We start from the raw sequence: 288,358 nt of genomic DNA, 5'->3' as shown, positions 1-288,358 counted from the left end.
TTATATTCATAGAATCTTATCAGGATTACTGAACTTTAATTGCTTACCTTTTTCCACTTTCTTTTTTTTCCAACCTATCTCCAGGCAAATACTAAATTAATATTCCTAAAACTTAGGCCAAGTTACTTCCCTGTTTAAAAATCTTCAGTGGCTTCCTGTAGCATCTAGAATAAAGCACAATTCCTAAGTCTGACATTTAAAGTCCTCCAGAAAGCCATCACCCATCTCCTTTTCCAGTGTTATTCCTTTATTCTCCTTCACATAATCTCCATTTGAAACAAATTGCTGTTCCTTGCATATGACATTCCAGTTCTTTCCCCTATCAAATTATTTTCTCCTAGTGCACCTACGGAAATTATCGAAGGTATAGATTAGATGACAGAAACATAATCTTATTTAATAATAAAATGTAATAAAAAGGATGCCAGAATTGGATCTCAATTGTATACCAGTTGCAATACTTGCTTTGCCCTCTCTGAAAGTCAGTTTCTTCACTTTTCAAACACTGATAGTAATAGACCATAGACCCAAAGAGCTGTATAAATGCAGGTTATTATTATTGGTGGGAAAAATTCAATGGTCCTAAGATCAACTCAAGCAGTCTTGCTTATACAAAATCTCTATCCCACCAGAAAACAAATATCAAATGTCTAATGTCGCTGTATCCTTTTGGAATGCTGTAGATGCAGAAATTCCTTACACTACTATGTCAAGGAGACCTAAAAGTCTTCAAAGAAGTATCCATACTCTTAAAGATATCTGGTCAAACTTGAGGGAATTCAAAGCTGGCTAACTGAAGGATCTGCCATGCTTTGACGTGGTGCTATTCCTTGAAAAATACAGAAAAACATCTCTGGATGTTAAGGGTCAGTGTTGGGAGACTGCTTTGATAAGTGTGATCTCTGATGGTCAACAAGGCTAGACATTGAAGAAGAGCCCAGCTCTTGAAGGGAATAGTACCTGGGCATGGAGGGAGGGAAGAAGGGAGAAGAAGATTTTTCTCTTTTCTCTATCATCATTAGCAATTACATTTTGTAGCATAGCTATTTCCCTTAGGAGGAGACAATGCACACATCTGAGAGCAGACTCAATCTAAGAAGACTAGAGAAGCTCTGTAAGAGAATTACTCTGGCCATCAGGAGTTGTGCTTTGGAAAGGAAGTAGCCAAAGACCCCCAAGAGAGTAACCTGATTCCAAAGCAGTACTTCATACACTTACACCATGCTGTCCCAAATAAGATAAAAGAAAACTAGCAGGAAAGCGCTTGAAGGTTTACTATTAAAGAAGTAGCAGGGGGATTGAAGAGACTCTGGTATAGTGAATCCAATGGACATTATTGACAAAGGGACACAGTGATGCTTCTATTCTATCCCCATTTTTTTCCTGTTCCCATCTATTAGCAGGTTTTCATTAACATTCTCCTAAGGATCATGAGGAGGCACAGCGGAAAGAGAATTTTCAGTCCTATCTTTGTGTACCCTGGGCCAATGACTTAAAAAAAAAAAAAGTCAATTTGTTCATTTGTATAATGAGGGAATAATAATACTTATGATACATACTCCTGCTTATATCTCATTCCTTGCCTATTCTCTCTCTCTCTCTCTCTCTCTCTCTCTCTCTCTCTCTCTCTCTCTCTCTCTCTCTCTCTCTCTCTCTCTCTCTCTCTCTCTCTCTCTCTCTTTCTCTCTCTCTCTCTCTCTCCCTGCTTTCTCTCTTTATTTCTCCCTCCTCCTATCTCTCCCCCCTCTCTCATATATTTAATATTTTCTTACAATATAGAATTATTTTTATCCATGATTCCAAACTTCTAGTTGTTTGGAGCTCTTCTGGAAGGGCTGGAAGCAGAAATCTTAGAACTGTGATTTCACATTTAATCTCCAAAGGCCTCAGAGGGTATAATTACAGGACATGGAGTTCAGTGGCTGGAGGAAGAAGGGGAAAAGGAAGGGAATGAAATGACATCTGCAATGGGCTGGAGATCAAGGCAGGAGGATAACTCAAGGGGCTCCAACATAGTGCTACAGGAAACCCTGCAAACAGGTGGCTTGTAAAGGCCAGCCAACTGTGTTCATGCAACCAAGGAAGTAGCAGGGGTATGGGGGAAGAGAGGGAAGAGCTGGATTAACAAACTAGTCTGTGAAACTGGTTCTCTCCTTTCTAGGGAAGAAATTCAATTCCAATACTGGATGTCTAGTTTATATTGAAGACAAACAGGATATTTGTCCTCTTTCTCCCTTTGGCCCCTAACCTGAGGCTTAGACGCATAAGAGACACAAATTCTGTCCAGATAGTGAATTATATCTGTAACATCTCAAGAGGCTGAGCTAAGATATTTTCATTCTCATTGATCTGCAGCTATATAGTTCTCTGAACATAGAAAGCCCTTAGCACATATCTGTTAAATTGAATTATGGAAATCTGCCGGCTCTGCTGGGTACAGATAGTCTTAATCTAAACTTCCTATCAATTAATCAAAAAATCTATAGGTGCTTATTAAGTGCCTATTATATGCAAACTGAAAAAATTCCTGCCCTAAAGGAGTTTAAGGCAGACTGATTCCTCTATATAGACCAGCCTAAACAGGATTGATTCTATCCATTGATAGACTGGAGAATTCCTTTGTCAAGTCTTCAGCTTTTCCTTTTTATGAAAAAAAGAGCATTATCTCACAAAGTTAAGATAAGGAGCAACTACTTGTCACAGATACCTCCGGTCAACATTTTTTTAAACTGATAAGGATCAAAAAGACTTTGGTAACCATTGATAAAGACAATCAATCATTCATTTAATATTCATTGAATAAACATTTACTACATGTCTATTATATAAAAAATAATGTGCTAGATCCCCAGCACATATATTCCTGACTTCAAACAGTGCTTTGCATAGAATAGATGCTTAATAAATGTTTGGTGAATTAAACTGTTAAGACAATATTAAATATAAACTCTTGAATCTTGATTTTTCAGATCTTCTACCAATTGGCCCCTCCTTCTGTATCAACCTTTCCAAGGACACTATATGTATGTGTGAATGTGTGTAAAAAGATTATAGTAATATATATGAACAGAAAACCATAAAACAATCAAAAGTGAATGCTGCAAAATTACAAATAATAAGCATAGCCCCAAAGGAAAGCTATGAAAAGAAATCCCCACCTCACTCTATAAAGGGGTATTCTGGGGAATAATACATTATCTATATTTAAAACTTTTTAATATATTGTTTTTGCGTTTTTTCCTCTTCCTCTTTTTCTTTAAAATATATTATTTGTTATATGGCATGGTTCTCTGGGAGGGATGGGGAGAGGAAAGGATACTGACAGAAACTAATAATATAAAAAACAAAAGATACTTTTTAAAAATCCATCTCCCCACCCCTATCCCAAATAGATTGCATTCTGGGAGCTTATACTTGAAAACTAATGACAGAGAAAAGAAAAACCAGTGAGCAGATTAAAAACTAGACCATAAAAGTAATTACATCATAGAAGCACATAACAAGGAAGGTTGTCATGATCAAAGTTTTTCAGAGCCTCTCCACATCTCTCTAGTCCAGCCTTGAAATCGCTTCCTGGCCTTCAGCCTTGACTTTAGATAAGAAAGTAAGTGGATGAGGAGAGTACCAAGTAAAGCTACAAATGGTATTGGGGATGGGTTATGTAAATAATAATAATAATAGCTTGCATTTAGTGAAAGTATCTTTTTCAAAACTACCTCTCATCAGCAAGGAACAACACAAAGACTGTTTTCACAATACTTAGTTAGACTCAGCTGATCAGATAGGAGAGAAAAGTAATCTCCCTATGGAGGAGTTGTGGGGCACAAGGAAGCTATTAATGGGACCAAGAGAAAGCAGAAGGATTTAGGGATTGGGTGGAATGTAAGACTAGAAGGTAATGTGGCAGAGTGTTTATTATTTGGCGATTGTGGTGTAGGGGAGAGCAGAGCAGTGAAAGTCTATGTGTATAATGAATGGGGTGGTGACAGACTGAGAAATTGGGTGTGGAGGATCTATGCAGAAGACATTTTAAGATCTGGAACAAAACTGAGGGATACTATGAATTGGGAGGAGAGTGGATTAAAAGCTTTAGACAAAGAGGAGCCTTCACCTGGCTTCCCAGATTGCAAACTGGAAATAGCTTAATGCTGCAAATGTTTCGCTTTTCTTCTTCAGTCCTGTAGATCTGCTAGCCAAGAACTTCAGTATCAACTCAAGCTCCAAGTCAAATCAGTTCAACTGACATTTATTGAATGGCTACCACATACAACATTGCTCTGGGGAGAAAAGATAGAAGGATGAAGAACAAAAGGAGAACCGCCCTCAATAAGCTTACAGTCTGTTTTCAATGCTCTTCAAAGTGAAAGCTGAAGTCTAACTCTGCAGGGTGGAGAAATATAGGCAATCAGGGCAAGTCTCAAAAATACCCCACAAACCCTCCCACTCTGTCCCTTTCCTCCCAAGGTAGTTCCCTGGCTGAGAGGTAGTTCTATAAACTCAACACCTGATTCAGAATGGCTGGGGAGTCAGAGGACCAAAGTTCAAATGCTGCCACTCTGGGTCACCTATGTGACACTGGCAGCAGCTTTAGCCTTCCTGAGCCATTATAAAACAAGGAGTTTGGATGGAAAGCTCTCTAAAGTCATTCGGTCCTATTTTTCTGATCCTTAATCCAGAACTCATGTTCAAACATGGTACATGAGTACATGTACATGTACAAACATGTACCGTGTTTGAAAAAGAGTTGTAGTCTGGGTTTCTTTTTAACTTTGTAGGAATTCACTACCTAGAATGGAAAAATCAAGAATGGAAGAGCTCTATTACCTCCTGGCTTGAGTTCCTACTCAAGGACAAGGGCTCCAGATTCCACAGGAATAAGCTTTTGTGGGAAAAGTACCAGTTTCTGCTTCTTCAGTCGTGGCAATGTTGTCCCCATATGCCAAGTCTCACAAGTGGCTCTGAAGGTACTAAAGGAATAAGGTGATCTCCAGATTGATGGCATCTCCAACCACCATTCCTTTCTGTCTCTGGCCCTTTGAACAGCTGATAGAAAGAGTACAATCTGTTTGGGGATGAGTGTTAAGAAACAATGTGAAGGGGGCTTTCTTTCAGGTAGGAAATTTTATGTTTTATCTAAAGGATAAAGTTCCTTCTCCTCTATTCAAGCTGTTGATTAACATTAATAGATCTAGAGCTAAAAGAGACTTAAGAGGCCATGTCGTCCAAACCCCTCATTATATATAGGACAAAATGGAGCTCTCAGAAGTTAAGTGACCTGCTAGCAACTTTGGATTCTAGAACCAGGATTCTTTTCACTGTATAATGGTACCTATCTATGTCCTACAGTAAGACAGGAATAGGAAAGTTTGTAAGAGGGATGAGTTTGGGAAGGGAAAATAATAAAATGTGTATGATCTGTCACAATCTTTCCATAACTACTCATTCTGCTCAATTCACTCTGTCCCATCCAAAATAAAAGCAGAGAAGGGCAGGACTCTTACTCAGTAGTCACTGCCCAATGTGCAAAGGCTGCCCTCCAAAAGGATGCCTGCCAAAGCCATGAAGTAGTCTGGAAGACTTTAGCCATTAGCTAAAACACCAAGAAATCCAAGGATAAACTATACTAAATACATTTTTTTTTCAGCTCAGGGCCACATAAAGAGACAGCCAAAAGTCTGCAGGCATTCAGGAAGTAAACCAGCCAGAAGAGTCTGGCTTCTGAATGAAGCACAAGGAAGCTTTCTAAAGCACAAAGCAGGAAGGAGCCAGGGATGGGAGCAGGGATACCTGGAGTCTACAGTTTGATGACTCTGACCCCAGCCTGGGAAGGCTACAAGATTTATATTGTTAGGGCAATGATCAAGCCTCTTGGCATAGGTTGCTGGTTTGAGTCACTTCTGAGATTCTTGAAGAACACAGGGCTCAATACTGGAAAGAAACCAACAGGACCAAAGACCAGGAACAAAAAAGGTCCCATCATTCTTTTCCAGACATGTACAGAGCCTTGCCCTGACACAAAATCCCAATACATAAAATAAAGGGGAAATGAGTAAATAAAAGAAAAATTTTTAAAAATCAGTGCTGAAGAATATTATGGAGCCAAGGATGCCCAAGACATAACTCCAGAAGAAGACAGCAATTCTACAACTATATGCAGGACCTCCAACAAAAACAAAGCTTTGCATGAGCTTTACTAGTATTCCTGGAAGAAATAAAATTAATTTTTAAAATGATATTATAAGTGAAATTAGGGCTTTAGAAAAAAAGATGATATGAAAATTTGAGAAAATTGTAAAGAAAATCAGTTTATCTAAGTAACAGATTCCCTAAAAAATAAATTGGACTAAACAGAAACCAAAGATAACAAGAAATAATAGAACAAAATCAAGGGCAGGGGTGGGGGAAGGATAGATAGAAATGTAAAATATCTGCTATCAATGGAACTGACCTTGCAAACTAGTTTAGGACAGAGAATCTAAAAGTTATCAGATTACCTGAAAACCTGAACAACAAAAAAAAGTTAAATAATTTGTTTCATGAACACTATCCAAAACTAATAGAATCAGAAAGCAAAATGAAAATAAAAAGAATCCACTAGTCCCTTCCTGAAAGAAATTCCAAAATTCAAATTCTCAGAAATGCCATAGCCAAAATCCAGAAAAAAATACTATTAAACAGTTAGAAAGAAATAATTCAAGTTCCATGAAATATGTAGCAGGAAACCATAGTCAGTCCCATATAAGATCTTGTGTCTATCACCACCAAGGAAAGAAAAGTTTGGAATACACTGTCCCAGGAGGCAAAAAATAAAAGCTTATAAATCAAAAATTATCCATCCATCAAAACTGAATATAATCCTACATGGAAAAAATGGGCCTTAGATAAAATAAGCTTTCCAAGCATTTGTGATGAAAAGATTAGAGTTGGACAGATATATTAGAATGATAATGACTTTATTAAAGACTCAAGAGAAATTCAGAAATGTAATTATATTTGAGGAATCAGAATTATATGCTAAGGATTTTACATTCTAAGAGAAGATAAAAACAATATAGCAAGGATCCCTATAGAGTTGTAACATCTTAAATGAAGTACATAAGATATAGGCCCTTGGAGTGGTTTTGTTATGTTTTTTAAACTCTTAAGAGAAAAAAAGATAAGAGAAAAGGAATACACTATTTTAAAAAAGAGAGAGTGGATGGGGACAGTACTTATCTCATATAATCAGGATGCTTAAGAAGACTATCAAACATGGAAAAAGATATAGGAAATAGAGCTACGTGTGAACCAGACAAAGAACTGTTCAAAACAAAGAATTTGGTATAGAAATAAGGTAAATTCATCAACTGGAAAACTAGGATTAAAGAGAAGATAGACTCAGGGAATAATTAGTCATAACCATAACTCTCTCTACATTTGAAGGTTGAATCAGGAAGAAAGGAATAAAAAGGAAGGAAAGTGGGTTCTGAACTATAGATCTGGGCAGTTTGATGTAGTACCAGAGTAGGAGACAACAGATTTACAATAATTAGCATATATTTAGTGCTTACTACTTTCCAAGCAGTATGCTAAGCACACCACAATTACTATCTCATTTGGTCCTTATAACAACTCTGACAGGCATTAATCCCCATTTTACAGATGAGGAAATTGAGGTCAAAAGTACTATCCACTGTGTCACCTCGTTGCCTATATGAGACATATAAACATATTGCAATACACACATACATGCCCTGGAGAATTAAAACAACATATGTCGCATGTTATGTTTCCTAGAATATTATTGGAAAATAAGATTTTCAGGTTCAAAGGTTTCTTTTAAAATACTCAAAGATCTGGCCATTCTAATTTGACATTTTTCCCCCTACTGTGACTGTGACTAGGAATAAAGTATACTAGTATCAATGAGGAATTTGAGGAGAACACTGGGTAAAAAATATAGCCTCTGTTTCCAATTCTCACCTTCCTTACCCCCATTCATGATCTGAAGTCACAATCACTTTTTGACTTTGTGTCAAATTTTTCTACCTGTAAAATGGTGAAAAACAACTTTTTACCACAGATAGATAAAAGAACCTGCAAGACACTGAAATCAAATCAGAGAAAAGTATAGTCTAGAGATTTCTTTTTAAAAAACTTTTCAATTAGTTCCTTATTTATTCTCTATTTTTATGACTTCTCCTTTGTTTCATTTTTTAACTTAATAGTATTTTATTTTTCCCAATTACATGTTCCAAATTTTTCTTCCTCCCTTACTTCCTCCCTCCCCAAGACAGCAGACAATCCAATATAGGTTATTCATATACCATCATTTTAAACTTATTTCCATATTAATCAGGTTATGGGAGAAAAATCAGAACAAAAGGAAAAAACCATGAGAAAGAACAAAAAAAGGAAAAATAGTATATGCATTGATCCATATTAAGTCTCCATAGTTCTTTCTCTAGATGTAGAGGGCATTTTCCATCCTATGTCTAGTGAAATTGTCTCAGATTACTGTAGTGCTGAAAAAAAGCTAAGTCGGGTTGATAGTTGATAGTTGATCTTCATACAATCTTGTTGTTACCATGTTCATTGTTCTCCTGATTCTGCTCACTTCACTCAGCATTAGTTCATGTAAAGCTTTCCAGGTATTTTCTGAAATCTGTTTCCTCATCATTTCTTATAGCACAAACATATTCCATCACATTCATATACCACAACTTATTCAGCCCATTCCCCAACTGATGAGCATCCACTCAGTGTGACTAATTCCTTGCCACTACAAAAAGGCTGCTACAAACATTGTTGCACATGTGCATCATTTTAGGATTTCTTTCTGATATACACACAGCAGTGGCACTGCTGGATCAAAGGGTTTACACAGTTTTATAGTCTTTTAGACATAGGCCCAAATTGTTCTCCAGAATGGTAGCCTAGAGATTTAAAAAATAGAATTTTCTCAACTTAGGGTAATAACCCTCAAATTAAATGTCCACTGACCAGAAGAAAAGTACAGGAACAGGTGAAGGGAGAATACATTGCCTCCTGGATTTTTGCACAGTAGAAAGTATCCTGGTCTAAGAGTCCAGACCTATGTTCAACCACCCAGCCCTGGCTAGTAATTTAGCCTCTCAAGAGGAATTTCCTTAGGATCAGATAAAATGATCTCTCAAATCCCTTTCAGCTGAAGCTGCCAACTAAAGGCTAGAAAATTCAGTCAAGAATGAAAGTAACTCACAAAGAAGGAGGAGTATGTTTAAGAAGCTTCTGAAAATGCAGCTTAAAACCCTATCTTAATCTGGAGCACCTCTTTCCCCAGATTTTCCTAGAAATTCTGGAGAGAAAAAGATTTTAGGCCCAGGTACAGATAGGGAGGTGAGGAGGTGTCACCCGGTCCCAAAACAGCAAAGCAGGTGAGCCAGGAATTGTTACAAGGAGATTTACAGCTGTTTCTCTCTTGTCCTTGCCAGCCCAGCTGTTCAGAACCAGCCTGGCTGTTGGCAGGGAGCCTCCCCTTCTAAAATTAGCCTCCAGCTCTCCACCCAGGCAATTCCACTATACTGGCAGACAGGAGCCCTGTGGTGAAGTAATGACTGGGGAGCTGCTGCTTCACAGCAATCTTGGTGCTGGAAGAAAACAGCATCATCCATAAGGTACTGGAAATGGAGAGTAAGGATAAAAACAACTGCAACCACAAAGGCTCCAACTTCAAATCATGTTCAACCTAAAGCAGGGATCAGGAGTTGCCAAAATTCCTATGCCAAAGAGAAAGCTCAGAAGTGGGAAGAAGAGAATTTTTTTTTTTTGCCTCTGTGTCAAGAGGGAGAACAAGAAAAAGAAAAGAAATCAGGAAGAAAGGAGAAGGGGAGAGAAGGAAAGGAAGAGAGAGAAGGGAGAAAGGGGAAGAACAGAAAAAAAAGAGGAAATATAGGAGAGAGAGAGAGAGAGAGAGAGAGAGAGAGAGAGAGAGAGAGAGAGAGAGAGAGAGAGAGAGAGAGAGAGAGAGAGGAAGAGGGTGTGTGTGTGTGTGTGTGTGTGTGTGTGTGTGTGTGTGTTTGTGTCTGTACCAGGATTAAGAATAGGACCCAGATCTTTTCTAAGACAGATATGAAAGACAAGGACCTTGCATTCTTGGTATTTTCTACTAGGGAACCCCCTTCTAATTCCTCAAAGCTGGAACCCTACAATTCTGACTCATCTATTCCTACCTCTAGTTCCCTGGGCTTGGCCCCTGATAGTCTGGTCAGGAAGCCTGTGGTGGGGAGCTGGACAAAGAGCAATGCCAATGCCATCCCACCCACCCTGCCAGACCAGGCACACAGTGTTTATGTGGTAGGTGCCTGGCATGGAGACAAGGAGGGGGTGAGTCCAGTAGCACTGAAGAGGAGAAGGGGAGTGAAGATCAGGAAGTCTGTGTAGTGGAAGATGATCTGCTATCAGGATATAAAGGAATGTGACTGCTCTAACTCTCCAGTTAGAGGCACCAATGACTAGTCCCCTCAATGCCCCTAGCTCTAAATACTGCCACTCCCTTACACACATTCCCCTCCCAAAGTCATGGAAACATAGAACCTTAAATCTGGAAAGGATTCAGGTCATCTACTCTAGTGGTTTTCAGATTTTATGTAACATTGTCCACTTTTATCCCCTCCAAAAAATATGGCTTGTTTCCCTCCAAGTACTTTTCCTAAAATAATATAGGCAAATAATCTTCTTAGCTCCTATTTTATTCAAAATTTATCACAATTTGTATTATATAGATCAAATATATTCATCAACAAGTATTTATAAATACCTACTAAAATGATGTAGCAGACAGACACATGATGATAAAATCCTTTAAAATGTCATATTTATAATATAAAATAATAGTAATGTTAATATGCTTTTGGTGCAAATTTCTCAAAATATAACACTGACAATATTGCTACTGCTAATTTTTAAAATCAATAATCATAGTTAACAGCAAAAAAGCTCATTTCACACAAATTAGATGTTATTAAATAGTAGTAAAATTTTTTTATCATTTGTTTTGATAGATCAGAAAATTCTTCATTTGCTGACAGTCAAAACATAGGATGTTCAAGATGGTTATAATATACTATCTTGAGACAAGTCTAACATATCTGTTCTTATTCAGCTAAATCCAATGCATTATACTTGCTCATGGAAAATGAGTTTCTCATATACTGATATTTAGAAATATCTAGGTCTTTTTTAAAAAGAAAATTACTTTTGTAGAACAATCTAGTAACTGTAAAGCAGTTCTTTACTTTTTCCTATTTCATTAGCAAGAAGTTTTTAAAATTGTGAAACATCAAAAATATTATTTCATAAATATGTAACATTTAACTTTTTCAAAAATTTAGTTATTTCATCATTATGAATCAGAGTGTGGATTGTAAGGGTTTTATATTTATTTAGAGCATTCAGTTTCTTCAAAAATATGTTCTATGCATGTATGCATGAATGAAGAACAATGCATTTATTAAGTGCCTACTATGTGCCAAGCACTGTGCCAAATATGAGGATACCAAAACAAAATGAAGACTACCTCTGCTCTGAAAGGGGCATTTATTAGAGGAAGATAATACATATGAGGAGCTTGTGTTCTCATAAAGACAGACAATACATATCTCCCAGAGAAGAGTTTTTGGTTATTTGGTTATATTATTTGGTTGATGAAAACAGCTGATAGAATGACAGACTATTCAGGAGCAGTGACACTAATGATTTGATTTTGGTTTCAGAACTGAAAAATAAGGGGAGAAGGATGAATGGTTTATGTGAACAAGGCAAGTCAGTCATAGAGAAGATGATCTAAAAGCAGAGAAAAAATATGACTTGATTCTACCTGAAATAGTAAGCCTTGAAGAGGTGCTTGGCAGCTAGCCCAACAAGACTCCAAGGCTGGAACTTCAGAGATGAAAGGGATAAGTGCTCAGAACATGATTTCTAATTCACTAAATATGAACATTTTGTTATAAAATGAATTTGTTCCAGTTTTATTAGTTGGAGAAAAATTGCAATTTCCTCATTTAATTCAAATACATTTCAAAATACTTTGGCATAAGAAAGTCAAGATGATTTGCAATAATAGATTTTCCCTATTCTCTGCCTCTGTATCATCATATAATTTGGAAGGTCTCTTAATGGACATATATAACAACTTTAAAAACTACTTTTATCTCTTCACTCATTTCTTGATTTTAAGGGATTTTTATGAAGCATGCATTGTATCCAAATTTCAACAGGGAACACATTTTTAACTATCACATGTAGAACTGAGTTTTATTTTGACAACAACTCAGTTCTGTTGTGAAGAGTCCAGTAATTTGCCCAGAAGTATCATTAATTTTATCTTGACATGGCATTGTTGTCAATAGATTTAGAAAGTAATAAATCTGCCCTGTCATCAATTTCAATCTTATTACAGGCCTGGAGCCTTGAAATGGCAATGACCCTCACTTTCTCCAGGCTTTTTCTCTCCTTGGGGCCAGGCTACCCCACCTGCACCCACTTTAGCAATTCATGGTAGCTCACCAGAGTGTTAACATAGCTACTACTCTAACTCTTAGGGTTCCAGGAGTAATCTTTGTGGATGACTATTCCCATCAATATTAAACACATGAGGGACAGTTAGATGACACAGTGGACAGAACACTAGCCCTGAAATTAGGGGGACCTAATTTCAAATCTAACCACAGACACTTAACACTTATTAGCTGTGTGACCCTGGGCAAGTCACTTAACCCTAATGGCCTTGCCCTTCCCCCCAAAACCCAAAACAACAACATGAGACACCACTGGTATATTCCCTATCACTAAGTAATATTAAATGCTAATACTAAAAATGAAAAGCAAAGATATTTCCATAACATTCTATCTATAAACCTTGATTATACTATCTCACTAATAAATTGTGTGTGTGTGTGTGTGTGTGTGTGTGTAGAATAGGAAAACACAAAAAGTCCAAGAGTAGTAAAGCATGCATATAGAGAACACAAATCAGAGCAAATCAAACTCTCAAACTATAGACTTCAGTTTCTTCTTTCTGTCTCAGGAACTATTCATTTAAGTTCCTTCCTGTGTTCAACAGATCATTCCACTGCTAAACCGAGCTGATCCCCATATTGTATTTGATTAATATCTCATTAGATTCTAAGTCTGATCCATACTACTTGATCTGCTGGACAGCTTCTCAAGCTACTCAGCTGGATTTATTCCCAAAAGCAACCCGTAACTTCCAGCTTCAGATTTAGCTAATATGATGTGTTCAAGTGAAGTGGTGGTATTCTCCCTTAGGAAAAAAATCTGTATTCTCAGTGTTTTAAAACAAACAAAAAACCAAACTTCTGGGTTTTATTCCTAAGCAAGATTTTTCTCCTTCTTCACCTCTCAGAGAGTAAAGAAGTATATCTTCTGTCTTCATTTTTCTCTTATAATCCATTTTTTCTAATCATAATTATAGAGTATATTTTGTCTATTCCTTGTTCTTTTCAATCAATAATAATGAAGATCCAAATAAATTCCCTTAATTCTTTCTTAGCAGTAGGTAGCCATAAAGAGTACTCCAGTGTTTCATTGGTTAATCCAGGAGCAGAGAGTTATACCCTTGTTTTGACACAATTATAAAATCTATTTTTTTCATCTCTCTTTCCCTTCCCTTCCCTCTCTTTGTTTCTCTTCAAGAATTTCTTAGTTCAACAACTAAGTTCTCCATATGAATGACCTCATCTTAGTTTATGGCTAATAACCAAATTCTCATTTGTCATCTGAAACACCATAGGGGACTCTGTAACTGGATCCATCAAGATATAAAGTAGGAAATGTGGGTTCTTGGAGAACTTAAAAGAACACTAAGTGTCTCACTCATCATCAAGACACAGAATGTGCACACCCTTATAGACAACACAAAATTCAGTAGACCTGAAAGACCAGCAGCTCTTGTTGTGAGAAAACTCGGCAGGTATTGCATCCAAATAGTAGCCCTAAGTCAAATAAGGTTGGCAGATGAAGATCAGTTTATTGAAGTTAGAGCTGGATACACATTTTTCTGGAATCACAGGGAAGGGGGATGTTGTGAAGGTGGTGTAGGTTTTGCAATAAAAACTAATCTAGTCAACAAAATTGTATGCCTATCAAAAAGAGTGAATGGAAGGCTCATGACAATGCAATTGCCTCTTGCAGAAAATGTCATGCTGCATCAGTGCCTATGTTCTTATCGTGACAAATCCTGATGAGGTCAAAGAATTTTATGAAGACCTAGAGACCCTTATCATCAATGTCCAAAAAAAGAATAGGCTTATAATTCTGCGTGACTTTATGCTTGAGTACATTTGCTTAACTGGGTCAAAATACTTGCAAACATCAAGACTAGTTTGACAAAAATTATGGGAAAATTCAGAAGCTGCTAATTGAAAAACTAGAATTCCACAGGGAGAACCACCAAGATCTTTAAGAAAGCAGCATTTAATTCCATCAAAAGTAAAGTACAAGCAAAACTTAGAGAGATGCAGGATTCCTGGATCAGTTAGAAGGCAAATGAAATTCAGTTTTATGCTAATAGTAATAATCCAAAGCATTTTTATAATGCCTTGAAGGCTGTTTATGAACCAAAGACATATGATGCAACAAAGTATGGATCATTTCTCTTCTGGTTGTCTTATTTTAGCTTAACAATTAACATCAAGAAAACCCAGATGCTCCATCAGCCGGTACCACACCATCCATATGTGGAATCACTGGTTACAGCAAATGGAGAAATTTTGATTGCTGTGGATAAATTCACTTACCTTAGCAGTATACTCTCCAAAGATGTACACATTGATATTGAGGTTAAAGCACATAATCCAAACTAGCTCAGTGTTTGAGAAACTCCAAAAAGAAAGTGTGTGAGAGAAAAGGTATTAGACTGCCTTACTAAACTTAAACTCTACAAAATTGTTGTGTTGATTTCATTGTTGAATGCCTATGAAACCTGGACGGTATACCAGTGCCATACCAGGAAACTGAATTGCTTCCATTTGAATTGTCTTAGTAAGATTCTGAACAGCACCTGGCACTATAAGGTATCTGACGTTAAGATCCTTTCTTGAACTAAACTGCCAGGCATTCAAACTCTAATGTAGAAAGTACAACTCTATTGGGCTGGCCACACTGTTTGAATGCCAAATGTATGCTTAACAAAAAGACTATTTTTATGTAGAGCTCACACAGGGCAAGCACTTACATGGTCATCAGAAAAATCAATACAAAGACATTCTCAAAATCTCTCTTAAGAACTCTGGAATTGATTGTACAACATGGAAGCACAGCATGCCCTTATTAGGGAAGGTACTATGCTGTATAAGCAAAGCAGAATTGAAGTAGCTCAAAAGAAACATGACATGCAAATTTGGAGAATTCATCCCAAATGTTCACATGGACTATTTCTGTCTGATTTGTAGTAGAGGATGCTGAGCTCATATTGGGCTGAGCAGCCACAATCGAACACATTGTAACTTCACTCTAACACGGTGATATGATTTTGGTCCTCCTCAAAAAGGAGAACAACCAATCTACCATATATAATACAGGTAAAATTTCTGCTTTCACAAATTTTTTTTTTCTAAATTTGTTGTTCACTGATGCAAAGGAACTTTTACAGAGTCAGCTAAATTAATTGGAGTCTTCTGATAGAAACCACCATTTGTCTTCTTTTGGATTGCTGAGATGGAGAGACACTCCCATTTCTTTCCATAAAACTGGATTGCAGATACAAAGATCCCCCTACGTCAAGGCCTGCTTCTAGGCAATTAGATCTTCCCCAACAGAAGGTCTTCAGATTTAAATATAGTCTCTCTTACCTCATTAGATTGTGCACCCCCTCAGCTGCCTTTGGCCCTTTGTGTTTCTGGCACTTAACACAGTACTGGGACACATATTAAGTACTTAATAAATGTTTAATGACCAATTGACTGACCACACAACTACACAGGCATGAAGCTGACCAATTAAAGAAATGTCAGCAGGAGGTCAGGATACTTATAACTTGGACAAAAACTACTATCAGTGAGAAGGAACATTCTGGGAATGAGGTAAGTCATAGAATTTTTTGCCCTTGAAGGTGAACACAGGGCAATGATACCCTCTTTTGGAAGGAACTTTAGCTGTGGTTCTTGAACCATAATAAATCAGCTGATGATTCGTCCATCAATTGTTGATCTAATAAAATTTTACAGAGGATGCCAATAAAATTACACAGGGAAATTTCAGAACAAATGTAGCAGCCCTGTACTAATTTGGATCATTCATGGGAGGCTACAGAGAAAGATCATGGAGGGAGAGGAATCATGGGCTTTTGGGGTCAGAATCTTTATAAGTTCTTTGAATAACCTCTATGCATGTTACTATGGGACAGGCTCTTAGAATTACTTGAAACATCCCACATAATTAATTCATAGGAAAACAGTAGATGTGAAAATCCAGAGAACTGCAGAGACAGCCCAGAAAAAGTTACTAACACTCTTCTCCACACTTTGAAGGAATTCCAGACACTTATTGATCTTTCAGGTTCTTCAGGAACTCACATTTCATATCCTAATGGGCCTCATTTACTAAATTACCTACTGTCTTTCTGATGGTGTCCATAACAGACTATGCTCTAGAAGATCTAAAGCAGGTTTTCCAGTAAGTTTCTCCTCTTGACCTCTTAGAACTTTGCGAGGTCTATGCTTCTGATGATTCCTAGGAGGCAGCTAGTGGCCCAAGGAAGTACTACCTTGCCAAAGTCATAAGGGACTAGCTTAAAATCCAGTTTAAACTACTACTTAGTTGTGTGACCTTGGATGGTAATTTAATCTGTTTGCCTCAGTTTTCTCAACTGTAAAATAAAGCTAATAATAGCACATATATTATAGGATTCTTGTGAGGGTCAAATGAAATAATATTTGTAAAAAAACATTTACAGAGAACTGAACAAAAAATTTGATCTCCAAACACAGAACTCAAGAAAAGCATAAAAAGGTAAAAAGGAATGAGCTCTTGAGACTATATTTCTGTTATGGGCATACTTAGAGAATGTGGATATAATTTGATTTTATTATGATGATCTTAAAAAGAAACTAGAGGTGGAAAGGGAATCATACTGGAAGAAGAGGAAAAAAGAGGTAAAATAAGGGAAATTATATCCCATCAAAGGGCAAAGAAAACCCATTATAATTGAGGGAAAGAAGGGAGAGGGATGAGCATTGTCTGAATCTTACTCTCATCAGATTTGGCTCCAAGAGAGAATATCAGACATATTTGGTATCACAAAGAAACTTGTCTCACTTATAGGGAAGTAGGAGGGAAAGGGTGAGACTAATAGAGGGGAAAACAGAGGTACTGGGGAAAAGGTATAAAAAAGGGGGGCTCTAAAGAGTGAGGACTGCTTGAGGGAGGTGGTCATCAAAAGCAAAATATTGAGGAGGAAGTATGGATAGGATAGGAAAGAGAAGAGCATAACCTTGGGTAAATAAGATGGGAGGAAATACAGAATTAGTTATTTTAACTGTGAATGTGAATGGGATGAACTCCCCCATATAATGGAAATGGACAGCAGACTGGATTAAAAGCCCAAATCCTACAATATATGGTTTACAAGAAACACAATTAAAGCATAGTGATACATTCAGAGTGAAGGTAAAGGGCTGGAGCAGAATCTATTATGCTTCAGATAAAGTAAAAAAAGCAGGGGTAGCAATCCTGATCTCAGATCAAGCAAAAGCAAAGATAGATCTAATTAAAAGAGATAAGGAAGGAAACTATAGTTTACTAAAGGATACCACAGATAATGAAGCAATAGCAATACAAAACATATATGCACCAAATGGTATAGCATCCATATTCCTAGAGGAAAAGTTAAGAGAGATGCAAGAAGAAATAGACAACAAAACTATACTAGTGGGGGAATCTCAATCTTGTTCTCTCAGAACTAGATAAATTGAAACACAAAATAAATAAGAAAGAAGTTAAGGAAGTAAACAAAATGTTAGAAAAGTTAGGTATGATAGATCTATGGAGAAAATTAAATGGAGACAAAGAATTTTACTTTTTCTCAGCAGTTCATGGAACTTATACAAAAATTGACCATGTGTTAGGGCCTAAAAACTTCAAACTCAAATGCAAAAAAATCACATGCAATAAAAAGCCAGGAGAAAATAGACCAAAAAGTAATTAGAAACTAAATAATCTCATCCTAAAGAATGAATAAGTGAAATAGCAAATCATACACAATTAATAATTTCATCCAAGAGAATGACAATAATGAAATAACATACTAAAATTGGTGGGATACAGCCAAAGCAGTAATAAAGGGAAATTTTGTATGCAAACAAGACACTTGTTTGCATAAAATAGAGAAAGAGAAAATCAATGAATTGGGCTTGCAACTAAATAAGTTAGGGGGAAAAAACAACTTAAAAACCCCCAATCAAATACCAAACTGGAAATTCTAAAAATATAAAAGGAGAGATTAATAAAATTGAAAATAAAAAACTATTGAATTAATAAAACTAAAAATTGGTTTTATGAAAATAAATAAATAAATAAACCTTTAGTTATTTGATTAGAAAAGGGAAAGAAGAAAAACAAATTGTTTAGACTCAAAAATGAAAAGGGAGAACTTTCCACCAAGGAAGAGGAAATTAGAGCCATAATTAGGAGTTACTTTGCCCAACTTTAAGCCAATAAGTTTGAAAACCTAAGTGAAATGGAGGAATATCTACAAAAATATAGATTGTCCAGATTAATAGGAAAGGAAATAAATTACTTAAATATTCCTATTAAAAATAGAAATAGAATAAGCAATTTATTAATCAACTCCCTAAGAAAAAATCTCCAGGACCAGATAGATATACATGTGAATTCTACCAAATATTTAAAGAACAATGAACTCCAATACTATATAAATTATTTGAAAAAATAGGGAACAAAGGACTCCTACCAAATTTGTTTTATGTAACAGACATAGTACTGATATCTAAACCAAGTAGGGTGAAAACAGAGAAGGAAAATTATAGACCAATCTTCCTAATGAATATTGATGCAAAAATCTTAAATAAAATATTAGCAAAGAGATTATAGAATATCATCCCCAGGATAATTAATACACCATGACCAACTAGGATTTATATTAGGAATGCAGAGATGGTTTAATATTAAGAAAACTATTAGCATAATTGACTATATCAAGAACCAAATTAACAAAAAACATATGATTATCTCAATAGGTGCAGAAAAAGCACTTGATAAAATCCAACACCCATTCCTATTAAAAACACTAGAGAGTATAGGAATAAATGGACTTTTCCTTAAAATAGTCAGTAGCATCTATTTAAAATCATCAGTAAGTATCATATGTAATGGCGATAAACTGGAACCATTCCCAATAAGATCAGGAGTGAAACAGGGTTGCCATTACTATTCTAAATTGTATTAGAAATGCTAGCTTTGGAAATAAGAAAAGAAAAAGACATTAAAGGAATTAGAGGTAATGAGAAAACCAAGGTATCAGTCTTTGCAGATGATATGATGGTATACTTAGAGAACTCTTGAGAATCAACTAAAGAACTATTAGAAATAATCCACAACTTTAGAAAAGTTTCAGGATACAAAATAAATCCACATAAATCATTAGCATTTTTATACATCACTAACAAAATCCAACAGCAAGAGATACAAAGAGAGATTCCATTAAAATAACTGTTGATAGTATAAAATATTTGGGAATCTATTTGCCAAGGAAAAGTCAGAAACTATATGAGCAAAACTACACAATTTAGAAACTTTCCACACAAAGTCAGATCTAAGCAATTGGAAAAATATCAAGTACTCTTGGATAGGCCGAGCAAATATAATAAAGATGACAATGCTCCCTAAAGAAGACCCCCAGCTTTTGGGATAAGAACTCACTATTTGACAAAAACTGCTCGAAAAATTAGAAACTAATATGGCAGAAACTAGGCATTGACCCACACCTAACACAATATACCAAGATAAGGTGAAAATGGGTTCATGATCCAGATATAAATAACGATATTATAAACAAATTAGAAGAACATAGGATAGTTTACCTATCAGATTTGTGGAAGAGGAAGGAATTTGTGACCAAAGAAGAATTGGAGATCATTATTGATCATAAAATAGATAATTTTGATTATATTATATTAAAAAGTTTTTGTGCAAACAAAACTAATGCAGACAAGAAGGGAAGCAATAAACTAGGAAAACAAGCTTACATTCAAAGGTTCTAATAAAGGCCTCATTTCTAATTTATATATATATATATATATATATATATATATATATATATATATACATATATATATAGTGAATTAACTTAAATTTATAAGAATTCAAGCCATTCTCCAATTGATAAATGATCAAAGGATATTTTCAGATGAAGAAATTGACACTATTTCTAGTCATATGAAAAGGTGCTCCAAATCACTATTGATCAGAGAAATGCAAATTAAGACAATTCTGAGATACCATTACACACCTCTTTGATTGGCTAAGATGACAGAAAAAGAGAATGTTGGAGAAGAAAATGGAGAATGTTGGAGGGGATGTGGGAAAACTAGGACACTGATATATTGTTGGTGGAACTGTGAATGGATCCAACCATTCTGGAGAGCAATTTAAAACTATGCTCAGAAAGTTATCAAACTGTGCATATCCTTTCACCCAACAAGTGTTTCTACTGGGCTTATATCCCAAAGAGATTTTAAGGGAGGGAAAGGGACCCACATGTGCAAAAATGTTTGTGGCAGCCCTAGAAACTGGAAACTGAATGGATGCCCATCAATTGGAGAATGGTTGAATAAATTATGGTATATGAATATTATGCAACATTATTGTTCTGTAAGAAATGACCAACAGGATGATTTCAGAGAGATCTGGAGGGAATTACATGAACTGATGCTAAGCGAAATGAGCAAAACCAGGAGATCATTATATACTTCAACAACAATATTATACCATGATCAATTCTGATGGACATGCACTCTTCAACAATGAGAAGATTCAAACCAGTTCCAATTGTTCAGTGATGAAAAAAGCCACATACACTCAGAGAGAGGCCTATGGGAACTGAGTGTGGACCAACAACATAGCATTTTCACACTTTCTGTTGATGTTTGCTTGCATTTTGTTTTCCTTCTCAGGTTTTTTTTTTCTTTCTAGATATGATTTTTCTTGTGCAGCAAGATAATGGTATAAATATGTATGTATATATATATTGTATTTAACATATACTTTAACATATTTAACATGTATTGAGCTACCTGGCATCTAGGGGAGGAGGTAAGAGGAAGGAGGGGAAAATTTGGAACAGAAAGTTTTACAAGGGTCAATACTGAAAAATTACCCATGCATATGTTTTGTAAATAAAAAGCTTAAAAAAAAAAAAAAGCCAAGTACATCACAGTTGATTATCACATAATCTTGTTGTTACTGTCTCTGTACCCTTTTTAAAAAGCATTTGCTCATCTGTTTCTGGGCCCTAGTTGCTACTGAACAGATGATTGAGGTCATACAATTACCCTTTGTCCACAGTTACCTATTATGGATTGGGTAATATAAGATGATTCCTATAACAGGATGGGGAGAGAACAAGAAAATTCTATTGTGAAATGGAAATGTACTTTAAAAATTATATGTGCCCAAGTCTCTCTGGTGTAAGTGCCCTTTCTTAAAAGATGGCAAACATAACAGGGACAAAGCCTGAAGACCAAACCCTGGAAGCTTGCCTTTCTACCTACCCAATATGCTTCTACTATAAGGACTTGGCTCTTAAGGAATACTATTTGGCCTAGTTTACTGATAGCCGTATCTGCTACTAGAGAAGCATATGTAATTGAACTTCAGCTGCTATCAACCCTGCAATAAGGAATACCCTAGGGAAGGGGGGGGTCATGGAAAGTCCTTTTAGTTAGCTGAACTCCAGGCTTTATTGTAAAGGGCTAGAACTGAGCAATGTACTTGGATAATGAAGCACATGAGACTGATTGCCAATTGGACAGTTCCCTATTAACTTGTTTGAAGGTTGACCCTCCCCAGATGTTCTGTGCTGACTTGATTGGTGGGACAAAGAGGGGGAAGTGATGTGTGTGTGGGAGGAGGAGGAGGAGGAGGAGGAAGAGGAATTGAGACTCAGAAGCTGAGTCAGTCTCTCTGGGCGTTTGAGGGAGGAAAGTGTGTGTGTGAGGTTGCTAGGCCTAAGCCCCTGACCTTGACCTTAAAAGATCAAGAATAAAGATGTTTAGTAATCCTGACTCCAGCTGATTTCTGGGAAGACAGAGTTCCAGCACATTATGTCTGGCATTGAGAAAGCCTTAAAGGGATGAGACAGAGAACATCTTCATTTATGCTGATTCCTGGGCTTTGGCCATAAATCTGGTCAAATGGTCTGGGGCTTGAAGATTAGAGAACTAAACAATTGAAGATATTCTCCACTTTGGGGTCAAGACCAACTTAAGAACTTTGTCCGTGCTTCCCAACAGCATCCATAAGAGAATCATATGCTAACCGAAAAGGTTAGAGCCATTATAAAAACAGCAAAAGTGAGTCCATTGCCAATATAGCCATTAGAAGGAGCAGTGATGCCATGTTATAGTAGGAACTGGACCATCTGATTGGAACCATTAAAGACAAAGGAAGCTATTCCTATCCAACAAAGCTCTTTGTTCTGGTCAGAGTACAGACCTAAACCAAGGGATCTTCAACATGTCCTAATTTGGCAAAACGCTACTCTCCCCTCTTAGAACAAAAGGTTCGTCCCTACTAATAAATAGATGCATAATTATGAACCTGACTTCTCAGATCAGGTGCCCAACTTGCCAGTAACCATGTCTATGGCAAAGCTATTCATGTCTATGACAAAGCTATGCTACCTTGCAAGGGGAAAGGTTCTCTAATTGAGCATTTGGGGGCATCCAATCTCCAGAAAAATTACTCGATAAGCATGGAATGTTTTTGTACATAGTTCTAGCTTACCCTCTCTACTCCTTCCTCACTACAGATTAGCATTGGCACATATGTAAGTGCTATTGAAATACTTATTTTCTCCTTCCCTTGCTTTGTCCATAAAGATCAGACTGAGCAGAACCTTTGGCAGGTACTGAGGGGTGATCAGAATAAGAGATTGTTAAGCTTTTGGAGCCTGAAAAAGCTCACCTGTTACAGGATGCAGCCCCCTCATAGGAAGCTGAGTCAGAATTAAGTGATTTGCTCAGTCACACTGCTAGTCAGGATCTGACACCACATTGGAACTTAGGTCTTTCTAACTCCAAGCCTTGCACTCTCTATCTACTTTACCATCTAGCTGTCCTCAGTGAATACACATTATTAAATTTGAGGTAATATAGAGATATGAAATTTCTGAATTTTGAAGCTGTAGTGGGGAGGAGAAATTTCTGTCTCTTTTTTTTTCTTTGTAATTAAAATTTTGTGAAAAATTAAAATATTTTTTCCTTTGTATCCTTTATAACTCTAAAATTGCTTTGTTACATAAGAACAAAATGTATCTTTGCAACCTACTTTGATACTCCTCCTTGATTATAATATTTCATAGATTTAGAAGTGAAAAGAGATAGGGAAACGAATGAACATGAAAAATTTTTTCCTTCCAAGTATTAGGAACCTTAGTATTTTAGGTTGAACAAATATTTTATTGTTATTGTCTTGAACCATCATATGAAGGAGAGAAGTCTAAAGAAGGAATGTTGACTGACTTTGAAGTAGCAGTATTTTTTAGGAGCATTTTATTTTTCCAAATACATGCAAAGGTAATTCTCAATATTCACCTTTGCAAACTCTTGTGTTCCAAAATTTTTTCTCTCTCTCCCTCCCTCCCCAAGAAAGCAACAATTCAATATAGGTTAAACATGTACAATTCTAAACATATTTCCATATTTATCATGCTGTGTAAGAAAAATCAAATCAAAAGGAGGAAAAACATGAGAAAGAAAAATATATAAGCAAACAAACACTACCACCAAAAGGTGAAAATACTATGCTTTGATCCATATTCAGTCTCATAGTTCTCTCTCTGGATATGATAGGCACTATGATAGTCTATTGGAATCAACTCATTGCTGAAAAAAGTCAAGTCCATCATAGTTAATCATCACATAATTTTGTTGTTACTGTACAATGTTCTCTTGGTTCATCATTTCATGTAAGTCTTTCCAGGCTTTTCTGATAGACTCTAAACCAGAAAAGATCATTCCTCATGTTAGAATATTAAATTATTCCAGAGGATATTTGGGTAAGTTCCTTCCAGTTTGCATGACCACCACCTAACTCTGCATGCTCTCAAGGAAGAAAAGGAGAAAAATAATTGCTAAACAAAAGATAGTAGGATATGATTGGAAGAAAACAAATCCCACTGTTTCAAAATACCAACAGAGGGATTGGAATCAGGAGTCTCCAATTTGAATTTACCCTGTCTTGATCTTTTTTCCTTTCCCTTCCTTCCTTCCTTCCTTCCTTCCTTCCTTCCTTCCTTCCTTCCTTCCTTCCTTCCTTCCTTCCTTCCTTCCTTCCTTCCTTCCTTCCTTCCTTCCTTCCTTCCTTCCTTCCTTCCTTCCTTCCTTCCTTCCTTCCTTCCTTCCTTCCTTCCTTCCTTCCTTCCTTCCTTCCTTCCTTCCTTCCTTCCTTCCTTCCTTCCTTCCTTCCTTCCTTCCTTCCTTCCTTCCTTCCTTCCTTCCTTCCTTCCTTCCTTCCTTCCTTCCTTCCTTCCTTCCTTCCTTCCTTCCTTCCTTCCTTCCTTCCTTCCTTCCTTCCTTTCTTTCTTTCTTTCTTTCTTTTTCTCTCTCTCTTTCTCTCTCTCTCTCTCCCTCCCTTCCTTCCTTCCTTTCTTTCTTACATCTTTTTTTTTCCTTGGGAAAAATAAGCAGTATTATAAGAACTAATCATTGCCTGTAATTGCCAACATAAGCTACCAATAGAGGAAAAGGAAGAAAGGAAAATAAAGAAATAATTATTTAAGACAGCCTTTTCTAAAGAGTTTCATACTTAATTAATTATTAGACTATTTTGTGTTTCTTTAAAACCAGAATCTAGAAAATGTCCCAATAAATCCAAGAGTAAAGCAAGAATGTATCTGTTCCCCATAACAGATTAACATAGTTTTTAAAATGTGATTGATAGCAATAAAACAAGAAAAAAATTTTAAGATATAAACACAGGCAAATAGGAACAAAACTATTTCCCCAAGATGATAGCATGATTTAGAGAATTCCAAAAATAAATAGCATTTCTATATCTATATTAAAAAATATAAAAAGAAATAATAGAAAAGGAAATCTGTTCAAAATAACTTCAAATTGTATAAACACATATATACATGCATAGATGTTTATATATATGTGTGTGTGAGTATGTATATATATACACAAAACACACAAAAATCAAAGTAATCTACCAAGATTCCCTCAAGATTTACATAAAGATAATTATAAAACACTTTAAATAATAATTTAATGTTAGATCAAGTTCCTTTATAGTTCTTTGATTCTATGTAATATGAAGGACAGACATTATTCCCACTGTAAAACAGAAATAATACCTGCCTCTTTCTATCCCACAGACTGGTTGTAAGGATCAAATGAAATAGCAGATATAAATAGATACTAAAAGTTGGAAATGTAAGATATTATTATCCATCCCTATTTATCCTTTTATCATGCAATAAACATTTAATGAGCACTTATTCTATGTCCAAATTCTGAATGTGGTGTGGGTGACTGAAAGAAATCTGATTCACAGTTGCTTTTTTCTATAAGCTCCTTTGTAGGCAGTGCCAACAAGAACCCAGTCATGCTCTTTCATACCCTTACCCCACCCTGATAGACATCTGGCAGAGATTCAGCTTGACAACTGACTTTTTGGATAAATGATGCAACAATTACAAAGGAAAATGTAGCTATCCTAGAGTTCAATTCTAAGAGCTCTACAATCTGGATTTTGACCTCATCATTCAATTGCTCTCTTCAAATTCAGCAATGATTTCTTAATTGCCAGATCTTATGGCTTTTTTTTTTCATTCTTGCCATTCTTGATCTCTTTTCAACTTTTGCCACTGTTCATCACCCACTTTTCCCAGAAATTCCCTCCTCATTAAGTTTTATGACACCGCTCTCCTGGCTCACCTCATCTTATTGCATCTTCTCTTTTACTGTAGTATTTTCTGGACATATCCATCAAAACTCTTTTCTGGGTCCCCATCCTTTTTCTTTCTGTACTATTTCATGTGCTGATCTTACCAGCTCACACAAATTCAATTATCATCTCTAAGCAAAGATTTCTAAGACCAGTTTATACAGCCCTAACCTCTCTCCTGAACTCCAGTTTTACACCACCAGCCGCTATTGGATATCTCTCTTCAAATGGATGCCTTCTACTCTACAGGTTCAAATCAGAGCTCATTATTCTCCTCCTAACTTCTAAATGACACTATTACTAAAGAGGACATAACCATATTCCCAATCACCTAGCTTTCAACCTCAGTCACCACTTGCACTCATCTTACACATTCAATGTGTGGCCAAGACTTGTAAGTTCTACTTCACAGTATTTTTCACATAGTCTTCTCTCCATATAACCAGACAATTACCTTATAACTGGAAATAGCCTGCTGGTTTATCGCTTGTCACTACAATCCATCCTCTACTCAGCTTCCAAAGGGATGCTCCTCCCAACTTTTACAGAGTACTATATTTTGTCCCCTAGACTTGGATGGTCTCCCTTCTCATTTCTACAATATAAAGGCTCTAATTTCTTTCAAAATACAGCTCAGGTACTAAATGTTACATGAAATGTTTCCTACCATTCTTTTCTCCTCTGGTTCCTTAGTAGCATTAACCCTTGAAATAATTTTGTATTGCTTTTCCTGACTTATTCTCTAGCCTTGAGATAGCAGATTTACCAGAACTTCCCAGAATGGCAAACAAAGCTGTGTAAGCCTATCAAGAAAGGCCCAATAGCCTGCCATGAGTTCAGGATGGGAGAACAGCTAGATTTGAACCCAGCAAGAGTTCAGCTCTGGCACCTTCATTCCCATTAGCAAGCTGATAATCAATATGATGCCAACAATTTTTCTGTACTTATACCACCAACTCCTACATGGGCTGGTACCTCCTCCATGGTATAAAAACAAACATCAAAGGAAGGGCATCAAAGGAATACCCATTCTTTAAAAGAACACCAAGCACCCTCATCCCAGAAGGACCCTTAAATCCACCTTCTTATCCTTAAGAAGCATTATTCAGATATTCTAGTGATTAAGTTGCAAGGCCAAAGCAGATGTCTTCAGGACTTCTAGTGCTGGGTTGAGTTGAACTGAATAGACCTCTAGTTTGTTGAATGGAACTAAATTAAATTGAATCAATTTTGATGGGTGTTCTTGAGAGAGAAACAGAATCTAAGTAATAGAGAAGAAAAAGATAGTAATACAGGCAGGATCCACTGATGTCTAGTAGAAGCATCCCTATTTACTCCAGAAAGCTCATTCCCAGCTTGCCTCATCTAAGAGAAAAGAGCCAAAAGTAGAAAGTCAGAGCAAAAACTTTGGCTCCAACAGGACCACTGGGACCAGAAGAAGCTTTCTGAACAGTATCTCTACCTTCTTTCCTATCCCCAAAGACATGTAAAGATGATTTTTTTTTTTCAGAATGACAACCACATTCCATTCTAAGAGAGACTTTGGGTTCTATGAAAATTCTATGAAGTGCTCATTTATAAAAGATTATCTTCACATCACTGTTATAGAAAGCATAGCCCATTCCTTCCCTTCTTTGAGAAAGGCAGTTGTAGAGGCAAGACCAGACCTAGTCTATAAATCCCTACTCCCCTCCTCCATTAGTATCCAGAAAAATGCATCATCTTTCCAGAAAACCCCTTCACACCCTTCTGCAATATTTATTATAAAAAAATATCACGAGAATACCTATATAATCGCTAGCTATTATTGTTATTCAGTCACTTTAGTCATGTCTGATTCTTCTTGACCCCATTTGGGGACTTGCTTGGCAAGGATACTAGAGTGGTTTGCCATTTCCTTCTCTAGCTTATTTTACAAATGAGGAAACCGAGACAAACAAAATTAAGTGACTTGCCCAGAGGCCTATAGCTATTAAGTGTATATAAGACCAGATTTTAACTCAGGTCTTGCTGACTTCAGGCCTGGATCCATATCAATTATATCACTACTATTATTATTACTGTTAGTATTATTACACCTAGAATGGAATATATTTCATTCATCCAAGGACTAAACAAAAATGTTTAATCTCTATCTCCCGCTGTTTCTTTATCTGTAAAAACAAAAGTAATAATAGCACTTACCCTCCAGAGTTATTAAGAATAAAATTAGCACTTTGCAAATTGTAAAGATTTATATGAATATTATTATATATACTATTATATGATAAAATTATTACAATAACACACTTAAGAATATTTCTCTTAGCAACTTGGAACTATGTTCAAAAAGTTATCAAACTGTGCATACTCTTTGACCTAGCAGTGTTACTACTGGGCTTACATCCCAAAGAGATATTAAAGAAGGGAAAGGGACCCACATGTGCAAGAATGTTTGTGGCAGCCCTCTTTGTGGTGGCCAGAAACTGGAAACTGAGTGGATGCCCCTCAACTGGAGAATGGCTGAATAAGTTGTGGTATATGAATATTATGGAATATTATTGTTCTGTAAGAAATGACGAACAGGATGATTTCAGAAAGGCCTGGAGAGACTTACATGAACTGATGCTGAGTGAAATGAGCAGGACCAGGAGATCATTATATATTTCAACAACAATACTATATGATGGTCAGTTCTGATGGACGTGGCCCTCTTCAATAATGAGATGAACCAAACCAGTTCCAATAGAGCAGTAATGAACTGAACCAGCTACACCCAGTGAAAGAACTCTGGGAGATGACTATGAACCACTACATAGAATTTCCAATTCCTCTAATTTTGTCCGCCTGCATTTTTTATTTCCTTCATAGGCTAAATGTATACTATTTCAAAGTTAGATTCTTTTTGTTCAGCAAAACAACTGTTTGGTCATGTATACAATATATTGTATTTAATTTATACTCTAACATATTTAACATGTATTGGTCTACCTGCCATCTGGGGGGAGGGGATGGGGGGAAGGAGGGGAAAAATTGGCAACGTTGTAAAATTACCCATGCAAATATCTGGTATATAAAAACTATTATTATTTTAAAAAAAAGAAAAAGAATATTTCTCTCACCCCAAACCCAGCCAAACTATGTTTAGAGAGGCACATTGTCAGAAAGTTCATTACCAGATGATTTCTTTTTTTTAGGACTAAGAGCTTCATTGGAAGAATTGCTACTCCCACCGAGTAAATCATTATTATTCTTTTAAGTAATGACAATTAATATATAAATGGTGAGATGCTGGCATGGCATCTTGTGAGGAAAACACTGGATTTAGAGTCAGAAGAACTGAATTTTAATTCTAACTCTGTTATTTAATATATATATAGTTGTCAGCAAGTCACTGTACTTTTCTCCATCTGTAAAATGAAAGATTGGACCAAATGATTTCTCTAAAATTCTTTTTATTTTATTTTATTAATTTTATAATTATACATTTTTGACAGTATATATGCATGAGTAATTTTTTAATAACATTATCCCTTGTATTCATTTTTCCAGATTTTCCCCTCCCTCCTTCTACTCCCTCCCCTAGATGACAGGTAATCCCATACATTTTACATGTGTTACAGTATAACCTAGATACAATATATGTGTGTAAATCCCATTTTCTTGTTGCACGTTAAGTATTGGATTCCGAAGGTATAAGTAACCTGGGTAGATAGACAATAGTGCTAACAGTTTACATTCACTTCCCAGTGTTCCTTCTCTGGGTGTAGTTGTTTCTGTCCTTCATTGATCAGCTGGAAGTGAGTTGGATCTTCTTTATGTTGAAAATATCCACTTCCATCAGGATTTCTCTAAAATTCTTTCCCACTGACTTGTAAGCAAGATCCAGCAAGCAATGTGCACAGCTGTCAAGTGTTTGATAAAACCCCCCAAATACAAACTACGATTGAATTTGACAAGAACAGCTGGGAAAACTGGAAAGCAATTTGGTGAAAGCTAGGTTTAAAGCATCACCTTACAGTTTATACCACAATAAATTCCAAATGGTTAAATAATCTAAATATCAAAGGCCACTCCATAAAAATTAGAGGAGAATAGAAAATCGTATCTTTTAGGGATGAGAGAAAATTTCCAACCAAAGAAATTTGAGATAAAAGACAAAATAAATTAGCTTTGATTATGTAAAATTTTAAAGCTTTTGCATAAATAAAATAAATCAGCCAGGATCAGAAGACATGGCTTGGGGAAAATCTAGAATGAAATAACTCAGATACTAGTTGAACATGTAAAATATATAGGGAATTTATATAAATATATGAGCATAAGAGTTATTCTCAAAAAGTGGTCAAAGGACATAAACAAACATTTTCCAAAAGAAAGATAAATTTCCTGAAAAGTACTGATGATCAGTAAAAATCTAAAGTTCCAACTTCTAGTTTAAATCTTGTTAATCTGAAAATGGAGCTTCCTGGGGGGTTATTGCAGCATGCCTGCCTCCCTAAGCAACAGCCAGTGGTGCTACTATTTCCTCCTTTCCCTTGGCCCCATTAAATATTTGGCTCCCAGCAACAAAAGCCAAAACAAAGGGATTCACATTAGGAGGATAAAGTAGTGAGCAACCTTCCCTTCTGAAATCCACAAAATAAGATTTGGGGCAATGATGACCATGACCATTAATTTTCCACATACATCAATAACAATAATAAATGAAGAGTAAGGGAAATTGTCCACCTAGAACGGAAGAGAAGAGGTATAAGTATATATCTCCCACCAGCTAAATGGAAAATTCAAAGTCTATGGCTCTTTCTGCTTCAAGTAAGTAGATAAAGTAAGATAAGATAGAAGCAGTCAGTAGGAGTGCTAGTTTAGGAGATAAGGCAATGAACTGTATTCTACATTTTTTAAATGCCCTCTCTTCCTTTAATTCCTACAATACTCACTATTTCTGCACCACCTGTATGGGGCCTTACTTCCAACGTAATTCTGCCTAGCAGTAATATCTGACAAGGATATGGCACTTTAAAATTTCAAAGCATTTATTGAAACCTCAAAGAATCCTATGAAGTTCACTACAGTAATTATTATTGTCATTTTACAGATGAAGAAACTGAGGTTCAGACTTGTCTATAGTCCTATGTCCAGTTAGTGTCAGAGGGAGAATTCACAAGCCCAGGTCTTCCTAACTCTCAAATTAGCACTCAGTCCCCTCTGTGACTCTACTTCCAATTCAACTGCATTACATTAATTTAAAAATTTCCCCCTCAGGAGTATTTTATTTTTTCAATTACATATTAAAGATAATTTTCAACATTCATTTTTGTAATATTCTGAGTTCCAATATTTTCCCCCTTCCCCATCCCCAAAACAACAAGCAATTTGATATGAGTTTCACAGATACATTTTTTTTTTTTACATTTCGATATGAGTCATATTGGGAAAGAAAAATCAGAAAAGGGGAAGATCATCATAATGAAAAAGGAAACAAAAAAAAGGTGAAAATAGTATGCTTTGATCTGCATTTAGTCTCCATAGTTCTCATGACACTTTCTGTCTCAAGTCTATTGGAATTGCTTTAGATCACTGTGTTGCTGAGAAAAGCCAAGTCTTTCATAATTGATCAGCATACGCATAGTATTACGGTTAGTATGTACAACGTTCTCCTGGTTCTGTTTACTTTATTCAACATCAGTTCATATAAATCTTTCCAAGCTTTTCTGAAATCAGCCTGCTCATCATTTCTCCTAGAACAATAGCATTCCATTATCTTCATATACCATAACTTATTCAACATTGTTGGGCATCCCCTCAATTTCCAATTTCTTGCCACCACAAAAAGAGCTGCTACAAATGTTTTTGCACATATAGATCCTTTACCCTATTTTATGATATCTTTGGGGTACAGATACAGTAGTGGATCAAGGGTATGAACACTGTTAGATCACAATTTGATAGTCCTTTGGGCATAGTTTCAAATTGTTCTCCAGTATGACTGAATCAGTTCACAACTCCACTAATATGCATTATATTAATTTAACCATTCAGTATTCAATAAATGGACTCCAGGAAGAAATTTGGTACAATGGGAAGAGCCTTCAATTTGATAGTAGAAGACAGATTCAAATCCTATCTCTGAAATTTAGGACCTGCACGATATGGGCTACTCATTGCTTTGTAGGAAATGAGAAGTTTGAATGAGTTTGAAAATTTCCTTCTATCTATAAAATTTTGTAGCCCTCCTAGTCAAACCTGAGCAGTTCCCCAACTTCATCCTGCCCTCTTATGCCTCTAGGCCTTTCTTTAATATGTCTCTAGGCTAGAAAAACACTTTCTCTTCATTTTCACCAGTTGAGAACATTCACTTCTTTCAAAGCCCAGCTCAGATGCTACCTCCTCCGTGAAATATTTCCTGATTCTTTCTTCATCCCAACTGAAAAGTAAATAATTCACAATCCCTCATAGTACTGATGGTCTAGTAAAGAGATAAGATACATCCATAAACAAATAATTATAATACAAGTTAACTAACCATAATACAAAATAAAACAGAATCACATCAATGAAAGTGTTATTCTAGATCTGAGGAAAAAGTCATTATGATTGAGAGGATCAAAAGAAGAAAAAATGGCATTTTAGTAAGGCTTAAACAGATAGGAGAGGTAGAGGCAATGTAGGAAATAAATGGCATTCCAAGCTTGGGGGACAAAGCAAAGGTAAAAAGGCATTGGAGTGCACAGTGCCACATCTGGAATAAAAAAAACTTGAGTTCGAATCCAGCCTCAGCAGATACTAGCTACCGTGTTTCCCTGATAATAAGACCTATCCTGAAAATAAGACACCCACATACTCTTTAATATTCCGCTAAAATAAGCCCTCCCCCGAAAATAAGCCCTATCGAACTTACTATGAAAACGGTCATCATGGTGATCCCCTGCGCTATATGCTGCGTAGCGGTACCTTCAGTAAGCAGCGCCGCCCTCCCCTCCCGGGTGAAACGCACGTCGTGCTCCGAGCTGCATCCAATCAGAGCTGCAGCAGTGAGCGCGTCATCCTCTTCTTCCCTGGTGATTTGCTTGCTGGCGCAAGACATCCAGGCTGGAATTCAGGGTATGGATACTTATGACGATGTTGTTGAAGAAGATGACATGATCATTATTGAATAAAGGTAAAAAAATTTTTGTTCACATTTACCTGTTTATTAAAATTGCTGTCAATGTTCATTAAAATAAGCCCTCCCCTGAAAATAAGCCCTCTGGTGTTTTTTAGTCCCAAAAAAATAATAAGACAGTGTCTTATTATCGGGGAAACACGGTATGTGATCTTGGGCAGGTCACTTAATCTCAGGTTCCTTATCTGTAAAATGGGAATAATAACAGCACCTATTTCCAAGGGTTGTTTTAAAGATCAAATCAAATACATTTGTAAAGTGCTTAGCACAGAGCTTGCCACATAGGAAGTGCTATATGAATACTAGCTATTATTATTATTATTTAAAAGGCGAGAAAGTGCCCTGTCTACAGGGGGTATCAGCAAGCAACACCAAGTCTTGGTGGAGATTTGAAGAAAGCTGAGGAAAGAAAGAGATTTGAACTTTCCTTATTAGGCAATAGGGAAACAGTGAATGAATTGGGCAGAGGGATGAAATGTCAAGATCTACAACGATGATAAACCTGGCAGTGAATGATATGAAAGGTGATTTGAGGTGGGAGTGAGTGCAGGTAGACTGTCTAGGTAAGCTGGAACAGATATGAGGGAGAATCAGAACATTAGGTTCAACATATCTCTGCATCTCATTAAAAAAGGAAGAGTGAGTAAAGATCCAAGAAAACATTAAAGTTTTAGATGCAGATAAATACTGCTCATCCTTCATTTTGAAAAGAGCCAAAAACATCACAGAGTGTTTTGACTTGCATATAGATTGCATTTAAGTGAGACAAAAATCCTCACTCTCTCTTCCAGAATCATGAAAGTCCAGGAGCAGACGATGACCTGGGATCAGTGCATGACATTGGTATCTTTGATGTCTGACCAAGCTGTAAGCACTTCACAGTGCTCTGTGCTGGCTTCATGGCCGCTGGAGCACATTATTCTTCTCATCTGCCTATTCTGCCAGAGGAAGACTTCACACGCTTGGGGTAAACATCCCCCTAACTCACTGATAGGTTTGAGTTACCTTAAGCCTAAGATTTTAACTTTTTGCCAAGACAGTATTAGCAGTGTGTGACCGCTGCACATGCTACCACTTTTTGGAGCCACAGGTGAGAATTGGGTATCACCAAGGAGAGGTGAGCAGCCCTGATAAAGGCTCAGCAAGCCCTCATTCCAGAAGTAATAACTCTCCTTGAACAATCCACACATCATACAGATAAATAGTGAAGTAGATTGAGAAGTGGATTTGGGAAGAATAAACACAAACATATACAAATATAATAAGAAGAACAGTAAACATTAATATAGCTCTTATTGTGTACCAGGCACTGTGATAAGAGCTTTGCAATTATTATCTCATCCGATTCTCATAACAACCCTAGGAGATGGATGCTATCATTATCCCCATTTTACAAATGGTGAAACTGAAGCAAACAGGCTAAATGACTTGTCCAGAATCACAAAACTAATCATTGGGGCTGGATTGGAACTCAGGGGTTCTTGACTCCAGGCTTGGAGCTTTATCCAATGTTCCACCTAGTTTCCTTACATTATTTAATATCTACTCAATACATACAATATACTCAAATATATACATATGACAGTTTATGGCTTTCCACTGTTATTGCCCTAAACGAAACCAGGCTGTTTCCTCCATTATTGATGTTCAGTTATAGGTATACACTGAGCCAGGGTGGGTGTGCCCAGGTTACATACACAGCGTCAATTTACCCAATTTACTAAAAATAACATCACCAAAGAAGAAGAGAACAGATTAAGTTTCCAAATAACACGATGTTTTAGGACGATTACTTTCTAATTTCAGCTGTGGAATTAATCACCACAAGTCTCTTCTCAATAAAATCTCCCTAAAGTCTCTCCCATCATCCTTATCCAGCACTAGCAGAGTGATCACCATGCTCTCCTCCAGACCCAGATATCCTGGGCATCATTTCAAAAAAAGGAGGTAAACCAGCACACTTCTCAATGAATAGGTGTCCTAGTTTCTTCCTCTTGGTAACCTCATTACCCCTTAGCCGGGTTTCATGTCTCTCCGCCACCATTTTAAAAGACAAAACTATGTATGAATTTTCTACTCCAACTCCCCTCCCCCAGTAAGTCTTCTTTCACTCAGCTGAGTGAGAAGCCAGAAACTGAGAAGACTATGTTTGCATGGACACACATACTAGCTGAATGTGTGTGAATGAGTGCACTCATTTGAACTGTGGTTTGGCTTCCAGAAGGGGGTAGATCAGAGGATTAGTAAGGGGATCTAAGCAAGAGCTTTTGAGTACCTAAGGCATGCATTTGAATGAAACCCGGGTTGCTGGTGACCTTGGACACCACGAGGTCAGGAACTGCTGGGGCAAGCTGGCATAAAATCAGAATCACAGAATAGTTGAGCTGGAAGAGACCTTAGAAAACTTTGAAATCACCTAGCCCAACTTATATCCTAAAGAGATCATAAAGGAGTGAAAGGGACTCAATATGTGTAAAAATGTTTGTGGCAATTCTGGTAAGAAAATGGAAACTGAGTAGATGCCCATAATTTGGGGGATAAGTTATGGAATATGAATGCTATGGAATATTATTGTTCTGTAAAAAACGATCAGCAGGATGATTTCAAAGAGGCCTGACTCACATGAACTGATGCTGAGTGAGATGAGCAGAATCAGATAATTACACAAAGCAACAGCAAGAATACACAATGATCAATTCTGATGGACATGGCTCTCATCAACAATGAGATGATTCAGGTCAGTCCCAATGGTCTTGTGATGAAGAGAGCCATCTGTGCCCAGAGAGAGGCCTGTGGGAACTGAGTAGGGATCACAACATAGCATTTTCACTCTTTCTGTTGTTTTTTGCTTGTTTTTTTTTTTCATTCTCATTGTTTTTCCTTTTTGATCTGATTCTTCTTGTGCAGAATGATAAATGTGGAAATATAAAGAAGAATTGCACATATTTAACATATATTGAATCACTTGCCAAATAGGGGAGGGAGTAGGAGGAAGGAAGGGAAAAAATTAGAACACAAGATTTTATAAGGGTTAATGTTGAAAATTATCCATGTATATTGGTCAACCTGCCATCTGGGGGAAGGGGTGGAGGAAAGGAGGGAAAAAGTTGGAACAAAAGGATTTGCAACTATCAATGCTGAAAAATTACCCATGCATATATCTTGTAAATAAAAAGCTATAATAAAAAAGAACTGCACATATTTTTTTAAAAGAAAATTATCCATGTATATATTTTGAAAATAAGAAGCTTTAATTAAATAGGAAGGAAGGAAAGTAGATTTTTTAAAGTGCTCTAAGAAAATTTAAGGAGAGAGAGAGTGCTGAAAGCTGAGAGGTTCAGAGAAGGCTGTACCTGAGCTGATTCTTCAAGGAAAATAAAGATTATGAAAAGCCAAAGGATGTTGGGAGGAGGGAGAGGGAGGAGTAAAAGCATAGGGATTGGCATTGTATGCTTGCAAGGGAGTGGGGAGCCTTACTGCATGATAAGGGATGGAAAACAAGACTGGAAAGGTAAGTAGGAGTCATGCAATAGGACCTTGAATACCAGGCTAAGAAATATATGTTTTGTCCCAGAGGCAAAAAGAAATCACAAAGGGGTTTTCTACAGAGAAGCGACATGGTCAGGCTTGTATCTTAGGAAGATTATTTTGGCAGCTGCATAAAGACTGGATTGTGGAAAGAAGTAAGTAGAGGTAGGAAAACTATTACAAAATCAAGTCTAAGTGAGAGTTAATGAGGGCCTAAACAAGGGTAGTGGCTTCTTAAGTGGCAGGAAGGAGACAAATAAAAGTGACATGGAGGAAGCAGAGTCAGTAACATTTGGTAATAGATTCAATCAATATTAGGGGAAAAGGCATGGGAGGAGTCAAAAGTGCTTCCTCAGATATGGTAAGCTGGCATTTATATAGTGATCCAAGGTCTGCGAAAAGCTTCAGAGATATCTCATTTTAATGTCACAACAATTCTGGGAGATAGATGCTATTATTATCCCCTAGACCTCATGCAAACACAATCTGAATAATGTTGTTTTTGTCAAAGAAAAAAGAAACAAAGAGTTGAGTAGCTATGAATTCTCTCCACCATCTGTTTATCATCATGTGTTCAATTATCACCTCTGTTCAACTAACTCCCAGATCTTTATATTCAGCCCTAATCTCTATCCTGAACACCAGGTCACATTACCAACTGTTTGCATCACGTTTCCACCTGAATGTCTCTTTGGCATCTCAGACTCAAGATGTCCAAAACTCATTATATTTCCCCAACCATGCATTCCTCTACCAAACACCTCTAGTTCTTTCTTTCGGGTTTTTTGGGGAGGGGGAGGAGGTTAGGTAATTGGGATCAAGTGACTTACCCAGGGTCACCCACCAAGTAAGTGTTAAGTGTCTGATCCCACATTTAAACTCAGGTCTGCCTAACTCCAGGGCTGGTGCAAAATCCACCGTATCACCTAGCTGACCCTCCATTTTTGTTGCAGGCACCATCATTTTTCAATGTAGCTGTATACATGACTTTGGAGTCATCTTCAACTCTTCTCTGAGCTACCTGATCCTCCATATCTGATCAGTTGCCAAGACTTAATAATTCTTATTCCATAACACTTCTAGTATCTGCCCTCTCCCTCCACTCATAACAGGACATACCCCAGTCCAGCCCCTTATCACCTAGTCTGCTGCAATAGCCTCCTAATTGATAGCTGCTCCAGTCCTCTCCTATCTATTTTCCACAAGGCTGACATTAATAATCCTGAAGCACAATTCTTTCCATGTCACTCCCTACTCAGAAATCTTCGGCAGCAATTTAAGGCCTCCACAATAAAGTTATAAAATCTTCAGCCCTTCACTCTGGCCCTCACGTACCTTTCTATTTCTATTTTATATTAACATCTATTCACACATTCTCCAATTCAGATAAATTAGTTTGTTAATAAGTCCTACTTTTGAAGTTTTATTTTCAATCCTTTTCCCTTGCACAGATGGTTCCCCTGCCCAATGGGTCCTTAAAGGCCCCAAAAAGCATAATTCAGGCACCATCTCCTACTTGCCTTTTTTGCCCTCCCCCACCAGCCCCTCCTTGTTAGTGTTTTCTCTTTCCTAAAGTTATTTCAAATTTACTTTTCTATGTAAATGTGAATTTTCCTAGGAGAAAGTAAGCTCTTTGAAGACAAAGACTGTTTCATTTTTTTGTATTTCTTGGCTCTAGAACAGTACCCTGCATACAGTAGGCACAGGATAAATGCTGAATTGAATGCAACTCTGAATTCATCCAGAATTCCCTTACCTTAACCTTTTTCTTCAAATCTATATTGGTACATCCACATGCTTCTCACTTTTATGTTTAATCGTAATTTTTTTCTGATAGCTTTATCAGAATATCATTCTAGGTGTTGAAAATTATCCATATATATATTTTGAAAATAAAAAGTTTTAATCAAAAACAAAAACAAAAAATAAATAAAACGTAATGTCCCTCAAAAAAATATCATTCTAGAGAACTTCTTATCTTGGCTGCCTTGCCAGTTGAATCTTATGCCATAGTCAATGTATTGATGTCTTTTACTTACCTGCATTTCTTTATTATAAGAAAGGATTCTTTCTATTAATGGTGAGAATGGGACAGGTAGGTAACTGAAGTAGATAGACTTGGGACTAGAGTCATCCTCCTGAGAACAAATCGCCCTGAGTTCAAATCTGGCCTCAGACATTTACTAGCTGTGGGACTTTGGGCAATGCACTTACCCATGTTTGCCTCAGTTTCCTCATTTGTAAAATGAACTGGAGGAGGAAATGGTAAACCATTCTAGTATCTTTGCCAAGAAAACCCTAAATGAAGTCACAATGAGTCAGACATGACTGAAAATGATTGAACAACAAATAAAAATCACCAGAAAGTACCAATTGATGCTTTAAAACAAGCACCAATAAATCATTTCAAAAAAAAATAAACTGAGGACCACTGAAACACTTTGCAATTCTAAGTCCTTTGAGGAGAGAAACTGTTACAGAAGTTTTGATTTCTTTAGATCAGCTACTAAACCCAAGTCTTAATCCTCAAGTGTTTAATAAAGATGATTAAAAAGTAAAAATAATTTTTTAAAAATTAAGTTCCAGGATCTCAGGAGTTGTTCTTCCTCTCCAAAGATTCCAGGAATTGTTTATAAAATAGTTTTTTCCAAAATCTAAGAGGTGATTCAGACCATGATATGCTTTTTTTTTTCTTTCTCTGTTACAGAAGATGACGTGGTCACTTGCCCCTTTTGAAAAAGGAAGATTGGAAAATGGATTCCAACACCAGCATGTGTATTTATTTCCCATAAGCTCATGGCCAAGCCACTTCACACTTTGAAATATGATTTCTTCAATTCTAAAATGGAGGTACGTACAATCATTTGGGCTACCCACCTGAAAGGAATGTTGTAAGGAAAATATTTTTCCTTAAAGTACTTCATAAATATAAGATACTATTGTTTCTTATTTTTTTCCCCTTCTTGTTTTCCTCCATCCCTTTCTTTTCCTAAATGCCATTCCCAAAGTACATTTTCCCAGATCTAGATGTTCTCTCAAAGCACTACTGTAGCCTATATGTGAAACAAATATTCCTCTACACCTTGTAGTACTTCCAACAAAGCCCAGAACTGAACTGTGGATTCCTACAGTAATCACTTCATTTCAACAGGTTTCAGTTTCCCTGTCTGTAAATGAGTCAGTTGGATGAAATGATCTCAAAGGTCTCTTGAATCTTGGCTATTCTAAGATTTTGTGATTCAATTTGGCAGGAAGAGGTACAATTATAAGGGGATTATTTATGCCATGTAGTATTTAGTTAGATAGGAAGAACAGAAATTTCTCTTTGTAAAGCATATCAGTAAATCATTCATTTAAACTTGATAAAAATTTCAAACACCTGATCCAGTCCAGATTTGTCATATTTGTCAATGATTGTGTAGGTCAAAGCAACCCCAGGAAGGCAGTAGTGGTCCTGATGTAGATTTTGATTTCCCAAGGAGAGAGAGAAGAAGCTTGTGGAAGGAAACTGAGGTAATACTAAAAGCTTATTTTACTAGATGTGAAAACAGACAATGAAGAATAGGCTTCAAGAGAATCTTCAGGGCTTTTTCCCAAAATCCTGTTCTGCTCTGTAAAGTTTAACACTGGAGAGCAATCCAGAATAAATTTTTTAAGAATTTTAAATTTGGAAAAATTACAACATAGCTACCCTAAGAGTCTTTCTTTAGACACAGGGGTTCTTGCATCAGAAAAGGCAGAGACCAAAAGCAATCACTACTCTCCTAGAAATGGAATCTCTTCTCTAGAGGAGAACATCCTAGCCCAACCCCATTCAACACCAAAGGATTTGGAAATCAGGTCACGCCGTTTAAAGACATTCAGGGTAATCATAATTATGATAATATGATATTTATATTACATTTTAAGGTATGCTAAGTATTTTACAAACATTATCTCATTTGAATTTCACAACAGCCCCATAAGGGAGGAGCTAAAGTTATCATCCCCATTTTTAGACATGAGCAAAATTAGTCTAAGAATCTAAGTGTGACTCCATGGCTATTAAGTTTGAGAGAGAAACATTTGAACCCAGTTCTTTTTCACTCTAAATCTAGAGCTCCTTCTTATATATGAAGATCGGCCAAAGAATTAGAATCCTTTGCCTAGAGATAGTGAGCTACTATAATGTCAGGGGAAAAGTGGCAATCAGAATAGGCAAAGCATGGTTGAAACTTTTAGAATTAATTAGAATGGAAGCTAAAAATTAAATTGGGGAGATCATAAATTGGAGTGACATCTAGATTTGGGAAAACTTTTTTGTTTCCATTGACTTTCTATATGACTTGGAATAAGTCACATTATCTATTCCAAGCTTCAATTAATTTATAACAAAGCTTTTTAAACTGTGGGTCACAACCCCATGGGAGAGTCGCATAATTGAATATTGGGGTTGTGAAATTATGATTTATTATTAGTAAGTGTTTGATTTGTATACTTATTTTATAACATACATACCTAGTGTCACATAAAAATTTCTTGGGCAAAAAGGGGTCATCAGTAGAAAAAGTTTAAGTCCTGATTTACAAGATAAGAGTTCAAACCTAAAACAATTTTTCAAAAGTTAGGGGTAGGGAAATGACCTGTAATATAAATATGTTCAGGCCATATGAATTTAATGATATTATTTATAATTCATTATAATTGCAAATTAATTGGCATAGGCCTGTTGGTGTGACATCTGGTGGTAACCAGGAAGTTAGTCACTACTGATTTTCTAGTTCATGTACTTGATTTAATTAGATATAGAATTTTGCTAAATATCATACTGGCTGCATTAGGCTTTTGAGGATCTACAGACCAGGATTCTATGCTTTATTATCTATTTAGCTAACCTGATAAGATCTAAGCATAAGAAGGAAAAGATTATATTATCTGGTTAACTTTGGGCAAATCATTTAAAACTCCTGGTTTCTGTTTCTTAATCTTAAAAATGATAAGAGTTCAAGTAGATGACCTCTAAAGTTTGGCTTTAAGTTATACGACCATGTGATTTTCCTGTGTCTTACTTAGATTTCAGAAGTCAGGAATAGCTGTAAAATCCTTTGATCACATAGAAATTTTTAAGGGAATTCATTATTCTCTTTATTATATATATATTACTGTCCTTTTCAGAATATCTCACATCTCTGAAAATTTGAACCCAAAATTGCATATCACCACTTATATTCTAAATTATATCATCATCGATATTCAGAACAAGAATGAAATCAGTAGATTAGTTCATCAAATATAGTAGGGCACATGTCTATCTGCCCTAGTTTGTAACATTGGAATTTTAATAGGTCACCTTTCCAAATCAGGGGCTTGCAAACTTTTTTTTATCCTTTTTAAAAGTGGTCTTTTATTTTTCCAAAGATAGTTTTTAACATTCACCTTCCCAAAACTTTGTGTTCCAAATTTTTCTCCCTTCCTGGCTCCCAGACAGCAAGCAATCTGATATGTTAAATATGTTGCAACCTTTTAAATATCAGATACCTTTTGACAGCCTAGTGAAACTTCTTGAATTCTTTTCAGATTAATGTTTTAAATGCATTCAGATTAATGTTTTAGGCTCACAAAGGGGAACAATTATATTAAAATGCACTTATGGATATATATATCCATATTCCCCACCCCCCTGAGGCTGGGATTAAGTGACTTGCCCAGGGTCACACAGCTAGGAAGTGTTAAGTATCTGAGATCACATTTGAACTCGGGTCCTCCTGAATTCAAGGCTGGTGCTCTATCCACTGCGCCACCTAGCTGCCCCCTGGATATATTTTTTTAAAACAAGTTCATAGACCTCAGGTTAAGAAATCACATTCTGGATTTTCCTATGGAGTCAAATAAGATCGGAAGCCACAAAAGGACAGGTCACTGCAAGATTCTTGATTAAAAAAAAAAAAAAAAAAAAAAAAAGTCATGTCTGAATTTGAATGGAGTGGAGAGGGAGGGAGAAAAAATTTGGAACTCAATCTTTTTTAAAAATGAATCTTGAGAACTAAAACTAAAAACAAAACAAAACAAAACAAAACAAAACAAAACAAAACAAAACAAAACAAAATGATGTCCAAAACAAGAGAAAAGCAGATTCTATTCAGTAAAAACATTTATTAGGGGTCTATTATGTGCAGGGCACCATAGTAGGTATTGGTAATAAAGACATCTGTCAGAGACCCTTTTCACAAAGGACTGTGGGGAACAAGGGAGAATATACATAAAAATAAAAATGTTATATGATAGCTATAAAGGGAATCGAGTTAGTGTTCTACTAGATCTTTAAGAGAAAGGGTTTCAATTATAAGAAGATTTCATGGAAGAGGTAATAATTGAGTTGGACCTTGAATGAAAAGAGTTATTTCAGCAAATGGAATTGAGAAAAAGGAATCCATTGGAGAAATAGCATGATTGAAAGAAAAAGAAAACAGAAGAGGACAGAATGAGAAAGAGGGAAATTAAACAATCACTCAATAGGGATTTATTAAAAGCTCCTTATTGTTCAGTTGTTTCACATTTTTGTGACCCACTTGGCAAGAATACTTGGAAAAATACTGGAATGATTTGCCATTTTCCTTTGCCAGCTCTTTTTACCAATGAGGAAATTGAGGTAAGCAGCTTTAAGTGAATCATCCAGTACGAATAGTCAGTGTAGTAAATCAATGAAATGAATGAATGAAAAATTATTTATTAAACACTTACTATATGCTGATCACTATACTAAATGTTAGGGTTACAAATAGAAAGTAAAATATAGTCAATCTGTTTTCAAAGAGCTTGCATTCTAATAGAGGAGATAATACATTTGTTGTCTTGCGATTTCAGTTGCAAATCATATGGTTTTTTGGTCCTTAGGGGACTTACTATTGTTCCCCAACACTCTCCCACGGAGCCTCCTCCCTGTGCTGAGTAAGCTCCTATGGGCACGTCAGGGCAATTATGACCTATCTGTGAAACCACAGGTGCTAATGGAGAAATTCCATCCTCCCATACTCACTCCTTGTACAGACCCCAGATCACCTCAAACTATGTCATGGGCTCCTTGAGGGGCAAGCTCTATAATCAGGGGCAGTGACCAATGAATGAGAGCCCCACCCATGATTCCCCTTCCTCATTTTGGGTGGGACCGAGTGAGTAACAGGATAAACAGGTATGGCTGCATTAAGTCTGCATTTTGGATCTCATTACATCTTCTTTACCTCAAAACTCACTGTTCTTCCAATTTTCCCTGTTGCCATCCATCCTCCTACTCACGCAGGTTCATAATCTCAATGGCACCTTCACCTCCACATATGTAACCACTTGTCAAATCTTGCTCCTTCTACTTCCAATGCACCTCTTGTGTATCTCTCCCCTTTTTTCCTTCCCTAGTTCAAGGTCTAATCACTTCTCACCTGGAATGCCACAACAGCCTTTCTGTTGCTCTCCCATCTGGATCAATCTTATCTAATTTACACAGAATTGCCAAAGAGATTTTCTGAAAGGCTAAATCTGACCCCATCACTTCACTACTCAACCAATACCTATGGCAATCTGTTGCCTTTTAAATATGATTTCATGTTAATCTCATTCTCTTTAAATTTCTATTTTGCAGTAAGCAAATTAAAAAGTATTAATAAAACATTTAAAATGCACGAAAAGAAAGCAAAGAATTCAAAAAGGGATACAAGCAGTTTAATGTTGTTGCCACCTTATAACATTTAACATACTTTTTTAAAGCAATCTGTATAGTTCATGGTATCATGTAAAAAAAAAAAAACACCTCATTTTCCTCTCTAAGCTGAAATATTTGTTGATGATTAAGATTCATAATTAAAAAAGAAAAAAAGATGCAAGTTGGTTGGTACCTGATTATGATGGGTCTTGAGTGGCATGGTTACTTACCAAATAAAGAAAATGATTGGAAAGCTAATTGCATAGTGAATAGGCAAGAGGTTTAAAGGGATGGGCTCTCTTATAAAAAAGCCAGAAGAAGCAGAGAATTTAGAGAAATGATATTCATTAGAGGCTACTATAATAATGCATACTGACTGATTAAATTCACCTGTCTTCTCATATTTCATCGGATAAATGGTGGAGATTGGTCAGATATCCCTAAACACTTGATTTTCATATCTCCTCTCCCCAGAACTGTTAAAGATAAACTGATCTGATAAAAGAAACATGGCATTAGTATATTCAATAGAGTATGTACAAAGGTTCACATTGCTTCCCCTTTATGAACTGTGCAGAATTGCCCTTGATGGAATTAAAGAACAGCTGGCTAGTGACAAACCAAGGGCAGGTCAAACTTCTCGCCATTAAAAAAGCAGGACCCATTCTCTAGGGAGAGAGAACTGGGGACAAAAGAAGAAAAAGGATAGGAGACTCTCCATGGTGACACAGATGTGAGCTGACTTGACTACACGTTCTTTCTTTGTGTGCATCACTATCAGAGTACCTATAATAATTCTGTGTTCATTCTCCCCACTGATGTTGTGAGTTATGATATTGGGCAAGAATGTATCCCCAGATTATAAGAATGCTTTGTACCAATTGTCTAACTATACTGTCTCAGTGTAAAAAACAAAAACAAAAAACAAACAAAAAAACAAAAAAACCTCTACTGTTGGTGTTTGATTATTAAAAGTAAATAGAAAGGTGAAAGCTAATGAATTTCCACATCTTGGCGGTTAGGGGTATAGACTGCTGCAATTGGAATTTACAAAGAGTTTGGCCACACAAGAGTACCTTGAAAGTAGGGTAGTGGTGATCCTCTGAAAGACCCAACATATAAGTTGGGGAGGTATCCCAGAGATGGTATTATAGATCTGTCATTACTTTTAAAGCAATAATACCCCATTATACTATGCTATTATAAATAATGCTGCCACATATATAACCTATATTAAATTGCTTTCTCAAGGTGGAGGGGGGAAGGAAAGGAGGGATAGAAATTGAAATTCAAAAGTTTTTTAAAAGAATGTTAAAAAAAAAAAAAAGTATTACATTTAATTGGAAAAATAAAATATTTAAAGTGGCAAAAATTAATAAATAAGTAAATAATGCTGCTACAAATGTTTTTGTATGGGCAAATCCTTTTTCAGTGATATCTTTGGGGATAATTCTAGAAGTAGAACCACTAGGTTAAACTAAATGACTAATTTTAAAGCCATATTACTTTTCAAAAAGAATGCACCAATTCAAGATCCTGCCTGCAGATACTAGTGGGTGCCTGTTTCTCCACAACCCCTACAGTAAAATAGTTATCAATGTCCTTTTAATTTACATTTCTCTGATAAAGTCTAATTCTTTCCCTACCAGTCTCTTTAAATATTTGAACCTAGTTAAGTCCAACCCATGTTTTATCTTTTCCAGACTAAAAAGGCTCAAGGGTTTGTTTGTTTGTTCATTTCATTTTCTGACAAATCTTGGTATAGCATGATCTTTACATTGTCCCCCTTATCTAGATGCAATGTTCTTTCGAAAATGTGGTGCCCAAAATTGAATTGAGTATTATTCCAAGTGCAGCCTTACAAAAATAGAGTACTTTTTTCACTTCTTTTTTGCATGCTGGTGTAATGTACTAAGAGCTTCTTATAACCTCCCAGATTTTCTCTTCCTTCTACTGCCAAACAATGCTCTCTTCACTTTCCCTAATATTCCACATTTTCTTGTCTTGACTTTTGTCTTGCAAGTAGACTTTAATGACTCTGGAGGACAGAGTGAGGCTGATGATTTTGCAAAGCTCTATATTACTTAAATCCAATTCACTTGGAAGTCAAGGCATCAATGACAATATGTTTAACGTGACAGTACATTTTGCTTGCTCTCTTGGAGGAGGGAGGGAAAAAATTAGAACTCAAATCTTATAAAAATGAATGTTGAAATCTAGCTTTACATATAATTGGAAAAAATCAGATACTATTCAGTGTGTGTATGTGTGGGGGGAAGTCAAGGCATCATGATGTCATTGGTCCTCTTCAAGAAAGAAGAACAAACAACTTTCCACATGGTGGTACTCAGATTTCCAAACCTGGCAGTTACAATTACCAGTCTGTCCTAGGCCCAACAGAGTACCTTTGACCACTGACCTTTGCAGTGTCAACTCTACCCGGCTCGCCTCCTCTGAGGCCTTCAAAGGTCTCTGGCCATGATCTCTTGAATCTATAGCTTAATAACCGGTAGCACGCTCAAGAACAGCCACAGGTAATCTTAAAAGCCTTTATTATACCTACTCACATAATGCCCTGACTGATGCCCTGACTTGTTGGTTCCCTAGTGAACACCTGGTCAGAAGACCCACGTGTTCACTACCAAAATCCTTACCTCTTTTGGCTACCCATCTCGGCTTGGCCACCCAGGTTAGGAAGCCAGGGTGAAGAGCGCCAGGTTAAAGAGAGTGACTGCTGCCTGCAGTGGGCTTATAAAGGGCCTGTGAGGTCACATACACAGCCAATTAGCGAGAGAGTCACCCATTACGAAGCTATCTCTTCATGGTCAAGATCCCACCTACAAGGCAGTCCTAATATCCACAGAGATTACTTCCTGGGGGACTCAAATCTCCCGTTGCACTGTGTCCGCCCATTTAAAGGGCCCTTACATTTCCCTTCTCTTGTTTTGTGGGAACCGCATCCTTACAACCCACCATCAATGATCTAGAACACTACTACAAATTCAGTCACCCCAAATGTAGTTGTCCAAAAAGCTTTGAAACCTATACACCATCTATTTCCAAGACGCAACTCAATCTCAGTGCCCAATTTTGGATTCTGGGCTCTGCTATTACTGTAGGACTTCTCTTTTGTGAACCTCACAAAAGTGAGGCTTTTCAAGATAAACTAATAACCTGGGATCGCACAACTTATAAATAGCAGCACTTTGCCCTATCCCTTACCCCTTTAATTTCTTTTTCTAACTTCCCTGAAGTGACATTTAATTGTTTGTTTTGGTTTCTTGACCCAACATTTCTCATCCTAACTCACTCTTCTTGGGGATGCTAAATTTTGATTTTCAACTCCAGTTTGGCCATAGTCAAGAGGAGCAGGGAGTGAACATATTAAAATTGAATCCATTTATGAGTGACTTAAAGATTTACAAAAAAAAAATCCCTTTATCTCATTTGACTTCCATGACAAGCCAGTAAAATATTACTCATATTTTACAGATATGAAGACTGAGGCTCAGAAAGTTTACAACACTTGGCCTAGTTCATAGATCTTAGAAATCATCTAGGCTGACCCCTTCATTTTACAAATAAGCAATCCAAAGTGCAGAGACTCTGCTCCATAGTCATACGGATAGTAAAAACCAAAACTGGAATTCTGAAATATTCTAAATCTTTGAGCCTGAATTTGCTCTTCTTATTGCTATCCCTCCTACAAATCATGTCCAATAGATTTTATTAAGTACCTCCTATGAGCAAGACAGTAAAAGACACAGTTCCTGCTCTAAAGATTACATTCTCTTTATGGAATATTATTGTTGTATACGAAACAACCAGCAGGATGATTTTAGAGAAGGCTGGACAGACTTACATGAACTGATGCTAAGTGAAATAAGCAGAACCAGGAGATGATTGTACACAGCAACATCAATATTATACGATGATTAATTCTGGTGGAATTCTTTCCAACAATGAGATGATTGAGGCCATTTCCAATGATCTTGTAATGAAGAAAGCCTTATACACCCAGAGAGAGGACTGTGTGAACTGCTCACAACATAGTATTCCCACTGTTTTCATTGTTGTTTGCTTGCATTTTGTTTTCTTGCTCATTTTCTTTCCTTTTTGATCTGATTTTTCTTATGCAGCAAGATAATTGTATAAATATGTTTATATGTAATGGATTTAACATTATTTTAATATGTATAACATATATTGTATTGCTTGTCATCTAGGGGAGGGAGTGGGGAGAAAGAGGGGAAAATTTGGACCACAAGGCTATGCAAGAGTCAATGTTGAAAAATTATCCATCCATATGTTTTGAAAATAAAAATTGGGGCAGCTAGGTGGCGCAGTGGATAGAGCACCAGTCAGGAGGACCCGAGTTCAAATGTGATCTCAGGCACTTAGCACTTCCTAGCTGTGTGATCCTGGGCAAGTCACTTAACCCCAGCCTCAGGGGAAAAAAAAATGAAAATAAAAATCTTTTTAAAAAAAGATTACATTCTACTGGGGAAATATTCATGGAAATCATTATTTCAAGAGACAGATAAGAAATAAAATGAGAAAAAGAAAAAGAAAGAAGAAAGGAATAATCATCAAACGTGAAACTTATTTACAATTCATTTTTAACATGCATGTTAACACTGGCAAGATAGTAATACCTGACTTGTTTCCTTTTCTCTTATGAAATTTCTTCAAAAATGAGTTTCAAAGTACACTTCAAAAAGTGTGCTTTTCCAGATTTTGTTTCTGTTATCTACAAAATATATGGCTCTACGTATATATTACTCTGTTTCTGCTTTTTTGATACTGTATCATTTACCCTCCTTTTATCTCAACTCTTAAGGAAAGTGCTGGAGCCAGATTTCCAGTTTCTGGTACCATTTCTCCCACATTTCCTATTCACTGTATACACATCCTGTGGAGGTCATACACCTCCAATAAAATGGAACCTCCTTGCATTAGAACTGAATCGCTTATACTTTCATCGCTTGTATTTGTATTTGCAGTTTGGAACATAGTGTTTGTCTTTTGGTTTTCAGTCCTTATCCTCCTCCACCAGATCATAATCCATGGCGAGTCCTCTAACAGAGAGGACGGCCCTCCATTCTTCCATTACTCAGTCCACACAACTCCGTGGCCTGTCACTTCTGCCGCCACGTTTCTCGGACGTGCCCCTCTCTTTACCACCATCCATCTCGTCTGGATGGCCCCACCAGCTTGCATGGGGTCTCCCTGCCTCTAGTCTTTCCCAACGGTAATCCCTCCTCCTCAAAACCACCGCAATGTTTTCCTAGCCTGATAGAAGGCTGAGTGTAAGTGTGGAACTTGGGTCCTCCTGCTGCAGGGTCAGCGCTCTGTCCACTGCATTACCTACCTCCTCCCTTCCTTTTTTACAGATCTCCCCGAGAAAATGGCCACAATTCCAGACAATCGCCTCTGGGACAGAGGAGGCAGCTGGAAAAGCAGCAGCAGGATGGTATAAGGCATCTCTGCTCAGCCCGTCAGGAGAAGTAGTCCCTGCTGATGCAAGGGGAAGCGGGGACTGCATCTTGGGAGCGGACAGTGTTTGAGGGGGGCCTAAAGGCCGAGGCAGTGGGGGGGCCCCGGAGGGGGGGAAGTAAAGTGAATGTAAACCTGGAGGAAAAGGAAGGGGAGGTCAGGGGTGGGAGAGTAATGTGCAGGGTCATGCATTCAAGAGGGACTTTGGAGGCCGGTGGATCCAGAAGCCCCACAGAGGAGAATGGCCTGGCCAAGGTCGCTGGTGCAGAACGCGGATTCTAACCGGCATGCGAACCTCTAAGTGTGAATCTTGTTCAGGGACATTGGAAGTCCTAAATTTAAAACCCCAGAGAGGCACAGGGAGGCTCAGCACGGACGGAGCCGGGCGGAGACAGGACGTAGAAGAACGTCGGACGGGGAGATCGGGGCAGCGAAACTCGGCCAGCTCTAGAGCAGCCGCACCGGTGGGGACGGGCTGAGGGCGCCGCGGCAGCAGCCCCCCAGCCGCGCGGCGTTCAGGGAAAGCCCGTCTCGGCGCGAGTCCCCGGGACCTCCCGGCATCCGGGCCAGGCGGCGGGGCGGCTCCGTCCCCGTCCAGTAGCAGCCAGGAGCCTGAGGAGTCCCGGAAAACCCCCGGCCCGTCGGCGCAGAGTCCCCGGAGGGCGCCCCGCGGTTCGGAGCCCGGAGCCCCCCGGACTTCTCTCCGAGTAGAGAAGGGAGTAAAGGCTGCGCTCCGGCCGGGGTGGGGCTGCTACCTGAGGGAGGAAAGCGCGCCGGGAGCCGGGTCCGGGCAGGATTAGCTCCCTCTCCCCCCCAGAGGAAGAGGGTCAGCGCCCCCCTCCCCCCCAGGCGCACGCTCCCCGCCCTCTCCCCCCGCACTGAGCCCCCCTCGGGACTACTCACTCCGGTACAGGGGGTTCCCGTTGACCTCCCCGGACGCCACCAGCTCCAGATAGAGGGTCCAGAGCCCCACGAAGACCAGCGCGAGCGCCAGCAGCAGCCGGAAGCGCCTCCGCAGGAGCTTGACCGGGCGCAGCAGGAGCAGCAGCAGCGCGGGCCGGGGGCTCCCCATGGCGCTGCGCCGGAGCCGCAGCCGCCCGCGCGGACTGCTTCCCCCCCGGTCCCAGCCCCCGGGCCCGGCCCAGCGCCCCAGGCGCGCGGAGCCCCAGGCCAGCTTCTCAGGACGCCGCGGCCGCCTCCCCCGGCAGCTCTCCAGCGGGCCGCCGGCTCATGCTCCCGGCGCGAGCCGGGACGGCGCTCCGGGGGTCTGCTCGCCTGGGCGAGGGCCGATCGCTCCGGGCTAGTCCTCTCCCCTGGAGCACTTTGCCGGCTCCTCCCCTCCTGTCCTCAAGCTCCGCTCCGCTGGTCCTCCGTCTCACACACCCTCCCGTCTTCTCCGCCCCCTCCTCACTGGCGCACACGCAGGGCTTCCGAATGAGGCTTCCCGGGTGCTGGTTATCCTCTCCTCTCCAAGTCACCCCCCCCAATTCTTTCCCTTTCCTCCCTCCCAGCACCTCCCGCCCTACCTGTCCCGCCCCCTGCCCGCCTCCCCTCCCCCCACTTTGGCACTATTCCCTGCCTCTCTCGGAGTTCACAGGTGGGCTCCGCCCCCAGAAGTTGCTCTGCTGAGAGAGGGAAGAAATAAAGTCACTCTCTGGCAACCACTGATGGGAGGACCAAAGAGTTGGAGCGCGGATGGAGGAATGGTGATGGAGGAGGAGAAAAGTCTCGGGGTCACGGAGCTGCCCAAGAAAGACTTAGACTGTGGCAGGGGAGGCTGAGGGAAGGAGGAGGGGGAGGGGGAGGGGGTGAGATTGGTCACACTTCTGCAGTCAGAGTCTCCTCGCTGGAATCCAAACTATGGGGTGGAAAGGAGGGAGACAGATGTTGGAGAAGTTGGAGGAGACCTCGTGAGATCATCTGTTCCCCTCCCCGCCTTCAGCCAGCAGGGTTATTATACCTTAATTTTTTCAAACAGATGATGTAGTGAAGTCTAAGAAATATTAATGCACCCAAGGCTACAGCGGACAAGTGGTGGAGTTGAGAATCTTACCGCCCTACCTCCTAGCGCACTGCTCTTGTAACTGCACCGCTCTGTCTTTCTTGGGAAAAAATAAATCAAGTGCTGACCTAAAGGGGGTGAGGGAGAGCAACCTGGGGCACTGGGCAAGAAAAGTAGAGGATCAAAACATTTCTGTGCTTTTATATTAAGTGAATAACATACAAATTACCTGACTCTGCCGGGCCTGGAGAATACAAAGAAAGTGCTTGTAACAGCACAAATGAGCACTTGTAATGGTTTCTGGCAGCCATCCCTTTGAATTCCCATTGCCACTACCCTAGGCAGACTCCAGTGGTTTTCCCACTTGACTATTGCAATAGTCTCCTAATTGACTTCCCTCCAGTCTTGCCTCCCTCCATTCCATTCTATTACATACACCCGGGCTTCTTAAACTGTGGCTTGTGACCCCATATGGGGTCTCCTAACTGAAGATGGGGAGAATGAAATTATCCTTTATTATCAGTCAGTGTTCGATTTGTGTACCTTGTTCACATACCTATAAACCCAGAGTCATGTAAAAATTCTCAGGGGAAAGGGGATCTCCAGTGGAAAAGTTTAAGAAACCCTGGTATACACAACTGCCAGGCTAATCTTCCCAAAACACTGAATTGCATCGTTACCTTACTGAAAAATTCTCAATCAGATGGAAGATAAAAATCAAAAAATTTAGAGGATCTGCAGAGATTGACTCCTCTATTACTTTTTTCCGAACTCTCCTCACAATATTCTCTTCTTGAGAATATATAATATTCATATAATATATATGAATATATATTCATAGAATATATAATATATAAGAAAACTGATTATACTCAGTTCTCTTATGTCCTCCAAATTTGCCTTATATAGTCCATACCTTTACTCAAAAACTTCTCCGATATCCTCCATCTTTCCTTGGAGTTCTAGTTCAAGCCTCTTTCCCTCCATGCAACCTCCCTCACCTGCTCTATCATTCAATGATTCCTTTGTGCTCTCTGTAACTCAGTACTTAAGATTTCTCTGGTCCTTTGCTGTTCAACATATGCTACTTTATATTGTGATCATCCAGGCCTATGCCTGCTCTCCTCAAAGAAGCCGTTGTTTATTGTTGCTGTTGCTGCTGCTGCTGCTGCTGCTGCTGCTGCTGCTGCTGCTGCTGCTGCTGCTGTTAGGAAAGGCAGTCATGGCTAGATGGGGAAGTATCCAGAGCATTGGGCTTAGAATCAGGGAGATTTATTTACCTTTATAAATTCAAATCCAACCTCATACAATTACTAGCTATATGATCCTGGGCAAGTCCCTTAATCCTGTTTGCCTCAATTTTCTCATCTGTAAAATGAACTGAGAAAGCAAACTACTTCAGCATCTTTGCTAAAAACTCGAAAATGGGGTTATGAAGACTCAAACATGATTAAACAACAACAAATGCTCTTGGAAGATAAATCCTGAAGTAATAGCACTGTTTTATACCCAAACCTAACAAAGTACTCTACACATAATGTGGGTTCAGTAAATGTTTGTTGATGATAAGATTGAGGATTATCCCAGTACTTTTCTAGAGAATCTTGGAGTTAGAAATTATTTAGAGATCATTTAGGATTTCCCTTCTACAACTCTCAAGAGAAATAGTTTATCCAACCTCAACTTAATAGCTTCCAATACAGAGAAACTTATTGACATCTAGGGAGCACAATCACAGGGTCAGGAGCCAGGAAAACATCTTCCTAAGTTCAAATGGCCCCAGACACTTACTGGAGTGTGTGACCATGGATGAGTCACTTAATCCTGTTTGCCTCCGTTTCCCCAACTGTAAAATGATCTGGAAAAGGAAATGGCAAACCACTCCAGAATTTTTGCCAAGAATACTCCATTGGGGTCACAAAGAGTCAGACATGACTGAAGCAACTAAAAAAGCAAGTATAGAGAACTCATTCACTACCTTCCCATGTGGATGATTTGGATTCATCTTATGGTTAAGAAGTTTTTCCTATATTAAGTTAAAAAGTCATTTTATACATTCTATCCAGTGCCTATAGTTCTGCCCTAGGATATCAAGGAAAACGTGTAATTCTTAATTCCATGTGATTCCTTGTCAAATACTTAAATAGTTATCCAATTGTCTTTGAGCTTTTTCTACATTCCCTTAGCAGAATTCCTTAGGAAAGTTCCAAAAGTTCCTTTTCAATTAATCTCCAAGACCAAAAAGCTACAACATTAATAATCTATACAAGTCTAGCCATGTCAAATGGGAAGTAACCAATGCTCCTATCCATAGAATCTCTCTGATACCGAGGTAGATCCTGATGTCAGACTGACTCATTTTCAAATGTTTGCCAGGGGTGGGGAAAAAAAAAGGTAGTATCTCTATAACCCAATTCTAACCCCAAAGCTTGATTTATCTATATTCAAGCAACCAATCAAAATATGTTTTGAGGACTTACTATTATATTTAAAGCATTGTTGAAAACAATGCTAGGAACACAAATAAGCATATGATATAGTTTCTGTCCTCAAGAAGCTGTTTATCAGTTATACATGATAACTATCATTACATCTATTGCATAAATGCCAAAGGAATTGTATAGGCAGTGAGTTGCACACAATATAGTGTAGTAAATCCATTGGGGTCACAATAGATAGAAAATTAAGAAATCTTATAAATTCTCTTCTCCAACTACAGCTGGAGATTATGATGGTTCCTCTTCAGAAAAATTTTGTTGTTTTTTTTTTAATCTCCCATAGTCTTTAACTCAGTCTTATGAACATCATGACTTCCACTGCAGAATGAAAGAACTTTGCAACCCTGGCCTTTGGAACATAATTGTGTCCCTATCCTTGTCCTATGTGTCTCTCCTGTACTAATATTAGCCAGCATGGAGGAAGAGAGTTTGAGACATGTGTCTTCTGAAGGATGCCTTCAATTTCCTGGTTTTACATTATTTGCTTCATGTCTTTATTTCTGGTTGATCAATCAGTGCTGAAAACAAGGGAGCCTTCAGGTTTGGGGATGTAAACTCTTTCTCAAATCAGTTAAGGAGCAAACTCACAGTTCCTTTTACCCAAGCGTGGCAGCATGTGGCTAAGGTGTATTGGGATCCCTTTTTTTGGAGGCACTATACCTTGCTACTTTGATGTTTTGACTGCCAATTGCTATGGTGATTTTGCTTATATTCTGGATCCCTTGGATCCCTTAGTTTCAGATAATTGCTCAAAGTCATGCGGCACAGGGTCATCTTGCACATCTGAGCCTGAAAGGAAAAACGATACTCATCGTGATGTTTATAATGCTCTGGGCTCTGGCATAGCAAGGTTGTATCAACAGAAGGTGAACACACACAAACACACACACACACACACACACACACACACACACACACACACACACACACACACATACACGATGGCCTATCCCAAAAATAAGAGATGATCCATTATAACTTCTTAAGAAAGGTCAAGTTGAAGCTTCTGGGTTTACCTGACTTGGGAGGCAATTTGGTATTTGGAAAGAACACTGGATTTTCAATCAAATTTGTTTTGAATTCTGGTTCAGCTGCTTATTATCTGTATGACCCTGGGCAAATCTTCCTGCCTTTGGGCCTTATCTGCAAAATGATGAACACTTTGGGTGGTAACAAATAGAGGCAAATAGCTAGAATTTGATAAAAGGAAAACCTGAGTTCAAATTCAGTAACTTAATCTGTCCCTCAATTTTGGTGGGTATAAACTGAGTATAATAAAGACATCTACTTCACAGGATTGTTGAGGTTGGAATGAATGAACATATATAAAATGCTTTGCAAACTTTAACCTTATAAATGCTAGCTAGAAGTATTAATACAAGAAGATTGGATTAAGGGATTTCTTAAATTCCTTGCCATTTCTAAATACTAAGATGCTACAGGTGATATGGGATAAAGTTAGACTCAGATAATTGGAAGACTAAAAAAGAAAGAGTTTTCAATGGCTCTTAAGGATACCAATATAACACTTTTCTCTACAGGGCTTTGTTTTATAGAGCTCCCATGTGGTGTGGAGAAGATGTGTGAGAAATACTCTGAATTCAGAGTAATCAGTGATCATGCTACTCCAACATCTCTCTAAAATTATTCTTTTGCCTCAGGATCTAGAAATGTGGTAGTTTGGGAGGAAAAGGAAGGCTAGCATTTATACAGCATCTACTCTGTGCCAGGTACTGTGTTAAGTGTTTTCACAAATCTTTTCTCATTTAATCTTCACAACTACCCTGCAAGGTAGGTGCTGTTATAATCCCCATTTCAACTGGTAAGAACAGGCAAGGTCAGGTTAAGTGACTAGGCCAGGATTATATCCCTAGGTCTGATGGGTTTTTCTGATTCTAGGTCCAACCACACCACTATAAGGACAAGGAATTGCAAGAGTTTTGTGTAGGTCTTGCTCTTCCATTTTGCCTTTTCTTTGCCTTTGAGAGAAAGCCTTAATACAACCCTCTGAAAAACTCAGCAGCCAATAAAACTAAGACACCTATCTGCCTTCTAGCACTCATCCAATTTTTCCTTGTTCTCACTATCTTAAACCTGGATGGAGCATTGAGTTCTGGTATTCTATTCCCTTTCCACAACCAAGAGAAGGTTCAGAAGTGGTAAGGCAGCATATTTCTGTAGGCAGATAAAAATATTTTTTTCTTATACATTTTCAACATGTTAAATAAAGTATAGAGATGAAAAGGTTATTACCTGTTTGAAATATAGAATAAAATATAAAGGGATTTTATTTCAAAGAAAATTTACTAACACTTTTTTTTTTCTCTCCTACCTCCTCATGAAAAGAAAAGGTAATAAAGCACACACCTACAATGGTTGTGTTCAGAAATATGCATTTCCTAAACAATCTTGACTCCATTTCCTGTTAGGAGGTGGGTAGCATTCTTCACCATCTGTCTTCCAGTCCTCAAACTTCCTCAATCATTGCATCGATCAGAGCTCTTTAGTCTTTCAAAGTTCGTCTTTACAATGTGGTAATATGATCATTTATTTTCCTCTTTCACTCTGCATCAGTTCACATGCACTTTCTCAGGCTTCTTGCCAAAGTCTCAAAAACCACTTTTATATGCTCCTTACCCCAATGGTCTATACCCAAGTCCCAGATCAGTTTGCCTGAGAGAACTGTTTAGTCCAATTACTCCAAATCTGCATTACAACTTGTTGCTTACAACAGTCCTAGCTTAGAACTGTGGGATTGTTTATGGTTAACTCACATCTATCTCACCAGTTGCTTGGTCACAACAACATTCATGTACCATAATTTGTTCTGTCATTTCTAAATTGATGGGCACCACCTTGGATTCTGATTATTTGCCACTAAAATAGAGCTGATATAAATATTTCTCTACGTATGGATCCTTTTACCTTTTTTTTTTTTTTTTGATCTCTTTGGGATATAGATCTAGTAGCAATATAAATTAAGTTATTTTAGTAACATTTGGGGGCAAGCTTCTAAATGTTTATCAGAACTGCTAAACCACACATTCACAATATCATTAATGGTGTATAGGATAGCTAGATGATGCAATGGATAGAGCACCAGCCCTGGAGTCAGGAGAATCTTGTAATGTTCTCACTTAGTAATCCTAACAGAACCTGACTTCAAATCTGGCTTCAATACTTTCTAGCTCTGTGACCCTGGGCAAGTCACTTATCCCCAATTGCCTCTTCCCCCAAAAAAGTATATTAATGGGCCTATTTACCCATAATCCTATCACTAATCATTTTCCTTGTCAATCATTTTTGCTAATCTGATAATCATGAAGTAGATCCTGAGAGTTGCCTTAGTGTGCAGTTTTCTCATTATTGGTGATTTACAGCATTTTTTTCATGTGTTTGTTGATAGTGTGGATTTTTCCTTTAAAAATTGTCTTTTTGTATCACTAGGTCATTAATCAATTGGAGAATAGTTCTTATGTTTGTAAATTTGAACCATTTCATTATATATCTTGGAAGTAAGACCTTTGGCATAAAAACTTGCTGCAAAACTATTCCTTCTAATTTTAGTTACATGGTGTTATTCACATAAAAACTTTTTTTAATTTTATGTAATCAAAATTATCCATTTTATTTTCTGTGATCCTGTCTATTCCTTGTTTGGTCAAAAATTCCTTGCCTGTTCAAAGATCCAAAAGATAATTTCTTCATTGCTTTTTACTTTATAATATTTATTTTTAAATATTACATTAATTAGATATTATACTTTATTATATTTTTATACTTTATAAAAAAACTTTTTTATCTAAGTGATGTATCTATTTGGAGCTTACCTTGGTATATGCTCTGAGGTATTCATCCAAATGTCAATTTTACTAGATCACTTTTTAGTTTTTCAAATAGCTTTTATACAATAGTGAGTTACTAAGACTAGACTACACCAGGTTGCTTTTTCTGAATGTTGTGCTCCTAGTCTATTCCACTGAATAACCTCATTAATTTTAAACAATATTATATTATTTATATAATCATCCCTTTGTAGTGTAGTTCTTGGCTCCCCTTCCATTCTTACTATTTTATGATTTTCCTGGAGATTTTCTGATTTTCTGTTCCTCCAGATGAATTTTTTTCCTAGCTCTATAAACATAATCCTTTGGTAATTTGATTGGTATGGTACTGAGAAAGTAAATTGATTTAGTTAACATTATTCTATTGGCTCAGCCTACCCATGGCAAATTACTATTTCCCCAATTATTCAAGTCTGTCTTTACCTCCATAGCACTTTTGTAGTTATACTCATATAATTCTGATGTATATCTTGGTAAGAAGTATATTAACTATTTTATACATTCTATACTTATTTTAAATGGATTTTTTTTGCTTTGTTTTGCTAGTAATACACAGAAATGCTATGAATTCTATGGATTTATTCTATATAATGCTACTTTACTGAAGTTATTTGTTTGAATTAATTTTTTTAGATTCATAGATTCTCCAGGCTTCTCATCATATCACCTGTAAATCATCATAACATCTGCAAAAAGTGATTATTTTGTTTCCTTTTTGCCTGTATTTATTTCCTTGATTTCTTTCTTTTTTTTTTTTTTTTGTCTTATTGCTATAGCTAACATTTATAGCACTATATCAAAAAGAAGTAGGGGTAATGGACATCTTTACTTTACCCCTGATCTTACTGTATTGGTCTCTGTTTAATCCCTCTTTTTTAAGCTTTTTATTTTCAAAGCATATGCAATGATAATTTTTCAACATTGACCCTTGCATAGCCTTGTGTTCCAAATTTTCTCCTTCTTCCCCCCACCCTCTCCCCTACATGGCAAGCAATCCAATATATGTTATACATGTTAAAATATATGTTAAATCCAATATGTGTAAACATATTTATACAATTTCTTGTTGCACAAAAAAAATCAGATCAAAAAGGAAAATAAATGAGTAAGAAAACAAAATACAAGTGAACAACATCAAAAAGAGTGAGAATGCCATATTGTGATTCACATTCAGTTTCCACAGCCCTCTCTCTGAGTGTAGTTGGCTCTCTTCATCACAAGATCATTGGAACTGGCATTAGTCATCTCATTGTTGGAAAGAGCCATGTCCATCAGAATTGATCATCGTATAGTCTTGTTTTTGCCATGTACAATGATCTCCTGGTTCTGCTCATTTCACTTAGCATCGGTTCATATAAGTCTCTCCAGGCCTCTCTGAAATCATCCTGTTGATAGTTTCTTATAGAAACTATCAATTATATCAACTATAATATTCCATAACATTCATATATTATAATTTATTCAGCCATTCTCCAACTGATGGGCATCCACTCAGTTTCCAGTTGCTTGCCAGGCCTCTGTTTATTTTCTATTAAGCATACTGCTGAGTCTTGATTTTAAATCAATAATATCTATCAAATTAAGAAAGGTCCATTTATTCCTATGCTTACTGTTTTTTAACTGTAACAGTTGCATTTTGTTAAAAAAGCTTTTTCTATATCTATTTATAAAATCATATGATTTTTGGTAACAAATGTGGTCAATTATCTTTATAGTTTTCTTTTTTCTTTTTATTTTTTCCGAGGCTGGGGTTAACTTGCCCAGGGTCACAAAGCTAGGATATAGTTTTCTTAAATCTGAATCAACCCTGAATTCTTGATATACATCCAACTATTCATAATATATTGTCCTTTTAAAATATTTGTTAGGGATATTGGTTGATAGTTTTATTTCTATGTTTTGACTCCCCCTGGTTTAATAACAGGAACAATAATAGCATTCATAAAGAGCTTACTATTCATATAGAACCACTAACATTGTGCCAAGCTTTTAATAAATATTATCTCATTTGATCCTCACAACAATTTTGAGAGGTAAGTGTTAATATTATCTCCATTTTTTAATTGAGGAAACAGAAATTAATTGACTTGTCTAAGCTCATTTAGCTAATATCAGAGAGCAGATTTGAATTTGTGTTATAGACTCCCGTTTCCGCTTTCTCCTTTGTACCACTTAGCTACCTCTTTAAGTATCATAGAATTTTGTAGCATCCCTTCTTATCCTATTTTTAAAGTCATTTTGTGTAATTTGGGAATATTTGATAAAATCTATTCGTAAATGCACCTGCCATTTATAGCTTAATTTCTTTTTCTGTGATTTAAATTCTGTTTCTTATTTTGTTAACCTCAATCTATATTTTTGTAAATATTGTAAATATTTTTCCACTCCATTTAAATTATTAGTTTTATTGTTGGGAGTTCTCTATTTCTGATACTGATAATTTAATTAAATTCAAACAATGTAGCCAGCCCAAAAGAATTGTGCTCTCTGTAGTAGAGAGCTTGAAGATTTGGAAGTTTAGTTTGAGAAAGAACTTCTATATCTGATAACCCTACTGGGTGATCTTCAAAATTTTCTAAGACAATTCAAATTGAAGCAATTCAATTCCTTGACATGGCACTGGTAGACTGTCCAGGTTTCACAAACATACAGGCCCACTAAACCAGGTCACCCTAATCTCCACTCACCCAAGAACCTACTATGGCCAATGCTCAGAAATTTGTGGTTCCAACCACAGTTTTATGCCCATTGTATAAAAGATATTCACCCTAAAATATTTTGAAAACTTGTCACATATGATGCAGACATCTTTGAGAAATTAACATAATACGTAAGTATTGACAATGAGGTGAATGCAAACTTGTTGAGGTCAGGAAACATCTATTTTTTTTTTTTTTGGCTTGTTTTTGTATCCCTAGAACTTAGCATTGTGCCTGTCACCCAGTAAGTACTTAATAAATACTTGTTTCTTTCCTTTCTTTATTTTTTTAAAAACCAGCTCCCAATTTTATTTGTTAATCCAATGGCTTTATTTTTCATTTTGAGCATCTCTTTTTTGAGAATCAGAATTTTGATTTTTGTTTTTAAATGATGTTTTAAAATTTATTGTTTTTTTAGAGCCTAATTCATCGATCTGCTATTTCTTTTTTACTGATAAAAAAGTTTTAGAGGTACTTAGTGAATATTTTGGTTGCATCTCACAAATTTGACATTTTATTGTCATTATCTTTTTTAAAAAGTATTATTTTTATAATTTGTTCTCTAACCCACATATTCTCCCCATATAAGTTAGTCTAGTTAAATTTAATTATTTATTCAGTTGTTCTTGATTAAATAAATTTTTTATCACTTTTGATCATTAAAGGATTGTTTTATTTTTCAGGATTTTTTTTGCATTTGTTTATGAAGTTTTAATGAGCTATGGTCAACATTCACAAAGATGCCACACACAGCTGAAATAAATTATTTCTTTCTATTCTCACTAATTAATCACAGGAGATCCATCATGTGTAACTTTTCTAAAATTTTCCTCAGGTTAGAAAAACTTCCTTCTTAGATTTGTCTAGATCGGAAAGTGGTACATTGAGAACCCTCATTATTATGGTTTTACTTTCTATTTCTCCTTATAAGTACATTTAGCTTTTCCATTAAATATTTAGGTATTGTAGAGGGAATAAGTATATTAACTTAGGATGAGTCACTTCATTTTTGTTTTAAGTTTCTATTTTGTGACTAGGTAGTTATATAAACTGTTTTTCTATATTGAGATAAGAAACTGGTTGGTATAGTTTAGCAATGATATGAGTGTCCCCCAAATCTTATAAACAACTGTTAGTGATGTATATGTGTCCCAAGTTGAGTAAAGACTAAAAAATACCTGATAGTGATATTAGGAAAATAAAATTTTGATTAATAAATTCCTTTCATATGTTGTTATTTAGTTGTTTTTCAGTCATGTTCAACTCTGTGACCTCTTTTGGGATTTTTGTGGCAAAGATACTGGAATGGTTTTCCATTTCCTTCTTCAGATCATTTTACAAATGAGGAAACAGGGTTAAGTGACTTGATCAAGGTCACACAGCTAGAAGCCACATTTGAATTCAATCCTTCCTTGGTTCCAGGCCTAGCACTACCCATTGTGCTACCTAGCTGTCCTATGGTTTGGAAAACTAAAATTTTGATTGATGATTGCCCCTCATCATAAACTTAGATAATTCAGAGCTTTTGATATAACCTTTAAAGATCCTTAGCCAGAACCACACAATTTTTTTTTTTTTTACAAGAGATCATGGCCACCAGGATTCTTGTATTCTTTGTATTTTGAAATATAAACATCACATGTTCACTTGAGAACTACACTGATTGCAGGAGACATGACAGAATGATGTCTCAGGGAGAGAAACACAGCCTCCAGCTGAACAAGGAACCTTGTTAACAGCACCAGTAAAGTCATGCTCACTGGAGAATCAGGTTAGAGGCTTGCTCCTACAGGCTTTGATATTTATACAGTTTAATAGTAAAGTTTCACTATATGCATTGGTGATTATAAATTTTATTATTAGAGTCATCCCTAATAAGCATGTACAATGATAAATAAGTAAATAAATTTTACTTATAAACCCTGTGTTACAGATGTACATATCAGTGTATATATATGCACTGGTTTTAATTCATTGTTTATGATGCCTCCTGGCATAATGTAATTTCTCTATTTCTCTCTTTTAACCAAGATAATTTTTGCTGTTGCTTTATCTAAGGTGATGATTGCTATTTAGTCTGTATGAGGCATAATAGATTTTGCTCCTCTTATTATTTTTACCTGTGCAAATCTTTATATTTCAAATATATTTCTTATAAACAACATATTATGCTTTCTAATCTATCCTGCCATTGTTTTGCTTTGTAGGTAAGTTCATCATATTCACATTCACAATTTAAAATTGTCAATTATATATTTTCCTCAATCTTTTACTTTTTTCATTTCTATTCTTTTACATTGGATGTTCTTCACACCTAGAAGAAAATCTGTATCTCTTACTCTTAGAATCCTTGATTTCCTTTAAGACTGAACTCAAGCAGCCGAAGGCTCCCCACCCCCTTTCCTGATCCCACAAGCTGCTTATTCCCTCTACAATTACTTTCTAAATAACTAATTCTTGCATATTCTGATTTGTATATGTTGCCTCCTCCATTAAAATGCCCCCCTTCAGACAAGAGCTATTTTGGATACATCCTAAGTGTTTAATACATTTTTATTGATTGAAGGTCAAGATTGAGGTAGGAGATTTCCCAGATGCCAAGTGGAAGAAAGAGTTGTAAAGATTTCTCTAATTTTTATAATTTTGAATAATGTTCTATATCAGCTACTAGTCTACAACTCCAAACCGGGTCAGCAAGTCTTTCTTTTTTTGCCATCTGAGACTGTATCATTTTGTAGGGTGGGGACTTTGTACATGAACATTAAGGAAGATCTCTTGAACAAACATCAAAAATAATGATGGGGCCAGTAAAACGGTGGCTTGCATATAGTGACATCTGATGGACAAGTTATATATTACATTCTTCATTGAATAAGGAAATAACATCTTGTCTTTCTGTATTCTTATAGAAGGCAGAACACAATTTATAGTGAACAGAAATACTAAAAGGGAAGGTGGGCAGATTACTTATAGAAAGTATCAGAAAGTTATTCTGACTATTTAAGGATATAAAAGTTTGCATTTCCTTTCAAGCTAAATAAAATCTGTCTTGTTAACCTGAATACTTACTGAGGACTGAGGAAAAGAACTGAGCCATAATCTAAACACTAGTGACTCCCTATTACTAATAGGATAAAATATCAGGTCCTTTTATCCTTTAAAGCTCTTTATTACCTGGCTCCTTCCAGGGTAACCTTGAGAGGGTGTAAGAGCCAAAGAGGTTTGTGAGAAAGTTCTTAAGATAACTCTAGAGTCATAGATTCAGGGTCAAAAGCCCAAATGACAAATAGGTTACAAAGAAAATGAAAATGATATTTTAAACTAGACCTGTTATTTCATTAGTGTAAGAAACCAATAATGAAGAAATTCCATCTACTAATATAAATTGGCATTTGCTCTTCAATTTAAACTCTTGGAGAGATGCTAGGGCACAGGAGGGTTGAGTGACTAGGATATATGTTGATATGTTACAGTGGAAAAGATCACTAGGTTTTGAGGAAGAATTGTGTTAAATTTCTCTTATTAACTCTGGGACTTTGAACAAGTCCAGTCACTTTCCCTCAGCTTACACATTTGTAAAATGAAAGCTAAACTGGATAGCCTCTAAGGGCCCTTCCAGCTCCAAATTTATGTTAAATGATTAACTGCCAAGCTTCCTCTAACCATCAAATTTCAGTCAGGACTTGAACTCAGCTCTTCTTGACTCCAAGGTCAGCTCTGGAACCTTTATAAAAGAACCAAAGATGGACAATGCTGATGGTGATCATAAATAGTTATTAACTAAATAACAAAAAAAAAATCATGTAATATTAACAAAATACAGATCCCTTTACTCTGTGGCAGTTTTAGAAAAACTAACACTCCTTTACCAAAATAATAATAAACCATTATGTATTAACATAACTAATATATTTTATGAAAAAGAAACTACTACATTTTCCAAAACAAAAAAGTGGGAAGACTGATAATATTAAACTTTTTTCTAAATTTCTTTTCTGTCTGACATAACAAAAGATGGGGGATTCTCAATTCTGTTTTTGTATTCAATCTGTCAATATATGTAGTCTTGATTGAAGTATATGAAGAAAATACAATTTCACACAAATATTGGAAAAGAAGTCATATTTTAATGGGCAAATAATAGTATTATTATTAAAATAGTTTTGATACCTTGAACCATTTGTAAGGGTCTGAGGAACCCCCAATGGTACTTAGATTCCTCTTACCTTAGTAGATGGTGAGTTGCTGTAATCAAAATATTCACAGAATGAGAGTCTATCTAATCTAATCAGTAACTGAAAAATAACTTCCTTAATTAAATGTCCAATAATTTGGCTTAGCCTCAATTTGAAGATCTCCAGTGAAATAGGCTATTTCATTTCTGAATAATTCTAATTGTTAGGAAATTTTCCCCAAAATTAGGCTGTCAAATTTACTTCCCACAGTTATTTCATCTTCTTTCCTCCCCCTCCCTTTTAAAAAATATTTGACCTTCTTATAGTACTATGTCTCTTCTTCCATTTTCCATGACTTTCAAAGAGCAGTGACAATAACTCAGTAATCACATCTGAAAGTGATTTCAGTATATTGAAATATGATTTGCCTGGGGAGGGATGAGAAAGAGAGGAAGAAAAATCTAGAACAAAAAGTTTTACAAAGGTAAATGTTGAAAACTATCTATGCATGTAGTTGAAAAAATAAAATAATTAAAAACAAAAAAAATTATGATTTTCTGTGAAAATATGTTTAAATGATTGTACATCTATAATCTATATCAGATTGCTTGCTATTTTGAGAAAGGGGAAGTAAGTGAGGGAGGGAGAAAACATTGGAACTTAAAAATCTTACAGAAATGAATGCTAAAAACTATCTTTATATGTAATTGGAAAAATAAAATACTATTGATACTTTAAAAATAAAAGAAACCTATATATAAAAAAGAAAAGAAATATGATTTGTCTGATCCAGTAACTTGATTTCATCAAAGGCAACTAAATTTTCTTTGTATTGCTCTTTATCTTGGATTTCAAATCTTTGTCATTTTAATTCCATCCTTCCTTTTTGGCAGAGAAATGAGAGACAGAGTAAGAATTAAGTAGTTTCATCTTTTCTCTGATTATACCATAGTCCTAACTCTTCTTTGATCTTCTTTTCACTAATATATCTTTTTTTTTTTAATTCTGTTTTTCATAGCTTTCCATGCCTGCTTCAGATCATTCTAAGGTTTAATGCTCCTGACATTATTTTTAAAGGACTATGACACACTTTTGTATTCATTCTTTGATATCTACCTTTCTTCTTTCATCTCTTTATGTATCTTTAAAAAATTCATCAGTGACTTCCCTGTGCATTAAAAACAGCTTCTTTAAAGACGATTCCCCCTTGACCTCCTCATTGGAATTGGTTTCTCTGCTTCTTCAAAATTTCATCCTTAAAGTAGCCACACTTTCTAAGCTGACTTCCCTCATAGCATTTGAGGTCGTAGAATCTTACCTATCTTTTCTATAAATCCTTTGAAATCTTCCTTGAACATCAGAATGCATGTTACATGCTGTCTACTTGTACTTCACATATTCTAAAATATAGGAGATTACTCCTCACTCTCTCCACTGAGTTTCCTACTGAGCTTTACTGATCTCTTTCAACAACCATTTAGATAGATAGCAAGGATCAAGTATATGGGAGGGATGGAGGGAAAAGATGTCAGAGGGACTTTTGGAGAGGTGAGTGGAATGGAAAGTAGGAGAAGGGGGAGGGAAAGATAAGACAACAGGGATAGAGTAAAAAGAGGCTGAGAAATAAAATAGTAAAAATAAGATGGAGGAAAATTCATATATTGCAATTATAAATTCATTAGCAACTTTCTTTGTGGTGGCAAAGAATTGGAAATTGCAGGAATCTCCGTCAATTGGGAAATGGCTGAGAGAGTTATACTGTGATGTAAGAAATGACGAACTCAATGATTTTAGAAAGGCATGGGAAGACTTACATGAAATAGTGAAGTGTAAAGTGATTGGATCCAAGATAACATATACAATAAAAGCAATATTATTTAGGAATGACTTTGAGTGACATTTTGACTATTAAAAATATACAAATTAAAAATAAAGGACATATAAAGCTGCCATCTGAATTCAAATAACTGACAAATAGAAGTGTGAATAGAATAATTTTATCTGTATATAGATAGATATAGACATATTTGTATCTAATGGAGGACTGGGGGGAAGAAAAAAGGGGGAAAATAAAGTTACATGGTAAGTTTATTATATATTTAAAAGGGATGGCAAGTTGTATATAATAGATTTGCAGTTTCATTACAATTAGCTTTTTATTATACTGTTATAGAAATGCTTTATTCCACAAATTTAAAATTAAATAATTTTTAAAAAGAATCAAGTGTAGAAAAGCAGATTCTTTCACGGTCCCTTCTACATTTGAAAGACAAAATTATTATTAGAGTAACTCCTGAAATTATGAGCTACAGGGCTTTTGGCAGAGACAAAGTTCCATCCAGCACATGTTTGTATAATTAAAGCCCTTCTATTATTACCATACCATGTCTCTGTACCAGATTTTTCATTCACTTGCTAAACTTCTCAATTAATTCCCATTTCTGCCCAAGCGATCTGTAGTACATTTAGATGCTTGTCTCTGTTTCTTTCTATGTTGATCCTCATGCAAATATCCTTTACCAAGCTTCCCTTTTATGGTTCTTGGAATTCCTCATGTGTATTCCTTCAGAATATGCAATGTTATTCTTTCCTCCTTCCCTCCCCCTGACACAATTTTTCCTATTCCTTTCCGTTGGAGCAAGGTATAATCTTCCTAGTCACAAGTTCCATCTCTCCAAATCTCAATATTACTAAGTCAACTTTTCCTCATCTTTCTTTTTCTTTTTTAAATACTTTTGTAAAGATACATCCCATCTTTTTGCATAGAGATCTTCCTAATTCTCCCTTTTAGGTGCTAGTGCTTCACCCTTCTCTCCCCCAAAAAATTACCTTTCACTTATTTTGTATATATTTAATATGTATACATGTTGTCTGCTTCATATCTCTAGTGCCTAGCTATAGGCACATAGTTAGTATTTAATAAATGATAACTGATTGATATGTGAGAACAGCTTTTGATTGTGGACAGAGAAGTGGAAAATGAGTGAAAGAAAAGGGATGATGGAGAGGACCATCTATGACAGGATGGCATGAAATCACTTAATAGAGAAGGGTTAGCTTTGGCAAAGAGAAGTGGCAGAAAGCATCTTTGTGACATGAAATGAGAAGGGGAGAAGGAGCTCAGGATGAGAAGCTTCAATTTTTTTTCATAATGGGGCAAAGTTTTTGACTGGCAGAGTAGAAACCAGGAGTGTTCTGGGAGACTTTAGGGGGAAATTAGAGGGGATAGAAGAGTTTGTTTTGGTAAATATGGTAGTGAATCAATCAGGGAAGTAGAAAAGAATTGCTTTGTCACAGGAAGGATCCAAATAAGATTGTCTAAGGAGCACAAAATATACTCAATCAGTAGGATTTCATGATTTTCTCCATCTTTCTTCAGCAGTTCATATATAGGAGCAAAGATAGTAGATGGTAGTAGCCTCAAGACTGACATTCATCAGTTAAAATCTTTGATAGGTTAAGGGAACAAAGCAACTAAGAGAAAAGCACTGAGTAGGGCTGAATGGATTCACCAATGGGTCAAAATGGAAAAGAAAGAATAATGTAGCTGGTGCATGGGGTGATAGCTTGGGGAAGAATTGAAAGTATTTGAAATCACAGTGAAAAGGAAGAATAGTTTTTGTAAGATTAGTAAAACAGCAGGCAAACATATTTTTATTAGTCTATGTTAGGAAAATTCTACTCTTGGCTGTGAAGTCCCTTATTCCTATACTTTAGGCCATGATCCAAAAATCTAAATTCCATTTTCAGACATCCTCCCCCAAAATGGGCATGATAAAAGAAAAAAAGTTAGAGTTTTAACAAAAGCAGAAGAAATTTTAAAAGTGGTAAGAATACACAAAAAAACTTTATAAGAAAGATCTCAACACCAATAACCACAATGGTATGCTTATTGATCTAGAACAGGGGTCCTCAAACTGTGGGCCACATGTGGCCTGCTGAGGACATTTATGCGGCCCGCCTATGACAAAATCAGACCCGAAGTGACATTCGACCTAAACTCGCCTTAGCAACGCACACTTCCAGCACTGGGCTGAGGTGGCAGAGACAGAGTGTGAGGCCCTCCAACAGTCTGAGGGACAGTGAACTGGTCCCCTATTTAAAAAGTTTGAGGACCACTTAGCTAGAGCAAGACATGCTGGAAAATGAAGTCAAGGGGACCTTAGGAAGCTAGTGGAGGTGATGGAATTCCAACTGAACTATTTAAAACCTAAAAGATAATGATGTTAAAGTATTGCACTCAATACATCAACAACTTTGGAAAACATGACCATGACCACTGGACTGGGAAAAAAAAAAATCAATAACCCAATCCTAAAAAAGGCAAAGCTAAGGACTGTTCAAATTACTGAACAATTGTGTTTATTTCATACTTCATCAAGATTATACTTAAGATTCTGCAAGCTAAAGTCCAGCAATATATGAACTGACAATCCCTAGGAAAGCAAGCTGGTTTTCAAAGAGGAAAAGGAATTAGAGACCAAATTGCCAAAATTTGCTGGATTTGAAAAAAGCAAGGGCATCCTAGGAAAACATCATTTCTGTTTGATTGACTATACTAAAGACTTTGTGTGAATCACAACAAAATGTGGCAAGTCCTCAAAGAAATAGGATAATGATATCATCTTATTCATCTCTTGAGGAACCTGTATGTGGACCAAGAAGCTATAGATGGAACTGAAAATGATCAGTTTAAGATTAGAAAAGGAGTATGACATAGCTGTAGGTTGTCACCTTATTTATTTAACTTATATTCAGGGTACATCTTGAAAAATGCCAGGTGGGATGAAACAAAAGCCAGAATTAAGGTTGCCTGGAGAAATAGTAATAATTTCAAATTTGCAGATGATTCTCCTCCAATGGCAGAAAGTGAAATGGAAGTAAGAAGTCTTTTGATGAGGGTGCAAGAGGAGGTTATAAAAAGCTGGCTTGAAAGTTAACATCAAAAATAACTAAGATCTTGGCAACTGGTCCCATTACCTCCTGGCAAATAGAGGGAGAGGAAAGGGAAGCAATGTCAGATTTCATATACTTGGGCTCAAATATCACTGCAGACAGTGACTGCAGCCATGATATTAAAGAATTCTTCTTCCTTAGAAGGAAAGCTATGGCAAATCTGGACAGCATACTAAAAAACAAAGACATTACCTTGCCAACCAAGGTCCATGTAATCAAAGTCTTGGTTTTTTCCAGCAGCAATATGCTGTGGAACTGCTCTATAAGTTCAGAACCACAGGATTGACGCTTTTGAATTGTAGTGCTGGAGAAGACTTTTGAGTGTTCCTTGGACAGTCAGTCAATTCTTCAAGAAATTAATTCAGGCTATTCACTGGAAGATCAGATATTGAAGCTGAAGCATAAATACATTAGTCACAAAATGAGAAGATGGAATTCACTGGAAAAGACCCTCCCTGATGTTGAAAAAGAATGAAGGCAAAAAAAAAAAAAAAAAAAAAAAAAAAAAAAGCAGAGGATGAGATGAATAGATGGTATCATGAAAATAACAGACATGAATTGTTATACTTTGAGACGGTAAAGTATAGACAGTAAAGTGGGTTTGGCCCACTATGGCACATGCATGGGATCACAAAGAGTCAGACAAGACTGACTGAACAACAAAATAAAATCTTATTAAATGCATTTCAGAAGTTGTTCACTTTCCAAATCCACTCCCTTCCTTTGAAGTTCTTGTCTTTAAATTTATTTTTTTAAAAAGACTATCTGTGTCCCTCAGTCTTCGGTTTTGGAGTTTTTTCTAACTGAATTATTCTGAGACCTTCCATTCTCATTTTCATCCTGGCTTTTTGTCCCTCTCTTCCTGCAGGTGCTCTGACTTTCTCTGCCTATGAAAACTCTGATCTAAACAACAAGACCACTGGCAAGATTGTGGCAGTAGTTTTTCCTATCATTCTACCCAACATCTGTAATCACCAGAATAAAGCATTCTTCCTTGGCCACCACTCTCCAGTAGGTGTTGTTGTAAGCTTTTTGAGATGGGGGCTGTCTCATTTTTCTATTTGTGTCTATTTAGTCCACTACTTGGCACCTAATAAATGCCGTTTAATTCATTTATCATTTCACTACAAACTTGACAGTATTTAGCATGGCTTTTTAGATTCCTTCTCTTTTTTTTTTCTTCCCTCCTTCCTTTCTTCCTTTCTTTCTCTCTCTCTCTCTTTCTTTCTCTTTCTTTCTCTCTCTCTCTCCCTTCCTTCCTTCCTTTTTCTTTCTTTCTCTCTCTCTCCCTTTCTTTTTCTCTCTTTCTTTCATTCTCTCTCTTTCTTTCTTTCTTTTTTCTTCCTTTCTTTCTCTCTCTCTTTCTCCCTTCCTTCCTTCCTTCCTTTCTTTCTTTCTTTCTTTCTTTCTTTTTTCTTCCTTTCTTTCTCTCTCTCTTTCTCCCTTCCTTCCTCCCTTCCTTCCTCCCTCCCTTTCTTTCTTTCTTTCTTTCTTTCTTTCTTTCTTTCTTTCTTTCTTTCTTTCTTTCTTTCTTTCTTTCTTTCTTTCTTTCTTTCTTTCTTTCTTTCTTTCTTTCTTTCTTTCTTTCTTTCTTTCTTTCTTTCTTTCTTTCTTTCTTTCTTTCTTTCTTTCTTTCTTTCTTTCTTTCTTTCTTTCTTTCTTTCTTTCTTTCTTTCTTTCTTTCTTTCTTTCTTTCTTTCTTTCTGCCTGCAAGGGCTAATACTTGTCCTCAGCAGACATAACCTTGAGAATTCAGGGCCACCTTCACAAATCGGAGGAAGACTTCTGTAACTAAGATCACACACTAAATAACGCCCATATATAAATGTCTTCTCAACAGCTTGGTTCATATTTTCTCTCTATTCTGTGATACATGCCAGTTATTAATACCCAGAATAGGTATTACATAGAAATAGGATAGAATAAGCATCATCTTCTAAGGATTATTTGGAGTAATAACAGAAAACTTTCCTCCTTCCCACTCTCGGGGCTCCTTTTTCAAATCTACCCCCTCTCTGACAGATTTAGCGGCCACTGCGGCACACGGGGGATGCGTAGATCCCAGCCCCCGAGTTTACCCGGCCTTAGGGGTCGGGCCCAGAACCCCGACCGCGCCTCTGACGGGGCTGGGGGCGGGGCGGTGTACTTTGTGCCCAGTACTGCCCGGGGAGAACAACGATCCCCAAGCCCCTGTTTGCAAAGTGCCACAGACAGGCTCCGGTCTTGGGGCTCCAGACGGGCTTTCTAAAAACTCTCTTTGTTTCCGTAGCGAGTCGGAGCTGTAAACCCGGAGAGAAAATCCCAGCGGGGCTACTTAATACTCAATCACGGCGGCATCTCCGCGGCTCGTCTCGGTTGGCAGACAAAGATCCTGGGTGGCTGAGGAGAGCCGGGGCTGTCCGTCTCGGGTTTCTGGCGCGCCGTTATCTAAGGAGCGGCTGCTGGGGATTTGATCGGCCGGTGGGGAGAGAGGCGGACGCTGACTTCTCCCCCAGACAGACTTCCCTTTGAGTCCCGCCACCGCCCCGCCAGGGGCGTACGAAAGAAAACAAAAATCTCCACTGTATGTGGTTCTCCGGAATCCAGCCTGGCTCCGGCGAGGTAAAAGTAAAGAATGACACCGCTTTCTTCCCTTCCACGCCCGGGTAGGCACCGGACCACAACAACTCAGCCTTGTGTGGGGACGGGGCCCGCGGCCACCACAAAGGGGGTCTATTTTAAAGTCTGGCCTGAGGCGCTGCCCGAGGAGCCAGGGCAAAAGTCTCCATTTTTGTTTGCCCGAAGAAATCGCCAAAGGGGATCATAGCCCCAGGGACAGACCTTGGTTCGCAAATAATAATAATTTTAGTAAATCCCTTCTGGCTATCTCTTTCTGCCAGGGAAAGAGGCGGCAGAGGACGAGATTTATGGATCTTTAAGGTCTCTTCCAGCTCGCACCTTCTCTGATTTTAGAGACGTGAGCAAGAAGAAAGTTTATTTTTTTTTCACTGATGTTTCTGTCATTTCAGTTCTCATGACGTGTTTTATTTGGAGACGGGAGGTGAGGAATGAGGAAAAGTCTTTTGGAAGAAACTGGCTAAGGGAATGTCTGGATTCTCCAAGTTCTGGCCCTCCTGAAACTGTCATCAATATTGATTTAAAACAGTGTGCCCTTTATTTGTTAGAGCTGCCTCCGAGCTTCTAGCGTTGCTTTCCCCATCCAAGAAGGAGCCCGTGCTGAAATGGGAACACAAAGCAATTATCCCACTCCCTGTAAAAAATGGATTTCGTTTTTGAGCTCTGAAGTGCAAGTGAGAGCTAATGTCCTTGCTTTGGTGGGATCTAAGAGGGGAAGGAGGGTAGATAAGGCAGAAAGACCTGAGTTCAGATCCCGCCTCAGAAACTCACTAGCTATGTGAGTCGGGCAAGTCACAGCCTTTTTTTTTTTCTCCCTGAGGCTGGGGTTAAGTGACTTGCCCAGGGTCACACAGCCAGGAAGTGTCACGTGTCTGAGATCAGATTTGAACTCGGGTCCTCCTGACTTCAGGGCTGGTGCTCTATCCACTGCGCCCCCTAGCTGCCCCTAGTCACAGCTTTTCTGAGCCTCAGTTTTATCATCTGTTTAAAAAAAAAGGTAAAGTGGCAAGGATAATCATACAATCTATTTCATATGGTTGTTGCTTCAGGATCAACTGAGATAATATATGCATCATTTTGCAAACCGTAAAGTACAGTACAAATGCTAGCTGTTGTTCATTTATGTTATTTTTGAATGAGATGAGGTGAGATCTCTCAAGACAGTTGTGAAAATCGAGTAAGGCTTCATCTACTTCAGAGTTCGAGTAGGCCTGAAGGACTCTGAAGTTCGAGCAAAGGGCATTGCCTTCCCCTCCTATGATATCATCTGCCTATTTCATCCAAATATGGGCAACTACGTACTTATTGGTCAAGTTCAATTTCATGGGTAGATCTCGAGTTTAGAATGTAAGACTCTCAGCCAATGAGGATGAGGGTCAGTGGTGGGAGGGGGCGTTTTGCGTTAGGGATTAAAGGTGCAGTCCTGCCCACAGGAGGTGCTTCCTCTCTTCGATAGTCTACTCGAAGAGTGGGACGCCCTTCTCGCGAGAATGTACAATAAACTTTGCTTTTCTCTAGAGCTCTCTCCAGCTTTTTTTAATAAATGGTGTTCCCTCACCATTTCCGTACCACACATTTTGTTCTAGGCAACAGTTATATTGAGATGTGGATGGACTGACAGGGCTGTCTTTTCCCTGGATGTTTAGCACTTTACTTATCACTTGCTAAGTCATACACTTTAAAGTGGATATCTAGCTCCACTTGGACTCAACTCAACAGTTCCAAAATACAACTAATTCTGTTTCTTCCCCAGACTCATCCCTCATCCAAACTTCCCTATTTATATTGAAAACATTGCTGTTCTTCCAGGTACCCAGGTTCAAAGCCTCAGGGTTCTTGTTTCTTTCTTCTCCGTCACCTTGATGGGAATCTGACAAGGGAAACTGAGGCTGGAGACCCCCCCAAAAAATAACTTCCCACGTTATAGTGACCTAGAAGCCAGCCCAACCCCACCTCTGTTAAGTACCACTCATTTACTTTTCTATAGAGTTCAGCAGACACCACCATAGTTTTCCATAGAGCTGAACTAAAGCTAAGTACCCCTACTTAACTTTCAATAGAATTGAATTCACCTTAAGTACCTCCACTTAAGCTCTATACAATATGAACTATCACTAATCAAACTTTCTATAGCCTTACTGAAGCCTATTCAAACCCAATAGCTCTGTATTGTCTCAAATCATATCTACGAGGGTGGGAAGAATGGGCGGATGGGCAGAGCTCACAGAACTCTAATTCCATCAGAGAGTTCTGCTTCATTTGAGATCTCTTGATGATTTATAATAAACTTAAACTTCTACTTTTACTTATAATTTAGTAAATTCTTTTACTTCACCCGCGCCTTGTCTCATCAAAAGCCTGCACATCCCCAACAGTTCCTTGTTACCTTCAGAATCAAATATAAATTCTGGTTTGGCTTTTAAAACTCTTTACAATCTGGTTTTCCTATCTTTCTAATCTTCCTATATCTTATGCTTCTCCATGTATTCTATGATCCAGAAAATGGATATCGGATAAGTAGATAAGAGCTGCCCTAAGAGCCTGTCAAGATGTTAGCTAAGTACTAAAGAGGAAAGCTATAATTACCCACTATAACTTTGAAGTCAGTGACTGAGATTTTCATTAAGTATGGAATAACAGCAAACATTGCAGGGATTTCCATTGAGTTCATGATATTTGTACTTCTGCCATATTCAAATGACTACTGCATACACCCCATGTGTGCTACTTGTCTTATTGCTAGAACAGAAGGTAAAAGAAACCTCCTTTTACCCCCCAACATACACAGAAGTGGGACTTCAAGAAATGAAAAGATTTTGAATAGAAGAGAAATATAATCCGTGTTTGGATAGTGGAAGAATGTATTGAATTGAACTGAATACTTGAAGCAAAAACAACAACATATTTAAGGCTCTTCCTAAAAAAGGAGAAAAAATCTGGATGCTTTAAGGATGAAGCAACTACTTTTCTTCAGTAATAAAGTAGTCACACATGCTATCGGGTGAGAGATCATCCATTAGGTGTCGGAGAAAGAAGAAAAGAATAGTGAATAGTGGTGGTTGGTGACTACCTGCTGAGGGATGCTGTGGATAGTTCATTAACAAAATTAACACACATGAGATGAAATGGAGAACCTTCCGACTTTTTAAAATAGGTGACAAGGGAAGATGGCAGAATAAATCAGAAATCTTCACACTTTATAAATTTCCTCCACAAATAAAGGTATAACAACACTTCAAAGCAGCAGAAATAAACAAGTCACAGTAAAGCAGTTGTCCTTCTAAGGCAATTTGAGAGATCTTGGGAAAGACTCAATTTTGAGGGGCAGAGGTTTACCCTGATTGAAGTGCAAACACCTCCAGGCAGACTCTGCTGAGTCAACATACAACAAACCCTGGGGACAGTGGGGGCTGAGGCAGCCTCAGACTCAGGAACTTTCACCTCACAAATGTATGGGGGTGGGACAGCCAAGCAGGAGAGATTAAAGAACCCTCAGCTCTCTTGGGATGGCAGGGCTAGTTATGTGGACCAGACACAGACCCAAACACAGAAGGAGACCTAGTGAGTGTGAAAGCAAGGGAGGTAGGGACCCTATTGGCTGTGGGCACTTGCAGAAGATGAGAGAACCTGGCTCTGCTTCCAGGGCAGAGAGAAGAGCTGAAGTTTACAGCCACTAGAGAAACCTCAGGGAGCAAGAACATTTGCTGGTCAATGTGGCTGGGAGCCCTAGCCACAGCTTATGGGTGGAAAGAAATGCCCAAAGTCAGAGTCAGAAATTTGCCGAATGAAGGACCTGATGCTTAGGGCATCATTCCTCACACATCAGAACTAGAACTGTAATAATAAGCTGCTAAAACAAATATATAAAAATGAGTAAGCAAAATGAAAGATATAAATCACAGATAGCTATTCTGGGTTCATGTTCAGAGGAAAGTAGTGGAACCAAAAAAAAAAAAGATTAGTGGACCTAAAAAATGCACTCCTCTTTCAGTGAGAAACATTAAATGGTCGCAAGCCTTAAAAAGGTGTTCTTGAAAGAACTTAAAAAGGATTTCAAAAATCAAATAAGAGAGATTGGAGCAAATTTGGGGGGAAGAAAGTAAGAACAATCCAAGAAAATCAAGAAAATTATTGAAAAGTGGGACAGCTAGATGGCACAATGGATAGAGCACCAGCCCTGAAGTCAGGAGGACCTGAGTTCAAATCTAATCTCAGACACTTAACACGTCCTGGCTGTGTGGCAAGTCACTTAACCCCAATTGCCTCAGCAAAAAAAAAAAAAAAGTCAACCAACTAGGAAAAAAGATCCAAAAAATTAAGGAAGAAAATAACTCCTCAAAAACTAGAATTGGGCAACAGGAAGCTAATGGTATTATAAGACACCAAGAAATGATAAAACAAAATCAGAATAATGAAAAAATAAAAGAGATTGTGAAACATCTAATTAGAAAAACAACCAATCTGAAGAACAGATCAAGGAAAGACAATATAAGAATTGTTGGACCACCTGATTATGGTTATGATTTTTAAAGTTGTTATTTTTAAAAAATCTTGATACAATATTATAAGAAACTAGTAAGGAAATTTGTCCCGAAATTTTAAAACAAAAAGGTAAAAATAAAGTAGAAAAAAAAATCTACCAATCACCACATGAAACAGATCCCAGAAGGAAAACTTATAGAAATGTCATAACCAAATTTCAAAGCTCAGAAATTAAGGAGAAAATACTGCAAGTAACAAGGAAAAAAACAATTTAAATATTGCAGAACTACAATCAGGATCACACAAGATCTGGTAGCTTCTATGTTGAAGGATCATAAATCCTAGAACACTATATTTTGTATAACAAAAGACCCCGGGGTTGTGACCAAGGACAATTTAATCAGAAAAATTAAGTACAATCCTGAACTAAGGGCGGAAAAAAGGAAATATAAAGTAAACATTAAAAACTAATGATAAAGTACTCAATAAGGTCAAACTTTATTTCTTAAATGTGAATATGTTATCAGTACTCTTATGACTTGAAAGAAAGGCTTGTGTTAAGCTAAGTATACTGAGGGTAATTTAAAAAAATAAAACAGAAATAAAAAGGAGCAATTATTTCATACAAGCTTTAGCTAATGTAAAAAAAAAAAAAGCAGGAGACGCAATCATGATCTCAGACAAAATTAAAGCTAAAATGGATTTAATGAAAAGAAATAAACAGGGAAATTACATTATGTATCACCCATGTTATTCAATATCATTTCAGACCACTTATAATAACTTTAGACTACTTACAGTAAAATACCTGAGGGCATATCTGCCAAAACAGATCCAGGAACTACATGAACATAATTACAAAACACTCTGTACAAATAAAGTTAGATTTAAATAATTGAAGAAATATTAATTGTTTATAAATTGGCAAAGTTAATATAATAAAAATTACAATTTTACCTAACTAATCTATTCAATGTCATCCCAATTAAATTACTAGAAAATTACTTTACTAAATTAGAAATAATAATTAGAAAGTTCATGTGGAAAAACAAAAGGTCAAGAATCTCAAAAAAACTAATGAAAAAAATATAAGGCAATAAATATCAAAACTACCTGGTACTGGCTAAGAAACAAAAAGGAAGCTCAATGGAACAGAATAGACATACTACATAAAGGACTATAGTAACCTCATGTTTGACAGCTATAAAGATTTAACTTTGGAGGATAAAAAAAATTCCATATTTGGTTAAAAAAAACACAAAACTTGTTGGAAAAGCTCGAAAGTAATCTTACAGAAATTAGTCACAGACCAATATATTTTTTTTTTAGGTTGTACATGTATACTCATTTTTTTTTTACATATTTCCATATGAATTATGTTAGGAGAGAAAAATCAAAACAAAAGAAAAAAACCACAAAAAAAGAAAAAACAAACAAACAAAAAGGTAAAAACAGCTTCATTCTGCATTCAGTCTTCATGGTTCTCTCTCTGGATGTGCATGGCAGTTTCCATCCAAAGTTAATTGAAATTGCCTTGTATCAGATTAGAAGGGAAACAGTTAGGGAAAAAATTTTACAGCCAGTGTCCCTGTTAAAGGCCTCACTTCTAAAATATGTAGAAAACTGAGTCAAATTTATCAGATTGCAAGTCATTCTTCAATTGACAAATGGTCAAAGAATATAAAGAATTTTCAGATGAAGAAATTAAATGCGGGACAGCTAAGTAGAGCAGTGGATAGAGTACCAGCTCCGAAGTCAGGAGGATCTGAGTTCAAATTTGATCTCAGACACTTAGCACTTCTGAGCTGTGTGACCCTGGGCAAGTCACTTAGCCCCAATTACCTCAGCAAAAAAAAAAGAAAAAGAAATTAAATGCATTTTTAGTCATATAAAAAATGCTCTAAATCACTATTGTTTACAGAAATGCAAATTAAGACAACTCTGAAGTATAAGAAAAGATAATGATAAATGTTGCAGGGGATATGGGAAAACTGGACACTAATGCATTGTTGGTAGAATTGTGAAGTGATCCAACTATTCTGGAGAGCAATTTGGAACTATGTCCAAAGTGCTATCAAACTGTATATCCTTTAAAAAAGAGAACCTTGACACAATAATGCAAGAAATAATCTTAGAAAATTGTCCCAAAGTGATAGAATCTGAGAGGAAAGTAGAAATAGAAAAAAATCCACTGATCACCATCTCAAAGAGATCCTTTGTGGAAAACACAGAAATATTATTGCCAAAATTTGAAACCCTCAGACCAAAGAGAAAATTTTGCAAGAAACAAGAAAAAAAACAATTCAAGTACACTGGAGCTACAATTAGAATTGTACAAGACTTATTAGAAGTTACAATAAAATATCTCAGGTCTTGGAATCATATTTATAGACAAGCAAAGGAACTAGGGCTTGTGGCCAAAAATATCATATCCAGCAAAATTACCTATAATTTTGAATGAGGAAAAAATGGATATTCAACAAACTTGAAGATTTTCAGACCAAACCTGAACTTAGCAGGAAATTTAACATATGAGAACCAATATCAAAGAGCAATTTTAAGGAACTCAACATGGATAAACTATTTAAATATGGACAAATTGTTTGTGTTTTTTGAAATGTATATTTTATGTTTAAGATTCACACCAACAAAAGGACAGCTCAAAAGAAAGATTGTCAGAGTGAAAGTAAAAATAGTAATTATGCTATATAATGAGATGCAGAGGAATAATAGACACAGTAGCATTAGAGGGGGAGGAAGGCTCAGAATTCTGAAAACCTACTCACATTGGAAATGGGTTCAATAGGCAACACTACATATATGCTATGAAGGGTATGTCACCCTCCAAAATTTATAAAGAAATAAAGGGGAGAGATAGGTGGATGGGTATAATTAAATTTAAAAATTGTTGGGCAAATAAAACCAATGTAGTCAAGGTTAGAAGGAAAGCAGAAAATTAGGGAGGGAAACATCCTTAGATAGTCTCTCTGATAAATGTCTCATTTCTAAAATATATAAAGAACTTTGTTAAATTTCCATAAAAGTAAATACTCATATAAAATATGAGTAATTCTCTAATTAACAAATGATTAAAGATATGTACAGGTGTTTTTTGATAAAGAAATCAAAATTATATATGGCAACATAAAAATACTCTAAATCATTATTGATTAGAAAAATTCAAATTAAAACAACTTTGAGCTATTATCTTGTTGAGTTAGAAGATACTCCAACAATGTCAGAGTCTCCAGGTTGATGTTACAGGTATGGAAAAATTTTTGCAAATTCAGTTTGTCTCCAAGTTAAGGGGCAAAGATTTATTTTGCTATTAACAGACTAAGCTCCAAAAGAAGTTAGCAAAGAACCAAGAGCAAGAAGATAAATTTATAAGGAAAAACTCAGAGAAACCAGGTGCTTTGGGTCACTGATAGGTTGATTTTCTGGCTTAGAAGGGAATTAAGGAGTGATCTGGTTCTGACTTTGTGCATAGGTGCAGTATACAAACTTTGCTGGACAGAGCTCATCGGGAAGGGGGAACCTTCCGGAGGTGTGTTTTTGGCCTGAAATGTCACAAGGTCAAGTGGCAGATACTCAATTTTGTTCTGCATTGCATCAACTTTAAGCACTTGATTACTGTTGCTCATTAGACTCTGAAATTCTGTTATCACTGACCAACAGGCTATTATCTAACAGCCTGCAGTAAGTTGTAGCTTTAGCATGCTAGTCATATTGAATAAACTGGGGCAGGATAACCTAGAGGAAGAAATAGATCATTTCTGACTACATCACTCCCAAAGCCAGGTGGCTTTAAGTTCCTGTTAAACCCTCCTTAAGAACGACACCACATCAATCTTACATCAGATTGGCTAAATGAGAAACATCCTTCACAGGGGAATGGCTAAACAAGTTGTGGAATACTATTGTGATACAGGAAATAATGAGCTGGTTGATATTGGAAAAACATGGAAAAACTTGGATTTGTGTAGGAAGATGCTGTCTATTTCCAGAGAAAGAACTGACAAAGAGAAATATGTATAATATGGTCTTACATGTGGGTATATTTTCATATTTAATTGTATCTTTCTCTAAACAGTGGGTCACAAACTCACATGGCGTCTCATAACTGAATGTGGGTCATGAAATTAAGATGTATTATCAGTAAATGTTTAATTTGTATACATATTTTAAATACTTATGTATCTGGGTTTGTGTAAAAATTTCTTAGGTGAAAAGGAGTCATGGGTAGAAAAAGTTTAAAAAGCCATGCTCTAAAGTAGGGTGAGAGAGAGGGAGAAAGTGCACAGCAAAGAACAAAAGAAAGTAAGAAGGAAGCACACAAAAGCTGGGTAGCTTTGAATACAATGTATAACATAGGTTTTTTTTTTTTTATTAAGTTAACAGTTTGAAATAGAAATATATTGTTTTATATCAAAACCTCTTATGTTTTGCTGTATTTAAGATAAAAAAACTAAAAGTTTTAAAAATGAGTGATTAATACTCATTCTTATGATACATGTGAGCATAATCAACAGAACCAGAAGAACCTTAAAAAATTGCCAAAGATAAAAAAGTCTACAGCAAAAAACTGGAAATGACAGGAACATAGGAGGTATTTTTATCACGAACACTCACTAAAGGAAAGCGGAGAAAAGAATTTTAATTTCAGGACCCCAGCTTAAAAAATAGAAATGAGATAGATATAGAGTGTACTTTTTAAAGGGCTGGTAAAAATGTGTTTTCTTGAAATCTTACAAATCTAATCAAAAGGGCTTCATACAGAAGAGGAAGATGGAGGAGGAGAATAAACTTAGTCTGTTCACCAAGGTATAGTCATGTAAATTTTGGGGGGACAAAATAAAATAATTAAATGTATTGATTCTCTCCAATTCAATGAAACTAATTGAGTTGGAAATGATAGGTATTTTGGAGGGACTTCCTTCCTACGCCTACTCCTACCCCAGGATAATAACACAATCCACATCTGAACTGAAGCTGAAACAGAGCTTCCCTTTCTGATAAATGAATGAGTTTACATTAATTAGTTATTAATGTGATCATTTATTAAGTGAGCATTTGTGCAAATTCATGGGGATAGGTTTAGAAAAATAAGATAGTCCTTGCTCTCAAGGAGCTCACATTCTAACAGGGAAGACAAGAGAGATGAAAGGTTTAAACTGCAAGGGTCTCATGGTCCTTAAGATACATCAGTAAAGCCAATAGCATTGCATATTTTTTTATGTCATTGCACTGGTAATACCATATGCTTCTGGCAGTGCTAAGGACTTTGGTGGATATCTCTTGACTTTACTCCTTTGGGCAGACTCTTAGTTCTTCCTGGAAACTCTATTTTCTGGAAGGACCCAGACCATCCTTCCTCATTTTCCACTATGCTTCTTGCCGGGGACCACCCCTCTTCAACACCCACCTTGTCAGATTTCTTTTTATGTGGCATCTCCCTCCTTACAATGTAAGATTTGTCAATTGTGATGGACATGGCTTTTTTCAACAGTGAGGTGATTCAGGCCAGTTCCAATGCTCTTGTGGAGAGCCATCTGCAGGCAGGGAGACACTGTGGAACTGAATGTGGATCATAGCATATTCTATTTTCACTTTTCTTGTTGTTTGCTTGCATTTGTTTTCTTTCTCATTTTTCCTTTGTGACTGTGCAAGATAATAATTGGAAATATGTGTAGAAGAATTGCACATGCTTAATGTATATTGGATTACATGCTATCTGGGGAGGAGTGGGGAGAAGGGAGGAAGAAAAAAATTGGAACACAAAGTTTCTAAAGGTGAATGTTGAAAACTATATATATATATATATATATATATGTGTGTGTGTGTGTGTGTGTGTGTGTGTGTGTGTGTGTGTGTGTGTATATAGAAAATAAAAAGTTTTAGATAAAAAAGAATCATATACAAAAAGAATGTAAGATCTGTGAGGGACAGAGATTTTTGTTTTGTTTTGTTTTTTGCTTGCATTTGTTCCCTCAGAACTTAGTATAGTAGGAGGTACTTAGTGCTTAATAAATCCTTGTTGACTGACAATTGAGAATTTTCTGGACTTTTCAGCTGAGAAGGTACCTTCCTGGTATTGGCATTTGGACAGCAATTGGGGACAGTAGCCAAGATGGTACTGATGGATTGATTCAGCTGACACATGCTATTTCTTTCTTCTCTTTCAGGATGCTTTGCTGCTTCATCTAGGTTGGCTTTAGTATCCTATGGATAGCGGTTAGTGAAGCTGCCTCTTTCCACAAGGATGGCTTCCCTTAATGATGGCTTTGGGAGCTGAACTAGAAGTAGTATCAATGGTCTGGGCAGTTACCTCTATTCCCGAGGCCTTTGGGCTTACTTTCCATCAGCAGCATGGTATTGGCAAGGATAATGGACCTTGCTTTTCCAGATGATGGCTGTTGGAACATGTCTGGAAACAAGTTTGGTGGTCTGGAGGAATATGGCAATTCTGAAGGCTCTAGGGCTTTGGGTCTTTAGTTACCTTTAGTATAAACATAGGTAATAATCTATCTGTTCTGTCCTAGGGTGCACCTAAGTTAGATCAATCCTACTGTAGATTATATTTGATATTGGGGCAGTAAGTGGCGCAGTGGACAGAGTACCAGCCCTGATTCAGGAGGACCTGAGTTCAAATCTGGCCTCAGACACTTAACACTTCCTAGCTGTGTGACCCTGGGCAAGTCACTTAACTCCAGCCAAAAAACAAAAAACAAAAAAACCACAAAAAACCCCCCACCCTGAGTTGATTTAGTTCAGTGAAGCTCATAATGATCCAGCAAATATTAGAGGGTGACTGGACCTCTTCAAGACAATTTTGTAATCAGGAATCCAGGAAATAATGTCAATCAACCTGTGCCTTTTCTTCCTATTAGCAAGTAGCAAGATTCAAGTCTTAAATATGGTTTCAAGACAATTTATGGAAAAACTTGCATGAGGATAAAGGTTAGGATATTGCTTTCACCACATTCCATCCCCTTGCTTATAAGGTCCATAAGGTCTTCTGGAGGACTTTCTACCATTTACGTGACTTTAGGATTGTTACTAGCCAACCTTGATCAGTTTAAGAAGCCTAATATAGATGAAAGAAACGGGCTAAAACAGAAACAGCAAAAATAAAATAATTCCCTGAAGGAATGATTGACTATGGGTGAACAGAGACAGAAATCTCAGGCTTCCCTTCCCCAGCCCTTTTGAAAGGGTAAAATCTGGGGTCTAAATGATGAGGTCCATATAATGGATGGTACTTATTTTTTTTTTTCAGTTCATAGTAGATCTTTAAAATGAAGAAACTAAGTACTAGCAACACTAGAAGCATCAGAGCCAGTAAAGAAAACAACACTTTCTGCAAAATCATTGATTCTAAATTGTTCTATTCTACTACCCACTTCCATCCAGGACCTACTCCTTCCTGGGAGCCCTATGGTAGGGAGGTGACAGGAATATAAAAAAATTTGCCTCATAGAAGGTTTCTGAGGAACTGTACCCCTTCTTCTCTAGGAGCTGAGTAGACATTTTAACTTACTCCTTGTGGATAGCAAGCAAGTCATTTCCCAAACTCCCCAGAGAGGAGTTGCACTATGAGCAATGGGTGTTGCACTGCCAGCAATGTGGAGAGGCAAATCAGTTCAACATCACACTGACCAACAAACCTCCATCACCCTGCCTTTTGCCATGGCCCATGCCAGTGCCAAATCTGCCACAGAGGCTGGGATCTGCATCTCAGCTCTTAGTGGTAGCTATCAGTTAGGACCCAAATCTCAGCTGCCCACCCGTTGGCCCATGTCTGTGCTTGCTGTCCCCAATACATCATCACTGGAGTCTGCATCTATGCCCATTGCCTCTCTCTTCCAGGGCAACGGATATACTCTGTGCAAAGATAAGATAACTACAGCTGTTGGAGCCTGAGCCTCACCACTCACCCTGTGTGAGACAGAGCAGAGCATTGCCACGGGTCTAATCACTATTGAATCACCAGTTTTATGGCAGTGGAATGGTTCTTCCTCAAGGAAGGCTTGACTCTGGTCTCTCTGCTGTGGGCCTGGGATGTCATGGCTCTCCTGCGCTGCACAGGAATGGCACAAGTCCTGCTACTGCTAGGATTAGCAGTCTAGAACTGCTAGACTCTCTTCTCCTATGCTGGAGCTACACTGCTTCTGGCTGATCCACCAGAGCTGATGAGGTTAGAACTGCCACAAGAATGGGGCAGGTATTGCCAAAGGATTCTGGTTTATCATTCTGAAGCTTCCTATCAGTTCTCCCATCTCATCCAATGCAGGAAATTCTTCCTACTGCTACTTTGCCCTTACTGAGGGACCCAAATGCTCTGGACATTGCGAATTATAAATCTGCCACAAAGACTAGGAAGTTTCAACTCAGAATCATCAACCTTTGTTCACAGAAACACAAAAAAATGGAATAGAAAGACATAAGATCTGTATTCTTATATATTATGTATTATACCCATCATTTGTAAGCTGTGGTCATTCCTGCAGGCCTGAGTGAGGTGCCTAAGGCTAGAACTCTCCAAAAACCCATAAGTGGAAGGGGGGAGGAAAGAAAGACAGAGAGACAAACAGAGAGAGAGAGAGAGAGAAAGAGACAGAGACAGAGATAGAGACACAGAAAAAGAGGCAGAAACAGAGAGACAGAAAGAAGCAGAGACAAAGAGAGATAGAGAGACTGAGAGACAGAGAGACAGAAAGACAGAGCCAGAGAGAGAGACAGACAGACAGAAAAAGAGAGGAAGGGAGAGAGGAAGGGAAAAAGGAGAGAGAGAGAGGAGAGATCACAGTTTAGGAGTGAAAGTGGAAACTTTTTAAACTGATGTACCATCCTGCTTGTCTTTAACAAATTAAATGGGGTACAATGGTACTTTCATCCATATACCCTATTCCAGAATGGTCTTGGGGCTCCTAGGAGAAAACTCAGCATTTTCTCTTCAAGGATCTCCCACAATAGCTTGCACCAAAGAATCACAACAAAGTCCATGCAGCAAATGCCAAATTCAAAACACAAAACAAATTTCAAACATTCCTTCAGCACAGTCATTAGAGGATCCTAAATTTCTGGGACCTGCTTTAACCTGTACTCTCTCACTTTTGGGATCTCTCATGGCACCCGCTCAACTGTTTGGCTGCCTCCTCCTACAGTACTGAAGTCTGCTTGTTTGACTTCACTGTGTCATGAACATATAAGAAACGTTCAGATGAGTGGCACACAGTCGCACTAGAATGGTTCTAAATTCCCAGCCAAGCCCAGAACAAGAGAGGAGGGACAGAACTAATCCAGTCAGGATAGTGAAGCCTCTGGTCTCTCTCCTCCATTCTCATCATCCAGAGTACAATTCGCACTCCAGTTAAAAGCCCCGTGCTGCCAGAGGATCAGGTTCACACAAGATTTTCAAACAAAGGACCTTCTCTTGCCGCTGCCGTGTTATATAGCCTGGGGTTATGGGATCAGTGAACATGAACAAGTAGCAAAGGAGCTCTCTAAAGATTAACCACAAAGTCCAACTCAGAATGAGAAGGCAGGATTATAACCATGCCCCCTCATCAATTTTCAGAAGAGTTTCAGCAGTCAAGTTGGAATGAGAATTGAATTAAGCAATTAAGTAAAGCCTTCAGTGTGCCAGTATACCAAGCCTAGGGAAAATGGGGCTATCAATTCCTATGGCTATTTTTGTGATCATTTAAAAAAAGACATTTAAAACCAAATATTTTCCCCCTTTAACTCAAATACAAAGCCCTAGCACCTTTTTTCAAAATAGTCTGTCCAGAGGCAATTAAGTGATGATGACCATTAGCAGAGGCATCCAGTCTCAGGGAGTGCAAAACACATCTCATTCTTCTCAATTTCAAACTCCCAAAATTCAAATTTTCCCAACTATTAAAAAAAATAAACTGAGTCCTAAGGGAAATTCTTTAGCAGAACTTGAAGAAGGCTTAAATTGCCAAATTAGAAGGCCTGGAGGCAAGACAAAGGTGGGTCTAAAAGACAAATTACCCTAATTGTTTTAAAAGTATGATTCTTAAGAACCCAGAGATTATTCACTTTAGTTTCTCCTTACCAAAAGGACACAGGCAATTTATTCTAATTTCTCAAAGTAACCAATATTCCTGGAGGCTTCAACAAAAACATCATCAGAAGCATGATCAATCCCAGCTCACCTTCTTCTGCACTGCCCATCCCCTACTTCAACAAGATCCTTATGTTTCTATCTTGCACCAGTTATTCCGGACTGGGCCTGATTTAGGCCAGTTCTTTGGTGGTATATATTCCATACTGAACAACATTTGATGTAATGTGCTGTTGTCTCCAGAAACTGCCAATCACTTTCTGGCAGGAGATCTGCTGTTATTAACTGCCGCCAATTCTGACCTTGTGTAGAGACTCTTTCTCTCCCTCCAGAGAGCCGCCTCAAGTCTGGTCCAGACAAGACTCTCAATCTCTTGAGTGCTGCCCTCTTTTATCCTCCCAGAGAATGGGCATGGGATAACGCCAGGGCTTCTGGGAAAAATTACTTCAACCAATGAACTTGCTCCTCCTAAGTATGCAAGGTCCTCCCTAGGAGTTCTAAGGGGTTAAACTCCTAGTAAAGACCAGAACTAGAGAATTGTGAAGTACCCACTTAGCACTTAGTAAGAATCTAATATCTCATTATCTCATTAGCACTTAGTAAGAACCTAACATCTCCCCCTTTCTTTTGATTTAGAACATAGGGTGGTCATGACCTTGAAACATAAATCCATCAATATGGGAGGCATTACCCGTAATTACATAGATTACATAAACACATAGTAACATAGTAACATAACACATGCTAGAAGTATGTAACAAATAACATGATCAAATAATCATAAATTGAGAATTTATAAATGTCAAGTCCATTGTCCATTAGTCTCATTTTGTGTTAGGAAATCCAATGATTCCTGCTGGTTTTAAAGTTCTTTAACAGTCTTCTTATTAGCCATGCTCTTTCAATGTCAGATGTTTCTTAGATTTTCTCCTTTGTTTTGAGGTCTTTCTCTTTTTTTGTCTCTCTCCGATGGACAAGGCGAATACGACTCGTTGGCACCCATCTGATTCCTTCTCCATCTGAAGAAATACAAGCAAACCCTCTCCCCCAGGCAGTTAACCTATCTGGTCCCTTCCATTCACCACTTTCTGGGTCTCTCCACATCACCTGGCGATTAGCTAAGGACAGTGGAGCTGCTCGCACTGGACACTGCCCTTCTGGTGGGTTATAAAACCTGTCTGCCGGAGCCAGTGCATCTTTGTCAAAAATTAGAAAATTAATGATATAGAAAACTAAATTTAGAAGTTCTCTAGGGCTACCAGGACTACCTGTGGCTCCCCCTTTCTTTTGTTTTTGAAGGAGTGTCTTAATGTCTCTGTTTCTTCTCTCTACTATTGCCTGACCTTGCAGATTAAAAGGTATTCCAGTAGTGTGTAAAATCTTATACTGCACACAGAAGTGTGCAAAATGTTTAGAACTATATGCAGGTCTATTGTCTGTTTTTATTTCTTGTGGCACACCCATAATTGCAAATGCTTGGATAAGGAATTCAGTGACCACTCGGGCTGTCTCTTTTGCTGTGGGCACTGCAAAAGTAAATCCTGAAAAGGTATCTACTACCACATGGATGAAAGACAGATGACCAAAAGATTTATAGTGGGTCACATCCATTTGCCAGATTTCATTGGGTCTCAAACCATGAGGATTCTTCCCTGGAGGGAGTATAGGAGCGTGGAAAGGAAGACAAGCTGTACAGCTTTTTACTATGCTCCTAGCTTCCTCTCTTGTGATTCCAAATTGCAAACGTAAAGCTCCAGCAGCCTGATATTTAGAATGAGATTCTTGTGCTTCCTGAAATAAAGGAGTACCGGCTAACATGGTTAGCCATTTGGTATTGGACCAAAATGAGATGCAAATAGGTCATTCAATAGTTAACAAAAGTAGATGCATGTAGCTATAGCAAAAATCTATTAAAGGATATGCACTGAGGAAAACTCCAAATTTATTTAGCTGAGAAACTCCTCTGCCCATGTTTCTCATGATAGCCTGACAAATATTACAAAGTCCCTGGAGCTCCTGAGTATTTAGTCTCCTGAGCCAGTCAAGTCTTTTTTTTTTATTATTTCTCTTTTTGTTTTTGTTTTTGTTTGTTTGTTCGTTTGTTTTGTTTTGCTTTTGTATTTTTTAAAATAGAAAATAAAAACAAAACAAAGCAAAACACTTCCATGTGCCCAACAAAATGTTAGGGAGAATTCAAAATGTAAAAATGAATTTCTAGTTCAAGAAAAGATACATAATAGTAAAAGAAATTATACTCATGAGTGTCTATCTTTACTTCCTCGAAGGTTGTTCTTTTGTTCTTTGCTATGTACTTTTTTTTACTTTTTTTCTTTTTTCCCTTTTCATCCTCCCCCTACCTTCCTAAAATAAGCTATAATTAAGCACAGCTATATTGAATACACGCACACATAAAATATACTTTTACATTCCTACCCATCTACATATCTACATATATATATATATACATCTCTATATCTCTATATACATACATAGAGCAACATGCATACATAACTACATATACTCATACACACGCATGCATTTACCCATCAGTAAACATGCATCTAAAACAATATTGGCTAAGGTAGAATGTAAATTTCTCTCTTAATTGAATCTTCAAAGTCAGATTTTCTGTTCAGTTCTGTTCATCAGGAAGGCATTTATTTCATTAAATATTCATTTCCCCTCCCAATAAATTACATCCAGTTTTGCTAGGCAATTCTTAGTTTAATCCTAGCTCCTCTGACTTCTGGAATATCATATTCCAAGCTCTTTGATTCTTCAATGTATTAGTTGCTAACTCTTGTGACTAACTATGACTTCATGCTGTTTGAATTGTTTCTTTTTCCTCCTTGATCTGAGAGTTTTGGAATTTGGCTACCTAATATTCCTGAGAGTTTCCATTTTGGGATCTCTTTCAGAAAGTGATTGGTGGATTCTTTCAGTCTCTAATTTATCCTCTATTCTAGGATATCAGACTGATTTTCCTTGATAATTTTTCAAAAAATATGATATCTAGACTCTTTTTCTGAATATTTTCTGGTAGTCTAGTAAGTCTTAAATTTTCTCTTCTCAATGTAATTTCTAGGTCAGTTGTTTTTCCAACTAGATATTTCACATTTTCTTCTATTTTCTTCATTTTTTTGATTTTGCTTGATTATTTCTTGATGTCTAATGAAATCATTAGCTTCCCCTTGCCCAATTCTAATATTTTAGGAATTATTTTCATCAGTGACCTTTTGTGTCTATTTGGTCAATTATACTTCTTTTTTTTTAATGTTATTTCTTAAGGAGTTCTTTTCTTTAGTTCTTTTTTTCATTTGGTTAATTGTGCTTTTTTAGGCATTTTTCCCTTCATTGGACTTTTGTATTTCTTTTGACTATTTGGACAATTCTATTTTTTAAGGAGTTGTTTTCCTGAGTGTATATATCCAAGCCATTGATTCTATTTTATAATTTTCTTGCATCACTCTCACTTTTTTCAATTTTTCCTCTACATCTCTTCTTTGATTTTTAAAAATCCTTTATGAGGTGTTCCAGGAATTCTTTTGGGGTCTAAAACGAATTCACATTTTTAAGGTTCTGCATGTAACTGTTTTGACTTTGATTTCTTCTTCTGAGTTTGTATTTTGATCTTTCCTGTCATCAATTACTTTCTATGGTCAGGTTCAGTTGTTTATTTTTTCAGTTTATTTCTTGACTTCAACTTTATATTAAAGTTGGGTCCAGCTCCTAGGGTGAAGGGAGCATTGTACCAAGCTTCAAGTTTTTCTTGCTGCTGTTTTCAGAGTAGCTTTGATTATCTTTGAGTTTTTATGCTCACCTCTGTCTTGGAGCTGAGATCAGGCTTATTATTCCCCAATGAGCAACCATAAGCACTCTACTCCACCCTGGAAGTCCAATCTAGTTCTCCATCCCCCTATGGCAATAAGTGCAATCAATCCTTTTGGCCTTGAAACCATGACTGGAAATGTATAAGGGCAATGCAACAAAGGGCCCAAACCTAGCACCAGCAAAGGCTCCCCTGAAATCTTTTTTCTCTGTAATTTTTCTGACCAGTTGTCTGATCCCCAATCATCTGTTCAAGAAATGAGAGATTGCAAAATTGCTGCCGCCACAGTGCAGCTACCCTCAATGTGCAGCCTCTGTGGCCTGGCCCATCACCATTCTGTAAGACAAACCTTTCCTGCCCACTTCAATTGCCTTGGGCTGTAAAGTCGTTTCACTCGAACTTTTGTTGGTTCTGCCACAACATAATTTGAGGCATGGTTTTAGAGTTGTCTGGAGGAGAATGTGGGAGCACTAAGCTCAATACTTCTCTACTCTTACATCTTGGCTCTGCCTCTTCTTTTCTCATTTCAATCCCTTTTTTTATCCCCTCTCTCATAGATCCTCTTCTTTTTGAGAAACTGCAGGTGACATTTTCATTTTACAATCAACTTTTGACTTGACTAGAGTAAATTACCTATTTGTCTGTCCTTTCTCCCTATTCCCTTTCATTCATCTATAGGAAGGGGATTTTAAGTTTCCTCCAAAATATCTTAGGTCCAATTTTTATAGTCTTGTCTTCTATTAGACTTTTACTTTCACCTTTGCTTTGTCTTTTTTTTTTTTTTTTGATGGGGGAAAAAAAAAAAAACTCTTAATGGTGTCTGTTCTTTTTCTTTTGTTGTCCTTGGTTGCTGTATTTCTTTACCTTTCTTGTGTTTCTATTGCTTGGGGTGTAGCTTGTTCAGATCTGGTTTTCTTTGCAAGAATGCTTCAAACACTTTTTAAAAAATTAAATATCCACCTTTTCTCATTAATGATTAGGTCCATATTTTCAGTCCCTCTTGGCTGCATCATAAATTTGCTTTTGAGAAGACATTATTCCCTTCACAAGCTAATTGTACACTATTTCAAAGTCCAATTCTTTTTGTACAGCAAAACAACTGTATGGACATGTATACATATATTATATTTAATTTATACTTTACCATATTTGACATGTATTGGTCAACCTGCCATCTGGGGGTGGGGAAGGAGGGGAAAATTAGAACAAAAGGTTTGGCAATTGTCAATGTTGTAAGATTACCCATGCATATAACTGGTAAAAAAAAAAAAAAGAAATTGAGAAGACATTATTCCTTTTCTTTCTGTGGTTTTTGATGGGTACAGAGTAGTTTCATGTTATTCAAAGTTCCTTTATTTCATATTTGGAAGTGTTTCTTCTGGTTAATTGTATTATTTGCTATTTTCTAAAGAAATTATTAAATTTAACCACCATGTGTCTTAGAATTTACAACAGAGGGAAATGGTTGAATCTCACAGGCCTTTTTTAAATGCTTCTGGAGCCATAGTTTCTAGCCTGGCTAGAATATTTAATGAATGCTATAATCTATATTATAGATAACATAGTAATTTTTATATTATCTATATATAGACAATAAACATGCTATAATTATTCAAAGCCACTTCATTTCTACATCTTAATTCTCCCAGAAAATGCTCTACCTAGTGTTCTCTATGTACAGAGGTATCAGTAACAGAACAAGGTGATAAAAATCTCTGCATGAGCCAGATAATCATTATTTTGAATGGATTTTTCTCTCTCTCTTCATCCTGAGTTTTTTTCTGATATAGAGATGTTCGTTCATTTATTTTACATCCTATTATCTTGCTGAAGTTATTGTTTCAATTAATTTTTTTACTTGAGTATCTCAAGTTTTTCTAAGTAGTCTCTGATATCTGCAAAAATTGATGGTTTTATTTATTCTTTGTGCAAGTTTATTTCCTCATTTTTTTCTTGTCTTATTGTAATAACTACCATTTTTAGTACTATATGAAACAATAATGGTAATAATAGACATCCTTGCTTTACTCCTAATCTTATTAGAAAGTCCTCTAACTACATGCTCTACACACACACACACACACACACACACACACACACACACACACCTACACACACACACACACACAAGTACACAAAGGGTAAAAAAGATTTTACATATGTATACATATTATATATGTATATATATTTGTATAATATACAGATCCCTTCCTCATCCACTATATACATAAATGTATACACACGTATATATTCGCACATATATATATACATGTAAATATATAGATATTTATACATATCAATGTGTATTATGTGTGTCTTTTCACATTTTAAAGGTTCTGCATGTAGCTGTTTTGACTTTGATATTTTCTCAAAGATGTCTTCTGTTATTATCTGTGCTTTGCACATGAACTGGTCCTTTCTCCTGCTAAATCAAATCCTTTGGCATGCACAAGTGAATCCATTCTTTCATTCATTCACTTACTCACCTTCAATATCTCCTTGATTATCTAGTGTTTACAAAACATGTGCTTTTTCTCTCAGTTCTCAAAAAAACCTGACTTGATCTGTTCATTCCTGCTATGCTTTCATTACATTTCTCTTTTCTTTTGTGGCTGAACTCTTTGAGAAGTCCATCCACTTCATTTCCCCTCATTTTCTTAACTTTCAGCATTTGAATCCTTACTTTATTCCTAATATTACTTAAAAGTGCTCTAGTTTATATCAGTTTTTTATAAGCTTCATCTTCACCCTTGCTAAGTCTTCAGTCACTATCTGTGACTCTCACATGAAGAAGTAATCCTTCCTTCTCCCTGACAAGGGAAACTCTTCCATAAAGACAAATGGTCCCATTCTGAGTTTTCAAAAAAACTATACAACAGTTATGTTCCAAGCACTGTGCTAAGCTCTTTATAAATATCTCATTTGATACTCACAGCAACTCTGGGAGATATTTTTATCATCCTCATTTTACAATTGAGGAGACCAAGGCAAGGGTAGGTAACTGTATAGCTGATGTCAAAAGTGGGATTTTGAACTCAGGTCTTCCTGTCTCCAGCCTCAATGATCTAAGCATTGCACTATTTGGATGCCTAACCATGCTTTTAAATTATAACATATGGTTTATTGGTTTTAAAGTTTTCCTCATATTGAACCAATTTCACATTTCTGTTATAAACCCAACTTATTCATGTCTAATTTGATGTTGCTATAGCCCTTTTTTAATGATCTTATTAAATTTTTAAATAATCAATAGGCATATTTTGACTTATACATTTCTTTCTGTTATGTCTCTAATATAGGAATCAAGTTCCCATTTGTATCATAAATGAAGTTGGGAGGATTTCTTATTTTTGCCAACTGCCCCTCTAATGGAACAAACTATCTTGGATATTTTTGAAGAATTTATTCATAAGTTTTCCCCATCTTGGGATTTCTTTTATGGTTTCTTTTTTTTTTTTTTCTCTAAAGAATGAATTGTTGGAATTCCCTAATTTTTATTCTGCTAAACTTGATATTTTATATATTTTTGGATATTTATTAAATTTATTTTGTTGGCAAGAGATCATTATATACTTCAACAACAATACTATCTGATGATCAATTCTGATGGACGTGGCTCTCTTCAGCAACGAGATGAACCAAATCAGTTCCAATACAGCAGTAAATGAAACTGAAACCAGCTACATCCAGCAAAAGAACTCTGGGAGATGACTATGAACCACTACATAGAATTCTCAATCCCTCTATTTTTTGTCTGCCCTGCACTTTGGATTTTCCTTTATAGGCTAATTGTACACTATTTCAAAGTCCTATTCTTTTTGTACAGCAAAACAACTATTTGGACATGTATGCATATATTATATTTAATTTATACTTTAACATATTTAACATGTATTGGTCAACCTGCCATGGGAGAGGGAAGGAGGGGAAAAATTGGAACAAAAGGTTTGGCAATTGTCAATGCTGTAAAATTACCCATACATATATCTGGTAAATAAAAATAATTAATTTTTAAAAATTATTTTGTTGGAATGTAACTAGGCAAAATTAGTTCTAATGATTTCTTACATTCTGAATTTTTTTATTTTTTATATAGGCAATTTAGTCTTTTCTCTTTTTAAAGTAAGTATAACTTATAGTTTATCCATTTTATTTAAAAAAAAAACCTACTTTCATTTGTCATTTCCCTCAACCCCCAATTTTGTATTTTTTTTTTTTTTTTTTTTTTAATTACCAGTTCTGGGTTTTCTGATTTGCTTTTTTTTTTTTTTTTTTTTTTTTTTTTTTTTTTAAGTTGCATGCCTAATTCATTCATCTGTTCTTTCTCAATTTTGTTGATGAAAGGATTTGGAGCCACACATTTTCTTCTCAGGATTTATTTGGAAGCTTCCCACAAGTTTTTAGTATCGTTTCATTGTTTTCATTTTATTTTATAAAATTATCCATTATTTCTATGTTTTTTTGACTTGCCAATCTTTTAGGATTACTCTCCATTTTGAATCTTTTCTTCAAAGTTCTTTTGATTATAGTCATTTTCAGTGATCAATAAAAGAAGTGTTTATTTTGCTTTTCCGCATTTGCTTATATATTTGCAAATCTATATATACGTTTTATATCCAAGAATATAGTTAATTTTTATTAAAAAAAAGTGTTATCTTTTTTCCTTCACAGGCTAAATGTACACTATTTCAAAGTCCGATTCTTTTTGTTCAGCAAAACAACTGTTTGGTCATGTATACATATATGGTATTTAATTTATACTCTAACATATATAACATGTATTGGTCGACATGCCATCTGTGGGGGGGGGGGGAAGAAGGGGAAAAATTGGAACAAAAGGTTTGGCAACTGTCAATGTTGTAAAATTACACATATAAATATCTGGTAAATAAAAACTATTAATAAAAAAAGTGTATCTTCCTTTATAAATTTATAAATTTGCATCTTCTTTTCCATTCCCATTCAATAATTGGCAAAGATCCATTATATTTAACTTTTCCAAAGTACTAAATATACAATTTAATGCTTATAAATTAAGTACTTACATTATTTCAATGTCTTTTGTTACCTGTCAGCATAATACAGTTTCCCTATTTAACTCTTTGAACCATTATCGATTTTTACTATTGTCTTCTCTGAGATAATTGCTATACCTGCTTTTTTGAGTTAGCCTGAAGGATAATGAATTTTGCTTGACATCTGGAAGTTTCAAGTGTATTTTCTGCTTTTCAATGCAGTCTATTATTCTACTTCATGGGTGAATTAATATCATTCAAATTCATTGTGAATTCTGTTCCTCACTTTCTTGAAGGAACTAGTGACTGGAGTAGAAATAATAGGACTATTGGGGAGAAATAACCATTTTCTCTTAGAATTTGTGATAAACAAAAAGAAATCTTGCCATAGTTTAACATGTACTCAAAGTGTAGAAATCAGAATTCAGAGGAAATATGGGTAGAATTCCATGATCAGCAGCTTTCTCAACATATTAAATGTTCCTAGAAATACTATTATTTCTTCAGTTGCTCAATCTACTCAACATCCATAATCTGCTCCTCAATTCTATCTAAGCTACACATCATCTGGCCAGCTACGTGGCCATCTGGTCATACCCTAGATCTTGCCAACCCTAACCATAACTCTAATTTTAATTCCAATTTTAACTCTAATTCTGCCTCTGACTCTTAACCCTAAAAATATTCTCTAAGTGATGTATGTTCCATTTCCATGATCATGAACTCTTAAATTCCTTTATCTGACCATAATCTTTTATCATTAGATCTTGCCCTATGCCTTACATCTCTAACACCTTCACCATAATCTCTAATCCATCTCTTCCTCAGTATTTTTCCAGGGCAATACAATTTCTTTCCAACCCTTTCTTAATCCCTTACCCTACACTCCTTGTTCCTTTGTCCAAGTGTGCTTGCCTAATCCTAGATCACTCTCACCATTCATCACATTCTCTCTTACTCTTACTCAAATGTTGCTGAACAGAGCTGCAAGTCACACAGACATGCTAAAGAGGACCACTACATTATCTAATGTCTACAGCGGCTTCACTTTGGTGACTTCCCCCCAAATGACTCATCCCCTTCACCTGAGGATTTTTCTTAATAATTCTTTGAAAACACTGAGGCTATTCACAAATAATTCTTATTTCACATCCCCCTGGGATTACCACTCTCCATCATTCTATTATCTTGAGGAAGAAGTGCCCTTTCTCCTTTCCAAGACCAAAATGGAAAATACATTTGATCCCCATGTCCTATCTTCTTAAATTGACTGCCCAACTCTAATACTCTCAATCTTCAATGTCTATCTATTAGGTTCTTTCCTTAGGGCTGAAAACATGACCTTTTCTCTCTTTAAAAACAAAACAAAAACGAATCTCTCATAATTATTGTTATGAATCTCTCTCCTCTTCTCAACTATATACCTTGGAAAAGATGTTTAATCATTAACTCCACTTACATTTTTCTTTTAAAACATCTGTAATCTATCTACCAACAATATTCAACTGAAACTGAAATCTCCATCAAGTCACCATCAATCTCTTCAATGTAAAATCTAATGGTCTTTTCTTAATCCTCAACCTCTTTGCAGCATAGCACTCTGAGAAGCTTTAGTGGTCTCTTACTTCTCCTACCTGTTTGACAAGGACATTCCTTCTCAGCCTTCTTTGGGGGAATCTTCATCTCAAACACACCAACTAACAATTAGATCAAAAGTTCTGTTTAGGGCCCTCTTCTCTTTTCTCTCTATGTTTTTTCACTTGGGGATCTCATGGATCTGATAATCATTTTTAATATGGACAATGAATTCATATCAATACAATATATACACATTGAATAATGTATTTAAATATTTAAAGTTCATTAATATACTGGTTGAAATAGCTAGTAAAACTATAATAGCGGACTTCGATGTACCTCTTTAAGACTTAAACAAAAAGAAACTAAAGTCCTGAATATTATGAATATCCATGAAATGGGAATAGAAAGGACAAACTATATTTTTAAAAGTATGCATGGTACCTTAATGAAAATTAGCCCTCTATCAGGGCATAAACATCTCACAAAAAATGCAGAAAAACAGGAAAATTAAACATTTTTTATTGACCACAATGCAATAAAAATTATATTCTACAAAGAGTCTTTAAAGGGTAAAAAACTAATTAAATTACTAGATAATTTAATCCTAATGAATTTGTGGGTCAAAGAACAAAATTTCAAAATAGACAATTTCATTTTAAAAATTATAATAATGAAAAATTATACCAAAATTTGGAGGATGCAGCAAAACAGTCCTTAAGAGGTAATTTATATTACAAAATACCATCAATAAAAGTAAGAATGAGTAGTAAAATAAGAAGTTAAAAAAAAAAAAAACTTTAGTTGAGCTTTCTTTTATGTGTTTTTTAAACACCAAAGATACTACTATACTCCATTACATAGCTACAACAGGGAAAGATAAAGCAAAAAAAGAAAACTAGAAACTAATAGGACATACTAAATATGGACACAAGTATATTTAATAACAATTATCAATGCAAAAGCTACCATAGTAAGTTAAAAAAACAAAAACAAAAAACTATTCACTGTGATCATACTAGATTTGTACCAGGAATACAGGTTGGCTTAATATACAGAAAACAAGTATAATTGATCATGGCAATAATAAAAAAATCACATGATTTTATCATAGATATTAACTTTTTTACACAACATCCTCTTCTGTTAAAACAATAAAAAATCATAGGCAATTAAAAGGATTTGGCAATTAAGAAATTACTGATAATTTTAGAAAGAGCAGTTTCAGTTGAGTTGGAGCAAAGAACTGTAGTTCAATTTTTTCTATAGTAAAGAATAGGAAACAAAGGAGGTACCCATCAAATAAAGAACGGCTAATAAAATATAGTATACAAATGTAATGTAGTATATTAAGCTGTCAACAATGATGAAAATGAAAGATTCAAAATCGAAGTCATATATGAAATTAAGCAAAACAAAATGACATGTATCAAGAAAATAATTCGCACAATGACCACAAGAGTAAAGAAAAACTGTGAAAGAGTTCTTAACTCTAATTAATGCAGTGATCAATTATGATTTCAGAGGACTGATAATGAAACATACTTTCTACTCTTGGCAGAATCTATGGACTAGAAGTGTAGCACAATAAAAGAGAGGTATATCTAAAGGAATAAAAAGGGGAATTGTATTTCTTGAGTATATTTATTTGTTGCAAGGAATAGCAAGTTAGTGTGTAGAGAGATGTAAAAAAATAAATAAAATAATAATACATATACATACATATATACATACATAACAAAAAATAGATAAAAATAAAGCTTAAAATACACAAAGAAGTTCACAGGTGGAGAAAATCCATAATTCTGTTAATAACTGTTAAATTTTCTTTGTTACAAAACTAACAGAAATTTACAATTTTATATGCAATTCTCTTTATTTGAGAAGAATTGTTAATAATACAAAAAAGTTTTGTTTAAAGAAGTGGAAGAAAAAATAAAGAAAGTGGAAGAGGCAAGTAACGACAGGAAGATGAAATAGGCTGAGGTTCGTTGTAAGTCTAATATTCATTTTTCATTTTAATGTTCAAATAAAAAAAATCAGCTGTTCACATATGAACTCTTTAAAGGTTAGAATTTTGATTAAAAATACATACACAAATATAAACTACCACTTTCACTTTTGCCAGTAGAGTATATTCCACCCCTTCCAAGACTCTGATGAAGTCTGGGACTTGTATTCTGTAGAAAGATCACATCTACAATGACACCCAAGATCCATTAACTTTTTTAGCAATTCTTTTGCTATTCTTTTTTTCTAATAAGGCTGTTCCTATCCTCAATTAATTGATGGAAAACTGATTCTAGCATTTCTGGCTTACTCAAAAAAAAAAAAAACAAAAAAAAACCCAAACCCAACCCACATCTGCTTTTCACAGCTTTTTACTATTTTTACTATTCTCATCTTTTACCAAGACACATAGAAAATAGGAAATCTTTTTTTATATCCTGGATAAATTGAATATTAGGTACTAAAGTAATTCAATTTACTACAAAGAGTGTATTCAAGAAAAAAAATGGAAGCCGTTTGTCTACATAGAATATTTCAAGAAAGCCATTTAAGAATTGTTTCCACTTGTATAACAGACAATAGATAAATTGGAATAAATAAATAAATAAAGCTAGTGACAAAAGAATAAGGTAGTCTTAATAAGAAACTCTATAAACTCATAATACTTCAATTTTATTTTTTATTTTAAAGAATTCCAACCTTAAATATACAAATCTGGGAAACATGATTGGTAGGATGAGACCTAATTACACAGTAAAATAATGCAGCATACACTCAAAAAAAAAAAAAAAATCAATACAAAGCCCTTTCTGATATTTGTTCAAGGACTCTAAATTATACCTTTTCTTTACATGTCACAAGAATGAGCATTACAAGATGACAGTGAAAATTTGAATTCTTTTCCCCACTACTAAAGGCAAAAGATGAACAGTAATAACTACCCATCTTTGAAACTTTGGAATTTACTGCCTTTTCTCCCTAGCTCCCGGAGAAAGGACAAGTTACTTCTATAATTATTAAGACAAGTTAGTACTTAACTCCATAAACCCTTTTATCCCAAAGCTCTCAATATGAATGTTGATAACTATACGAAAAAAACTTCAGGCAACTTTTTCAGGTTACAAACTGGCTCAGGAAAAAAAATTGGTGCCTGTACCTGTATAGTTCATCAGGTCCATAAATTTAAGACTAACCTTTGCAGTGGGTCCCTGATCCTTCATGTAGCCACAAGAAGCCTATGACCTAGAAGGCCTTTTAGTGAAACCCTTCCTTTGGTAGCTGATAACCTCATTCTCAGATTTTAAGGTATTACAGGCCTCAAGTCCCCATATACAAACAGATGTTAGCATATCCTAAGTTCATTCTCTAAACTATATAATTTGGCTTTCAGGTCCTTCAGTTCTCCTTGGATCTTAACAGTCCGTTTGTTGCTCTTACGAACCTCTTTAAGTATGGAAAGATCTTGATCTGGGCGAATACTGAGAGATGCCTACAGAATGAAGAAAACAGAAAAGAAAATACAATTTTAGCATAAACCAGAAAAAAAGACGTCCATGAGCTAAAACAAAGGCATATTAACCATCTTTGTAGGGGGAAAATCAAATATGGTTATGCTAAAAAAGAAAAGAAGCTCTAGCCTTGAGCAGAGAGAATATGGGTTTCTAATCTTACCAAAAGAACAGGAATGGATCCTTTAAATGGAAACCAATAAGAAAGAAATATCATGAAAAGAATAACATTATTGTTAAAGGCCCAAAAGGTATGGATCTGCCTCCTTTATCTTTTCTATTGCTTAGTATAGTATGCTAGAAACAATAGGCATTCTGTAAATATCGATCACTGGTTAAATTTGCTATGAATTTAAAGTGGTTTTTGAGGAACCTTAAGTAAAAATGGAAATGAAAGAGAGACTCTAGATCTATGATTGCCTTGCTATAGGAATGCTTAGATAAATAACCTCCTGCTAACCAATGCAGGGTGGCACCTTAAATGAAACTTCTCTTTAAAAATTGCTAATGGCACTGAAAGGGTAAGTAATTTGCCCAGGATCACAAAGCCAGTATGTGTCAGAAATAAGATCTAAACTTGGGTCATTTTGGCAGGCTCTCTATCTACCACTTCATATTGCCTCTTAATTATAAAGGACAGATGTCAAATTATTTCACTTTGACACAACTTTATGTTTAAGCTTTTCAATCTAGCTAGACTCCTAGGGAAGAGGACTATCAGTACTGATGCTCATACTGGCTTTTTTTATATCAGCCTTTGTTCTCTTCCCAGATCCGAGGGCAGCAATTACCTTATAAAGCATTTGCTCGACTTCCCTCAGTTTCCCACGCAGGGTCTTGATGTCTCTCTGAAAACCTTCCACTTCTAGCCGCCGCCGATTCTGCAGGGTATCATACTGACGTACCATCTCTTGCAAACGTTTCCCCATCTTGTTAGAACGGTCCTACATAAAGGGAATCACTACATTAGTTCTGGAAAACAGGATGTCACCTGGAGAAAGGAAGCCACACAACTTATTGCCCTGAAAACAGCATGTATTGTTCCTACCTTGAAGATCTTTCGCCTCATATCATCTTCTTCTCGAATTCGGGCCAGCTCCTCCTCCAGAGCAACACATTGATCTTGGTACATACAGGATAACTTTTGTTCTTGCAACAACTTCTCTTTTAAGGACTACAAGCCAGGAAGAAAGAAGCCAATAAATGCCCAATTGCATGTAGGATGAAGAAAAATTGGGAAAAGAAAGAATTTTTAGGAATAAAACATCAATTCATGAAGTCATAGTATGGAACCTCTTATACCTAAATTTAAAGCTCAAATTCTGGAGGCTTTACACATCTAAAAGTGAAATAGGTAGCATCAGTTGGTTCTAGTGAATTTCAAATATGAGCTCATAACTTATTTGAAAGATAAAAAAACTTTAAACATCTGTATTTCATAAATGTAAGATGCTCCCTCTACTGGAGTAGTATCGTTTTTTTCCAAGAGTTTCTATGGCCTTAGAGCATTCATTAACTGGGGCCTCAGGCAATATATGTATACAAGCATCTCAGAAGTTTTTTCATTTTGATAATATTTATCAAAGTTAGAGGATTACTGGAATAAATCCTGAATTGACTTCCACACTATAATCAGACATCATAATAAAACTTTTGTAGAAGGTATATTGGAAGGGAACTTAGGAATTATTTTGTCTGACACCTAGATCTATTATTCTACATTGCTTCATTTTAAAAGTACCCCAAAATGAAAATATATTGCACAGACTGCCTATGTAAAGAGCTTCATTATATTATAGTATGCGTATGTGTGTGTGTATGTGTGTGTCAGGTATGTCTGTATGTATATAATACATTTTTTAAAAATCACAATTCTACTATAATATAATTTGGCAATCTAAAAGTGCCATGTAGATGGGAAATCTTAAGAGCTAAATCTTGCTCATTCAGTCCTTTCTCTCTGGACATTTCCATCACTGTTCTAGGGCAGTTGGTGAGAATACAGAGGACAGAAGCTGCTTTGCTCTATGCCCTCTTGAACCTTTTTTAGAACAGCCTTATTCTTCTCCAAGCCTATACAAGTTACCTTTTCACCTTTACCACTGTATTTTTTACAATCATTGTTCTGTTCTCCACAAATGATCCCAATAATATTCAACATTTCGTACATCCTTTCTAACTTAAACTAAACTAGACTTCTCCCTATGAACACCACAACTTTAGCAAGATTCTTCAAAGGAGTTCTTCCTCCTCCTCTTCCCATAGGGCCAAAAGAACAGGCTGGCATATTCCTCCTCCTTTACCACAATTCTTAATACATTTTTCCCTTTAGATTTCACACGATGTTTTATGTCAACTTCACTCTTCTACCTTTCTGACTTTTGATTATTTTAAAAAAGCAATCCAGTAAATGTATCTTTAATACAACAATCCAGTAAACATAAGGACTTCTCTCAGGAGAAGATTACATACTTAAAAACATTTACTGGAAAACTATTAAACAGTTAAGTGAAAAATAAATTTAGACATGTTCTTACACTATATGTTACAATAATATTCCAAGGGAGAAATTCATAAGAAAATCAGGAGCAGGGGAGATTTTTAAAAGACAATTTCAAGTTTATCTTGGATACTTGGCACATAGTAAGCATTTACTACACAAATAAGAACTTGACTTGTTTTAACAATAATAGAAGAAATATTCTTTATTGAAAAAAAAATCTTTGCATCAAATATATATAAATTACATCCAAAGTTTATTGGAAACTGACACAAAATTCATACTGCTATAGTTCGTTTAACAATAGATAAGCAGGCAAAGTATATGAACAAAGTTTTGGAAAGAAAGGATGCACACTCTCAATACCTATATAAAAACACTCCAAACCTCAGATAAAAAAATTCAAATAAAAAACAATACAGATTCACCTCACACCCATCAAAATGCCAGTTAAAAAAAAGATGGAAATAATCAATGTGAGGGTGATTTTAAAAGACAGGCATCCTAATCCATTATTGATGAAACTGTTGAAGTAGTCCAATCATTCCAAAAAAGAATAAGTAACTTTGCTCACATAATTCTAAAATTATTCATGCTGATTAATGATCCCAACATTGTGTTTATATCCCAAGATCTCAACTGTTCCCAAATATTCAAAGCAGCATTATTTGTAGTACCAAAAAAGCTATAAATAAATTATATGTCCCATCAATTGGGGGATAGATGAACAAACTGGAGTGGATAAATCTTAAAGAATATCAATACTGTGCCATAAGTCAAAATGAATACAAAGAATTCAAATAAAATGCAAAATTTTTTAAAGATCTAAAATTATTTTGAAAATTCCACAAAAATTTGAATATGATTTAAGAATACTGATGATAAATGTTTTCTACCTCTTGATCAAGAGGTAATGAATGTATCAAATGATTTTGACCACTGTTTTGCAATCTTAGCAACTTTGTACATCAGCTCTCAGTCACAGCCATACAACACTCATATCAGAATATCATTTAAGTTCTTATTTAAAATTAACTTGATGACATACTTTTTACATTCTATAGGCAGCTTCCTGCTCAACATTTCTTAACATTCTCTCTCTTCCACTTGTCTAGAGGAAAAAGTATTTCTACTGTCACTGAGGCTAATTTTTCTATCTGTTCAATTGATCCTATCTCTAATCTTCTTTTTGGAAGGGCAAAAATGATGAATCAATGGTGGTGATAATGCTAAAACCACTTCAAATTTTGAGGTAGGAAAGGAAGTTTAATTTTGACAAAATCTAATGAATTCATAATTCTAAAAACTGTGTTTACTGATACGTAAGTATGTATATTAGTAATGTGTAGGTTGGACTAAGATTAATAAAATAAGAAAGACAAATTCTCTTCTGAAAAAAAATTTTTTATGAAGTGTAACAAGTTACCAAATTTAACAATTACAAGAATGTTAATAGATTTAGTTATTCTATTAAAAAAAGAATTACTGACTAAAACGCAATCTAATAATGTTGCCTAAAGATCCACATTATTTTATATTATCGCTCTGTGTATATGTATGCATATATGTATACACACATGCCTATATTTGCATATTTAAATATTATATCTATTTCTATAGTACTCAATTTAAAGAGTTTTGTTCTCTAACTACTTCTCATATAGTCATAAACTCAGGATTAGCACCTTCTCTTGTTGTAACCCTGACAGGCCCCAACTGAGCTCTACTGTTACTAGTGCTTCCTATAAGATTATATAAAATTGAGAAGCACAAAGAAAATTAATGCACCTACCATAAAAAAATGAGAGAATAAATGGGAAAAATCTTAGTATCAACATTCTCTGATAAGGGTTTGGAATTCTAAATATGTATATAACTAATAATAAGATTAATAATAATAATAATACCCATTCCCCAATAGATAAATGGACAAAGATCATGAACAAACAATTCTCAAAAAAACTGCAAAATAAATATTCACAACCACATGGAAGAATGCTTCAAATCACTAATAATAAAACAAATGCAATTCAAAACAACTGTGGGGTTTCACATCATATACTGAAAATTGACAAAGATAACAAAAAGAGGCAATACTCATTGTTGGAGGAATTGTAAAATGATAAACCTTTGCTGGTAGAGTTGTAAAAAGGTATTACCATGGAAAGCAATTTGGAATTGTGCACGTAAAGTAACTAAGATATGTATACCCTTTGAAATAAAGATTCCTTAAAGGACTGGCAGTCCAAGGAACTTAGTGAAGTTCTTATATCCACCAAAATATTTATAGCAACAGTTTTTGTGAGAGTAAAGAATTGGAATCAAAGTAGATGTCTACTAATTAGGAAATGATTAAACAAACTGTGTTTTGTTATGGGCCATGAACTTGAAACAAAGGATTCTTACAAGGTACTAAGTCAGTGGAATTGATAGAGACAATGGTTATCTAGTTTAGCATGGTTCAGTATGATTGATTTAATCCTACAAGGAGATGTTATGGGCCAGAACTTGAAATAAGGCACTAAGTGGAATTGAGAAGACAATGGTTAAATCTAGTTTAGCATTGATTTAATCCTACAACAAATAATGGTTTCCTAGTGATATAATGATTGGTCTGTACTCAGTGTGTAGCATAGAAGCTAGAAGCCTTAGCCAGGGAGAGTCAGAGATCAGAGACAAGCAGACAGAAGGCCGGAGGCTGAAGGCTGGAGCACAAACTCTTGGACTCAGACAGATTCATCCCATCTCACATCACCTTGGTGGCAGGCTTTCCTCCTTCACTTCTCCACTGAAACCAAGACTCTGGAAGGTCCCCAGAAAACTAGCCGAGTCCCAAGTGAAGGAGATAAGACTTTGAAGGAGACAATAAAGGATTTGGACTTTAACTTCTGGCTGTATTTGTGGTGATTACTGAACTGAAAAAGAAGGCTGCTCCCAGAGACCCCAAGAAAACCTCAACAGAGAACATTACATTTTAGAAAGAACATTACAGTATTTCAAGAACATAATGGAATATTATTGTATAGTAAGAAATGATGTATGTGATAAATACAGATAAACATGAAACAATCTATATGAATTGATACAGAATGAAATAAGAGCCAAGAAAAAAATATATACCCAATAACTACAACAATATAAATAGTAAGAATTACATACTAAAACCCCAAAAATGAATAACAAAATTACAAAGATCAAGCAGGACTAGAAAGAAGAGATATGAAAAGATACTCCAAACCTGCTCTTTTGTGGAGATAAGAGGTGCACAGATGTTACATTGCTTAAGTTTTGAGATTTTTTTTTTCAATATATCAATTAGTTGCACTGATTCCCCATCCCATTTTCCCCTTAAAAAAAAAATATTACTTGTTATTTGGAAAGGCATTCCAGGAGAGGGAAAAGAAAAACCAGGGATAACAATGATGATATTTAAGAAAAAAAAATCAATAAAAACTTAAAAACAAAAACCAAAAAATCCAGTTGTGTGGCTTCCTAGGTGCTGCCCTCATCCTGGCTCCTTTGGCTTTGGATATGGGCTACCCAAGCATTGTATGGCTTGAGGCTGGCTGGGCAGTGCCTAAGGCATGAAGCAGCTCCTCACCCCATGCTGGGAACTAGCCTGGTCTTGTTTTAAACTGAGATTAGGTCAGGAGAGAGGGAGACACATACTGAGCACAGTCTCTTTCAGAGTCTGGAGAATGGATTATCCAGACTGCAAGCTGGACACTGGCCTGACCCTGTCTGTAGCATAGGACAGCCTGGTGCTGGATGCTGGCCAAGCCAGTGCATGAGGGCTGATGCCTTTTTTTTCTCCCCTCTTCCTTGACTTTTCTCTCCAAAAACATGGAGGAGTTGATAATTCTTTCTTTCTCATTGATTTTATCACTGTTCCTTTTTATGCATTTTGAGAGCTCTACCTGCGTGGTTGTGAGTGATCTTCCTACAATTCTGGGGTTAAATGACCTAGTGTCATATAGCTGGTTAGGCATCAGAGGTGGAACTTGAGCTCAGGCCTTCCTGACTCTATGGTCAGTGTACTATCCACTCTGTTACAATGTTCCTTGAATAATCAACATTTACCCTAATACCATTTAAACAATAAGAATCAATGCTTAGAAGGCTGTGGGGGAATCAAGACCAATGCTGGTAATAGTGTGTATTGATACAATCTTTTTGAAAAGCAATATGGCATTATATAACCAATATTAAAACTATTCCTACCCTTTGACTCACTGAATAATAAGATCACAGCCTAAGGAAGTTGTTGATAAAGATGACTATCTACAAAAGTATTCCTATCAGCATTTTCCATAATGATCTCAAAATGTAAATACTGCACTGCAAGCAATGGTAAATAATGAAGAATGCAAACAACTTTGAGAAGATTTATATGAAGTGATAGATAATGTAAAAAGATAAATCTAAATATATATATATGTATAGATAGATAGATAGATAGATAGATAGATAGATAGATAGATAGATAGATAGATAGATACTGGATACAACTGTGTAAATAATAACAACAAAATCCAGAAAAACACAACTTCAGTTTACTCATTGATAAAATGGGGATAGTAACAGCACCTACCACCCAGGTCTTTTGCAATGATCAAATAAGAGAAAAGCTGTAAAGAGCTTAGCACAGTTCCTAGCAGATATATAGTAAGTGCTACACAAATGTTGATAATGATGTTGACGATTATTAGAAATGGAAATGAATAAGAAAACTTTGTTCTTAGCTTAATAAACATGCTAAATTTATTGATGGTAACTAACTTTATATAATAAATAATTTTTTGAAAAGAGAAACTTTAGTGAGGTAAATTTAAGACAAAACAAAATACTACTTCATATAGAGAATAACATTAATTTCATTTCCATGAGAGGATAATAGCAAAAAATCTAAACGAACTTGAAAAGGTGCAATACAATCTTTAAGATTGATGCCAAGAAGTAAAACTATGTCCTCCCTCTCAGTTTAGCACATTTCCTAATACAAAATAAGCACTTAATAAGTGCTTTTTTCTTGATTTCATTTATTCATTCATTCCTTCTCTCCTCCCTTGGGACTGCTGTTGCCAGTTTCTATGTATATTGTCACTGAGAGGCAGTAGATAGAGAACCAGTTTCAAAGCCAGGAAGCATTGGGTTCCAAGTCTCACCTTTTACACACACTGGCTATCTAATATAATGGAAAATTTCAATGCTCCAGGCAACACCCTAATAAGCAAGAGAGGGGCTGGCCTCCATTAATCAAGGGAGGTTCCTTCCCTGGGAGTTCTCCATGCCACTAAAATCAAGGTCCAGTCCTTATTCTTACTGGCACTTAAGACAATATCTCTTTTCTGAATTTTTACAATTCCCCCCAAACTGCACATTTTCCACAATAGAGGACTGATTCCACTGACTGAGAGGAAAAGCAGTTACCTGAATATACATATCTTGCTCCTGTTGAAAGTCTTGTACAGCTGGTAGGAGATTGCTGACAATCCGTTGCTGACACTTCTCCTCATCATACTGTAGTACTTTCTCTTGCTGTTTTTGGTATTGGTTCAATTTCCAAAGTAAATGGTCTTTTTCAGCCACCCATTCCTTCTCTTTGTCTTGATTTTCAAATTTGAGATGCAAGAAATCCTTGGTGCTCTCATAGAGAAACTCCTGGGTTCGTTGAAGACTGACAAAGGTATGAATGAGGAAGTGAGTTCTTTTTCCCAGATGTTCCCATTAATACATCTGATATAAGAGATGTGATTTCAAATTTAACAGGAATAAGTAGGCATTTTTGTTTAAGAACAATGTCCTATCTTAGCATTTTTTAGTTTATAAAGTAGTTTTTTTTATTCCCATAATTCTGTAAAGAAGCAGGACAAGTACTATTCTTATTTTTAAAAGAAATTGAAATTTGAAGAGGTTTAAATGACTGAATTGCCCAAAGCCACATGGAGCTACGATGAGACCTAGGTCTGATTCTTGGCTCAATGCACTTCCCACTCTATTACATTTCTATTAACAATTATAGGGCTTACGTGTTTTGGAACATTGTACAGCAGCATCTCAATTTCCTCAACTGTGGTGCCATAATATAGAAACAGAAAAATATAACAGCTCTTCCAGTAGATACAAGTTCATAACAAAACAAAATTAATTTTCTGTTGCTTATAACAAGGGTTAAAAAGAAAACTTTTATATTAAAACTTGTACAAATTTGCCAAGATTGTACTAAAAGGTTCTCAGGAACATTTCAAATTAAATTATATTATTGATCCCATTAAATCTGTCACTTTAAAATAAAATTTCTTATTCCTTTTTCTCCAGTCAACTACTGTTATGATCTTTCCAAAACTAAAACTAAAAGGAGACACAAAAATATAGAGAAGTGAAGAAAAAGATAGAGGTACGTGTGTCAAGAGATCAGTAACTGCTCTGAAACACGCAGAATATGTTTGGCTAATCTTTCCTAAGGGGTTTCCTCCTGTCAGCTAAATAAAGTAGAGAATAATAAATTAATGGTGAAGGGCAGCAGCTGGGCCCTTACTGCTGCTCAAAAATCACTGTACCTTATCTTTCCTTCACTCCACTTTTACCTATAGCAAATAACCTAGCTCCCTATTTCACTACCCAGTCTTCTAATAAAGACTCAGAACAGGAGCACCTTCTTTTTTCCTAATTGCTATTTGTCAAAAATTTTCAGCATCATTCATTGTTCATGCTTTCTTCCTTCCCTCAGATTACAGAAGAATCCTTACTGATGTGAATCACTCCAATTTTATACTATTGTCCTCTACCCTTTCTACCAACTTGTTCCAGTAATCAATCCTTTCATGCTTTACTTTAATGATTTTAATACTTTATACTAGTAGTATCAAATAAGTGTCAAATCAGCAGTTACTTTGTAAATATAAAGTGTAACTTCATATTCACATTGAAATTCATTCCATTAATTGACCTAACAACTGTCTTATTATGATCCTTCCAAGTCTCCAAAAAGATTCTTTTTCCATCCATTGTTCCTCTTATATGCTTCCAATTAGTGGGTTCTTTGCTCTGATCACTCTCCATTATTTTATAAAAATTATTTTATAATTTTATATTATTTTATTCCCTACTTCCTTGTATTCTATGCCAATTTAATTGCATTATAGTACTGACAATGTACACTAATTTCTTCAGTTGTTTCTCTTGTTGGACATTGAGCTAGCTTTTACATATTTTTCCCAATTATAAATAATATTGCTATGACCATCTGAAGAAATGGTTGGGTTTTTTTTCCTAAGGGCAAATTTTCAGAGCATATTCCCAATAATGGAAATATTAGGTTAAAGGATATGATTATTTTGATAAATTTTACTATATTTACTATACATTGCCATATCAACTTCTAAAATATCCTACATATTCCAATCTGATCAGAAATAGGTGAGTGAATCTATTTCTTCACAATCCCAATAGTACTAAATTTTATTGTTTTTGATTATTTTTCATCAACTTGATAAGTATAAAGTGATACTTCAAAAATTATTTTAATTTGTATCTGCTCAGATTCAAGAATTAAATGCATTTTCTTTTTTGAAAATTACCTTTTCATAATCTTTGGCCATAATAGACTAGAAGATCACAGCCTTTATTAATTTTTTTCTTATTAAGCATCTATAGTGCTGACACTGTTGTAAACTTTTCACAAACATCTCATTTGATCACCCTGAGAGGTAAGTTCTATTATCACCCTCATTTTACACCTGAGAAAACTGGGGTAGGCTTGCCCAGAATTATACACTTATCAGCTATGGAAAGTTAGCTTCCTAGCTTTTGCTGTTGTCATTATGTGTGATTCCTTGTAACACCATCTCTGGGGTTTTCTTAGCAAAGATACTATGGTTTGCCATTTCCTTTTCCAGTTCATTTTACAGATAAGAAAACTGAGGCAAACAGGGTTAAGTGACATGCTAAAGATCACATGGCTACTAAGTGTCTGAGACCAAATTTAAACCCAAGAAGATGAGTCTTCCTGGTTCTAAGCCCAACGTTCTATGCACTGTACCACCCGGTTGTACCCCTTCTGAGGTAGCTTTCTGGAAAGAATAAGGCTATATCTACAGATCTGAGAATTATCAGCATACCGATGACTGAATCTAGGAGGCTAATGAATTCATTAAGTGAAGTAATACAGAAGGAGAAGAGAGCCTGGAGGCGCAACCACAGTTCCAGGGGAAGAAAGTGATCAACAGTGTCAAGGTTGCAGGGAAGTCAAGGTTGTATAGATTTGGTAATTGAGAGATCATTATAACTTTGCAGAGAGTAATTTCAATTAATAATGAGATCAGAAGTCAGATTGCAGAGAATTAGAGAGTAAGAAAGGATAAGTGCCAATTTTAGATGGCCTTCTCAAGTTTGGCCATGACAGGGAAAAGAAAGATGCCATTTGGGATGGATGTGTCGAATAAAGGCTCTGAGGATGCAGACAGCACGAGCATGCTTCTAAGCTGCAAGGGAGCCGACAGTAGCCAGGGAACAATTGGAGATTCACAAGAATGGGATTGATAGGCCAACGAGCTGAGAAGACAGGAACAGGATCACTTGCACATACTGATGGGCTTATATAGCAAGGGCCAATCTCTTCATGGAACACAAGATGTTGCTTTTTTTCAGTGAAATGTGAGGGAAGGTTCTCAGATGAGAGGTAGGATGTCGAACAATAGAAAATTTGAGAAGGGACAAAAAGGTCTGGAAAATGTGCTGTGGTGAATGAATTGATTAAGCAAGTATAAGGGAATGCTTGTGGATGAGGGCAAGTTCCAAGGTATAAACATGTCTGTGTGTAGCTAAGGTGGCGTGAAGGAGGTCATAAGAAATAAGTCTTCAGACTCCCATTCTAGTATTCCTCCTGCATCTCAGGCTACTACTACCTTCCAATTTCTGCTGGGAACTGGTTTCATTTTTTTTAAAAAATGAGACATTTATGAATACAACTGCCAAAAGCAGGACTGATGTTTCATGGATTTTACAAACATAAACAGCCTTTGTTTAAGTCTGGATTAACAATGCAGATTTTCAAAGCACTTGGATATCTTTTATAATTTTATCAGGAGGCAATTAATAGTTTAACTGCAAGTGCTGAGAGATAATTATAATTCTAAAGATTTAGGTGAATTTTCTGCTTTAAAATAAATTCTAACACTCTTATTACTAATAGTCATTTCCAATATTACCCATAAATAGTTTATAAACATCACTCTCTCCTTAAATAGTTCTAAATATTTAGATAAGACTGCCAGCATCATTCTCAAAATTAGGTGGTTTCTGAGGTAAGAATTCAAATGAAAACTTAAAAAAATTAATTTTATCTTTGGATATACAAATGCATGTTCCCATTAGTGAATAATCAAACAGCCTGACATTTAGTAACAACTTTTTCATTCCAAATATAAATTTGTTAGTATGTCATAGCCTCTTTTTATTTAATCTACATTACTGCTTCACAGAAGCAAAAATCAACATTTGTACTAGTTCATTCTTGCTTTGCCTCAGAAACTATACTGAAATTTTCACTAAAATGTAAAATTTTTCAGAAAGGCTCATGTGCAGCTAGTTATCTTCCAAATTTATTTTGTCCTTCCACAAGTTTGTCAGAGCAAAAAGATCTTTCTTCTTCATGCTAATTATTTCCCATTCAGTAATTTTTAAAAGACTTTTGGGAAACTTCCATGGCAGGTATACTTTAAAAGATTATATTGTTTCCAAACAACAAAAAGAAAGGTGAAGAAAGGAGGACAAATAAAGCTTCTCATGTCTGATCTGCTGGAAATCTTCACTGGCACAAGTAGAAGGCTCTCTTTCTAGGCAACTGATACACACAATCTTGGCTTTGTTTTTAGAAGTTCTAATTGAGGGATTTGCCTTAGCCATATCTGCAGTATATATTACAAAGACTCCTACAGTCACATTAAAGGAAACCTGTCAGAGGTTGTAGAGTTCTGATAGTTAACACATTGTATAGACAAGTTAACAATGAAGAAAGATTTTTATATTTCTCCAGTCAGTGCAATAGATGAGAAAATAGCACTAGTTATAGACAAGCTGCTGTTCCAAGGAAAATGTAATGACATAAATGAAATTCTCAATACTATTTTGGAGAAGACTTTCTATGAAATCAAAGTCTTGAATTAAATTCAGAGCCCCACAAAAGAGTTTAAATAAAAAGAAATAACACAATCACTGGTAGACTCATTGGCTCCAATTGCTGGTGAACAGAAGAAATCTAACTAGCACTTTCAAATGAAAATGTGAATCCATTGGCTGATCCCAGTCCAGACATGGAAACTTGATAAAGCAGTCTCAACTTGATTCCAGTTTGCATGTCAAAAACATTTGAGTAATTTTCAATACATAGCATCATGTAACTCACTCCCAGGGAGCTAATAAATCTAAGGTTATATCATTCATTTTCAATGTTCATCTATCAGGAAGCTGACCAAGTTTCTTTGAGAGAGATTTAAAATCCTTTCTGCATTCCTGCACTCTCATGCTTTGTTCATAATCAGTAAAAGCAGAAAGCAGTAATCCATCTTATACATGAACCACTGAAACAGATAAAAGCATAAACATTTCAACAAACAGAAAAAACCTACTGAGCTATAACTTGCTGCTCTGTGTGGTGTGGCATGCAATGCACCATAAGATCTGGGAAGGACTTATCAGAATATTTAAAAAAAAAAAATTCATAGACTCCAAATTAAGAACCCCTATCAGAGAAGGCTTGAGAATCCAGTGCTCTGAACCTTAAAGATCCAGGACAGCCCTAATCCAAGAGGTGGAGTTGAACACAGGAAATACAGAGGACTGACTCAGGGCAAGACCAAACAGAGTCTACTACCCCACCCAAAGAAAAAGCTAAATGGGGTAAAAACTTAGCCCTGGAACAAAGTTTCAGTACAGCAACTAAAGTTGAAGAGATATAAAGTTGAAGAGAATAAATCAAAGAAAACATCTGGCAATATAAAAAATTACTATAAATCTAGAAATCTCTCAAAGAAGGAGCAAGTAATCTTTACAACTAGAAAATAATCAGTTTTCTACCCAGTAAATATGAAGCAACAAATAAAATGAGAAATAAAAATGAAAAAATGAAAAGAATATATAGTTTAGAAGAAAGACTAGTAAGCCTTACCTATATAACAGACCCTTTGAAAACTAGAGTAGACCAAATAGAAATCAGTAACTCAATCAGAAAACAAGATCTATTAAAACAGAATCAAAAGATTTTGAAAGGATCCTAAGGAATCTAATAGCAAAAACAAAGGACATAGAAAACAGCTCAAGGAGAAATGATTTAAGAATCACCAAACTTATTAAAAACTATAATTAAAAAAAAAAAAAAGAACAGAAACCAAAAACACGAACTCTAAATTGCAAAAAATCATAAAACTAAACTACCCAGATCCATTAGAATCAGAGGACAAATTAAAAACAGAAAAAATCCATTGATTACTTTCTGAAAGACACCTCCAAACAAAAAATTCCAATAGTGGTTCTAGCCCAAATTCAGAACAACACAAGAAGATAACTGCACACATCAAGCAACCAGAATCAGGATTACCTAAGACTGATAGTTTCTAAGATAAACTACAGGAAATCTTAGAATACAGTATTTTAAAAGGTAAAAAGATATAGGATTACAATTAAGAATAACTTTCCTACAAAGCTGGTATAATGGTAAAAGCAAACAAACTGACTTTTAAACGAGAAGACTTTAGAATTGAGGATTTTCAGTCATTAATAATATAAAGACTAAGGCGCTGAATAAGTACTTTGAAAAGCAAACACAAAAGTACATAGAAACCCAAAAAAAGAGAAAATTTATTTAAGCAACTGGAAGGGATTGTATGATGATGTAGTGCTAACATAGTAGGGAGAAAAGAAATGTGTCCCTTAAGAACTTTAGGGGTGAAATACTTGTTCTGTTCCATTTTGAGTTTTAAGGAAGAAAAGAGAAGGGTAAAAGGAATACTCTAATATAAAAAAATGGGAAAAAGTGGGTAGAACTTGCTAGGTTTCAAACTGAGGTGGGAGGATAGAGTATGGAAGAATTGGGGGGTGGGGGACCACATCAAATGAAACTACTCTTATCCAAAACAGATGAAAGGGTTGGATAGACAAACATTATGGTATCAAACTCAACAAGCAAACAAGCAGTGAAAGAAGAGGGGTAGTTAAGAGTGAGGATAATATCTAGGAGGAAATAGTCACAAGCAAAACAAACTTCTAGATCTTGAAGAAGGGATTCAAAGGGTAGTAGGAACAAAAGCACAGAACTAGAATCGTAGAGAAGTTTTTTTTGTTTGTTTGTTTGTTTTTTAATCAATTAGGGAATAAATACACTGAGGCATACGAATATAATAAAGTATCACTGCACTGTATGAAATGACATAATAGTTTTAAAGCATTCCAGGTAGAATGAATTGATGCACACTAAAGAGATTAGAACCAGAAGAATATTTACTCAAAGGCAATACTGTAAAGAGAAATACTCATCAAAGAAATTACCAACCAAGTTTCCAAAGGAAGCCTATACAAAGAGGTGACAGACTCAAACTGCAGAGACGTACATTTTTGGACATGGCCATTTTGTTCACATTTGTTTTCTTAACTATCCTTATTTTTAGATTTCTTCCCCACCCCCTTCTTCGGGTTTTTAATGGGTGGAGAGGCTTTTTTAAAGGAAAGGAAGAAGTAGCAATAGTGATGCCAAAAAGGAAAGGGTTACTGAAATATTTCTTAAGATGCAGACAACAGAAGGAAGTTCAGAAGGAAATACAGACAAGTAAGAATCAAACTTTTTAAAAAAGCAAGCAAAATGAGATATTCAGTTTCAAATATAATCTTTTTCTTGTTTTGCTATGTATGACCCTCTTGGGAATGTTTAAATTAAAAAAAAATATATTAAAAACTTTAAAAAATTAAAAAATATTTAAAAAATAGAACTTTTACAATGTAGTTACCAGGAAACACTGGGACAAAGAGTAATTGTATGGGAACATAGAAATAAGCTGCTATTTTTTTTCCTTGTAAAACCAATAAATCATGTTTATAAAATATTTGCTTTACAAGTTTGGTATTACTTTATCTATATATTGTTAACTTGATTTTATTATATATTTCCCACTTTTCCATGAACTACAAACTAAATATGACTACATTTTTTAAAAGTGCCACTGTCAAAAGCAACATTAACACACTAAACCTGGAATATGTTGATCTGAACAAAATGGTTCACTTTATTTGAGAATGACCTTTCTCTTAAGGAGAAGATAAAGAGAAAGAGCATTCTAGACATGGAAGAGAGTCAGAGAAAATATTCATAGCCAAGACATGGATGGAATGTCTTGTTTGTACAACAGCCAGGAGGCCAGTGTCACTGGACTGATAGTATACAAAAGAGAATAAGATATATGAAAACTGGAAAACGTTTTTGAAGGGCTATGAATGACAAATGAATATTCTGTATTTGATCCTTGAGGCAACAGAAAGTCCCTGAAGTTGACTGGGGGTAGATTAAGTAAGGGTTGTTTTTTTTTTTTCAGATGGGGGAAACATGAGCACATTTGTAGGCAGTAGAGAATGAGCCAGTAGATAAGAGATCTTAAAAATCATTGATAGAGTGGAAATGGAACAAGATCTCTTCAGTAGGCAGAGGGATTCAATGCCTTGGTAAGAAATCATAAAACAAAGATGAAGGAGAAGGGTGGCAGGAGGTAGGAAACAAAGAAGAATGGACAAGTAGGAGCTTTCTCTATAAAATATGAAGCCAAATTCTCTGCTGAAAGAATGGAGAGGAGGGAACCTTGGGAGGTTTGAGGAATGATGAAAAGGTCTAGACCAGTGGTCCTCAACTTTTTAAATAGGGGACCACTTCACTGTTCCTCAAACTGTTGGAGGGCCGGACTATAGTAAAAACGAAAGGTCACACTCTGTCTCCACCCCTCATAACTGGCCATAATTGGCCAGCTGCATAAATGTCCTCAACAGGCTGCATCTGGCCTGAGGGCCGTAGTTTGAGAACCCCTGAGTCTAGAAGAACTGCTGATGATAGTAGAATAATGAGTTGAGAGATGTAAAAGGATTACCTAGCAGCACTGAGGGCACAGTTGAGGTTGTGTAACATGTTTGTAATGGAGCCAATCAGAAGAGCTTCATGATTTTTTCTATCTTTGCACATAGTTAGGAGATAAGGCAGGAGCTTGGACCAGATTATGTTGAAGATCTCTTTCAGCTCTAAACTTACAATGCCAAGATGACATTTTGAAATTCCCAGTTCTATGATTCTTCATTACACCAAAGTATCATAACAAAAATGATGACAGCACAAAGTATGAAATTGTTTCCTTTTAAACTGTTCAGCAAAGGAGCAGCTAGGTGGCGCAGTAGACAGAGTACCGGCCCAGAAATCAGGAGGACTTGAGTTCAAATTTGATCTCAGACACTTAACATTTCCTGGCTGTGTGATCCTGGGCAAGTCACTTAACCCCAATTGCCTCAGCAAAAATAAATAAATATAATAAATTAAGACAGAAGGGGCACTCACTTATGTGTCAGCACTCTGATCCTCTCCTGGTTTCTCTCATGCTGAACCTGTGCTTCTTCCATGTAGATGCGTCGGTCTTCTAAAAGCCCTTCGACTTGGTTTCTGGCAAGTTTGGTCTGCTCTTCAAGTTGAGCTTGCAGTGCTTCCACCTAGGCAGATTAATAGGAGATAAAATATACTCAGTTCTATTTCTTTTTACAACTACTCATAGGAAGAAATACTAAAACATTTCTAGGAAAATTAATACTCAGCTACAACATTAACAAAATAGCAAAAAAAAAATGTTTCTTTCCTTTTCATCATCTTTATTAGGATCAGACTATGGAACAAAATAATCAACTGTATACAGTAAGGCTGTATCATTGTAAAATCCAATTACTTTTTTCCACTTCTGGGATTCTAGTGAGGCAGGGAATATAGTCTTTCCTTAAGTTTTTTGGTGTTTTTTTTTTTTTTTTTTTTTGGTTGAGGAAAACAAAGTCACCTTATAACAAATAATTACATGACTTCCCCTTTCTGTATCCTACTGTTAGGTTTAAATGTAGTCATTACCTAGAGTTAGAAAAATATTACTTAAACAATTGCGTTACTTTGATAGAGAATGTCCAATGTAATTAGATAAAGAATTCTTGTTCCATATAGCATTTGGTTGCCAAATGGCCAAAATATCAGTGGAAGAGCAGTAACTATTTTAAGGAATTTTGATTCAAAGCCTATCAGTTAAATAGTGGATGTGTCATATATGAAAATTTGGCAGGAAAACTATTCCTCTCGGTTTCTCTATTTCCTATCCCAAGAACAAAGGAATTTCACACTTAATATTGGCTAAGGATTTACAGTCCCCCCAAAAAGGACTTCATACAGCCAGAAGCAGGAGTTCTGCAATGTTTAAATTATGCAGAATTTATTTAAATTTACAATATGCAGCAGAGAACCATATATTTCAATTGGGTGCCTAGAATATCACAAGAATTTAATTTGTGGAAGTCAAAAGCTGTCACTGTTTGCCAACAGATATTTTCTACCTGTAGCACAAGTGTCTGATTGTCTCTTTGGTATTTCTCAGGACTTTCTTGTGTTTCTTTTATTGGTCTTCCTAAGTTTCTTTTAGTACCTGCAGTAGAAAACAGGTTAGTTGGGAAAATAATGTATTTGGCTTTTCTTCCAGATGGGCAGTTACCAGTTTTATTCTAGTAGAGCAGAGGTGCTCAGTCTGATTTCAGAAAGGAGTCTAGTAGAAAAAGGAGAGAAAAGAAAATTTTACAGCAACCACTGCTATTTTTCCCTTAAAAACATAGTAAAGAATTATTCCTGATTAATAATACCCAATTCATTACCAAACACTGCACTGAGGTACAGAGAACTTCTGAGCCAGATTTATTTTCTTAGTAATTTCTGTTTATGCAGGATATTAATATTGATTAAAAAATCTAGAGAATAGAGAGAGCTGCCAGCCACATAACATACACATACACATCACATTTGGATAACTAATTTTCAAAAGAAGTATAAAAAACGACATTAACCATATTAAATAAAATTGAAACTTTTTTCAACTGCTTAGGCAGCTAGCTCTTCAGAATCTTAAAGAGTGCCATAGGTCATCATTATAAGTGTCAACTATTATCGTACAGAACTTTTTATTTTTAAAATTGACTTAAGCTGTTTGAATTCCAAAGAAAAAAAGTTTACTTACTGATATCTGCTTCATGTGGCTGCTTGAAATGAACAGCCTTTTGAGGAACAGTAACCTGAAAGAATCAAAAGGGGCATCCCTTTTAAAGAAAACATTTTACTTTCCATCATTCCCACTGTACATTCACTACATTGCACACAAGTGTAAAAGACACTAAGTTAAGCATGAGACTCTATGGGCAAGACAGAGGAACTTAATGTCTGAAAGATGAGCCAGTTTTTGCTGGCTCCATATGGTATCCAGTTAATACCTAGCCAAAATTTCACTAGAGGATTTCTTCTTCTAATGAACTTTGAAATCTATCTGATACTTAAATAGATGTGCCGTAAATAAAGCTTAATAGAAAAGACAAATTCTCCTCGGTTCCCATATTCCCTCCCAAATATCAAAGGAATTTCACTTTTAACATTGATCAGCTAGTTAGAAAGTCCATAATGAGGAAATAAACTAAGAAAATCTGTTAACTTAAGTTGAAATAATTTAAGAAATTGTATTCATGTTTTTGAATATAGACATTATATTTGGAATGTTTTTCTAAAGCCCAGACTATCCAATTTCCATCCTTCAAGACCCAATTCAAATGCCATCTCTGTCATGAAATTTTCCCTTATCCTCTTAGCTAAAAATAATCTCTCCTTCTTATGATCTATCCTAGTCTTGTTTTTTCATATTTTATATTTTATTTTATATTCTATGTTACATGTGTGGGTTAATAGTTCCTAGTTTAATATACTATTAATCCCATTAGGGAAAAGACTTGTCTTATTCTCTATATTTAACAAAACACTTCGTACAGTGTCTTACACAAAATAATTGTTCAATAAATATTAGTCAAATGAATTATTTCTGTTAAAACACAATCATTATACAAATGAGAATTAATGGTATTTGTCCTGGATCTCCCTCCAGTTCTACCCATTACAGATTTTGGTCACAATTGCTTTGAATTTTCTAGGTTGTTCCAAACATTAAAAAAATAATCTTATGGATCAGGATGTTCCAATAACCACTTACTTTGTGTAGAGGCTCCTTGTGAAAATATGTTACTTCTCTAGAATGTGTTCCCACTAAGGTCAAGAGATGTTGAATTTTTTTTCTGTCTTCTAGCTCCCTACAATCACCAGAGATTATTATTGATAATTATTCTAATTACATACGCCCTTTTCATTTGATGGGCATTTTGTCTTGGAGAAATAACTACTTATATTTACATTTTGCATTGAAATTTACAAAAGAAATTTCTTCACCCCAATTAAATAATGAAGAAGGCCATACAAGAATTATCCTCTTCAATTTTACAATAAGAAAACTGAGGTCAGAAAAGCCAATTTGTCCAGTCATGTTGCCAGTAAACATTAGAATCTAATTATGAACTCCAATCTCCCGATTTCAAATTTAATTAACTACTTACTATGAATAGTACTGCTATATTCCTATATTTCTTTTTTGGGGGGAAGCAATTGGACTTAAATGATTTGCCCAAGGCCATATAGGTAGTAAATGTCTGAGGACAGATTTGAACTCATATACTCCTGACTCGAAGGTTGGTGCTCTGTCTGGTAGCCATGTAGTTGCCCCAACTCCTATATTTCTTTTTTTTTTTTTTTTTTTTTAAATTTTATTCATTTTTCCAAATTATCCCCTCCCTCCCTCTACTCCCTCCCCTTGATGACAGGCAATCCCATACATTTTACATGTGTTACAATATAACCTAGATACAATATATGTGTGTAAATACCATTTTCTTGTTGTACATTAATTATTAGCTTCCGAAGGTGTAAGTAACCTGGGTAGATAGTCAGTAGTGCTAACAATTTACATTCACTTCCCAGTGTTCCTTTTCTGGGTATAGTTATTTCTGTCCATCATTGATCAACTGGAAGTGCCAACTCCTATATTTCAAAGATTTTTTTTTTTTTTTTAAAATAAGAGTCCTTTTGGCAAAATAAGCATTTTTATGAAAATGAAAATAGATCAGTGGACTAGTATTTTAACTCTTGGAGCTCATTCCCAATTAGTAGCACAAGTACTCTTTTCTTGTATCATTTTTGCTCCTTATCTAAAGATATCTTTGGCAGTTTTTGTATGCCTTATCTAATAACTATAAGGTTCCTTATTTCTGGGATACTATGAACTGTAAAAATATTTTATTTTTTGGGGGGAAAATGTTTAAATAACAGATTTCTAATCTGCTAGCCAAATTTCTGTGCTGATCCACAATGTTCTTAAAAATAACTTATGGCTTACAACTTCAATGCTCTCTTTTATTAAAATAATAAATAATTAAAAAGCAATGTATTATTTTAGTGGTTAAAGGAATGAAAACCAGGCAGTTTTTCCATTCATTTTCATATTATATTAATTAGATCACCAACAAGATTTCAGCTCTAATATCATAGAAGTTCAAGTAACAACCTGTGGGTTTGGAGGAGAAATCTTGGAAATTTTTTTTTAACTGTCATTGCAAAAGAACAGGGATTTGTACATAGATTTTTTTTTCCCCTTTTAAGTCATTAAAACCAATATCATACAGCAGGGGTTCTCAAACTACGGCCCTCAGGCCAGATGCAGCCTGTTGAGGACATTTATGCAGCTGGCCGGTTATGGCAAATGGGCTGAGGGGCAAAGACAGTGTGAGTTTTTGTTTTTACTATAGCCCGGCCCTCCAATGGTCTGACAATGAACTGGCCCCCTATTTAAAACGTTTGAGGACCAGTGTCATACAGTATAACTTTCAAGAATTAAAAAAAAAAATTGTTTTTGCTCAGTGCATATTTGAAATCTCTCCTCCTGATAAATCCCAGCATAATAAGAAGTACACTAGATTGAGAAATAGAGATTGTAGGCCAAATCCCTACCTGTATGACCTTAGACAATTCATTTCATTTCTGGGCCTCCGTTTTCTCATCTATAAAAAGTGGGGGTTGGGCTGAATGATTTCTAGGGTCCCTTCCAATTTTGAATTCTAGGACATTAAAATCCCCCTTTTCTTTTCAGTACTTGATTTTTAATCGGTCATTTTCTGAGTAGAGGCGTAACACATGTTCACGCTCCTGGAAGAGGTAGATCTGCATGTCACTTAGGGCTTTCTGTAATTCAGCAATCTCTTCCTCCCTCTGCTGGATTTCTAACTCCAGTTTATGCTACCAAAAACAAACAAACAAAAAAAAAAAGGTGAAATGATCCTGAACCTCAGAGAGGGTATTTCTTAAATATAACTCTACCTTAACATTCAATACAGTTCCCAAATATTAAAAGCTTCATATTATTTAAGTGTCGTGAGAATGATTTATGAGACTTTAGTAAATCAATAAACTACCAAGCACAGAACATTCAAAGTGAATTCCTGAAAAAATATTCTGAAATTTAACTCTTATACAAAATATTCTTGTAGTTTAGCTAAGGAGGGATATAAGTTATTTGTACAAGCTGATACAAAATATATGAGGAAAATTTAAATTAAATTTGAGCCATATAGAGGTTATTGAGCAAAGTATTAATTTTCTTATTTAAAATCTTTTAGCACCATTTTCCCTTGGAGGGATATAGCTTATGGAGAGCACAGATCTCAAGATTTGATATCACTAAAATGTTTTAATACAACAGTCTTTATAATTATTCTCTCTGGAACACAAATTGATACTTCTTATAGACATTTACATTTAATTATAATTTAAAGATCAAACTTGGTGAGAAAGATTAGAATGAAGACCACATTGTTTTTTCTTACCTGGTTTTTATACGTGTGGGCATATTTTTCCAGTTTTCTCAATAGTTCTTCATTTTGTTCATCAAACTCAAGTATCTTTCTTCGGTAATATTCTAATAATTCGTTAGATGAGCAGATGAAGTTTAGGCGCTCAGAAATGGAAGGCAGGGGAGTTGACCCCTCTAAATCTCTAGGAGATCTTGTCCCAGAAGTATCACAGTATTTAGAAGGGCTCCGAGAGGTTGGTAAGCTAATTGAAATCATTATAGACGTTAAAATGGAAGCTTTTTAGTATTTATGGAATTCTCTAGAATTTGGTACACTTAGATTCTAATATTTATTTTGAAAGTTATAGAGATTCAATTATGTTACACCGGGCATTATGATTAATTACTCCAAATAAATCTTGCGTTGAATATTTAAATTCTGAATCCCATAATTCCACTTAACATATCCCTTTTAATCAGCCATTAAAAACAAAAAACAAAAAAAAAACCCTTTTAAATCAGCTAGATTTTTTTATTCTTTGTGTTGACTATGGATCTATAGTAATAGTTTAACTTGTTAACAAAACATTGATATCATTTTTTAAAAAAAGTAATAGAGGGCATCCATCAAAGATTCCCTCTTTTTCCCTAATTTATATCTCAAAAGCCTTCTTCATAATCTGCTATTTTTTCCTTCTTTGTTTCAGTTTCTGATGAAGAAGCAGTCTTTTACCTTGCACAGATCAATGCCTCCCTTTGTACTTTTCTTTTTCTCTTTGAGCATTTTATTTCACTTTCAGTCAAGCACACTGTCGGGCACACAGTAGGGCGTAAAACAAAATGAAATATACTGTCTCAAGCCCTGTTGCTATGCAAAGCAAAAAGACTATACGTACTTTTTATAGCTATATGACCGATTAAAACAATAATAGCAAGAAATCCATGTTAAATATGCTGACAAATCCAAAAGAATCACAAAAACAAGACCAATGACTGTTAGAAAAAGTTCTATTTAGTAAAAGATCACAATTAGTAAATAAGTATCCTACTACATAAACAATCATTTACAATATGGAGGGGGTTTCATTATTTCTTACATTTTCTTATATTTTTATTAACATATTTGAATACTTATTAAGGTAAACTTAAAATTAATATGTTCATTCAGTTAACAAATGTATACCTTTAGCACCTGAATTTTCAAGTTCTAAGAAAAAAGATATTCTAAATGACAAAGGCCTACAAAGTTATTAAATTTTCAGCAAATAAGAGACTTAAGGCAGAAATCCTGATCTGAGCATTAAAAAGTTTCTCCGCCTACAGTGAAGACAAAAGAGTTTAGCAGATTCATTTTATACCCACAGCTTGCCAGTTTAGGATCATAATCTCCTATGTAAAAATCAAAAATGTTTGGAAAAGTAGAACAACTTGATTCAAATGAGGGAAAAGAAAGTAATGGTTTCAGGTTTTTTTTCATTGTCATCATCACCTAAAACATTTAGGAATAGGTAGAAGATAGTAAAATAAATATATGAGAACAGATCTTCAAGAAATTATTTAAAAAGCAGGAATTATCATTTTATATAAAATTTTGTATTTTCAAAAGATGTCATCACTTCCAGTTCCTCCCAATAACAGCACTGGCAAGCAAGCCAGTATCACAAGTACTGGCTGACTTTCTGCAGATGTAGGAGCTGTGGATGGAGGCTGAAAGGAGGCTGCATCAGAAAGAGCTCCACATCTGTCGTCAGGGGCCTGGGCTTGAACCCGGCTGGAAGACTAGTAATACTTGAAACACTCGTCTCAAATAGCTGTTGTGGAGGAAACTTAATTGTAAAACTTAAAAGTTCTAAATAAATGAGTCATTACTACAGATACGGTTGACACTGCTGAATCTATAAACAATCTGCGTCTCATTTATTACCAAGCATTGGTAACAGCCAGTAATGTCAGTAGACTAAGTTATTTTATTGCAGATTTTACATAAATGGAATAGAAATAATTTACGGTCCAGAAATCTCAGTTTTCTATAAGCAATTCCCTCTTGCCCTAAACATATTATGAAAGTGAGACCTAGGAAAGCCAAAACATTAGGGAATACCACAACTCTGTCTCTTTGAAGGTTTCCTTTCAAACCCAAGTTCAAGAAATATGTTCTTTCACTGCCATAAGAAAGTGTTACTTTGGACAAGGATTAGTGTATCTGTGACGCGTTAAACTCTTTGAAATGGGAAGACTTCTTACTTTTTGGAGACGGGAGTGGAGGGTGGCGGTTGCTTGTGCATGCTGCCTTCTCCTGCACCTGTCAGAGACAAAGTCCAGAATAAATGAGCATAACCATTTCAGGGTCCGATTCTTTTGTTCAGCAAAATAACTGTTTAGACATGTATACATATACTGTATTTAATTTATACTTTAACATGTACTGGTCAACCTGCCATCTGGGAGGGAGGGGAAGGAGGGGAAAAGTTAGAACAAAAGGTTTTACAACTGTCAATGTTGTAAAATTACCCATGCATGTATCTGTAAATAAAAACTATTGAAAATAAATAAATAAATGAGCATAAAAGAAACCGTGCGGCACAAAGCTTCTATGTCCAGTCGGCATCAGCACATCCAACACACCCACCTTGTTTCCAGAAATTCTACCTCTAGACTGAATTCTCACGAAATTCTACTTTGCTTTCAAGTTGGTCTCCAAACATGCAATATTCCAATCAGAAAATGGAATCAATAGAATTATATTTCTCTCCTTCGTACAATCAGGTCAGTTATTTTTTTCTTCTATTTTTAGCAGGAAATAAGTAAAATGGGCCTTATGACCTTGTTAATGAACGGACTGGGAGTCACAGAAGCAGCATTTAAGTTTGTCTCCTCCCCCAGGAAAAACGAGCTTTGATGGTAGCCTCAAAACTTTTTATTAGTGATAAAACTCTTCGTCCGCTTCAGAGCCGGTAAAACTCTGGAACGACATAATTAAGTCGGCGCACAGAATCTGTATTTTTTATTTTTTATCCCAATGCTTTAGCTTTGGTGAAAAGTTTTGTGAAAAAACTTGAAAACAGGTGTCCACGGCACCTGAGGATTCTACCAACCCATTGTGACCAGTTCCTCCAGCAGCGCTCTCCGCGGACCTCTCTTTCCCATATTTCCGTACAGTCAGTAGCAATGTGTGTGCGCAGTCTCTCTCCTCCCACTGAAAAGGCAAGCTGGGGGGGAGGGGAAGGGAGAGTGGTTTTTTTCACGTTTCGTTCTCGGAGCCTGGCACTGCTCACGACTGACTGCAGGGAGCAAGGCAGAGGGACTCTCAGGGTGGACTGCTAGAAATCTGGGCCCTGCTCTGCAGCCCTGGGGGTTATCTGGCGTGTTTACAAACTTCAGGATCCGCAGAGTATGCTAGAAGGGAGGAGAGGAGGAGCTCAGGCTGACACCCCAGGGCGCCCCGCCATTCCCGGGTTGACCCCACAGACCCCTACTTATGCAGCCCGGTGGGAATCTCACAGTCCCTAGAGACCTGGGGCTCTAATGCTTAGCACAAGTGAGACCTGGAACAACTGAGGTCTGAGTCTCGGCTTCCTCCTTCCTACGGTCCCTGGAGGCCTTCCCCGCGTCCATCCTTCTCCTCCCTCCTGGGAGTCAGGCCTTAGACGAGACCTCTACCCTCTCACCGGACCTTCCGAACCGAAGCCAACAACGTCTCCCTCGGTCCCCGAGCTCCGGAGGATGCTTCACTCAAAACAAACCAGAACTCGCCAGCGTCTCCCTTCCCAACGGAAATACCTCAATTGAACTAAGTGGGAACGGGACGCCACAGAAACTGACCAATCACCTTTAGGGTTTCAAAGCTCTTCGGATTTTCCACCAATGAAAAAACGTATCAAAACGCGGTGAATTTCAGTCACTTTTCTCCACACGCCACAAGACATTTTACCTGTATCCGTTTACTTCCGCAAGGATCTCTGGGAAATGTAGTTCTTTCATCTCGTAGCCGGGAGTAACGCTGCTGGTTAGCCAAATGCCCTCGTCCCGGCTCTAGAGTGCATGCAACCTGTTAAATTTAAACAAAATACTTTCTCTCTCTCCTCAGGTTCTTAACGTTGTCATTTTTCTCCTATGCACGACACAGCCCATCCATCCATGCTTGTTGAAAATGGGAGTTCTCATCCATGTCTTTTCACAAACAAGCCAGGAGAGGTCCATCCACTGGCTGGGGGAGTGCCTGGGGGGAGGGGGAGGGAGGGATTCACCATGAGTTAACATATTGCTTTAACATTTCCAAGTCTGGTTACATATATTATCTCATTTTACTCTGGCAATATCCCGGGATGTAGGCACTACCATTATTCCCGTTTTTGTAGTTGGGGAAACTTCAATAGATACAAATGAATTAAAATTCAGGTCCTGCTCTCCAGGAACTCACCGTTTAGTAAAGAAGATACTACGTACACACAAATGCAATAAAGACTAAGTGATTTGCCCAGGGACCCAAAGGAACTAAGTGTTTGAGGCATGATTCACACTCAGATCCTCCCCAGTTTGCGAAGACTAAGGTTATTTAAAGTTAAACACTAAAAACTAAACCAAATTGCCTTATCCACAAGCCATGGGAGAAGGAAAGTTCTGGCAATCACTATAAAGGCTTCCAGAATGGGCTCTCAAACAGAGAAACTCTTCTAGCTGAATACAATGGGGCCCAGGCTAGGTGGCAAAATGTCTTAGTGATCACCCATTATCAAAGACACCCTGATCCCACTACTGTTCCTCTCTGCTACTCTTAAACAGTCTGGCCCGTGGATTGGGACTTGGCTGTGGAGGGGATTAAGAAAGACTTTATGGAGAGGGTAGTGCTAAGGCAGAAACCAGGAGAAAATGAAGTGGAAAGGAGTGATTCTAGGTATGGGAGAAAGCATGAAGAAGGATGGCTAGTCTGGCCAAAAGCACAGAGTGAATTGGACAAACGGTAAACTAGATCAGACTTTAGGCCTAACTTTCAGGTTGCTCATGCCGGAAATGGGAGAAACAGCCCCTTTTCCTGTTCCTGAAGAATTCAATTCAACCAATAAATTTAAAAAATCAACAGGATAAGGGAGGACTTGCTGTTTTTGGCTATATAAACCAGCTTCTGCCTCTGCACTAGGCCGAGTCCAGTAGACTGCCTAGAGAGTACGCTGGCCCTGTTCTTGTAAAAATCGAATAAAGGCTTTCTGTTTGTATCTGGAGACAGCTCCGAGAAGTCGATTTGGTTAAAGGTGATGAGGTTAGTGGCAGTTCCGGGTTCAGGGAACCAAAGGAAGAGGTCTGGCTCCCCTAGATTCCCCTAGGATTTGGCGCATGGCAGGGAGTTGTGGGAACTCCCTTCTGGCGGCCCAGAGGTCCTTCCTAAAGGAATTCACAAATCTGAAAAGCTAGACTGGCAGAAGGAGGTTATTATTGGCATTGGGAAGTCAGCCTTTGTATGCATGAATAGAAAGACTGAATTCTTTTGTGCAAGGTCCTGACACAGAAGTCAAGTTTCGAGCAGAGAAATCCTGACAGAGAGCTATAAAGTCTCGTTAGGGAAATAGGTGAGAAAGAGATTAAGAGGGGGCAATGCTGAAAGAGAATATCATTTCATTGGGCAGACGGTGGCTGCTATGCAAAGGGGAGAGAGAAGTTCCTTGGCATAGCATGGCACAGCATGCTAGGTCCTCTGCAAGGATGGTTACAAGCTAGGGATTGCTCTTGATGGGGACTGGGTGTAGTTTGAGCTGGAATCAGAATAGAAAATCTTGGAAGTGAATGAGTGTCTCTGGGCTAATCTTCACCTCAATGGGAAACATAATCAGTAATGAGTGTTATCAACGGAGGTGGTGCCCTTCTCTCAGGATAACAGAATGAAACTATTTATCCTGTTTCCCTCGGGTGGGGTCTTTTACAGAGGCCAGGATTCAAGGAGATTTTCCCCTTGAAGGAGTTTCAAAGAGTTTCGGGGTCCCCCTTCAGTTTCAAGCTCCCCTTGCCAAAGGGAGAGGTCTAGCACCCCTTCCCACACATAGAGTATGGGAGATGGAATAATGCCTTATACCTGTGTTAACCTCTCTACATGGACTTTGTCTCATCCCCTCTTGTCGTTCTCCCAAAGATTGTCATGTAAAGTTAACAAGCATTTATTACACGTATGGTATGTGATAAGTATTGGGGATTACAAAGAAAGTCAAAACCAGTTCCTGCCCTCAATCTTGTAAAGATTGTAAAGAGACAACATGCAAACCATTATATACAAACAAGATATAGGCAGATAAATTGGAGATAATCAAAGAGGGAAGGAACTAGCATTAAAGGGCACCAACAAAAGTTTCTATCAGAAAATGAGAGTTTAGTTGAAACTTGAAGAAAATCACGGAAACCGAGAAGTAGAAATGAAAAGAAAGAATTCCAACCATGGGGAACAATCAGTAAAAATACTAGAGTGTCATCCTTCAAAAAAAAAAAAAATCCTTACTAGATCCAATATGAAAGATTGGCCTATTTCCAACATCCCTTTCTCATTCAAACTTCTGGAAAAACTTTCTACCTTCATTGATCCATCTTCTTTCATTTTCTTCTAAATCTATCTGACTTCCAACCTTATCAGTCAAATGAAACTACTCCCTCCAAAGTTATTGATGATCTCATGATTGCCAAATTTGATGATGATTCTTCTTGACCTGTCTTACATTATTTGATGTTGTTGACCACCCTTACCTCCTCAAAATTCTTTCTGCTCTGGGTTTTTCTGCTACTTCTCCCACTTGGTTCTTTTTTCTAATATTCTTTATGAGGTCATTATTCACATGATATATCCTGAGTGTGAATATATCCCAAGGTCTTATCCTTGGACTTTTTATCTTTAAACTCTCTTTGTAACCTCATCAGCTCCTCTGGGTTTAACTAACATTTCTACTTAGATGACCATCATTCACTGATTATCTCATTCCCCACAAAATTATTTCAAACTTTTCCCTCTCCTCAAGCCTCCTACAAATTTTTCTATGTTATCTGTCTCAGCAGAACACATTGTCTTTTATTTTGCTGAAAAAAAATTTAGACCATTCAATTTGAGCTACTTTCACTCTCTTCATCTCAAGTTCCCTTGACATCATTTCCCATTTTCCCTTTTCCCAGTTTCTAATTTAAAAAATACTTTTCTTGGCTAAGTCCAAATGCTCATGAATACAACTCTTCCTATTTTCTCTAGCAGAATGCATCCTCAATCATCCTCTCCCTTTCTCAATCTCTTAACTTCTTATCAACTGTCTCTTTCCCCACTTTAAACATGTCCAAGTTTTCCCCATCTTGAAAACAAAACAAACAAGCATTTTCTAAAGATCCTATCAACCCCTATATTTCTATTCCCTTTATCAGCCAAACCCCTTGAAAAAGATGTCTAACTTGCTGCCTTCATTTCCTCTCATCATCCCTTCCTTTCAAACAACTTTGTAGCTATGTTGTATTTGTTCTATATGTAGTTATATATGTCCATGTTTTCCTAAATCCATCAGAATTTAAGTTCCTGGAGAGGAGGCACTATTTCATTCATTGCATTTATATCCCCTGCACCTGGCAAAGTACATTGTTGTTGTTGTTCAACTTTGTGACTCCATTTGGGGTTTTCTTGGCAGACTACAGTGGAGTAGTTTGCTCCTGACTTTTTTTTTTTTTTACAGTTGAGGAAACTGAGGTAAACAGTGTGAAGTGACTAGCCCAGGGTCACACAGTCAGTAAGTGGCTGAGGCCAGATTTGAAGTGAGATCTTCCTGATTCCAGGCTCAGAACACTATCCATTGTGCCACCTAGCTGTCCATAGGGCACATAAAATACTTAATAAATATTTGTTTATCATTTGATTGATACTCTCCCTCAAGCTCCACTCCTGCACCACCTGCTAATTACCACATATTTTCTTTATTTTTATTTTTTTATTTTTTTTTGCTGAGGCAATTGGGGTTACATGACTTGTCCAGGGTCACACAGCTAAGAAGTGTTAAATGTCTGAAGCTAGATTTGAACTCAGATCCTTCTGACTTTCAGGGCTGATATCCACCATGCCCCCTAGCTGCCCCTCTTACCACATATTTTCAATGGGATACTCAATAAAAATTTAAAATTTTTAAATGTCTGCAAACAGACCTCATTGTCTTCCCCAAAACTTCTCTTTCCCGGCTCAGAACCCTACCATCATTGCATTCATCTAACTTCATAATATAGATGCCATCTATATTATGTTTCACTGACTTTAGATTTCCTTTTGTCTTCACTCACACAGCCAGCTACCACCCTACTTAAGGCCTTCATCACTCTCTCCTGGATGATAATAGCCTTCAAATTGCTTTTCTTGATTCATCACTCCTTTCTTTCCAAATCATCTCCAAATGCCCTTTAAAGTGAATTTTTAAAAACACAACTTTGATCATATCTCTCTACTTAATGTCTGGTAATCCCCTACTACACTAGTATCAATTATAAAAACTTCTGTTAAAGTTGTTAAAGCTCTTCATAAAATGGCGCCATTCTGAATTTCCAGCTTTATCACAAATTTCTCCTTTCTACTCATTGTAACATCTATTTAAGTTGATTTTCTTGCTAATCCCCACAGACAATACTTTATCTCTTGCCTTATATCCTTGCACTGGTCTTTCCCCTTATCAGAAATGAACTTCTTTTCTATCTTCATCTTTGTTTCCTTTAAGGCTCAGAACAAATGACACTTTCTGCATTATGCATCCCCTGGACATAAGTATTTATATCTTTTAAGTTTATTTTGAAACTGTTTTGTATCAAGAAGTCCACAAGCATTTACTAAACTTCTGATATGTGCTAAGCGAGGTGACAAATGCCGAGTATATAAAGAAGGATTAAAAAGAAAAAAACAGTCCCCTTCTAGAGGAGTTTTCAACTTAATGGGGTTGACAACATGCAAACAATTATGTACAAATAAGCTATATGCAAGATAATTTGGAGTTGGTCAGCAGCCCCGTTAAGGATGACCAGAAAGGTTTCTTGTAGAATATGGAATTTTAGCTGATTGGAAGGAAGCCAAGAAGTCCAGGAGGTAGAGGAGAGGAGACACAGTATTCCAGAATAGCCAGTGAAACTACCCAGTGTCTGGAGATAGTGTTTTGTTTGAAAAACAGCAAGGAGGCCAATGTCACTAGATTATAGAGTACTGGAGGTGGGAGAAGGAAGTAAAGTTCAAGAAAAATGTAAAAAGTAAAAAAGAAGCTTAAAATCAGAACAAAAAAAAAAAAAAAAAGGAAAACTACAAGAAAGAAAAAGCAAGCAAACAAACAAAAAAGGTGAAAATAGCATGCTTCAATCTGCTTTCAATCTGAGGCAAGTGGCATTTTTCCATTGCAAATCTACTAGAACTGTCTTGGATCAATATATTGCTGAGAAGAGCCAAATTTATCATAGATGATCATCACATAATCTTGCTGTTATTGTGTTCTTCTGATTCTGCTCATTTCATTCAATATCAGTTCATATAACTTTTTCTAGGCTTTTTTGAAATCAGTCTGCTTATTTCTTATAGAACAATAATATTCCATTAAATTTATATGCCATATTCCAAATCACTATTGATCAGAGAAATGCAAATTAAGACAACTCTGAGGTATCATTACACACCTGTCAGATTGGCTAAGATGACAGGAACAAATAACGATGAATGTTGGAGGGGCTGTGGGAAAACTGGGACACTGATGCATTGTTGGTGGAGTTGTGAAAGAATCCAACCATTCTGGAGAGCAATCTGGAATTATGCCCAAAAAGTTATCAAAATGTGCATACCCTTTGACCCAGCCATACTACTACTGGGCTTATACCCCAAGGAACTACTAGAGAAGGGAAAGGGTCCTGTATGTGCCAAAATGTTTGTGGCAGCCCTTTTCATAGTGGCTAGAAGCTGGAAGATGAATGGATGTCCATCAATTGGAGAATGGTTGGGTAAACTATGGTATATGAATGTTATGGAATATTATTGTTCTATAAGAAATGACCAACAGGAGAAATACAAAGAGGCTTGGAGAGACTTACATCAACTGATACTGAGTGAAACGAGCAGAACCAGAAGATCATTATACACTTCAACAATGATACTGTACGAGGATGTATGCTGATGGAAGTGGATTTCTTCAACATAGAGAAGAGCTAATCCAATTCCAATTGATTAATGATGGACAGAACCAGCTACATCCAGAAAAGGAACACTGGGAAATGAATGTAAACTGTTATTTCTACCTTCTGAATCCAATTCTTCCTGTGCAACAAAAAATTCGGTTCTACACACATATATTGTATCTAAATTATACTGTAATATATTTAACATATATAAGACTGCTTGCCATCAGGGGGAGGGGGTTGGGGGAGGAAGGGAAAAAATCTGAATAGAAGTAAGTGCAAGGGATAATGTTGTAAAAAATTACCCATGCATATGTACTGTCAAAAAATGTTATAATTATAAAATAAAATAAAAAATTAAAAAAAAAAATTTATATGCCATAGCTTAATTAGTCATACTCCAATTGATGAGTATTCATCCATTTTCCAATGCAGAAGCTAAGTTTTTGATGGTTGTGAATGATAAGGGATTTCATATTTGTTCCCAGAAGTATTTGGGGAACCACTGAAGTTTACCGAATGAGGGAGGAGGAATGTTGTGTATTGATCATGTCCCAAACTGAACTCATTATCTTTCTACCTAAAACTTCTCTTCTTCCTAGCTTTTCTAGGATACCACCATCTATTATTACATATTGTTATTATAGAGTATGTGATTAATAAGTATTTATTGGTTAATTGTTTAAAATGTTTGTGGGAATCCAGTTCTAGATTTCCAATACAGAGAGAGGATAGACCAGATTCCCAGATAGAAGTGTAAGACCAGAGCTCAGGAGAAAGGTTAGAGATGGCTACATAAATATGAGATTCATCTATTTCTAGATAACTGAATCTATGAAATCTAATGAGATTAACAAGTGAAATAGTCAAGAGAAGAGAAGGTGGTCCAGGACAAGAGCTTTGGGCTCTGTCTCTGCTTTTTAGACATAGACTGATAGCAGTTGTGATCTCAATGAAGATTTGAGACTGAGAAAGAATAGTAAAATTGGTGAGAAAAGAACCAGGAGAGAGCAGTATTATGAAAAACTAGAGAGAAGGGGGAATAAAGGTGAATAGGCTAATTGAGAAAGTCAAAGGCTGTGAAGAAATGAAGAAATACAGGAATAAATCACTGGGATTTGGCAATTAAGAAATTATTAGTAACTTTGGAAAGAGCCATTTCATTTGAACAATGAGGTTAGGAGCCAATGTGCAGAGATTTAAGAAGAGAATGAGAGAAAAGGAAGTGGAAACAGAGCAGAAAATCTTAACTGGCAATTCAGATAGAAAAGAGAAATATTGGATGACAGCTTTCCTTGACGGAAAAATGAAGTGAGGGTTTTTTTTTTCCCATTTAACAGTATTTTATTTTTCCAAATACATTCAAAGATAGTTTTCAGCATTCACCTTCACAAAACCTTGTGTTCCAAATTTTTCTCCTTTTCTTCCCCCCTCCTTTCCAAGATAGCAAGCAATGCAATATAAGTTAAACAATAGCAATTCCCCTAAACACACTTCCATATTCATCATAAGGCATAAAAAGAAAAATCAGATCAAAAGGGGAAAAAAATACAAGAAATAAAAAATGAGCAAGCAAACAACAAAAAAGGTGAAAATACTATTTTTTGATCCACATTCAGTCTTCATATTTCTCTCTCTCTCTCTCTCTCTCTCTCTCTCTCTCTCTCTCTCTCTCTCTCTCTCTCTCTCTCTCTCTCTCCTCTCTCTCTCTGGATGTGAATGGTACTTTCCATCACAATTCTTTTGAAATTGTTTTGAGTCACTATTGTTGAAAAGAGTTAAGATCAACATCACAGTTGATCAAAAGTGAGAGTTTTTTGAGGATGAGGGATACATATGTATGTTTATAGGCAGCAGAGAAGCCAATATCTTTTTATTGAAGATAATTGAGTTGGGATAACAAAAGGGGCAATTTGCTGGAGAAAAAAAGGATGGAATGGAATCACTTAGGTATGTGGAAGAGTATGCCTTGGGAAAGAGAAAGAGCTTCATGTGAGAGAGGGCTAAAGCAGTTGTGGAAGGTTATCTCAGTGATGTAAGATAAGGAGAAGGGGATTAGAAGGAGCTCTAGGAAAATTGCCTCTTTTTTTTTTTAGTGAAATATGAGGAAAGGTTCTTAATTGACAAGTGTGGGTTGAGAGCACGAAAAATTAGAGATGAAAAATTTTAGAAATGCTGTTCTGGGGAATGGCATAGTGAACTCAACTGGGACGTATAAAGGATTGCCTTGCAGCAGTCACCATCCAGTTGAGATTATGTGATGTAAAGAGTATTTTGACAGAATAGTTTAATGATTTTGTTCAGCATCATGTGAAAAGGAGTGAAAGTAATAATATAGAAAGTAATGATGGAAATAATCCAAACCTAGGAGTAGGCAGGATGAGATGAGAAGTGATAGGTTAAGAGGATAAGGGCCTTGACAGAGGAGAATGGTGTTCAGTTGAACTGGTTCACCAAAGGATCAGAATGGAGAAGGAAGGAACATGTAGCCAATCTGGCATGAGGAAACACCTGAGTGGAAGGATTGGAACACTATTGAGGACAAAGCAAAGAGTTAGTAATTACAAAGCAGGGTGGAAACACATATTGTGGTTAAGAGATTTTCAGAGTTCATGAAAGTGAAACTCCTGTGGGTGATAGCAAGATCAAAGGTGTGACTATCTCTGTCTGTAGTTGAAGTGGAGGAGTAAGTCATGGGAAATGAGTAAATTGAAGAATTGGGAAATTATGAATTAAGGGATTATCAATGTGTATATTGAAATCCTCTAGTACCGGGAAGAAAATAAATACTATGAACCAGACAGTGAACTCATTGAGGAGGGAAGTAGCATATCTTGGAAGCTAATAAGACAACCACCTCTAGCAGTACCTGATCTAGAACTATATTATAAAGCAGCAGTCACCAAAACCATCTGGTATTGGCTAAGAAACAGACTAGTTGATCAGTGGAATAGATTAGGTTCACAGGGCAAGATGGTGAATAAAAATAGCAATCTAGTGTTTGACAAACCCCAAGATACCAACTTTTGGGATAAGAATTCACTATTTGACAAAAACTGCTGGGAAAATTGGAAATTAGTATGGCAGAAACTAGGCCTGGACCCACATTTAACACCACATACTAAGATAAGATCAAAATGGGTCCATGATTTAGGCATAAAGAACGAGATCATAAATAAATTAGAGGAACATAGGATAGTTTACCTCTCAGACTTGTGGAGAAGGAATTTGTGTCCAAAGGAGAACTAGAGATCATTATCCAATTGATAAATGGTCAAAGGATATGAACAGACAATTTTCAGATGATGAAATTGAAACTATTTCCACTCATATGAAAGTGTTCCAAATCACTATTGATCAGAGAAATGCAAATTAAGACAACTCTGAGATACCACTACACACCTGTCAGATTGGCTAAGATGATAGGAACAAATAACGATGAATGTTGGAGGGGATGTGGGAAAACTGGGACACTGATGCATTGTTGGTGGAGTTGTGAAAGAATCCAACCATTCTGGAGAGCAATCTGGAATTATGCCCCAAAAGTTATCAAACTGTGCATATCCTTTGATCCAGCAGTGCTACTACTGGGCTTATATCCCAAGGAAATACTAAAGAAGGGAAAGGGACCTGTATGTGCCAAAATGTTTGTGGCAGCCCTTTTTGTAGTGGCTAGAAACTGGAAAATGAATGGATGTCCATCAATTGGAGAATGGTTGGGTAAATTATGATATATGAATGTTATGGAATATTATTGTTCTGTAAGAAATGACCAGCAGGATGAATATAGAGAGGCTTGGAGAGACTTACATCAACTGATGCTGAGTGAAATGAGCAGAACTAGGAGATCATTATATACTTCAACAATGATACTGTGTGAGTATGTATTCTGATGGAAGTGGATATCTTCAACATAGAGAAGAGCTAATCCAATTCCAATTGATCAATGATGGACAGAATCAGCTACACCCAGAAAAGGAACACTGGGAAATGAGTGTAAACTGTGAGCATTTTTTTTTCTTCCCAGATTATTTTTACCTTCCGAATACAATTCTTTCTTTGCAACAACAAAATTCGGTTCTGCACATATATATTGTACCTAGGATATAGTATAAGATATTTAATATGTATGGGAATGCCTGCCATCTAGGGGAGGGAGTGGAAGGAAGGAGGGGAAAAATTCAGAACAGAAGGGAGTACAAGGGATAAGGTTGTAAAAAAAAATTACCTATGCATATGTACTGTCAAAAAAAAAAGTTATAATTATAAAATAAAAAAAAAAAAAAGACAACTACCACCAGAATCTTGATTGGATGATAAATATGGAATGAATGTACCTCAAAGAGTGGTTACATGTAGTTTGCACATAGGTATTTGCTTGTATACTATTTTCTCCACTAAAATATAAACTCCTCTAGGGCAAGAACTACCGTGTTTCCCCGATAATAAGACACTGTCTTATTATTTTTTTGGGACTAAAAAACACCAGAGGGCTTATTTTCAGGGGAGGGCTTATTTTATCCTCCATCATGCCCCTTTTATCCTCCATCATGCCCATTTTAGCCTCCATCATGCCCCTTTTATCCTCCATCATGCCCATTTTAGCCTCCATCATGCCCCTTTTAGCCTCCATCATGCCCCCTGAGTGCTTATTTTATTCTCCATCGCTTACTGAACTTACCGAGTTTTTAGATGGTCCTGTCTCAGCTCTACTCCGCGGCGCTGCTCTCAGTAGCGCCAGCAAGCAAATCACCAGGGAAGAAGAGGATGACGCGCTCACTGCTGCAGCTCTGATTGTATGCAGCTCGGAGCGCGACGTGCGTTTCACCCGGGAGGGGAGGGCAGCGCTGCTTACTGAAGGTACCGCTACGCAGCATATAGCGCAGGGGATCACCATGATGACCGTTTTCATAGTAAGTTCGATAGGGCTTATTTTCGGGGGAGGGCTTATTTTAGCGGAATATTAAAGAGTATGTGGGTGTCTTATTTTCAGGATAGGTCTTATTATCGGGGAAACACGGTAATAGTTACTTTTGTCTTTGTATTTCCAATCAAGTTCACTGGCTCATACTTTGATATTTTGTTTTCTTCCTTTTTAAACTGGGACACTGTTTACCTTTTTCAAATCCTAGGTGCCTTTCTCATTTTCTATGATCTGGCAAAGCTCACTATTAATGGCTTAACAATCATATCTCTAATTTCTTTCAATATTCTGGGATATACCTTATTTGGGACTCATGATTTGAACTAGAGCAACTAGGTACTTTTCCTGTTATAGCTCTACTAATTGTAGATATCAACTTCTTAGTAGACATTTCAGTTCTTTTACAGTACAAATGTCATTGTTTTTAGCAAATAAAAAAACTGAACAAAATCCCACAAAAGTCCAAGTTGAACAATTCAACTAGTCTTTTGTTTTCATTGCCAAACAACAGTCCTGTTAATTCTCCTCTTTCTTGTTCCCCATATCATAAAACAAAATACCTTCATTATCTCTAGCTTTCTCAGTTCATCTTGAATATTAATATTTTCAATGTTATTCTTTAAAAACATGCACTTGTCATTGTCTTTCCCTGCTTCTGTCTTTTTGGTATTTTAAAAATCTAATTTAGTCAATCAATTCCTTATATGCTCAAACAACTTTGGTAGATCATTTCCCATTTTAAACTTCACCAACAAACATTTATTAGGCACTCATTTTGAACCAGGCATTTTTCAGAATTTCTTCTTCTTGTATATGCAAAATTTCATTCTTGAGAGTTCCTATTGTCTTGAATTTACACCCTTTTAGAACTGAAATTTTATTGATTTTGTCAACTCTTTGAAATTTACTTTTTAAAAATTTAGATGAAATGTAATGAAAGTTAGACTTTTCTTTCTTTACTTTCCTTCTCATTCTGTTACAAATTCTAAAAAGGAGTAGGTACTTCTCCCCAAGGTCCCTGTCATTTCTACCCCAACAACCATGCATGAAAGAAGAGAAGATTGGTGAGTTTGGAGAACAAGTCATTCAGCTAGAATATACATTGAGTAAAAGGGAAGATATGAGGCCTAGAATAGAATCACGAGGCCTTTGGAAAGCACCTACACCGAAGATATGGGTTGTCTAGAGATATTACCTCTTGTTCTCATTTCTTGATAGACCCACCTACTTTTTAAACCTCTATCTCTTTGATGATATAATTTTGATGCACAATTATTGTTAATGAGTTCCAAGATATTCACACCCTCTGAGTACTTGCTCTTTAGGAAGTTTTAGTTTGTTTTATTTTGTAGCCAGAGAGTAACAATTGAAGATTTTTTTTTGGGGGGGGAGTTAAGTGACTTGTCTAGGGTCTCACAGCTAGTAATTGTCTGAGGCTGAATTTGAACTTGTGTGTTCCTTGTAGCTGCAGGGCTGGTGGTCTATCACTTAGCTGCTCCCAAGAACATTTGTTTTTTAAAATTAGTTTTTGCTTCTCAAAGAAACGAGTTCGTTAAAAGAATTATCCAAGATGAAAGATAGGAATGATGGGTTTTGAAGAGGATGTAGAAAGACAGGAGTACTATTAAACTATTGGTAGATCTGTGCATTGGTCCAACTGTCCTGGAAAATAACTTGTAGTAATTTGAAGATAGTGACCAAGATATCCATATCCTTGTACTCCCAAATCCCATTCATTGCTAGGCACCTCCCCCCGAACATTCTGGGGAACTTCCGTTTTCTTCCCATTTCTAGATTATCAATGAGATACATGATATTGATTAAAAGTCACTCCTCTACATGAACAACACAGATACAGATTTTTGTTCTGGTCATGGTTTTATATTTTTTATAACATTTCTTCTTAATTCATCATTTCATTTGTTGAAGGCTGCTCATGGCCACTTTGAACTTCCATTCTCAGAGATTACTTACACAGTAGTACCTCGTGTCACAACCAAACAACAAGATGGGAAAACAATGTTAAGTACACGGACCTTTGCTTTAGGGAGAAGCGGGATCAGTAAGAGAATTGTAAAGTTTCCTAACTGTAATCCACTCCCTTCTGTTTCTCCTATTCAGTCGAATGTCAGTATCTCCGTAGAAACTGAGAGGATCACCCAGAAGGAAGGGTTTGCATTGGTCTGCATTATGAATGGACATACTGTAATTAACAAATTCCCACAGCTATAGCAGCACCCATCCCCCTCTCTGCAGAACTGAGCTTGAGGATTATTCAATTCGAGCAGGTCTGCACTGTCAGTGGGTGTGCATGCAGCAAGATGTCAGGGTGTCCATGTTTATTCACTAATGCTCACTTCCGCAGAAGTAACGGCTCTCACCTTTGACATCTCGAGAGAGAAATGAGGCAAGCGAGAACAGAGGAAAATCAATGACAAGTTCTGAGAGATGCCAGAAGGGGCAGGGATGGGAAGGCGCTAAGGGCTGCGCCATGGCTGACTACTGCCAAGGAACTTGATTTTAGTGAGTTGCCATGGAAATGAAGTAGGGTATTAAAGCAGCTGGGTGGTAGCGAAGGAGGTGGATATTCCAACCTGGGTTTGAATTTGAGGCTCGGTCAGCATATGTAACAAATTAGGGGCGCCTGGCATGCGATGACTCAGATGACGAAGCAGCAGTGCTGCGGAAATGGCGAGAGAAAAAATCCCAAACTTATAATTATTAGCTTAGGGAAGATGGGTGCCAGAACAACCATCTACCCACAAAAAGGGAAATAGAACCTGAAAGCGGAAGCAAAACCTTTACCCTCTGGGAATTACACATTCCTCCGCGCCGGAAGAACGCGGCGGTTTTCTTTTTGTCTCCTCCCTTGCCCAATTCCTCTTTCTCTTTGTAGCTCCCTCCTAAAGGGGTGGGAAGAGGGGGAAGGCTGTTTGAGTGCCCCGTGGGGTGGGGTGGAGTGGAGGTGGTGAAGCCCTCGCTCAAACGGAGTTAATGAATAATCTGGAGGTAAGGGACCTTTAAGGCAGCGGCGGAAGGATCCTGCGGTCTGACGATTTGGCGGAGGGATCTGACTCTGCTTCGACTTCCGGGGGCGTCCGTGGGACCTCGAGAGGAAAAAGGCCCTAAAGAAACAATAACAAACAGGAGGAGGAGGAGGAACTTCCCCGGCTCTCTCTGGCCGCTGTGGCCCTTGCCGGACTATGAGCTTGGTTTCCTGCAGGGGGGCGTGAAAGGACCGGACTGGGCTCCTGCTGCTCTCTCTTCTCTGACTTTTCCCCCCGGACACTAGCCAGGGAACAGGGTCCCCTCCGTGTGGACATGGCGGGTGCGGGGCCTGGGGGCTACGCGGCCGAGTTCGTGCCGCCCCCGGAGTGCCCGGTCTTCGAGCCCAGTTGGGAGGAGTTCACCGACCCGCTCAGCTTCATCGGCCGGATCCGACCCTTGGCCGAGAAAACCGGCATTTGCAAGATCCGACCTCCCAAGGTACGGGTGGTGGGGGTGGGGGTCGCTGTTCTTTGCCTCAGTTTCCCCAGCCTTGAGCCTCGGGTTTCGGGGGAGTAGTGATCCTAGTGCTCGGCCACCTTGTTTCTCCAAGGGGAAGGGCCTTCTGAAGTTTGTTTTGCTGGAAAGGGGGCTCCTGTGATGTCCCCCCAACCCCGGCTCGTCCAGATGGAAAGGGAGCCCTAGGATGCTGACAGGGCCCGGGGGTGGGGGGAAGGGGAGGGTGGGGCGGCTCCATCCCCGCCGCTTTGTTGTCGTCTCCTTCCCTGCTCCCTCTCCCTGTTCGACTTAAACTCGATCCGAGTGCTCTCCCTCTCCTCCACCTCGGGCTGTGGCCTGTGGCTTTCTTAATGGGGCGCGGGGAGACGTAGCTGTCCCCCAGGACAAGTGACCCAATACCGGTTCCCGCTGCATCGGAGGGGCATTGCCAAGATGAGGCGGCGAGGCGCCGCTGCCCCCGAAACCGGGGGAGAAGTCGCTGTTAGTGTTCTGAGTGAGGAAAAACGTTCATTTCGTTCTTTGATCCCAGTTACTTTGTTGTTGCTGCCCCTGATAACGTATCTTTTCTATGCAACTGCCAGTGCTACTGGGGGCTTGAAACATCTTATCCTCTTAATCTGTAAGAAAAGGGAGATTAGTACGGGAGGATTGGAGAGGGAGGTATTTACAGTCTGAACCCTAAGGATTACGGAAAGTGCTCAAGGTCAAATAGTAAGTTGTAACTGAAGGGTTCTAGAAGCCAGGTTCCCCTGCCCTTTATTTTCACCACTGGTCATTTACCCTTTGGTTTGCTGAGCACTGGGTCGTGATGACTATTTTGATGAAGATATCGGTATTGGGCACTATCGAGACACGCTTGAAACAACTTCGAAAACGTTTTTAGAGAAATATTTATGTGCAACGTAGACAGGAGGAACATAGGAGAAGGAACTTAGAAAAATAAAGTGAATATTGAGGATTCCCCCCCCCCGTATAATTATTATTATGATACGTTATGTATTATAATTTACTGAATTTGGGGAATTTTCAAACTGCTTTGTTTTAAAGGCAGCCGGGTGTAGTGGGTAGAGTACCGGCCTTGGAGTCAGCAGGAACTGTTACAAATCCTTTCTGTGAGACTTAAGTAGCTTTATGACCTTGAACAAGTCACTTGTGCTTGTAGGCAGATCTCTGGAATTTTTAAGCGAGAGCCTGGCCATCCATCTGCAGGGGTGTAGGCAGTTCCTGTACCAAAAGTTCCCTTTACACTCACAAATCCTTCCTCTCTGTGTTACAAGAATCATTTTTACCTTTAAAAAAAAATGCTTTTAAATTGAGTAGATTCAAGATCATTTCTTGAATTATTAATTACTAATTCCATTCAAGAGTTTCTTTGGGGATGAAAAAAGCTTCTATAATTCTTAAAACAATTGAAATAGTAAACGAAAATTTCCTTTTCAGAACTTGCAAAACAATTTCATTTCGTTGTTGGTAGGTTTATAAAGTTTACAACATTGGGCAGTCATTACTTTTCATCCTTTTTTTTTTTTTCTTTCCAACTTTTTAAATGGCTTTATGATTATGTTAACCAAATTAAGATTGAGGCCCTGTCCCCAAAAGTACTTAAATTTATGTTGCAAAACAATTGCACCCTAAATATATTATCCCATTTCAGGAATGTAACTGTTTTGATCTGGGAGTTATGATTTCATTTTAATGTGTTCTTTCATATATACATTATTTTTAAATATTGTGTGTCCTGATACTAGCCATCATACAACAAATACATATAGCATAGTCTCCTGATAGATTTGCTTTTTGAGGTACTGTGACATGATGCAAGTACAGCAAATACAAATACTTCATAATCTTTAATTTTTTAACTTGATCTATTTGGTTATTTTTACATTCTATTTTTCTTTATAATTTGTTAGACATGAAAGGGAAAAGGTTTTATGGAAAATAAGCCTTTATTATACTTAACTAATATGGAAAAGATTCTTATGAGGAAGTATATAAGAAAGGGCTGTAGATATCTGAAAATTATTTTTGAAATGAGACCTTTTTATGTTAATAGTTGACTGAACATCATATGACTTTATCGTCTTCATGGCTTATGGCAAATAATTCCTAAATTGTGGGCATGCATTCTTTGTGTATTAAACATTAAATCTTTCTTATTCAGGATTGGCAGCCCCCATTTGCATGTGAAGTAAAAAGCTTTCGTTTTACTCCTCGAGTCCAACGTTTAAATGAACTTGAGGTAAGTGTTTTTAATGGGAATATCATTTTTTATTCTTAAGGAGCTATTTTTTTCTTTCTGCTCTATTTCTTCATATCTTCGGGTAAGGAGGTTTCAAAAGGTTATGTAGGCATTGCTCAGGGGAGACATTGTGGAGTAGTATATAGCTAGCTTAGGAATCAGGAGGACATGAGTTTGAGTCCTACCTCTCTTGGCTTGAGATCCTGGGCAAATCACCTAATTTCTTGCAGATCTGTATTAACAGAGGGAATTCACTAATATTGAAATAATGGGTTCCATGCTCTGCCTTCACCCCATGCTAATACTTCTAGTTGCTGCTAATTAGAATTAACTGTTTGAGGCCCTGGAAGATGGGCCTGATTTTTTTTTTTTTTTTGATTGCCTTAAAACTATTATTAGTTTTTATACTTAATTTATAGAAGATGAACTGTAATCATGGTTTACAGTAGTGAGGGCAGCAAATACTGCTTTGAGAATCTTTTGCTTATGAGATACAGGTTAACTTTTCCTCTTTAAGGTTATTATTTCTTCCTAAGTCTTTTCTAAAATAATTTTGAGAGTGAATTTTCACATATTGTATGTCCTGTAAAGCAGATTTATTAATAACCTTAACAAATATATAGAAGACTTCTATTTTTCAGTTTTGTTATAAACTTTTGCCATAATCCCTGGATTATCCCCTCTCCCTTGTGTTCTCCAAGTTGTAGGGGTCATTTCTCCTTCATTCCACATAGCAAGTCAGTGGGCAGATCTTGCTGCCTTGTTGTCACTATTTTATCCAGTCCTTTCTCTTGTCACATGGTTACTAGTCTAGTTTAGGCTCTTGTCTCTTCTCCCCTGAACTACTGCATGGGCCTCCTAATTTGTCATCCTGCCTCAAATTTGTTCTACTTCAATTCCATTTTCCACAAAGCTGCCAGAGCAATTTCCCTTCTCCAGAAATAAGATCATGTCACACCTCTAGTCAGTAAACTGAAATGTTTCCCTATTGATTGTGGGATCAAAAATAAACTGCCCTGGTTGGCCTTTAAAACCCTTTACAATTTGACCTCTCCTGTTCCTTATGCATCATTCCTCTTTTGGCCCTGTACAATTCAGCAAAATTCTGGCTTACCTATGGTACCTCTTCTCCTTTTTTCGTTCTTTTTCTCTGCATGCCTGGAATAGACTCTGTCTTCCCTATGCTTCCTAGTTTCCTACACTCTTCTTAAGATGCACCTCAGATGTAACTTTTTACATGAAACCTTTCCCATTTCCCTCTTCCCTCCATTCCCACTTAACAGTTGTCCCTCTCTTAACTTGATTATATTTATTCAGTATGTATTTATAAATATACAACTTGTCTATCCTGACAATGTAAGTTTCTTGGGAGCAGGGGAGGAAATGGGGTGGTTCGGGGAGAGGGGGTGATTTCATTCTTTGTACTAAGATTCCCAGGGCTTAGCACAGTTCCTGGTACAAAGTAGACACTTAATAAATACTATTAATTGATAATAGTTCAATTTTATATCAATATACTATACATTGTAGGTATAGTGGAGAAAGTGCTGGACTTGGAATCAGAAAAGTCCTGGACTCATCTGCTTTGACTAGTTTTGTGACTTTAGGAACCTCGGTTGCCTTATTTTTGAAATGGGATTGATAGTTACTCATAGTACTACCTCTCTTAAAAAGTAGTTGTGAGGATAATTTTATATACATACACACACATATATTATATATCTGCATATACGTACATAGTTTTATAGATATATAAGAATATATAAAATACTAGAAATCAACTATTATTACTTTTTAGCAGTTAAATAGAAAAGTTAGTCTTTACTGAGAACTCCATTCCTCAAAACTTTTTAGTGTTAACACTTAATTTCTTTTCTTTTTTTTCTCAGAAGGATTTATCCTTTTTCCACAATAAGAATCTTAACTGCACTCTTGATTTTATTCCTTTCTACTGCACTCATGACCTTGTTCTGACAGTCATCTGCCTTTATTCATAGTTTTAATCTGTCCCTCTCTGTTGACTCCCTTGTCATTTCCTTATAAACATGCTTATTTCTTTCTCATTTAAAAAAAAAAAAAAAAAGCCTTTCCTTGACCTTCTTACTTCATTTAAAATTCTTTCCACTTTTCCCTTCTTCACTACCCTAGTTACTCATTTATTTACCACCAATGCTCTTTTTAGCAGCTTGAAATCTGGCTTCAGCTTTAGGACTTATTTGTTACTATCTGAAGACCATCAATGACCTTGACATGATGACCTTTTTTCAGTCTTTATCATCTTTGATTTCTTGTAGCATTTGATATTGTTGATTATCCTTTCTTCTTGGATTCTCTATTCCCTACCCTTTAGATGTAGTTAAGAGAAACAAAAATATGGTTAGGGATCACAAAATATGATTAGGGCTAACCATATTTTTGTGACTTTTTAACTACATCTAATTCTTTAAGTCATATATCCCCTAAAATGCTGTCCTTGTTACTCTTCTGGTGTCTTTTTAATAATTTTTTTCTTTGTCAAACTTTAATTTTTTTTTTTTTTTTGGAGGCTGGGATTAAGTGACTTGCCCAGGGTCACACAGCTAGGAAGTGTTAAGTGTCTGAGACCAGATTTGAACCGGGGTCCTCCTGAATTCAAGGCTGGTGCTCTATCCACTGCGCCACCTAGCTGCCCCCAACTTTAAAATTTAACTGCCATCTCATTTAAGATGATTTTAAAATACATTTCCTTTAAGATAAAGATGATTTCATTTTTATATTTTATGTCCTCACCGTGCAGCTTAAGTGCCTTGCACTTAGTATGTTTGAAGTAAATTTTGTTGATGGTTTAATTTCATATATTTCTGATATCTGACATTTGTTTCTTTGTTTTGTGTCTTAGGCAATGACCAGAGTGAGGCTGGACTTCTTAGATCAACTAGCAAAATTCTGGGAACTTCAGGGATCTACTCTGAAAATACCTGTGGTAGAGAGAAAAATCCTTGATCTATATGCTTTAAGCAAGGTAAGGGGTAAGCTAGTTTAGAAATTAGGACTAATGCTAAAGAATTTGTTTCAGATAAACCTGGGAGGATGGTATAAGGTTTCCTGGGTAGAATTTTATGAGAAGTGTATTATCATTTTGATTTCATACATATGATTAAATGAGATGATAAGAATATAGGTTAATTTTTAAAAACTATGACTTTCTCTCACATATTTAATTACTTCATATCAGTGAGTGCTGTGATAATATATAATATACAGAAAACTCATTACCTTTCTGGTAATTGTTTTTGTGTTTTGGGATAAGTGAAAAGTTATCTTTTTTGTATATAACTTTTTATTTTTCTACTTCTTAATCAAAAATACTTTTCTGAAGACAATACCATATAAGTAAAATTGTTCATTACACCCAGTCTAGGAAGTTGTGCAGATCAGTTTTATTTGTGTCATCAGGTCATATTTTCTCTTTAGTTGAGAGTAACATCATCTAATAGTTTGAACAGATTCCTGGAAATGTTTTTCTTTGTCAGTCTCTTGTTTCCAAGTTATTGAACTTCTCTGTACCCTGTAAAAACTGATAAACTTAATTTGACATTTAAAAGTAGGAAGTACTGTAAAATTTCTTGCCAACATATTTTATCACATACTAGTGTAAAGCATTTTCATTATGCCAATATTATGGGTACAGAGATAAAAATATAAGAGTTCTGTCAAGGGGCTTACATTCTGTTACTAAAATACTAGACAAACATAGTGATTATAATTGATGAAGATCAAGACTTTATAATCTTATAGTAGAATTATAGTAGCTGCAATCCAAGTAATTTTGTAAAATGATCTGTTTATTTGTGTTTAAAAAATTTTGTTTCAAAAAAAATTGTTTTAAAGTAAAAATTGCTTCTCACTTATGTTAAAGTTAATTTTGTTGTGATACTCTTAGAGTACAAAGAGTGAATTAATTAATAGTTGCATTTCTTTTTTTATTAGGCACATTTGAGCTCAGAAATCTGAGAAACATAGTATTGCTTTGCTTAAAAAAAAAGCTGTTGATCTAAGCTGTCTACAAGATGGTAGTGTCAACTTAATTGTCTGCTGTGATTACGTAGTAACAACATTGTTAATTTTGGCAGATTTTTGTTGGTGATCTTGTGTTTTTGTGTAGAAAATTATTCTTAGAGAGAAAATAATATGCTTATGAATTTCTTCAATTATTTTTTTGTGTATCAATGTATATAAAATTGGTTTGGGGGGGCACTTGATACTTTGTTTAAATTTCTGTATTAGTTTATTTTAGGGTCTAACAAAAATAAGAAATCTTTCCCCAAAAGTTACTTAGCAGTTGTATTTAACACTAGTATTTTCCACAGAATTTCTTCTTTTTAATCTTCAAACCCAACAATCTAAGACAGTTAAAAAATTAATAAGAAGTCACCATTATAAGTGTCATGTGTAAAGTTAAGTGTGTAAACTAGACAAAGCTGACTTTATGTATTTTTTCTGAAATAAGAGTAATCCCATGATAGGAAGTTAGATTACATTTTAGATTTCAATCATCTTAAAGGATAGCATGTGTGTACTTATTGATACTTCATTGAACCTAGTCAGAGAATTTATGTTGAGTAATTGAAATTTAAGCCCTAACTGAACCAGACTTTTCATCCTTCTCTATCTCAGATATATTGTACAATCTTGAACAGATACATGCTAAATTTATAGAAATGTTTGCTTATAAGACTGTGAGACTCAATGAGTTTCAAAACTAATGAAAAGCTATATGGTAATTCTCTTTACATTTTACAGTGGTTTTGCTTCACAGTGACAGTGGAGATAGTGAAATTGATTGGGCTTTTTTTTTTTAATTAATTTTAAAATTATACATTTTTTTGACAGTATATATGCATGAGTAATTTTTTTTTATAACATTATCCTTTGTATTTATTTTTTCAGATTTTCCCCTCCCTCCCTCTACTCCTTCCCCTAGATGACAGGCAATCTCATACATTTTACATGTGTTACAATATAACCTAGATATAATATATGTGTGTAAATCCAATTTTCTTGTTGCACGTTAAATATTGGATTCTGAAGGTATAAGTAACCTGGGTAGATAGACAGTAGTACTAATATTTTACATTCAATTCCCAGTGTTCCTTCTCTGGGTGTAGTTGTTTCTGTCCATCATTGATCAGCTGGAAGTGAGTTGGATCTTCTTTATGTTGAAGATATATCCACTTCCATCAGAATACATCTTCATACAATATTGTTGTTGAAGTGTATAGTGATCTTCTGGTTCTGCTCATTTCACTCAGCATCAGTTCATGCAAGTTCTCTCCAAGCCTTTCTGAATTCATCCTGCTGGTCATTTCTTACAGAGCAATAATATTCCATAGACTTCATGTACCATAATTTACCCAACCATTCTCCAATTGATGGACATCCATTCATCTTCCAGTTTCTAGCCACTACGAAAAGAGCTGCTACAAAACTTTCCGCTCTTTAGTATTTCTTTGGGATATAAGCCCAGTAGTAGCACTGCTGGATCAAAGGTTATGCACAGTTTGGTAACTTTTTGGGCATAGTTCCAGATTGCTCTCCAAAATGGCCGGATTTGATTGGGCTTTTTGAGGTTACTTTATAAAGTATGGTATTATATCGTCCAGTCAGAGGTTCATCTTGATTTAGAATTTTGTAGATGATTAAGTTGAGAATTTTAGTGGTTAGGGATTGTTAGGTAAATCTTTCAGACTTTTAAAAGAGTTATTTGTGGCTAGTTTTATTATAGATCATGTGTTCTAGGGAACCTTAAAACACTTTGACCTTTTAATATTTTTTAAGGTGGAAAAGCAAGTTTTTATTCTTGTTATAATGGATAGAGTACATGCTTTGAGGTTCGGAAGGCCTGTGATCATGTTCCATCTCTGTCACATAATGACTGTGACCCTGGACAAATCACTTAGCTTCTCAATATTTTAGTAACTGAGAGAGTGCTGAATTGCATTGGTAAAAAGCATTTTCTCACCTTGGAGTTTCCTGCATGAATCCATCACAGTTCCAATCTCTATTCCTATCATTAGGGTTGTTTTCCTGCTTTGATTGCCACTTTTTTCTTTTTCTTTTTCTTTTTTTTTTTTTTTTTAAATCCCCAGTGATTTACTCTGTTTTGCTTAGAATATGTTATTAATCACCATTTTTAAAACATGAAATTAATTAAATAATAAACTTCCCATCCATTTTTTCTTATTAAAATTGGCCCCAATCCCACCAGATTCATAATTTTAGAAGACTGAAATTTTGGCCTATTCTGACAGATTGAGAAAAAGTTTATATTGAACATGTCTATTCTGTTGCAATTCTGGAATCTGTCAAGAGGAAAAATGCAGTTAAAAAAGCTTAAGCTTTTGTGTTTTTAAGCATTATAACTGTTCTAATGAAGCCAAGATCATGGATATGATCCCTTTGTTTCATTTCATGATGACAGACTGCTAACATTAGCTGTTCTCAAATTCCTGTCATTGATTACAAGGGAAACTGGGCAAGTAAGTATAGATAAATTAACACAAATCCGTGATTGTTACCAGAAAAACCACAGCAAATACAGGTCTTATTGATAGTGGGATAGCAGTGTCTTCTTTTAATATGAAGGCGAGTTCATTATTTTATAGGTTATATTTGTATACTGTTTTATAGTTTGCAAGGTACTTTGAAGAGCTTGTTGAGGCATGGTATAAGCATTGTTGTATCCATTTTATTATAGAAGAGGAAACTGAAGTTCAGAAAGGTAATATATGTTTCACTTGAGATTAGGCCTTCCTACTCCACGTCTAGTGCTCTAACGTAGTTAGAATTCATTGGAATAGTGAAATCGTTTTCAGACAGGACTTTACCTCAGACTTAACAATTATTCTTTCTTTTCTTTTTTTAATTAAAGCTTTTTATTTTTCAAAGCATATGCATGGATAATTTTTCAACATCAACTCTTGCAACACCTTGTGTTCCAATTTTTGCCCCTCTTCCCCTACCCTCTCCCCTAGATGGCAAGTAGTCTAATATATGTTAAGCATGGTAGAAATATGTTAAATTCAATATATGCATATATATTTATACTATTATCTTGCACCAAAAAAAAAGATCAAATCAAACCAGAAAGAAAAGTGAGAAAAAACAAAAAAAAAACAAAATGCAAGCAAACAACAATAAAAAGAGTGAAAATGCTATGTTGTGAACCAAGTTCCCACAGTCCTCTCTCTGAATGTAGATGGATTTCTTCATCACAAGATCATTGGAACTGGCCTGAATCATCTCATTGTTGAAAAAGAATCATGTCTGTCAGAATTGATTCTCATATAATCTTGCTGTTGCTGCGTGCAATGATCTCCTGGTTCTAGTTACTTCAGTTAGTATCAGTTTATGTAAGTCTCCCCAGGCTCTGTGAAATCACCCTGCTGATTATTTCTTATAGAATGACAATATTCTAAATATTCTATAACATTCATATACTTATTCAGCCATTCTCCAACTGATGGCATCCACTCAGTTTCCATTTCCTTGCTACAGAAAGGGCTGCTACAAAGATTTTTGTCTCTTTGAGTCTTTTTCCCTTTTTTATGATCTTTTTGGAATACAGGCCCAATAGAGACACTCCTGCATCAAAGGATAAACACAGCCTGATAGCCTTCTGCTGGGCATAGTTATTGACTTGATTTCTAATCAGATGGTAAGTCAGCAAACATTTATTAGATGCCTGCCATGTACCAAGCACTGTACTAACTATATTCAGATTAAATCTGAAATAATCAACAAGAAGAAAGACACTAGAATTAATTAAGGAGATTGGGAAAGGCTTCTTGCAGAGTGTGAGATTTTAGCTACACTTGAAGAAAGCTAGGAGACAGAGGAGTAGGGGAGAATCATTATAAGTATGGAGGCCAGTCAGTGAAAAAGCCTGGTGTTAGGAAATGGAGTGTCTTGTGAAAGAAACAGTGAGGAGGCTAGTGTCATTGAATCCCAGAGGATAAGGAGAGGGTGTAATATATAAGAAGACTAGAAAGGCAGGAGAATGCTCAGTCATGGGAGGCATTAAATGCCTGAGGATTTTATGTTTGATGTGATGTATTTTATTTTATAATATTTGAAACATTCTGAGAAGGTTTTATCAGATTGCCAAGAGTTCATGACACAAAAAAGGTAAAGAATCCCTGCACTTAATGATCTTTTCAGCTCTTTACAGTTTTTACAATTTGAGATACTCACAGTCTACAAATATCATCTATGAAATGCTTTAAATTAGGAAAACTTGAGTTCGAATTCTAGATCTTACTAGCTGTGTATCTCTGGGCAAGTCATTCCTTTCTGTGATTAAATTTTCTCATCTGTAAAATAAGGAAGTTCAACTGGATGCTCCTTTCTAGTTCTATATCTATGATCTGTGATTCTGTGTCATATAATCTCCCCCTCACCTCCACAACTTTTGGTCGCTTCCTATTTTTAAATTCTCCCCTTTAAATTTATACCCTGAATTTTTGAAATTTTGTTTAACTTTAGTCATTCTTGTATCATCTCGACACTTAAAATATAGATATTTTGTACTTTGTGAGTATTTTTTTCCATGGGTCTATGAAAGCATCACAGATCTTTTTCATACGTTTTCATGCTATCTCATGTTAATCTCCTTAAAGGCAGGGGTTTTGTATTTTTGTGTTTTAATTTTCTGTTGATATCTAATTATAATAGGGGACTTTATATAAAGTGAAATCAGTAAATGTTCCAACTTACTGACTAGTTTATTGGTATTCAAATACTATTTCAAACAGTTTAAAACTTTTAAAAATCACTTAAAAAATCTTGTTACAAATATTGATAATTTTGGTTTTTGCTGAGGTATTATAAGAAGGGAATTCCAGAAAATTTAAGTCTAGATTTTTTTTTAAAATACTATATATAGAACCAAATTTTTTCTAAAATTCTACTTACTTCATTTCTCTTTCAGATTGTTGCCAGTAAAGGAGGCTTTGAAATGGTCACAAAAGAGAAGAAGTGGTCTAAAGTGGGCAGTCGATTAGGCTATCTGCCAGGGAAAGGAACTGGGTCCCTCTTGAAGTCTCATTATGAAAGGATCCTTTACCCTTATGAGCTTTTTCAGTCTGGAGTCAGCCTTATGGTGAGTCATTCTTTTCAAAAATTGACCCAGCACAGCTTATCTGCATTATCATCTTTGGATGTACCTTGGTTTTTTAGGTATCAAGAATAAGTTTGTATTCTGTGAAACAAGTGATTTAGAATAAGTTAACAATTAGCCATATGGAATTAGATTGCTTCAATCATCAGTTCAATTATGGCCAACAGAAAAAGAGATATATTTGAAATTTAAAAATAAAATTTGTTGTATTGATAAGCAAGGTGAAGCCTTTAATTTTCATTGTTGGAAGTATGCTTCTCTCTTTTCTTGGCTGTTTACAGTGACTCTACATTTTAGTACTTTAGTAACTTAAAAGTTATGTGATTTCATCAACATGGATACACTTGATACAGATTACAACTCCTTATGATTTGTGTGTGAAATCTAACAGCCTTATAATTGTAATTTACCTCTCTGAATTTAGGTAGGCTGGTATTTAGATCTCACATACAGTCTGACATTTGATTCATGTTTTAAACTTTCTAGAAATATAATTCTCCCTGTTTCAGTGGACTTGTAATCAGCTTATTGGTTGTTTTTATTCTTTTCTCACTGATTTTCATGCCTAGTATCTGATCAGTGACTTTGCTGTCCTTCTGTGCTCTGATCCTTTAGGGTGTACAAATGCCCAACTTGGATATTAAGGAAAAAGTGGAGGTTGAGGTCCTCAGCACTGATGCCCAGGCTTCCCCAGAGCAGGGCACAAGAATGAATATTCTACCGAAGAGAACCAGACGCATAAAATCTCAGGTATCCAGGATCTATTGACCACTTGAGAGAGAAGTACAGTTAATTGTCAGTGCAATAGCATTGACTACAAAGTATTTCTGGTCATTGGATCTCATTTTTTTTATACTAGTTTTTATACCTCAGAGACCTTTCTCAGTCTCTTTGGGAGATAGTTGAAGAAGTTGTGAACCCCAATTAATTGTTCTCAGATTGACTAGGAATCTGTTTATTTTTGCTAATATTTCTCAACTGAGGAAGAAATACATCAGGTGGATGACTGGAAAACTTTGACCTGTTTCCAGCCTTGTTTTGTAAACCAAAAAAGATTTTTAAAAAAGTCTTTTAGGGGACTTGGATTTGGGAAGGGTGGTTTTGTTTTTCATATTATTTCTGTAAGCCATCTTAATGTAAATTTATGTAGTTATTACTACATAATTACTATTAATTAATTACTAATTATGTATTACTACATAATTACTATTAATGTAGTTATTACATTGTTTATGAATCTTAAAATCACTTTTAAGACCAGTCTCAATAAGTCAATAAGTATTTAATAAGCCCCAACTATGTTCCAGATGCTGTGCTAAGTGCTGGACAAAAGAGTATCAGCTCTCAAGGTACTCAGTGGGGAATATATAATACAAACAACTATGTACAAACAAGATATAGACAGGATATATTGGAGATAATTACAAAGGAAAAGTACCAAGATTAAGGAGGTTGGGAAAAGGTTCCTTGTAACAGGTGAGATTCTAGCTGATCTGAAGAAAGCCCAGAAAGTCAAAGATGGAGTTGAGCAAGGAAAGAATTTCTAGGTGTGGAGAGCCACTGATGAAAATGCCTAGAGATGAATTATCTGGTATTAAAAAAAAAAAAAAAAAAAGAAAAGGCAGGGAGGTCAAAACTGATGAATTGTAGAGTATGTAGAGGGAACTTAGCTGTGAGGTGATTGAAAGATCAGAGGGGGATCAGGTTATAAAGGGCTCTAAAGACCAAACAGAAAATTTTACACTTAATTCTGGAGGTGATGGGGGCTAGTGGGTTTTATTGAATGAGGAAGAAATTGCTGTGGTAAGACCTTAGCTTTAGACCTGGAGGATGGACTGGAATGAGGAGACTTAACACAAGCAAATCCACCAGCAGCTATTGTCCAGTATTAGGTAGTGAATGCCTGTACCAGAGGGATGGCAGTGTCAGAATAGAGGAGGAGTCATATTCAAGACATATTAAGATAAAATTTGCAGGACTTGTCAATTGATTGGTGAGGAGTTGAGGATATCTTATATTGGCAGTCTGGATGGGATATCAGAAAAAAAAATCTTTTTCTTCGTTGTGTCTGATTTTCTTTTCTTCTATCTCCTCATTCTATTTTGTTCTTCCTTATCTAGTGGAAAACCTACTTTTTATTTATTTATTTATTTTTTTTTTTATTAAGAAGGTGCCTATAGCATGGAGCAGGATAGTAATTTTTTGATTGTCAGAAAATAGGTTATAGGCTTAAAACTAAGGTATGTAGTTCTTTAATAAGTTGCTCTTCCTTCTTGAATTTCCTTTTAAGAAGGGGACAAAAAAGGAGAGGTTGAGGAGAGAAAAATTTGGCATCACTTTATATATATAAAGATGACTGAAAAACAGTAGCAATTTAAAAATTGCCAAAGACTAAATTTCCATTAGTTTAAAAATGAAAGCAAAATTGGAACTGGTCCCCTGGAACGAGACCTTTTGAAGAAAGAAACTTTAAAAATCAAATGTGAGAGTATATGTAAAGCAGTGGTGTCAAGCTCAAATAAAAAGCAGGGTCCATATTGACTCCAAAAACAATAAATTAGCATTATTTATGGTGTTTTGTATTTGTATTTATTTTGTTAAACATCTTTCAATTGCATTTCAGTTAAGTTTCAAGAGTTATACAGGTTGAAAGTAGCTAAGACAAGGCACTGTACCATGTAGGCGTAATAAAGGACATTTACTGCTAAGATAAGTTCTCCTTTAATGTTGAATCCCTTTGTATAGTAAATTCTATTATAATTTTTATATCTTTCTAATTTCAAGGAATTGAATAAATATTACATATGGTTCATTGACCTGAAAGGTTTAACTTAATGAAATGGTTTGTAATAAGATTTTATTTTGCTTTACAGTAGTGAAGAATATATTGTATTAGTATCATTGTACTATTCCACAAGTAACCTCTATTTGACAATAGTCAGATAGGATTTTGAAGAACAAATTCTAAGTGGAAAATAATGTTTCATTTGGATTCGAAATCAATGATCATATTAACTTAAAAAAGAAAATTTGTATTTTGTAGCAGAATTAGATTTGTTTAAAATTTAGATTAGAAATAAAAGTTTGGGCATTCATACTGTTCTCTTCTATGCATCTAGGTGCCTAAGTGTATAAAGCCCTAGGTCTGGAGTCAGTAAAACTTGAATTCAAATTCAGCCTTTTTTAGCTGTGTAACCTTGGTTAAATTCTTTAACTTAACAATTACCTCAACTTTAAAATGGGAGTGATAACAGTATCTGTCTCCCAGAGTTGTTATGAAGTTCTAATGAACTATTTGTGAAGTGCTTAACACATAGTAGATACTATATAAAATGCTAGTTGCTGCTGTTAATTGGTTTGTCCCAGATTAATTTTCTCTTTCCACTCGCCTCTTTGTCCTGAAATTTTAATTGACTGTGGCAGACTAATCTATTTGGACTATAGATTTAAGAGATCTAGATTTAATTCTGATTTATCCTTACATTGATTTAGCATATTTTATTTAGGGGCTCTTAGATAAATTATTGAATACCTATATTCACATATGCAGAGAATGAGGTATTCAGCATATAAAACATGCAATAGTTTCTGTGAATAGATATTTAATCCTTAATGAAATAAACTAAAATTTTTTCATCAAATGAAGAAGTGAGTAGGTCCTGCTGTTTTTAGAGATACTGGATTTGGGAAGAGGAGATCTTGCTTTTCAAATTTCAGCCAGTTTTATGCCTTTTTTTAATGGGTTAAAAAAGGAAGAACTTGAACATGGAAGACTGGGATTTCCCAATGCTGATGTGTTTCTTGTTGGCTTTTAGGCAGAGACTGGAGAAGTAAGTAGAAATACTGAATTGAAGAAACTTCAGATCTTTGGAGCTGGGCCTAAGATGATGGGCCTGGCAATAGGAGCAAAGGATAAAGAAGGTAAATTTTGTTTTCTGACCAGAGAAATGAAATAAAGTACAATAAGAAGTATCAGTAATAAGGAAAAATAATTTTGGTGTCAAGGGATATAAGTTACATATTTATAGCCAGGATTTGTTTGCTTTGAGAAACCAATTGTATTTGTAATTTACGTACAATTTTTCTGAGTTCTAGATTTTGTGTGACTTCTTCCTTAGTCATTATCTAAGTCCTCCTATTATGAGAAGCCATGTTATGTTTAGAAAGAAGGATTTCTCTATGATCTGTGGCATATAAACTTAGTATTATTTTCAAAGTTATGTCTGTAAAAAAAGGTAAAATTAGTCATAGGGGTTGTCAAAGCTTTTAACTTTCATTTTAAAGGAAGATTGGTTCAAAGTGCTCTAGTTACAGAATTTTAAAATTACTTTGGGAATAGTAGTAGAATGATCTGATGGTTAGAAAATATTAAATTTAAAAATCCTGCGATTTCATTTATCTAATTAAGATAATCAACAAACCTTCCTTTAACAATGTTATGAAGAAACCATAAATTACTATGGAAAGCCATATAATGGTGTGCCTTTCCAAATTTAGGCTACCCTATCATTGGGTCCATATTTGCAACTTTTTCAGCTTGGTGTAGAACATGACAAAACTAGTACTTCATTAGTATAGGCTTCAGGAGCCCAGGGTCAGTCATCTCTATGCCCAATTATGCTTTTTTGTTTTGTTTTTGTTTTAATCTCAATCACTGATTAAGCACCTGCTATGTGCCAAAGCTAAGTGTCCTCCTCCTTTGAACATAATTTAAAAACTCCAAACCCTTTTTAAAGGTCTTTTTATATATAATAAAATAAAAGCTTTTTATTTTTCAAAATTCATGCAGAAATAATTTTCAACATTTACCCTTGCAAAACACTGTGTTCCAAATTTTTTTCCCTCCCTCCTCCCCCAGACAACAAGCAATCCAATATAGGTTGGTTAAACATGTGTAATTCTATATATATTTCCACATTTATCATGCTGCACAAGAAAAATCAGATCAAAGGGGGAAAAATGAGAAAAAAAAAAGCCATCAAGAAAACAACGACAAAAAAGGTGAAAATACTATGTTGTGATCTACATTCAGTCCCCATAGTCTTCTCTTTAGATGCAATCGACTTCATCACAAATCTATTGGAATTGGCCTGATTCACCTCATTGTTGAAAAGAGCCAAATCCATCACAGTTGATCATCATATAATCTTGTTATTGCTGTGTACAATGTTCTTTTGGTTTTACTCACTTTAGCATTAGTTCATGTAAGTCTCTCTGGGCCTTTCTGAAATCAGCCTGCTGATTTTTTCTTACAGAATGGAATTATTCTATTACATTCATATAGCATACTTTATTCATCCATTCTCCAACTGATGGGTATTCATTCAGTTTCCAGTTCCTTGCCACTACAAAAAAGGCTGCCACAAACATTTTTGTACATGTGGGTCCTTTTCCCTCCTTTTAGATCTCTTTGGGATACAACTCCAGTAGAGACACTGCTGGATCAAAGAGTATGCATAATTGCACAGCCCTTTGGGCATAGTTCTAAGTTGCTTTTCAGAATAGTTGGATCAGTTCACAACTCCATCAACAATGTGTTACTGTCCCAATTTTCCCACATCCCCTCCAACAATCATTATCTTTTACTGTCATCTTAGCCAATCTAAGAGGTGTGAAGTGATACCTCAGAGTTGTCTTACATTTCTTTAATCAATAGCTATTTAGAACATTTTTTAATACGTTTAGATGGAAATGGCTTTAATTTTTCATCTAAAAATTGTCTTCATATCCTTTGACCATTTATCATTTGGAGAATGGCTTGTGTTCTTATAAATTTGAGTCAGTTCTCTGTATATTTTAGAATATGAAGTCTTTATCTTAAAACTTGGATGTAAATTTTTTTTCCTTTTATAATTATAGTTTTAAAGTAAGAGCTAAGTGATGGAACATCTCATAATTTAAGTTATTCTAAAAGTTACTCTTGACACGTACTGTAGTCCTCACTTTCTTTAAGAAGATCAGTATTTATCACCAGTTACTTACCTTTGAGATGTGCTTTATATTTATAAATAGTGGTTAAAAAAAGACTTCTAAAACTTTTGTATAAATTTACATAGGTTTTTGTTTTTTCCTGTGTAGCAAGTCAGACAGTTTTGAATTCAGTTTTATTAAAGAATAGATAAAATATGTTGTGACTGTATTTACAGAAACTTAAAGACAATCTAAGAATTTCATAATTGCTTCTTTGTGAATTAAAAAGATAGTATGGTTTCATAATTCAGGATATGGATATCTTACCTTTAGTGGATCAAGTAAAAATGCCACTTGATTTCCTAAATACTTAACATGGTTTGGTTGACTTATGCTGCTTATATTCATTCATTAAATTAAACATTTTTGGTTAGGAATCTGTTCTTTTCCCCCATAGTATTGCTCGTGTTTTTATTGTTTTCCTGCACTTAAAGTCCAATGATCTTGAAATATTACTCTTTACATTACTTCTTGTTGAAAATATTACATAACTTATTTGTATTTTTACTTTCAAGATGAAGTCTCCCGAAGACGAAAAAGTACGAGGTCAGAAGCATTTAGTATGCAAATGAGACAACGAAAAGGGACTCTTTCAGTTAATTTTGTAAGTGTTATGGGACATTCCAGGATGGAAATTTTTTTTTCCCCCTGAGGCTGGGGTTAAGTGACTTGCCCAGGGTCACACAGCTAGGAAGTGTTAAGTGTCTGAGACTAGATTTGAACTCGGGTCCTCCTGAATTCAGGACTGGTGCTCTATCCACTGCGCCACCTAGCTGCCCCCTCCACGATGGAAATATTTGTCAGCTATGTGTATATCTCATATGTAAAAGATAATTTCAAATTGAATTTGGAATCATAATCTTTGAGAGTTGGAAAGGCTACAAGCAAAGTTCAGCCTTGAACCATGTCATATATCTATCTTATCCTATAAATCTGGTCAATTAGCTTCTCCTTGAAAACTTCCATTAACTAGGAACACATTACCTATTATGCAGCCTATACCATTATGAGATAATTCTTATTTTTAGGAAGTTTTATATTTATGTTAAGCTAAACTCTGCTTCCCTCTCTTACTTATTGGTTTTACCTTCTGGGTGTAGGTAGAAGGCACAGGATAATGTCAGTTTTTGACAGTCATATCCCTATCTGAAGTCTTTTGTAAATTAAGCAAGCTTATTTTTTGTTACCTATTTTTATATAGCATGATTTTGAATCCATTTACAATTTTGTTGCCTTCCCCTGAGTGCTCTCTAGTTTCTCAGTGTCTACTAAAGTGTGTTAACTGCATTGAACACAGTGTTCCAGGTCTGCTCTAATCAGATCAGAGTACAGCAAAATTATTACCACCTTCACTCCAACAATATATTAAAAAAAAAAGTTGAGTTATCTGTCGGTGATGGGCACAGACAAACATGTAGTTCAGGTATTTTGGAAACTGAAGAATAAAATTATAATGCCACAAAGGGAAATTTTAATGAACAAGAAAAATGAGTTTTCTGAAGAGAATTGTGGATGAAAAAAGATAAAATTAGATTTCAAAAAGATCTTTATAGAAAGATTGATGTAAAGGAAGGGAAGTTTAACGCCAAAGAAGAGCTTTTAAAATATCTGTGCTGGGGAAGTGGAGCATCAAAGAAGGGAGAGAACAGCTGTTCAAGAAAGGTGGGGACAATAACACTTGACAACAGAGAAGAGGCAGAACTGTTCACTTTTTTTGTTTCTTTTTTTTCTTGCCAAGGGGAGTGACTTTTGCATTGAAAAGAATTGAACAAAAATGGCTAGTATAGAATTGGTCCTTAAGTAAGGGGATTAACTTTTAACAAGCAACTATTGATAAATTCAGATGACTTGGCCAAGTGAATTGTGTCCTTGAGTACCGGGAGAAAGGGGAGAAAAGTTGCTAAGTAGCACTGTCAGTGATTTTTGAAAACTTGGGAATAATAGAAGTACCTTAAAATGCAAATGGGCAAATGTTCAAATTTTCAAAAGGAGGAAGAGGTCAAATAACAAATTCTAGTATTTTGGAAAGGATGGAGAGATAAAGGTTAAATGGTAGTACATATGGATAATCTAAAACTAGTTGAATGACTGGACTTAGGTCTTTAATAGCTTTTGTATCATATTGGGAAGTGTTTATAATGGCATGCCCTCAGGATATGTATTTGACCTCTCTCCACTTTAACTTATTTTAAGTAATTCCAATAAAGATATTAACAGCATTCTTATCCAATTTAAAGGTGACACAAAGCCAGAACAGATGGCTTAATATTTTGGATGAAAGTCGGGATCCAAAAAGATTTTTTCAGGTTAGAATATTGGACTTAGTTTAAGAAAATAAAATTTAGTAGGAATCAACATAAGCTCTTAAACTTGGTTTCAAGAAATTAATTGAAAAATTATAAGAGAGGTGAAGCATGGTTAGATACCAGTTTATCTGAACAAGACCTCAGGATTTTAATTTAACTGAAAATTAGTGAACTGTTGGCTTGGCAATCAGAAAAAACTGATGTGATCTTGGGCTGCATTAGGAGAGACACAATTCCTCCCAGCTCTGTCCTGGTCAGATCACATTTGGAGTATTGAATTCAGTTTTGTGGATCATAATGTAAGTACATTGGTAAGCTAGAAATTATTCAGTGGAGGATAGCCAGAATAGTGAAGGATCTTTAGTCCATGTCATATGAAGATTATTTGAAAAAATTAGGGTTGGTTAGCCTAGAGAAGAGATAATTGGTGAGGACATGATATTTATTTTCAGATATTTGAAAGTATCATTTTAAAGCAGGATTAATCTTATTCCGTTTGGCTTTGGAAGAGCAGAACCAAGAGTCATGAGTTGAAGTTGCAAAGGGACAGATTTAGTTTGTCAGGAAAAAATGTCTTAACATTCTGAGTTCAAAAGTGGAATGGGTTGCTAAAAGACGAGGTAGTTTCCCACTCACTGGAGGTTTTTGAGTAGAGGCAGGATGACTATTTCTTAGGTGCATTGTAGCTGGGGAAATTTTTTTTTCATAAGTATAGGTTGGATTGTCACAATGTGTCCTGGAAACCGATAAGATCCTTGGATAGACTCATGTAAATGAGGCCAAGTATCTTATTGATCCTAGAATGAGTCAATTAGTTTTTTTATTCTTTAATGTTAGTAGCCTACATTCCTACACTATTGAGTTCTAGGTTCAAAGTGGATACAGATCAGTTTCACCTATGGTGGATTAATAACCCTATTCATGATATATTTGAATATGTAGACAAAATATTGCTTTCATAGAAGTTACTTTTACTTTATAAAGTACCTAAGAGATGCAGTATTTTGTGGCTTCACAACAAAATGACTACCTTAATTTGAACAGTTATTTAGAAGTTGTGATAGAGATAATTTGCAAGTTCTGTTTCTGTTCATTGTTGTAATGCAGTATGACTTTTTCCCAGTTTTTTTCTGTTCAAGACTCTCTTTATACAAATGAGAAAAATCCTCTTGATTTGAAAAGCACCAGGAACACTTTTTAGGCACTTGTACTATACCAAGTATTTACTTGTATGTTTACACAATGTATAATTATATTTGTTTTTCAATAACGAATGATTTTCTATTCTAACTAGTAAGCTCCTGGTTTGGGATTGGGAATCATTTGTTCCTTTTTTTTTTTTTTTTTTTTCCCTTTTTTTGAAACAATGACTAACATGATTTTCTTCCCCTTCTCTCTAACCCTTCTCTAACCCTTCTCTCTTCCACTCCTCCATAGGTGGATCTCTATGTTTGCATGTTTTGTGGTCGAGGAAACAATGAAGACAAGCTGCTCTTGTGTGATGGATGTGATGATAGCTACCATACATTTTGCTTGATTCCTCCTCTACCTGATGTTCCCAAAGGAGACTGGAGGTGTCCTAAGTGTGTTGCTGAGGTATAAGCATAGTTTTCAACCCTTTTTAAAAAATGCACCTCAACCAGAAAATTGCACAGAACTCTTATCAGCTCATGAAATCCTCTTGTCTTTTGAAGAACTATGTTAGAGGGAATTAAAATTCATATTTTGGGAGATTATATTTGCTTTGTGACTTTGAGTGTTGGATAGATAAATCCACAGATTACTATAGATAACTGAACAGAACCTAAGAATAAGCAGAACATAAGAATTATTGAAGACTGGAAGGCTTTCATTTTCTTTCTTTCTTTTTTTTTTTTTTCCTCTGAGGCTGGGGTTAAGTGACTTGCCCAGGGTCACACAGCTAGGAAGTGTTAAGTGTCTGAGACTAGATTTGAACTCGGGTCCTCCTGAATTCAAGTCTGGTGCTCTATCCACTGCGCCACCTAGCTGCCCCTTTCATTTTCTTTTTAAATTAAAAACTAAAGTATTTAAATAAAATAAATAGGGTGGGAAAGGGGCATGCACTGCATAGGATCTGGGCACTCATCATGTATACTTTTACTCAAAGCATCACTGCACAATAAATCTTGTTTTGACTTTATCTTACTTTGAATTTGATGAGCTATTTTAATTGTAGGGATTAGGAAAAAGTTATTAAGTATGGATTTCCTGGTAAGTGTAGATATTTGGATATTCTTCTGTAGAAAAAGGACCAATAAACCCTTTTAAGAGCTGGATACAGTGTGGCTGGAAGTATTTAGAGGTTGCGAGGCTGCTGTGGGCTTGGTTCCAGTCCATTAGCACTGCAATGTTTTTCCCAGTGCCAGAGCTTATTGTCAGCCCTGAGACTTTAAAACTGCCTTATTACATTTTTCCTTTTATATCAGGTGGAGTGTATAAGCCTATAACATTGCAAGTGAGGTTTTTAGATCATTTTTGAGATGCAAAATTAGATACCATATGTATTTCTCAAGAAAATGATTAGAACTGTTTCACTCTCAGAAATTGGCAGTATCTGTCACAGTTTTATCAAGTGTACTTCCAAGGAATGTGATACTCAGTTTTATGTTTTTTCTTTATTACTCCAGGAATGTAATAAACCTCGAGAGGCCTTTGGGTTTGAGCAAGCAGTTCGAGAGTACACCCTCCAGAGTTTTGGAGAGATGGCAGATAACTTTAAATCAGATTACTTCAATATGCCAGTTCATGTAAGTCTGTGTCTAAGGGTTGGTTATGGGGAGGTAGAAGGATTTACAAGTTTCAAACCTTTTGGTTTCTTTTTCTTTATTTCTTGCTCCTGCCTTCCTTCTTGCCCCTCCTTTTTTCTTTAAAAAATAAAGGTAGGCAGAACACACAGTATGAAAGATGTAATAGAATGTGGGACTTGAAATCACCCTGGAATTTAATGCTTTCACTGGCTCTCTGATTTGAGAGTACCTAGTATGGTGAATTGGAAAGAAAGCACTAGATTTGGAGTTGAGAGACCAAGTTTAAAGTCTTAGTTCTAACACTTACTCTGCTGTGTGATTGTGGGTAAGTAAATCCTTTGAGTTTTTAACTTCCTCATATGTAAAATAGGCTTCATGATACATGTACTATCTGTAGCACAGAGTTGTTGAGGAAAGTATTTTGTAAACATTTAAGTTATATATATTAAAATGTGAGTTATTTCCCTGTTAAGAAGTAAGTGTTGATGATCTAATTTCCTCATAGGAAATAATTGACAACCGAGAAGCACGAAGTACATAGCATTTGCCTTTTTTTGTTTACCTATTTGTAATAATAGGATTTGTTTTTCTCCAGAAAGCCTTTTCATTGGCTTTCATGGTGCTCTATTGGGATATTTTTGCTTATTCTATTGAAATTCTACTCTGATTTTCACCTTTTCCTTTTCCCTTTGATGTTCTGTTTCATCTTCTTCCTTTTCAGTTTTGAAACAGCTTTCTGTAGAAAAATGTTAATTACACTTACAGATGGTTTTCTGAGGAACCCAAGTTCTCTATTTTAAATCTCTAGTGAAAAAAAATCTGGGATCTAGTCTGCCTGGACCTGGGAGCTTTAGAGGTTTGTCATTTTATAATAGTTGCCCTGCATGCCATGTCATGACCATTTTTACTCATTACCCATTCTGTTTTTCTTCAGATGGTACCGACAGAACTGGTAGAGAAGGAATTCTGGAGACTGGTGAGCACCATTGAAGAAGATGTCATTGTGGAGTATGGAGCTGATATCTCTTCAAAGGATTTTGGAAGTGGGTTTCCTGTAAAGGATGGTCGGAGAAAGATGATGCCAGAAGAGGAGGTGCAAACTTCTGTGTACCTACATCTAGGCTGAGCTTTGTAGAGCAGTTGTCTGCTCTACAAACCTTTCCCTTATTGTTTTGGACCAGAGTAATTTTGACTTAATAAATATATGTTAGGGTAAACATGTAAAACAAAGAGCACAGTTTCACTTACAGTTGTGCAAAGAACACTTTAACTTGAAGCTTATATGATGATAAAAACCACTTTAATTTCTTTGAAAAACATGTTTGATAAAAAGTGAATAAAAAATTTCATTCAGTTAAAATTTTTTGAGTAATCTCATTTTGAACTTGAAGTGGTTTTTAAAATCAAATTCATTATTTTTGAACTTAAAATTTAGTAAACTTAACGAGTCTCAGTTTATCTTTGTTTAACACCTAGGTCATTCATAAGAGAGACCATCATCACATACACATATACCTATCCTGTCCCTTCTGCCCTCCCACAAATTTCTGTATGATCGTGATGAAGTCTACTTTCTGAGCCTCCGGGGAAAAATGTTTTAAGTTTGTGTGAGGAAAAAAAAAAAAAGAAAATTGTTTATTTCTTTGGCCTTTATTTTAGTCTCTTTCTTTTACCTTACCTCTATAATTATCTAGTAAGTCTAAGTGGCAAACTATATCTACTATAGCCACATTTTAGAAAGTACAAGGTCTCTTAAAAATCACTAACTTTTGTTTTGACATCTTTCTCAGCCCAATGCATCAAGCCTTGTGACAAAGGCCAAAAAGATAAAAGAGGAAAAAAGGAATTCACCAAATCTGACACCTACTGAGATAGACAGTATATATAATGCTGATTAGCATTTCTGAAAGGAAGGCAGAGAGGTGTATTTTCTTATCTCTTCTTTCAGGTCAAGCTTGATCATTATAATTGTATAGTATTCAATTTAATTTTATTGGTGTTCTTTCCATTTACATTTTATACATTGTTTTCTTGGATCTGCTTTTGTAGTGTGTATCAGTTCAGATGTCTTCCATGCTTCTCTAACTTCATATTTATAGCATAGTAATGTTCTATTCTATTTGTGTATCACAGTTTTATTTTGCCATTCCAATCTCATTATTTTGTAGTTTTTCACTATCACAAAAAGTGCTGTTATGAATGTTTTGTTATATATGGGACATTTCTGTCTGACTTTTAGAATCTCTAGGTCAAAGAAAAGGGACATTTAGGAGTTTTTTTTTTTTTTTTTTTTTTTTTTTTTAACATAATTCTAAATTGCTTTCCTGAATGGTTAGATCACTTTTCCTTACTCTTTAAATCACTTCAGACTTGTCTGATCCCATTCATTTTCTTTATAGTCCTATCCAGTTCTACTCAATTCTTTGTTATCCTAGCTAGTTAGGTTTTTCTTTTCTTTCTTTTTTTTTTTTTTTTTTTTCTTTTCTCTTACATTTTCACTGGTTCTAGGTAGACTTTACTTTTTTTAGTCTAACTCTGTAATGGAGGTCATCAGGAGAACTCTGTGACGTTTTTTGTGAATGGAAGAGTATCAAGAGAAATATTTTGGTTTTTAGTAAAATGGATATTTGAGTTTATTAAGATGGACATTGAGTTCAACAAATGAGGAAGAGGCTGATTCCAAAAATAAAAAGAGTATTAGTTTTCTAAGCAATAGTTTTGAGAGAGAGAAGGGGGAGACAGAGCGCGAGTGTGCACATGTGTGTGTATGTATTTTTTTTTTTTTTTTTTTGCCACTGACTCATGAGCCTTTTTTAAAATTAAATTTTATTTTTTTCAATTAACAAAAATTGATTTTTCTTTCCCTCCAGCCTATACCCCCACCATTTAAAAAAAGAAAAAGAAAACTCTTGTAACAAATATGCATAGTCAAGCAAAGCAAATTCCCACATTGGCCATGTCCAAAAAAACATATGTCTCCTTCTGCACCTTGACTCCATCACATCTGTGTCAGGAGGTGGGTAGTATGCTTTATCATCAGTTCTCTGGAATCATGGTTGGTCATTTCATTATCAGAATTCTTAAATCTTTCAGAGTTGTTTGTTTTCACAGTATTGTTATTGTAAAAATTGTTCTCCTGATTCTGCTTGGTTCTCCCTGCATCAGTTCATACAAGTCTTACTAGGTTTCACTGAAGCCAACCTTTTCATCATTTCTTATGGCACAATAGTATTCCATTACATTCATATGCCATGATTTGTTCAGCCATTCCCCAATTGATGGGGACTCATCTTACTTTCCAGATCTTTGCGACCACCAAAAAAGAGTTGCTGTGTATGTTTTTTACATATGGGCCTTTTTTCTCTTTCTTTGGAGTCTAGGTTTAATTGTGATATTCCTGCATCAGAGGGTATGTGCCACTTAGAAACTTTGGGTGGACTATTTCATACCTCTGTTAACAGTGCATTAATGTGCCTGTCTTTCATCAGCTTCTTAGACATTGTCATTTTCCTTTTTGGGTGAACTCTGGAACTTCAGAGTTTGCTTTAATTTTTATTTTTCTAATTATTAATGATTTGGAGTGGTTTTTTTATATGGGTACTTATAACTTGTTTTTCTTCCTTTGAAAATTGCTTGTTCAAATCCTTTGATCATTTATCAATTGGGAAATGGCTTTATTTGAATCAATTTAAGGAATGGTTTTAACAGGATAATTGGAGACCTAGAAAGCATATATGCTTTTTAAGGTTTTAAAAAAGGGGCTATTGTTTATTCTTATGTATGTGACTATTTATGAAGAAATGTCAGATTATTAATGCTCTGATTTGCTTAAGGAAAGAAAATATCTGTTAACTACCGTTCTTTTCTTTCCTCTGAATTTTTTCTCTGCTATTAATTTTTTTTTGGTCTTGGGCATATGTCATTTACATTTTTCCTTTTTAGTTTTATGTATGGAGAACAAGCCAAAGTAGATTAAGTTGTGGTTTTGGAGTCAGATTCTAAGTATCAAGTCCTACCTCAAACACAGTACTTATTAGCTGTGTGGCCTTGGATAAGTTATTTAACTTGTTACTGTCCCAGACAACACACTTAAGACAGAGGGAAGTTGTCACCACAGGCATTCCCTGTACCAGTAAAACTTCATGTCTAAACCTCCTTCCTCCATCTCTATCCCCCCAAGCTCCTATGTAGTATATAGATGTTATTTAGTTCTGAAGAAGTGGAAAATAGAAGATTATAAATAATACTAATATAGTACTAAAATAGTACCCCTGATGGCCAACCCTGCCATATATTTAATTTTTACAAAAAATATTTCCAGTTTTATTTGTAGCTATAGTCTCTCTTTTTACTTTTTAACTCCTTTCTTCTCAAAATGAGGAAATTCAATGATATTCTGGCCATTTTTTTCTGTTAGACCTTTATATAGGGATGATCAGTTAGCCATAGCCAAATACTAGGCAAATGTCCTATCTTGGCCTTCCAAGCATCAGCATAGTCGCAGAACTCTTAGGGCATGGCTGCAATCCTTTATAGTTTATATTATAGAGTATGGACCATAAAGTAATTGGATTTTGGAGTTAGAAAGGACTTCCTGGTATTGGAAGGTACTTCAGAGGCAATCTTATTAGATCAATATCTGAAAAAGATATATCTTCTACAAGAGAGAATCTCTTCTGCAACAAAGTATTCATTCAGCCTTTTGTGTGAAAACCTCTTCTAGATGTGGGGAGTATGGGTAGGACCCAATATTTTGCCTTTGGCTAACTATAGTTATAGGAAGTTTTTTCTTTGGCCAATCCTAAATTTGCACTTTTTGCATTTTTTAAACCCATGTTTCCTGGTTCTTTCTTCTCTGGTCAGACATTAACTCAGAAAAGTCCAACATGACTTTTTCTTTATGAAGCCTAGCTTTTGTGTTGAGCATTTATTTTTCTAGATGGTTACTAAGCATCTCTTTAATAAGCTTTTCTAGAACTTTCTCAGTTATTGAAGTCAAGGTTATAGTCTTAGAGTTTATAGACATTTTTTTTCCTATATAAAAAGATAGAGAGAACATTTTCTTCTTTCCAGTCTCGTATCTTCTGTTCTCTTTCGTCTTTGCATATTACTGATGATTGCAGAGGGGTCAGATTTGCCAAAATCTTTCTCTGACTAACTATCTTTGTCACTTGAGGTTGGTGACTATTAATTAAGAGTAGTAGGGTTCTCTTGTGTTCTCCTTGAGACATCAAGCTTCTTTGTAGCACTTTAATTCTTTTGTTCCTCATGTAAAAACTAGTCTATTTTGCAAAGAAAAGACAAGCAAAATAACAAGCCAGGCACTCTATTGTTGGTTACTGTGGCTCCCCTATCCGGACAACAAGTTTTCTGTTATCACTTTCTGTGTCCCAGTGAAGCTAAAATCCTCCTGTTGTGTTGAATGTTTTCTGCCTGTATCAACTTACTCCCAGTGGCACTCCTGAGACCATTTAGAGATGGGCCATGCTATTGTATTCATCTGGTTACCTTTCTTTGTATCTGTTTTCAATATCTACTTTTTAAAAATCTAAAAAGTTGGTTTGAATGTTCTCTGTGAAGTCACTTTGATCTCTTCAGATAGCTCCCCTTTTTCACCTCACTTTGAAATAATTTCCTTTTGTGTGTTTAGAATTTTATTTTTGAGAGTTTTCCATTCCTCCTGGATTGAATAATGTAGAATTTTCATCTGTGGGATCCTGCTTATCTTTTTTCTGAGCTTTTTGAAATCTGCCTACTCAAAATAAAGAGTACATGTTATTCTCAACTCTTTCTGTCTCTCTGTTTCTCTGTCTTTGTCTCTCTCTGCCCACAAACCCTAGGAATCTTGGGTCATTTTCAATATTTGCATCATTTTCACCCCCAGCAAATGAAAATCAGATCCAATATAGAATTTCTCCTTTTGTGTTCTTTTTATTTTAAGACAATGCAAGAGGTTGTTAATTTACTCCGATTTGGGGGGAAGTGGAGAGAGAATGAATTAGGGAGAGAATGAAAGTATGTAAATGCATGCCCTGGCAAATGTCAGTGATTGAAGTATTTTATCAGTCAAACAGTGTGACAAATGCTGGGGTACAGAAAGAGGGAAAAGACCTCTCTTCCTTCCATCAAGTAGCTTATAATCTGGAGAGGGGAGACAACATTCAAACCAAGGCTACAATGGATCTGCTGAATTTGGCCCAAATTAAATTAAATCTGGATTCTAGTCCATGATTGATTATTTCCTCCGTTTCCCTAATTTTCTCACATGAATATACTTTCTTAATGTATACCACTGTCTCACTCTGCCTTTTCTTCTACTGTATTTTTTGAATAAGGTATATCTGTATAGAGCCAGAATCTATTCAAGTCATAAGTTTCATTCTGCTAAGTTTCAGTACTTTTTAATGAAGTTATCAGATCAAAGATTTCTTGCTAATGCAACATCTGATGCCTCTTGCTTGTTGCTTAAACATTGGGCATCTCTGTAGAGACATTTGAGGCCATGGACCTCAATAGTTGCCTTCTTGAATTTTCTTTTCCCAGGAACTTTTGGGTGTCTAATCTAACATTTTTCATTCATTGTAGCTAGTCTGTAGGGGTTTTTATTGTGATTTCATAGGCATAAGCAGTTTTTTTCCTTTTCAATTTTTTTTTTTTTTTAACTTAAAGCCTTTTAATTTAGATTTGTAGGATATTCAGTAGAGCTGTTCTTTCCAGCCCTTATTAGGTATACTCTATCCTTGGCTAAGTGTCTCTCTTCTCTATAGTTTACTTGTTCCAGAAATCCAAATCACTTTGTCAGACACTATCTGTTTAGCCAACTCTTCACTTCCCAGATAAATTTTCTCTTCTTCATTGCAGTGCCTAAATAGTAAGGAAAAAGTGCAACCTGAGCCCAAGACTTAATAATTTTTGGCAATATTTTTTAGCTTAGAGTACAGTGCTTGGTATTTAGTAGGTGCTTAATAAATATTGGTTGTTTGATTTAGTTTCCTTATGACCAAATAGTTTGTGTCCGTGTCTGCAGGAGTTAACAGTTGTGAATCATTGTCTCCTATTTTGTTAAGTTGTAGGAGGTTCTCTGTTAGGTCTTGATTACCTTCTGCAGGAAGAAAACCACTTTTCTCTTTATATTGACAAAGAGCTATCTCAGGAACCTCAGGTGGGGATCAGTAACCCTTTTCCTCTGAGTGCGTCTGACAGCTCTGCCACTACTCAACTTATTTAGTTCCCTCAGCTTCCTCTTTTTCAAGAAGAACCTCTAATCCAACATGTTGCTTCAGAAATAACCTCATTCTTTTTTCTTCTCTTTCTTTTCTGTGGAATAACTTTACATTCTGCAGCTTCTGGCAGTTCTCTTCCTCCTTGAGGATACCTGCTGAGGCTCTACTTTCATTTTCATTAGAGCAATTGTACCTAAAACCTGAATGGAAGAAAGGTTTTCCTTGAGTACAGGTGCTTTTTTATCTTTAAGGAAGGCCAACTGCTTTTGGAACAAACAATTATTTGGCCATGGCAGAAATACAGATATCCCTCACTCTGCAAATCACTGCATAATTTTTCTTGTTCTTGGTACAAATTGAGCTTTAAAAAAAATAAAACAAAACAAAACTAAAAAAACCAAACCAAACTTCTTGTGAGTGTTAATACCTTGTTAAGGTCTTGGAAGTTTCTTCTATTCATTTCAGCAGCTCCGTTGCTACACCATATCTTATCATCAACTAACTCTTTTTTTTTTTTTTTTTTGGCTGAGGCAATTGGGGTTAAGTGACTTGCCCAGAATCACACAGCTAGGAAGTGTTAAGTTGTCTGAGACCAGATTTAAACTTAGGTCTTCCTGACTTCAGGGCTGGTGCTCTATCCACTGTGCCCCGGAGCTTCCCCTACCAGCTCACTCTTAACTAGTCCAGTCTACTGATTTGTTTTGCCTACTACTTTGCTCCACAACCTCCCCTTCCCCCCACTAATTTTTTTTCCTTCCCTTGGGGCCTTCTTGAATCTTTCTTTTCAGGTCCTCACAGCTCAGTCTTTTTTTATATTTTCTCCATTAAGTCTTTCTCTGGGTAAAGAGTATGTTCTGGTCTTTAAAATCATTCTCCCTTCAAATTTTCTTCAATTTGTCCTTACTCAAATTTAATTCCTCTTTAAATTACCTATACGATTTCTTTCTCCATCTTTAGTGCAAGTCTGCTTCTCTCTTCTTTTGTTTCTTCTCCCACAAGAGCTAGAATGGTCTTACATAGTGTGTACTCTGTTCTCCCTTTTTTGCTTAGCCTTATTTCATAAAGATCTTTTCATTTTCTTTGTATTTGCTATCAATTGTTGATCTTAATTGTATGGCAGTATTATATCAACATACAGCAATGTAGGTTATCCTATTTTGCGGTATTTTATTTTCTTTTGGCCTTAAATTATTGTTGCAGTTTAAGACGAGATAGATTTTTTTAAAAAGCATTTTAAAATTTTAAATTAAATTTTTATTTTTAGGTATTTTTTTTAAAGGTATTTTAAAGGTAAAATACCAACATTGAAATTATTGGGTCATAATATAGTTACTTTTATGCTTTATATTTGCACATTGCCAGTTATTTTCTAGAAGAATTGTTTAAGTTTTCATTTTCACAATCAATGAATGGATTTTTGTTTCTTTTTAAATGTAAATGTCTTATTGAAACTTTTTAAAAAATGTTGCCATGTGACATCCTGATGAAATCCCATTGGATTTCGAGATCACTGCTTTTCTATATGTTCATCAAGTAGCCATTTAGTAACCTTGTCTACATTTTGCCAGAATTTGAAGTCAAGTTCACTGGCCTATAGTTTGTAGATTGTTTTCTTTCCTCTTTAGAAGTGTGGAAATTTTCTTTGTATAGTTGCTATCCTCTATGATAATTCAGATTTTACTGGCATGTTCACATGCCAGATTTCCAGAACTCTTAATTGTGATTCTTTTGAATTGGGTGGTTTGAACTTTTCTAAGTATGCTTTAATCATTATCTTATTGGGCAGCTGGGTGGTGCAGTGTACCGAATACCAGGCCAGAAGTCAAATCTGGCCTTAGACACTTGCAACTGTGTGACTCTCAGCAATTTATCTAATTCTGCCTCAGTTATTCACCTATAAAATGAGCCAGAGAAGGAAATGACAATTATTCTAGCTTGGCCAAGAAAATCCAAAATGAATCACAAAAAGTTGGACATAATGGAAATGAACAGCAACAAATATCAGTATTCTACTTATCTTAAAATTAAGCTACCTATTAGCTATATTTTTGCCTGTCGTTTTTGACTCAAGAGTGTTCTCCTTGACTGAGAAAACAGGGGAAAAATGAATGGGAGCAAGCCCTACTTTGTGTCTTCAGTGATTCAGGACGATTGTTCTGTCTGTGACTGACATTGTGCCTTTCCTCCTACCATCTAGCTAAAATTATTTGAAGATTAATTTCCTAACCAGACATTATAGTAGAAACGTTGATATCGAAGACCTGTTTTTAATATTAGATGTCTGAGACGAAAGTCAAACACGAATTTCTAGTCTTAAACTCAGTGTCATTTTGAAAGTCCAAAACCCAAAGCAGTTCTTGACCTGCTTATCAGCTAGATATTTTACAATTTGTCATATGTTTTTCATCCCTGAATTTAAAAAAAAAAAAAAAAAAAAAGGATTTGATGGGTTTTGGGACCAGTTAGTTTTTAAAACTTTTGTTCATTACTGTAGTCACCCTGTTTCTTTCTTTCTTTTTTTTTTTTTTTTCTTTTTTTCTTTTTAAAATTATAGCTTTTTATTTCCAAGATATATGCATGCGTAATTTTTGTTTTAATTTTTCCCCTCCTTCCCCCCCTCACCCCTTCCCCCAGATGGCAGGTTGAGCAATACATGTTAAAAATGTTGAAGTATATGTTAAATACAATATATGTATACATGTTCATACAGTTATTTTGCTGTACAAAAAGAATTGGGCTTTGAAATAGTGTACAATTAACCCGAGTCACCCTGTTTCTAATCTTTGCTTTCTGTGATCTATGCTATGTACTGCTTATCTTAAAACATTGCTTGCAGATTGTCTTTTTCCTCACAAACCCTGAGTAGTATCCTATTGCATTATAGCAATCAAAAAGTCTAAATTAATTTTGTTATTTCAAATCTACAACAGTCTGCCTTAAACCTATTTTTTCCAGTCTCAGTTTTTTACAATTCCTTCAAATCAATCCATTTTTTCCAGCCAAATTTCTCTATTCAGTTTCTCTGGAATCCTGCTTAAACATTCATCCTTCAGTGATTTTGCTTATGCTATTTTTTCTTGCCTGAATGCCTTCAGGCCTCCCTATCCTTCAAATCTCACTCCCAACTTTGTCTCTTACAAATCTTATTTCTGTGATCACCACAACCCACAGTGATTATTCCTGATGTGGATTACCTCTCTGCCACTTACTTAGCACTGAACTATCCTACCTTTTCTTGTTGTATTATTTTTATATATGTGGGTCTTGTCTCCAGTTAGATTATAAACTTCTTGAGAGGAGAGACTTATGTTCATCAGATTCCCTAAAATATCCATCACAGTATTAACTTATACACATAACATTGGGATCATCAAAAAATATTACTTGCTAACTTGATTTAAGGGTGGGAGGCGGAACAAAGAATTTAAAAGCCTTGCATTTGTACTTCAAGCTTAACTGAAGATGACTAAGGAATTGAGATGAGGCTCAAACAGATGATGGATTGGAGAATTGGTGACTGGGGGAGAATGAGATTCCATATAATGGAATCCAGCCATAGAAGGCGTGATGCCTCATAATACAGTCTTAGCGATCTCACTCATCTCTAAGCCATGTCTCACACTTTTTATCCTTTGACAGGAGTATGCCCTTTCTGGCTGGAACCTGAATAACATGCCTGTGCTGGAACAGTCTGTCCTTGCACACATCAATGTGGATATCTCTGGTATGAAGGTACCCTGGCTCTATGTGGGCATGTGCTTCTCTTCATTTTGCTGGCATATTGAGGATCACTGGAGTTATTCCATCAATTATTTGCACTGGTACGAGTATCCTTTAATGACCTTTGTACTTTATCAGTGCAGACTGCTTCTGAATGTCTATACTTGATAGAAGTCATTCTGGGGTAGGGGGGCAGATGAATTTATTAAGTGATTTATTGAGTAGACCTATCTAAAAATATTTTCTACCCAAAATGAAAATTTGATTTTGAAAGAAATTGGAAATATCATTGAAGGCTACTTCATGCTAAGCTCCTTTCCTTTAATTGTAGGCTACAACATCCAAGGTCCCTTTTAATTTCCAACCTATGTAAGAAGTACAGGCAAAAGTTTTTGAACCAAATGATACGTGGCCAATATGTTCTGGGTGAATCTTATATATCTTTCTAGCTCATTCTGGCTTAATAGATATTAATGAATAACTAACCTGAATGGTTAGCCTTTTTTTTTTTTTTTTTTTAAATTGAAGTTTTTTATTTTCAAAACAAATACAAGGATAATTTTTCAACATCGACCCTTGCAAAACCTTTTGTTCTAATAATGGTTAGCCTTTAGCCATCTAGGTAAATTAAATCCAAATAAGTGGGTTAATTCATGAATATGAAACCAAACCTAATTTTCTAGAATTTTCATCCTTTTGTTTATTTTTTAAAAAATGACATTTTGCCTTCAGAAAACTTGAGTATGTAGCAATGTCCATTTTTTCCTCCTGAATTGTATTTGTGACCTTTATTTAACTTCCCATTTATTTGATTAGTGTTCTGATATCTCCAGAAACCAAACTTTTTTCTTTATTCTTTATGTTCCACTTTTACTAGAGAAGACAAGTACAAAGTCCTGTAACCTTCTTACCATAGTCTGTTTTGTTTCCACTCTCATCATGTGAATCGGCTTAAGAAATTTGACCTGTAAATAGTGTAACTGATAATTTCAAGAGTTAGTAGCATAAGATGGTTATGTAGTTGTCCTATATCAGGGTTTTAATCTAGCTTTGGTTTTGACTTTTGGATTATTAGTTGGACTTCATTAAGATGTTATCTAAAGGTATGCTAGAGACCAGAGCAGTAACTATAACTTTAATCCAATTGGACTTGGTGTGCTATGGTTTTTCATGTTGGTGTGTCAGCATTTAGAATCTGAGTGCCTATTTTTAATGTACTGTCCTGTATGCTATCCACTTCATGCCTCTTTGTGATATGGAAGAGACCCTAGGTGCTTGAAGGCTGTGTCACTAGAGCCAAAGCTCTAACGAAAAGTTTCAGTATAGCTTGTTGTATGAGCTAAATTTGAAGAAGATCATCATCAGAAGGTTGGTTGCCAGGTTATTCATTTGTGTTTCTACAACTAACTTCTTTCTGCAAGTGGTAACAGCAACTAACGTAAGCCTACTAAAATATAAAACACAGAGGCATTATAGCCTGCAGCTCCCAATGGGGTTACCCCTCACTGTGATGAAAGCATAGACTCAAGATTTTAGCATAAGTATCCTTCACATATGAAGATGTTAAAGATCCATGCTTGGTGGAATATATGTTTTGTGAAGCATTTTTCCAGGTCTGATCATATTATTCCCCACCTGTAATCCCCCACTTAATAAACTCCAATGGCTTTCTCGTATATCTAGGAGCAAATACAAAATGGTGTGTTTGGCATTCAAAGCCCTTCATAACCAAGTCCTCCCTTCCCTTAATTGTCTTTGCATACCTTACTCTCTTGGCTGTTCTGTGAATGAGATGGCTCCATCTTTTGACTCTTGAGCCTTTTTGCTGGCTGTCCTGGAGCGCACCTGGATCTCTCCCTCCTTTATTCAGACTACTGACTTTCCTGAAGGCCTAGCTAAAATCCTACCTTCTACATGAAGCCTGCTCTAAACCCTGAACTCCAGTCTTTGACCTCTTTTAATTTTTCCCTGTTTGTCCTGTAAATAGCTTGCTTCATATGTATTTGTTTTCATGTTGCCTCCCTTGTCATGTTGTAAGTTCCTTGAGGGCAGAGTTCTTTTTTTCCTTAGAGCACAGTACCATAGTATGTGCTTAATAAATGTTTTTGAATTGCATTGAAATATATTGCTTAGTCAACAAACTCATGTGTGTCTCCCTTTGTGAGCTGTCAGGATTTTGGATGTTATCTGTGATCATGTGATGGACTGAAGTTAGTTGGTTGGGATTGACTTTGTGATTTTATCCTTAGACAGCACTTGTTCTGTCCTGCTTAAGAGCTAATTTTTTTCCTAGGGGGGAGCCAAAAACATGGTATGGTGTCCCATCTCATGCTGCAGAACAACTGGAAGAAGTTATGAGAGAGCTGGCCCCTGAATTGTTTGAATCCCAACCTGATCTCCTACATCAGTTAGTTACTATTATGAACCCCAATGTACTAATGGAGCATGGCGTACCTGTGAGTCTTTTTGTGTTTCTTTTTAGTACTTGAAGTTATTTTGATATGAGTCAAAATAGGCTATTCTGTGGTTAGTTAAAAGGGGTATTTTGAAAAACAATCAGACAGTACTTAATAAATCCTATTTAAATGGAGTATCCTGAAGAATAGCCTTTTTGTTTTCATTAGGGCATTTCATATCCTATATTAATTCAGCTTGTAATTTATATTACTCTTGTTTGTTCAAAAGCCATTTAAATAAAATCCAAGTTTTAAATGTCAGTGGCTAATCCTTATGCTTGTGAAAATTGAATTTCATATGGGGATTTGTAGTCATTTAACCAGGAAACCTAATAAAATAAATATATTATATCTAAACATTTTTATTCAATATTTTAATGGTAAGATGTATTCTAAAACTTACATAAGTATCTTATAAAGCACTATTTTAACAAATTGGTTAGAGACAGATACTAACTTCACTGGAATAAGAAAGAAAATTCCAGATTAAGAAACTTTAATAGTTCTGCTTATTTTTTGACTAAGGATTTTAGTCTAGGACCTTTTGAAGGACAAATTTAAATATTTTTGAACAAAGCTAACCCAATGACAAAATAACTGGTCTTGGGATGACTACATATCAAAGATTGGGGCCTGGTTAACTCCCCAAAGGTGGCCATATGTCTCAGAAGAAACTTTTTATTTTCCCATTATACTCCATAGAATGAATGAAGGGAAAATTCCCTTGAGTGCCAACTTAGCATTATTGTTATGCCACAGTCTCCTTGAGCTGTTCTACCTCAGTTTCCCTGCACTAGTTTTCCCTTATTATCCTAACTAAGTTTCCCTGAATTGTTCTATCTCAATTTCCTTAACTGTTCTCCTCAATCCCCTTAGTTGTAAAACCCCTCTGGTTCATTAAGATTGAGGACCATTTGCTCTAAGGTTATAAATTGTCAATGGGAGATGAGGAGGAGATCAGACATCCTGGCTCCTAGCTCCTTCTGCCTTCAAAGAATTTGTGACACTGTCCCTCTACAATATTCCAAGAGAAGACTATCCCAGATACTTCAATTGATATCCTTATTTCTTTTTATTCAAACATCCTGACTCTGGCTTTTTAGTAAGACAAAGATATAGGAAACATTTGGTATATTGAGAATCTGTTATTTTGGAATCCCTTAACTGATTTTGTTATTTAGTAATTTTGGTGTTACTAGGAAGAGTTTTTTCCCCCCTGAAGGAAAAGCTCCTAGATATTTAAAAACTTTAAATTTTTTTTAATGCAAATGTAGTAGGGTACTTGCTGCTTCTAGTTTGAAAAAATATTTCTAAAATAGCTTTCTGATGATAAAAAAAAAATCTTTCTCCCCTATTCCATTCCCCTCCCCTCCCTCCTTTTTTATATTTCTTTTTCTAATTTGCATTCAGGTATTCAGGACCAATCAGTGTGCAGGAGAATTTGTGGTGACATTTCCTCGTGCCTATCACTCTGGATTTAACCAGGGTTACAATTTTGCTGAAGCTGTGAACTTCTGCACTGCTGACTGGGTTGGTTCTATTGCTGTAGCTGTTGTTTTATCTGCTAACAAGTCGGTGATATATAGCTTAGTCACTATGTTTTTAATTGGGCAGTGGATAGGGTTCATAAATTGGAATGGAGAGGTCAGTTTGAGTTTCTGTCACATTCTTCATTTGGTTTATTTACAATTAATTGTTTTTAATTCATCCCTTATTTATTCTTGATTAATTTTATCTGGTTTTAAAAAAGAAATCTATGTCATACTATTTTGCTTTAAAAGTGGTTTCTTTAGACTTCTTGTATTTGACCATTGTTGTCACTAAGCTTTTGCAAATTTTTGGCATCAGGGAGATGACTAAATGAAATTTTTAGTTATCAAACCATATTTTAAAAAAGAAGGACCATTGCTATTTTCATCTGTCATTTAGGGTTTGTACTACCAGATTTTGGAAATGATGCTTTTAAGTGCAGAATGTTGCTTTTAATTATAGAATAACAATAATGAAAGTATCTTACAACTACAACAGCTAAATTTCTGGTAATATGATTTTTTTAAAGAGGACCTGACCTTATTTTCTTCTTATTAATGTAGAATCAAGTAATCCCTGCCCTCTTCTTATATATATATATATATATATATATATATATGATATAAGTAATATCTTTTTCAGTTAAGAACGATTTCAGAGCCAAAGAGTAATTCCAGCATTGAAATTTCTATGTGGTACATAAGTAGTATGATAAAAATAACTTATGTATGTAATGTAAATAGTGCTACCAATGAATACTAGGGACACTTTGCTATCTTCAGGGGATAATAGTCATAATTATGTCACGTCAAGTGAACATGAGATTGCATGTCTTAGGATATAGATAGTCTTTCAGAAGATTCTTGCATAATATGATTGTGATAGCCACCACTTTTACAGTTTTACCTTTGTTTTACTTTGATTTTGGTTACTCCTTTAATCATGGCTATACATTTCTAGTCTAGCTTGGATCATTAGAGCTGTCTTTAAATTCAGTAACTCCCACGTACTTATTGGTAGTGATTTTGAAGTAGAGCAGAAAAAGCCTAATGAAGAAAGAACCCTCATTAGAACTTAATTTGAAACCTTAAACTTGCAAAGGAGATATAACATAACAGAACAGAACAAATTGCCTTTTGGTGTAGGCAAGTGTTGCTGCATTCTGATAATTGAAAGAAAAGCTTTCTGAAAGGGAGTATCATCCAAGTTTGTTGTTGATCTCTAATGCTTGATTTTCTTAACTTTTTTTCATTAGTCTTTTTTCACATTTTGTTCTTTCTAAAGAGTAATTATAAGGTGGCAGAAAATCCAAGTCCTGTTTTTTCCCCCCAGCTCAAAAGTTTAATATTATATTAATGTAATATGTTAATGCATTTAAACATAATTATAGATATTAATATCATATATAATTAATAATTGATTGTTATAACTACATTATGAGAAAATATGCAGAGTACTTTGCAAACCAAAACTTTACTAGTTACTAGTAGAACTGGTGAAATTTGGTAATTGTCCAAAGTTGGACAATCCCTGGTAAAATGTTTACTCTTATCTTAGGTTTAACTCCTAAATTTAGTGTTGTTCTTATTGGGCAATGCTGTTTCCCATGTAGGATAAGTGAGGGAAAGTTTTGAAACTAGTGACTTTTTTTCATTCATTAATAGGAGACCAAAACAATAATTTTAATGTTTTTGTAATTTTCACAAAAATGTTCATTAAAAAAAGTTCCCATTAGCAGTTTTTCCTTGAGTGAGCTCAGTTGTATCTCAGTAAAATTCTTAACAGTCTTAATTATTTATAAATAACTGAATCCAGATTATACTATTAAGTCTCATTAAGAAAAATCAAATTGAAAAAAGTTTCAAATTAGTAATTTTTAAAATACCAAATGATAAACTCAGTAATTTAATATGATCTGCTGATTTTAGTTACTTCTTAAAGACATACTGGGTTTATGCTTAGCCATGTCCTCTAAATATTCTGCCTTTAGCTTGAGCTTTGATCTATTTTTAGATGATAATTAATTTGATGTCAGGGGAATGGATTTAACATATTGACTGACCTGCTCTCCTTGATTACTTCAAAGTGGAAGATCATTCTAATCTTTCAATTTCCTAAAGATTCACTTACATATTTTTCTTTTGCATTCTAATTTCTAAATAAGATGAAAATAAAACTTCCTAAAATTTATTCAGATAAAATTTTGTCACCTGGCCTGCCCACATGTTGCGTTGACTTTTTTTTTTTTTTTTTTTTTAAAGATGTATGACTTGGCTACTATAATCTGTTAGAAAGGGAAGTTTTAAGAAAACAATCCTTTGCAAAAAGATTAAAAAAAATTTGCAAAAAAGGCATTGTTAAATGTAAAAATTTTTGCTTGATTTCTTAAATAGTTCTTTTAAAATAGCATTTGTCTTAGGGTCCTGAATATTACAGATTGATATATGCTTATCTTTTTAAAATATAGATTATGTACTTAGAGGGTATCTTTTTGGGACAGAAAAGAGGGATTTGTTGGGTGGCATTGAGCTGGACTTGGAATGAGGAGAGACCTAAATTCAAGTCTCACTTAATCCTGTGTGATTAATTAAACCATTTAAATTCTATTATCTTCATTTTCCTCATGTTTAAATTGGGGATAATTATATGTTGAAACATTGCAGTTTACTGGAAGGAGAGCCAGCCCAATAACAATGAAGTTACATAGTTTTAAGTCTCAAATCTGATATAATATAATACTGGTTTGTAGACCTGGGCAAGTCACTCAACCTCTGAGTGCCCCAAGATACTCATTGAAACTATAGGTGGCAGAATAAGTGCTGCCTTGCAATGGCATAGATACCATATTAAAGAAATCTCAGGTCTAAGCCCAATAAATAATAATGTTTATAATACCTGCCTGCTTATAAAGCTCAAATGAAATGCTATATGTAAAATTTTGCAAACTTTAAAGTTCTATATAAATGCCAGTTATTATTATTATTATTCTGCATTATAGAATGTAACGTAGACAAGTAATTCGATTTGGGTATCCTTTCATGGCTTCAGCTGCCTATTGGACGTCAGTGTGTGAATCATTATCGACGACTAAGGCGTCACTGTGTGTTCTCACATGAGGAACTTATCTTCAAGATGGCTGCAGATCCAGAGTGCCTTGATGTAGGGCTTGCTGCTATGGTCTGCAAAGAAATGACCCTTATGACTGAAGAGGAGACACGACTGAGGGAGTCTGTTGTACAAATGGTAAGTAAGCTCAGTATTACTTGTGTAAGAAATATGCTACAAGAAGAACCTGTACAGCTTAAGATTTCAACATAGCTCATTTCAGAAGCCTAATTGATTCAGTATCTAATTAGTTGAGCTCATTGCAGCAGGTGTTTCAAACTTGTTTCATCAAATCTCTCATGCAATCCCCTTCACAGCTAATAAGCTTATCTACTTTACTGAGAAAATGGAAGAAATTAAACATCATGCTCTTCCTTTCCCCCATTCTCTAAATCTAGAAACTCCTTGATATCTTTTCCCATTCTTTCTTTTACTCCAGTCTCAGATATTAGATAGCATTTCTTGGCAATATCAGTCACTTTATCTGTCATACCATCCCCTTCTGTCTTCTCCTGTAAATTGTCTTCACTCTCTCCCTATTTTTTTATTTCTTTTCTACTGCTTATAAACATGCCCAGATCTGTTTTATTCTTAAAAAACCCTTTGTAGATACTGTTGTCCTTTATCTTTTCTACTTTCAACAACCAAACTATTAGGAAATATTTGTTATATTTGCTTCTCAGCTTTGGTTATGAAGTAAAAGTGATTTTGTTGATGTCTTTTTTTTTTTTTTTTTAAATGTTGCCCTCATTTCTGAATTTCTGAGTGGAATCATCAGGGGTGACTTTCTATGAGATTCAGTGATTTTTTTTTTTTTTTTTTTAATGACTTCTCAATCCTTTGTAAACTAGCTCATCACTCAGTTGAAATTACTTTCTTTAAAGTTGCCAGTGCTTTGTTGCTAAATCTGATTGCCTTTTTCTAGCATTCATCTTTTCTGAACTATATGTATTTATTTTTTTAATGTTCCCCTTGACTCCATTGGGAAAAAAAAAAGGAAAATAAAACCTTGTAACTAACATGCATTATTTAGCAAGACTAATTCACACATTGAACACATCCATAAATGTATGGCTCATTCTATTTCTTTAATCCATCAGTCTGTCACCTCTCTTGTTAAATGAGTTTCATCTTTATCATTAGTCCCCTAGAATCCTACTGATAATTGTATCAATCTGAGTTCTTAAGTATTTCAGAATTGTCTTTTCAGTGTGGATAGTAGACAATTTTCTCTTGGTCCTGCCTTTACTTCACTCTGCGTCAGTTCATCTAGGGCTTCAGCCTTGTTTCTTTGAAGTCTCATTTGTCATTTCTTATGGCACAGTAGTATGCCATTATTTTGTTTTTTGAATAAATAACAAAAGCATTTATGAAGTACTTTCTGTCTGCACAGTAAAAAATAGAAAAATAAAACTGTTCTTACTCTTAAGGGGCTCACTTTCTAATTGGGGGAGATACCGTGTGTTGAAGATTTCAGGTGCAAGTCATATTGAAAACTTTTGCAGTCTTAAGGTAAAATGACAAAGATGTTAATGCCTCTTTTCTAATGTGATATAATAATAAAATTATATCAGTTTCTGATGTTGAACCATTTGACAGGACCATGGACTTTTAATACTAGTTTTATTTTTAGGGTTTTCAGCTCTTGTGTCCTAATCTTCCATCGTGTCTCATAAACAGCCATACTTCCTAACTTTGAAACCATTTCTTTCTTTTTTTTTTTTTTTATTCATTTTTCCAAATTATCCCCTCCCTCCCTCCACTCCCTCCCCCCGATGACAGGTAATCCCATACATTTTACATGTGTTACAATATAACCTAGATACAATATATGTGTGTAAATACCATTTTCTTGTTGCACATTAATTATTAGCTTCCGAAGGTATAAGTAACCTGGGTAGATAGACAGTAGTGCTAACAATTTACATTCACTTCCCAGTGTTCCTTCTCTGGGTGCAGTTATTTCTGTCCATCATTGATCAACTGGAAGTGAGTTGGATCTTCTCTATGTTGAAGATTTCCACTTCCATCAGAATACATCCTCATACAGTATTGTTGTTGAAGTGTATAGTGATCTTCTGGTTCTGCTCATTTCACTCAGCAACAGTTGATGTACGTCTCTCCAAGCCTCTCTGTATTCCTCCTGCTGGTCATTTCTTACAGAGCAATAATATTCCATAACCTTCATATACCACAATTTACCCAACCATTCTCCAATTGATGGACATCCATTCAACTTCCAGTTTCTAGCTACAACAAAAAGAGCTGCCACAAACATTTTGGCACATACAGGTCCCTTTCAGCTCTTTAGTATTTCTTTGGGATATAGGCACAGTAGTAGTACTGCTGGGTCAAAGGGTATGCACAGTTTGACAACTTTTTGGGCATAGTTCCAAATTGCTCTCCAGAATGGCTGGATTCTTTCACAACTCCACCAACAATGTATCAGTGTCCCAGTTTTCCCACATCCCCTCCAACATTCATCATTATTTGTTCCTGTCATCTTAGCCAATCTGACAGGTGTGTAGTGGTATCTCAGAGTTGTCTTAATTTGCATTTCTCTGATCAGCAGTGATTTGGAACACTCTTTCATATGAGTGGAAATAGTTTCAATTTCATCATTTGAGGATTGTCTGTTCATATCCCTTGACCATTTATCAATTGGAGAATGGTTTGGTTTCCTATAAATCAGGGTCAGTTCTCTATATATTTTGGAAATGAGACCTTTGTCAGAACCTTTACTTTTTAAAAATATTTTCCCAATTTGTTACTTCCCTTCTAATCTTGTTTGCATTAGTATTGTTTGTACAGAAACTTTTTAGTTTGATGTAATCAAAATCTTCTATTTTGTGATCAATAATGATCTCTAGTTCTCCTCTGGTCATAAATTCCTTCCTCCTCCACAGGTCTGAGAGGTAGACTATTCTCTGTTCCTCTAATCTATTTATTATCTCATTCTTTATGCCTAAATCATGGACCCATTTTGATCTTATCTTGGAAACCATTTCTTTCAACTATGCTATTTTGTACTGACTGATTTAGATGAAATTATTGGTGCCATTTTTGAGTCATCCTTGTTTTTAACTTCATATGCATGTTTTTTTTTTTTTATTGCTTAAAACTCTGAACCAAAAAAGCAAGCAAAACAAGCATTTCCATGTATGTTGTGTGAGAGGATTGAACATAAAATATGAATCTATATTATATGGAACTTGCTTTTCTTTTAAAATATATGATAAATTATAACTCCTTTACTTTATTATATGTGATTCCTATTAGTCTTTTTTTTTTTTTTTTTTTTTTTTTTTGGTTTACTCTATAGATTCCCTCCCTTGTTAATTTAAGCTGTCACTTTTTCTTTTTGAAATGTTTTTTCATGTTCACTCCTTTTCCCCATTCACTATCGCTGACCTAATTCAGTGCTTTATGCTTTTTAACTTGAAGTTACCATAAAAGTTTATTGTTGGATTCTCTGACTTGAAGGTTTCTTTAACCTATGTTGTCCATATCAGAAAGCAGACAGCTTTCATATGTTATAACTGTGCTCAAGGACTTTGTTTCCTATTTTCTAGTATATTAAGTCTAAAATTCTTTTTTTTTTTTTTTTTTTAAAGGCCTTAGTGTACCAGTCTCTATATTGTTACTTATTAACCCAGTCTCCCCCCTCCCCCCCATATTGTTCTCTCTATCTGGAATTCTCCCTTCATCTTCTTGTCCTACATTTGTGTCTTAAATCCAAATAAGGCCCACCTGTTAACTCTTCCCAATATATTCATTTCAGCTTTATTGTTTTTTGTTCTTTGTACTTCTGTTTCCCTTGTGGTCTAAGCCCTAATGTTTAGCTTTAATCTTGTTTGATAACTCACATCTTAGAGATTAAGACATTTACATAAGTGACTCAGGTGATTAGAGATTAAGACATTTACATAAGTGACTCAGGTAATTAAATTACTATGTAAGCATCAGTTTTTTAATATTATTTGAAATATTTCTAAAATGCATTATTACTGTGTGAGTCAGAATCCTTAAAAGAGATCTTCTGAAAGGAAAATGTGTAGGCATATACTGAAAATAAGAATGGTTTTCTACCTCACTTGGCTTTTATAAAATGAGCTAGATTCGAGGGAAGAGCAAAGCCAATTTCTTTTGTATTTCCCTGGTCATTAAAACAGAGCATGTATTAGATTGAGAGCTGACTTTGAGGTTAGCAGTAATTAGTAAATCAGTCATGTTTGTTAAGTGCCAGGTTCTGTGCTAAATTCTGGCTATACAAAGCAAGCAGAAAGGGATGCTGGCTCTGGCACTTGTAGAGCCAGAAAAATCCTGCCCCTGATAATACCTTCTTTATTTACCTTCTTTTATGACCCTTGACAAAACACTTAAACTCTTGTTGCCCTGGAGAAGTCTGAAAAGACTTAAGTCACAAAACAGGTGCCAGCATGCATTGGAAGAGGGAGTTCCTTCATTGGGAATTCTCTGTGTCCATGAGATCATAGATTCCCCTCCGCAATCATAATTTGATATGATAATTTTTTGATAATTTGATCTCACATCATAAATTGATGAGGATCATAGAATCAGTCATTATGTTGATCAGTCATTATATTGTGGTGATAATTTGTTTTGGATTTTTTTTGGTCATTTTTTTTTTTTTTTTGGTGTCCTTACGGTTACTTCTAAGTAACTTAAAATTTTATGTAAATAAAATCGACCTTTGAGTGAAGCCCTAAGACTTCTATCTTTTAAAACATACAAATTTCAGTCCATGAGTTGTATTCTAACCATCTTCAGTTATTCAAAAAATTTTTCCCCTTATTTCTGAAATTTTATTGTTTAACTGAGGTTACTAGAAGATAGATGGAATGCTTTTGTGTACTATGTTATATTGTTCAGTATTGTGTTGAACTACTCATCTTCTGAAGTAAATTGTATGCTTTTATGGAGCACAGGGAGTGTATGTTATAATTTTGTCTTCTTTCTGTCCTTCACCTAGGGCAAGGCTGAACATATCATCAGTTCAGTACATTTTTCATAATTTTGATCAATACCTTTGTTACTGTAAAGCTGTAGTGATGTTAGAATATCGGCTTGTGACATTATCTTTTTGTGGAATATTTGCAATATTAAAAAAATTATAGGTAAACTATATAATATCCAAGCAAGATCTAAGATGATAGCTTGATTCCAGATATATGTTTGTATTGATGCTTTTTTATCATAGTTATTTCCAGTATCTCCCTCCCCATCATTTCCCCATCTCCTCCCAGAGAGCCATTTCATATAACAAAAAGTATTTTTTAAAGAGAAAAAAACCCCACAGTGTGCAATATGTAACCTGTGGACATCCCACCTCCACAAAAGCTATGGTTGGAGCTATCCTCTCATCTCTTTTTTCATGTCATGCTTGATTTTTATAAATTTGTCACGTTAACTTTTTTTTTTAGTATATGATTGTTTTTTCCATTTACATTGTTATAGTCACTATATGAGTTGTTTTCTCAGTTGTGCTTACTTCATTCTCTTTGAGAGCTTGCTTTTCTTTTAAAATATATACTAAATTAAACATGTAAATCTACCAATCTTCTACTTTATTGTCTGTGATCCTATTAGCGGGTTTTTTTTTTTTTTTTGTTTATTCATCTCTATAGACTTGTTATTAATTAAGCTTTCTCTGACACCTAAGAAAACAAGTGTGAGTACCATATTTTCTTCCATGCTACAGTTTTTATCCCAAATAAGAAAGGGATCACATTATTTCTTTCTTTGTGTATATCTCAGGGTTAATTGTTCAGATTTTAAACTCTTAAAGATTGAAAATAATTTCTTATTATTGAATGATGTTATACACATATGGGACCTAATACTTTCTTATATTATTTAAGCATATAATAGCTTATGTGTTTCTTTGGTTTGCTATTAAAGGAAATTACCCCTTCTACCATTGTTCTGCTGACTAGAAAATAATCAGTAGGTATTTTTTTTTCTTTTAAATTTTTTTTTTAATTGAAAAAAATTCTATTTCAGGGTGTACTCTTATCTGAAGAAGAGGTGTTTGAACTTGTTCCTGATGATGAACGACAATGTTCAGCTTGCAGAACTACATGCTTTCTCTCTGCTCTTACTTGTTCCTGTAACCCTGATCGGCTTGTTTGTCTCTACCATCCTGCTGATTTGTGCCCTTGTCCCATGCAGAAGAAGTGTCTTAGGTATGAAAATGAACCATCTTCTTTTAAGTTCTCTATCATTTTCTTATGTGGTAAAATCACTGTAGCTAGGAATCTGCAAACATAGCTAAAATGATGGAAATAAAATTTTAAAGCTGTAAGTCTGAAAAATTGAAAATCCAGATAGAAAGCTAAAAACATAACTATAAATATTTTAAAATGTAAAACATTTAATGAGAGCATTTAATGTCCCTAACTAGGGACAGCTTGGTGGAACAATAAATAGACTGGTAGATCTGGAGTCAGGAAGACCTGAGTTAAATTTGTCTTCAGATATTTACTTACTATCTTCTATCTACCTCAGTTTCTTCATCTGTAAAGTGGGACTCTTTTTCACAAGGTTTTTGAGAAGATCAAATGAGATGATAGTTGTAATATACTTAAGCCAACTTTAAATATTCTGTGAATGCTAGTTCCACTTATTGTTATGATTATTATCAAATTGGCATACCAACTGGAAACGTACAAAAATAGCTAGAAAGCTGCAAATTTGGCTAAAAAAAAATAGAGACCCATGTATAGATGTTCTCATATATTATATAAAGCTCTCTTATCCTTAGTGTTTAATGATTGTTAAATTTCTAAAAAATGGAATTGTATTTTTTTCATCAGTTTCTCCTGTTTTACTATTCCCATAAATTTTGTTTTGATCTTGAAAGCTAAAATTTGACTTCCTTTAGTATTTGTTTCTCCCTCTCCTTGTGGTATTCGTCTAGACCAGGTTGCCATTCCTTTGCCTCTTGTATGTTTTTTAAGACTGGTAATATTCATGTGACTTAATAATTTCCTCCAATTTGTTAGAATTTTGAAGTTTTTGCTGTTATGTCTTATGCCCAGGTACCGGTATCCATTGGAAGACCTTCCTTCTCTTTTGTATGGTGTTAAAGTCAGAGCACAGTCCTATGACACTTGGGTCAGTCGAGTTACAGAGGCATTGTCTGCCAGCCTCAACCACAAGAAAGGTTAGATTTCTTTTTAGTATAGCCAATACAAGAAGAATTCTTTTCCTATTAGAGGATTTACATGTTGGTTATTTTATGCAAAATCATTTTTCTAAAGGCACAATTGGTAGGATGAGACTCTTGTTTTTTCTCTTTTAAAAGCTCTCCTAGCCCACCAAGAGAACTTTGAACTTTTTTGAAGTTTGTGACGAATGGATTGGCTAAGAATGAAATGGCCTCTGTGGGAATGGATATGTAGAAGAAAAAATTGACATCTTTAATCTTTTTATGTCATAGTTTGCTTTGGCAGACTAATGAAGCCTTTGCCTTGCCTCTCAAAACAATATTTGTTTGTTTTTAATAGCTTTTTATTTACAAGATATATGCGTGGGTAATTTTTCAGCATTGATAATTGCAAAACCTTTTGTTCCAATTTTTCCCCTCCTTCCCTCCACCCCCTCCCCCAGATGTCAGGTAGACCAATACATGTTAAATATGTTAAAGTAAATGTTAAATACAATATATGTATACATATCCATAGTTATTTTGTTGCACAAGAAGAATCAGACTTTGAAATAATGTACAATTAACCTGTGAAGGATATCAAAAATGCAGGCGGACAAAAACGGAGGGATTGGAAATGCTATGTAGGGGTTCACACTCATTTCCCAGAGTTCTTTCACTGGATATAGCTGGTTCTATTCATTAGTGAACAAATGGAACTGATTTGGTTCATCTCATTGTTGAAGAGAGCCATGTCCATCAGAATTGATCATCATATAGTATTGTCAAAACAATGTTTTAAGATATTTTTTTTTAAGATATTTTAAAAACATGTTAAAAGGAAATTTTGAAACAAAATTATAACACTGTTTTAAAAAACAAATTCTTGGACCCCAGGTAAAGAATGTTGACTTTGAATCAGTGATTTGCATTAGACATAAGGCTCTCTTTGGGTGATGATTGTTTTCAATATACTGGTAAAGAAGGCAGATTGGAAAAGAAGTTTCTTCACATGGAAGAAACTGTGGCATAGAAGAATACACATATAAGGAATTATTTATATTGGATTGTTAAAAATTTTCACAGCTGCAACTTGTTACTAAAAGACTGAATAGAACAGGATTTTAAAATTTTCAAAATTTAAAGATTCTAAAATTGCTTTTAAAGCTGATTTCAGAATATTTTCATTGCATTTTTCAAAATTCTATTTTATTTTTTTGACAATTATACATAAAGACAATTTTTTGCATTCATTTTTTAAAATTGTGAGTTCCAAATTCCCTCCTCCCCCAAAAGTGGTAAGCAGTTTGATATAGGAGTTCCGTGTTTATCTTGTGAAAGAAGACAGAAAAGAAGAAAGAAAACAAAAAGCAAAAAAGTGAAAAATAGTATGCCTTAATCTGTATTCAGATTCCCATCAATTATTTCTCTGGATGTTCATAGCACTTTTCTTTATGAATCCTTTGGAATTATCTTGGATCATTGTATTGCTGGCAATAGCTAAATCATTCATACATTGTATTATTATTATTGTACAATATTGCTGTTTCTATATACAGTGTTCTCCTGATTCTGTTCATTTCATTTTGTATCAGTTTGTGTGTTTTTCCCAAGTTTTTTTCTGAAATCCACCTGTTCATCATTTTTTATACCACAATAGGTATTCCATTATAATCACATAACCACAATTTGTTTAGCCATTCCTCAGTTGATGTCATCCCCTCAATTTCTAAGTCTTTGCTACCATAAAAAGAACTGCTATAAATAATTTTATATAGACAGACAGTTTGGGTAGAGTTCCAAATTGCTTTCCAGAATGGTTGGATAAGTTCACAGCTCCACTAATAATGCATTAATGCTTCACTTTTCATCACATCCCCTCCAATGTTTTCTGATTGGATAGCTTTTTGTTGATGTTGCAGATGTGATTGAATTGAGAGTGATGTTGGAAGATGCTGAAGATAGGAAGTATCCAGAGAATGATCTTTTTAGAAAACTCAAGGATGCTGTGAAAGAAGCAGAGACATGTGCTTCAGTGGCTCAGTTACTTTTGAGCAAAAAACAAAAACACAGGTAAGAGTGAACAGTGATTGTTAATGTGTTTATTATCTTCTCAATAATTTAATAGTTTTTTCCAACTTGTGCTCTGTTTATCACAATCAGTTCTTCAGTACTTTGTATTTATGTTCATTGAACTTGAACTTTTACCATTGCTCTTGGATTTTTAAAACTCTTTCAGATCTAAATTTTCCTTCTTTTGGATAGTCATCATGTGCATAATTCTCTAGAATGGACGAAACAGATGTCCAACCTTTCTCCTCCCATCTGGCCCCTCTTATTTACAATCAGAGCCTGGCCAAGAAACTGGCAAAATGAGAGGTCATAAAATAACCCTGTGTCTTTATGCCCTCTTCAAGAATAGTAGTGAACACCCTCATAAACATAACTAAAGAGCCTCAAAGACAGTAGCTTTTCAGAACATGAGAAGGAAAAGTAAACAAAAAGAACAAGAAAGAAAACTCGGTGAATAAATATTATGGATTAAAATAATCTGAAAAAATGTGTTTGAAAAGAGGGAAGGTTGCAGAGTAACATCAGCGTTCCAAAAAATAAATCTAGAACCTTGTACACGACGCTTCAAATTGGATAACAAATTCTTTAAGGTAACCAAAAAAGGAATTATTATCAATTTAAAAGAATTTCATGTTAGTAAAGGGAGAAGATCTAGATGTTATCAGATTTTTAAACTTGAAAAATAAGAAAGGACTGTGGACATTTAAAAAAAAAAAAAGGATTTATGATAAATGGAATTGTTCTTCCAGTTGAAGGAATGTACCCACTTTCCAATTTGTAGAGTACATTATGGATACATGGTTTCCTTAACTTGTCATAAGAAAAGGCTCATTGGCTGTGTGTGTGTGTGTGTGTGTGTGTGTGTGTGTGAGTGTTGTGTGTTAGTGGCCTTACAGAAGTGGTTGCAATCTAAGAACAAAAGGCATCAATAATACTTTAAAGAAACCAAATCAAAAACGTCTAACTAATATGAAAGACTTGATAACTTTATAAGCAAAAATCATGCCGGGAATAGGAGGGAGAATTTGTCACTAAATTATTGGAACAAAGTGGATTGAGGGAATCTGAACATATTTTTAGAAGTCACAAAAGAATTTTCCCAAAATAATTGAGGTTAAGGATCAGACACTGTAAATACAAAAAATCCATCTGGGAAAAAGTTGAATATCAGATTCAACTCACAAAAAGATATCCAGATATCAGAAATTCTTCGCTCATTTTTTCTTTTAATTTTGATCTTTGTTCCATCAAGTAAATGCTCTGGCTTATACAAACAATGAGGGATGATCAATTTTTATAAGTTAGGTTATATAACTAAAAAGAAGAAAAAGAATAACTAAATTGCCAGTAGTAAGAAGGACAAGGAGGAAGGTACAGTGAATGAAAAAAATAAAAAGAAAATTATTGCAGACATATGTGTGTGTGTGTCTTTGTGTTTGTGTATATGTGTGTGTATAATGAGATTCTAGCAAAATTGAGAATGTAAATATCCATTTATTAAAATATGAATAATTCCCCAATCTCTTTAGACAGCAAAACAAAAAATACATAACCTAAATAAACCAGTTTTAGGAAGAAAAATTAAATGTATCATTAATGAACAGTCTTGAATGAAGGGAAAAAAATCCCATACAGACCAGATGAATTCTAGTAGGCATTAAAAGAACAAATTGTCCTTATGTTAAATAAACATTTAATTTATTTTTATTTTTAAATTTTAAAAATTAATATTGTTTTCCCCCAATTACATGTACAAACAATTTTAACATTCTTTTTTGAAATACACATTTCAAATTCTTTTCTTCACCTTTGTCCTCTCCTCCTCAAAACGAAGTGAACAGTTTGTAATCAGTTATACATGTAGACTTGGACTCATGCAAAACATTTCCATGTTAGTCTAAATAAATTTTTTTTAAAAAAGATACAGATGTCACTCTACCCACTCTTCTGAGGGATAAATAAAGTTTTGATCACCAGACTAGGGGGAAAAAGAAAGAGAAAAATAACTTTATTAATAAAAATCAGCAATTTATAAGATAATTATTCTTTATGGTCAAGTTAGATTTATTCAAAGTTTGCATGGATGGTTCAATTATTAGGGAGGGAAATGAACATAATTACTTTTATCAGTTATCATGATTTTTATTATTTTAGTTCTAGTTAATAATTATATGAATATAGCAATAGATATGTAAAAATAGCCCAAAACATAAGCATAGTAATTAAAATAGTTAGTTTTTCTTAAAATAGTACATAGCATTTTTGAATCCAGTAGGCAGAAAAAATCTTAAAATCTTTCCTATAAATCTCCCTGTCCTCAATAATTTTTGATAGACTATAATGCTCTGAGGGCAAGTTCTGTTTCAATTTAGTCTTTGTATCCCTACCACAAAAGCTTAATAAATGCTAATTCTAGAAATGCTAGTTTTATATTTTTTTCAAATACATGCAAAAAGAGTTTTCAACATTTACCTTTGCAAAATCTTGTGTTCTAAATTTTTCTTTCTCCCCCCCTTCCCAAGATAACAAGCAATCCAATATAGGTTTAAAAAAAAAATAACCAAAACCCTAAAACTAAGCAAACAAGCAACAAAAACAAAAGATGAAAATAATATGTTTTGAGCAACATTATAGCTTGCTCTGGTTAAAGAAGGTACTTTCCATGCCAAGCCTGTTGGAATTGCCTTGAATGTGTATAAATTACAAAATTCATGAAAGAAAAGGTCAAGACTAACAAGGGAAATTATGAAAAAGAAAAAGGAGGAGAAGGATTATTAAATTGCCAGATTTCAGACTATACTATGAAGTAGACATTTTCAAAATAATCTAGTACTAGAATAAAATAATGAAAAATAGATTAGATTTATATATATATAGATACATGTGATTTTTTTCCCCCCTTATTTGTTAACTAGGAGTTTGAATTTTCCCCTCTCTTATGAACAGATTTGTTTGTATTCCTTTCCAAATTGGTTAAAAAAAGTTTACTATATGTATACCTATATTATATTTAACATATTTAACCTGCATTGGTCTACCTGCCATCTAGGGGAAGGAGGAAAAAAACTGGAACAGAAGGTTTTACAAGGATCAATGCTGAAAAATTACCTATGTATATGCCTTGTAAATAAAAGGCTAAAATAAAAAAAAAAATTTACAATGGAATTGAAAAAGTTCAGGAGAATTTTAAGGTTTACTCACCATGAGCCAGATGACAGGAAGGAATTTAAGCCCATGACTATAAAATAAGGAACAATGACGTGTATCTTTGAAGGATTTAACTGAGGGAGAGTTAGAGATGTATTGTCCTAATTTAAACAAGCTAGTTAACACATATAACTAGTCAACAAGGATTTAAGTGTGTACTATGTGTCAGACACACTTTAGCACACAAAAGAAAGGCCTATCTTGCAAGAGACTCACAGTCTTAACAGGAGACAACATGCAAACAATTATGAACAAGCTAAGAACAGGGTAAGTTTGAGGTAATAAAAAGAAGGAGGGAATTGTAATTGAGGGGGATCAGAAAGACTTATAGAAAGCGGGATTTCTGCTGGGATTTAAAAAGAGCAGGTTGGTCTCAGACACAATGCTTCCTAGCTGTGTGACCCTGGGCAAGTCACTTAACCCCAGCCTCAAAAAAAAAAAAAAAAAAAAAAGAGCCAGGAAAGCCATGAGGCAGAAATGAGGAAGGAGAGTATTTCATTCATGAAACGTGGCCAATAAAGATGCAGAGTCAGGAGACAGACTCTAGCTCAGAGAACAGCAAGGAGGGCAGTGTTATTGGATCTCAGTATGTAGGGCAGGGAGTAAGGTATGACTGGAAAGATAGGAGGAAGTCAGGTTATGAAGGAGTAGAAGGGGAAAGTAAAAAACATCTATAAAGTGCATACTGTGTGCTAGGCAGCATGCTAATAACCACTTTTTACAAATGTTATCTCATTTGATCCTGGCAGCAACGCTGTGAGGTAATAAGACTTATGCTCGTTTTACAGTTAGGGGAACTGAGGTAGAGAGAGATTAAATGAAAGTGAATTACCCAGAATCACACAATAAGTAAGAACTTGGGGCTGGATTTGAATTTATCTTCTTGACTCCAGGACCAGTGTTGTTTGTTGTGCCATTAGCTTCCTGAAAGGCTTTGAATAACCATCAAAGAATTTTATATTTTATTTTGGAGGTGATGGGAGAGCATGGGAGTTGAGGCAATGAAAAAGGAAGGTATGGAATAGCTATTAAGAAGCATTTAGATCAATAATGTAGTTAATAAAGCCTTGAGAAGAGAATATTGAGCAACTGCTAAGGGGCTTTTATAGATAAGAGTAAATAACATTAATACCTGTATCTTAAGTTCTTCATTCATAAAGTATGGGTGATACTTGTACTCTCTACAGACTGGAAGGGTAGTGGTTTTGACAGAAAAATGGAAATTTTAGATAAGTTATTATAAAATAGCACATTGGTGCATGTAACAGCATCTCTAACTTTAAAGTGACTTCTGTTGAAATGCTAAAAGATTAAATAGAATGACAGAATTTCGATGCTCTCATTATTCATGGATAGGAGGGCATAAAACTAGGAGAAGTGAACTCACTAAGTGTGAGTCCTGCTACCATGGATGGGATTTAATGTAGCAACCAAGCTGAAGAGATTCCATTTAGGCGATATTTCAGGTGTTTCTGTATGTGTATGTATATATTACTCTGATTGCATTAAGGACTAAAACATTACAGAGTCTTCTAAACAAGATCCATAATCGTTGAAGATTTTGACAACAATTTGTATTTTAAAAAGGAGGGGGGGATTGTTCAGGTAATTGTTCACAGGATATTATATAAATTGGACAAATAATCTTTTGGCTGATTTGTCGTGTATATGTATTTCTTGGACAAGTTTGCTTTTGGATAAATTAAGTTTTTTTCTCTGGTGATTACATTCTTCCTGAATTGTCCATCTTTTTAATAATTATAGTAGTCTTGTAATGTCATGTGGCTACGAACTACATGAGACTACAGTTTCTGAAGAATTGAAGCTCTCCAACTATCTTGTTAAAACCATTCCTTAAATGATCTAAGGATATGAACAAGCAGTTTTCAAAGGAAAAAATCCAAGTCATACATACCCCTATAAAAAAATACTCCAGTAACCCAAAGTTATGTATGCTAATCCATAACCTATGATGTCAAAACTGAATCAACAAATACGGATTTTTTTTACATAACTAATATTGACCTCCTTGAATGCTATCTCATGTCATATCATCTGTGGTCTTTTTTATATTAACTGTGTAGCAGACAGAGCCCAGAGAGTGGGAAGACTCGGACCAAATTGACTATGGAAGAACTAAAGGCCTTTGTCCAACAACTCTTTAGCCTTCCATGTGTCATCAGCCAGGCTCGACAAGTCAAGGTTTGGAATATTTTATTTCTTACAGGACATTACCCTCCTATGGAGAAAACTACCAGAACTACATGAATCCAGGGTAGCTTAGCCTCAGTGGTTTGCCACCTTCCTTTTTCCTTCAGTGCTATAGGATTAGAGCTGGAAGAGATCTTGTTTTTTCCACTTCATTTTAAGGATGGGAAAAAAAAAAAGCAGAGCTTTTTGCTCTGCTTGTTCCTTCATAAAATTGTTGCTATTTGAGATCTTGAAATGAGAGCTATTAAGAAGATATTGTTGTCTGTTTTAATTGTTATTCCTCCCTCCCCTTTAATTTCAGAGAACCAAGAATTAGTTTTAATTATATTATTTACTCCATAACTATATAAGGCATATCAGTGCTTTTTTTGGGGGGGGGTTGTTTTATTAATCTCCCCTCTCATTTCCTGTCTGCTTTTTTTCCTTCCCCTTTTCTCATCAGTTATGAATGCCAAGTTTAATATTTATATATAGAGGCCCAATTTTAATTAATATCTAACAGTTACCTTCTACAGATACTATCCTGTAAAAAGTTTTTAAATGTTTGAATACCTTTTAAATCGGTCTGTTAGTTTACTGCAAGAAGCAGTGATTCACCAAGGTCATATAGAAGTAATAAAGTATAGTAATCATTACATCATTACAGGTATATACACCTGTAACTGTTGTACTGTGTTTTCTTTTCTATAGTAGGGATAATATTTATTTATCAGTTGGGATAATCATTTTTCAGTTTGATTTTAATCATTTTTATTGCAGCCTAACTTTGGATTTTTTTTTTTTTTTGCCTTCCAGAATCTGCTAGATGATGTGGAAGAATTTCATGAACGTGCTCAAGAAGCTATGATGGATGAAACCCCAGATTCTTCCAAACTTCAGATGTTAATAGACATGGGTTCTTGTCTCTATGTAGAATTACCTGAGTTGCCCCGGCTGAAGCAGGAGCTGCAACAGGCACGATGGCTGGATGAAGTGAGGCTGACACTTTCAGATCCACAGCGTGTCACTTTGGATGTCATGAAGAAGCTAATAGACTCTGGGGTTGGGTTGGCACCTCATCATGCTGTGGAGAAAGCTATGGCTGAGCTTCAGGAGCTCCTTACAGTTTCTGAGAGATGGGAAGAGAAGGCCAAGGTTTGCTTACAGGCTAGGTAAGTTATGCTTTTGGTGGCTGTTCCCCCTATAATAGTCATAGGATTTACGAAAAGTTAGAATTTGAAGGGGAAATCAGAAAGATTTACTAAATGAATAATTACATATGTTTTCATTGCATATGCATTAAACTCTCATTTGGGGCTGATATTGATGGTTGTGAATCAGATTTCCTTAGTTATTGATGTGCAGGATAATCTGCTAGGTGCTTTGGGGGGGGGGGGATACAAGATAGTTAATAATGTCGTTCCTATCTCTCCTCCAGTAGCTTACAGATTGAGATATAAAGCCCACATACTGCAAATAATATATATTGCCTATATTTAAGTGTGAAATAGATGATAATAATCTGTCTTTAAATATGATGAATTTTGAGCCCAGCTTCTTAACTGTGGTTCATAACCCCGTCTGGGGTCTCATAACTGAATGTGGGGGGGTTGCAAAATAATGATTTATTAACAATTAATGTTTAGTTTGTTTCCCTATTTTATATACCTCTATACCTAGGGTCACATAAAAATTTCTCCAGCAAAAAGGGGGTATGAAAAAAGTTTAAGACCACCTGGTTTGGAGGATAAAGATCACTAACTGCAGGCCTGGGGAGGGGGTGTTAATTTTACTTTCAGTTGAAAGAAAAAATTATCCCTCATTAGTGATCTCCTCCTTAATATATTCTTTATCTTATCATATTCCCTCCTTTTGAGTGTGGTGAACAAAATAAAACCATAACAAAAACAATAGCTCCTTAACTATGCCATTGATCTTTTGTCATGCCACTTTCTCCCCTTTTCTTACTTTGTTCCACTTCTTCTTTTGCCCTGATCTTTTCCTGGCTTGGTTCAAATTTAGACCCTAGTTTCAGACTGCTTGGTCCAGACTTATTTCCTGTTTCATTGTAGGCTCAGGATATCAGGGAAGAAGCTTCAAGAGATGGAACTTGACCTGGGCCTTGAAGGATGGGTAGAATACAGATAGGTGGAAGGGCATTCCAGGTGGGAGGAGTGGTAAGAGCAAATCAATCAATAAGCATTTATTAAGCATCATCTTCTATGTGACAAGACACATTGCTGGAGAAACAAAGCAAAAAAGAAGGCACTTCTTTCTGATATTGGATATTCTATCTTTCCGATCTTATATCAGGAAGATATGTGCATATCTAGCTCAGAGATGAAAATATGCAAGGTATTTGAGGGACAGTGAACTATCAGTGTTTGGAGTAGAGGTTTTATGTTGGAAAGGGCTAGTCATGAGAAAAATAAGCATTTGCATTAGTTATTGCTCCAGTAGAACTCTTTTGTGATTCAGGCCTATTTATTGCTGCCTTTAATATAATTAATATAATTGAAAGTGGCTAAATACAATTTTTTGTTCTATATATGGTCAGTAATTGATAAATATATGATGACAGAAAATGTATTTCCCTAAATTAATGTTCCGATCCCTTTTAATCCTCACTTTAAAACAATAGGCTAATTCAAGGACAGGATGTGAGGCTCCTACATTGCTACCTAGTGTTGGAGTTTCAGCTTTATTCCTTTGGCTTGTCATTTTGTTAATTATAGAATTCTAGGGAAGGAGGTGATTTTAGAGGTCATCTAATTTTTTTCCCCTTTCCTCTAGATAGGAGCATACTTAAACCATGGCTGGTAAATGATTATACTAATTTAAAATTATTTGGAACTTTAATATGTTCCTTCCTTGCATTACTAATGTTTTATAGTTAATAATATTTTGAACTTGTATATATCCCGGTGTTTTTTTTAATGTTATCTTTTCTAATTATCTGTGATTCATGCTTGAAGTTATCATGGATGCCTCATAAAAAATAGACTTACTGTTTTTCTGACTCTGTTTCCCTAATTATTTTCTTCTTTTAGACCTCGCCACAGCATGTCAAGCTTAGAAAGTATTGTAAACGAAGCTAAGAATATCCCAGCCTTCCTACCCAATGTTTTAGCCCTGAGGGAAGCCTTGCAAAGAGCTAGAGAATGGACAGCTAAAGTAGAAGCTATTCAGGTAAGTACTTTGGACCAAATGGCTTGTGTTTGTTTTTTCTTATCCTAAAAATAAATGAATATTGTGCTCTTGTCAGCTTCTCATTTATTCCCTACAGCCATTATTCTAAACCTTTTTATCACAGCTCAAGCCTAGTTGCATTGTACTGCTATACTTCTGGGTAGCTTCCTTAGCCTCCTCTTTCATATCTTAATATATCCTTCTTTCATACCTGAAAAGGATTTATGAATGTCATTACTCATTCTCTCCTAATCCAATCCAATAAACATGAAATGTCTATTTTGTGCCAGATACTATGCCATAATTAAGGGGAAAGAGAGACAGACCCACCCTGCCTTTAAGGACCTTACATTCTAATGGGGGGATATAACACACAAAAAGAGGCCAGATAGATAACAAAAAGTAATACCAAGTTTGGGGGAATTTAGTTGAGTGGAATTTAAACAGTAGATAGACACAACAGTAGATAGAAAATTGAATGAGCTTCAGAGTCCAGTTTCTGCCCTGTATAAAGGAAAGCATTAAAGTAGTTTTGGTCCTTCATCATCGGCCCTTCAGTCAGAGGAGTTTGAAGGTTGAGAGATGTAGTGTCAATCAAGAATTGAGTTAACAGAATGATGGGATTTCAATGTGATGAATTTAACCTGAGAGGAACAGCTTGTTCTATGAAGTTGAAATCAAGCAAGGCAAGAGATGTAAAGTTGCCCTATCTTCTTATTACAGCTAATCTCTCTCTTTTTTCATTTTTAGTCTTTTTTTTTTTTTTTTTCCTACCTCCTCCAGGGATTTGCTCTAGCAATTAACCTTTCTCAGGCATCTTCAATTTTTCCTTTCTACTGATTCTTTCTTATTTGCCTACAAACTTACTTAGGTCCAATCCTAAAAATAGTTTTCTCTTGATTCTTTTGCCTCTTATTTTTCTCCCTCTTTATACTACCAAACTTGTTGAAAACCTATACCTGCTTTCTCCTTGCCATAAGTAGCCTAGTCAAATTAAAAAATATAATTCTTCTTGGATAAAATTTTTTTTAAAAGTTATTGGTGATCCTGAAATACTAGCGATGAGTCAGTCTTAAACTTCCTTGACCTCTTTGTAGCTTTTGATCACTATTGAAAACCCCCTTCTAACCTCTCTTCCTTTGGATTCTGAGACACCATATTCCTCTGATCTTCCTATCTCTCTAAATATCTTTTCAGTGGTTCATCTGTTTTTCTCTTGGTATTCTCATTTATATATTCCCTTAGTTTCAGCTATTTCTCTCTATGCAGATAGTGCCAAAATCTGTATCTTCAGCACTGACACTTTTTAGAACTTGTCTACCAATTCCAGTCACCTATAGAATATTCATTCTTTCTGTAAACATTTGTTAAGTACTGTTTTGTGTAAAACATTGGGCAAACAGGTTACATGTACCTTCGGAATCTAATGCTTATTGTGCAACAAGAAAATGGTATTTACACACATGTATTGTATCTAGGTTATATTGTAACACATGAAAAATGTATGGGATTGCCTGTCATCGGGGGGAGGGAGTGGAGGGAGGGGAGGGATAATTTGGAAAAATGAATATAAGGGATAATATTATAAAAATATATATAAAAAAAAACAACAAAAAACATTGGGCTAAGTTCAGGAAAATAAAAAATTTAAGTAAGACCCTATGCTCTTGTAGACTTTATAGTTTGTAGGGTATAAGACAAAATCATAGATAATTATAAAACAAAACGTATTTTTGAAGAACCAAGTATTTTATGAGTTTTGGCAGGCAAGAAAGTCATTAGCAAATGTGATGGTAAAGAAAGGCCTCATGAAAGAGGTTGTCTTTTTTTTGGACTTTTAAAAGATGGGTAGGAATTCAGAAGGGAAAAAAGGGAAATGAGACTATCAGGTATTGAGAACAATATGATCACAAGTACAAAAATAGGAAAGTTCCAGGAACAGAGAGTAATACAGTTTGTTTGGAATATAGATTGTGTAGAGGGTGGAAGAATGAGACGACTGGAAAGCTAGAGTCGTCTTTAGTTTACAAGAACCTAATCTCCCTCTTAGAAGAGAAGTTAAGGGGCTCAAGGAATGCCTCTTCATTTTGCAAATCTTAAGGGAGAATGAAGTAGATTTTTTTTTTTAATGGTAGAATGATTTCAGTGTAAATACAAAGACAAAGAATCTAAAGAGGCAGTTGGAAATACCCACTTATACCTGAAGATGAAGGATGCAATTATGTCCAGAAAGGGAGAAAGGAAGGAAGAAGGATCTTTGAATACTTAGAGCTAAGAAATAGATGTATAATTCTTTGTAAGGAGAAGGGAGTTGGATGCTTTGAAGAGGAAGCAGCTGCTTATCTTCCATAGGTGCTAATAGATGAGAAAGGTCTGAGGTCTTCTAGGGGTATATATCCAAGAAAAGGAAAACATTACAAGACCAGAAGATTTCTACTCATATCTGATAATTAGTAGGGGTACAAATGAAACTCCCAGAAGAAATCTAGAACATGGCTGAAGATTGCAGAGTATTGGGCAAGATTTAAGACCTTAGAGTTTTAAGTAGCATTTTTATCACTGCTACTAATTGAAGGTGGGCAACTAAGGTGATCAAGAATCTTGAATCCATGTCATTCGAGGACTGATTGAAAGAACTAGGCATGTTTACCCAGGATAAGGAAAAAACTCAAAGTAATCTGATAGTTGTCATTAAATATTTTTAAGGCTATGGTATGAAGGAGAAATTAGATGTGTACTGATTAGACTGAGAGGGAAGAACAAGAAATAGAACTGAAGTGGATCTGTCTTAAGAGGAGATGGGTTTTTCCTTCTTGGAAGTCTTCCAGGTGAGCTGGAAGATCATTTGTCAGGTATGTTGTAGTGATGTGAGATGGGTTTTTCCTTCTTGGAAGTCTTCCAGGTAAGCTGGAGGATCATTTGTCAGGTATGTTGTAGTGATGTTTCTTCCGAATTCTACCTTAGGTTGTACTAGGTGACCACCAAGCTTCTTTCCAGCTCTTAACGTTCTTTGAAATCAGAGGCTTTACAAGAGAAGAGCAGATTTGGGAGATTGAAGAGCTGGTAATGAAGAGAATGTTCAGGAATGAAATTTTTATTTTTGGACCTTAGTTTAAAAGGAAATGATAGGAATATAGTGCATGTAAAAGAGCTTGTAAATTTTTTTTTTTTTTAAAATTATATATATATATATTTTTTTTTTTCAAGGATAAATTTTCTTTTTTTTTTTTTATTATATATATTTTTTATAATATTATCCCTTGTATTCATTTTTCCAAATTACCCCCCCTCCCTCTATTCCCTCCCCCCGACGACAGGCAATACCATACATTTTACATGTGTTACAATATAGTCTAGGTACAATACATGTGTGCGAATATCATTTTCTTGTTGCACAATAAACAATAGAATCCGAAGGTACATGCAACCTGGGCAGACAGATATTAGTGCTAACAATTTTGATTCCCCTCCCAGTGTTTCTTCTCTGGGTGCAGCTACCCCTGTCCATCATTGATCAACTGGAAGTGAGTTGGATCTTCTTTATGTTGAAGATTTCCACTTCCATCAGAATACATCCCCATACAGTATTGTTGTTGAAGTGTACAGTGATCTTCTGGTTCTGCTCATTTCACTCAGCATCAGTTGATTTAAGTCTCTCCAGGCCTCTCTATATTCCTCCTGCTGGTCATTTCTTACCGAGCAATAATATTCCATAACCTTCATATACCACAATTTACCCAACCATTCTCCAACTGATGGACATCCATTCATCTTCCAGTTTCTAGCTACAACAAAAAGAGCTGCCAGCTTGTAAATTTTTAAAGAGCCTGACATATTTTAAACAGAAGAGGTAGAAGAAAGAAGAACAATGTACCTGTGCTATATGATATCCAGCCTAGAGATTTATTATATAACTCATTCTCATTCCCAAATTAAACAGTCTAGCTGAAATGGCCTTCTTATTTTTCCTTATATACAATATTTTACCTCCCATCTCTCTGTCTTTGTACAAGTTATCTCCCATGTATGATTGGAATATGCTTCCTTCTTTCTATTTCTCGGAATCCTAGTTAATTTCAAACTGTCCTCTTGCATAAAGTCTTTATTATTTCTCTTCTTCCCCCCAGTTACTAATGACCCTCTGAAAAAAAAATTAACCAAGTATTATTTTGAATAAATGTTATATGTCTCTATTATGTGTCAGAGGCAAGATTTGAATCCTGACTCCAAAGTCAGCTTTCTCTCTAGTATGTCATACAAACTTTCAGAAACCATATTATCAGTGTAATATCCTGTAAACTAGTAGTGTCAAACTCAAATAGAAATAGATTTCTGTGTCTGCATTTTGACTTAGAAAACCACAAAATAACATTTTCTGCTATGTTGTATTTTTACTTATTATATTAAATATTTTCCAATTATATTTTAATATGGTTTAATTTCCTGCTGACTGAATTTGGCACCTCTGTTATAGACCACTTACACAAAACTAGGAATTAAATATAGGAAATGTGCTCTTCCCATGAGTGTGTGATAATATAGAGGACTTCATTTATTTGTGTATCTGCAAAAACCTTCACGAAGTTAATAATGACATATTTTGTGATATGTACATACTTCAGAAATTGGAATCAACAAAAGGAAGTTCTATTTAGAATCTAATTTTCCACAAAAAAAAAAGGGGGGGGGGAACTGGTTGCTGTTATACAAATGATTGGAACCTTGGGAGGGAAATAGTCTTCTTTTTATGATTAGTGGTAGAAGAAAGGAAGACTGGCACAATGTCATATAATACTGGATTTCCTCTCCTTCATCTTTTATAATCATTAGATTTTTCTTTTGTGTAGATCCAGTCATGTCACTTCTCAGAAATTTTCTTTAGTTTCTTATTGTCTGCTATACAATTCAGATTTCACAGTATTCAGATAAAGGGGGAAAGGGGCAGGATCCCATGGTATAGGGAAAGGTAGCATGGAAGGAGTGGAAAGTTCTGAAGAATAAAATTGTGGTGAGAGAGAGAGGGAGAGAGGGAGAGAGGGAGAGGGAGAGGGAGAGACAGAGACATACTTCAACTAATTTTTAAAAACCCAATTTCTATAGAAGATGAAAGCAAGACCAACTAATGGAGGTTGACTCCAAAATATGCCATGGTTCCATGAGAATATGTCAGGAAGGCAAAAGCTATGGGCTGCTTCTGGACAAGAAAAGCTAAGGACAACTAAAAGGATCTTTTGTTGTTTTGCTTTATCAAAAAGTCTTTAAGATGATAACTGCTAACAAAGAGAAGGCATAATTGATAAATTCTTATTTTATTTTTGTTCCTTCTTCCAAGAAAATAATCTTTGGACTGGAAAACAGAACAAAAATGGCTAATAGTGAATTTATATTAAAGACAAGTAGGGAGAACATAAGAGAGCACATTGTTTTTGAAGAGTTCAGGTCATCAGGTCTAAATAGATTACATTTTGGAGGAATTAGCAGATGTCATTAGTTAGCTTTTGTCAGTTTTTTTCTTCAATGGTACTTTATTTTTCTATTTACATGTAAAGATAGTTTTCAACATTCACTTTTATAAGATTTTGAGTTCCCAATTTTTTCTCCCTCCCTCTCCTTACCTCTCCCCTCCCCAAGATAGCAGGCAATGTGATATAGATGTACAATAATTTTAAATGTATTTCCATATTTATCATGTTGTGAAAGAAAAATCAGAACGAATGGGAAAAAACACAAGAAAGAAAAAGCAAACAAAAAGTGGAAACCAGAACAAAAATAGCTAATAGTGAATTTATATTAAAGGCAAGTAGGGAGAACATGAGAAGATCATATTGTTCTTGAAGAGTTCAGGTCTCTGAAGGAGATCTTTCTTTTGATTGATAATGATTATTTCTAACACACACACACACACACACACACACACACACACACACACACACACACACACACACATTCACAGAATCTTAGACTTAGAAAGTACTCCAGAGACGACCTAGTCTAACCCACAACTGAGTTGTTTAGTTGTTTCACTTTGTGTCTGATTCTTTGTGACCACATTTGGGATTTTCTTGGCCAACCTACTGGCCATTTCCTTCTAGCTTGTTTTACGGATGAGGAAACTGAAACGAGCAAGGTTAAGCGACTTGTTCAGAATTACATCTAGTAACTATATGAAGTCAGATTCGAATTTAGGTCTTTCTGACACCAGATGCTCTGGCATTCATCTCCTCTGCCTCAACTGAATAAGAATCCCCTTTAAGGCTTTCCTGACAAATGCTTACCCAGCTTTGCTTGAAGGACTGGATTAATATCTTACCTCAGAAACTTAATAGGTGTGTGAGCATGGGCAGGTCATAGCCTCTGTTCCTAATCTGTATGTATAGTGCCCTAAGGATTGCTGTGAAAGTCAAAATTTAAAGTATCTTAAAAATTTTAAGGCACCATGTTGTTATTGTTAAATTTTCAAATATCCTTGGATTTGACATTTTTAACTTGTGTTGCATGTTAAATAGAGGCACTGCTTAGGTGCTAAGGAATCTTAATATTCCAATTTGTAGTGTCTTTGAAGCAGACAGTGTTTCCTAGGGCAAATAATTAAATAATGGAATTTAAAGTGGGCCTAGAATATGACAGTAATTTTGTAAATGAATAATTCAGTGCTAAATCATGAGCCCTTAATTAGTAAAATTTCTCTCTTATGATAAAGATGCTTGACCAAGCCTACCTATTTCCTAGAATACACTGTTATTGTGTTAACTTGGGTCCATCTGGTTCACATGCCTTATTTAATATATTAGGAAATTCAGACATAGAAAAAGGCAAGTAATGTGGCCAAAGTATCATAATTAGCATACTTCAGCATTTGATCTTTCCTATTATTCTTGTTGTATATCCTTTCAGTAGTGCAAATCACAGTCTATTTATGCCTCCTTATCCTATAACTCTCAAAATTCATACATTCAGGGAACTTTTTATTTAGTGCTTATTTAATCTTCTGTAGACTTAGCTCTTGACCTCCTGGGTATTATTAGAACTAACCATTAGTTTTCTCTTTTTCTCATTTCATGATTCTCCTATCTCCTTTTTTACTTTATACTGTCTCTTGTATTGACACTCTACCATGTACTGTATAGTAGTACAACCTTACTTGCCTAATGCTATTGTTTACATACAATATCTGTAATCTTCTTGCCTTTATGTGAGTTGTTCCCTGTGCCTGGATAGCTTTTTCTCCTTACCACTGACTGAATCTCCAGCTTTCTTGGTTCAAGCACCATTTCCTCCAGGAGACCTTTCTTGGTTTTCTTAGTTGCTACTACCCTCTCCAAGATTACTCTCCTGTATTTATTTTGTATGTTTTGCTGTATAGATGTTGATTTCCCCTTTACAATGCTTCTGGGTGTAGATGTTGGGTTTTTTTGTTTTTGTTGTTTTTTTGCCTTCTCATTGCTTGGTTTGGTACTTGACACATAATAAGTGATTAAGAAATAGCTGTGGATTGATTTTGGTATCTTTTATGTTTCTTTTTGTGCCAGTAAATTGTAGTTGTGTGGTAGTTATTAGCATGCTAGCTTAATTTTAACATTGAAGTATGGTCAATTTTTTGTACCCATTCTGACTCTACTTCAAGACCAGCTAAGTCCCTTGAAGAATGAAAGTTCCCTGAATGTATGAATTTTGAGAGTTATAGGATAAGGAGGCATAAATAGACTGTGATTTGCACTACTGAAAGGATATACAACAAGAATAATAGGAAAGATCAAATGCTGAAGTATGCTAATTATAATACCTTGGCCACATTACTTGCCTTTTTCTATGTCTAAATTTCCCTTTTTATCTCTTTCTCCAGGTATAATTCCTAAATTCATGTTAAAATTCCTTTTCTGGAGAGTTTTTCCACATTTTTTGTTTGCTATCATTTCTTATTTCTATACTCAGAAATATTTCAGTAGTCTGTTTCATAAGAAATCTAGCTTAACTCTTTAATTTCTTGTATTTTACTTCAACTCAATCCTTTCCTTTTAAAAAATCAACTAATCAGTAAATATTTTAAATTTCTACTGAGGCACTATGGTAAGAATTCTCTTTCCCCTTCACTTTCTTCCCAACTTGTATTCTGACAGTGCTTTCATTTCCCCAGTAATGTTTACAACATCTTGGTACCAATCTCAATTTTTCTGATTTTTATCAATTATAATTTGGTGTCATGTAAATTACAGATATATCCTAATTTATTCATGAGCACTATAAGGAATAATATAAAAAATTCACTATAGATGCTTGGGAAATACCTTTCAGCAACAGACTATTGGACTAAACCAAAAGGTTTTTTATTTTTTTCAGAATGGCAGCAACTATGCTTACCTTGAGCAACTGGAAAGTTTATCTGCCAAGGGACGGCCTATCCCAGTTCGACTTGATGCCCTGCCACAAGTGGAGTCACAAGTAGCAGCTGCAAGAGCATGGAGGGAACGTACTGGGAGGACTTTTCTAAAAAAGAATTCTAGCCACACGCTGTTACAGGTGAGCAGCAGTGTTACTGGAAGGAGACAATACTTTGACCTACTTTCTTTGGTGGTTCAAAATCTGTAAAGATTTTGGATACTGTAGGTTTTCTTATTTTGGCATGAAATTAAGGTCAAAGAAATTTTTCCTCATCTGTTTTTAAGTTATGTGTTCCAAGAACCACCCACACTAGTATAGATATTATCATAAAATCTCAATTCTCAAGCTGTTTTACGTACTGCTTTTCTTTGTCCAGTTGTTTCAGTCATTTCTGACGCTTTGTGACCCCATATGGGGTTTTCTGGGCAAAGATACTAGAGCAGTTTGTCATTTGTTTTTCTAGCTCATTTTACAAATGATGAAGGGAGGCAGACAAGGTTAAGTGAATTGCCCAGAGTCACACATCTAGTGTTTAAGGCCAGACTTGAACTCAGCAAGAGGGGCTTTCCTGGTTTCAGACCTAGCATTTTATGCACTGTGCCACCTAACTGCCCACTTCTCTTAAGACTATATTGATATCCTTTTTGATGTAGCAAAGGAGAAGATATTTTTATGGTAATTGGGCTGACAGATAATTTTATACTTTGACCTCTAAACATAAAAAGGTCTTGTATAGGGATAGAATACCTTCTCTTTTAAGTTTTTTATTCTCTATGTTCTACTTTTTCACCACTTCATTTAAAAAGGTACTAAGTCCTCGGACTGATATTGGTGTTTATGGAAGCAGCAAGAACCGAAGGAAAAAAGTAAAAGAACTAATGGAGAAGGAGAAAGAAAAGGATATTGACCTTGATCCTCTGAGTGATCTGGAAGATGGATTAGAGGAAACTAGAGATACAGCAGTGGTGGTAAGGGTTTCATTTGAAGAATTCTGTCTTTAAAGTATAATTATGTATGTATATACATAGACATGACAAGGTTAGTTCTATCAATGTGTATAAATAGGTTATTTCAACCTTCCCAATAAATTTTGGAGGGAAAATACTTTTCCCCCTTCTCCTTAAGATTACTCCTTCCATCTTTACTCTGGACTCCATCTTTCCCAGCTTTTCAGGATCCTTGGTCCTACAAATATCTTCTTAAATATTTTAAATATCTTTCTGCATAGACTACCTTCAAACATAAATGGGCACTTCTTTTTCAATTACCCTGTCTTTTTTTTTTTTTTTAAAGAAAGAAAACGAAATTTGACCTTGCTTCCCATTTTACTTACTGATTTCCTTATTCTTTTTAAAATTTTCTGTTAATTTCTCTTTTCTTTGAACTTCTATTGTACATTAAGTACTACATAGTTCTACATTTTCATGTATGATAATTTTTGCATTTCCAACTAGTTATATTGAAGATTAGGGATCATGTTTTATAGTACTTATTTCTCTCCCATCGTGTTTAACATAGCATAGTAGATATTCAATATATTTGATTATCTAGATTACAGAAAAAGGAAACTATTCTTCATTGTTTGGTTCCTTATTTATTTTTTTATTTTGAACTTAAATGCTAAAAAGGAGCATTACTTAGCATGATGCAAAAACATGTAGTCAAATAGTCTTTTCATACTTATTTTTAAAAAATTAATGTTCCATGTGTTATAATAAATTCCATGTTACTTTAAGAATTCTTTTTCTTATTTATGGTTTCTTCTCTTTTCTTTTATACATTTAAAATGTTTCCATGACCTTTTCTTTTTTACTACTCTTTAAGTCTTTCCTCTCCCCCTTCTAAAGTTAAAAAACTTGAGAATTAAAAGTAAAGCAAAAACTCAAAAAGTAAGTATAATCAGATAAAACAAATCTAAAAAATGTATGTCTCTTTCTTTAACTTAAGATCATCACCTTTCTGCCTGGAGTAGAATTTCCTTGATTGTAAATGCTCTGAAGACATAGTTGGGTCATTGGTTATAGTTGTCTTTCAAAAATAATTTTATTTTTTATTTATTAAATATAATTTTAAAATCAGCAAATATTTGCCTCTTCTTCTCTCACCCCCCCCTCAACAATTGAAAAAAAAAAAAAGAAAAAACAAATTCCTGCATTAGTTATGTCTTTAAAAAAGGGTCTTCTGAGTCTTTCACTTCTTTATTAGCATATTTTATCATCCTTTGGAATCATGGTTGGTTATTACATTAACAGAGTTCCTTAGTCTTTCAAAGTTGATCGTCTTACAATATTTTTATATAAATTATTTTCTTGATTCTGCTCACTGCCTTCTGTATGGGTTTATCCATAAGTCTTCTCTGAAATTGTCCCTGTTATCATTTTAACCCATTATCATTTTAATAGCGCCACAGTGTGCATCACATTTGCATAATACGTGTTCAGCTGTTTGGCCGTTGATGAGCACCCTCAGTTTCCAGTTCTTTGTCCCTTTGAAAATAGTTGTTTGCTTTGATTAGGACTGACTCTCTTATGATCTACTTTGTCTCCTATTCCTTTTTTTTTCCTTTTGCTTCCCATTTCTCTGTTTTAAGTGGAATGTATTGCCAAACCCATTGTATTCATGTATCTTTTTTCTTCCTTTAACCAGTCAAAATGAGTATGAGGGTCAGTTATTATTCAGGCTTTCCATTTTTTCCTCTGTGTTTATATGGATTCAAGCTGAATGTCCTGAGATATATTTACTTCTCTCCCCTTTCCTTCATAAAAAAAAAAAAAAAAAAAAAGTACATTCCTCTTACCATTCTTTTTGAAAGATCATCAAGATATAAAAGAACCCCCACCCCCTTCGACCTTCTGGACTCCTCATAGAACTTGCTGATGATAGAGTTCATAGTAGATACATGTGTTATTTCTCAAAATAATAATGTAAACAGTTTATTTTGTTTAGTCCTTTGTTTTTTTTCCCCTAGTAAATTTATTTATTTTTAATACACATTACTTTATGAATCATGTTGGAAGAGAAAAACCATGGGAGAGAGAGAAAAAAAACAGGAAAAAAAGAAGTAGACATAGAATGTGTTGATTTAATTCAACCTCTATAGTTCTTTTTTTGGATGCAGATGGCATTTTCTGTCCAAAATCTATTGGGATTGCCTTAAATCACTGAACTTAATTTCATGCTTGATCATCACACATTTTTGCTGTGTACAATGTACTCCTGGTTCTGCTTTTTTATTCAACATCAGTTCATGTAATCTTTCCGGGACTTCTTTAGTCCTTTATGAATGTTTCCTTATGTTTAGTAATGTTTCTTTTGTCTCTTGACACATTTAGAAGTTTCTGGGAATATCTTTTAATCAGGATTGTTTGGAAGTCCTGTTTCTTTTAAGGGCTATTTCCCTTACCTTGTATACGCAGTTTTGCTGGCTAAGTTTTCTTGACTCTAAATTTATATCTTTTGCCTTGTTATGTAACATATTCCAAGCTTTCCTGTCTTTATGTTATGGCTACTAAGTTTTAAATGATTTTAATTTCTTGGTACTTAATTTTTTTCTTTTTTTTAATGGTCGTTTGCAGTATTTTTTCTTTGGCCTGGATGCTTTGGATTTGGGCTGCAATGTTTCTGGAAGTTTTCATGTTAGTCTTTCCTATGGGAAGTGACTTGATGAGTTCTTTTTATTTTTACTTTGGTCTCTGATTCTAAGAGATCTGGGCAGTTGTATTTTGTGGTTTCTTGAGATATATCCAGGCTCTTTTTTGGGGGGAAGGGGGGGCTTTACCTTTTCTTAATGTGTTTTTTGAGGATGATTTTTTTTTTTTTTTTTTTTTTGCTAAGTACTACCTTTCATTTTCTTCTAATTTTTTTTTTTTCAGTATTTTGACTTTGTTTTACTATTTTTCATTGCTTCGTGGATTCTTTGGTTTACCTTTGGTTCATTCTTATTTATAGGGAATTTGTTGCCTGAGCAAGGTTTATATATCTCATGTCAAGGTGTTAATTCCCTTTCCATTTCTCTCTTCTTTAGCTTTTATTTATTTTCCAATTTTTTTCTCTAGAACTATAATTTTATTTATAAAAACATAACTCTTTTTTTTAAACTCTAGCTTTATTTCATCTAGTAATTCTGGTTAAAATTTTGCCTAATCTGTTTTTCTTTGAGGCTTTGCTTATAAATGTTTTTAAATCTTTTTCTTCTGGGTTTTTGACTATCCCTGTCACCATAATACCTTTATATCTTATTCTTTAATAATATCTTTATATCTTGTTCTTCTATGATGTTAGGGCAAGCTTTGCACCTTTTGGAGGGAATGTCTCAACTGATCCAGCTACTATTTTCTTGGGGTATTGTGTGTTGTTTTATTTGGGATCTCAAAGATAGCTTGGGCTGAGGACCTACAAGATAGCAGGACTCCTAAAGTAGTCTGATCCAGGGCACAGTCTGATCACTTGCTGCCTGTTTTGAGTTCCACAAATTCCTGACCTAGATTTGGGGTTGATCTACGTGTTTATGGGCTTATTCCATTTGATGTTTCAGAAGACTGCTTGTGGAACCACTACCAACTAGGTAGGAAGCTCTGCTGGTTCATATTATAGATTTCCCTTTGTCTGGAATTCCTGTCCTGCTCTGAAGCTGTATAAGCTGCAGATTAGCCTAGGAGCTAGAACTGGGATCCTGTACTATGCCTGGAGATCCTTGAAAGAGAGGAGAGTTTAGTGGAAAAGAAAAATAACTTCTGTTTTGGATATGTTGAATTTAAGATTGTATGAGACATCTAATTTGAGAAATTTAATAAACAAATGAAAATGGAGGATTGGAAGCTCAGCATGTGGTTGGAGCCTGGATAAGTAGATTTGAATATCATAACCATAGAAATGATAATTTAATCCATGGGATCTTTTGGGATATCCCAAGTGAAGTAGTATAGACAGAGAAGATCTGAGGGCCCAGGACAGAACCCCAGGCTACCCACCATTTGTGGGTATAACCTGGATAAAAATTCAGCAAAGTGCACTGAGAAAACAGTCCGCTTGGTAGCAAGAGAAGTAGGATAGAGGTAGAAAGGAACCTGGAGAAAAGAAAGTACTAGAGAATAGGGTGATCAAACATATTGGAGGCTGCAGGAAAAGTCAAGAAGTATGAAAGCTGAAAAAAGGCATTGGCCTTTGACAACAAAGAGAGCATTTGGATGCCATATTATAGATTGTTAAGAGAGTGAGGGGAAAGATAGCTCATGGGGGTTGATGGATAAAGGGAGGGCTTTTTGAGAATAAGGGAAGCATGCATTTGTAGGCAGTAGGACAGCAGCCAGTGGTCAGAGATAGAAGATAATCAAGAGTTGAGTTGATAAAAGGAACAATCTGCTGGGGAAACAGGATGTAATGGAAACATTTATGCATGAAGAGGGTTTTGTTCTGGCAAGAACGGCTGCCTTTTCATGTGAGACTATGGTGAAGTAGCTGGTAGTGGCAAAAGGCATCTGGGTGATATGAAAGTAGGAGAATGGGAAAAGAGAATGCTCTTAGTAAATGATCTCAGTTTTCTCAGTGATCTGTGAGGCAAGATTCTCAGCTAGAAGAGAAGGGGAAATTGAGGATGGATGGTTTTTGTTGGCTACTTCCTTTTTAATGGTCACCTCCTTAGTTTCTAGTTTTTTTGATTTTCTTTTCTCTTTACCCTTTCAAGATTAGGAAGTTTGTTTTGCATTGCATTATTCTTTCCTTAGTATTATCTTCTCTTAACTCCTTCCCACTTCCAAATCCCTATACTCTTGACTTCACTGTATTTCTACACTGTGTATTTGTGTGCACACATGTGCACATGTGTATGTGTTCATCATTTCAGATAAGAAATAAGGTTCATCTGATGACTGTATTTCCCACACACTGTATTCCCACACACTGAAGCTACCTTTTTTCCCTCCCAAAATCTTCCTAATAAAATAATAAACTAGCAGTGTTTTCAAAAGTAAAGTACATTTGAGATTAGATTAAAAGGAAGGGAATAACATGTGCTAAGCATTCTGCTAAGCACTTTACAAAAATTACCTCATTCGATCCTCACAACAACCTAATGAGGAAAGAGTTGTTAACCTCATTTTACAGTTTCCTCAACTTAATTGATCACATTTGGTCGTGCTACTTTATGTAGAAATTGAAGGATGTTAATGGATTTTTTTTTTTTTTTTTTTTTTTTTTAAATAACCTTGTCCAGAAGAGCTCAGACCTTTTTTCAGTGATTTTCATGTCAGTGATCAGGAGTGACTGATCAGGACAGGAGGAAACTCTTCCTAATTTACAGAAAATGGACTGATTTTAGTGGAATGATGATTAGACTTTTCAGGCTAACAATGGTGCTTTGATTTCAATCCTATTATGTGTCCTGTGTATTACAATGATTCCCCTTTTTCAGTAAATGTTTGTTTTGCACAGGTGGCAGTATTCAAAGATCGGGAGCAGAAGGAAATTGAAGCCATGCATTCTCTCAGGGCAGCTAACTTAGCTAAGATCACCATGGTGGACCGGATTGAAGATGTAAAGTTCTGTATCTGCCGCAAGACAGCAAGCGGCTTTATGCTTCAATGTGAGCTCTGCAAAGACTGGTTCCATAGCAGCTGTGTGCCCCTTCCCAAAACAAGCTCCCAGAAAAAAGGATCCAGTTGGCAGGCCAAAGAAGTAAAATTTTTGTGCCCTCTCTGTATGCGCTCCCGAAGGCCCCGATTAGAGACTATCCTATCTCTCCTAGTGTCCCTGCAGAAATTGCCTGTTCGACTACCTGAAGGAGAGGCTCTCCAGTGCCTGACAGAACGTGCCATGAGTTGGCAAGATAGAGCAAGGCAGGCACTGGCCACAGATGAACTATCTTCTGCTCTGGCTAAACTTTCTGTGTTAAGCCAGCGTATGGTGGAGCAGGCAGCCCGAGAGAAAACTGAAAAGATCATCAGTGCAGAACTCCAGAAAGCAGCGGCCAACCCTGACTTACAGGTAAATATAGTATGTTCATCTTTTATCCTAAATGAAATGATGACATTTGTCTCTGTGTTATTGGTAAATTAAGTCTGAAATACATTGTGTTTCTACCATCTAGTCTAGAGAGGCACCTGTGATTTGTTAGTTACTAAGAAGCAATTATAGAGTCATATTTTTGCTTGTTTAGGTCAATGATTTAAATCTACTTAGGCCAAACTTTAAAAAAAAGCAGGTGACTAGTCAATGAGTCAATAATTCAATTTCCCATGTCACCAAAATCCTATTAGTGGTCAGTACAAGTATACCTGTGGTTTAAGACTTATTGTTAGCTTCAAGTAATAAATTAATAATTACAGTATTAGTCTTGACAGCAGTATATGCATGATTCTTTAATAGACATTACCATATAGTTAATGAGATAGAAATACTTTAATTGAGTATCTCTTTGGTATCAGACCAAAAGTCTCAGACGTATGTGGGTGCTGGCCCATTAAGAAGACTAGTTCAGAAACAACCTCTGATCTATACTGGTTAAGGCAGATGCTCTTGCAATGTTCCCACACAATTTTATAGACTATAAATTGCAGAGTTAATGCTGGCCTATGTTGGTGAGTAGGAGTTTCAGAGAGAAAGGGGGAAGGAATAGGGAAAAGTAGGGGAGAGATAGAAAGGGAAAGATTGTTACTTCATGGCAGAATGAGATGTAAAAGGTTAGTTTATATTCAATTTACCTATTTTCTTTTCCCATGTCTACTAGGAGGTAATTGGTTAGTGACTGCTATATTAATAGAAACAAAAGAAAGATATTGTTACAAAATTATTAACTGGAGAAAATTGTTGTAATCGTGTAAGTATAATATTTGTAACTAAAACTATGTCCATATTGTAGAATTAAGGATTATAAATGTGATTTTGAGAGTTGAAAGTAACTATGCAGAATTCTTTATAGTAATATTGATTCTGGATAGATTTTACCATATAGATCTCTTTCATGTATAGCTTGGCATTATAAGCACAAACATAGAATGTAATTATTAGCTATTGAAGCTATCCCAAAGTTATTTCTCAGTTCATTTCCATGGATCTAGTCAGAAATCTTCTTTCTTCATTCTGATATTGTTATACTTAGGGACACTTGCCTGGCTTCCAGCAGTCTGCTTTTAATAGGGTTGTAAGTAGTGTGTCATCTTCCCCTCGGCAAACCATGGACTATGATGATGAAGAGACAGATTCTGATGAAGATATTCGGGAGACATATGGATATGACATGAAGGTAATTAAGTAGGTCATATTAAACATTATCAACTAGACATGTTAAATAGTCTGACAACAATGATAATTAAAGGTGAAAAATTAATTTCTCATTTGAGTACCCCACAATTATGCTATCTTTTTAAAACCTTGATTTTTAAAGTTATTTGTATACTTGATATTTAGACACTCTGGGGAAAGCATGTACTTTAGTTCCTTAAAACTTGTGAGGCTAATTTACCACAATTTTGTCTAAGACCTAGTCCAATTATTTGATCCTCTTACTCAGATCCTATTTTCATAATGCAAGTTATATATTATTTCAAAGATAGATACAATCTAGTCCCATAGTAAGGATATATAAAAAATGATATTATTTCAATGATTATATTGACATCAGCATATGCATTTCCAAATTTATTGTTTGGAATAACAACACATTGTTGGTGACAAGGTCCTCTTAGAATGTCAGTATTACACTAAATTGTATTTCATTATTTATTAACACAAGTTGCCTAGTTCTTAATTTTTTAAAACTAGTTGTGGCATCTATGTCTGAAAAGAATATTTGCTAGGTCAAAATAAGCCTTCATAATTATACACAATCCAGAACTGTTATTTTTTTGAAGCAGGATACTCCTTCCAAAGAACTTCCAAATACTCCTTCCTCTTTCCCTTCCTACTTCCCTCCCTCTCTACCTCTCTTTTTCCCTTCCTCCTTCCTTCTTCCCTTCCCTCTTTTTCTTCCTGTCTTCCTCCTGCTTTTCTTCCCTCCTTTCTTTCTTCTCTCTTTCCTTTCTATTAAATTCCCTTTTATTTTCATTGTATAGAATGGTTGGGTAATGTGAATTCCATCTGCAATAAAATTGAAACTATCACATGTGTGTCCCTATAAATATGTCTACTAGAAAATAATTTTCATGAAGTAAACCTGAATTATAATTTTTCATGAAAGAACCTTCATTTGTATGGATGAAGGTTGGATTGCTAGTGTAAGTAAACCTGAGCACCATGATCACAGAAGTCAAGAATAATGATAGGATCTTTTCCCAAGCCATTCCATTTTAATAGCTCAGACTTGTACTAATGATAGCTTGCCATTAAAGTCATTACTTTGACTCATATATAGATGTCCTGAGATAGTGACTTTTTAGCAAACTCTCAGATTCTGGTTCAGTGTCTAACTCTTGCTTTCTTGGACTGCCAAAATATCTATCCACTTAAGACACACATAATGAACACAGATTCTATAGAGGTTAATAATTGTAGTAAATGATATAGGACTTCACAAACTATATGTATTTTGGGAGTAGAATGTCATTTACTAGAAATCCAAGACCATTTCTGCTATATATTGGGAAAAAACCCTTTGTAGAAGGGGTTAATATAGTGCTTAGCACATACTAAGCCCTTAACAAAAGCTTTTTCACTCATTAATGTGTTAGTCCTTTACTAATATTCCTGCCAGTTCAACTGCACTCAGGGGAAAAAAGCTAACATCTAGACCAGATCTGATAAATTTCTTTTAATACTGAAGCCAGAGGAGTCATACTTGGCATTATGTAATGTTTTATAGCAGCTAAGCAGCTCTGATCATCTATGACATAGAGTGGCTAGATAAAGCAATGAAGTTTGCTTTGAAGCAGTTTGGTAAGCTGAAAAGAAAAACCCTTAGTTGGTCATTGTATGATTAATGCCATGGATAAGTTTTGGCTCAGTTGATTCAGATGAGCTATGGATTAATTGGTATTGCATTGTTTTGGTTTAAGTGGAATGTATTGAATTGGATAATCTGAAGTTCTGTTAACTTTAAGATTATGCTATTCTTGACTAAGATGATTACTTTGCTAAATTTCCTTCCTGGTTTTTGGGAGGAAGGTATCAAAAAGTTTCAGATTGTGATTGAGTTAGTGATACTTTTGAAGGTTTAGCATATTGGCAGAATAGTGACAAGAATATTAGGGTTTTAGGATTACTCTTACTTTGTTATTCTGTTCCCATTAGGCATGTGCTAGTTGAGTGAATACTTGTTATGTAGTGGAGGTTTCATTTGACAATTCTGCACTGTGAAACATTTGGCTATAAAACTGAAGCCATGGCATCAAACTGGTGACTTCTTTTGTAGTCATAATTTCTAGATCATAATGATTTGAGTTTAATATTTTCCCTTAAGGAAAAGGCCTTTTATTCATCTGAGAAAAAGGTTCAAGTGGTTTGTGCAGAAATAGAATTTTGATCAGTCATTTTGACCACAACTGTCATGACATTTCTCAAATTGCCCTATCAAGGTTTCTTCTGTGTCTTGTTTCGCTTCACTTTATTTCCCATTAACTTTACATAGGAAGACAGGCAGGGATAGTAATGTACTCTTTGGAATTGTGAATTGGTTTAATCATTCTGTAAAGTAATTTAGAATTATGTGAAAGCATTGACACATGCTGATAATCTATAGAATTGCATTGCTAGGTATATACCTAAGGTATATGACAGATGACAAAAAGAAAGGCTTTATCCATTTACACCAAAATAATTATAGCTACACTTTCTATAATAGCAGAATGCTTGAATGTTAATAAATATTATTACATTGTTGTAAGAAAGAATGAGTATGACAAATATAGAGATTGAATTTAATGCAAAGTAAAGTCCATAGAACCAGGAAAACTTTCCACAATGACTATTACATTTTAAATGGAAAAAAAACTACCACAAAAAATTTTACTGAATGCAGTAAAAATATGATTTTAAGCATGATCCCAAATAAGATAGATGTTTCTCATCCATCCTAACTCCCTTCAATCCTCATTCCTCCCTTCTTGGAAGAAGCGGGGATTATGAATGTGAAACACTATAGATAATGCTAGACTTTTCTCAATAGCTTTCATTCTGCTAAATTTTTTTTCTTTTTTAATTATTGTTATGATAAGTCACTCTGGGAAAGAAAAGGGAGGAAGTAGAGTGAGAAATGTAAATGATTTGTTTTATTTCTTGTTCTTTGTTAAAAAGTATTGATTTGTCTTAGATAGGGATATAAGGCTTCTAGGGCAGCTGGGTGCCACAGGGGAAATAAGAGTCTCAGGCCTGGAGTCAGGAAGATGTGCTAGCTGTGTGACTCTGGGCAAGTCACTTCACCTCTGTCTCAGTTTACTGTGAAATGAAATAATAAGCATCCACTCCACATGGTTGTAGGGAGGTGCTTAATGAGCACAGTGCCTGACCCAGAGTAAGTGCTATATAAATACTTAATCCCTTCTGCTCTTAGGATCAAACTACCAGTTGCTTTTTAAAATGGATGAACCACTTTAGGGAGTTCACCAGTAAGTTCATCAGCATTTGTAAACATGCCTTTCATAGAGATACAATTCAGTCTTTTAATCAGCTTTGTTAGTCTTACTCATTATGTAGGATTGGCTGAAGTGTTTCCTCTGGAGAGTATTTCTTTAATAAACATTTCTGTTAAACTCTCTTCCATTTTCATTTTCATCATTCTTTTTTGGTCATTTCATTTTGAAAGTTTAGCAGAAACTCCCACCACAGAATGGGAGAAATGAGTAAAGCCAGTCAGATAAGAGACAATAACTTTCAATTGTTGATAAGAAGTCCCTGGAGTATAAGGAAGGAATTGTACATTCTCCCTTGTTGGAAATTTTGTAAGTTAAGTTCTCATGTAATGCTAGAGAAACTGAGGCAGGATAGAGATTAGAGAGTTTTTAATATTTTATTTGAAAGGGAGAGATTTACTGGGACCAAATGGATCCATGGTTTGGTCCCAGGGCTGAATGAGACTATCGTCCCCAAGAATCCAGCATCCAGCAGCTCGTGAGCTTCCCTTGAAGTATATGTGCACATGGCTCTAAGGGACCAGGGGTATACCAAGCCAGGGGTATACCAAAGGACTATCAATAGGGTTCTGACAGGGGGAGGCACTGGACATTCTGATAAGTAGGGGAAGGTCTGGGGTCATGATGTCTCTAAGACAGAAGGTCTTTCTCCTTATTGGAATCATGATGATTAGGAGGGAAGAGTGGTGTTGCAGGATTGAGCAGAACAATTAGGAATTGAGGCAGAACAATTCAGGGAAACTGAGTCAGGACAATAAAAGGGAACTGTGGCACAACACTCATATAGGGAGAATTCTTTATCTCTTGTTTTTATGTTCTTTCTTTAGTGGAATTAACGGGACATTGTTTTCTTGAATCACTTTTATAGATTTTTCTCACAAGTGTTCTTTTCTATAACTACTTAATGATTTTCCACCAATGTTAAAGTTAAGATTATTCAAGATAATCTAAACTCTCCTACTCATCAAATATATTTTGACTGCTGCACAGTCTGTGGCTTTAGGGTTTTTAAAATTTTTGATGTGATTTTGATATAAACAGATAGAACCTGTACTAAGAGTAAATGAAAATAGCAGAACAGTGCTGTTGTCTGTAAATTCCCCATCCTCCAAGACTATATCAAAATATTACTCCCTCTTTTAAATGAAACCATTTCTTCTTACATTTTAACAATTTCTTTACCTCACACAGAAATATCAATGATATTGTATTGTAAGGTATAGAAATCGGTATGCTTTTAGATCTTTTATACAGATCTTTGAAGGTTTGCTGGGTTTTTTGTTGTTGTTATTTTTTACTTAATACTATACAACTTTCCATTCTTCTCCAAAAATTGCTTATTTTTAGTAGGCTACACAAAGCTGTAAATTTGATATGCAGTGATAGATTATTGATATTTTCTACAGGAAGCTATAGTTCTGTAATCATCTAATTTAACTATTTAGTCATAAGCTGTTTATTTACCTTTACATTCTCTGGGTTTCTTCTTTAGGATACTGCCAGTGTAAAGTCTTCTAGTAGCTTGGAACCCAATCTCTTTTGCGACGAAGAGATCCCCATTAAATCTGAGGAGGTGGTGACCCATATGTGGACAGCACCATCATTCTGTGCTGAACATGCATATTCATCTGCTTCAAAAAGTTGTACTCAAGGTATTATTCCTTTGTTTTTATATGTGGGGAGGAGATGAGCCTAAAGCCAAAAAAGAAAAACATTGTTTTGATTAAAGTTGATCAAAATTGTGCTTTATAAATTGTTAATTATTGTTCAATGTACTAAATATGATTCCTAGTCTGAATAGTTTGCCTATCCTTGAATTATTGGCAAATGGTAGGACATATCAGGTAGAATATGTAGTGAAAGTGAATCAGGTTTCAATTCTAATTTATAATATTATAGAATTTTAGAATAAGTCTAAGTGCCCTCTTTTTTTTCTTTTATTAAAAAAAAAACCCAGAATAAGAAAAAAGAAAAATAGAAAAGGAATAAAATGCAAAATAAAACAAAAGAGAATATTGTCATGTGCCCAGCAGAACATCAGGGAAGATCAAAATATATAACAGCAAATTACCAGTTCAAGAAAGTATACATACACACACACAAATATTTTAGCAGAAGAAATTATATTCATGAGTGTCCATCTTATTTTTACTACTTTTGCTCTCTGCTGCACACTTTATTCTTTTTTCCCCCTTTCATCTCCATCTCATCCTATCTCCAAATAGGCTATTGTTAAGAAAGGATATATTTATGTATACGTGTGTGTACACACACACACACACACACACACACACACACACACACACACACACACACACACACACACACACACACACAAATACATATACATACATCCCGTCCCTCCCCACCACATACACATAGCCTTTCCTATCCCTGCTGACCCTTTGCTTTCTCCTAACTTACTATTAACCTCTCCTACCCAAAGATCCCTCCCTTGTCTTCTTCCCTCACCCTTTGTTTCCCTGTTCCCCTTCCCTCCTCCCTTATTTCTTTATAGATTTTGGAGAGTGCTATATCCTGGGTAGTATATATGTTAACTGCTCTCTTTTAATTCTTAGACTTCCTGACTCCATTCCTTGAGGGCAGTACCTTTTCTGTAACTAAATGTTCTTGGCTTCTTCCTTTCCTTGTAAGACAGTTTCCAGACCTCTTCACTGTCCTAGTTGCTTTGGACATGCTTTATAAATTTATTGATTCTCTTGGTTAAAATATGTCAATCAGAACTCAACACAGTATTCTGGACCAGTGTGGAATTCAATGGGACTGTCTTCTCCCTTAATAAGAATAATTGTACTTCCAGAATATAGGGTTTCTTTCTTTCTTTTTTTTTTTTTTTTTTAAACCACATCAATAAACTGGTAATGCTGATTTACTGAGCTTTGGGTCAGTTAAAACCATCATGTCTTTTTCACATAAGCTGTTTTTCTTACAGAAAATTTTTTTCCCTTTTTTTCTGAGGCTGGGGTTAAGTGACTTGCCCAGGGTCACACAGCTAGGAAGTGTTAAGTGTCTGAGGTCAGATTTGAACTCGGGTCCTCCTGAATTCAAGGCTGGTGCTCTATCCACTGCGCCACCTAGCTGCTCCTTTCTTACAGAAAATTTTAAGCCCATGTTTAGAACCCACATTTCATCTTGTTAAATTCCATCAACTACAAAATTGTAGTTGAAGGAAACAACCTAATAGACTAGGCCTTGCATTTTGTGGGCTAAGTAATTGTTAATTATAAAGTAGATGTAAATTAGGTATGAGGCTGATAACTTTTTTGTATATGTGCTGTGGCACTTACCTTTTCCCCAGTTTACATAAGGAAAATTAGAGGAACACAGTAATAAATATTTGAAAAAATTCCTGAGGTGCTTTTGAAGGTTCAGGATCCATTTATCTGTTTTACAAAGAATATTAGCAATATTAATCACAGATCGTAGAAAGTAGTACCCAATAGTAATTTGCTTTCTGGTCTTTAATATATAATTATGAAAATGGTTTACTGTATCCTTGATTTGGAATTATAGCATCCTGAATCTTAGGCTATACCTCAATTAGATATGTGTGTTTTATTTCTCTATAGTGATAACCAGTACAGTAGAGAAGGTCACCCACATCTTTTTATCTCTATTTGGAGGATAAATACTTTACTTTGAAGTATAACTACATCGCTGGGATAGGCAAAGATATATTAAACAGATTTCTGTATTTGTTTATGATAAAAGAACTAGTTTCAAAATCCTGAGAATCTTTGTTTTAATAATCATTTTTATATAAGAGGAACTGTGAATATAAAGTATTTGGGTAAAGGTCATTTTATGTATTTCATATTTTATTTTTGCATTAATATATGATCACATTTGTAGTATCTAATGCTGCTACCAGGATTAAGACTTCCACTGCAAAAAATTTCTATCATACATATGGTTTCTTGTAGTTTTTCTTTCTTTAACTTGTCTCTGTTTGCACAGGTTCCAGTACCCCAAGGAAACAACCCAGAAAGAGTCCTTTGGTGCCCCGAAGTTTGGAGTCTCCAGTCTTGGAGTTATCAGCTGGCGCTAAAGCCCAATTAGAGGAACTTATGATGGTTGGTGATCTCCTTGAGGTATCTCTGGATGAGACTCAACACATCTGGCGAATCTTACAAGCCACACATCCACCCTCAGAGGATAGATTCCTTCATGTCATGGAGGTAGATACTAATCTAAAATTTACTTTCAAAATAGGATATTAACACTCCTATGAATACTGAGTATTGCCAATGGTGCTAAACCCTTAATAATAACTGACCTTTTATATGGTACTTGAAGGTTTGCAGAGTGCTTTACATAAATTTAAATTATCTCATTTAAGCCTCTCAGCATTCCTGGGCTGTGTAGGTCTAAAAGTATTATAGTCTTCACTTTGCAAACGATGAAGCTAAGGCTTAAAAAAACTTAAGTGACTTGTTGATGAGATCACAGCTATTAAATATCAGAAGAGTGTTATGAACCTGTCTTCCTGTCTCAAGTGTGACACTGACTATACCATATTACCAAGCTTTGCTGGGGCCTAAAACACAAGCAAGGGATGTAATGAAAAAGAGTAGCATACTTGGGGGAGAGAGGCAAGAGAGAGAAAGAAGAGAAAAACTTTTATTAGGAGTGGAATATTATCACTAGCTGCCATTCTTTGGAAAACTGTACTATAATTTTTGTCTGTACTTAGTTTAGAAATTGGGTCTTCATTAAATTAGTTCCAGTCTAGTTTTCAAATTCCTTAAATTAGTTTTTCAAAGCTTCACTCTATAAGAATTACTTTAATACTCCAGACTTTCTGCACATATCTTCCAAATGATTATTAATCTTATCTCATGTTTCCTCCATTCCTTCTATGCTTGCTTTTTATTCATTAATTATATTGGTCCATGGTTTTCTTTTCAAATTATATTTTTGGACAGTTTAGGGATCAATAACATATTTCTCTCAGAGAGGGAATTAGGTAGTCTTGCTATGTTTTGAAAACATCTATGTAATTTGAAGTTACTTCTTTAAGTTTTTTTTTTTTTTTTTTTTTTTTTAATTTGCTTGTGAGTCCATTTAGGTCCCTTTTTTTTTTTTTTAAGTTAAAAATTTTTTTTTTCTTTAGGAAATCCAAAAACTTGAGGCATGTTTTATTGTTTAATCTTTGATTATGATTCAATCCTTAATTTTGACTCAAGATTCCTGATTGCTTTTTTAAAATTCCATATTGTAGAATTTAAAATTTTCTGATTTTAAATCTGTTGATTTTCACAAAATTTTTAATCTTATCTCTCTAAAGGATGACAGTATGGAAGAAAAACCTTTGAGAATAAAAGGAAAGGATTCTTCTGAGAAGAAGAGAAAACGAAAACTGGAAAAAGTTGAACAGCTTTTTGGAGAAGGGAAACAAAGGTCCAAGGAACTGAAGAAACTGGACAAACCAAAAAAGAAGAAGTTGAAGATGAGTGTAGATAAGTCAAAGGAGCTGAACAAATTGGCCAAGAAGCTGGCAAAGGAAGAGGAAAGGAAGAAAAAGAGGGAAAAAGCTGCTGCAGCCAAGGTTGAACTTGTAAAGGAAAATACTGAGAAGAAGAGAGAGAAGAAGGTGCTAGATATCCCCTCAAAGTATGATTGGTCAGGAGCTGAGGAGTCAGATGACGAAAATGCAGTTTGTGCAGCACAGAATTGCCAGAGGCCTTGTAAGGACAAGGTAAATCCTAGCTCATCCCTAACTCAACCAGATGTCAGAGAGGAAGAAGAATTTTGACTTCTAAAGGCTGAGTTTATGAGAGCATAGCTGTAACATGATAGTCTGTTCTTGGTGCAGCCCAAATTGGCCTTCTAAATAATTTGGTTTCTGCATTTTTTTCCTTAATAATCCCTGGTAAATTGTAAGGCATCTAGACTACTGGGATGACATCCAGTAGAAGTCTTTCACTAATTAAAACAAAACTAGAATACATTAAATGAACATAGTGAGGCAGATGCAAGGACAAGCAATACAACTATTGGCATGCAACATGTTTTATTTTATAAATCATCGTGAATGTAGTTTTAATTACAAAATCAATTAAATTTAATCTTAACATTCAGGTTTTTTTAAAGTCTTTAGCATAAAGGTATTTATAACAAATCTAACAGTTCCTCCCTTTGTTCTCTTTTGTGTTGTCTTGTCTATTCACCCCTGTATTTATATTAACTTTTCTTTCTTTATAGTTGTCACAAATGTGTGCTGATATTTTGTTGTTTTGTTCTTTATGCCATGTATCTATATTTTTCGTGATTGTTCACAGGTTTGTAAATCTAGAGGTGGAGCCACCTAATCCAGCTCCCTCGTTTTACAGATGAGGAAACTCAGACAGATTAAAGTGACTTAATCCCAGTCACAAAAGATCAGAAGTGGGATTTGACCCAAGTTCTCATGAGTCTAGAGGCAGAGTTCTTTCCACTATACTATGTTGGCCCCTTGACTGTTGTTTTCACTTGCAATGTATTATTTCATTACATTGATTTAGTCATTCCTAAATTGTACATTGAGGGTTTTAGGATCATAGAATTTAGAGTTGGAAGGAACCTAAGAGATCACAGAGTAAACAGCATAATTTGCAGATGAGGAAATTGAGAGGTAAGTTAACTTTTCCAAGATCACTTAGGTAGAAAGTTGCAAAACCAAGACTCACATTCACTTTCTCAGATCCCAGATTGAGCATTCATTCCAGTTCTGTAGGAAATTTTCTGGTGTTTTTGAAGGTACATAAATGATACTATTATAGGTATCTTTGAATAGCTAGCTCAGCGCTTTCCTTTTGTTCATATTCTTAGGGCATATGTATCACAAGATTATTGAATCAAAAGTTATGAGTAATTTATCATTTAGGAAAATGAAACTATTTTAACGTGCTATCAGATTGCTTTCCAAAAGGATTTTATCAATATCATGTATATACATCAAGCCTTGTTAACAGTTAGAATTGTTGAAAAGGGAAATGATCTGCCTTGGGAAGAGTGAGTTTCCCCATTTTTTGTTAAATGAAAGCAAGAGAACCATTTGTCAGAGATGCTATGGAAGGGTTTTTTCTTTGAGGCATGGGTTGAGATCTCATCCAACTTTTCTTGTATGATTTTGTGCTTGTCCTGTCTTGCTGTAATGTATTATGTGAACCTCAGGACTAAATCTTTTATCAGTGAACCAAAATGATAATGAATTAGCTACTTTAGAAAATTGTACTTTTTAGTGGGCTGATATTGAGGTGGGATGGAAGTAGAATTATAAAACTATACACTCACTTGTGCCTTCTGTCAGATTCCAAATGTGTACTTTTAACTCTCTAAATGAAATGTTATCTTTTTCAACCCCTTGCTTAAATCTTGTAAACCCTGGAGGCTAGGGTTATTATTATTATTATTATTATTTTTTTTTTAACTCAAAACCAGAGATTGTTTTAGAGGCCAAATCTGCAATGGTCTTAGAGTCGATGAATTTAAAAGAAGAAATCTCGACTCCACCTTTATTTTCACTCTCTGGCATGATCTCAACTCTTATTTATATTTATAAATTTCTTGACAGGTTGAGCAGAGCTTTGTTACCTACATGTTGACGTATTATTTACACTGTTGTAGTTACTTTTTATGTTTCTTTTAGCTATTTTCTTTACTTTGTATAACTTTATACATGTCTTTCTATGCTTTTGTTTTGTTTGTAATTTAACTTAATTTTTTTGTTTTATATTTTAACTTTTGAATTCTCTCCCTTCCTCCCTCCCCACCTTGCACTAGAGAAGGCTACCATTACCACAGCTTTATAAATATATGTAAAATCATACTAATTTCTCTTTATCACTCCTTTCTCTTGGAGGAGGATAATATCTTCCTTTATTGGTCCCTTTTAATTGATTTGAGTATTTAGAATACTCAGAATTACTTGGTGGTTCACAATTATTCTTTGACTAACATTGCTGGAACATTTTCTTAGTTCTAATCATTTCACTTTTCATTATTTCATACAAGTTTTCTTATGTTTTCCTAAAATTTACCAGCTTATTATTTCTTATATTGCAGCAGTATTTTATCACAATCATATGCCACAACTTGTTTAAGCATTCCCCACTTAATGGGCATATTTTTAGTTTCCAGTTCTTTGCCTACCACAAAGACAGTTGCTATAAATATTTTAGGATATATAGATTCTTTCCTTTTTTTCCCTGATCATCTTGGGAAACAGATCTACAAGTAGTATTGTTAGGTCAAAGGGTATATCCATTTTTTTTTTAAAGCAGATTCTTTATAATCATCATTCCTTATGGGGCCATAGGATTCCATTAATTTTATTTGTCAGAATTTGCTCAACCATTCCCTGATTAACACATTTTATTTCCAGATTTTGTTATTACAAATAATACCCCATGAATGTTTTTATACATAGTTGTCTTTTCTGGCTGTCAGTAAGCTTTAGAATAGATAATCCTAGTTGTGAGATCTCCAGTTTCCTTTTATTAGAAGTTCAAAATTTAAAAATAAGTCATCATGATGAAGATTACAGAAATGTATAGAAAAAAATGAGGCTTTTTGGTTGAAAATTTTAGTAACTAAGTTGGGAGTATTTATTACTTATGCTATTAAATGACTTAATTTTAGGGCATTACAAATTCAGTGGTAATAAAATATTTATTTTAAGTACTTGTGATAAGATCATTCAGTATCTTACTCCTAACATTTAGATATAGCAATTATATAATAACATTTTCATTAGAAAATGGTCATAAAATGAAATATATAAAGAACTTTTGAGAGATTAAAACTTGCTTTGATACTATTCAAATATTTATTCCTGTTTCCAGGAGTAATATTTATTCATTATGTCCTAGGAGATTTAAATTTCTTACTTATTTTTGGATTAAAAATATGAAAGGATGATGTGTTATTTACCATATTGCTTTCTCTTGTAGGTTGTTCCCCTTCTCCCATTTCGCTATAAGTCAAACATTTCTTCTTTATTATTATCAATGATATTTGGGTACCTCACATTTTTAAGATTATTTGTTTTTTTGTTCAGATGCCTCTGTAAAGTAGTAAATATTCTTAATTCCATTAGAAGCAGTGAAAAGGGAAGTAACTTATTTGAAGCAATATCTAATGACTGAGTGACCAAAGTGAAATTCGAACCACTACTCTTGAGCTTTTAGTCATCTGCTTCTCCTACTGAACTTTTACTCTTTTACAGTATTAACTTCTTAGTCTTTTAACTTCTGAGTAGTCATGGGATTTTTAAAAAATTCTTTTTTTAAACAAGGAGTAAAGTTGAAAGAGCAAAATATGGCAAATTTCAGAGAAGCAACATTAAGAATTTATATAAATTGGCATATAACATTTTTTCATTGTAATCAACATAGCTATGCTTCAAAGGAAACCTTGTTCTTTAAAAAGGTCATAAGAGATCTTAACTTTGGGCAGGTATATCTACCAGGGTTTTAAAAAAAAAAGAGAGAACTAAACTGCTTTCCCTCTTGCTCCTGGCTGAGAGAGAAAGATAGATGAATCTATACTTGGGTATGTATGATCCTTAGGAAACTGGGGCTCAGTGGTTATATAATAGTATAGGATAAGATGTCAAGAAAAGTTCAGGACATGGAAATGTAGGTAATTGATAACTGATTTGACATTTGGGCAAGCAATGAGTAGAGACTATTCTAGTTAAGAGAATTAAAGTTGGAGCAAAGGTCTGTGGGTTTGCTCATAAAAAGGATAATAATGTCATATTCAAGTAGCTCAGAGAAATAAAAGTTCATCCCTCTAATTAAAGTAAATGTCCATAGATGCCAAAATAGCCAACATACTCCTCTTGTGTGTCCTATTTGTATCTACCTACTGTCCAATTAGTACCTTCTTAAATCACATATCTACAGTGTTTTTATTTTTACTTTGGTGCACAGAAGTGATTAACTCCCTTTTTCGGCTTTATTATATTACTGCTGGGATAGGCACATTTTGATTACTTATCTTTGTGCTGCACAGTTTGAGTTCAAAAGCCAGACTTCTCATAGAGAACAAGGAATGAATTTAATTTGAGAAGGAACTATAAAAGTAATTAATATTTATGACAACAATGACTACTATAGTCTTTCTTCTTAAAGAGCTCTGTGATAATAGTTCTGATTAGATTAGTAAACTTGAGAAGCTGTGTGATCTAGTGGTAAGCCACCAGGGGTTGGGGCCAAAAGTGAAATAATATTGATAGTTCTGGTAGACTGACAGAGACCAGATCTGAGAAACAGAAATTTTGTGGATTTCGGATTAGATTTGCAAGATGGAATCATGATACTACTTTAGTGCTCAATGTGTGCTGTGAGAGATTGGCTGGTGAAGATCTGGAATGTATCAGCTATGTGCTGATGACAGATATTCATGAATGAAAAATGCCACATGAGAATTATTCCAATTTTGTGAGTATAGTTAACTTTTAGATAGCTTCCTGGCTTCCTCTAATCCCTTTTTAAAAAGAAGAAAGAAATAGAGATTGTATTGACTGTGGATTTTCAGTGATTCCACCATCATAATCTAAACAGTTTTTGTTTTTAAGAGATAACTTGATATTATGGATTAGTTCCCCATTTTTGAGAAGAAAGGACTTTTTTAGATGTCAAAAATTTTACAGATGCCCCGTATGATAGCAGTTGCACTGTTATTTATTGAATGAGAAAAATAGACATCTACCGAAATCTATTAAATTAGCAATGCTTTTAAAATAAATTTTTATTTTATTATAAATGTGCAGAATATGGAATTTGGAAAAGTTGTAAGACATATGGAATGCACATACATACACACAAATGGATATATACACATATATCTTTTTGGAGCCAAATTAAGATAGAAGTCACATCAGTGCACCACATGGATTCTTGAATTCTTTGCAGTGTCTAGTTCCTCAGATGTTCTTGTCCTACAGGTTGGGAACCATTGGTATAGTGAATAGATCATGGTAGTGAACTTGGGGAATCAGAAGACCTGGGTTCAAGCACTGACTCTGCCATTTACTAGCCATTTGATCTTGAACAAGTTAATTAACTCTTCTAAATCTCAGCTTCTTTATCTGAAAAGTGGGGGCAGTGCTTGTCACACTTAGCTCACTGAATTGTTGTGAGGATAAAGTGAAGTAATGGATGTAAAACATACAGAAATACTTGTGAAACAATAGTTGTGTAAAAAGTAACCTGTTATGTAATATGCCTTGACTTTACTTTCACCCTAGGGATAGCTAACTGTCCTAAAGCCCTCTCAATCTTATCTCCTACAGGTAGACTGGGTACAGTGTGATGGTGGCTGCGATGAGTGGTTTCATCAAGTCTGTGTGGGTGTTTCTCCAGAAATGGCAGAAAATGAAGATTACATCTGTATAAACTGTGCAAAGAAGCAGGGGCCAAGTAGCCCAGGACAGGCCCAGCCTCCTTCTTTCATAATGAGCTACAAGCTACCAGTGGAGGAACTGAAGGAGGCCAGCTAGCAGAAGCTTGGTTAGTTTAGAACATGAGGGAAATGGACCACACTGAGACCCTTGTCATCAAGGGAAGGTGGTTTGGATCTGCTCTGAGTTGTTGCTTCCAAAGATGAATGGCCTGCCGCAGAGAAAGCCCTCCTCGCTTTTTCTGAGCAGTAGGACTGTGTGAGCCACATACTGCACCAGCCCATCTGTGCAGAGATGTCTCCTTTGGCCTGCCAGCCGTTCTCTTAACTGGAGTGTTTGCTCGTGAGTGGGGTGTCCTACATTGTGTTCAGAGACTTGACTGAGCAGTAGGGTAGCTGATCCAGCTGGAGTGTGGATCTGGCTTGGGGCCTGTAGGTGTTAGCTAGAGATTCACAGCCTAATGGCAGCACTGTTTGTAGGCATGTGTGGAACCAGAGTGCCTTGGGTCTGCCTCAATGGGACAGCAAGATAGCCGTCAGAATACCATAGTCCCTTTCTGCTATTTGTAAAAATTCTGTATTCTACAGTCATTCAAGGGAGGGCAGATCTGCAGGTTCTATTAGGAGTCAGATGGAAAAGCAGCATTACCTATACCAATTCCTAGTGCTTGTGAGTACCAAAAAAGAAAACCTGGAGCTTCCGTTCAGCTGGGGCAGACCACCGAATGTGGAGAATACCATCTCAATTCAGATGTTAGGCTGGATCTTGGAAAGAAGAGCATTTTTTATTTCCTCCAAGAGCAACAGCTTCTCTTATAGAGACTGGCTTTGAGAATTACCAGTCTCCTGGGCCTACATGTTGAAGAGGAACAACTACATGGACCCAGGATTCTACACAAAGAAAAGGAATAAAGGCCAGAAGGGTTGTCTTGCAGAGCCACAATGGTGCATGCTTTGGGGATAACATTATTTTACAAGTATTCCTGTCATCACCAGGCTTTAGGCATGATCATAAGCAAGACCACCATATGTAACTGCTCACCTTGTAGTCCTGACCCATAATCTACCGTTCTAAACACTGGCTATTTCAGATTCTGGCCCAGAAGCAGCAACAGATGATGCTGAATCATACCCTGGCTTCGACAGAAGATGTAGGATTATGGTACCTCTAGGTGATGAGGTCATTTTAGTCGATCCATTTTTAAAGAAAAGAACTTGTTTTTACTTTTTTCTAAATGTCTCTGACTACTGACTGTTCTATAAATAGATTATTTTTCCTTTTTTTAATATACATATATAAATATATATTTACCACTATTACCAGCAGCATACATGCAGTTTTCCACCATCAAAAACCCATTTGGGGGCTGTTTTTGTTTTTGTTTTTTGCTTTTTAAAAGGACCTTCATTCCTTCCTTGTAGTACAAGGAGTAAGCAGTCACTCTTTCCCAAACTAGGCTAATTAGACCTTCCATCATCTTGCCTGTGTTCAAATAGGTAATTACATTTTCTTCATGTATTGGGATTTGTCCCTGTCTTTGGGGAAGTGCTGGTCTCACTTTAGTCAATGCTGTTTTGTATGTGAATGTCTGAAGCTGGCCAGGGTGCTGTATTCTCTTCCCTTCCACTATGTTTTCATTTCTTGTACAGATGATAGGTGAGTTATAGAGCAGAGTCTATGTAGAAGATGAGCTGAAATTTAACAAACAAAACAAAACAAAAAAAACCTTCCTAAAAATAGTGTTTTGTCTTTGACTGTTCTGCGTCTCTTCTCCGTGTCCTAAAAGTAATGATTTATGACATTTCGGCAGCTGAACTAAAAGGTATCCTGAAAAAAGCTTATTAACTCCTCCATCCTTTTTTGCCTCATTCTGTTTAATAGAGAGTGAGTGGCTACTACTGTCCGGTTATTATTTGAGTCAATACAAGATTATATAAAACAAATTTTATAAAATCTGGTTTCCTTGAGAACATTTCCATTGCATGCCACCTATTTTAGTCATTTTCCCCTCAATACTACTGTTTTGTTTTTTATAATCTTGTGAATTAATAGTTCATATTTTCAGGTTTTATCAATCCCAAATAAGGAAAATATAACTGTTTCAAGATTTAGTAGATGAATATTTTATTTTTTGAAATACTTTATTCTTAATTTAAGAATTATCAACATATGTGGATATTTTGCAGTGAGTTCATACCTGAACTATATGTTTTGTTCCCCTCTACTTTCACTATGGGCTGTAGGTTGTTAATCTAATATTACAAAGATAGAGAGGAATAAATAAAATAATTGATGATTAATTAAAGATAAAGACAGGAATAGAAAATAATCTTGAGAACTTAAAATATGAGAGAAATTCTATCAGTCTCCTTATTGTGGCCCTCTATGTAAAAAAAAAAATCAAAAGAACTCCCATAATTACTGATGTCTCTGGCTCCTTGGAGATGTATGTTTTCTCCGCTATCTCTTACACTTCTCTCTAAAATTCAGTTGTTGGGAGCAGGCCATAAAAATGTCTGGTATTCCAATTATCGAAGTTTTGTGCCCTTTAAAGTGGTGGGGCCAACAAGAGTGGCAATCTAGAGAATGAGTTCTGACCCTAGGTAATATATATAGGGGTATATTCCCAGAAAACTCACAAGAAACAAACTAGCCTCCAGCCGTATATGATTTCTTGCTAAAAAGTTGTTATAGACATCATTTGACATTAAAAGAATTTATATTCCTTTGTTTACAACCATGTGATTATCACTCAAATAAAGTATGAGAACTTGACTTAATTAGATTACACATTAGACCTTCAAGATTGGGAAGCAAAAAGTTAAATTAATGTTCACATACTAGACTAGTTTTTGGGAAGAGTAAAGGAAGTAAAAGCTAAGAGATCTTTGTATTCTACTAAAGCATATTTTTAAAAAAGAAACTACTTACTGATATTACAGCTTACATCATTCTTCAACACTATGGATAACTTTGGTATCAAAGCGTGGTTTTTAAATGGTTGCCAACAGAAAATGGCAGTTCATCATAGTTGAGCTTTTTGCTTGTTTATTTCTTTTCAAAGGCAATTGTCATTGCAAACCATTTTGACAAAGGTTATGGAACAGTATAAAAGGAAAGTTTAAAAATGAAAATAACAGTTAAAAACCACACTGGAGGTTGATGGACCTGTCAGATTGACAAGAAGATTTTAGTTGTTGCCTCAGTTCTGTTCTTACTTGCTTTTGTACTCTAGAAAATGTTATTTTTTTTTTTATTTTACACTTTAGAATTTAGATGCAAAATAACACTTTCAAAAGCTATTTCTATAAGTGTTAGTATCCCAACCAAAAAATAAGTCTGCATGAAATCAGTACTTGAAATTGAGCAAAATCTCATTAATTCAACAAACATTCATAGAACACCTACCATGTGTAAGGCTGAGGGAGTTCATGTACCTTATAGTTTTTGAGATGAGAAATATCTGCAAATCACTGTACAGGATAGAAGCTGAAAGTACATTAAGAAGCATAAAGGGATACTGAGACTTCAGAAGAAAGATTTGATCGCAAGTCTGTAATCTCTTTATTTTGGAAATAAAGAAAATAAACTAGAAATTACATTTGCAGGAAAGATGATTGATTAACTATTTTTTTTTTAAGAGAGTTGATGAAAATCAAGAGTTTGGGCTAAAACTTGTGTTAAGGTGAAATTGTTAAAAATTTATGTCAACTGACATAGAGTTTTATTTATTGACTGCCAGATTGGCAAAAAAAAATGATTGGTTTGGTCTATTTTCTACTGTTCTAGTTGTTTTTAGATTCAACAGACATTTTAAATTACCTTTTCTGTGTAAGACAATGTAAAAGGTAATAAGACAGAAAAAATAAGTCTTTTCTAGCTAGAAATTTACAGCTTGGAATTAGAAAGAAAGATTGGGTATTGTTAGATTTTCCTTTCACCTGAATTATACTTTGGTAATTTATTGCTAATGAGAGGGAGGTACTGTAGAGTAGGGATTACAAGGCTGATTTTAGAGATCTGAAGACCTGCATTCAAATTCTTCCTCAAACATATTACTAGCTGTGGGCAATTCACATAATTGTGCATTATAGGCACAGGCAAGTCTTATGCCACAGATAAGTGATAAGAGATTTCATTTGGGTTCCTCATATTGATGAAAGAAGTCCAGGGCAAAAAAAAAAAAAAAAAAGTTATAAAAATAGAAATGAAAAATTTTAAACAAGAATTATAATATCTCTCTTGTTTGGAGGTAGTATTGTATAATGGACATAGGGCCAAGCATAGAGGTAGTCCTGAAATCATGTCCTGCCTCTGACCCATATTAGCTGTTTTCTTGGGGGCAAAATATCTCTTAGAACCTTAGGCGACTTTAGAAAACTGTGTTTCTGATTTGCATCAGTGAATGAAAGTTTCTCTATTAAGGAATTCCTTAAACCTACTTGAAATCATAAGTTTAGACCAAAATATTTTTTACAGTCTAAACAATCCCATAATGGAATGTTTCCTATTAATAATCCTTCAAGTGATTCTTTTTAGAGAACAGTGTTTGTCTCACTGTCTGTGGCACACTTTAGGGGTCCACAAAATTTGTTGCCAGAAGTCCTTACTATATACTTTGCCTTGCTTCAAAATATCTAAAATTTTGTCATTTTTTGGTGGGTATTCCCTGTACCAATGCAAATCACATTTCCTTAATGCATTAGGAAGAGGGGAAATAGTGGATGTTCTAAAACAACCTGGTTTCTGACTCCTGTTGCTCCTCCTCTCTACATTTTCCCATGTTCTTCCTACTCTTCAACCCTCTTTCTTTAGGTCTCACTCCTCCCCTCATTTCTGCTACCCAGCTCTGAAGTAAAAAAAAAAAATTAAGATATTTTATGTAGTTGGAGTATACTTTGGTTAGGAAAATATTGTAGGACATTTTCATAGAGATTACGTGCAGAATATTATTACATATAATATGGGCTCTCATTTAACAGGGTTATTGGTGCCTTATAATAAGTACAGCTTATTTTATTATTTTAATCAGCTGGACATATTTAATTTTCTTTTCCTGAGGAAAAATTTGGCATTAGAGAGCATTAATTATTACATATAAGAGCCAAAAGAAAATAAAGCTTGATGTGCATTCAAAGTCTTATATTCTCAAACTGGTTACAACTTGTAACAGTTATTAACATGTGATATAGTTTGATGTAAAGTGTATAAGAGTGAGGAAAACTGGCTTACCAACTGTTGTACAGATGAATAGGAGTTCTCAAACACATTTCACTCTGTGGCTAGGAAAGGTGTTGGATAATCTGATGGTATCAACAGCTGATATTATACTGAGAACAGTCTTCAAAAATACAGATAGGTTTGATACCTGAAGAGATCAGCTGTTCAGGTGATGACAAATATATATAAGATGACAAATATATATATATATATATGACTCTACCTCTGTTCCTTTGAAACTTTGTCCCTTTACAGTGAGCCAACACGGGGGATAAAAATAGGAGATAAAAAAAAGCCCTTTGAAATTTGTATTTCCCAAATGCCCAAGACGGATTCAGACCCAAAGTGTCTTTATATAAGGGAATGATATGGGGTCTCATAGAAATCTCAGAGACAAATAATAGGACTGCTAAGGACCTTCTGATTATAAGAATGAAATGTACTCTATTTTTATTAGTTGTGAGGGAATTTCTTTTCTACATGGAATAATTAGGTGCCTATATTTTCTTAAGATAGTAAAATCTCTAATGAAATTCCTTAGGGCATTCCCTAGTAGTCAACATATATTGACTTTCTGTGTGCCTACCACTATGATATATACTGTGTAGAATGTATAATAAGTAGGAAGCACAATCTCTTTCTTGAAGAAACTTTGCATTTTAATTGAGAAATGAGGTACATATGCATGAAACATGGCAGAATATACTAGGGAGTTGATAAGTAATAAAATGCATAACGTAGACTAAAATTGCCATTGGAATTCCTTTTGACATTTCTCCTGCGGAGACACATTTTAATCAGTGAAATAACAATATGCTTAATACAGTTCATTGAGAAGCAACATGGTATAGTGGTTATAGAGCTGGCCTTTGTGAATTCAGAAGGCCTAGGCTCAAGTCCCTCTTCTGAGCTAGTCCCTTTATCTTTCAGTGGTATAGGGGAATGTGTAAGATGAAACTGCAAAATGGTTATCATTCTGCACTGGTACTACTATTGGAAGCTACTCATCAGAACCTCCCTATACTCCCTACTAAATCTTTGATCTAGTTTAAAAAAAAAACAAAAAAACAGTCCATCTCTGGTCTGATCTAATTTGTATCCTCCCTTAGGGACCAGCCTAGGAAACTTCATCACAGTGGGTGATTTTTCCAGTCACATCAATTTAGGTTGACTATCAATAGAGGGAATTCCTACCTTAATGAATTCACATAGTTAGTGGTCAATGGCTTTCCTCATCTATAAAATGAGGATAACATGTATCTCAGAATTGTTTTGAAGATCAAATGAGATAAAGTACTTTGCAACTTTAAAACACTGTGCAAGTGTAAGCCAGTTATTACTATAATCTACCACTGGGGACCCCCAACCATTGAGAGTTGGCTAGTCTGTATGCTGTTTAGGAGGAGATCACAGGAGCCTCAGAAATGATTTGGATAGCTTCAAGCTGATGCATCGTGGTTTATGAAGTCCAAATGGATTGCTCAGGAATAATTGGATAGAGTGATAATTTTTTTAATCTTGGGAAAATTTATAATCACCTAAGTAAGCAAGTCACCTCTCCCCAAGTAAAAATTATGTTGCAGAAAAAAACACTGATATAAAAGAGATGGATTCTAGTCAGGTGTGTACACTTTAGTAAGACATTCAATCTTTTAAGTCATATCTAAAGTGAGGTAAAGGGTCTAGGTGATAATTACCAGAAAATATTAAATACTTGGCAATGGTATGCTTGGACTATCATATAAAGTGCTAAGGAACAAAAGGGGTTAGATAGCGTCCGAGGTATTTTATTGAAATACTTCTATCTGTATAGGATATATATATATATACAGTGATCTCTAAAAGGAGCCTTCTACCTATAAAAATTCTATAATCCTGAACAGTACATTCTGTATGTATTCTCATCCCAAAGGAATTTACACCTTTAAAGACCTAATCATTTGATCAATAAAGTATTCCGGGCACTATGCTAAGTGCCAGAGAGAGGGAAAGAAGCAAAATAGAGTATGTTCAGGATAAATAACACAGGGAAGTCACTGGAATTACAAGAGGTTGGGGAAAGTTTCAAATTCCCAGTATCAGTTTGTGAAAAAGTACCAGGTCTTCCTCATGTCTTCTCCATATGAGATTTTCAGCTCACACAAGAAAAGGGAAATCTTAGTCTAGTCTAGTGCCTCGTTTTACAGATGTGGAAATAGGCTAAGTAGAACTTGGCCCAGATGACATGTGATTTGAACACATTCTCTGACACTAAAACCAGGGTTCTTGACTCTGTAGCCTTAGGCTAGCCACAGTTTAAACAGATTAAAAAAACAACAAAAAACACAAAACCCTGGCCTTTATTGCTTGATAACTGACTCTAGAAAGTTTTCTGTCTGATCTGTCAGCTGTCTGAAGGCTGATTCAGTGTTGTTCTTTAATACCTGTTCCCCTATATAACCATCATTGTCTGTATGACATTGCTAGTTTGATTATAGGTCTTATGAGTCATTCTGTTACTTTCCTTCTATTTATTTGATCTTATTCAAAATTGCCATCTCCAGTATGACTTTAACATTTGTTTTCTTATTTGATTCATAAAATAGGTGAAAGGGACCTCAAATCTTTCCTGTCCCTAGAAAGGAATCTTAACTAATCAACTGAAAAGAAATACTACTGTTGACCCCAAAATTTAAAAATTTCTAGGGAATGTTTACTTCTTCTGCATCACTGTATGTTTCTTTTTGGTCTGTTATGTGAGTTCTCATTGAATTTCTTATCAATTCCTAATGTACTGTAACTATATTTCCAAATTTGTCCTGACTTTTTCTTCTGCTCTAAATTTTTTTGTTCCTTATAGCATTTCTACTATTCCTCATCCTTTTTTAAGATCTTCCTGGTCTGCTCTACTATTTATGATTCTTAAAGCAGTTGATTGGCCTGGGAGGAATCTTAACTTCAAGTGTGCTCTGCCTCCATAAATGAATATACATGTATCTGTGTAGCTATATTTATGTACAGATACAACATATAAAGTAGCTCATTTTATGTAGCACTTTAAATTTTACAAAATGTTTTTCTCATGATCCCAGTGACTGAATATAAGCATGTATACAGAGGACAGTCATATGTTAATTGTATATGTGTACACATAGATTCACTGCATATGAAAAATTATAAAGCTATGAATGAAATACCTAGGGGAAATAGCCTGTTCCCCTTGAGTTTAATAAAAGTTTACAGTAAAATATTTCTTCTTATCCTTCCCCCCCCAACCTGGGTATTTAAAAAAAAAATTGGTATTGGACCTTTAATACTAAAACTTACAGTAGATTTTTTTTTTTAAGTTTTGTTAGTTTTTTTTTTTTATATTGTCATTTCCCTATAACTTGTCTTCTGTCCTGATAGAACTCTCCTTTGAAATAAAAATGATTAAGCAAAACAAATCAACACATAGGTCATGTCTGACAGTGGGTGCTTCATTTTACATCTATAGCACACTACCTGGTGCTGTGGCACCACAGTAATTTTCTTGATTTGGATGGAAATCCTATAAGATTGTGCAGCAATAGTATCAGATGCAATTTCTCTGTTCACTGTGGTTTATTGAGCTTGGTAAGTCAAACCTTTCTAGCTCCTCAGGATCTCAAACATCCCTGCATCCTTTTCTATGCAAACTACTGTGGCATTTTTTTTCTTCTTTTGCATTTCCTTTGGAAGCTGCCAGTGTGTAATTTCTGTCCCCATTTCATTCAAATATGGAGGGTTGAAGAGTCTCCTTTTTATAGAAATTATTCCTTCAGAATAATTGGGATGCAGTATGAGATTTGATATTTATTCTTGAGAATGTATAAGATGGGAAGTCAGCAGTTTGGTTTCCTTGAAAGAGAAGTAGATAAAAAAGGGCCAAAAGTTCCTCATCCTGGAAACTTGGGAGTAATATGTTACTATCCCAAATGACAAGATTGAGAGTCATACGGTGATTTCCACTTAAGAAATGGATGCTTTCCAATTAATTGAGTTAGGATCATTGGGTTCTTTGGTATGTATAACTGTTCTAGGCTTGGAGACATACTCAGTAGCCAACCCATTAGCAGACATCCCTGTTTCTGCAAATCTAGTGCCAGTGGCTTTACTGCTGAGGTTCTAGGAATTAATGTTGGGAATCCTCGAGATTTTAGGAGATCATTTTGTCTACCTCTGCTGCTGGGCAGGACTAAATCTAAGCCATTCCTAAAACATACTGCCTGTTTGCTGGAAAGAGTCTGGAATACACTGCATGTAAATAATCTGGTACTGTCCTACTTTTCTCTAGTTATTAATGCCAAGTAATTTGTTGTACAATAAATATTTGTTGGCTAACTAAACAAATTTTTTCTCATTTGTGATGCTGACATTCTTGTCATTGGCCAATAGTGTACCTTCCTAAATTGGAAATGAGGACATTACAGTGTGGAGCAGATCTTGAATCAGATCCTAATTATCAGTTTTCTACTACACTGTTTATCAGAGTTGTCTGGAGACTCTTAGGAGTTTTCTTTGGATAATTCTTTTTGGTCATACTGGTAATGATGAGTTTGGGGAATGGAAATGTAAAGGATCTGAAGAGAAGGAAGGGTTCTGAGAATAGCATTTAAGTTTGGCATAGAAGCAGTATAATTGATAATAAAGGGAATATTCTGTGGATGATGCTGCAACAAGCACATAGTGGAGCCTAATGGAATAGAAATCACAATATACATTATATTCTTTCTGTAACCATTTCTCTTTCCTTCCCATTGACCTTTACACAACTTCTATAAGAAAAGCAGCAGTAGCAAAGGGGAGTGAGTTTGGCTCTATGAAACAACAGAAAGGATCTGCAGAAATCAAAATGAGAGGTTCTTGTAACAGGATGAAATGGGTCTCCGGCAATCATGCAGTTGATCTTTCAGAAAAGGAAAAAATCAACATCCCAGATATAGGGAAGGAGAAATCTGGAACAAAGTATGCATAGAGTTTGCCTATAAACATTCACTTTGACATTTCATGCCTGCTTTATGTTAGGTGGTATGGAATATAAAATAAAAACAATCTTTGTTCTAGAGATTGCATTCTACTTGGGAGTTATTATATATACAGGAAAGTAAGCAACTAATTTGAAGACACATCACTTAGCAACTGGAAGGATCATGGCACATGTAACTCCTGAGCTGAACTTTGAAGGGAGGTAGATAGGAAAAGGTCATGTATTCTAGGCATTGGGGAAACATGGCTCCAAAGATTTGGAGCCAAGAAATGAAATGTAGAATTTTAGGCCCCATTAGTGGTGCTGCCTGGCTGAAATATGCAGCACCTAAGATGGACATGAAATAAGTGGGACAAGGATTTAGGGGATCATAGATAAGAACTGAAAATATGCCAGAGTCCATCACTATTTGACACATAAGAAAACTGAAATCCCGCAAAGATGAAGTCCCATAAGTGATAATTGTCAGAGGTGGAATTTGAGTTCCAGTTCTCTGATATCACAGTCAAATAGGCTGTTACTTCCCCCATTAGAAAGTAAATACCTCAAGCCCTTACCTTTGTTTACCTAGCTTGGACTAGAACTTTTTTTTTAGTGGTAGTTGGTTCTTGAGAGAATGTTGAAGCAAAATAGGAGTGAAATAGACTTTTTCTCATCTGCTTAATTTCATTCCCTTGTTTTTCTCTTTGCTGTTCTCAGCATTTCTCAAAAGCTCTTCATACTGAGCCTTCTTCATACTATACAATTTGATCACTTCATATTTGTTCTTAGTCATTTTTCTTCCTCCTTTTCCTTACTGTTGCCTTTTACTCATTTAATGTGCAATGCACTATTTTGTTTGCCCTTTGTTTTTAAGAGGACCAGTGACATCATAGAAACATGTCAACTCATGTGTAAATTGGATTTAAGCAATGCAAATTTGCACAGTCAGCAGCCTCATTCTTCCAATTATTGACATCCAGTAGTGAGGCAAAAGCCAAGATGTTTGGGAATGCTTCTGGAGGCAGTGGAGGGCTTTGGTGTTTGATATCTGATCAAGCTCTAATGCCCCACCACACCTGCTTCAGCTGCCTTCATGACCCACCTCTTATGCAGGGCAAGTCTCACATGTTTGGGGTAGTCACCTCCCCCAACTCACTGATAGGTTTGAGACCCATCTAAGAGGGTTGATGGCTGTGGCCGCCGGGCATGCTGTAGCTTCTTGGAGCCATAGGTGAAAGCTGGGGAAAAAAGGTGAGCCCTGAAAAAGGCTCAGCAAGCCTTCCCACCAGAGGCACTGATTCTCCTTGTATATCCTATATACCCCATGTATTATGCTAACGATTGGGAGAGCTGCCTACCTTCAAGAATTTTCCAGTCCAGTAAAAGATACTAACAATTAAAAAAAAAATAAATGATGACATTAATATATTGATTTAGAATGCCAAGCAAGCCTTGCTGTGAGGAAGTAGCCATTGAATTATGCATTATTTTGGAAGGAGGTGGGGTTTAAGCTCATCAGACTTGCATTTGATAAAAGTGAACTTGCAAAATACATGGACTAGTTTGTTTTATATAAAACCTTTTGTCTAATACCAGGCCCTGAATGAATGTTCAAATGCTAATTGGTGAAGCTGCCCTGTTTTTCTTTCAATTCAATGATTTAGTTAAATATAGTTAACATTTTTATAGCATTTCAAGGTTTGCAAAATAGCTTACACATATTAATTTATTTGATATTCACTACATCCTGTTGCAGATGAGAAAACAGGCAAATAAAAGTTAAGTGGCTTGTCCTCATATAGTGTCTGAGAATTTCAAATGCAGCTCTTTCTGATCAGTGTTACATCACCAATGCCATTCTGCCTCCCATTTGTAACTCTTAATAAATAGGTCATTTACTAATCATATGCTAAGCCCTGGGAATTAAAAACAAATCTACCACAGACTTGCTCTCAAGAGCCTATGATCTTCTAGAAGATGTGTGTACAAATAATTGCCATGCAAGAGAGAAGTGAAGACCCTGCAAAGTAACTCTGGTAATTTGAAAAGGGAGAGAGATCCCTATTCTTGGGTAGGTTGGGTAAGGGTTAAACTGATGGATGATCCATTCAAAGTGGAAAGAGACTTTATAGGGCACTGAGACCCTTATTTAGAGATAAATGAAAATACTGAGAGTTCTCATACCATTTTGTGTATTCTGTAAGGGAATTTTAAATACTGAGTAAGAAAGATAAGACGGGGCAGTTAGATGGCACAGTGAATAGAGCACCAGCCCTGAAATCAGGAGGACCCGAGTTCAAATTTGACCTCTGATCTTGCTGGCTGTGTGACTCTGGACAAGGCACTTAAGCCCCAGTTGCCTCAGCAAAAATAAAAGAAAGATAGGACAATGAGGTAATTTTATTGAGTGACTTGCCTGAAACTGAGGGAATATTACTAAATCCCCAGAGAGACATCTAGAAAAGGGAGTATTTGGAATTATTAAAACTAATAGGAGGATGGGAAGGGGAACAAAGGGAAATATGAGTGTCTCAGAGGCAGATATTCCCTCTAATTCAGCCATCCCAGATGGCTATGCTGTTCATGAACCTAGCACCAGAATATTGGTATCCACTATAGTGAAAGAACTCTAGTCCCAGCCTGGAACTGAGAGTCTCTGGTCTAATGCGAGTTAAGGAGTAAGCTATGGAAGTAGGGTATACCAAGAGGAGCAGAGAATTGTAGATGCAGAGATAGAAGAGTCCTCCAGATCATCAAACCCAAACTTTCATTTTATAGATAAGAGAAAATGGTAATCCACTTCTGCACCTCTAGTTTCTGCACCCCTGTCAGTGGCTTATCTTCAGGCTCAGGCTTACTATCCTGCCAAGGCCAATGCTGGGCCAATAAAAGTCTAGACAAAATGCTGCTGTCTCCAATCTTTAACAGGTCAGTGTCTTCCATTTTGTTTAAGGCCTCCATAGTTAGAAAATTAGGAAGGAGAGAGACAGCCTATGGTTTCAGCTCTTTTCCACTTGTCTGGGCAAAGGTTCCCCTTAGACCAAAACAATCTTGGTAAATTTCTTCATCCCCCAGAATATCAAGATGCAGTTTTCTTTTCATTGATATCTCATTCTAGATCCCTGCCATCATCTAAGGTAAATTGTTCATCTGTAACATTGATAAGTCCCTTAATAGAACCTGCTTTCTTAGCTCTTCATCACTCAGTTTGTGCATGTGCAAGTCTAACAATAGTTGCTTATGATTTAAAGTCTCAAATCCTCCAGTTTAATTTTTTATTTTTCAGCTTGTCAAATTACCCAATGGCCAAACAACTTGGAATGATATCCCTGGTTTCCCATATTGTGTGTGTGTGTGTATATGGAGTTTTGGTCAAGATTTCTTTTTAAGCAGGACATTGAACTTGGACATCAATTGGACACCATTGCTTTTTCTTCCCAATCCTCCTATGATGGTTGAGTAGGGGGAAGACCTGATGATTAGGTCAGTGAGGGGGGTGCCATGGATAGAACCTGGGCCAAGAGTCAGAAAGATCAGTTCAAATCTATCCTCAGACATTAACATTATCCTCAGACCCTGGACAAGTCACTTAACTCTGCCTCAGTTTCCTCATCTGTAAAGTGAGATGGAGAAGGAAATGGAAAATTACTCCAGTATCTTTCCAAGTCATTTTTAGTCTTTGGGCTGAGAAATCTAGAAACCATCAGTGATGGCACTGATTCAGGGGCCCCAAGACCCAGTCCTGGCTCACTGGCATTGGGGCAGAACTGGGGCTGGACTACCATTCTGGTGCTACAGACCTTTCCTGCTGACCTTCCAAGTTGTCCTGGCTGGAAAATTGTTCTACTTCATCTTTTTGTGAATTCTGACATACTAAAACTTGGTTAGAGTCATTATTTAAAGAAATTTGGAGGAGTATGAGGAAGAACTCAGGTAAGTCTTTACAGCACCATCTTGACTCCGCCTACTATCTTTGTCAAGAAAATCCCAAATGGGGTCATGAAGTGTTAGACATGACTGAAATGGCTGAACAACAACCGATGCTGAGGAACACCTTTCTCTCCTCTTGCTTTTCCTCTTGTATCCTCCTTGCCTTCTCCCCAGTAGGCTAATAACTAATTTCCAAATACTCCCCTTTCCAGTCATGTGTTTGGGAACCTCGGGATGTTATTCACTTTCAGGCAGATCACTCAACAGTACTATATAATATTCCTATCTGTATGATCCCCCTGAAGAGTGTATAACATGAGTCCTTTTAATATTTTCCTCATTTAATTACTATTATATTTATTATTACTACTAATTATTTAATAGTTAGCTGCTCCCTAACAGGGGAAAAAAGCATAAACCAAATAATAGTGAATCCCATAATTGAGCACCATAACAGCTCTACAATCATGGTGATTATTTATCCCAACACATAAAAGTATCTTCAACACAATTTACATCATTTCAAAACACAATGGCACAATGATTCCGAGTCTGCTTTCCTGATTTACTAGAAGAGTCTGTTGGAAAGACCTACTGCTGAATTACAGACCACATCTTGAACAAATTCAAAAGGGAAAGATCTTTTTTAACTGAACCTCTGATTTCATTCTTAAAGGTAATTTCCCTGAGGAACCTTCCTCTAAAGATGCAGAATAACATCTGTTCTGAAACTTATAGTCGTAGAGAAATGTCTCTTAGCTCAAGACACTAAATAACTTGTCCTCGATCACATAGTTAGTATATATCTGAAGTGGGACTTGAGCCCAGGGCTTTCCCACCAGTTTTCTAACTTCTGTGCCTTACCTCTGTTTCCTAACAAGTGTTACTGTTTATTTGTGTTCAATTCTTCATGGCCCTATTTGGAGGGTTTTTTTTTTTTTTTTTTTTTGGCAGAGTAGGCTTGTCATTTCCTTCTCCAACTCACTTTTCAAATAGGAAACTGAAAAACAGGATTAAAGGACTTGTCTCAGGTCACATAGCTATCAAGTATTTGACGATATGAACACAGGAAGATAAGTCTTCCTGACTCTAGACTTGACGCTTTATCCACTGTGCCACCTAGATGCCCTTTCTAGCAATTAGATCTCTTTAAAAGTGCAGTGAGCTACTTTTGGAAGGATAGAATTGCCCCTTGCTGGAGATCTTTAAGCAAAGACTGGACAAGGGCCCATATTGCAAATCCTATTTAAGTAAGGAATGAACTTGAGTAACTAACATTTCTTTCTATATTGAGTTTCTGTAATTCAGATTCTTATCTCTCTCCTCCCCTCTCTTTCTCTTTTTCTGTCTCTCTTTTTCTCCCCCCTCCCCATTGCTCTATTCCTGCTGCCTACAAACACATTTATGTCTCCTCCATCCTTAAAAAATTCCTTCACTTGATCCAGCCCTCCCCATTAATGATCTTTCTATATTTTTCTTTCCCTTCTTGACTAAACTCCATGAGAAAACAATTTATTTTAAGTGCCTCTAATTCTCTCAGTCTTTTGTATAGTGGCTTTGCAATGTGGCTTCCAACCTCAACATCCATCACAGGGGTGCTCAGGGAGGACTAGCACTTCTGATGTGAGGGCTTGCTGAGCCTTTCTTCAGGCTGCTCATTCATCTTTGGCATTTACCCGGCACTCTACTCTCAGTTGTGACTCCAAGAAGTTACAACGTGCACAATGGCTACACCCTGGTAAACCGTCTTGGCAGATGGTCTAAGCCAAGATAAGGGTAACCAACTGGCCTCAAACTTGAAAGTGAGTTAGCGGGTTATCTATCCCTAGCATGGGAAGACTTCCCCTGTAGTTTAGGCAGAAGTGAACATTTTGTTTCATTGGACAATGAAGGCAGCTGAAGAGGACACTACAATGTGCTTGGAGCTTGGTCAGACATCAAAGATCCCAAGATCTTCTACTTCACCCAGAAGCATCTCTAGTCACCTTGACTTATGTCTTGCCACTGGATTTCAATGACTGGAAGAGAGTGAGGTTAATGCCTTTGTGCAACTCTGCCTCACTTAAATCCAATTCTCATATGAGTTATAACATTACTTTAAAATGTCATTGGTCCTTTTCAAAAATGGTCACTTTTTCTCCTATATACTCTAATCTCATTGACTTTTTATGACAAGGCTCTCTCCTGATTCTTATCCTTCATGCTCCTCTTCACTCTTCTTGCTGGATCTTCATTCACCAACAATGATTCTTTTGGGTCCTGCCCTCCCCCTCTTTGCTAACTTAATGATCTTATCAATTTCCATGAGTACAATAATTATTTTCATACAGATGATTCCTAGATCTATATGAAGAGTCCTGGTCTCTGTCCTGAGCTCCAGCTCCACATCACCAACTTTATTTTGGACACCTCAAATGGAAAGTCTGATAAGTATGCCAGTTTTGTTACATCCTAATTACTCATGTCAGGCTTTTCTCTTCACTCAGTAAACTCCATTGGGTCAATTTGCTAAGATCAAATATAGATAAAGTCCTCTTCTGGCAGTTAAAAAGCTTCACAACTTGCCCTCTTTCTATTTTTCTAGTCTTCTTATACTTTATTTTTTCTGTAATTCAGTGACACTGGGCAACATGCCTTCTACCAGCACTCTCACTCCCCCTTGACACTCCATCTCTTATCTCTTTGTCCTATCTCCTATGCCTGTTGTGCCCTCTGCCTTGGCTTCCCGAACTTCCTTTAAGACTGAACTAAAGTCCCACATTCTATATCAATCCTTTCTCTACCACGCCATTGCTGATGCTCTCCCTTCCAATATTACCTTCCACTTATTCTGTATATATCTCGTATATAATTATTTACTTATTATCTTCCCGATTAGAATGTGAACTTTTTAAGGACAGGAACTGCTTTTACCTTTATTTTAACATAGTACACGGTACATAATAAGTGATTAGTAAATGCTTGTTGATTAGCTAAATAGTGTACATATATAACTGATTTATCATTACATATGCTAACTAATGCAATGGAATCAACCATTAGACTTAAACCTCTCAGTGTACATATCAAGCATCATCTCTCTGAGAATAAACTACTAAACCGAGGTCTCATCTTACACCAGCATTCATTACCAAGTTTCCTCTCGGCATGTCTGGAAAGCCACGTACCTTCTAGCAAACATCAAGCATTTAACACTGCTGTCCAGTAAGCAGGCTCACAAGTCTGGGGGAACGTAAGAGTTTATCTTATTTGAAGCTAAGTGGCATAGTATATAGAGCATAGAGCCTGGAGGCAGGAAGACTAGCTGGGTGACCCTGAGCAAGTCACTTACCCCTGTTTGTCTCAATTTTCTCATTGTAAAATGAGCTGGAGAAAGAAATAGCAAACCATTACATTATCCTTATCAAGAAAAGTCCAAATGGGGTCATAAAAAATTGGACATGACTTAAATGACTCAACAAATTTTACAAGTGGGGAAACTGAGGCAGATAACACTTAAAAAAGGTAGGATCACTCAGTGAATGAGGCTGAAAGTGAACTCAAGATTTCCTAACTTCCTAAACTCTGGAGCTTTATCCACTATGCTACCATGTGAGGAGAAAAGTTTTTCTTGATATCAAGAAGTTTATAATTTCAGAGAATTTTCTGTACTGTAGTCATAAAAATTCAGGAAGACCAACCTTATTGGAGAGAAAAAAGGACCAGGGGGTAATAAAAAGAGGGGATTTATCAGATTCACTATCTCCTTTCTTTAAAGTAGCCTTGGATCAATTTCTTTCATAAAGCTGGAGACTGACCCATTTAAAGAAATTTCTTATTAAAATTTTATTCATACATTTTGTGTTTATGTGACATTTATTTCTTGATTTCTTGCTAAGACAACTAAGTGGCTCAATGGATAGAGTGCTGAGTGTGGAGTCAGGAAGCCCTGAGATCAAATCTGACCTCAGATACTTCTTAGCTGTGTGATCCTGGGCAAGTCACTTCATTTGTAAAATGAGGATAAAAACAGCATTTGCCTCCAAGGGTTGTTTGTGAAGCTCAAATGAAATATGATACATAAAGTGCTTACTACATTGTTTGGCACATAGTACTATTAAAATACTAATTATTATTATTGATTTTTTTATTGTTATTTTTATTATCATTAATGAGAACACAGGTTCAAGAAATTGCTAACTCAAGCTTTAACTAGTTTGTGGCAGATCCAGGATTAGATTGCCTAACTCCTAACCCAGTGCTTGCTCTTCTATACAACTATTGACTCATGGTCTATTTTGTACCCACTGTCTTCTGGAGCTTCCCTCATGAAGCACCAGGATGTCTCCTCTGAAAGACTTCCATCTCATTCCAAAAATGACTCAACTTCAATATTTTCCTGCTCTTCACATTTTGCTGTTTGGGCTTGTGCCCAGCTGTCATTTTACTCTCTTTTTCCAGATCAGTTGAAACCAAGGAACTAGTCAACAATGTAGTGTCATTAAAATAAATATACTAGACTGTGTAAACAGGAATATGCACGTGCAGGAACAATGAAGCAATCATTCCATTACACTCAGCATGGTCTAGGCCCTAATAAAATTTTCTGTGCAGTTGTAGAGTGCAATTCAGCAAGGTTCTAAAAAAAAGCTGGAAGACACCCAGAAAAAAGCAATGAAAATGACAAAAGGTTTTGAAAAATAGGACCTGTGAGGAAAGATGAAAAGAATTGTGGTTATTTATCTTGGAGAAGAGAAGGTTAAGGCTGTCCTTTTTAAAAAAAGACAACAACAAAACCTTCAAATACATGACCAGCTGTACTTGTAGGACAAGAAATAAGTCAGTAGCAGTAGGAGGGCTTGAGTGAAACAAAAGACCTTCCTGTATATAAATAAGTACATCAAAGCCTTGGGATTGAGGCAAGCTGGGGAATCTCCTTTTTAAGAGCATTTAAAATAGAAGAACCTCATTTTTCCCAGAACATTTTGACTAGAAACGTGACCTATGCTTAGATTTTAGTAGAAGTAGCCTTTTGGCAGAGAATCTATGACCTTAACTTTAATCCATTCCATAGTTTTTCTTTTCATTGGTATTTAGTTTATGAAGGAGTCCTGAATTTTGAAAGTGTGGACCTTGAAAGAGAATGGATATTCTCAATTAGTGGGCCACATAGGATGGCTTTGCCAAATAAGAAATGTTCATTTAACTTCTCTCCTTTCACTAACACCCTTATTTGGTTCTTCTCCAGCTTCATAAATTTATAGTGGGAAGGGACCTTAGAAAAATCCTTTCTGAGTTCAATCCTTTCATTTTGCAAATGAAACCCCAGAATGATTAGATGCAAGGTCACATCAGTTGAAATTCTATTTCATTATGTTGTTACATTATATATGTCTTTTATCATATATGTATATTATATTTATTATATTATAAAACTAGGTGGTACAGTGGATAGAGTGCTAGACTTGAAGTCAGAAAGATTCATCTCAAATGGGGTTATGAAGAGTTGAAAATGACCGAAAAACGATTGAACAATAACAAAAATATTGTATTGTAACAAGCTGTCGTTTAATCTCAGATCTAGCTTCAAATCCATTGTTTATTTTGTGCTATCACAGTGCCCCTCAAATTCATCCCAACCCTGCAACATCTGTTAAATCTATCAACTCTACTCTGTTCCCATAGCCATCACCCTTATATAATTTTCTGGACTTGCCTCCTAATTGGGTCTTTTGCTCTCCATTCTTCTAATTTCTTCTTCATACTATTATCAGAATTTTTATATGTGCATAGATCTGGCAATTCTTCTGCACACACACACACACACACACAAATTTTCAATGGCTCTTTAATTGCTTATGAGTATATAGTTCAAGATCTTTTATCATCTGGCCTTTCACAATCTCTTATTACTTTTCACTCTTTATCTCTTATTCCTCACTTCCAACACTAAGATCTCTAACCAAATCAGATGACTTTCCCTCCCAAGCATTCCTCAGCCTTTCCATTACCTTTGCTCAAGCTAATCTTTTTGTCCCATCCACCCTTTGCCTGTTAAATTTCCACCCATGGTTTAAAATATAACTCAAGCACCATCTCCTCTAGGAAGACATTCTCGATCCTTTAGTTGATAATGACATTTTCCCTCAAATCTCATAAAGTACTTTGACCTTCTCTAAAGCACCCCTCATCTTATAACATTGCACATGTGTTTGTCATCTTCCTCCTGAAACTGAGCCCCACAAGAGCATGAATTATTTTATTTAAACTTTGTATTTTTTCTATTGCCTAACATGGTGCTCAGCACACAGTGCATGCTTAATAAATATTTGTTGAATAAATGAATTCATAAATATTGATATCTTATTGTGTGTTTAGCACATGGTGTAATACTGCAAGGAAAATTATAAGGCATGGTCTCTGCTGTCAAAGTCTCACCTCCTTAAGACCTGGGTGATCTTGGCTAAATCATCTAACCTCTAAAAATATCAGTTTACTCAGTTATAAAATCAGTATGCCCCATGTGTCAGAAAGACCCTGATATAATATAGGGTTTTTCTTTTATATGGTGGGGGAAATCTTTAAACCTCTTTGATATGTGAACACCCAAGGTAACCTAGGGAACTGATTAATTCTGACAATCTAAATAGCCCTTAATTACCTACTCCATCAAACAAATATAGAACAGGTTGAATTTAACAATACAACTGCGGAATGGCTCATACATGAGTTCATGGACCTCAGGGAAGTTCTCCTCCCCTTTTGGCAATATTTCAAGAAATCCTGCCCTTTTAAACCTTTTTCAACCTATTGGTTCCTTGGGACCCATGAAGTCTACATGATTCAATACTAATGAAGAACTAGTTCTGCTCCTCAGCAGAAGTTATTCCTTAATGTCCTGGACTCTCTATCACTAACAGAGCTAAGACTTGTGGCTATGTTGCTGCTGTGTTTTTTGTTAATAACTCTATTTAATAAGTACCCAAAAAAGACTATTTTTATATAGAAACTAGAATAGAAGATGATTACATATAAAGCTACAAATATCTATTACAAATAGCTTACTTTAAATATATGTGTATTATAAATATAAATATATATGTGTATGTGTACCTATATGTGTGTGTATATACATATATGTACAGTGCATACATCTCTCTTTCTCTGTCTTTATCTTTCTGTCTCTGTCTTTGTCTCTCTCTGAATTATTAAAAATAGTACTTTCAAAACTGTCCTTTTCAGTAGACTTTCTTTTAAATTTTCTCCTCTTTCATGCATTTTTAATTGCTTCAGTGTTTTGACAACACTATTGCTGACCTTCTCTGCAAATCCCACCCTCAATTTTAAGAAAAAATACAATCAAGTAAAACAAACCCATGCTTTTGCAGTCTGAAAATATATGGTCTCCTTCTGTAGCTTGAGTCCATCATATCTTTGTCTAGATTTGGGTAGTTTGCTTCATTTTATTGGCTCTCTGGAGTTGTGGTCTGTACATAGATTAGACTTTTTAGTCTTACAGAATTATTTTTTTTTTTGCATTATTGTAATCATTGTATAACGTGCTCTTATGTTTGCTCACTTTGCTTTGCATCAGTTTTCAGATTCTAATAAAACTATTTTGGGGCAGCTAGATGGTACAATGGGTAGAGCGCTGGTCATAGAGTCAGGAGGACTTGAGTTCAAATTTGGTCTCAGACACTTAACATTGCTAGATGTGTGACCCTGGGCAAGTCACTTAACCCCAATTGCCTTAAAAACTATTTAAAATAATTTCTTAAGGTACAATAATATTCTATATATTCATAATGTATAATTTATTCATCTACTCTTCAATGGGAGAATTGTTTCCAGTTTATTGTTGTACCAAAAAGAACTATTCTACATTTTTATACACATAAATCCTTTTCCACTTTCTTTTACCTTTTGAGTTCATAGGCTTAAGAGTAATATCACTGAAAGGGTATGTACATTTTTTTAGGTATGGTTCCAAATTACTTTTCACAATGGTTGGACAGTTCATAGTTCTACCAACAGGATATTAGTGTGTCTCTTTTCCTATATCCTCTTCTTATAATTTTGTAATTTCCCCTTTTGCACATTTTTTTTGTCAGTCTGATGGATATGCAGAAAAATCTTCGTTTTATTTGCATTTCTCTACTAGTGTTTCAGAACATTTTTCCATATGGCTGTTGATAACTTGGAATTCTTTCCTTGAGAGATGCCTGTTCATATCATCTGATCATTTGTCTTTTGGGAAGTGGCTCTCATTCTGAGTTTGGATAAGTTCCTTATATATTATAAATATTAGAATTTTATAAAAATATATAATTTAAAGCTTACTTCCCTTTTACTTTCTTCTCACATCTTTCTGGTTTTAACTGCAGTGATTTTGTTGATACAGAAGACTTTTAATTTTATGTAATCACAATTGTCTACTTTCCAATTTTAATCTTTTCCATCCAACCTGTTAGGTTAAGAATTTCACCCTGTCCATAGCTGCAAAAGTTATATCCTAACTTGCTCTTCTATTTTTTTATAATGTGACCTTTTATATCTAAAACACATATCCATTTGGAGTTTGTTGTGATATATGATATGAGATTATGGTTTAAATTTAATTTCTATGAGACTACTTTCTAGTTTTCCTCAAAAGTTTTTGCAGAAAAGCAAATTCTTACCTCAATGGCTGGTATCATTGAGTTTATAATATTTTATGCTACTAATTTTCTGCTTCTGTTATCTTGTATACCTAATTTGTTCCACTTATCAATCTTTCTATTTTTTGAAAACAAAGCCAAATAGTTTTTATAATACTGCTTTGTAGTATTTTGAAGTCTCCTTTCTTTCCAATTTCCCCCCATTATTTCCCTTGAGATTCTTGACTATTTGTTTTTCCAGATAACAAAATTTCCCCTAGTTCTATAAAGCAATATTCTGGTAGTTTGATTGGTATGACACTGAATAAATAGATTTGTTAAGATGCTAGTTTAACTTTTATTGTATTTTCATTGATTACCTATGAACAATGAATATTTTTTCTAATAATTTGGGTCTCTTTTTATTGCTGTAAAGAGTGCTTTGCAGTGCTGTATTTTTAGTGTCTATTGATATAATTATGTGATTTTAATTTTTGTTAACTTTGTTGACATTGTTTATTTAATATGTTAATAGTGTATTATGTTTAAAGTTTTCTTAATATTCAATCAGTCCTGCATTCTTGGTAAAAATCCAAATTGATTATAGTGTTGTTATAGCATTTTTGTTAATATTTTATACATATTTTGTACCATATTAATTAAATATATTGGTTTATAGGTTTTTTTTTTTTTCTCTTTTTGTCTTCATTTCCCTCTTAACTATGCTTCTGATTCTCCTGGATTTATCCACTATGATTAAACTACCATCTTAACCTAGAATTTCCAACCACCTAATATCTGGGGTCTTCTCACCTTGGAATATCCTTTACCTATTCTGGTCCCTTTCTCCTATTGTTGAGTTCCTTCAGGGATCTCCATCTTGGGGACAGGTTTAGGGCAGTCATGCTTTATTCCTTTCTGATCTGGGGTGACTTTATTGCCATAACTTCACATGCATACTTTTTCTCTGCTTCTTCTTTTACCTCCTCCTCTTCCCCTCAATCATCAAAATATAAATTCTTTGAGAATAAATACTATCTTTTTACTTGTATTTGTATCCCTAGCACTTAGCACAGTAGCTTACATATTAATATACCTGATACTTAAAAAAATAATTGTTACCCACCTTTCTATTTCTTCCTAGTTTATTTATAAAAAATATATTTGCTTGGTAGGATTCCTTCCTATTCATTTTTGCAAATAGTTTATGTAATATTAAAATTAATTATTTAAATGCTCATTAGTATTCCCTTGTAAAGCTATCTAATCTTGGAAGTTGTTTCTTTTTGTATATGGCTGATCCTATTTCTTTTTCTGAAACTGAATTATTTAAATTCTCTAATTTTTATTTTGTTTATCTTAAGTATTTTATACTTTTTGTAAATATTTAATCATTTTATATGTTATCAATTTTGTTACCATAAAATTGGGCAAAAGTAATTTTTGGTAGTTTCTTGTAGTTTATTTGTTATCTTATTTCATTATGAAATTCATTTAAGTATTTAGATGATATGTAGCTCAATGTATATACTAAATCCTGATGTTGATTTATTATTAATGATGCCATTAGATATAATGTAGTTCCCCTGTTTATCTTTTCTATTATGTTTGTCTATTTTACTGTTGTCCTATCTAAGAAAATGTTTACTACCCTTGCTTTTTTTTTTAGTTCACCTGAAATTATAATAGATTTTATTGCAGCTCCTTATTTTAACTCTATAAATGTTTAATTTTCAAATGTGTTTCATGTGCAGAATTTAGTATCATAGTATATTTTCTTTTAAAAATTATTTAAAGCAAATACAAAATAGAAAGAGAAAAAATATTGTCATATGCATATCAGAACATGAGAGAATTAAAAAATATAAAACAATAAATTTATATTTCAAGAAAACCTATATAGTAAATTATATTATGTTCAGAGTTATCCATCTTTGCTTCCTTGTAGGTTTTCTATTGTTCTCTGCTGTGCAGTTTTTTATTTTTTTTCTCCCCACTTCCCCTTTTCTCTCCTTCCCCCAAGAAGGCTACAATTAAGTATGGATACTGGAATTTGAATTTTGAACAATTTGAACATGAAATATTCTTTTTTCTCTCTTTTGCAAGGCAATTAGGGTTAAGTGACTTGTCCAGGGTCACACAGCTAGTAAGTGTTAAGTGTCTAAGACTGGATTTGAAGTCAGGTCCTTCTGACTTCAGACTTGGTACTCTATCCATTGCACCATCTAGCTACCCCTGCAATTAACTCACACATTCACACACACACACACACACACGTATGTGTATATATGTATACATCCATAGACAAATATGTACATATATACATACATACAGATTTATATATATAGATATCTATAATCACACACATACACATATATATTTATATTCATCTATGTAAGATAGTACTATGCTTGTTTGTCCTGTTTGTCTGAAAGTTGATAATACTTTCCTTCATAAGTCCAAATCTTTCCATAGTTTTCTAATTCGAGCAATTTACCATCACCACAACATTTCAACCTTATGCTGTCTAGTTATTTTAAATAGTCTAAAGCTAGTATAGCTGACATACAGTGTAGTTTTCCAGTTTTTCTCTTTTGATTAAATTTATTTTATTTTTAACTTTGAGGTCAATTATTATTTTTGCTGTTTTTTAAACTAAAAAATTATATTTCTTCCTTTCCTTATTATGTTTGTATGTGTTTCTTATTTCCTATCTCTTCTGACTTACTTCTACCTTTTTACCCTAGCCTATTTTTACTATTTAATCTACTTTCCCTTTTAAGGATCATTCCCTTTATCCTCTCCCCTAATTCTTTCCTTCCCTCTTCATCCCATTTTCATTCATCTACAAGTCTTATCCCATTCCTGTTAAGGTACACACCCTTCCATACCTCTCCTTATACTATTCCCTCAGCCTCTTTCTTTATAAATTTAGAAGAATTTTATTTCCTCTTAACCCGAGTTTGAGTACAGTTCTCTCTAAAACTTTCTCCTATATTCTCTCCCCTTTCCTATCCCCTTACTCTCTTATTTCTTTCTAAATTTAGAAGACTTTTATACCCTTCTATATCTCTATTTCTGTGTGTGAATGTATGTGTGTATTATTCTCTCTTTAACTCATTCCTAATGAGAATAGCTTTCCAGAACTACCAGCCTTCTCTCTCATCTAATTCCTCTCTATTGGTTTTTCCTTTTGCACCTCATTAAAATAAGATGATTACTTTTTTATCTTTTCTTATACAGTTTTGCTTTTATCCTAGACTCACTTCATATTGATTCTCTACCCATTTTTCTTTCAAACTACCCAATTACTAATGAAAATCTTAGATATGCAGTTTCCATTTCCACATATAAAACATAAACAGTTTGTCTTTATTGAGTCCCTTGTAATTAATTAGTCTTTGATGTTTACCTTATACTTATCTTGGATCTTTTATGTCAATTTTTCTATTAAGTTCAGATCTCTGTTACAAAATCCTGAATGTCTGGCAATTCGCTGAATGCCCATTTGATATGCATAATTTTGCTAGGTATGATATTTTTGACCACAACCCAGTTCTTTTTCTCTGATAGTTAGTATTCCAATACTTGCAATGTTTTAATGTAGCTGCTGTTAGGTCTTGTGTGATTCTAATTGTGTCTCTGAATTGTTTTTTCCATGTTGCTTGTAATATTTTCTCCTTGACCTGGGGATTTCAGAATTTGGCTATGATGTTCCTGTAAGTTTTCCTTCTAGGATATTTTTCAGGTGGTTATCAGTGGATTTTTTTCCTATTTCTACTTTCCCCTCTTGTTCTAATACTTTAGGATAATTTTCTTTATTTCTTGTATATTATCAAGATTTTATTTTATCATAACTTTCAGGTAGTCTGATTATTTTTATGTTTTTATCTTCTTGATCTGTTCTTCAGGTTAGTTATTTTTCTTGTGGGATGTTTCACTGTACTTTATTTTCTAATCGATTCTAATACCCTCTTTCATTTATGGGTATGTTTTCCCCATTTACGTCACAGCTATTATTATTATTATTATTATCATTATTATTATTATTATTTTGAGGCTGGGGTTAAGTGACTTGCCCAGGGTCACACAGCTAGGAAGTGTTAAGTGTCTGAGACCAGATTTGAACTCGGGTCCTCCTGAATTCAAGGCTGGTGCTCTATCCACTGCGCTACCTCGCTGCCCCTACAGTCATTATTTTTTATTGTTAATTTATCTCTATACTATCCTCTTCTGCTTTTTTTTCCTATATTTTCTTCTACATTCTTCTCCCTCAAAAAATAAAGAAGAAGATGAGGAGCAAAATACTAGTACTCTATAATTAACACATCCCCCTGTTCCATCTCTTCTCTTTCTCTTAGCTGCTTCCTGTTTTTAAGATATTCTGATAATTTTTTGGTTATATTTCCTTGACTTCTTTTCCATGCCAGTTGTTTTTGATGGTGCTTCTTAGATTTTCTTTATTTTTTTTCCATTTTTTAGAAATTTTGTTTTAGTATTTCTTATTATTTCATGGATTTCTGTTTAGTCTATTTTAATTTTCAGGGAGCTTGCTACTTGTACAAAATTGTATACCATCTGTGATAACTTTTTTTATTCTCCATTTAATTATTTCCTCAGAACTATAATTTCATTTGTAGTAGCATTAAAAAACAACAACAAAAATGTGCTTGCTTCATTTCTCTCGGAATTTTTATACACTTTGTGGTAAAGCTGTATTTTTGCTTGAGGATTTGTTAGTTGATATTGTGAAGTTATTATCTTCTTCTGAGTTTATATCTTGGTGTCCTAGGTTCCATAATATTTCTTTATCATTAGGCTCTTCTATTGGTCCATTTGTTTACCATTACTGCTTGAATTGGAACTTTGTTCCAATTAAGCTCTGTTAAGCTCTGAATACTTCTGGAAGGAAAGATAGACTTAAAAAAAAAAAAAGCTTAGCCTGTATTATATGGGGCTCTGCCAGTGCTTTCTCTGTGTACTGAGTACCATGTTCTTCAAGGACCTAAGGAGCCACTCAGGTCAGTAAGCACATTTTTCATTTTCTAAATAGTCTGACCTACGATGAAGTCTGATTACTACTCTCCTTGACTGAACTTTGCAGGTTCTTGGCCCTTGACCCCCTGGGCAGAGCAACATAGGCACAGGTTCTGGTTTTATCTAGCTTGTTCATAATCTACACTCTGGAAGATTTCCATGTGCTGCACTCCTAAGCCAGTTTTTGGAGGGGCTGGATTTCTTCCCTAGTACCTACAGATTTCTGAATGCTCTTCATGTGGACCTGAGTCAGAAAGATGCATTTACTATAGTTTCACCTCAGATTTCTTAATCATTATTCAGTCCAATTTTCATCCTCACTGGATTAGTTGTGAAAAAGCAAGGCTGTTCTATTACTATTTCTTCTCCCATTTTTGCAACAAGTTCTGTTTTACAGTTTTACTGAGCCCATCTGGTGCCACTCCTTAATGCATGGAATTCCCTATTGTGGTCATTTGGATTTAGATGTGCAGAATTTATTCTGGGTCTTTGTATAACTTGGGGTTTCTCTCTCTCATCATTATATTTATTCTTGGATTTATGTGGATGTTATATATAAATGCTACATGCACAAGAAGGATAACATTATTTCCCCATGAATGAGATAGAAGAATTTTACTCAATCTTGAGGATGAGAGTGTACTTTGCTGCTATACTTTCTTCCTAGTTAACAATGTGCAGCTTCTGAAAACTACATTGGAGGTATTGTAGATTGCCCCTTTGTATATGAATATTTTGATCCAGGATATAGGAAAATAGTGTATTGTGTGATAAATATTGAGAAAAAAATTCTCTCAGAGGAAACTTCTGAGTGTACCTGAGAGAAATTAATGCCTCAGAAAAAATCTACTTAGAGAAATCAAAGCTAGTCAAAGTATCTTTCCTTCCCAGCAACTCATTTATATGAGTGTTATGTGAATTTTAAAGGTGACTTCTGTAAGAGCATAACTAGAACTTTTTTTTCATAATTATGGAGTAATTGTGCATTGTTTATATTTAATGGATCTTATGGTCCATGGGTAAATTGTGGTTTCACATTGTAAAATAGAGATGTCACTTTATACAATGAGAACATGTTTTGAGGCAGGGATAAGGTAGCAAGTGGAGTTAAGGTCAGAAACAGAAACAAAAAGACTTAAAATAGAGTGGAGAAGAATTAGAAGAGAGGGAGGAAAAAACACATCTACTTCAATTTGAGCCACAAAAGACAAGAGGAATGGGAAATACTAGGCTTTGCAGCTAGTGTTAAGAGCTGAGCTGATTGGAGGAAAAAAGAATTCTCAGTCATTTGAAGAGTGAACTGGGGAAAGAAAGGATTAGGCTTTTATTTCCTTTTACTACCACCAATATCTTGAAAGGTAGAAACCTCTTAGAAGTTTGTCTTCATTGGTCTTTATTGGTTACCTACAGGTGAAGAGGGGAAAGCCCAGGAAAGTTAAGTAAGCAAACCTGAATAGGAAAACAATTTTGCTGAAAGCCTAGCTAAGTCATATCATTGATCTTTTTCAAAAAATGAAGAACTAACAACCAGAGAACAGACAAAAATAGCTCTACAGACCCAAGGATTTCTAGTTTCACTAAAAGAGCTTAACACTTCTACAGCCACCCAAGAGTAGTTGCTACTTACTGTAAGTAGCTGTAAGCCAGAAGTGACTGCATAGAAGAGAAACAGTGCCCTGAGGGGATGTGTTTTTGGAGATTGTCTCTAATGGAGAATGACATCCAGACAAATCCACAATTGTGAATTGACACAGACTCATGACTTTCTCTCCCTATGTATTTTGGCTAGATTTCTACAAATTTGTGCCTTTTCTTCCCCATGGATGCTCTGCACATTGATGAAAGAGTATAATTTATAAATAAATCAATATACAATAATTATTTTTGATTTTGCCTTTGTATTTAATAAATGTTTCAACTAAGAATTATTGATGTCATATTACCTGATTTGTTTAATTCTGAGTCTTCCACTCCCTGATTGAATCTTTTGTGAAGACAAAGTAAGGCCATTTTTTATCTCAAATTTTACCTGGCCTTTCAACTACTGAATGGGTATTGCCTCAATCACACTAAAACTTGGGAAAGATCTTAGCTTAAGAAGGCCAAGGTCTCCCACTACATCCTGGGCCATCTCCGCTCATCTTTACCACTGGACTCTGATGACTCTGGAGGAGAGAATGAGGCTGATGAAATTGCAAGCTCTGCCTCATTTAAATTCAATTCACTTGCAAGTCAAGATATGACCCTCCTGATGTCATTGGTCCTCTATAACTATATCAACCAAGGAGTTTTTCATTCGTCTATAGGCTCTATGTAGTGGTGTGTCTTCTTCATGGACCATGGCCATCCTCTGTGGGCTCTTTTGTAGAATGGCTAACCATCTCATCAATTAATCGCTTAGAGTAATTTTCCAGTAATATAGATCTTGCATTTTCTCAGAATGCCAAGATTTTATTGCAAGACATGTTCCCTTGACTGGAGTTTCTGACAGTATCCTTGAACATTATACTATTAATTACAGCTTTCCACACTCTTTTGAACTGAAGCTAATCCTAGGCAATAAGCCTCCCTCAAATGATTTTTCAGGTGAGTGACATACTAGTTATGAATCTCTATATTAGAGATGTCAAAGTACAAATCCATAGGCAGTGGGGCTCTTAGCCTGTGGTCTTATTCCTGGTGACATCATACAGAGGGGTCACATGCTGATTCCAGTGAATTACCCCCTTGGGTCTCTTTGTTCCCATCATGCTCAACAATGAAAAAAATTGTGGATGTATATATCTCCTTGGGAATGATCTTTAGAGTTTTTAATTCCTCCAAGTCAAGTACCTCCTTAGGTAGTTAGATCTCAAAATCCGAACTTTGATTGAAATAAATCCTTGCAAGGAAGCCAAAGCCAAAAACTAATACTAGAACACTTTGGCCATGGCAGAAGTCCTCTGGTTGCTGTTTGAATAAAACTACATGGGTATGATACCTGAACCAAAGGGCCTACCTTTCAGACAAAGATGTTAAATTCAAATAGACACAGGGCCAATAATCTTTACAAAAGATTTCCAGTGGGCTGCAGGTTGATTTAGTTTTAAAATGTAATTGTATATGTATTTTGTTGTATTTTTATTAACTTTGTTAACTATTTCCCAATTACATTTTTTTTTTTTCATTTAGGCTGCATTTGGGAGTGTTGCAGGCCATATATGACCAGAAGGCTATATGTTTGATACCTCTTGCTCTAGGATGTTCCTTTTTAGAGTAAAGATATTTATGTACACCAGGTCAGCTGCTTACATCCTTTGTCAGTAGCAGGTGAGTTTTCCCTGAATGCACCAAGCACAGGTTTCACATTTCTTATAGAATTCTCTTGTCTGAAGTATCTAAATCATTTTTATAGCCATAGATCAAATTGTATTTGGGCTACATTAATTGACTTTTCCCAGAGCCTGTCTCCAGCTTTTTGAAATTTCAACTTCTGGGAGAGTAATTTGTAACTTGTAGCTGTTTTCTTTGTTTACATGCCCCCTGTGTTCTTGTTAAAGGGGATCAGTATGGAGCAGTCAAGGGTCTGTTTTGGCTGCTTAGCCAGGTCTACTTTTAATAATATTAGTGTGTGACTGGCTGTTCTCCTTCCTTCCTGCTCACCCAACCCCCAGCACTTCTATGAACCTAGAGTAATTCATATGTATAGTCACTGCCTCTTTAATCACAGATCTCTGCAGTCCTCACTTTATAAAAAACTGGAAAATTGCCTGTGACTGGAAGATAAAGTTAAGAACTTAGCATAAATATGCTCTCCATTCTCAGTATCATCAAAGTGTATATCCTGAGGCTACAGACATTTGAGTGCTCTTAACAGGGGAATTCCATTTTCCAGGAGCATAGAATGTCAAAGAGATGTCCATAAAGGTTCTTTAGCAAATAAAGGCTCATTGGGCCTCTTCTAAAAGTATCTGACATTTGTGCAGCCATTCAGTAGTATGCTCCAATCATGGTCTGAAAGCTGAATCTCTAGGAGAAACTATTTTGCTCTTGAGAATAATTGTAATTGTGTATAGGGGGTCCTTTCAGGCTAGAGCATCTATATGACAGCCTTGGCTGTACCTTTGTTGTTGTCAAGTTTCCATCTAAAGAGGAGGTGTTTTAGACCATAATCACAGTCTTCCCACTGTTCCACAGCCAATCTTTCTTATCTTCAAGAAAGTTCATTCTGCCAGAAGTAAAAGATTAAACTCCTCTTTAGGTACTTTGGGGGCCTGGGAAGGCCTTAAAGGTTCAGACAGTTTACACAACCTTTGTTGTCCTCCTTCCTGGCTATCTTCTCCAGCCCTCCTCCCCCCACCATGAGCAACTCCCACCTTCCCTTCCCATCTCTATAATCCATGTGCCTTAGTCCCTGTCTGAGCTGCTCCTGAGTGCCTTCAATTCCCTAATACATGGATTTCTTTTGAAGAAACAGACCCTCCTTAGATTTGCAGCTCCCCATTGTGTTCCTGAGTAGCATTGCTCCGTGATACATGCATATGGTTCCTGCAACATTAATCACTCTTGTAGTAACAAGGGCCAAATTCTTGGTTTTATTCCTTCCTGTTGTGGCTCTGTTGCTGTTTCAATATTTCTGTCTGGAAACTGATTCCTCAGTGCATGACAATCTCTTTAGGACAATTAAATGTACAGACTCATTATCTCTGTTTCTTTCACAGTCTAGCATTCTTTCTAATGGATATGCTATGTAATAGGAGATGCCATGGGTAGGGCTGAGATAGACTCTCCTGGCTACTTCTGGGGATGTATATCTCTACTGAAAGATTTGGGGATAAAACATCAATCTCTTGGTCCTTTTGATGATATTAAGTGGGAGGAACTGAATCAAGGAGTACTGACCACTGAGCCAGGAAGCATTGTCTATTCAATAGAATTTAAAGAGATAAATTGTCAGTCATGGGCATTTATTAAGCATCTGTTATATGACAGGCTCTGTGCTAAGTACTGAAATTACAAAAGAAGCAAGAGACAGTTCCTTCTCTGAAAGGAATGGGAGACACAACAACAAATACATACAAGCAGCCTATATATTGTATAAGTAGGAAATAAGAGAGGAAAGTCACTTGCATTAACAGGGGTTGGGAAAGGTTTTGTGTAAAAGATGGCATTTCAGTTTGGACTTAAAGGAATTCAGGGAAGCTTGATAAAGCAGAGATGAGAAAGGAGAGCATGCTAGTCATGGGGGACAGCCAGAGAAAATGCCTGGAGCTGAGAGATGGAGTATTTTGTTCATGGAGGCAAGGGACACTGAATCAAAAACATATGGGCAGGGAGTAAATGTAAGAAAAGGGGCTAAGTTATGAAGGGCTTTGAATATCACAGATCTTGTATTTGATATTGGAGGAAATAAGGAGCTGTTGGAATTTATTGAGTAGGAGGGTGACATAATTTGATCTGTGCTTTAGGAAAATGCTTTGGTGGATGAATGGATTATTTTGGGGAGAGACTTGAGATAGCCAGACCCACAGCAGGCCATTTCAATAGTCTAAGGGTAAGGTGATAAGGAGCTGCACTAGAGGGGTGTCAGAGAAGGAAGGTAGACATATATAATGTGGTGTCGTGGGGTGTGTGTGTGTGTGTGTGTGTGTGTGTAATCCAGAATGGCTTCTAGGTTGTAAATAATGGAGAAGGTGAGAGGGATGGAATAGAGGGTAATTGATAATGAGTCTGGTTTTGGATGTATATTGAATTTGAGGTGACTACTAGCCATTCATTTCAAGATGTCTAAAAGATAGTTGGGAATGCAAGATTGGAGTTCAGCAGAGAAGTTGGGACAGGAGAAATAGATTTGAAAATCATTGGCATAGATATGGTAACCCATGGGAACTGATGAGATCATCATCAAAATATAGAAGCAGAAGAAAAAGATGATCCAAGACAGAATCCATGGGACACTCAAGATTAGAAGTCATAATCTGGATGAAAATCCAACAAAGGAGAATAAGAAAGAGTTGTTAGAGAGGTAGGAGAGTATTTTTATTGTCTAACTTTTTGTGACCCTATTTGGTTTTTTTTTTGGCAAAGATCCTGCCATAGTCTGCCATTTTTTTCTCCAACTCACTTTTCAGATGAGAAAACTGAGGCAAACAGGGTTAAATGACTTGCCCAGAGTCAAACAGCTAGTAAATATCTGAAGTCAGGCCTGATTTGGTAGATCACATTTGAACTCAGGTGCAGTGTGCTATCCATTGAGTTATCTAGCTGCTCCTCAGCAGAAAATGGTGATTGAAAATCCAGAAACAAGAGTGTATCTTAGATGGTGAGAGAGTTCAGTAGACAAAGACTACAGAAAGGTCAAGGAGAATTGAAACTGAGGAAAGGGTATTGGACTTGGCATTTAAGAGATAATTGTTACTTTTGAAAAAGCAGTTTGGGTGGAATGATGAGATTGGAAACCAGATTATTAGATTAGGATGAGAGTGAGAACATAAAAAGTGGAGGCACCTATTAATTTTTTCTAGTCTAGCCACAAAGCACAGGACATATAGGACGATCATTAGCAGGTGTGAAAGGACCAAGTAAGGGTGTTTGTTTGCATTTGTTTGTTTGTTTTTGTTTTTGGATTTTTGTTTTTTGAGGATGAAGGAGATATGGACATATTTTACACAGTAGGAAATGAGAATAGGAAAGAAGACAGGCAAGGAGAGATTGAAAATAAATGAAAGAGTGAGGATGACAGAGGAGACAGTCTCTTGAAGGAGACAGGATGTAATTGGATTCTTTGAACAGATAGAGAGGGGTTAGTCTTAGTAAAGAGTAATGCAAAGTCATCATGTGAGACAGAAATGAAGGAGGAAAAGGGGGCAGAAAGCACCTGAGTAATAGGAGATGAAGAAGAGGGGAGAAGAGAGAGGTCATTTTTGTCCCTATAAAATATAAGGCAAGGGGGAACTGGGGAAAGTTTGAGAAGGGATATAAAGGTTTGGAAGACACACTGTTGGGAGTGGGTCACCGAGTTGATGAGGGAGATATAGTAGCAGTGAAGGCCCAGTGGAGAATATGAACCATAGATTTTAGTGGACTAATGAAAATGGTTGGGTGGTTTTTTTTTTCCATCTTCATTCAGCAGTATGTATGTAAAAACAAATGCAGTGGGTGGTTGGAGTGATCCAACTCTGAGTGTTGGCAGGACATAGTGACAACAGGACAGAGTATAGAATTCTGTTTTTATTTTCCTTCTCTTCTCTTCTGAATGTGTGGCTGGATGACCCTGTAAACCTTTTTCTTGGAATTCCTGCAAATGCGGGGCTCTCTCAACCTCTCCAGCAGCTTTGGCACATGGAGCAAGAGCATGGGATCATCCAGGTGGGTTTGAGATTGCATCTCAAGGTCTTCACAGTCTCTTCTGCTTGGTTTTCTTTTCTTGAATACAGATAAGTGAACAGAAATCTTGAGAGATGGACTTCTTGAGCCCTATAGTTATTTCAGCAGTTCCTGGGTTCTACAGTCAATATCAGCTATCCTACAGAATCCCTGTACTCAGAGGAAATGACCTCCACCAAGAGCATGTGCCCAAGTTATGATATAACTTTCCAGAAAATATGAACTCTGAGAAAGCTGCTCAAATAGTGAATGTGGACCTAAGTTGTAGGTGAAATACTGTTCACAGTCCCCAAGATGTTTCATGCTTTGATATTTTAAATATCAATCACTGGAAAGAGTCTGACAGAATTTATAGATTACTTTGTAATGACAAAAGATTTTATTAATGTAAGCTTGTGAGTCTTTTGTGTTTAAAGAATTTCTTTTGTGTGGAAGAAATAAATAGTTATTTTATAGATGATCCTTTTCCTACATTGACTCTAGGAAAAAAACCCCAAACCTCTTGATCCCTTTTAGTGAGCTGTCAGATTTGAGAAAAACTTAATGTTTAAATGATTTGGCATAAAAAGTGAGAGAATATAAGAAAGAACATAACCCATTTCTTTAAAGGCCAGGCTTCCCCAAGCCTTAGCTTAGAGAATAGGTCTTTGGAAGAGGTATTCCTATGTCTCTGTTACATAAATACTATCAAAATATTATTTTCATTATTATGTAAGACCTCTGAGAGTAAGAATTATTTTATTTGTGGCTTTTAAATCCCTTCCCAAGCCAAGAGAAAAGGATGTCATGAAAGGATTGATTATATGACAAAAACTGTGCTGGTGATGTAATGAAAGTGAAGAATGGAGATTACTCCCCAAGCAAAGAAGGTCTCCAGCACATTGGGTGGGTTCCTTGTGGGAAACTTTAGGGAGGTTATGGACAAGAGTCCCATAGGTTGGACATTTATTGTCTGAGATTCTCCTCTTGGACTTTACAATATTCAGAAACCTCTCCCCTTCCTGCAAGCTCATTCCAGATCTGAAAGGATCCTCCTCCCCTGTGGCTCCTCCATCTGATTGGTTGGTTCCTTCCAGAACTTCCAGTAGAAATAGGATGTCCAGGTATCCCATGTTTTTCTTCCTTCCTAGGCTGTGACTCTCCTCCAAGATTTCCTCTATGGTGCCCTATTTTCATGGTGTACCTTCATTACCACCTTTGCCTCTTCCTTAGAAAGAAATCTTTCCCACTTTCTTTTGCCTTCCTCTATTAGACCATAAGCTTCTTGATAGCAAGGCCTATCTTTCATTTTGCTTTTGTGTGTATTCCCAGCACTTAGCACAATGTCTGGCACATAATAAACTCTTAATAATTCCTTATTGACTTTCACATGGGTATGAATGGTATGTAATCAGCATTGTTGGAGAGAACTCCAAAATCAGTGAGATCACAGATCTGTTTGAGAAATCCCTAGAATAGTTCAGTGCCTTTCACAGAGTAGGTACCTAATTAATGTTTAATAGAAATGAATTAGAACAGATCTCTTGTTGCATGCTCACTCTTGGGAGTCTTGGGAGCCAGATTTGAGAATTACTCATATATTCACCACATAGGAATAAAAATACTTGCCCAAAGGTTGTTTGAGAAAAATGCCAACAAATTATCATTATTCCAATTTGCTGATGAGACCAATACATGAAATATCTATAAGACAATCTAGTGCAGTGTCTGGAAAACAGTAGGTATTTAAAGCTTATAGAATATGTATAGGTCATTTTTCTCTTTCCCCTTTCTTTTGCAGCTTAAAGCTATTTTGATTATATACGCAGTACTCTATGCAAATACATTTCTATTAGTCCTTGTTAAATGAATTCCATCCCAAGACCAGTCATCCCTCTATTTTAACCATAGTCTAGAAATCTAAAGCTTATCTTTAGACATAACTTTAAAAATTTTTTAAATCAATTATTTACTACCCATATTTGCTTTTCTCTTAAGTAAACTATTAACTAGTTATTTACTTCCCAGACCTGTCTTTCCCTTTGGCACCTATTTATTGTTTAACACTGGGTAGCTATTCCTACTACTAGAGCTTATAGCTATGAGCCCCACCTGGTGTGTTTCCATGAATAATCATGACAGTATACTTTATTCCTTTAGGAAAGGCATTTACTAAGATGGTGTAGTAAGAAGAGCTGTTATAATCCGTTATCTGCCCCCCCCCCAGCCCAGCATACTCTTGAATAAATATACAGTGTTCATGAAAGAATAAGCTCATACAATGGTAGTGAAACACATGTGTATGATTCAGGCAAGGATAGCTTACAATTTTTGGAGCTTTTGTTGTGTAAAAGTCATTTATCTCTTTATAGAGTTCTCACACAATCTTCCCTTAAATATTCCCCCTTTTACTGGGACAGTTATTCAGCTGGGCTTTCAGGGTCTGCTCTTCTTTTGAAGGAGGCGCTTATTGCCTATTATATGTCAAGCACTATGCTAAGCACTTTTTTAGAAATGTTATCTTATTTGAACCTCACAACCACCTAGGTAGGGAGGTGCTATTTTTTCTCATTATACAGTTGAGGAAACTGAGACAGAGGAAAATCACTTATCTAACAACACATAGCTGTCAAATGTCTGAGGCTGAAGTTGAACTTTAATCTTTCTGAGTCCAGACCCAGCACTCTATCTACTGTGCCACCTGTTTTGAGTCCATGGATGACACTCTTCTCTATTGTAAGGGGTCACATTCCTTGCTTCCACCTTAGGTGACTGTGTCTCTATATCCTTGTTTATTCTTTGGTGTGTCTCTGATCCTGATTGGATACGTTGTCTCCTATTGGTATAATAGCTCTGATACTGGAGATCAAAGAGAAGAGAAAATCCCTTCCATAGTCTTCTCCATGACTTGTTCTTGTGATTGAGCTTCTCCAACTCTTAAACTTGGAGCTGCTGAAATTTATCCAGCTATCTAAAGTTCCCAGATATGTGGCTAGTTATTCCCTACTTGACCCAAGAAGTTGAACCTCACTGTGGGATCCCAGGGTATAGACATCTTAAAATCTTATCATTTGTGACTACATTATGTAATTATATCAACTGAACTGGGTGATAGTGGAAGAAGACATCTTTCTCACTTATCTTTCTCTCATCAGTGCCTGGAATAAACTAGGGACTTAATTAGATTCTTATCTTTAGGCGATTAATAGAGGATAGAATTGTTGATGTTGGGTTAGTCCCATTTGATCCTTGCCAGCCTTGAAAATGTAAGGGAGTTTGTTAATTGCTATCAATGTGCTTCTTTACAAATTTGTAAAATCTTATAGAATGAGGAAGTTGAAAGACAAAGTGTGAATTTGGTTCTACAGAAGTACCAGAAAAATGGAGAAATCTCTGGTTATTCTTCTGTCATCCTTTCCAGTCAATTAGTCAACATTTATTAAGCACATTCTATGTGCTATATATTATGAAGCCAGGGAAGCCAGGAGAGGAAAAACATTTCAGGTACTGAGGGCAGTTAGTGAAAAGGTCAGAGTTGGAAGGTCATATGTGGAAGAATAGCTAGACCAATATCACTGGATAGTAGAATATTTAAAGGAGTGTAAAGCATAAAAAAATTAGAAAGTGATTATGGAAAAATTGTGAAAAAAACAAGCAGATGATATACATACGCACACGTACATATGTTTATGTCTATGTGTCTATATGTGTATGTATATGCCCATATATACATATATATTTCTTTATGTATACACACATATGTCCCAGAAGTAATAAGAAGAGAATGAAATTTATTGAGTAGGGAAGTGACATGATTAGATCTGTGCTTTAGTAAAATCACTTTGGTGCTTGAGTAAAGGATGCAGGCAGGGAAAGGAATTAGAATATTGTTCAAGATGTAAGATGATGAAAATCTCCATAAGTGGAGAGAAGGGGATGTATATCAGAGATGACAGTAAAAATGAAAATTGGATATATGTAGTGAGAGAGAGCAATGACAAAGTAGTAAACATGGGTGACTGGGAGATAGTGATGCTCTCAACACTGATAGGGAAATTTGGAAGAATGGAAGATTTTTTTGGGAAAGATAATGTTCTGTTATGCATGCCCTAAGTTTGTTGTGCCTATAGAATAGCCAGTTTTGAGACAGCCAAAGGCAATTAGTGATATGACAGTGGAGAGCGGGTAGGGCAAGATGTTTTGGTTGTTGAATCATTCTTTGTGACCCCATTTGGGTTTTCTTGGCAAAAATACTGGAGTGTTTGCCATTTCCTTCTCCAGTTCATTTTACAGATGAGGAAACGGAGGCAAAGAGGGTTAAGTGACTCACCCAGTTAGTAAATGTCTGGGGTCAGATTTGAACTCAGGAAAATGACTCCTGGCCCAGCACTTTGTGCACTATGTACCATGTGGCTGCCCCAGATGGAGGTTAGGACTGAAAGCTGGGAATCATTTGCTTAAAAATGGTAATTGGAAACATCAGGCAAGAGAAGAGGACCAAGGACAGGTGCTTGGGGGATACTCCTAGCCTCTATAGGCTTTGCTTCCTGTGGATTTCATCACTATGCTCCTCTTAGGTAACTCCATCATTCTCTCCCACTCCTGCTTTTTTAGCTCCAGTTTATGTGTTGTCTTCCCCCCTCCATTAGAATGTAAGTTCTCTGAGCATTAGAGACTGTTTTTTATATCTTTAGCATTTAGCTCAGTGCCTGGCATACAGTAAGCACTTAATAAATGCTGATTTGTTGACTGGATAAAGACATAGAAGGAGTAGTCAGAAATGTATTAGGAAAATCAAGAGAAAGCAGATGTCAGGAAAACCTAGTGAAGAGAATATATCTGGAAGAATTAAGTAATTGATACCCTCACAGTGGTCAAGAATGAGGATTGAGAAAAGGTTATTAGGTTTGGCTATTAAGAATTATTTGATGATTTAGAGAAGACAGTTTCAGTTGAATGATGAGGCCAGATTTTATCTCTTTTCTGAGGCTCATTCTCAATTCTTCACTAATCCAAATATCTTACTCTCATTCTAAGCCTTCTTCTACACTATATCCTTTCCTAGGTGGCACACTATCTAGGATGGCACACTATTTTATACACTGGATGATAGTCTGCTAGGGCTGGAGTCCCAGAGACTTGCATTTAAATCCAGCCTCAGTTATTCAGTGTTTATGTGACCTTGGGCAAACCCATACTTCCTCAGCTTTAAAATGGGGATCACCATAGTATCTACCTGCCAGATTTATAGTGATGATCAAATGAGACAATATTTGTAAAAAGTGCCTGTCACACAGTAAGTGCTTAATATATTCACATTCTGTCTCTTCCTCTCCATCCCACCAAGCTCCCCTTTTTCATTCAAAATGTTCTCAAATTCCCACCTTAAAGAAGTTTCTTGCCTTATTGAAAGTCTACTTAGTGATTCCTTGATGTTTCCTCGCATAAAAATATATATATCTCAAGATCTTCAATTATAGAATCTGCAAATACTTTTTTATACTTACTAAACTAAACTTTCTTTGAATAAAGAACTTGTGTACATAACTAATATTTGTTTTGTAATTTATGGTTTTTTTTGTCTGTGAGTTGTTCAGTCATTTCAGTTGTGCCCAGCTCTTCATAACCCCATATGAAGTTTTGTTGACAGAGATACTGGAGTGATTTGCCATTTCCTTCTCCAGCTCATTTTACAGATGAGGAAACTGAGGCAAACAGGGTTAAGTGACTTGCTCAGGATCACACAGCTAGTAAGTGTCTGAGGCCAGATTTGAATTATGAAAAGATGAATCTTTCTGACTTCAGATCTGGCAGTGTATCCATTGTTCCACCTAATTGGTCATTCTATAACATAGAGATGACTGTCTCATCTTTCATTTTTACAGCAAAGTATCCCAAAAGGCACTTTAAGAAATGATTCTGGTGATGTGAATTCAGATAGGAATAGGTGAAAAAAATGGATTGTAGAAAGAGAAACAGAAAGAGGATGACATGTGCTTTGTAGACACATATGGACCCACTAGGGAGAGTTTCCCTTCCTCCAGATAAGCACATAGGTACCTGGGATGATCTACAAGAGTGTACACATGCGTGTACACACATACACAGAGAGACACAGACACATATACACATGGACACACACTCACACTCTGAGCTGGGAAATCATTCATATCGAGGTAGTTGGTTGGTGGCTGTGGGGAGGAGGGGGGGGCAGGAGGGCGGAATGTGGGTTGGGCAAAGTTTAGAATTACAGTGCAGCAGAGGCGTTCTCAACCCATACTTTAAATAGCCAGCACCTTCCCCCTTGGATTTTTCTTCTCCCCCTTAGCTGGACCCCTGGCAGCTCCTTCCTTAAGGTCTGTAACATTTCCTTATTTGTTTCTCTCTCTCTCTCTCTCTCTCTCTCTCTCTCTCTCTCTCTCTCTCTCTCTCTCTCTCTCTCTCTCTCTCTCTCTCTCTCTCTCTCTCTCTCTCTCTCTCTCTCTCTCTCATTCTCTCTCTCATTCTCTCTCTCTCTCTGTCTCTCTCTCTCTCTCATTCTCTCTCTCTCTGTTGAACAGGTTCTGGTCTTCAGGTTCTTGAGTCCATATAAAATTCTTTTTAAAAAGCAGGAAGAAAAAATAATTTGTGGGAATGTGTATGAAAACATATGATATCCCCTTCCTTCTTCTAAATATGTTTTCCCCATATGTATATATCTATATCTTTATATATGTTAAATATCACTATGTATACATATATGTGTGTATATTTTTAATCTTACACATATACATATATACACATATATGTATATATATATATATCTTTTTATGACTGTTTGATTTGGAGACAATGTGACTTGATAAAGAAGAAATCCCAAAGTGAGATGAAGGCATCTGAGTTCTTTCACCAAGTAATTGGCCCCTAAAGTCTTGATCTTCTCTAGGAAATGGAGCGATGATTGACTCCAGGTAGGCGTGAGAGCTTTGGAAAACCTTTAGAGACCCATAAAAGAGTTGTTTTACTGAAGAGAAGCTAGAGAAGAAAAGAGTAAAGAAGAATAAAGCTAGCAAGAACAGTGTTTTGTTTTTTTTTCTCTGGGCCTGAGAAAAGTCTATCAGAAAAAAAAGGAAAGGAAAGACCAGCTAGAGAGCTTTCATACATCAGTACCTAACGAGGACCAAAGTGCTTCATTGAGCTATTCCTTCCTATCTAATCTTCCCATAATCAATCACTCAAACCCTTCTTTTTATTCATCAACTGTAATGACCACCAAGCATGGATCTTGTTTCTGTCAAGATGAACACTGATAGCTTTTTTTGATCCTAATACTAGGTCAGTATATTGTTGGGCCAGAAGAGATACTGTAAGGTCTCTAGGGTATAGAAAAATGTGTATTGTTCCTTTCCTTCAGGTCTCTCTCTTATAGAAGCACTGCTGGGCAGAATTATTAGAATCCTCACTTGATATTTATATTAGAGGCCCTCAAGTATGTACCCATAGAGGACTGTGGATAGAGGAAAGGACATTTCTAAGAATGGTCATGTCTAGGTGTTCTATGTCTAATTTAGAAGCTCTCATACCTTCTTTTTAAACTTGCTCTGGGGAACCCAGTGGTCCCTTTTTGGCAAAGGCGTGGTGGGAAAAGGGAATGATATGTATTTTTCTATATCCTAGAAACACTGATTGTCCTTTATTGGCCTTTAGAAATAGGGGCTACAACAACCAACTGTTCCTTGAGTATATCAAAAGTTGAGGATTTCAAATTCTTTTCATTCTCCAACTTATTTCCCAATAGTGCCTTTTATGCCCCATCATATTATCTCTTTTCCCCCACATCATCCCATAAAGGAAAAAAAAAAGATTGGTGCTTATATATCACTTTTAGTATTGAACCAAATCTTAGCAACTGAAAGACCTGAAGAAATCAGTTGCCATGCTAATTTATATAAGCTTTTTTACATTCAGAGCACTGTGCTTTCACAAATCATGTTCTCTAGTTTCTTTCTTTTCACTGGGTGAAGATTAGGGAAACATAAAGTTGGAGTTTTCCAGGTTTATAAGGGCAAAATACTCTATTGATCTGGGAATAAAATCATGAAATAACAGAATTTCAGAGCTGGAAGAGAGTTCAATAGATACCTACCTTTGAACATAGAGACATCTGTCTCTGCAACATACCTGACAAATAGTCAGCCAACTGCTGTGAAGGCGAAGTGAAATGAAGAACCAATTCTACTTTTGGACTGCTCTGGTCGTTAGGAAGTGATTTTTTTCTCTCACATTAATTCTCAATCTATCCCTGTACAATTTGAACCCATTTTTCAGAAGTTTCTGCCTTCTGGGGCCAAGCAAAATAAATGGAATAACTATAATAATGATTGAAGTTTGCAACTGCTTTACAAATTCTATATCATTTGATCCTCTGTAGGGAAAGTGTTATTATTATGCCAATTTTATAGACAAGAAAGCTGAGGCTGAGAGGTTAAAGCACTTGCCAAGGGTCACACAGATAGTAAATGCCTGAGGTGGGATTTGAGCTTAGTTCTTCCTGGCATTTTTACCCATTCTGTCACTCACCCACTGCGCCCATGACAGCCCTTTAAAAACTTGAAGAATATCATCATGCTCCTCTGCCCAAGCCTTCTCTTCTCTAAAATAAACTCTTAGTTCTTTAGTATAATCTGTAGACCCTTCATAGTCCTATTCACTCAACTCTGGGTGCTATTCATCTTATCAATGACCTTCCTAAAATGTGGCTTCCAGAATAGAAAACATCAATGTAACCCCAACTCTCCCCATCTTACAAGATCTAGCAGTTCCTGCATGGAAAGCAGAACCTAAACAACTTCTCTGGTCACATGCTCTATGTAATCCATGGGAATCTGTGGTGAATTCTCTTTGAACATTTGGGTTTAATGAATGCTTCTCTAGGAGGAAGAAAAAGTTACAAGGGTAGAGAAACTGAGGATGTAGATTGATCTCAACTGGAGCATTCCCAACAACTGGAACATTTAGATAATTCTAAGTAGGAAATGCTTTAGAGGAAGTGACCATTCAGGTAGAACTTTCTTTTCTTTCCTTTTTTTTTTCTTTCCTTCCCTCCCCTCCCTCCCTCCCCTCCCTCCCTCCCTCCCTCTCCTCCCTCCCTCCCTCCCTCCCTCCCTCCCTCCCTCCCTCCCTTCCTTCCTTCCTTCCTTCCTTCCTTCCTTCCTTCCTTCCTTCCTTCCTTCCTTCCTTCCTTCCTTCCTTCCTTCCTTCCTTCCTTCCTTCCTTCCTTCCTTCCTTCCTTCCTTCCTTCCTTCCTTCCTTCCTTCCTTCCTTCCTTCCTTCCTTCCTCCCTCCCTCCCTCTCTCTTTCTTTCTTTTTCTTCCTTCCTTCCCTTTTTTCTTTCCTTTTTTCTTTCTTTTCCATCCTTCCTTCATTCCTTCCTTCTCTTTTTTGCTCCCTCCCTCCCCCTTTTCCTTCATCATCAATATCGTCATCATCATCATCATCTCATCTTTTTCTTCTCTCTCTTTTCTTTTTCTCTCTCTCATTCATATGCATTTGGGAGAATAGAAGGAATATTATTTCTAGGGATTTCCTACCAATAACAACACTTCTATCTTTGTTTCAGGTGGAATGGATAACAGGGTCCCTGGTGCAACTAGCAATGGAAAGACAATACCAACTTATTCAGTCGTGGAAAAGGAGAAAGAAGAGGAGGAAGAGGAAGGCACACTGGAGCGGGGTCACTGGAACAACAAGTTGGAATATGTGTTATCTGTAGCTGGGGAAATCATTGGGCTGGGCAATGTCTGGAGGTTCCCCTATCTCTGCTACAAGAATGGGGGAGGTGAGCGCCCACTAACTTCCATGGAGGGAAAAGTTTTCATTTCTAGTATTCAGTGATTCCTTAGGTGTCCCAAAATCCTGAGATTGCTTGTCTTTTTTTTTTTTTTTTTTTTTTTTTGTACTTTCTCTGAACTACTGAACTACCTTCAACATTGTAACCTTTGGACCTGGGGGTTCTTGCTTTTTAGAGATAGTCACCACAGATCAGGGGTGGGGAGTGTCATCCTTGACTCTATTTCTGTGGGGTATCCATGCCATATTGGTTGGATGTTTCTTTTTTTGGAGCTATAACTCTGTGACTGGGTGACTGGGGCTTTGTCTTTTCATTAAATTTAGAGGAGTTGAAGAACAGCACTCTCAGCCCTTCAGAAACATAGAAATAACTAATTTTAGCATTATTTTTTTTGGTCTGGAACAGATTTTATTGATATAAGAGGGACTTCTTAGTGAGGATAAGCCAGAGCTCTGAAATTCAGAAAGCTGCCTGGGGCTTGCGTAAGGCTCATAATGCAGCATGTGTCAGAGGTGAAGTTGAACTCAGGTCTTCTCTATTCTGAGACTAACAGCATGTGATGTTGCCTTTCTGCTCTTAGCAAATGTAATTAAAGTGGGTTAAGGAATTGTTGTGTTTCAGGACATCTCTAGTGTCTTGGAGAATTCTCTTCAACTAAATGAGTGTTCATTTCACAAAAAAAAAAAAAAAAAAAAAAAAAAAAAAAAAATCATTGCTCTGTCTCCTCCTTAGACTCCCCTACAACTTTTAACTGTGTTTTATTGATGTCTTTTGTGTTCTAAAAACCCCAAAATCTTTCTCCTTTCCTATTTCCCAGAGGAAAACAGTTAAGCAAAAATACTTGATACAATGGATGCATTTAACATTGTATACAATATACTGATCCAGTAGTCTCCCACTTTTCTGCTGAGAAGGGAGGCATATTTCATTTTGTGTACTGCAGGATCTTTAATAGTTTTACAATTAATCATAGTTTTGTTTCCTTTTGGTGATTTTAAAAAACCATTTACATTATTGTAATTGGGCATAATATTCCTTTGTTTTTCGTTATGTTGATTTGTTTCACTATAACTTGATTGATACAGTCTTCTGTTTCTCTACATTTCTCATATTCATCATTTCTAATTGCACAACACAATTTGATAACATTAATAACTTCCTCCCCCTTTTCCAGCTATTCTTAAATCAGTGAGAATCCATTTTCTTTCTAGGTTTGGATTTTTTTTTCTTTTGCTATCAATTACATTGTAGTCATTGTACTTATTGGTTTCCTTGTTTTCCTTCATTCTACATTCATTCATATGGATCTCATGATTCTTTGTGGCCTTCATATTCTTAGTTTCTTATAGCAATGGCAGCATTTCATTTTATTTATTTTGACATATGTTGGATTTTTATTTGTGTTTCTTATTCCCTGGGGTCAAAAAGTATGTGCAATTCAGTCATGTTTTTTACATGATTCCAAATGAATATTCATAATGGTTTGATCTATTCACATTTCACTAACAATGTACTAGTATACCTATCTTTTCATAGCCCCATTAACATTGCTTCCACTTTTTCATTATTTTTGCAAATGTGCAAAATATAAATTATGAATTTCAAGTAGGTTAAAAACTAATCCAACAACAAAAATTGTTGGTTCATATTTTTTTTTAGATTACCTTCATTTCTTAATGTTTCCTTAATAAAAGAGACCCCCCTCTTATTCTTTAAGCCATAATTTGTAAAAAAAAATTAAAAAAAGAGTATTTGGGGAGCGGAACTAATTAAGTGATACTAAATAACACATATTTGACAGTATACATAACAGTATATATAACATTCCACACTCATAGTGTCCTACCTCTACAAAGAAGAGAGAGATACATTATTTCTCTTCCTATTTGGGACCAAGTATACATTATTTCTCTTCCTATTTGGGACCAAGTTTGATTATTATAATGTTTCATTTTTTCTTTCTATTATTATAGTTATTGTGTACATTGTTTTCCTTGTTCTAACTCATTTCAGTTCATATGTCTCCTCATCTTCCGTGTATTCTTCATGTTCAGTTTCTTATATTGTTGTATGGTTGTATTTTATTACATTCATGTAACATATTTGTTTAGCTCTTTCCCAATTGATAAACATCAACTTTGTTTCCAGGATTTTGATACTACAAAAAGTAAATATATTGATGTGTACCTTTCTTTCTATTTTTGACCTTCTTGGGTGTATAAGTCAAGCAGTAGGATCTCCGGGTCAAAGGATAATGGATAGTTTAGTCATGCTTCTTGCAACATTCTTAACTGATAACTAGAGCAGTTAAATTAACTCACAATATCATCAAACTATATCTTTCCACAGTTCTGACAACATTGACTATATATCCATTTTTTTGTTTATCTTTTTCAATTTACAGACTATGATGTGAAACCTCAGAGTTGTTTCGATTTGCAATCCTTCTTTAGAAAACTGTTTAGATCACTTATCCATTAGGAAAAGACTTTAGGTGTTACATGTTAGCATCAATTTTTGTATGTACCCTGGAGATCAGATTTTTCTTGATGATATTTGATATTAATATTTATTCCATTTGACAACTTGTCTTCAATCTTTGTTGATTTAGTTTGTACAATAATTTTCACATTTTATATAATCAAAATTGTCTGTTTTGTCTTTCACAATCTCCTCTATCCATAATTTGGTTAAAAATTCTCCATTTTTTGGCTTTAATTCTCAACTTTTATAGAAATCCAGATTAATGAAAAGATGTTTTAAGATAGCTCATTTTGATTCCTGCAGCTCTCTTTCATGTTGTACCCTAGCTTAGAGAACCCTAAAGTAGATGCATGGATAAATGGCTTAATTTTCTATGCAAATCCATAGGTTACCATGTAGAGGTCAAGTTAGGGAAGGGTTCAAAGCAAGACTTTTAGAAATGTTTGGAGAAGTTATGGATATAGGATAGGCAGAAGTAATAGATGGAATTTATTGGGTTACTCCACAGAATGTAGGGACTCAAATATCCTTTGGGAGTAATTATAGCTTGCCACAGGCAGAGCTCCCAGGCTGGACTAATGAAGTCTTTTATATTTCTCTTTTCTTAGTGATTTAGAAGTAGGCTATAACTAGAATTAGTTTATTCGACCTGGTATGTATCCTGGTATGTGCCTCCAAATACTTAGCACTTGAGGGTGTGGAAGATGTGTAGAGTAGGTATAATTTGGATAAGAGGGATAATGAATATGGGTGCAGGAGGGGATCAGCCTCTTTGCGGAAGTTAGGCATTTGCTCCACAGCTTGTAGACTGACTCACATTTTTGCAAAAGGTGTAGACATAGACAGAAGTCTCCCACCCTGGAAAAATGGCCTTGTCATCTGGGATCATGGGTATTTTTTCTAATTTTCTTTCCCCCAAAGTCTCCCTCTGTACCTAGAGAACCATTATTGCTTTGTCAGGGAAAACCTGGCTTAACCACTTCAGCTGTTGAAATTGTACTGGGAGTCTGGAGGATTTAATTGGAGCTCAGGAACCTTTGAGATTGAATAACCCGCTTAGCCCCTCACATTGGCAGAAAGAGGATTAGAAGGTGAAGCCGATTTCCTCAAGCTTCTTTGGAATTGGGTGATCTTTGGTCTGGGAATTGTCAGGAATAAGGTAAAGAAAGGGAAGGAAAGTACAGCAGAATGAACCCATTTGCCTTGGAGTATTTGGGTCCAAATCAGAATTCCCTGTGGATCATGGTGTAGAAACATTGGGACAACCTTTGGAAAAGTAGGATTTGGGAATAGAGAATATTATGGAGATCCAGAGACTCTGGGAAAAAAATAGGCTTTAACTCTGTATTCAGAAGTCCATTGGTCCCAAGGTTAAAAAGGTTGACCTGAAGGGCTGATCAGAGATGGAACCCCTTGTCAAGATTTACTATAAAAGACTTTGATCAATGAGGACATAGGTGAGTGAAAGTAGCTTCCTCATTTGGGAGCATGAATTGCTGATCTTAGAGAGTTTATCCGCTTTTATTTCCAGTCAATTGATTCCCTTCTTTTTTCCAAGTATATCAAGCTCCCACCAGCAAGCTTGTCCCCTGATAGAATGGTATTTCACAGTGGGAAGTATACAGAACTATTCTTCATTCTATGGTCATCCTGATTTCCCTAGAAAAAGGAAATCTACCTTCATATAAGAAAAGTTTGTGTTATATGATTGGGAGGCAATGGAGTGAGCTAACTTTCTTGATTGTCTATTTTGTTTTTTCTAAGTCTTTTTGAGTCTCCTAAAGTTATTGCAGAATAATTTTTGATACTTGTGGAAACTGACAATTTGTTAACAAACTGTGTTCTATGTGAAAGGGCTATGTTTACTTTTATACCCTTTTCCTGCCCCCTCAGACTTAAAGATCTACTGCTATACTAAAGAAAAAAGACCAGATATAGACTTTTTAAAAAGCTTTTCTTGGCAGTAAAGTGGTAAGTATTTGAGTGAGGAAGTTGTCAGGGGATTGAAAAACTCCAAGAACCACTATTCAAATACTAAACAAAACAAAACACAAAAAGCCTAAGACTCTATACATAGATTACCATGGGGCATGTATCGGTATTTCTGTTTTCCTATTTATTTTTTAGTTTACTCAAGTCATTTACTCAAGTCAGTGTCCTTTTCTGTGCTCCTGTGTTCCTTCCCAGATCTCCACCCTGATGAAATGGTTACTGATGACTAGCACTGACTGCTAAGCTTCTTGCCTGCTCAACCACATAGGACAAAATTAGCTGTATACAGAGCCTTTTTGATTTTATGTGCATAGTTGAAGGTAAACAAGGTGGTCACTGGAGACAAAATTTATCTTTGTGCTTTTTTCCCCCTTGATTATATTATCATCCCTCTTCTTTCTCAATTCCCCTAAAGAGGTGAAAATATGAGAAACAAATGACCTTAGGTCTTTGAAATCATTTTCAAGGAGAAAGGAGCATCATTCAAGGAATGATGGATTAGACTTTGGTTAGATTGATTAGAAATAACAATAGCGTATGCTTAGAAAGTTTACAAAGTTGTGCTTTCTTCACAACAAACCTATGAAATATAGGTAGTACAAATATTTTTATATCCATTTAATGGATTAGGAAATTGAAATACATTTGTCTGGAGTCAGCCAGCAATTACATATTAGGGATGGGATTCAAATCCTGGTCCCCAAAAGTTCAAGTCCAGTACTTTTCTATACTCCCTGAAAATGGCTGTGTTTGACAGAAATTGGGTTTATGTTGAGTATTTTCTCAGGCCTAATTTCATTCAGGGACTTCAGAAGTGGTGAGAGCTTTTACCTCTCTTATGTTATAAATTTCCAGAGATCAGAGCAAAGCCCTAGGAATCACAACTTTTAGCTAGCTCACAATTGGAGAGACAATTGAGTAGGGAATAGAGCATCTGACTCAGAAAATTTAGTGAAGTGATTTTACAGTTGACTCTCCATCCCATCAGTCTATGCTATCTTCTCCTATCTTTAATGTATAGATAGATGGATAGATAGGAATAAAGAATAAAAGAAAAGAAAGAAAGAAGGAAGAAAGCAAGAAAGAGTGAAAGAAAAAGAAGAGAAGAAAGGAAGGAAGGGAAGAAAGGAGGGAAGGAGAAAGAAAGAGAGAGAAAGAAAGAAAGAAAGAAAGAAGAATAGGTTTGGGATTTCCAGACTTGAAAGTTCTGAGAAAGTCATTGAAACGAGCTATAGAGCTCAGACCTGAAGTGTGGCCTTGTTTTGTTCTCATTCATTTTCTTTGGATTACCCCTAAGAAAATTATAGAATTTAGGATCTGTTTATGACACTGGCAATCCTGTTTTTAGGGGAGTGCTTCCCTTAGTAAAGAGAGTCAGGGGTGGAGCTATTTTCTTGGGTGATGATAGTAGTAATGGTGATAATGATGGCAGGAAAGACTGCCTAAAGTTTTCAGTTAAGGGGAGACTTGTTTGAAATAGTATGTAATGTGTATGTTGGAGATGAAGTTTTTGTGGGAACCCCACTTCAATCCTTGAGTCAACTCCATTTCCCATTAGAAATTCTCTTGGTGACATTTCCCTAAAGTGTTTCAAAGGCAGGATACTTCAAGAGAAAGGAGGACAAGTCCCTTACCTATTGGACTCTGTTCTAACTTGGTCATTCCTTCCCTATCCTTGCCTTGCTTTACCCAGCAGGTTTAGACTTTGGCCTTTCTAGCACATACTGGCAGCTCTTTCATGAGGCTAGGAAGGAAGGAAGTAGAGCAGGACTGGATGGTTAAATATTGTCTTGACTTCTTGGAAAAGAGTCTGGAGTGGAAGATGAAAAGGAGAGGAACTGGGAATAGGCAAATAATTCTCTCCCTACCTTGTACTGTATTGTAGACAATATGGCCAGTTTTACCTTGTTAGGCTAACTGACATTATCAGGCTCTTCTTGTTCCCGCTTTCTGTTTCTCCCCCTCAATCTAGCTTTGATTGATTTGTGGACATATTGCACTTCATTGAAAATACTTATTGTTTCTTGGTCTTGGAAAGAACAGAGTGTTGGGGGTTCTTCTTTCCAGAGTCTGCATCAGGATGTACATTAGGAATTAGAGACTTAGGATAAGGAGTAAAAATTATAGAATCTTATCTTTTGGGGCTTTGATCCTTTGTGCTACTTGTTTTTGTTTATTCCTTCTTCTCAAAGAGGGCCATGGCATTAAGGAAGTGATGTCATGATATGCAAGTGAATTGGATTTAAGTGAAGGAGGGCTGTGCAAGGTTACCTTCCTCACTTTCCCCTCCAGAGCCATCTGGGTCCAGTGGCCAAATACAGATCAAGATGATTGAAGATAGCCCTGCTTGCATTGGGAAACTTTGACCTTTTTAAGCTAAGGTCTTCCACAGGATTCAGTTTGACTGAGGTAACCACTCATTTAGTGATTAAAGCTAGGTAAAAATTGAGGTAAAGAATAACTTCTTTCACCTAGTCTCTGGCCAAATTCCTCTTGTTCTCTGCTACTAGGGTGAACATGTGATTTCAAAGGTAGAGAGAACTGCCAGATAAGGAAACTCCCTTGACCATTGCAGGTTGGAGCTTTCTTGATATTTTATAATAATAGCACTTTGTGCTGGCAACTATACAAAGGGATAGAGATGCAAAGAAAAGTAATAGACTTCCTGCTCTTAAGGAATCTACAATCTAATGGGAGAAACAACATGCAAATAAGCTACATACAAACAAGATATGGGATCAATTGAAGACAAGCAAAAGAGGGAAGGCACTGACATTAAAAGAGATTAGGAAAAAGTTTCTTACAGATGGTGGGATTTTAACTGAGACTTGCAGAAAATCAGGGAAGTCAGGAGGTAGAGATGAGAAGGTAGGGCATCCCAGGTATGAATGAAAGTAAATGCCAGGAGTATGAATAGATTAGTTCAATAGGCAGAAGAAGCCAGTGTTACTAGATCTAAGGGTCCATGGTCCAAGGGTCCTTTCTTGTTCTTGTTCTTCTCTTCTTCTTGTTCTTGTTTTTCTCCTCTTCTTTTTCCTCCTCCTCCTCCTCCTCCTCCTCCTCCTCCTCCTCCTCCTCCTCCTCCTCCTCCTCCTCCTCCTCCTCCTCCTCCTCCTCCTCCTCCTCCTCCTCCTCCTCCTCCTCCTCCTCCTCCTCCTCCTCCTCCTCCTCCTTCTTCTTCTTCTTCTTCTTCTTCTTCTTCTTCTTCTTCTTCTTCTTCTTCTTCTTCTTCTTCTTCTTCTTCTTCTTCTTTCTTCTTCTTCTTCTTCTTTCTTCTTCTTCCTCCTTCCTCCTTCTTCTTTTCTCTCCAAACCTCTGTCTCCTACTTCCATATCGCCCCATTCTCCATGGCAGATGGTGAAAAAATAACTATGTTTCTGGTCTCAGGATATTTGTTACATCTAGTGCTCATGAAAAGAATGCCAAGAGGGGATTGGGATTTCAGCTGCTGAAAACAGCAGTAACCCTTAAAAGGGGTTACCAATTGTATGTTAAAAAAAACCAAACCTTTTAACAGCATGTTAACATGTTAAAAATAATAAATTGTATGGAAAAAAACTTGGTAGAAGTTGGCTACTTTTCACAGTGAAAAAACCCACAGGATTGGAAGGGTAGTATCTGCCTTGTTCTTTCCCACAATGCCACTTCCCTATGTTAGAGCTATGTGCAAACTAGCTCCCATTTATATTGAGGGATTTGTGTTCTGCCTGTCCTGAGTTGAAGTTAGGTAGTTGGGGGTGGGGTGGGGACCATGGCAAGAGAAGTTGCCATGGAAAATAGGTTGCAAGGTCCACAGGCCACAAAACGAGAGTTCAGAGCAGCATGATATAGAGGAATGGGGGAGGGTAATGATGCGATTGGAGATAGTGCAAGCTATGAGATACATGTTTTCCCCAATCCATTCCCCATAGGTGCCTTTTTCATACCCTACCTCATCTTCCTCTTCACCTGTGGCATTCCTGTTTTCCTCCTGGAGACGGCACTGGGTCAGTATACCAGCCAGGGAGGAGTCACAGCCTGGAGAAAGATCTGTCCTATCTTTGAAGGTAAGTACCTAGAGTCCAACTCCAGGGTTACAAAGTGGTGGTGGTAAAGCGGGCCTGAGAAAATTTGGTTCTTAGAAAGAACATTGAGGTCAAGAAGGGATGAATATTTCCAGATGGAACTCAGCCAGTTTATTTTGCAAGCCTGATTTTGCGAGAGAGGGGGTCAAGGAAGAAGACATTAGGAATAAAGCAGTAGGGATAAGGGAGTAGAGGATAGGGGGATTGTGCCATTTACTTCTGTTCAGCATTCAAGTTATGTGCAAACCTGTATGAACTTATTTCCTGGATATATATGATTCTGCAACTTGCAAATGCTAACAATCATTGTGAATTGGTGAACTTAAGGGAATAATATCTTTAGGGTAAAAACAGCTGGAGAGATAAGCTGAGGAAAAACCAATGAAGCAAAGGTCTTGTTTTTGAAGAAAAGGAAAAAGGAAACTGACTTTTGGAGATTAGAACAGGAATGGAAGGGATCAGTAGCTCAGGTAGGACCCTAGCACTACAAAGCAAAACTTTTTTCAAGGTAGACTTGGGAAGAGGATGAGTCCTCAGAAGCTCTAATGTCCATTCTGAGGTGATGATGCAGGCAGAGAAGTTAGATTTGACTTTTTCCTTGACTACTTATGGCTTTAGACAAGTCACTTGGGAATGGGCCGAATTGGATGATCTCTAAGTTTCATTTCATGTCTATTTCTATGTCCCTTCTCTGATTTGCTCTCCAGGCATTGGTTATGCCTCCCAGGTGATTGTCATCCTCCTCAACTTCTACTACATCATAGTTCTGGCCTGGGCTTTCTTCTACCTCTTTAGCTCCTTCACCATCGACCTTCCCTGGGGCAGCTGTGACCATGAGTGGAACACAGGTAATTCTCTCTCATATACAAATTACCGCTTATCCTCCCTTCTTCCTCCCCAATGGCTGCCCCTAACAAATTCTATTAATGTTGGATAGGGACTGGGCTGGGCCATATATGAGTGACTGATTGATGGAACTAGGACAAATAAGAGACTCATGGGGTGGGATGGATTAATGTTGATGAGAGGGCAGAAAATCAAATAGTGATTTTCCAGTATTTGGATGGCTGTTGTGTGGAAAGGGAATTAGATTTTTACTTAAAATAAGGATGAAAAACATTCCCAACAATTAGAACTGCAACTAAAAGGAATGGGCTGCCCCAAGAAGTAATGAGTTTTCTGTCACTAGAGTTGTTTAAGCAAAGGAAGGATGACTACTTGTCATGTATGGGATGCTTTAAAAAATTTTTTTTCCTAAGCATTTACTTTCTCCTTCTTTCGCTGTCTCCCTTTCCCCTCCCCCCACTGGACAATTAAAAAATAATATCCTATAATAACTATGCAATCCAGGGAAACAAATGGTTAAATTGGCCAAGTCTAGAAATTTATGCCTCATTCTACATTTTAAGTCAACCACTTCTCTTGCAGAAGGTGAATGGTATATTTTATTTTCAAGCTTTTGGTCTCATGGCTTATCCTTGCATTGATCAGAATTCTAAAATATTCCAAAATTGTTTTTCTGTATGATAGTGTCATCATAATATACATTCTTCTACTCTTTTTGCTCAGTTCATTCTGCTTCAGTTCAGAGAGGTCTTCCTGGTTTCCATTGAAAATGGTCCATTTTGCCATTTCTTATAGGCACAGTAATATTCCATTACACTCATGTACCACAATTTGTTCAGTAATTCCCCATTAGGTGGGTACCTTGTAGGGCAGCTTCTTATATGGATTGGATGAGAGTTAATCCATTAAGTCCTGTCCAGCTCTAAGATTCTGTTGCCAAAGGAGATCTAGCCACTAATACTAGCTAAAAGTGATTTTTTTTTTTTTACCATCCATATAATGATACTATGCCTAGTACTAGGCAGATTATTTCAGAGAGACAGGAGAAAATACTGGGAACAAACATTTTATGAAGAGTTTGAGAGCCAGGATTCTACTTTAGTCTCTTAAAGGAGTCAGTGTGATATAGTGGAGAGAATATTGGCTGTGGAACCAGAAGACCTGGTTCAAATCCCACCTTTTTTCTTTACAAGTCATGTGGCCTTGGTTTCCTCAGAATGAGGAGCTCAGAATTAGATGGCCTCTAAAGTGCCTTCCAGTTCTGTGGTCTGTAACCTAGCTAGAAAAACTTTAAGCAAGTCCTTTAATTTTCTAAGGCTTCAGTTTCTTTATTCCTAAAAACAAAAAACAAAACCATGAAACAAAAACAAAAATTCACATATCTAAGGATAATGCCTTTCTTGTCTACCTCACAGGGTTGTCATGGTGATTAAATGAGCTAACAAAAGCAAGAACCCTTTGTAAATTGTAAAGTGCTATATATAAATAAATGGTTATTGCTGTTTGTGCTCCCTGGGGATTTATTATTCAATATAATAGTCGAGCTTTGTGCTATGAGAAGAAAACCCCACGTCACTCCTGAAAATCTGTTTGGTGAATCATTGAGAAGTGAGTAAGTTGACAAATTTGGGGTTATCCATCTATCTATTTATTTGTTTGTGTATGGAATATAGTTTGTTTGATTTTTTTGGTTTTGTTTCATCCTAAAATTATGGGAGGACAGTTAGGCGGTACAATGTGTTTAGACTTCAGGGCTGGAGTCAGGAAGACCTGAATTTAAACATGGCATTAAATCATTCAATTCTGCCTCAGTTTCCTCATCTGTAAAATGAATTGGAGAAGGAAATGGCAAAGCACTCCACTGTCTTTGCTAAATAGGGTCTCAGAGAGCACAGCAAATTAAAACAATAACAGCAGCAAAGATATTATGATTGTCTCTTAGTATCAGTGTTCATATTTTACAGACTGAGGAAGAGAAGTCAGAGATTATTTAGGATCACAAGCTTTAGAGCTTTCAAGATCAT

The 288,358-nt window shown here is 35.8% G+C and overlaps 4 protein-coding genes and 1 pseudogene across 17 annotated transcripts in view; 2 read left to right on the top strand and 3 right to left on the bottom strand.

Moving 5' to 3' along the window:
* Positions 1-51,472, bottom strand: part of B4GALNT3 (beta-1,4-N-acetyl-galactosaminyltransferase 3) — a 153,635-nt gene extending 102,163 nt beyond the window's left edge. The window contains exon 1 of one of the 2 annotated variants that reach the window (XM_074269336.1): positions 50,913-51,472. In XM_074269336.1, the coding sequence (XP_074125437.1) occupies positions 50,913-51,081 (169 nt within the window). In that variant the 5' untranslated portion in view covers positions 51,082-51,472. The remainder of the gene's footprint in view (positions 1-50,912) is intronic. The other variant, XM_074269335.1, reaches the window with a different exon arrangement.
* Positions 51,473-100,471: 48,999 nt separating this feature from the next.
* On the bottom strand, positions 100,472-127,965 carry CCDC77 (coiled-coil domain containing 77). 9 transcript variants are annotated; one of them, XM_074269323.1, is made up of 13 exons: positions 126,884-127,885; positions 126,418-126,750; positions 126,033-126,090; positions 123,823-124,051; positions 123,093-123,235; positions 121,107-121,203; positions 120,093-120,147; positions 119,422-119,510; positions 118,397-118,545; positions 109,246-109,492; positions 102,364-102,489; positions 102,107-102,259; positions 100,472-101,296 (listed from the first exon to the last, which is right to left on the bottom strand). In XM_074269323.1, the coding sequence occupies exons 3-13, from the start codon at positions 126,071-126,073 to the stop codon at positions 101,150-101,152; spliced, it is 1,476 nt and encodes a 491-aa protein (XP_074125424.1). In that variant the 5' UTR covers positions 126,074-126,090; positions 126,418-126,750; positions 126,884-127,885; the 3' UTR covers positions 100,472-101,149. The 9 variants fall into 9 exon arrangements, with proteins under 9 accessions (XP_074125424.1, XP_074125423.1, XP_074125420.1 ...); XM_074269322.1 differs by having other exon boundaries at positions 126,612-126,750; XM_074269319.1 differs by lacking the exon at positions 126,418-126,750 and having other exon boundaries at positions 126,884-126,997; positions 127,334-127,885.
* LOC141543697 (vesicle-trafficking protein SEC22a pseudogene) lies at positions 109,503-114,420 on the bottom strand (annotated as a pseudogene).
* Positions 127,966-141,932: 13,967 nt separating the features above from the next.
* Positions 141,933-233,741, top strand: KDM5A (lysine demethylase 5A). 5 transcript variants are annotated; one of them, XM_074269314.1, is made up of 28 exons: positions 141,933-142,335; positions 144,518-144,595; positions 147,474-147,596; positions 153,564-153,734; positions 154,368-154,502; positions 157,568-157,673; positions 160,238-160,326; positions 163,466-163,624; positions 164,677-164,796; positions 165,731-165,889; positions 175,659-175,840; positions 178,033-178,195; positions 179,606-179,725; positions 182,774-182,968; positions 188,855-189,036; positions 189,892-190,016; positions 191,921-192,071; positions 197,366-197,480; positions 198,285-198,640; positions 200,519-200,657; positions 208,995-209,174; positions 209,843-210,004; positions 215,466-216,017; positions 217,132-217,275; positions 222,087-222,246; positions 224,573-224,793; positions 225,903-226,313; positions 231,897-233,741. In XM_074269314.1, the coding sequence occupies exons 1-28, from the start codon at positions 142,171-142,173 to the stop codon at positions 232,101-232,103; spliced, it is 5,070 nt and encodes a 1,689-aa protein (XP_074125415.1). In that variant the 5' UTR covers positions 141,933-142,170; the 3' UTR covers positions 232,104-233,741. The 5 variants fall into 5 exon arrangements, with proteins under 5 accessions (XP_074125415.1, XP_074125413.1, XP_074125414.1 ...); XM_074269312.1 differs by having other exon boundaries at positions 231,873-233,741; XM_074269313.1 differs by having other exon boundaries at positions 197,363-197,480.
* A 39,637-nt stretch (positions 233,742-273,378) lies between these two features.
* Positions 273,379-288,358, top strand: part of SLC6A13 (solute carrier family 6 member 13) — a 47,814-nt gene continuing 32,834 nt past the window's right edge. The window contains exons 1-4 of the mRNA XM_074269334.1: positions 273,379-273,475; positions 276,718-276,936; positions 285,336-285,470; positions 286,196-286,336. Of these exons, the coding sequence (XP_074125435.1) occupies positions 276,723-276,936; positions 285,336-285,470; positions 286,196-286,336 (490 nt within the window). The 5' untranslated portion in view covers positions 273,379-273,475; positions 276,718-276,722. The remainder of the gene's footprint in view (positions 273,476-276,717; positions 276,937-285,335; positions 285,471-286,195; positions 286,337-288,358) is intronic.

The sequence above is a fragment of the Sminthopsis crassicaudata genome, chromosome 5 (assembly GCF_048593235.1).
Source record: "Sminthopsis crassicaudata isolate SCR6 chromosome 5, ASM4859323v1, whole genome shotgun sequence".
NCBI lineage: Eukaryota > Metazoa > Chordata > Mammalia > Dasyuromorphia > Dasyuridae > Sminthopsis > Sminthopsis crassicaudata.
Note: the sequence above shows the minus strand (reverse complement) of the source record. Positions and strands in the feature narration are given on the sequence as shown.

Coding starts and splice junctions, on each gene's coding strand:
- KDM5A (XM_074269311.1), top strand. CDS start 142,171: ATGGCGGGTGCGGGGCCTGGGGGCTACGCGGCCGAGTTCGTGCCGCCC. Junction 163,625..164,676: donor GTCCTAAGTGTGTTGCTGAG/GTATAAGCATAG, acceptor TTATTACTCCAG/GAATGTAATAAACCTCGAGA. Junction 210,005..215,465: donor CTAGAGATACAGCAGTGGTG/GTAAGGGTTTCA, acceptor TGTTTTGCACAG/GTGGCAGTATTCAAAGATCG.
- CCDC77 (XM_074269316.1), bottom strand. CDS start 127,403: ATGGACGCGGGGAAGGCCTCCAGGGACCGTAGGAAGGAGGAAGCCGAG. Junction 123,236..123,822: donor CCCACACGTATAAAAACCAG/GTAAGAAAAAAC, acceptor TGTTTTTGGTAG/CATAAACTGGAGTTAGAAAT. Junction 109,493..118,396: donor ATCAGAGTGCTGACACATAA/GTGAGTGCCCCT, acceptor TACCTTTGTCAG/TCTTCAACGAACCCAGGAGT.